The following is a 204,151-nucleotide window of genomic DNA, read 5'->3' as shown; positions in this document are numbered from 1 at the left end:
CACTTCAAGAAATTGCCGGTGCCCTTCAGGGCTGCTCCTGGTCATCTGTCTTTCTCCGCTGAAGTGGGGCACCTTCCTCAGGTGCGAGCTAGGGAGAAGTGTTGAATGGAGAGCGTGCCCCCACCTGTTCCCTCTCCAGTCCTTTCCTTCATTTCTCTAAGATCCTTCCTAAGGATCACAAACGAGGCTGTGTGATCTGCAGCTCCTGAATTTATCTAAAAAGCTGTTTACAGTAAATATTTAGGCTGTTTGGGTTGGTAGTTAGAAGTCCCAAACAGGCAGCCTGAGGGGAATGGGTGGGATTGGGGGAGTTGTTGAGCTGCCCCCTTCGTTCCAGGCATTACGTTAGACACTTTCCAGGTATCACATGGTACTTTCGACAGGTTGTTTTCACTAATCCTGTATTATTGTTGAGAAAACCAGCACTCACAGAGATTCCTCCTTGCAGTTCCCAAGGTATCATATTCTATCTTTTCTCAATGTCTTTGCAGTTCTTTCTCTCTGGAAAAAAAAAAAAATCTTTTTGCTCTTCTTGGCTAACTTATATTGTTCTGTGAAGATTCCATTTCATTATAACCCCTTCTTCCAGAAAGCTTTCCTTTCACCCTTCTCAACTCACTCAGGCTGTGTTGGTGTCATACCAAGTCGGCTTGGATTCCAAATTCTTATATTTTCTACTCTATCCCCAAGGTAAGAGGCTCAAAGGAATTACTCCCCCTTCCTATATCTTAGGGACAATTCTCCTTTTTATTTGTATTTATTTTTAAAGATTTTATTTATTTATTCATGAGAGACACACAGAGAGAGGCAGAGACATAAGCAGGGGGAGAAGGCCCCCTGCAGGGGGCCTAAGGCAGACTCATCCCAGGACACCAGGATCATGACCAAAGGCAGATAGATGCTCAACCACTGAGCCACCCAGGTGCCCTTCCTCTCTTTTTTAAATCAATAATTCTTTTTTAAGAAAAGATTTTTAATTTATTTGAGAGAGAGCGCGAGAGCTTAAGTACACGCAGAGGGAGAGGGCAAGAGAAGTAGACTCCCCGCTGAGCAGTGAGCCCCAATGTGGAGCTCAATCCAAGACCCTGGGATCATGACCTGAGCTGAAGGCAGATGCTTAACAACTGAGCCACCCAGGTGCCCCAATAATTCTTTAAAAAAAAATTTATTAAGTAATCTCTACACCCAACTTGGAGCTCAAACTTATAACCCTGAGATCAGGAGTTGCAAGTGCCACCTACTGAGCCAGTGAGTACCCCACTGTTTCTTTCTTAACTATTTCTCTCCTTCACTCTTTGCTCTGCTGGTCAGTAGGTGACAGATCAGAACAGAGTTGAGAGAGAACTCCTTGGAGCTTTCTCAGTTCCTTTCTCTCCTATCCCCCAACATCTCCTTACTGTATCCACCCAATCATTTTCCCTTTCCTCTCCTATTCCCCCCAACCTGAATGTAAGTTCATTCAAAATAGGGCCAAATTTTGTTCATTTTGCATATCTCACATATGTATGTTTAACAGGGCTTTTGTAATACTGACTGAAAAATCATTTGTAGGGAACTGTCCTATGCATCGTAGGATGTTTAGCAGAATCCCTGACCTCTCCATACTAGATGCCAGTAGTAGTCCTCTCCCCTAAATTGTGACAACCAAAAGTGTCTCCAGATATTGTGAAATGTTTCCTGAGGGGCAAAATCTTCTGTAGTTGAGAACTACTAGTTTAACAGAATTGAATTAGTGTGAATTTCCAAGGAAGTCCATGGCTCAAGGCCTCAACTATTTGATTTTGGAATTATTTTCAGGGTATAATTTGTTAAACTCTAATATTCACACTCTGCTTTAAAATTCACAACCCGGGCAGCCCGGGTGGCTCAGTGGTTTAGCGCCGCCTTCAGCCCAGGGCATGATCCTGGAGACCTAGGATCAAGTCCCACGTCAGGCTCCCTGCATGGAGCCTGCTTCTTTCTCTGCCTCTCTCTCTCTCTCTCTCTCTGTCTGTCTCTTATGAAAAAAAATAAAATAAAATTCACAACCCATGCCTAGCTCATCACTGCTGGAGTGTGGTAAACCTGCACAGCCCATTGGGGTTTCTTTTCTTTTCTTTTCTTTTTTTTTTTTTTTGAGGGGTTTCTTAATAAAAGAATTAATTATTCTGTCTTCCTCTTCCCAATTCCTATCCTAAGCAGAGTTGTAGGTTTGACAGGCCCAGAACTTATTTCTTTTGTGAAACTAGTCAATCAGCAGGATCCCCAAACAGTGGTGGCAGGAAGGAGCGGCCAGTTTTGAGGCTTTGTTCCTTTTCCAGTCTATCCCTTGGGCAAAGGAACAAAGCTTCAAACTGGTTTCAGTTGAGAGTAGGACTGAGGACAGCTTTCAAGTCCCCTCTGGCCTCTAGGCAAAGCCAGTTGCTGAGCCTGGAGCTCCATCTGGCTTCACTTTCAGAGAAGGGGTTTGAAAAACTGGTGTTAGGGAGACTGCAAGAATCAACACAAGAGACCTCAACCCATTATCTTTTCCACACTCCAGTGGAATGGGAAACAGTTAAAATCAGACATCTGTCTGCTCGTTATAGGCCCAGAGTTTCAGAGCTTGTCAAAAGGAAGAAGATATCTGGAAACAATTCCTGGAAGAAGTAACAAGAAATCACAGATTAACTGAGAACTTTACTAGAGGCCATAGACTTGGTACACACTGAACTTTTTCTTTTTTAGATTTTATTTATTTATTCATGAGACACACACACACACACACACACACACACACACACACAGAGAGAGAGAGAGAGAGAGGCAGAGACACAGAGAAGCAGGCTCCATCCAGGAAGCCTGATGTGGGCCTCCATCCCGGGACTCCAGGACCACGCCCTGGGCCAAAGGCAGGTGCCAAACTGCTGAGCCACCCAGGGATCCCCTACCTGAACTTTTTAGCTTATTTGTCAACAAGGATTGATACCCATCAATACTATTGACTATAGAGGCATCCATATGGATAGCTGGGAGCTAATTAGTCAGGGACTAGTCTATAAGTGTTTCCACCTTGCAGAGATGGCTCCAGTGCTGAGTTATTTTTAAATCAACACTACCACTTTTTCCTTGTCCCCAAACTCAGGAATTTGGGGGTTGCTGGAAGAAGGCTGGAGGTATAAATAGGTAGTTACAAGGACGGAACGTATCCTTTTCCCCGTGGAAGCTCTCAACTTTAATCCATGGAGGTTAGATACCAGATTAGATAGATAGCACCTGTTACAGAGAGTGCTTCAAAACAAGACACAGAAAGTCTTACAATACTTAATTTTTGAGGACACTGGGCAGCCAGGATGATGTAGTAGAAAAAGGTTAGAATTATCTTCCTCTCCCATCAATGGCACATTTGGGTGTAATGAGGCAACAGAGTCTGTGGGATCCTAGACTGAGATGAGAAATTGATGTGTATGTAGCACACAATGTGTGCTAGTTGTTTTTTTTTTTAAAGATTTTATTTATTTATTCATGATAGTCACACACACAGAGAGAGAGGCAGAGACATAGGCAGAGGGAGAAGCAGGCTCCATGCAGGGAGCCCGACGTGGGATTCGATCCCGGGTCTCCAGGATCGTGCCCCGGGCCAAAGGCAGGTGCCAAACCACTGCGCCACCCAGGGATCCCGTGTGCTAGGTTTTAAAGCAGCATTTAAAAAATTAAATCAGGTCTTTAAATCCTTACCCTAGCAGATAAGCACTAACCATTTCACAGGCAAGAAAACCAAGGCTCCAAACAAAACAAAACAACAAAACAAAAACAAGGCTCCAATGGTTATATAATACAATCAAATCATGCAACTTATAAATGGAGGAGTTGGTCATATGACCCTGACTCAAAGTCCAGTTCTTTCCACACAGACCACAAGCTAGAGAAACTGCACAGCAGTGGGTAGTCTGGGCTTATCCTGTGAGTTTGAAACTAAGACTCAGGTACCCAAGCTCCTATCTTTCACAGAAGAGGACTCAAGCCCTGCTCTGGGATATGTGTGTGTGTGTGTGTGTGTGTGTGTGTGTGTGTGTGAACTTGCCAGCTGGCTCCCAGGCTTCATTGCTAACTGTTGCATTCTCCTTTTCCTCAACTGGAGTGGCACCAGCTTTTAGCCATTACCAACTGCCCAGACTATTAGCCCTTAGTTTAGATAAACACATGTCAAAGTAGCAGAAGATTCTGAAAGGACAGAAAATATCTTGCATACAGGAAGAACTAGTTTTAGGTTGTCAACTAAGAAAGGTGGCTATCAGAAAGCTACTAAAAATGGCCACTCGGGATCCCTGGGTGGCGCAGCAGTTTGGCGCCTGCCTTTGGCCCAGGGCGCGATCCTGGAGACTCGGGATCGAATCCCACGTCGGGCTCCCGGTGCATGGAGCCTGCTTCTCCCTCTGCCTGTGTCTCTGCCTCTCTCTCTGTGTGACTATCATAAATAAATTAAAAAATAAAATTGGCCACTCTATTGGTAGTTGAGATTGGATTTAATCTTCTAGTTACTGATTTATTGAGGCAAAAGCTGACTTGGGAGATAAATCTCTGCCAGATTAATTTATTTCTTCCTTTTGGTTGGGTTTAGTCAGATTCTGGATGCCAGGGCCCTTTAATCCCAAACCATGGATGCTGGCTTCCTGTGATCTCCAGCTAAGGGCAGCACACAGAGGACTTGGGGGACCTAGAACCAGACATTAGTTTCTCTGCCTTAGGCCTACACTTCTCAACTCCCTAGGGTGATGGTTGTGAGAAAGCAGGTTCTTTACACATGTAACCAGGGGGTGGGTTGGGGGGAAAGATATTAATGGAATGGCCCACTATGGAAAAAGGGACCCAAGGCTAAGGCCATTCAAACATGCCTCTTGGTAGCTGCTTCAACTTTTTACATGCTTGCCCTACAGCAGGCTCTCCAGCCAGTTGCCCAGAAACATCTCTTACCTCTGAATTCGTAGTTCACAGAAGCAAGGAATACTCTCAAGACAAGAATCCATTTTAAGAATATTTTATTTATCTTTTGAGATTACATAGTCATTATTGCTGATCTAATACAATCACTTAGACATAAAGATTTCCAAGAGCCTCTCAGAAACGGCGATCCTTAGAGGTTTTATTTCCTTTCAGTAAGATGACAATGAGAACTAGATGATTATATATATATAATATATATATATATTATATATATAGTTTAGTTTATTGTCTACATATAATTTGCTGGTGTTGCCTATTTTCTTTCCATAATTTTCCTTTATTAAAAAAGCTTAATGCAACAATGCATTTGATTTCTTTTTTTTTAAAACCATGACAAAGTTAATTTTGAGAAAACCACAGGAGCAGCAATTTCAGATCTCTTCAGAGAAAAGCCAAGCAGCAAAAAAGCTTTGCAGGAGTATGTGGCCATGGGGAGCCGTGCTCATATGGGAGGATAGGATGAGGAGGTAGGAGGGCAGACAGAAGGTAGACCTGATACCTTTTTTCTTTTTTAATAAGAAAACAAAACAAAAAACAAACCCTGAATTTCCATTAAGAAGGCAAAAAAAGACCTCGAAAACTAGCACAAATTCATTGTAGAGAAAATGGTAAGTATCCCCACCTGCCAGGGCCGTATACAAGCAGATTAGTCTTCTTTCCCATGCTTCCAGATACCTAGGATGCATCTAAGGTGAGAGCTTGAGGGAAGAAGACACATTTGTCCTGGTTCCAAGGGTAGCGGGAATAAATGACCAGATTCCAACATTAAGGTAGAACCCAAATACTCAGGAGGCCTGGGCCTCCTACTTCTTAATGGTTGCTGACATGGGGTCCTCAGAGAGAAAGGAAAAGGAGGTCACCTGAAACTCAGAGGTAAGTATCTCACCAGGGGCAGCAACACTGACAACCTAATCTAGAGGTCTAGGGTGCTCTTTTTTTATTTGGAATGGGCCTCTTCACTATAGCAAGGCAGGGTATGCTCTGTCAGGATCAGTACATAGTAATAACTGCTCCCCGGAGAGCCAGGCTTTACTGAGAAACAGCAGGTTATGATTTTTGGCTTAGGAACATAATAGGCTAGAGTCCAGGTATCTGCCTAATGGAATCTCCCCTTGATATAAGATGAATTACAAAGATCTGTATCCAATTAATTAATACAAAAGAGATTAAATTAATTAATACAAAACTCAGAACTGGGTAGGCAAAAGGAAGAACTTTGTGGCCTAGTGGAATTTTCAGCATTTACGATCTTCCTCATGAAAGAAAATGCCATGTATGTGGCATTTTTCCAGTATGTGCTAAGATATACAGCCTCTGAGGAACCAGATGCTATGGGCTGAGGCTGTATACTATTTAATGAGGCAAGTAGCCATTTACCCAAAGCCCACCTCCATACCTCCAAAAGGAAGGTCACTTCCCGACTAGCGCTGAAAGTATATGTGAAAACCAGGGGAAGTTGAAGAAGGTGGAGATAGGAGAGGAGAATCGGGGTTGGTAAGGTTATAGTGATCCTGGATGGTCTGGTGGCATTTCCTTGAGTCATCTTGGTCTTGAGACTATGAGGCAGACCAGGTTAGGAAAAAAAAAATGGGAAAAGAAACAAACAAACAGGCAGACAGACAGACAGATCTGAGAATGTTAAAGAAGGTTGTCGGGGGGGAAAGGGACACACTTCATCCAAGATTTCTAGGGCCACTCTGGACTAACTCTTAAAACTGGTCTGGTCCCGATGAAACCCTTAAGACCAACAAGTTAATCTCCAAAAGGTATCCAACTCTTATGTGGGACATAAAATTTCAGGCTGCTCACATTACTAATTTTTTGATGTTGGAGTTACTCAAGAGGCCACCTCTGAAATATAGAATCCTAAGATGGAAGAGGCCAGAATATAAAAATATATCCCAGGAGAGAAGAAAAACCATGGACTAAATCATAGAGACATCAGATCTCAGTTTGATCAATGGCAAAGGCCAAAGAAATGAATGTATGAGAAGGTTCGAACTAGTCAAACTAGCTTTAATCATCTGAATACGGCTTACAGTGTCATCTCTGTATAGCTTGGCTTGTTAAGCTGCAAAGCCCTTCCCAGGAGACAAACACATACATTCTGCTTCTTTAGAGTATCAAACTGTGGGCCTGAATGGCCTATACCACTTCCAAAGCCCACCCTCAAATCCATTGGAAAGTACATCTTTCCCTGCTCAGTTTCAAAAGCAGTTTTAGGCAATAAGAGGAAATTTCAGGAAGCAGAGTTTCATAACAAACTCTCCTTTTCTGAGACAGTGCCAGTCTAGAAGGAACTTCCTGGGAAACTGTTCAGTTAAATGACAAGTAAAACTATGGGCCCCAGTAAGGCTGGCCCCCACTTCCTGAGCAAAGTTTAGTTGGGTTAGAAAGACGGTAACACAAATATCTGACAAACACCAGGGCTGCTGAGGAAATAATGGAGGCACATTCCTCTTGGAACCAGAAAGTGTTAAAACAGAGGTGAATATTCAAGGAAGAAAGGGGTCCTGGGTAAGGAAGGAGACACCTGATAAGCACTGGCGTAGCTAAGTTCTTGATGTAGCTTGCCGAAGTCATAACATTCCTTCCTTCCTAGTCATTTTATAAAGAAGGCAGTGATAGTGATGGTCAAGGCTGGGAACCCAGGCCATGTTAATTCAGTGGCTTCCAAAAGGCCTCACCTGGGGAAAAGCCAAAGCTGAAAAAGGCAACTGCTGAAAATTTATTCCAGAAAACCCCAGGGAACAAGGAGTCTGGAATTCCTGGACTAACTCCTGAACCTGGACAAGAGACAAATGACCATTGCTGAGGATTCCAAGTCAGTGGGGAATGATGCAGAAGATAGAGTGGGAAGGATTACCCCATATCTTTCCTTCCTCAGCCTGTCTTTCATGGCTCTCACAGCCCTCGGGGCAGTAACCACACTCTGGGCCAAGGCAACAGGCACAGGATTCTAGATTTTAATAAATAAATAACCTAACATATAGGGTGAGCACGGCGGGCAGCTGATTGGAGAAGCAGCTTGCTGGGTTCTTTTCTGTATAGGAGTGGAGAAAAGACTTGGAGTTCTATTCCTTAAAATTTCTTCTGGCTTGAATTACAGGAACTTAATACCTAGAGGGAGAAAGAAAGATGAGAGGGTGATGTTATCAGCTTGTGAGGATGCTGGGACATGAAGAGCCCACCTAAGGTATATAGCAGCAGGGATGCAGGGAGTGTATGATAAGGGTAGATACTTGTGGTGTTTTTTCACATCAGTGAAAAAGACCGGTATTTTTTCCATAAAGAGGTAAAGATCGTATCAAGAAGATGAAATGGTGGGACACCTGGTTGGCTCAGCGGTTGGGCATCTGCCTTCAGTTCAGGGTGTGATCCCAGGTCTGGTGATTGAGTCCCCACATCAGGCTCCCCAGAAGGAGCCTGCTTCTCCTTCTACCTATGTCTCTGCTTCTCTCTCTGTGTCTCTCATGAATAAATAAATAAAATCTTTAAAAAAAGGAGGCAAATTCAGAAAGGGAACATTAATACTTGGAGAAGGCCTCAAAGAGTCCTTTGGAGGTGGCAGTGACGGGGAGTGGGTTTATTTTTTCTGAGTTCACATAAATATGAAAGATGCAAGGACAGTGCAGAAAGTTTTTTCTACCCAGGCTTTCCTGTCTTCAGGGGTGGGGTGGGGGCAAGGCACCTGTAGTAATTAGGCTTGAAGGGCCCATTCTTGTTGAGTCCCAGATACTTGGCCTGTTCATCTGTCAACTCTGTCAGGTGGGCATCAAAGGTGGGCAGGTGTAGGCTTGCCACATACTCATCTGGAACAGATCACAAAAACCCTGGTATAAACATTCATGCCTCTTGTCTGGCTGTTCTTTCCAGGCTAGGCCTTAAAAAGTTGGAAGACATCTTCTAATTCCCAAGGCTGAAAGAAAATTGCTCAACTGGCTCACTGGCCCAGAATTCTAAGGAGTTGTTGCTTGAGCTTCAAGCTGAGTGTTGTTCAAAGCCATAACGCTTCTTTCTTACTAGCTGTCTTGTCCTTAAAGCTTTCTTTCTCCCCAGAAAGTTAAGGGAGATATGAAAGAAGCAATAATCTTTAGCATCTAAAAAAAAAAAAAAAAAGATGGGATAGCAGGAGACTAAAAAATGAGAAACTTGACTTTTTCTTCTGTCTTAGACTCTAGACTTTGCGTTACTCTGGAAAACTAACACCTGAGGATATTAGAAAGGAATTAGAAAGGAATCTAATAATAATACCATACTGTTTGCTTTGCTTTTAGGATCCTTAGTTCTTATGGGTTTATTTTACATTCTATTACCTGAATACATATAATTCAGAATTTTATGTCATTTTCTAAGTATTTGTTTGGTCTTCTTAACTTCATTATACATTCGGTCAAAATATAGGCTGTTCTGTTTCTTTTATATCCTTCCAAAGGATATAGTAAAGAGAAAATATGTCAATTTCTAACAGTTGCTATGCATTTAGGGCTAAAGCAAAACAAAACCAGAAGCTGATTTATTCCCTGATCTTTGCCTCCAGAGTTCATAACATACAGTATCAGGTGCTTGAGGCAGTTTCTTTAAAAATTCAAGACAGTTTAATGTTTCTCTTATATGAAACACCCACATAACTAGTCTTAACAGAAGTTATTCAGTCTTTCCTTTGGCCTGGACAATGAGGTCAGAGTTAGAAGATGTAGTATGAAGAAGTCTTCTTGGTCTGAGGAAAGCCTGAAAGGGGCTATGTAGCAGCCTAGAAATGTAATAAGTCAGATGTCACAAAGTAGAAGAAGAGTCTTCTTTCTTAGAAGAAGATTTTTGCCTCCTTTGAGATTCTTGCATATAAGATACTTTAAGACAGAAAATCCTTAAAATTCACAGGCAGGTAAACCAAGTCATAGCAAAATGTAATGATTTCACTAGGGCAACTCATGGGGAAAATGTGATAAGCCAACTAGGAATGGAACCTAGGAATCTAAACTCCTACTTTGCAAGATACAGATATCTTTTTTTTCCCCTATCCATAAGAGATTTAGTGCCCCAAACTTCATCTAGCCTCTAACTCTGAACTACATTGGTAAGGATGGGAATGGAAGAGTACATGCTTACCCATTTTCTTGGGCAACAGGTAGACATCCTGCTTATAACGACCCTCGGGAGCATTGTAAAGCTCTATCAAGGCAAGTGCCTAGAAAAGTAGAGAAATGGATGCTGATGCACCATCAAGTGAGACCTCGATGGTCTAATGACCCTCCCCAGCCCACTGCCTTCCCGCTCTGGTGGCCCTACCTGAGTAGTAGCGGTGATTGAGAGCACAAAGGTAGGCACTGTGGAGCAGCTTAGGTTCAGCAGACGGCCCTAGAGAGCAAGGGTTGAGACACAGATGGGTTAGGACAAAGTCTCTAGCCTTTGAGGAGTGAGGGACGAGCATGGCTGCCATTTTCCAAACACATCCCAAATACCATTGCTGGACAGAAAGTGGGTGTTCAATACATAGGAATGAATTGATTGACATTTAAGTGGAATTAAAAGGTTCTGAAAAATTTGATGAGGTAATAGATAAAAGATCTCTGGGATTATGTAAAAAGGAATAGAGATGGTCACATGATACTGGGCTTATGCCAAGGAAGAGTATATTTCTCCTGAATTTTCTACTTACTGCAACAGAATATCCTCCCTCTGAGGTATTGGCATTCCTTTAAAAGATTGTTGTAAAACAAGGATGTAGTCAAATCCAAGGGCAACCTCTCCAGGTTGTAAGGGGAGATACTTTTGAATTTAGGAAGCTGTGATAATTTCTGTGCTTCTTCCTTAGTTTGGTACTGAATTTAAGGATAGCCTTTTCTACTGGGTGACTCAGAGAATACAAGGACTAGAGAGAGACGACTGGAGAATGTTTCCAAGAAAGCCTGACCACCTTTCTCCCCCCTCAAACTTAGTAGTCAAAAATAACTGGTGCTTGCTTTTATAATCAAAATTACTAGATGGGACCTCCCAGGGCAACTGGAAATAAGTAACCAGACAGCTGGCTAATATCAAAGCAATTAATGAATATTTAACAACCTGCCCATCCCTTCCCTGTACTTGTGAAGAAATAATCCAGTCCCTTTACAGTTGCCCTAGAGTATTTGAGAAGGTGAGATAAGGTGAAAAAAGGTAAAGAGAACAGTAAAGATACTTGAACATAAGTTTAAGGGTCCCTAGGGGAAGATGGTATTACCTTTATATTTTCATATTCAATTTCTTTAATTAAAAATAAGGAAAGAAAACTGAAAACCAAAACTTGAGAAAAGTATTATTATCCTTATTATTTTGGTACTTTCTCTGAAGAAGAGAAACTGTCAAAGTCAGAACAGGGGTGTATCAATATTGCTGTCAGGAATCTAAGGCTAGGGAAGAGAAGATTTCAAGAAAGGAAAAGTGGCCAAACATTGACATAGAAGGCTAAGTGGAATGAAAGTGAAGAGGAAGTCTGAGACAGAAGAAGCCAGGGCAGGGAAATATTAAATACACAACCAATATATAGCTAGGTACCATACTATACATCTGGCTCAATTCAGAGGAACGATCACTCAAAAACATGGAATCTATCAGCAAAGATATGACTTTCTCAGAGCTTGCCCAAGACAGTTTAGTAACTGTCAAGAATATCTGCTTTGTGCTTACTGATTAAGCCATCCCACAAATGACATTATCTCTTTGTAATAAGCATCACTCAAAGTGGCATTGGTTCTATCCGTTAATTCTTCCACAGTAATAGTCATTATCTGACTCAACCTGTAGAGTGACATAGAGAGACAAGATAATTGGTGAAAAGTAAGGAACCAAAATAGTTTCTAATTGCTGAATGAAAAGACCTTTCACAATTAGATGTAAAATCCACTGGTAAAGTAGTTAAGCTTGTGCTAAAGAGGAGTTGAAAATTTAAGAGAACATGCGGAGGAGGGGACCTGGTATTGCAGTCTCTGCCATCGGGGGTGAATTTTGCTTACCAATCTCAGGTCTTACCTCTGCCAGCAGTACTATCCTCTTGCCATCAGGCCATATTACATGGTCAACTTGGGATCTCACTCGCTCCCAGGTCAGTTCTGGTGTCCGCAGACTTGCCTGCAACACAGATAGCAAGCACATGATCAGCCATGACTTGTCCCACTTTGTGGATGGAAAGATGTTGAAGGAGCCATTTCAAATAGCAAGTTGAAAGGAGCAACCAACATGCCAGATGGAGAATACCTGTCCTGGGTTGGTTAGGACTGTTCCATTTCAGGGAATTTAATCTTAGGCCCAGCCAGGGAGGGATCACTCAGGATGTCATTCCACAACATATAGTGTACGCCCACTCTCTGCTGAGCACAGTAAAAGGTGCTATGGGAAATACAAAAGAAACCACAGACATGGTTTCTGCCTTCAAAAAGCTCATAGTTTAGCTGGGAATACAAAACAATGCATATGTGAAGAGGAAAAAGCCTTTACAATACTAATAAAGCAACATGCAAACAAGTGCAAATTAATACAGAGCAAACGGAATACATAAGTGCTGAAGAGAAACAGAAAAAAAGAGTATCAAAGCTAAGAGGAATTTGTTAGAGAAGGCTGATTGTCCTAAATATAGCATGCTGGGGCCCAAAGGTTCTGCCTTCATGTCCTCAGGTCCCAGGTTCCACCTTCTCAATGATGGTGGTTCACCCTAAAGTTACAGAAGCTTTGTGACCTAAGTGCAAATGTGAGGTAGCCTTTAGAGAAATGCTTAATGGTAAAGCTCCCAACAGCTCACCCTCCTTCCATTTCTGTATATTGTATATTCCGAGAACAAGAGAAGAAATGTTAAGTTTATTAACAGCAGCAATCAAGTAATGGTCACAGGGTTTAGATTTAAGATAACAACTTCCTTTTTCCAATAGGCTATGCCTAAAATAGAAAGGGAATCCATATTCTGAAACCATCCATTGGCTTAGTTGGTAAAATTGAGAAGTTCTGCCAAACAGTAGTTTTCAGACAAATAGAGAAACACCTTAGTTATACAATAATCATTTGCTGAATACATATGATCTTCTAGGCAATATAGTAAAGGACACTATTTTTTTAAAAAGATTTTACTTATTTATTTGACACACACAGAGAGAGAGAGAAAGTACAAGTAAGCAGAGAGGAAGGCAGAGGGAGAGGGAGAAGCAGGCTCCCCGCTGAGCAGAGAGCCTGACACAGGGCTCAGTCCCAGGACCACACAATCATGACCCAAGCCGAAGACAGATACTTAACTGACTGAGACACATAGGTGCCCCAAAGGACGCTATTATAGATGAGACTGTGGACCATCCCTGTCCATAAATGGTAACACTGTGAGCTATTTACGGACAGGGATGGTATCATTTTTTCATTACCAATTTAGTGGAAAAGGCAGACATAATTATATTTCAGTATATTCAGGACTGTATTAATGATCTAGACCATTTTTTAGACCATTTATTAGGTAGATGGGAAATATAAAATGTTTTGAGATGTCAAGTTTCATAATTTAGTTCAACCTTACCTAAAGAGCAATTTGGTAGTAGCTAACAAAATTTTACACGTACCTAAACTCTGACCAATCAGTTTCACCTTTAGGGCTTCATCCTATAAGAACACTTGCTCAAGTTCAGAAATATAAGTGCCCCAAAATGTTCAATCCAGTGTTATTTATAACAGCAAAAAATGTAATTTAATAAGGGAATGGCTAAGTAAGTCTAGATAATCTCATACAATGGAATATTATGCAATTCTTTTTTTTTGTTTTTGTTTTTTTAATTTTTTATTTATTTATGATAGACACACAGAGAGAGAGAGAGAGGCAGAGACATAGGCAGAGGGAGAAGCAGGCTCCATGCACCGGGAGCCTGATGTGGGATTCGATCCCGGGTCTCCAGGACCGCGCCCTGGGCCAAAGGCAGGCGCCAAACCGCTGCACCACCCAGGGATCCCTTATGCAATTCTTATATTAAAAAAAAACGTAGATTGGGGACGCCTGGATGGCTCAGCAGTTTAGCTCTGCTTTTGGCTCAGGGCATGATCCTGGAGTTCAGGGATCAAGTCCCACATCCGGCTCCCCGAGGGGAGCCTGCTTCTCCCTTTGCCTATGTCTCTGCCATTCTCTCTGTGTGTCTCTCATGAATAAATAAATAAAATCTTAAAAAAAAAGAAAAGTAGATTGTGTTAACATGAAAACTATTCATTATTGTTAAGTGAAAAAATAAAGTTGCAGAATAATATACTATAATATCAATTTTGTAATGTGTTTTTACACTTCCTACTTTAAATATATTTATGTTGCTTGAATTTTTACACTAAGCAACTATTACCTTAAAATTAGAATTAAATTTTTAAAAATAAACAAATAAACAAACACTGTAAATAAAGTTAAAAAAGAATTTAAGCAAATAGACCACTTTGGGAAGTTAAGGATATAAGGTAAATCCCTTAGCCTTTAGAAATAACAACACAGGGATCCCAAACAAACTATTTGTTTATTGTGACACTTGATTTTGGCTCAGGTCATGATCTCAGGATCATGAGATCAAGCCCTGCAACTGGCTCCTTGCACAGTCTGCTTGAGATTCTTTCTCTTCCTCTCCCTTTGCCCCTCCCCTTGCATGCATATTCTCTCTCTCAAATAAATAAATATTTTAAAAATTTCTCTTAAAAGCATCCCAATGTCTTTTCTGTTGATTTATAATCACTAAGCAATCTATCAGGAAAAAGGTTCCTTACTAGGTTGCCAAACAAGTTGTGTATCTCACTGTAAATTATTATGCTTGCACAAATTGATTTTGGACAGTGCGTATCAATTTTTTTCAGGGAGAACAACTGTGGTTCTAGTCCTGCGAAATGCAGAGTTAATAGCAAATCTCAGGTTCTAATTCTTTTGCTGGCATAAACTTTTAAAGTATGTATACATAATGGTTTAGCCACTTGAATTGTGAAGCTTACAATCACACAGGCCATCTATGTGATGCGTATGAGTAAGTAGGTCTGTTTTCAAGAGAAAAGGAAACAACCAAAGAGAGACATGGCCAAAATGCAGGTAAAAGCACAATCCCTATCACAGGTTCTCTAAGTATTCACAGCATTAATATCTGTCAGAAAAAAATGCAGTTTTCTAAGTGACCAACTATTTTGATGAGCTATTCCTTCCTAGAAATGTAGCAGTCAACATCTCAAGGTTAGGTAAAATTCCTACAACACTCCCCCCCCCAAAAAAACCTAAAAACCTTACATTTTTTATTGCTAAAAATATCTTGAAAAAAATAAAAAAAAAAATCTGGAAAAATTTACTAGATCATTCTCCTTCACTGTTTCACTCAGATAACTTACAGAGACTTTCCTCTTTTTTCACTCCCTGCATCCAAGCCATTTAGCAAATCCCAATTGACCTACCTTCACAATACATCACCTCCACTTCTTACTCATGTCATCTATCACTGGAAATACTGAAAGAGCCTCCTATTGTCCCTATCACTACTCAAGCTCCAGAAGTGTTTTCTTTATACTCTTTCTTACACAGCCAGAGTAATCTGTTAAAACAAATCAGATTTTGTCAGTCACCTTGTCAAAACTTCCCCATTGGAATGGCTTCCTTTAAAAAAAAAAAAAAAAAGAAGAAGTAATCTCTATATATGCCTAACACGGGGCTTGAACTCATGACTCCAAGATCAAGAGTCGCATGCCCCACTGATTGAGCCAGCCAGGCACCCCTGGAATGGCTTCTAACAGCTTCCCTTGTACCTAGAATAAAATCTGAAGTCCTTATTGGGGCCCACAAAGACCTACATAACCCACTATCCTCCTTCAGCTGCCTTATTCTCATTCTCTTGCCCACCCTGTTCCTGCCTCAATAACCTCTTTTCTTTTCCTCCAACTTCAAGCCTATTTCTACCTCAGCGTCTTTTACCCACCATTCTCTCTGAATAGAATGCTCAGATGGTTTATTCCTTCAACTTATTCATGTTTTTGTTCAAATGTAATCTCCTCAAAGAGACCTTCCTTAATCACCTTAACTAAAATATCATCTTCAATGTCCCCACCTTGCTGTTTTTCTTCAATACTAGGCACTAACTGATGAAACTATCTATTTGTTTATTGTCTGTGTCCTGCACTAGAATATAAATACCACAAGAACAGGAATGCTTTTCGCTATTTCTTTAGCCCATAAATACTCAGCACAAAGCAGAGGAATTATTCAATACAGATTAAATAGTGAATGAACATTCTGGTTTAAGTTACTAGAAGAGTTTGCTATTTCCTTAAATTTCATTTTCTATGCCCTGTGACACTATCATCAAAGGTTGAGTAACTTAACTTTCCTGAAGCCCTTCTGAGTGAGCTTCTGCCTTTCTGGACCATTTAGTTTAGTCATATACCTTTTCCTAAGAAGAGCACAAAGAGAATTGAGACACAGCCCTCGGCTATCAGTGCCGGATACTGGGAGCTACCTAGCAATTCCTGCAAAACTAGGTCTAGTACCCACAGCAGTCAGATCCTTTTCCTTTTAAAATAAAAGTCATCCTTTTTTTTTTTTTTTTAAAGTCATCTTTTTATAACAGAAGTCAGATTATTAGGAATCTGACAATTGCATCCTATTTCTCTCAGAATATAATCAGGAATTTATAATACCTTATGAGACCGCATAAAATCTGGCCCATTCCTTCTCTAACCCCATCTTCCACTTTTTCCTGCCCCATGCTCATTCTGCTCCAACCACACTGGCCTCATTGTTGATCCTCAAACAGATTAGGCACACTCCTGCCTCAGGATATCTACTCTGGCTGTTCATGAAATGTTTAATTAATTAATTAATTAATTAATTAATTTAAAAGGTTTTATTTATTCATGAGAGACACAGAGCCGAGAGACACAGAGGCACAGGTAGAGGGAGAGGCAGACTCCATGCAGGGAGCCCAACATGGGACTTGATCTTGGGTCTCTAGAATCAGGCCCTGGGCTGAAGGCAGTGCTAAACCACTGAGCCACCCGGGCTGCCCTCATGAAATGTTCTTTACCTAAAAATCCATCCATGGCTAATTCCTTCAAGTCTGTTCAAACATCACCTTCTCAATGAGATTTATACCTTGATCCCACTACTTAAAATTATAACCTGACACTCTTGATTCCCCTTATCATGGTCTACTTTTTCTTTTTCCCATGTGCTTTTGCCTTCTAGCATACTATAAATTTTATTTATTATGTTTATTGTCTTTTTTCTCCTCAAAAATGTAAACTCTAGGAGGGCAGGAATCTGTGCCTGTTTTGTTCACTGACTCCAAGCATCTAGAACAGCATTGGCATATGCAATCACACAATAAATATTTATGATTGAAGGTAGTCTCCTCGCCTTTATCCTAAGAGATTACTTATGTCTGGATTGCCATTAGAGGAGATTACCATCACAATTTGAAGCTTACCTAGAAATCATGAAGAGGTAATAGTACAATGTACAGGAAAACAAAACAAAACAAAAACTGGACTAGAAGTAAAAAAATCCTGATTTTTGTGGTCCAGTTTCATTTTTGGATCACTGTACACGACTGAACAATGGACTTTAAGTCTTTGTTTTCCAATTGAAAATCGAGAATAAGAATAATGCCTTGTGGGATACTCAAGAGGATGAAATGAGATAAAGTAAAAATATAAAAATTACATGATTACATTTGGAATTGTTTTATTTAAGAGCTGGAGGATTTAGCAGAGAAAATTCCTTCCCTCTTTCCTTACTGAGAAAATTTCTCTTTAGAGCTCAGAGATGACTACTTCCCTTAAGCTTTTCCCATTTGGGGGCTCTCTAAGGAGATTAATTCAGAAAAGGACAATCATGTGCTAGATAGTTTTAAAAATATTAATATCTTTGACTAGTAAAAAGGCAGTATGGCACATAAGTGAAACTTAATAAAAAAAAGGGGGAACCATTCAATATTTAAATTTCAGTATTGAAAAGATAAATTAATTATTATGAGCAAAATAACCTGATAAAACAGAATAATGGAGCCATGCCACTCAGAAACCTCAAGAGTAGAAATAGGCTTTGGTCAGTTGTTTTTCCAGCTATTTTTAATAACAGAAGAATATAGCAGAGTTAAAAAGAGAAACCATTTAAAATAGATATTATCCAAAAGACTCTCAATATATCAACTGATCCTTACCTGGCAATGCTGAAGCTCAATCAGAGCAGCCCTCAGGGCAGATGAAAGCATGCTTTGCTTGAGCCATATACCCAGAGAGAAATACAGTTGTGCCAGAAAAATGCCATAAAAATTTAAAACCAGAGTGAGAGTCACACTGAGAGATACTTTGGTAAGTCTGAAAAGAAATAAATAACACTTCTATTAACTATTACTTGGGCAACGTAGTAGGACCAAGTGTTATGTTGGATTGGATAATTTTAGGGTGAATATAATCAAATTAGAGAACCAAAGTGATAGATAAAATGGCTTACAGTGTAAGTAGATATCAAGCATGGGTGGAAGAAAAGACTCGTTTGAAATGACTGAGATGAAGAAGTTTTATGGTATCCACAAGCACAGGTCATAAGGGCTAGTAAGTGAACAGACTATGGACAGCTCTGCTAGGACAGTCATATTTAGGATGGCTTGATGACTCTTCTCTTTCCTTTTCCAGTTTATATTTCTTGGGAAGGAGAGAAAAAAGCCCCCAACAATGAATTACTTAATCTTACCACGTCAATCTCCGTGTTGGAATGTCCCATGTTACAAACGATGCAGCTATTCTTCATACGGTCCAAGTGCTCTCTGGTTACCACATTCTTGTTACCTTAAAAATAGAAGAGATATCCACATGAAAAGAAATGAAGTTGGACCCCTACCTCACATCATATGTGAAATTTAACTTGACCTAAATATAAGAGCTAAAACTATAAAACTCTTAGTAGAACACAGGAATAAATCTTTGTGGTCTTCTGTTAGGCAATGGTTTTTTAGATATAACACCTAAAGCGCAAGCAACCAAAGAAAAAACAGACTTGTGCTACAAATGATACCACCAAGAAAGTGAGAAGACAACCACGAATGGGACAAAATATTTGCAAATCATATAACTGATAAAGGATTTGAATCCAACATTTATAAAGAAGTCTTAGGGATCCTTGGGTGGCGCAGCGGTTTGGCGCCTGCCTTTGGCCCAGGGCGCGATCCTGGAGACCGGGATCGAATCCCACGTCAGGCTCCCGGTGCATGGAGCCTGCTTCTCCCTCTGCCTGTGTCTCTGCCTCTCTCTCTCTCTCACTGTGTGCCTATCATGAATAAATAAAAATTAAAAAAATAAATAAAAAAAAATAATAAAACCACCAACTTCCTTTCTAAAAGTCATGGGTGGTTTTTTTTTTTTAAAAAAAAAAGAAGTCTTATAACTCAATAATAAAAGGACAAATTACCCAATTTAAAAATGAGCAAAGGATCTGAAAAGTCATTTCTCAAAAGAAGTACAAAAGATGTGTCAAACGTGCACATGAGAAGATATTCAACATTATTAATCATTAGGGAAATGCAAATCAAAACTACAATGAGGGGTGCACTGGCTCAGTTGGTGGAGTGTGTGACTCTCCATCTTGGAGTTATGAGTTTGAGCCCCACATTGGGTGTATAGATTATTTGACAATAAAATCTTAAAAAACAAAATCACAATGAAACACCATTTCACACCCCCTAGGACGGCTATAATAAAAACAACAGACAATAACAAGTGTTGGCAAGGATGTGGAGAAATTGTAACATCCATGCATTCTTGGTGGAATTGTAAAATGGTGCCGTCTATTTGGAAAAACTTGGCAATTCCTAAAAATATTAAAAGAGTTATCATCATATGATCCAGCAATTCTAAGGCATATATAGGCAGGTATATATTCACAAGGGTGGGAAACATGTTTGTAGAAAAACACTGTACACAATGTTTATAGCAACATTATTCAAAATAGCCAAGAAGTGAAAACAACTCAAGTGACCATCAACTAATGAATTGATAAACAAAATGTGGTATATCCTTAAAATGAAATATAATTCAGCAATAAGAAGGAATGAAATATCAACACATACTACCATATAGATGAACTATGAAAATACTATGCTAAGTAAAAAAAGCCAGTCACAAAAGACCACATACTGTGATTTCATTGGTAAGAAATAGGCAAACCTATAAAAACACAGAAATTTGTGGTTGCATAGGGCTGGAGAAAGGTAGAGTGAAAGAATGAGGACTGACTTCTAATGGTATGGGGTTTCTGGAGTGATGAAGTCTCTGAAATTAGACATTGTACGACTTCACTAAAAACCAATGAACTATATACTTTAAAAGGGTAAATTTTATGATATGTGAATTATATCTCAATAAAAAAATTAGGTGATGGTGATGATTGTATGACCCTGTGAATTGGCTAGAAAATATTGAACTGTGCACTTAAAATGAATGAAATGTATAGTTTGTGAATCACATTCCAATAAAGCTATAAAAAAAAAAAGACATGAAGGGAATGATGGGAAGCAAGAATAGCTTCTTATGGTCCTTCTTCTCTGCCCTCATCTCAGCCCGAAGCTACAAATATATTTTTATTCTCAAATATTCTGATTTTCCTCCTCTAAAATATAATTTTACAAATAAAAACTAGTGTTCTAGCAGTTTGTGGTCCCATCATCATAAAGACAAAGTATCTCAGTCCAAGGAAACTAGCCATTTCTGCATATTTCTCTCTAAAACTCCAATCTACTTCTTTGGGAATTAAAACAACTACCTTTCCCACTTTTGCTAACTATGCATTTTGCTCTAGGCCTGCTTTAATTGCAGAGACTAAGAAGAAATAGACATTACTTTTGGAGGCAAAATAAAAAAATCAAATGTACAAATATAAGATCTGGCTTCCCAAATAAAACTTATCTCTAGTCATCTCCTTGGTAGATGGATGGAAATATAGAACAGTTAAAGAGAAACTTTCCTCTAGGGATGACCTAGATGGTATACTTTTGGTCAGAGTTCTAAAGAGGTAGGAAGAATGTGAAAGATTGACTGGTTTTGTAGACATCTGTATGTGGCTTTTTTTTTTTTAATTTTTATTTATTTATGATAGAGAGAGAGAGAGAGAGAGGCAGAGACACAGGCAGAGGGAGAAGCAGGCTCCATGCACCGGGAGCCCGATGTGGGATTCGATCCGGGGTCTCCAGGATCGCGCCCTGGGCCAAAGGCAGGCGCCGAACCGCTGCGCCACCCAGGGATCCCTGTATGTGGCTTTTCAAATTTGGTTTTATTCAGAATGTTTCCAGTAATTTTTCACTTGTTTCATGAAAGTATTCCCAAGTGCCACCCCACTGTACAGGTCAAAATCATACCTGTACAGGTGATAACAATATCCACTTGCCGGATGACCTCATTTAATTTCACCAGTCGAAATCCATCCATACTGTAAAAAGAAAGCATCATGAATTAACCTGAAAATAGGCATTTGGAAGCCTTTTGCCACAGAACCTCAAAAGCTATAACCAAGTTCCTTCGATACCTACACTGTCACTGTCACTTCTTGATATGGCTATATTATTCTTAGCAGTGAAAAATTCAAACCATCTCCTTAGTTCATACAGGACAGAAATAAAGGTTCCTTTGCATCACTGCAACTTAAATCTTCCTAAAAATAGGGAGCCAGAGGTTACCATTAGATTCCCAAACTGAGTTTCTAGAAAGTACAATTTAGCCACTGAATCTTATCCCATTGAAACTACTCTCCCCAAGATCATCAACAATCTCTTGGATACCAAGAACAAAGAACAAAGTCCATGACACTGTTCTCTCCTGGTTTTCCTCTTACTTTTCTGATTGTTCCTTTCAATCTTTCAAGACTGGGTGGGTTTTGGAGGCTACAGACATTGCAGCTCTGCAATAGTTTTTAGAAACTGGTATTTCCATTCTGCTGAGGATGGCAAGAAGCAATTTTAATAATATCTACCATTTAGTGAGCATTTATTATGTGACAGCAGTTCTATACTTTATGGAATTATATATTTATTATATTATATATAATCATATGTAACAATTATATAATTACTGAACTTTTGCAACTCTTTAAGGTAGGCCTCATTAACTACATTTTATGGATGAGACAGGAACTATTTTTTAACCTTCTTTTTTTTTAAAGATGTATTTATTCATGACGGAAAGAGAGAAAGAGAGAGAGGCAGAGACACAGGCAGAGGGAGAAGCAGGCTCCATGCAGGGAGCATGGTGTGGGACTTGATCCCGGGTCTCCAGGATCACACCCTGGGCTGACGGCAGTGCTAAACCGCTGGGCCACTGGGGCTGCCCCTATTTTTAAACCTTTAATTTTGAAATAATTTCAAACTTAGGAATTACAAAAAATAGTACAAACTACCATATACCTTTCACTCAGAGACAGCAGATCTTATTTGGATATGCCTGATGTTTCCTCCTGATGCAAATCAGGTTATACATTTAGGGGAAGAATACCACAGAAGTGTTCTTTTTAGTGCATCACATCAGAAAGGATCTGATGCCAACTTATTTCTTTTTTGATCATTGTTTTCAAAGGGAGAAGGGTTGGGGTGCCTGGCTGGCTCAGATGGTGGAGCATGCAATTCTAGATCTTGGAGTCTGTGAGTTCAAGTCTCATACTGGGCATAGAGCATACTTCAAAAAAAAAGGAGGATTATACATGGAGAAGATAAGGAGTTACTTGTTCTTTGGCTCAAGGCATCTCCTCTTATTATTTCCACAGGAATTCAAAATTTTAGCTTCTCTGATAGTTTCTGTTTCCTCAGAGCAAAGCTACTTGATCTTTTTTTTTTTTTTTTTAATTTTTATTTATTTATGATAGTCACAGAGAGAGAGAGAGAGAGAGAGGCAGAGACTCAGGCAGAGGGAGAAGCAGGCTCCATGCACTGGGAGCCCGATGTGGGATTCGATCCCGGGTCTCCAGGATCGCGCCCTGGGCCAAAGGCAGGCGCCAAACCGCTGCGCCACCCAGGGATCCCTACTTGATCTTTAAAAGAGAGAAGCTTATAGTTAATAGCAGCATCTCTCAGGACCTGGGATCCCCAAGATAAAATGTGGCATTAACCAGGCCATTCTTTGGCGACAATTACAAGATCTCAGTAATGATGGCATAGAGGAAAAAGCAAGTCTCTTTTGCGTGCTTACCAGGCTTGAAGAGCACAGATGGGATCGATCTCCGTTACATACACAATAGAGCCCATGGCTTTTAGAGCAGCACAGCACCCTTTCCCCACCTGAAGAGGAGAGAAAGTACACATAATAAGGAAAGTCAGTGAGAAAACAACATCTCAAAGCTTCTGGTAAACGGTACCCCATTTTCCGCCCCCAAAAGGAATTCCACTGAATAGATTTATGCTTGGGGAAAAACAAGAAAAAACAAATAAATGAATGCAGTTCATAAACAAACTCCTAGCCCCTGTTTAGCACATGCATGTACATAAGAACACCCACATTCACAATTTATAATCAAAACACAAGCTAAGAGAACAACACTAACAGTGCACTGGAACAAGCCAGAAAATCAACTTAAGAAAAAATGGCAAAAATGCAAAGGGAAAAAGAAAGATTGTACTTTAACCAGAGGGCCTCTAAAGTTACCCTTTTCCCCACCTAGAGAGTGGTGAGTGAATGTATTCTCACATTCATTAAATTAAAAAGTCAAATATTAAAATATTTTACCAAAATAACATTTTATACACCTAGGAAGTGACAAAATTAAGCTTTACCTCTCCATAGCCACAGACCACCACCTGCTTTCCACCAAACATCATGTCTGTTGTCCTTTTAAGTCTAGGGGAAGAAAAACCATTAAGTCAGAAAAATCTTCTCGTTTCTCCTTTAAGGTTAGATTGGGTCCCTTTGTTTTTATGTATGTTTGCTCCATTTTGAAAGGAAGCCTGGTTTCTATGTTATCTAATAACTAGAAAGAAAGGTTGAATAAAATATGTATTTTCTCACTTCATGCTATCCAATCATTTCCATCTATATGGGAGGGCTCTTTCTCTTTTTTCCTCTTGTCTTGGGAGTGGTACAGAAGGGAAGAAGCTGTAGACTACAAAGTAACTTTTAAGTAAAAAGCAATATATATACATTTGTTATATAGTTTTTGGAAATAATAGAAGAAAAAAACATTTTTTTTACTTAGGAGGCAAATCTCTAGCTTAATGGAAACATTATTCTACCTTATTGAATGAGACAGGAACATAAAAGAAAACCCTGATAAACGAGTGCTACATTTAGTAGTGTCAGAAGGGCCAACAGCTCCCTCATTAATTCCACACAGAAGGTAATGGGCAGCTAGATGGAGAAGAGCTCTGAAACCCACCAGTACTGACTACATGAGATAGTGAGCTTGCTGGGGCTGATTCTTTCTCAAACATGCTCTGCTTCTTTGTCTCTGATGCTCTATGAAGCTGGAAAAAAATGTCCTTACTGTTTTTAGAGTCTCTTGGAAGAACTTGTAGGAATAGGTTCTGGTTTCAGGAATAGGTTCTGGTTTCTCCTTGGGTTTAGCCAGTGTCCTTTCTCTAGGAATCATTCCTCATTAGGCAGAAGAAAGTTTTCAACTAAAACTAGCCTATTCTGAGATAGACAGTTCCTACAAATATTTGTGACTCTTTCTATTCACTTACCCTTACCTCTGCTGTTGAAAACATTCTATAAATGCCCCAAAGGCAAAGTAGGAATCCAGTCTTTTTAATGGTTTGACAACTCCTCGAAAGGAACTAGTACAATTCTATGAGCCCCAGTGCAACTAAAAAAATGTCAAACATTATTCAGCCAGAAAAAAAGAATGAAATCTTGCCATTTTCAATGACGTGGATGGAGCTGAAGAGCACATGCTTAGTGAAATAAGCCAGTCGGGAAAAGACAAATACCATATGCTTTCACTCATAAGTGGTATTGAAAAAACAAAACAAATGAGTACAGGAAAAAGAGAAAGAGAGAGAGAGAGAGAGAGAAAGAGAGAGAGAGAGAGAGAGAGAGAGAGAGAGAAGCCAAGAAACAGACTTTTTTTTTCTTTAAAGAAACAGACTCTTAACTATAAACAAATTGATAGTTGCCAGAGGGAAGGTAGGTGGGAAGATGGGTGAAACAGGTGATGGGAATTAAGGAGTGTACTTGTGATGAGCATCAAGTGATGGACAGAATTGCTGAATCACTATATTGTACACCTGAAACTAATGTAACAGTGTATCTTAACATAAATAAATATAAATAAACAAATTTTTAAAAATATATCAATTAAGGGCAGAAGCATTTCTTGTTGAGTGAAGAGAGTAAGTCTGGCTGGGCTATCATACTCAAAAGTCATGGTTTAGAATGGTCCTGGAATGGCTATTATGGCAAAGAAAACCAATAGATTATATTTATGAGCCTCCTTTGCTTTACTCTTGGGCTCTTCTGCCTCTCTTTCCAAAGGGATATCAGGTGCAAAGCTATTCATCAAAGCTATTCACGTAAGCTATAACTCTTTTATGTAGCCAGAACGAGGGACAGTCTATAAACACACTGATGGATTGAGAATTCACTTAAATGTCCAATCTATCTGATAATACTATTGGCTCTACAGAAGGATTCTAGAAAGAAGGGCAAGGGAACTAATGTTAAACACCAGGTTCTTACCTTATCTCATTTTAATTCTCACAATAACTCTATGATGTAGGTCTTATTGTCATCATTTTATAGATGAGGGAATAGGTGCAGAGAGGTTAAATAACTATTCCAAGACCTAAATGATACAGCCAACAGTTGAACAAAGCGAGGCTTTCTGGCTCTAACGCCTGTGGTGTTGCAAACTGCCTCGGGTCCAGACTGGTTAATAATGTGGCCCACAGGCCTTTTCTTAGCTTTTCCATTAACCTAAACATGATGGAAACCATTTGGCTTGGCAATATTCTAAACCAACTTAATGGTTTCACATAGGGTATTACTGAGTCTTCTGAACAAGGATGAAGGAATATCGAGACACAAGTGTAGAAACTGAAACTGGGCACTAGAAGAACACAGTATTTGGTATATACCTAAGTAGATTTTGTCAGATTTATAATCCCTACAGATTTGAAAAACTGGCTATGCCTCTGGGATTGACCCTTTGCTCACCTCAACTTTCCAGATGGCCAGAGAATTAAATGCTGGTTGGAATTTTAAAAGTGGTAACATGATCTAGAATAGGAATACCAGGAGCCCTTTCCCAAATCATCAAAAATACTTAGCTGTTTATGACTTTAAGTTACCGATTTGCAGTAACAAAGTAAAAACTTGGCCACCAATAGATAGAGGCTAGTCTGATTTTTTAAGTAAAATAGATGTGCTTGTCATAGGGATAGCAACAGCAGATCTGGGTTACAAAATATTGAGTTATGTTATTTTATTCATTCATTCATTCATTCATTCATTCATTCATTTTTGAGTTATGTTATAGTGGTAGATCCAGAGGTGCTACATGAATCATTTCCAGAAATAACCAAAACCCAAACTCAGAACCTCAATTCAATAACTCAAGTTCATTCCAAAGATAATAAAACATTACCCATCTAGAATTGATTCACGGCAACAATAGAGGTTGTCAAATTTCTGTTTAGTGACTGAGTCATTGACGTTCATGGCAGGAACACATAGCTTCCCAGCCTTGGATAGCTGGTACAACCTGAGGATGAGGGAAATCAAGAACACAAAACAGCGAGATACTGTAATCTACTGTCAGTTTCAGAACAAATTACAGAAATATGTTGAATGGGTAGGCATGAGAGCATGAGACTTGCTAGTTTCATCCCATTAGGTGTATATAGAGAAATAAAAGCTGTCTACAGCTTAGAAATGAAGATCTTGGGGTGGCCCGGGTGGCTCAGTGGTTTAGCGCCACCTTCAGCCCAGGGTCTGGTCCTGGAGACCCGGAATCGAGTCCCACATCAAGCTCCCTGCATGGAGCCTGCTTCTCCTTCTGCCTGTGTCTCTGCCTTTGTCTCTCATTAATAAATAAATAAAGTCTTAAAAAAAAAAAAAAGAAATGAAGATCTTAGTTACAAGATATTTGGGGAAAATCTTCAAATCACCTTTAAATTTTAAGGATTAAAATGTAAAATTTTAAATTGCTTATTAATTTTATTCCCCTTTAAAATTATATAAAGAGTAATTTTATTTATTTATTATTATTTTTAAAGATTTTATTTATTCATGAGAGACACAGAAACAGAGAGAGGCAGAGACACAGGCAGAGGGAGAAGCAGGCTCCATGCAGGAAGCCCGATGTGGGACTCGATCCTTGGTCTCCAAGATCAGGCCCTGGGTATTTTAAGTGCTATTTTGATCCCATGACTAACAATTTTAACTTTCAAATAGTCTCAATTTTATAATCTCAATACATATACATCCTATAAATATGTATGTCTACATACAGGAGTTTCTTTTTTTTTTTAATTTTTATTTATTTATGCTAGTCACAGAGAGAGAGAGAGAGGCGCAGAGACACAGGCAGAGGGAGAAGCAGGCTCCATGCACCAGGAGCCCGACGTGGGATTCGATCCTGGGTCTCCAGGATTGCGCCCTGGGCCAAAGGCAGGCGCCAAACCGCTGCGCCACCCAGGGATCCCTACATACAGGAGTTTCATTTTAAGTTTAATCAATTGAAAATTAGAACCAAGTGTTTTATTCAAAATTCATCTCTTTCTAGAGTCTGAAGGTACAGTATATTAAAAAAGATCACGGGGCAGCCCAGGTGGCTTAGCGGTTTAGTGCTGCCTTCAGCCCAGGGCGTGATCCTGGAGACCCGGGATCGAGTCCCACATCGGGCTCCCTGCATGGAGCCTGCTTCTCCCTCTGCCTGTGTCTCTGCCTCTCTCTCGCTCTCTGTCTCTCATGAATAAATAAATAAAATAAAATAAAAAAAGATCACAATATATTGAAGCAGTGATGGTGGCTTATTCAGAATTTACTTCCCTAAAACTTCTATTTCATACTTTCAGTTCTTGATGAGAGAATAAAAATAATCAGAAATTATTTCAATTTTATCAAGGGAATTATTGCTCACCTGAGAAATAGAACCCTAAATTCTTGTTCTGTAAGTAAAAATATAAGCTCTACGAGGATCCAAGTTTTTGCTGTTTTGACCACTGCTAGAACCCTAGCACAGTTCCTAGAAGTTCCTGGCTCACTGTAGAAGTTAAATTAAGTTAAATTTATCTATGGAATAGATAAGTTAAATTTATCTATGGAATGAATGAATTCATCTAAAAAGGACAAGCAGTCATTTCATTACAATGGCTAGAAAACATGAGGACCACACTTCCGTACCTGTCCCCACTCTCAATTTTTGGTTTGTTATTTGCATTGTTAATTTATAAAAACTAAGTGTGCAGGGATGCCTGGGTGGCTTAGTAGTTGGGTGTCTGCCTTCAACTCAGGTTGTGATCCCGAAGGCCAGGGTGGAGTCCCACATCTGGCTCCTTGCAGGGAGTCTGCTTCTCCCTCTGCCTATGTCTCTCTCTCTCTTTCTGTGTCTCTCGTGAATAAATAAATAAAATCTTTAAAAAAACAAAAATAAGTGTGCAGACTCAAATCTCATCACCTCATGGCAGGTTCAATTTTTAACATAATGTATTCTATAGGAATGTGATTATCAGAATAAATATCTAGGCTGCATAAAACCAGGTGTGCACATGTCAAATCTTACCTATGGACTCCAGTAACACTCTCCTCTACTATGCCTTTGATTTTCTTGAACATATTAGGATACTTCTTATAAATCCAGTGAGTAAGATCCCCTCCATCATCCAATATCTGCAATAATAAGCATCAATAATATTGATTTTACTGAAGTCTCAGGGATTCCAGTGTTGCTCTGGGTCTTTTAACCCAATTTCTAACTGCCAATTTACAGATACTTCAACTTTCCCATATGGTTATGCAAAGTTACTGAAAGCCAATATAATGACCAGTCATTACACTAAGTAAAAGACAATGGAGGGTGAAAAGCCAATTGTAATGCTTATTATAGCCAAATCACCTTCCCACATAACACACTTACTGTATCAAAATACATAGCAATGAAATGAGGATTTTTCTTATGAACTAATGGCTTCAGTGGTTATCTAGACAACCAGTTCTTGAATGCGCTATAGATATTCAGAAAGCCTGGCCTTGATATTAGCATATTTCTAACAGTTACATTCAGGACTTCAAATATATTCAGTCAAGGCTTAGTTTAAATAAAGCCAGATAATTAGTTTCCCTCCCAGAACAATGGGTTATAAAACTGTATTCGTTAATCCTTCTCCCAAAGCATAGGCACTCTCATACCAAAAATATCAGGCAGCACTGAAGGGTTTTGCCTAGCAAAATCTCACACTCTCTATAAACCAAATTAAAAATAACTGGGGAACTGTGCAGCATGTAGGTGTGCAAGCATGCCTCTGAACAGCTCATCACTATTTCAGGTTAGGATTAAAGATAAATACAATGCTGTGCCCACTGGAGCTTTCATCAGCAGAGGAAAGTTTCTGAATTATATATAAGCTAAAGACAGATCAGCTTAGAAAGCTCTTAGGCACTAGGCTGTGGCATTTTAACCTTTCACTTAGCTGTCATTTATGCTTAGCAGGATTTTCCAAATTATTATACCTGGGAAATTCCCATAGAACTGAGTTGTTCCCTACTGGCATGCGCCCATTTTGCAGTCTCATCAAATACCAACTCTACTCCAGGTGCCCAAAATGCTATTCTGGACCCCTGGGTACACAAAATCCCTCACCTCATGTCTACCACCTAATCTCTCTTTTGCTTCTACTCTTGCTCTTGATCTCTTCTCTGGTTCAACTACAGTTTATTTGAGAGCAAGGATCCAAGGCAAGACTCTCATTAAAATACATATGCTCCATTCTCTAAGTTAATGCTCCATTTTCTCCCAGTAGAGACTCTCAGAACAGATGCCCTGAGAAATGAAAAATCTTTCTCAGAGTTTCTCCCTCCCATTCTGTATGTATGGAGTCCTCATAGAGTTCTCTCTTGTAGCCTCTGATTCCTAGCCACACACAAAAAAATCAGAGATGAAAAAGCCTGAGCAATTGGAATTTCTGTTCTTAAGACCCACTATTCTTGTCCACTTTTCTCCTTTAACAGAGGCATCTAATACAGGCAGTATTAGTTGCTATCCCTAATATTTATTTAATGAATGTAAAACCCATAATTCTCACCATGTTATTCTATTACAGAAATTCTTGCTCTCAGGGAATCTTCCTGAAGTTGGAAAGCAAGTAAAAGTACTAGATCTTGACACGATCCCAAGACGAATTAGCTCTATTTTCTGGGATGACAATGTTTTTTTTTCCTCATCTTATTTTCTTCATCGGCTTTTCCAGCAGTTTCTGCTGACCCTATAGTCTGTAACTGCAATCCCATGTCTGCCCCATGTTCTCAACTCTAAAACTAAGGTTTTATTCCTCGTAGAAACTCCCTGGCATATCATCTCTTTAGGTCTATCAGTCATACTTTTTCTGGTCACTGTCAAACTCTGTGGGAACAGGCAACTCATCTCACAGCTGACTCCTCCCTCCCTTTCAGGTTATTAACCCTTCTTCCTCAAACAAGCACATGGTGCAATGTCACCTGAATCACACAATCCAAAAAGAGGCTTCTTCTTTCTTTCTTTTTTTTTTTTTTTTATTTTTTTTTTTTATTTTTTTTTATTTATTTTTATTTTTTTTTATTTTTTATTTTTTTTCTTCTTCTTTCTTTCTATACCAAGTGAGGCCTACACTGCAAATTGTAGCAGCAAGCAATAGTTGGAATAGAGCTTCAAGGATTCTTTTTTCAGTTGACTCCCAAACTTCTCTCCTTCATAAGCAAAATGTTTGTAACATAGGGGTGCTTCACACTTTGTGCGGTGTTTTGCTTCTTTGTGAATCTAATGTGCTATCAGCCTTCAAAAATTTGATCTTTTCAAAAATCAAACAAATAAAATGAAGCAAAATAAAAAACCCCAAACTTGGGATGCCTGAGTGGCTAACAGTTGAGCGCCTGCCTTTGGCTCAGGGCATGATCCTGGATTCCTGGATTCGAGTCCCACATTGGGCTCCTTGCGTGGAGCCTGCTTCTCCCTCTGCCTGTGGCTCTGCCTCTCTCTCACTCTCATGAATAAAGAAATAATATCTTTAAAACAAAACGAAACTTTTTGCCTAGTCATCTTTTACAAAGTGCCTAGTCATCTTTTACAAAGAGAAGAAATTTGAACTCACAATCTTTTTAGGTTTACTGTAAATTTAGCATGTGATTCTAGAGAAAAGCTAAGTACCACAGGAACTGTGTGTGTGTGTGTGTGTGTGTGTGCGCGTGTGCGTGCGTGCATCTTCATTATTGTGGTTGGAGGGGAAGGTTGTTAGGGGATGGACACTCATTAACCATGCTTTGAACCAACCATGCGTGAACTCTGAGCAGTATTTTAATGATGCTGATGAATATAAATGTTTCTTAAGATCAGCACCAACAATTTTAGCACTTTGAGGCTAAGTTCAATGTTCCTGGGGGTACACTAAACATAAGCATCCAGCTCCGTTGGAAGCCCAGATACATCAGATAGAAAAGGAAGCATTTTCCTGCCTTCCTGTTGGGACACTCTCTCCCAGGCCATAGCCCCCTACTCTGTCCCGAACAGATTCCTCCAGAATTGTGCTAGCAGAAATCTAACCCACCATGTTTGGCTGCCAGCCCTCCACATTCACACATCTATCAATGCACCACCAAAAGTCATCTTCTGACTCTCCTTTCCAGGCAAATACAGGAAATCCTGAGAAAAGGGAACAAAGAGCAACCATTAAAACCTGAAAGAAGGGCTGCCCCTAAATTTTGACAAGATACCGGTTTTTCCCCAATTCTGAATTTTCTCATTCTGCTCTACTTCTTGGATTGACTTTCTTCACTGATTAACACTGTCTTCAGACCTCTTGTCCACTCCTTTGTCTTTAGTGGTTGTTTTGCTTTTGATATACCAAAAAGGACAAACAAAAGGCCAAAGAGTATGATGGATGCTACAGATAGAACTGAAGGGAAAAAAGAGGAAATGAGAAATAAGTACTTCTTGATCCAGTCAAACTGTAAGTCTCATCATTTCCCAACTACACTTTGATCTTTGCTGGGTCTATACTTTGGTCATTCCACCTTCATCAGGAGAACCTGATATTAATCAACCCAAATATTAATCTGCCAGGCCAAGTCCTTTTTACTGCTGAAGTAGAAACACCAGACATTAAATCAGGGCAAATTGCTGAAAAATCAGGAGGACTACAAAATTATGCCTGAAGCACTTTCTTTTTTAATCCATATTACCTTAGACAATGAACAGTATTCACTGGTGCTCTAATATTAGCAAGACAAGGCAAAGCATTAACTAATAAGGGAATTTTAGACATGAGAAGGTATTTGCTAACTGTAAAACAAAGTTACCTACATCATATTTAACAAGAGAAGCCCAGAAGGAGAGCAAACTCACAAGAATAGGGATCCATTTCCCCCAAGATGGCTCCTTTAATGTCAATTTCTCTTAAAGATTTATATTGAATCCATGGAACTTTTCAGAGACTTACTTTAGCCAAAGACACAGAAGACAATTAAAAGACCTTACCACTTTCTGCTAGAGCAGCAGCCACTTCATTGAGAGTGGAATAGATGTTGCAAGCTGCCCATCGGCACTGTGCCCCCAGCGCACCCAGAGTTTCCATAAGCACCTATATTAAACAGAAAACAGGAGATCAACAAGGCTGGCCAACAATTGGTCAAGGAGATTAAGTCTATACATTTGACAATGAATAAGTTTATCAGGAATAACTGAGGCCAGTGACTTTCTTTCTTTCTTTTTTTTTTTTTAAAGATTTTATTTATTCATGAGAGACACCGGGAGAGAGAGAGAGAGAGAAAGAAAGAGAGAGAAAGAGAGAGGCAGAGATATAGGCAGAGGGAGAAGCAGGCTCCATGCAGGGAGCCCAACGTGGGACTCAATGCCAGGACTCCAGGATCACGCACTGGGCTGAAGGCAGGGGCTAAACCACTGAGCCACCCAGGGATCCCCAGCCAGTGACTTTCAAATTGTATAGAAATTTTGAACAGAGGGCAATGGTAGGGGTAGGCATGGGGAAAGCTCCAGCTGAGCTCTTTGCTTTTTTACCTATTTCATATATTTGGGCTTCCTTATAAGATTTAATTAAGCCAAGAATTTTATAGCCAGAACATTTTTGAAAAACCACCAATTTATAGTTCTGCTTCTTCTGAAGATGTAGAAGACTGCAAGAGAAGCTCCTATCCTAACAACAAAAGCCAGATAAGCTACAAAACCATAACTTTTCTTGAGCCCATCAAAAAGCTGAGGTTGTAAAGCAACCAAGTGAACTGAACTCCAAAGTGACAAAACTCTTTAAGGAGTGAGGGAACACTGCTTCACCTCTGACAGAGCACAGGAAGATGTGGGTGCCACATAAAGGAATTGGAAAAAATTAGCTAGAATTTCAATGAACTAGTAAAGGCTGAGTGGGGGAAAGTATATCAGTTTGGAATTTCTGTTAGCCCTTGGCAAAAGGAGATTTCACACTCACGTGCAATCTCTTTTCCAGGGGGCTTCCACCCAGTGCTCACAAGAAAGACTGGGGGCAAAGACCTGAACCAGCTGTGCTCAAAGACAGGCATGAAACCTGGACACTTTTGCCACACTCTTCTCTCATAAGAAGCAAAAGCCTTAAGCTATAGGAAGACAAGCAAAAATTACGCCTGCCACCAGGGACCAAGCAAAGATCCATTGCTTCTCGAGAAGAGTGGAAGGAAAAACTCCCTGCTCCTCGTAGAGAAGCAGGAAACCTCCTTGGGCTCAGGACCCTGCACTGATACAAAGTACAGGCACACACATCAGAGATACTGCAGGTTTGGTTGCAGACCACCACAATAAAATGAATATCACAATAAAGCAAGTCAAATGAGAGACACCTGGGAGGCTCAGCCATTGGGACTCTGCCTTTGGCTCAGGGTGTGATCCTGGTCTCAGGACTGAGTCCTGCATCAGGCTTCCTTTGGGGAGCCTGAATCTCCCTCTGCCTGTGTCTCTGCCTCTCTCTATGTGTCTCTCATGAATAAATAAATAAAATAAAATCTTTTAAAAAAAGCAAGTAAAATGAATTTTTTGGTTTCCCAGTACATATAAAAAGTTATGTTTACACTATACTGTAGTCTATTAAGTATACAATAGCATTATATCTAAACAAAAATGTGCATACCTTAATTTAAAAACTACTTTGTTGCTAAAAAATGCTATCACCTGAGCTTTTGCCAAGTAATAATCACTGATCTACAGATCACCATAACAAACAATAATGAAAAAGTCTGAAATATTTGTGAGAATTACCAAAATCGTGACACAGACCCATGAAATGAGCAAATGCTATTAGAACAATGGCGCTGATTGATGTACTTGATCCAGGGTTGCCACAAACCTTCAATTTGTTTAAAAAAAAAAAAGGCAATTATCTGTAAAGTGCACTAAAACAAGGTATGACTGAAAGATTTGCTACCTTTCTAGGAGAAGCAGGGAAAGGGAAATATCTCCTGCACAAGACCTATCCTATCACAGGCAAAGCAAATTTGGCTGCTACAGAGAGAAGAGACAGGAATAAAGAAGAGGCCCTATCCTCACAGAGCTCTGCCTAAGACTGAGGCAGGATCAGGAGATCCAAGAACCTCACTTGCCCTCACCATGAGCCTAGCTCTAGGAAACAAAGAGTAACAGCCTAATGTAGCAGGTAGAGAGTGCATTTGAAGAGAGAGATGACACTCTGAACTCCTGTGGCAAGCATGTGTAGAAGCAACTAAAAGCTGAGCATGAAGCCAAAACGCCGAAGAGAGCCTTCTGGTAATCTCAAATCACAATGTAACAGCTGCCCACTACTGGAGGAATCTGAAGCCTATGGTGCAGAATAACAGAATTGAAATACAGCCCAATTTATGGCAATAATGAAAACTAACAAATCATCCATAATAAAATTTCAAGACACACAAAAAAGTGGAATAAACCACCCTTTCCCCACACCATTGTTCAAGAAATCAAGTATTCAAGAGAACAAGGCTCTAAGATGAACTAGATGCTTGATCAGACAGGAACTTTAAATTAGCTACAATGAACAGGTTTACATTAAGGGGTCTAGTGAAAAGATGGACAACATCCATGAACAGATAGAGAATTTCAGCCGAGAATTGGAAACCATAAGTCAAACAGAAATGTCAGAAAAAAATTTCAAAGGTATTAAAGATTATGAATTCTTTCATCAGACTCACCATCAGATTAGGCATATTTGAAGATAGAATCAGTAAACTTGAAGACAGATCAATAAAAATCACCAAATTGAAATAAAGAAAAAAGAGTGTGGAATAGGAATCAGAACAGAGCATCCAAGATCTATGGAACATTATCAAATGGTTTAACACTCATGTAATTGGAGCCCTAGCAGGCAATTATTTTCCAAAATATGAAATTAAAGAGGACCCAGGAACAATGATATTCCAATAGCAAAGAACACAGTAGTGTCCAGATACATTAAAAGGAACCAGGCTCCTTGAGAAATGGCTAATTCCTGGGCTAGGGTAGAGAATGTACAACATAAGCTTAGATAATCATATACCAGAAGCAAAGAAGTGCTCAAAGAATGAGAAGGATATGTAAAAACAAAGAAGTCACAGAAGCCAGATTGAAGGGGCTCCCCCTGGACAAGTCTGGAACAATTTGAGCATCATAATAAATAATGATAGTAGTGGATTATACTCTATTAAATAAAATAGGAAACAATGATTCATACAAATAAAAATAAGTAAATAAATGAATAAATTGGAGGCTTGATGAAGAATGGGATGTTTGCATAGTTTCATATTACTCACAAAATACTTTTTAATTACAAAGACTTCTACTTTTCTAGTGGAAAAGTCTAGCAGACACTACTTCAAGCAAAGGATCAAAATGAACATCATTTTGGCAAATATAAATCAAATCGGAATCAATGTGTCACCTGATAAGATTCAGTGAAAAAAATGTAGCATCATTTCCTACCAAAACTGCATGGCCTGAATTTAATAATAAGGCATCAGGAAAACCAGAATTAAGCACATTCTACAGAATAATTCATCTATAATTTTTAAAAGTGTCAAGGTCATGAAAGTCATAGAAAGACTAATGAACTGTTCCAGACTAAAGAAGACTAAAAGATGATGATTAATGAGGTATGTAACTATGGACTGGATCCTTTTGTTATAAAAAATATTATTGGGACAACTAGTAAAATACACATGAGGTCGGAGGATTAGATGGTAATATAAGTCAATGTTAATTTCCTAATTTTGAATAGTTGTACTGGTTGAATGAGAGAATGTCACTGTTTGTAGAAAATACACACTAAAGTATTTGTGGGTGAAGGAGCATCAGGTTGGCAACTTACTCTCAAATAGCTAAGAAAAAAGTGATCCGTACTTGCAACTTATCTATAAATCCACATTTATTTCAAATTTTAAAAATGTTTTATTATTTAATTTTTTTCTGTTTTTAAAGATCTTTTTATTTATTTGAGAGAGAGAGAGAGCATGGGGGAGGAAGGGGAGTGAGTGGGAGAGGGAGAAGAGAGCTGCCTGCTGAGCAGACAGCCCAATGTGGGGCTCCATCCCAGGATCCTGGGATCATGACCTGAGCCTAAGGTAGATGCTTAACTGACTGAACCACCCAGGTGCCCCTTAAAAACATATTTTAAAAAATTATTTTAAAAAATTTATTCCATCGATTTGATCCTGACTTACTTTTATTTTCAGTATATAAGATAGAGGTAGAGTTCTTTTAAAGAAGGTAGTATACCACCTACTGCTTTTCTTTTTTTAAAAAAGAATTTATTTATTTGAGAGAGAGCATGGGCAAGGGGAGGAGCAAAGGGACAAGTAGACTCCCTGCTGAGCAGAGAGCCCAACACAGGGCTTGATCATGACCTTAAGCCAAAGACAGAAGCTTAACGGACTGAGCCACCCAGATAGGTGCCCTTCATCTACTGCTTTGATTACAAACTATTTTAACAAGAATAAAGCTTTGATTAAAAAACTTGTTTTAAAATTTCCTGATTGTAGTTAACTCTGAGTACTGGTACTTTTCATGTTGTAAAACTCTTATTTTCTAATATTTCTATGCTAAAAGAATTCTAATTTTGCTCTAATTAAAAAAAAATTGCAAACAACTCCACTAATTTAGGCTGACCTCCTAAAGTAATTTGTCCAAGGTCACATAGTAAATTAATAGCAGAACTACTCATATGTCTTCATTTGTAGTCCATACTATGTTTCGATATTTGATCCCATTTTTTCCCCTTTCATTTTATTTTTCACCTTAAATAATTTCTGAATTCCTATAGCTAGGATTCTTGAATTTGTTAAACAAAAGAGGGATACTGAGACTTACCAAAGTGATTAATCAAGGCCAAGAGTATAAGAACTGTTCAAAGAATTCTAAGTCAAGACTGCTGGCTGTTAGGGCTTAAGCAGGAATGAAGGCAGGCAGGAGTGGAAGGAGGACAGAGCTTAGAAGCTGTTTTTATTTTTTTAAGTTTTTTTTTTATTCATAAGAGACGCAGAGAGAGAGAAGCAGAGACATAGGCAAAGGGAGAAGCAGGCTCCATGCAGGGAGCCCGATGCGGGACTCGATCCCAGGACTCCAGGATCATGCCCTGGGCCAAAGGCAGGTGCTAAACTGCTGAGCCACCCAAGGAACCCCTAGAAGAAGCTGCTTTAACCAACTTTCAATCATGACTATAGACAGAGTAGCAAAGGAATCTGGTTATTAGAAGGAACTATGGAAACATGCCTAAAAAAATATAGATACAAGTCATTTAGAAACACAGATAGGAAACCACTAACTATGATGGTTATGTCTGGAACATGGGATTATAGGAGACTGCCTTTTACACTAACCATTGTGGTAATGATTGAGTATTATAAAATGAATATGAACTACTTTTGTAATTAGAAAAATAAAAATAGAGATTAAAAATAAAACAAAGTCCTTTGTAATTATTTTTTTTAAAGATAAAGAAAAAATGTGTGTGTGTGTGTGTGTGTGTGTGTGTGTGTAACAATGAAATAATATTAAAATTGGTAAACTAATTTTGATTACTCCATTCAAGGGAAAGTAAAAGAGAACATAGAATGGTGGTAATGTTTGGTAAACCAGGGGGTAAAAAAGAAACTAGATATAATTTAGCAACATGAGACAGTACAGAAGCACTTACTATTTTAAGACACCACACTGAAGTCTCATGTCCCTGACTGGGGAAGCCCAAAAAAGATTTCAAGAGAGTTTCTGCCTTGATTCATTAGTCTGTAGCTCCAAAAAGAGACAGCTTTTTAATTTATTATATTAATTTTGGACAGCAAGGTTTTTTTTCCCTTAGAGAACATGTAATCCAGAAGAGTCTTATGGTAAAGATGTTAACAGTAGTTGTCTGGTTTTAAGGACTCTGCTGTACTTAATTAGGAAGTGGCCATATAAATAAGTGTTATGCTTCAGGAGATAATCTTTTGAAAGTTGATCTAACCATACAGATGACCGGAGTCTTATAAATCATACAAAAGATTTCAGACCATTTCTCAATATATCAGTTTCCTGTAATGGTCTCATTATGGTTGGCAATTCAATATCTCTTACATCTTTGATGATGGCTCTGAGTCAGTAGTTCTTAATAGAGGAGCTCTGGAAAACTGTGGGGGCATTTTTGATTGTCACAATAACTGGGAGGGGAATGATTCTGGCATCAGAGGATCAGGATCAGAGGTTCCGATACTTTGAAAGTGCAGGCCAGTCTCTTACAACAAAAACCACACCATATTTTGTAGTTTTCAAATGTTCCAATGAAAGTTCACATGGGTGAGAAACCTATTTATAATGATCTAAGTTTAGAACCTTATTAAACTTACACATAAACAAAAAATATTTTTGTAGTTTTAATACAAAATAATAACTTCCAGAATGCAACAAGTGTATAAATTAAGAGAAAACACACTTTTTGTTGTTCAAAAATTTAAAAAGTTGTTTATAGTTTATTATGATCAGAAAATCAAATAATTTGATTATGCCACTCTGATGTTCTAGAACCAGTAACACATTTCAATCTCCCTTGGTGGTATTCTCATTCAAATAATGCTATGAGGAAGTATAAATATCGGAGTATTCCACTATACTTGTGCCAAGCAGTTACTACAGAAATACACATTTCATTATAAATTACTTTTTTTATTCCTCCTTCATATTTAAGATTTTATATTAATTTCTTAAAAAATTAAATGTATCTAAGTATGTTATATTTGAATTTCATTCTAAGATAATACAGGGACATTGCAAAAATAACTTTTATAAAAAGGAGACACTGAATCTGATAGTGGTGAGAATAACTGGTCTAAATCAATCATGGTAATCCCAGTTCCTTTGCCAGGACTGGTGGGCCATGGGCATGTGATCCAATTCTGCTCAATGACACATAATAGAATATCCTGGAAGACTCCTGGGAAAGGTTTTCTTGCTCTTGGGGGAGAGGAAGAAATGGTCCTTACTCTTCATGTCTATTTGTAATCATCTTGCTATGAGCCTGAGGATGAAGTAAGCAAGTGACAAGGCAGCTCCAAGAAAATCATAGACAGATGAAACTGGAGCCCTGAGATCCCACATCTGAAGTCTACCTTACCTCTGGACTACAAGCCATGTACTATAATAAATTCCTTGTCATATGAGCCAGGTTGAATCAAGTTTTTCTTATGTGCAGCAGAAAGCAGCCAAGGAGAGCTACCTTATAGAAATGACACTGGAAGGGAAGATAAAGGGAAGCAGTGTATCACACAGAAAGCATAAACTTGGGACTCAGATATACTGAAGTTCAAATCTGAATTCTATGATTTACTAGTTGTATAACTTTGGACAAATTACTTAAAGACTCTGGGCCTCAGCTTCCTTGTTTGTAAAATAGAAATACGAATACCTGCTTTACCTGGCCATTAGGAGGATTAATGAAATAATACTTGTTAAGCTCTTAACTTGCTACTTGGCATGTTGCAAGCACTCAAGAGTGGGTGGCTATTATCAACTATTATTATGTAGAGAAAGAAAAAGGACTCACAGCAGTCTGAGCAGTGATGTGTGTGCAACCCACAATTTTCGCACCAGCCAAAGGTTTTTCTCCTTGAGCTCTCTTCCTCAAAGCCATCAGTGCAGGCATTTCTGAAAAAGCACAATATATACACAGTATCATTAGAGAGGAAGGAATGAGAGAGAAAGAATAAACAGAAGAACTTATTCTCTTAAGGTAAGATTTCTCTCCCTATCAGGTTCTTTGTTAGACCGGATTTCTCATGGGGTCAAGACATTGAACCTGATTTTTCTTTTATAAAAGACTCTCAGAGGCAAATGTTCCAGAATTCTGATTCCCTATCCCCTAGTCCTCCTTATTCACTCTTTCCCTTTTTCGTTGTGTAGGAGTTCCTTCTATACCCACTAGAGTTCACTCCCTCCCCATAGTGTTTCCTAAGTTCAGATCTCTTTTGCAATAAGTATTCCTTAAAAGTACACTTAAAGGATGCCTGAGTGGTTTAGTGGTTGAGCGTCTGCCTTTGGCTCAGCATGTGATCCTGGGGTCCTGGAGTCAGTATCGCTTTGGGTTCCTCACAGGGAGTCTGCTTCTCCCTCTGCCTGTGTCTCCTCTGCCTCTCTCTCTTTATGTCTCTCATGAATAAATAAAATATTTTTAAAAGTAAAAAAAAAAAATATAAGCATACTTAAATTCCACAAGCTACTAGACCCCAGGACACAAAAATGGATTAACATGGACAAAAAGATATAGGCAGAAGAAGTGCTTGCTTTTTTTTACCTTGTTCAGCAATTTCAATTTCTCTTCGTCCAAACTCTGCCTGCTTGATGTTCTTGACACAGAAGTCGCTGCTTCCCTTAGAGTTCTTTTGCTGCTTATCCCTGGGAGATGTCTCATCATCAGAGCTATCTGTATAGGAGGCCGCTGAAATGACAGAATAAGAAACCCTCAGGGAAAAAATTGGCTTCCTTGGAAATTCCAAACCATGGAGTGAACTGCGGCTTCTCTAATCATCCAACACCACACAGATGTACACCTAAATAAAAGGCACCAAAAATGACACTGTGGAGCTGGCTCAATCACCTCCTGCGGAAAGTGCTATCCACAGGTCAGAAAGAGGCAGCTGAGAGAGGTTGCCAAAGACATGCCCTCTGGATGGCATTAACTTGGAATCTATGGCTAAGAATCTTCAGAACATGAGAGGTCCTTGAATATGCAAAGAGAGAGAGGTTACATCATGGTGGCATTATGTTAAAGTTCTTAGTTCAAGATCATGGTCATTAACCTATGGGTTTCTGGAATCCATGCTTCCCCTCTTTGTCTGCTGCTTAGATGCCCAACGTAATTTGTGTGTTAGTACAATAACTGAACAGATAAGACCCAGAGAACAAGAAACCCATGGGAAAATAATTAAGAACCACACAAAAAGTGTTTGTCTGACATAACAGAGCTTTCTTTTTAAAACTGGCTCTGATGAGGCTGAACTATGCCTGCAGACCCAATTAGATATTGACAATGAAGTATTCACAGTGTGCTCTCCCTTCTTGCTGGCCTCAGGGGGTCCAGCAGTGGGCATTTTAGGTTCTCAAAGAAAAGAATAAATCCTCCTTTGGCATACTAAAATGTTCTGATGATTAATCCATGTAGCAATATATGCTAGAGGATAGAAGGTCTCAGACTTCTGATTGTGGCTAGCAGGTAGCTGCTGCTACTCATAGGTTTAGCTGAGGTATTTTCGGTCTTCATACAATTCTGTAATTGCTAATTATTTGCTGGAGAATTTAATTTCCTTCCATGATTTATGTTTAAGTTTCTGAGGATAGGGCAGCCCCGGTGGCGCAGCAGTTTAGCGCCGCCTGCAGCCCAGGGCGTGATCCTGGAGACAATGGATCGAGTCCCACGTCAGGCTCTCTGTATGATGCCTGCTTCTCCCTCTACCTGTGTCTCTGCCTCTCTCTCCCTCTGTCTCTATGAATAAATAAATAAATAATCTTTAAAAAAAAAAGTTTTTGAGGATAGTTTCTTTCTGAGTAGTCCTCAAGGTTTGCTGCAGGATTTTTTGTGGGTTTTTTTGAGGAAGAGGGGAGTTTGGAGGATATAAAGCTCTGTTTATAAGGCATTACATGTCTCTCAATGGGATAAGAAGGACTTCTATCACCTTTAAGGGGAGAAAACTGCAAATGCTCAGAACTCCTAAAGCATATGGCACTTTGATCTACTTACATCCAGAGAATTAAGGCATTTCTGGGATTTCTTAGTAAAGGATCTGTATCTGGGAGGGCTGTAAAAGGCAAGTCTGACCTTGCCCAGTTAATCGGGCATGGCACTACAAAATGTTTGGGCAGCAGGGGCCCGAGTGTCTCTCATGGAGCTGGAAAACTGCCTGAGAACAAAGTCCTAACACGAGGCAACAAGAATGAACACGGGCACCAAGGGAGGTGAGGGAATTAGTAAATCCCCAAAAGGACTTTTGTTCTTGAAAGGAACTAATCTGTATAAAAAGTCTGTGGTTCTCCCTCCTAGGGTGAGCAAGAGTTCAAAGTACCTTTGGCACCAGAGACCAGAAATAGCTTCCTGGGCAGTCATTTGTTTCATTAATCAATACTCAGAAATAGCTTATGCATTGGAGGCATAGGGGAACCATGCTTCTACCACCTGAGGGAAGAAAGATAATGGCTATCCCTAATCTTGATCATAGTTTATAGCATAATTGCTTTTGAAGAAAGTGTTTACATTCAGAATATCCTGAAATTTCAAATCCTTTTCTAGAGGCATGATGATTTCTATGTTTCCCAATGGCCATTTAAATATAACTGTTATGTATATGTTCTGGAGTCAGACAGACTTTGACGTCTCAGTCTCTGTTTCTGGGTATATATAAAGTAAAGGTGTTCCAGAACCTGATTAATAGAATTGTTAATTAATTCATGAATCCACTCATTCACACATTCAGTTGTTTATTCAACAAATTTTTATTTTGTGTCTACTAATGTACCAGACAGAGTCTAAGTGCTGGGTATACAAGAACAAATATGGATTGTCTTTAGCTAGGTGGAGTTTTCAGTCTACTAGGTTAAGTCAGACATGAAATAACTAATTACAAAATTAATTGGAGTTTTTCTTTTCCTATGGTTGTAATATGCACTATGAAGCAGACTGTATAATAGGAAGACGTGACTTTCAGAGTCAAGTTGTTGAGAAGATAAGATAGTTTATTTTTTTATTTTATTTATTTTATTTTTTATTTTATTTATGATAGTCACACACACACACACACACACACACACACACACACACAGAGAGAGAGGCAGAGACACAGGCAGAGGGAGAATCAGGCTCCATGCACCAGGAGCCCGACGTGGGACTCGATCCCGGGTCTCCAGGATCGTGCCCTGGGCCAAAGGCAGGCGCTAAACCGCTGCGCCACCCAGGGATCCCGATAAGATAGTTTAAATAATGTACTTAGTGCAATGCTTGGCATAAAGTAATTAACTACTCTATAAATGACACCTCATATTATTGTTGGCTTTTGCGAATATTTTTAATTCAGTATCAGATATAACATTAAAGGCTCTTTCTCAGCTTCAGGACTTTGAATGGGAAAGGAATGACATGCATACAATATTATTTAGCAGTTCCTTTTTTTTCTACCTCTGTCATCTACCAATCTAACCAAGCAGCAGGTGGTTGGTTGGCAGTGATGATAAAGGTTGAGACTGGAGTCCTAACTCTACCCAGAATAGCATTCCTCTCCTATGTCTCTCTAGCTTCTAAGGATGAGTCAGGGTAAAAAAACTCACAAACAATAACAAAAATAACCCCCCAAATTTCCCCTTAGGAGAAGCACTCCAATTTTTGACTTGAGTTGTTTTCTTCTATTCCAAGAAGAAATTATTATACCATCTCCCTATTCTGAAAAAACTCCCCAAATACAGTATTTTATTTTCTTCATAGTAATCAACTGGTTATAGTTAGTTCAATCAATATTTTTATTTGAGTCACAGTGATTTGTTTTCAAAGAGTCCTTTGTGCAGACCTGTTATCACGTGAGAAACAAAACCATCAGTTCTCTAGAGTGTACGAATATGTGAATGCAAAATGGCTGACAGACCCAGATCAACAGAGAATGTTATTTTTGTAAACACAGTGAACAGATTATTCCTGAACTAGCATGACATTTGTTTTTTGAATCTATATTTATTTGTCACTATATTTAAAGTAGCACATTCATGAAAATATTTGAGAAAGGTTTTTTTCTAAGAAAATTTAGAGAAACCTAACACATATGTATACACGTGTTTCCATAGTTTCTAAACTGTTTACAACTGTCACACTCTGAAGCCCAGAGCCATAATTCAATAAAAAATGGACAACTTATAATCAAAGCAATAACCAACTGAAGTATAGCTGAGACCTTAGCTCTAACTTTACCTCTAATTGGTTGTAACCAATTTTCAATTTATCCAACTGTAAAATAGGGAGCATAACAGATCTCTCAATTCTCTTTCCCCTAACTACCACCAGAAAAATCTCATGAATAAATGAGAGTAAAAAAAGACTCAATTTCTAGGTAGAAAAGTAACATAAAGTATAATATAACTTTACTATGGGGCGTTCTCTTGTTTCATGATAATCCAAAATCAAAACAGAACTTGATGAATCACTAATCCATAATCTATCCCATAGAACATGCATACATACGTTCTATGGCTCAAGCCTGATTAAGCCTTACCTCCTAGCAGCTATGATATTGTGGGTTATTGCTAGGAGAAACAGCAGTCAGACACCCGGTTGAGTTAGTCCTATCAGACTATTTTAAGTCAACAATTCCTCTTAGGCCTAATCTATCCATTTGACAATGGAAATAACAGTAGGGACCTGTGTCAATGTGCAGCAGATTTCATTGATGAATAACATTCTAGAAATATGTGAAAAGCTATGTTAGCAACCAAAATACAAACAAACATGGTTATTTGGAAAAATCAGAAAATACTTTGTAAGTTTTATAAGAACCAATTATGAACTAAGGGATGTCAGCCTTTCTCTCTTATCTTTAACCAATTAACTCACTGCAAAAATAGCATTTTTTTTTTTTTTTTTTTTTAATTCATGACAGACAGAGAGAGGGGCAGAGAGCAGAGACACAGGCAGAGGGAGATAAGCAGGCTCCATGCAGGTAGTCCGACGTGGGACTCGATCCTGGGTCTCCAGGATCACATCCTGGGCCAAAGGCGGCGCCAAACTGCTGAGCCACCGGGGCTGCCCAAAAATAGCTTTTTCAGAAATATATCACTGGGAATTATTTGGCTTTGAAGAAGTCTCTTTTGTTCCTGTGTTTTTATGAGGTTTTGTATTCAGGGAAAGAGCTTTCAGAAGTTTGTTTCTTATAAACAATTTCAGGAACAATGCAGGAATTTTAGGAATTAATGCAACCCTTTTCAACCTGGGTTCCACTAGAATTAAGCCCTAATGCCCTGAAGCATCCATAGAATATATCGATTAACTTCTCTCCTATCCATCTGGAAGAGTACTAGTTATGAACCATCTTTGGAGAACTAATAAAAAGAGTGTCTCTAATTCTTTTCTGTGTTCTGTGATTCTGATGAGGAACCCAGGTTGAGAAAGGCTGGTAGAGGCTCCTAAATGAAAGCATAGCAAAACTTAGCACTAGGATCTTTAGGCAGGAAGAGTAGGCCATAGACTACCCAAACCTCCATGTAACTTCAGCAAAACAAACACTGGATAGGGAGGTATCTTTTTTTGAAACGTCATAAACCTTCTTCTAGCTGTTCACATACATAGAAAATCAGAGACCTCAACAAGAACATAAAGTACAGGTCTCTGAACATCTTTCACCAATATTTATTTATAAAGCACCTCTTATGTGTCAAACACTTCTAAATGCTGGGAATAGAACAGTACAAAACAGACACATCTCTACTCTCATGGATCTCATATTCAAATAAGGGGAGAAACAATAATAAAATTAGTAAAATACATAGTATGTTATATGATAATAAGTGCTGTGTAGAAAAATAATGGAGGAAACTTTGATAGGGAATGTTGGGTAGGGTATTTGTACAATTTTAAGAATAGCCTCAATGAGAATGTAATTTTTTTTTTTTTTTGAGAATGTAATCTTTAGTTAAAAACTGAAGGAAGTAGGATACCCAGCTAGGTATCTCAAAGCATCCCAGGCAAAGGAAATAGCAAGTGCAAAGAACTTAAAGCAGGAGAGTGCCTGGCATGTTTTAAAATAACAAAACAATAGTAAGGAGGCTAGTATGACTGGAGTGAAATGTCTAGCTGGAAGAGAGGGTAGGTTTGGGAATGTAGTGATGTGATTAGAAACAAAATAGGGTGATACAGAGTTGTGTAGGTCACTGTAAGAACTTTAGCTTTTGGTCAGAATGAGATTGGGAAGCAGTGGAGGGTTTGGAGGGGAGAATTATGACCTGACTTATTTCAAGAGAATGAATCTGGCTGTAGTGCTGTGAATAAACTTCAGTTTATTGAAGAGGGGCAAGCTTAGAACCCAGGAGCTCAGTTTTTAAGACATGGAGATGCCTACAAAACATCCAAGTGAAAGGACTTAGCAGGCAGTTGGATATATGGATCTAGTGTGTAGGAGAGAGATTTGAGGTGGAGATAAATCTGAGAATCAAATGTCAATACATAACAGTATTTAAAACTATGAGGCTGCATAAACTCATGTGGGGAAGAGTATAAAGAGAGGAGGTCCAAGGATCAGTCTTGGGGATCTCCAATGTTACTTTTCTGTAGTCACTTAAATGATAATGTACGCTAAAAATGGGTTCCAAGTTTATTGACATGCATTTGCATATCTTCCTATATTTAGAGAACTATGAGTCGATTCCATTATTCCTAGCTTTTCATTTGATAGATATGGAGCTTTTTCTGTATCACCTCATGTGACTTCTCATTGCCTCTGTTACGAACATCACAGGCTGCAAGAGTTTTCTAGGATCACACAAACAAATCACACATGGATCAAAGCCTAGAAAGTAGGTCTCTCCTAAATCCTACTCCAGGGCTTGCCAATTGTTCATGTGAAAAAAACAAAACAAAATGAGGTAACACTGTGTATGATATAGCTGCAAAAGGAGCAAACATTGGGGCACCTCAGTAGCTGGGTTGGATAAGTATCTGACTCTTGATTTTGGCTCAGGTCATGATCTTGGGGTCATGGGGATCCGGCTCTGTGCTCAGTGGGGAGTCTACTTGAGATTCTCTCTCTCTGCCTCTTCCCCATTGCCACTCTCTTTCTCTACTTCTCTAAAATAAATAAATCTTTAAAAAAAAAGCAAACCTCATCTTAGATTTCATTTTAAAAGCACTGAGTTTATGGAAATAATACTTCTATAGATTATTTCAGACCATAAATGGAATACTATAGACATGTTTTTATTTTTAAAGATTTTTATTTATTTATTCATGAGAGACACAGAAGGAGAGAGAGGCAGAGACACAGGCAGAGGGAGAAGCAGGCTCCATGCAGGGAGCCCGACGTGGGATTCGATCCTGGAGGATCACGCTCTGGGCTGAAGGCGGCGCTAAACCGCTAAGCCACCAGGGCTGCCCTAGACAGATTTTTAAAAGGACGTTTATCTGGAATATATCCAGACGACAATAACCAGAGCAGTGAGATGCCCCGAAAATGGTGATTTTTTTATTTCTATGCAAATTCATTAAATTCATTAAATTCCAGGGATTACATGAGAGCCTATCAGAGCTAAATAACTAGATAAATCAAGAATTATCCTAACATCTAGAATGCTCCCAAAGAAGCCAGGTGGCCATTTGCAAGGGATGCCATCAAGGTAATTCTAGCATCCAGTAGGAAGCTGAATAACTGGTCTTAAGTTTTTCTATTTTCAGAATGATTTGACTCCATGCTCCTGAACTTTATATCCTTAAATGGATATATATGGTTGATAATTTTTTACTATAAAAATGGCAACTTCATGTAGTTCAACCTAAAAAGTCCAAGTTTTCCAGGGTGACATCAGTTAATACCATTCACCAATGAACTACAGTAGGCAAATATGTGTTCACTTAAAACCAAGGCATAGGTCACACTTTCTAGGTAAATAGATATTTTGTAAGTACCTTCCTTACATATAAGGTCTCAGTAGGAGGGCAGGCATTAGTTTTCTCTATAGGAATACAATTGGAAATGTGGATCTAGTGTGTAGGGAAAAGATTGAGCTGCCATTAAAACTTTTTTTTTTCTTTTTCTTTACGATAGTCACACACACACAGAGAGAGAGAGAGGCAGAGACACAGGCAGAGGGAGAAGCAGGCTCCATGCACTGGGAGCCCAACGTGGGACTCGATCCCGGGTCTCCAGGACCGCGCCCTGGGCCAAAGGCAGGTGCCAAACCGCTACGCCACCCAGGGATCCCGGCATTAAAACTTAATGTAGTTATTGTTTAGTATCAATCTTTTTTTTTTTTAAAGGATTTTATTTATTTATTCATGAGAGATACAGAGAGAGAGAGAGGCAGAGACCCAGGTAGAGAGAGAAGCAGGCTCCATGCAGGGAGCCTGACGCGGGACTCGATCCCAGGTCTCCAGGATCACACCCTGGGCCGCAGGCTGTGCTAAACCGCTGAGCCACCAGGGCTGCCCTTTAGTATCAACCTTTAAATAATATGTACAAACTCACAGTCTAAAATGTTACACATCATTTTATAAATCATATTTTCACAATTATTATGGTTTCTAGAGTTATATTAACTGGTTCATGAATTCTCAACGCTGGCTATTTCAGCAGAATAAGATAGGTACACAACTTTTACACATATCTTTACACAAAAATTCAGAGGGATTTACATCATTTTGTTATGGGGGTGGGGGGAGTAAAAAGAGAAATGTAACAAGTGTAAATAATAATCCACCCAACCTAAGTTATAGCTTCCCAAACAAGCTTTCTTCAATTTTATATAACAAATACTACTTCAATTTTATATAACAAATAAATACTATGTGTGAAAAACAAACAAAATTTCAGGTCACGCTGAAAGTTTCTAAAGAATATTACTATTTATAATGTGAAGAGATAACTAGGGCAAACATTCAGCTTTCTATTATATTCCAACAAAGAACAAAATAAAATAGCTCCATATTAGATCAGATACATAGTAGGCATTGTTGAACAAATGGATAATGCCTTTAAAGGGTCCAATGTGGTAATAAGCTCATCTGTCATTAAGTGATAGCTCCAGAGTCCATATATTTGAACTAATGCCACTGCAAAGGAAGGGAAGAATGACAAGCAATACAATGTCACAGTTTAGGAGAGAAGGCAAAGGGCTCACTGGAGCTAGGACCTACTTGAATGTTTTCATTGTTTCTTGGTGCAATTAAGGTTTCTCCATTAATTTGCAAGTTCTGGATGGAGGGATGGAGAACTCCTCTTTTATTTTCAAAGAATGGAAAAAAATACAAGTCTTTGTACATTCTGCTCAATGAAGTTCATCAATGAATTACATACACCCACCCTCTGAATAAATTAGAAATCAAATTTGTTAATCACTCTCCTCTGCCTTTATTGGAAGAAGAGATCTGTATTAGGCTCCACTCTGAAACCTCAAAGGATCCAAAGATTCCATCCAGAATTTTGGTCTAAATTTCAACTGAGAGTCAAAGTATCTATTCTAAAGCACAGGTTTGATGGCGCTTCAATAGACAGGTGGGTCCATAGCAGCTCAGTACTCACCTGAGCTGTAGCTGTCAGTAGATGACTGAGAAATAGAACGAGACAGAGAGCGACGTCCAATTTTAGTGGGACGTTTGTTGAATTCTTGCTTCTGGTCAGCAAATTGGATCTGCTAAGAAAAAAGAACTCTAGTTATATAAAGGACAACAATCTTCATTTTGAGACAGCAGTTGAAGGCTTGCATTAGAGGATCTTAGTTGATCTGTTTGTACCAACCCATACTTGGAGAGAATGATTTTTCATTCTTTACCTATTGTATTTCTATCAAATTTAAATCTTTGATTAACTCTCTGGCTATATACCTTTTATAATAAAACTGTGGACAAAAAAAAAGGGAGAATGGGATGTTCTGGTTAAAATAAATTTTTAGAAAGCCTAGTCATATTCCTTTCTATAGTTTTGTTGAAAATTAAGACTGGAATCTTTGAAACTACTTATTCTAATATTCATATATCTAGATGAGAAAGCTATAAGGTACAGAAAAGTAAAGTGACTTGTCTTCAGATTTTAAGATTCTCAGGAAATGGGATGGTATAATAAAAAGGGGGGGGGGGGCTTTCCTTCCTGAAATGCATTCAAATCCTGACTATGGGGAGGCCTGGGTGGCTCAGTGGTTGAGTGTCTGCCTTTGGCTCAGGGCCTGATCCCAGGGTCCTGGGATTGAGTCTTGCATTGGGCTCCCAAGGAGGAGCCTGCTTCTCTCTCCACCCGTGTCTCTGCCTCTCTCTCTCTCTGTGTCTTGCATGAATAATAAAATCTTAAAAAAAAAAAAGTCCTTACTGTGCCATTAATTAGCTATATGATGTTGGTCAAGATGTTTTTGTGATCCTCATTTTCTCATAAATACAGCAAAGACAAAAGTATTTTTTACTTCACAAGTTTTAGAGAGGGTTAAATGAAACAACACATGTAAACTGTGAACATAGCAGTAGATTCAATTAAATCTGCCCCCCCCGACTCCTACTCCTACAGTTCACTGTTGTTATAATTCTTGCAGGTAGTCATTCTAGCCTTTTAAAGGCTTTGTAGAAATGTATTAATTAGCTTTTCAATACTAATAAGTAAACCTTAACTTATTTTTATGTATATATATTTTTAAAATTTTATTTATTCATTCATGAGAGACATAGAGAGAGGCAGAGACACAAGCAGAGGGAGAAGCAGGCTCCCTGTGGAGAGCCCGATGTGGGACTCCATCCCAGGACCCTGGGATCACACCCTGAGCCAGAGGCAGATGCTCAACTGCTGAGCTACCCAGGCGTCCCAACTTACTATTTTTATTTTATTTTTTTTTCTTTTTTTTTTTTTAATTTTTATTTATTTATGATAGTCACAGAGAGAGAGAAAGAGAGGCAGAGACATAGGCCGAGGGAGAAGCAGGCTCCATGCACCGAGAGCCCGACGTGGGATTCGATCCCGGGTCTCCAGGATCGCGCCCTGGGCCAAAGGCAGGCGCCAAACCGCTGCGCCACCCAGGGATCCCCCAACTTACTATTTTTAATGTTTGATATCATAAAATACCTAAAAGCCACAAGATAGATCATCTGTTAACTATAACACGACAGATGTAGAAGGAGTAGATAAAGGACTGGACTGACTACATATAGATAGCAATAGAGGTCACATTTTGGACCAATATCTGAGGAGTTTCTTACAATTTTATCTCTTTCTCCTATCATTAGAGGTTCTAGCTGACAATTCCTAACACTTTACAAATCAAAGCTCATATAATTTATTCAACAAATAACATTTTTTTCTTTCTCCCTAATTGAAGATTTGTATAATTGCTTCAATTATTCTGGATCCAAGGTGGCATGGAGGCAGGAAGGATCAAAGATCTGACAACTACCTTTCATGATAAAAAGATGGTTCCTTGGTGGGCAGAACACAGACACAACCTAATCAGAATGAAATCACCAACCAATGGCTGTATTTCCTGCAATTAGAGGCAACTACTGAGTCTTTTGAATATTGAGACAAGGGAGACTAATACCAAACTGGATGAGGTTAGCATCTCTTCTAGGGAATTCATAGCATATTCATAGCTATAATAACAGATTAAGCCTGTATACCTTAATGTACCTTAGAGTTTGCAAATTGTTTTCAGTAATAAGAAAATTCTTTGGACCAAAAGCTCTTTGCAAAGTGAAAAATTGGCAAAATTGACTATTTTGCTAAAGTAGTGATTTATTCCAAAAGGATACAGTGCTCTTTCCACACACTCCCATGGGATATACGAAATTTCCATGTACTCCTAGCACAACATTTACCACACTGAATGTAAGTATCTACCTGTATCCTCTATAAAGGCAGGAACTGTGCATCTTACTCACCCTTATGTCCTCAGGCACAAATGCCTGACACATGGTAGGCAATTACATGCTGAAACAATGAATCTGAAGTAGCTTATTCTAGCTTCACTGTCTGTATTTGGTCAAATATTAAGAAAATATGGTAAGCATAAGCCAAATTTAAAGTTAAAAGAATTTTCAGGGCCAAAAAAGCTAGATAGGGGAAGGTAGGTGAGAAGATGGGGAGGGAGACAGGTCAAGCTGAAAACTCTGGCTTTCATACCACCTTTCTTGTTCAAAGACAATGATGTCTTTTTTTTTTTTTAAGACTCCCATCTAGGGGGATCCCTGGGTGGCGCAGCGGTTTGGCGCCTGCCTTTGGCCCAGGGCGCGATCCTGGAGACCCGGGATCGAATCCCACATCGGGCTCCCAGTGCATGGAGCCTGCTTCTCCCTCTGCCTGAGTCTCTGCCTCTCTCTCTCTCTCTCTCTGTGACTATCATAAATAAATAAAAATTAAAAAAAAAAAAAAAAAAAAAGACTCCCATCTAGGAAAAGGAGTAGTAACTGACTTCCCAAAGGCTAGGATGAGTCACTAACTTCAGCAGTGCCTACTTTGGGAAAAAAAAAGTAACATAAATCCTGCCTCAGATATATAACCCCCCCTCCCATCCACACACCACTAGAGGGGGCCAGCCACTCTGCTTCTTAGATTTGTAGACTAAGGGGTGGGTGGGTGCACACCACTTACCCCAATAACACTAAACCATGTAGCTATCTGGCTATTCCTCTTCTCAATCCAGTTTCCATAGGCTGAGCTCTCTTTTCTATAGTCTCCATTTACAGTAATTTACAGTAATTCCTCCCACCGGGTCTTTTGGCACTAAAGACTAGGCTACGCTAGCTTCCTCCACTCAGAGACAAGGTTTAAATCTTGTTTACTCATTAGACACTGACCTCATAGTTAAGACGAATATTACAAAGAGACTACCACTTATATAGAATTATATACACTTTTCCCAAGAAATAAATGTTTCTATCCTATCTTTTCGATCTTGTCCAAAACCAGAGTCCTTCAAGGTAACCCTCCTTTTCCATTTTAGAGAGAACTGCCTAATTCCAACAGGCAAGATAGGGAAAGAGACTATTGAGAGGGGCAGCTCACCTTATGCCAGAAGCAGGGATGAAAGCAGCAAAGGAGTGAAAAAGCAGCTGGCCTAGTACAGTAATGGCTACCGCAGCAGCAAGCCTGGTAAGTAAGAGCTTAGCCTCACCTGGGCTCTAATCCCAGAGTTCCCATTGACAATGTATTTCTTCTTGTTGCCCAGCATAGTGACATGACCAGCCCCACTGCCACCTCTCCAGTCCAGGGACCCTTGTGGCTAGGCCTTTAAACTTTCCTCATCAGCAATTCTGTTGGCTCTGTTTCCAGCTAGCTTTTTTTTTTTTTCTTTTTGGTGTGGGGGTGCTGCCCTTCCCTGGAATCCCTGAAGCGGCTCCAACAACCCCTCCAGCAGTAGAGCCCAATTTAATAAGGCATTTCTGTTAGTGGCTCATCAACCATTCCTAATTCTGGTAGCTGTTTTGCTTTATTTTTTTTTCCTAAACACCTAATTACACGGATCCTCTGACCTCTAAACCTTAACAAGTCCCTTGACAAGGCCCAACTTGCATGCGCATAACAATAGCTTATTTATATAACCCGTGCACTTTTTTGCCTGCTATAATTAACTTGCTAATTAGGTTCCTTTTTAACCTTACCTCCTCCTTTTCCATGTCAGATGATTTTAGTTAACCTAGTCTCATTAGAAAAAAATTAACTACAGAGTCACTAAAACAATGAGGGAATTTATTAAGAAGGTAAGAAAAAAATGGTGCCAAATGCGAGGCAGCCTCTACACCCTGTGTCCTTGGGTTTGTCAGGTTGAGGACACTGGTTTCAGCTATCACCATGGAATCAACTTTCTCAGACCGTTGCTTTACTCTTAATTGTGCATCTTTTATACAGGTTTTTTTTTTTTTTAGTCTTTTATACAGGTTTTGACGTATGGTTTCTAGTCTCATCTCAAGATTGTTGCTGATTAAATGGTGAGTGACTCTGTTTTTTCCAAAGTTTTTCAAAAACTGTGTGTTTTGTGGGAAGTATGACTACAAAGGAGAATTTCCTATTTCCTAGAGTCCCCAGAATCACAATGACCTTGTTACATATCAGATAAAGAGTCAAATGAAAGGGCAAAGAATCACATTATTTGTTGATTTCTAGAAGGCAGTGAAATCTACATTCAACTGTATGTTATAAGACAGGGATGGAAATGTGATTTGAATTCTTCCTTAAAAAAAGAGATTGCTTGTTGAGCAGAAGAAAGAACATAAAGTGGTAGATTCTTTTTTTTTTAAGGATAATCTTTACTTTGAGAGAAAAGATCTCTGGAAGAATGGAATAAAGGGAGGAGAGCTAATATTTATTAAGTTCCTACTATGTATGCATAGCCCTGCATATATGTTACTTCTATTAATCATTGTAAAAATCTTACAAAGTAGTCCTCATTATTCCCTTTTGACAAGTTAGGAAAGGGCAGTCCTAAGAGAACGAATGATTTGGTGGACATCTCACTGCAAGTCAGTGATGGCACTGAAACAGGAGTCTGTGTTTATGACAGAGCCAAAGTTCTTTCTACTATACCACACCTTATGATATTAATCAGAAGATGAAAAACTCCCCTGGTCCTAATTCTGGGTATACTAGTCCCACCTCATTTCTCTTAATTTATCTTCAAACTTAATTGATTTAAAATTACTCTTTAAGTTTAGTTTTATTTATCAGATTGGGTCTCCAAAATGGTATCAGCCCAGATGATCTTGGGGCTCTGATCACACAATTCTGAAATGGCTAATCATAGAATCTGAAATCTAATAGCTCTTTAACTAGCAACTTTACCCAATGTCACTACCAAATATTATGACAAATTAACTGAACTCAAATATGATTCACTATGACCCATGACAATCCTCATCTCTTATTCATAATTTCACAAAATAAGACAGTCTTTTTCTTTTTTTTTTTTTAAGACAGTCTTTTTCTGGGATCCCTGGGTGGCGCAGCGGTTTAGCACCTGCCTTTGGCCCAGGGCGCGATCCTGGAGACCCAGGATCGAATCCCACATCGGGCTCCCGGTGCATGGAGCCTGCTTTTCCCTCTGCCTATGTCTTTGCCTCTCTCTCGCTGTGACTATCATAAAACAACAACAACAACAACAAAAAAAAAAAAAAAAAAAAAAGTCTTTTTCTGTTTGCATGATGACTCTCTAAACTTCTGCTCTTAGGACACCCTCAGCTGGTTCTGCATTTTCCTTGCTTAGGTGAAAAGGAACTCATTAGTCCAAGGGTTAACTGACTAGACCTGAGCCAGAAGCTGCAAATCTATACTAAATCCAACTAGAAGACACTATTGCTGACAGGAAAAGCCTTACTACTCAAGTTTATCTAACAAAGTAGTTCTCAAACTTTAGGTCCATCAAAATAACCCACAGGGCTTATTAAAAAGCATTGCTAAACCCCATCCCCAGAGCTTCTGATTTAATAAATCTGGGTGGGGCCAAAGATTTTTGCATTTCCAACAAGTTCCCAGGTGATTTAAGGATGCTGGTCTGGGGACTACACTTCAAGAACCACTGCTCTGGGATCCCTGGGTGGCGCAGTGGTTTAGCGCCTGCCTTTGGCCCAGGGTGCGATCCTGGAGACCCGGGATCGAATCCCACGTCAGGCTCCCGGTGCATGGAGCCTGCTTCTCCCTCTGCCTGTGTCTCTGCCTCTCTCTCTCTCTCTCTCTCTGTGACTATCATAAATAAATAAAAATTAAAAAAAAAAAAAAAAAGAACCACTGCTCTAACACTTTCTCCAAGCATGAATAAAGCAGCCCTAATGCTCCTGACTCTCTCCTTAGCCAACCATTTTATCCTATCTGTGACCACACCATAGAGGCATATTCACAGGCAGAAAAGAAAAGATTATTTGGAAGGTCAGAGAACAGAATGAAGTGATCCTTTCTTTATACCCAACACAGGATATAAAGAGAACTGGGTCTAATTCTGATCTTTTCACAATTTAAGGCTGTTAAGAACAGATGGTTAATACATTGAGAAAACTAGGACTCATGGGGAGGACGGAAGATCTATTTACCCTAAAAAGGATCAGGCCAAGAGAAAACAATTTCTTTTCAAGTACATAAAGTCATACTACAAAGGATGATTACCAGCGCTTTCTCTCTCTCCTTCTCTGCATTTCTTAACATTTCAGCACTTAACGCTGGTAATTCTCATTTGTAAAATGGGAATAATAATAGCTCCTTTTCCTATCTCAGATGTGCACTGGACAAATTTAAAAAATGATGTAAGTAAAAGGGTTTTGGAGACTACATAATGATACATACATATAACCTATTAACACTTCTATTCTTTTAGGTCAAAAGTTTTTCACCTAGAGTCCATGGATGTCTAGACCAACCCCTTAACACAGAATGCAAAATTTTGTGTATGTGTTTATTTTCCTGGGTAGAGGGCCCATAGTTTTTCATCAGTTTCTCAAATGGGTCTCTGCCTTTAAGTGTCAATCCAGATCCAGAGTTGTAGTCAAACTACCTCCTACCACCATTTACCAGATACCTTAGAGATTTTTCTTTTACTTCCAAGTAGACATGGTTCAAGCATTCTTAGACACATCTCTCTCTTCTAAGCTAAATGAGCTGCCTGAGCAGATTCTTCACCTATAAAAGAGATTATTTCTAGCCAAAAGAAAATTGGGTAACCAGCTGGCTGGGTACTCAAGAAAGTCAATCAGATTTCCTATGGAAAAGTACCAAGTACTACTATAGACAGCTTGGATTGGAGGAGGAAACATCAAAATATAAAAACTTTTTAAAAAGGTTACTGCTGATCTCTATGAACACAAGAGGAGGTATTTTACCTACCAGTAGAGACCAAAGATTTCTCAAGGGAAATAAAAACATTATAAGGACAGTCTTTAAAAGGGTATGTTCCACAACCTTTTAGCAGTAAAATTCCTGAACAAGGTTAAAAAATCCTTGACATGAAAACAGCTTAGGAGCAGAGGCTCCAGAAGTTTTGCAGTGACTGAAGGAATGTTAACTTGAAGGTCTACCTTATCAATTCTCACTTAAAAAAAAAAAAAAAAGACTTTATTTATTTATCCATGAGAGACAGAGAGCGAGAGAGAGACAGAGACATAGACATAAGCAGGCTCCCCACAAGGAGTCTGATGCAGGACACGATCTCGAACCCCAGGATTAGGACCTGAGCTGAAGGCAGATGCTCAACCGCTGAGCCATCGAGGCATCCCTACCTTATCAATTCTCAAGATGGAGATTCTTCAAACTTTGTTCTGGCTTATTTCCCTGCTGAGAATCAGAGATGTGAGTACTGTCAGCTGCTGTGTGTGGTCTGAGTCCTATTCTTGGAGGGGTGTGCAAGTCCCTTACTGCTGCTGATCATTAACAAAGAGGGACATGTTATAATGTGCCTCCTCTGCTAAACTGTCCTCCTGAAAGAAGGTCTGAAAGTCTTGTAATGTTTCCTTTGGTGGCAAGGATAGTCTCAGTGGAAACTAAGTTACGTTAATGTATAAACTGGAACATGAATCAGACATTTGGTTAAAGCCTTCTTAAATTGAAATTCTGGCCCCCAACATGGGAGGTGGCTTCAGGGTTTTCTCCTGGGGGATTAAAAGGCATTCTAATATTTCATAGGTAAGATCTACAGGCAATATACACTATAGGGTGCTTGATGGCTCACTTTACTGGCTATGTGGCTATCAGTGGCAGCCTAATGAAGCACTTCCAGCCAGGTCAGAAAGTAATGATTTATGTGCTGAAAGAAAGCATCAAGAGGTAAATCTTTGGCAAGGAAAAGATAGACGAAAAAGCTAAGTTATTGAAGACAAGCCCCTTACTACTCTTTCTTGCTGTTGTTATAAAATTTTTGCTGATCAAAGGTGTTTTTCTGGCTTTTGAGAAGGGCCAAGAAATCTCTGAGAATGCCATATTGAAAAAAAAAAGCAGAGCTGTGCTTTATTAAAGAATGTTTTCTAAAAGTTGGGAAGTCCTAGATCACATCCTTAAGCAATAGTCACTAACTCTTGCAGGAGTTTTCTTGTTCCTGTAAATAAAAAGAAGTAAGTAAAGGTTCAGTAGGAGCTCCTCTGGAGAGCACGTGCTGAAGAGATAAGAGGACTATTATGAGAATAAGAGTTACTATAAAACTTTTATTGAAAAAAAAAAAAACTTTTATTGACTCTGAGTTGACACTCTAATGTTCTGTGGAATTCTTCTGTAATATTCCTTTATCAAAATACCAAAGTTTAATATCTTAAAGTGGTCCCTCCCCTAAGACAACCAAAATTCTTGCTCCTCCTTCTTGTTTATTAGTGAGTGGCTGGAGATTCAAAAACAAATTTAAAATCCAACCAGAATTATTATGTGAATCCTTTCCATCAATTTTAAAACACTATGTTATTTGAAATAAGCCTGTTACGGTTTAGCGCCTGCCTTTGGCCCAGGGCGCGATCCTGGAGACCCGGGATCGAATCCCACGTCAGGCTCCCGGAATGGAGCCTGCTTCTCCCTCTGCCTGTGTCTCTGCTTCTCTCTCTCTCTCTGTCTATCATAAATAAATAAATAAATCTTAAAAAAAAAAAAAAAAGAAAAAAGAAATAAGCCTGTTAATGGATAGGATTTATTTCCATTGAACACTTTAAAACTGAGTACAAGGTTCTGAAACAAGAACAACAATAGCAATAACCCCAACAAAAATAATAAACAATAGTTGTGACAGTGAGAGTTGAAATGTGGTTTCTTTAGTTAGGCCTTTGTCGGGCCTACTATATAATCAATCTCGTTACTGATGGTTATGTAAGTCCATAATTCCATAAACACTGAAAAGAGCCTGAAATATGTTGTATACAATAATCTAGCCAGTTTTCCATAGGGAAACATACATATATATATAAAAACATAAGGCTGGTATAGACTCTAAGAAATCAGGCTAAATCTAGAAAAAAAAAACAGACAGTGGTTGCTGTTTTTAAATCAAGTTAAATAAACTTTAAACAAAGTTGAAACTGGATCTGAAATACTAGGTTTTATGCGTTAGTTCTTATCGACAAATAAGTCCTTATATTTAAATTATATTAAAAATATCTAACAGGCAAATATGACATTTTGAAGAACGGTACCAAGAAAGCTATAGTTCCTGCCCTTTAGAAATACAGATATAAAAAATATCTGGGGAAAAGTGGGGCAGGTAAGGGAGAAATCCTTACATCTTTTCAGAGACTTGAGAGACCACTATTTCCCTAAATTCTGTCCCCCCCACCCCCGCCCTCACTATTCTTTTTCTTTACCCCCATGAGAAATAAACTAAGTATCAGCTTGCAAACAGAGTGAGAAGCAATCACAGGATAACACAATCCATGCAATACACCAGCAGTAGAGGAACTCCAGCCCAGCATAGACAACCAGGCAATAAGCTGACTCTGGCCATGGAACTCTCAAACCTTTCCCAGGTTCACTTGCAATTAAGAAACAGGCATGATCCAGGACACAAGAACTAATTAGAAATTAGAGGAATAGCTGTTCTTTCAACCACAGGTCTTGGTAGGGACTTGTCACAGGTGATCCCTGTCACCTGTCAGACATGGTTGCCTCATTACCAAGAAACAGAAGGAAAAGCAAAGCGTCCAAAGAACTCACCATCCACTCAGGCACGTGAAAAGCTGAGGTGCCCTCATTACTGTCCCACTTCTCCATAGTTCAGGCTTGGGTAATATATGTCCTGAAGCAAAAGGGAAAACTGGTTTGGAAATGCCAGGGTTTTTTGAGTGCCCAAAAGCAGAACCAAACCTAGTGATTCACAAGTTCACAATATCTAGCTGAATCTGCATCCCCTTTCAAAGTGACTTTCTATTCAAATTAAGATCATTAGTCAACCGCCTGACAAGTCCCTTACTGGCCGGCTTCAAACCTTCTCCTTTTCACTCAAAATCAGAGCTGATGTAAGGTTCTGCACCCAGGCACTGAACTTCCCACAGGACACTCACTGTTTAATGCTACCCAAACACACAACCCCCGCCTCCCCAGTAGGGACTTTCTGCAGCAACAGTCAGGCTTTCTCTCTTTCCCTGTTGTAAGGAAGGCACTTGTTAATTTTCTCCCGCCCCTCAGGACACGTCACTGGAGGTGCTGATACCAAGATCAATAAGGATCGAGGTCAAGAAGGCACTCCCATTTCTCAAGAGTTGCTTGATTTGGATCAGCTCAGTAAACAGGCGTTTCCTTGAAATCAAAAGTTCCTTATGGTTTTCAAGTTTAAACAACTATGCAGAACTTCCCCATCTGCTCACACCGGGGATCTGGCACCAAACTCAGGCATATCTCAAGCTAAATTCTTATTTACAAGGGAGATTTGATTCGGATGGTGCCAGGGAAGATCTCTTGCAAAATCAGAAATTAGAAGCTCTGGAGAATGTTCTGGGACCACAGCTCCCTCTGCTGGCCCTCTGTGCTATATACACAAAGGCCCCAGAGCCTTGGGCTGGGGAAGCAATGTAGGTGCCAACTATAAACCAGCTGGTTCCCTGAGGCTAGTCAGGAGCTACCAGTGTGTTCAGAGGCAGCCAAGGTATCAATCAAGTCCCTATCCAAAGTGGGGTTTGGGTTTGGGGAAGAAACAGGATGCCAACACAGTAGCCCAAACACTATCACCTTTAAGGGACCTCAGGAGCTCTTCCCTCCTTAGGTTCCTATGGCAGCTGCCTCCTCCATACTTCAGAAGTTTGGAAACAAGACAAAACTAAAAGTAGCCTAACCTCTTTTACCTGCTCTGCTCATTCCTAGAGTATATTATCCAGTAAGAATACCATAGATTTCAGGCACAAAGTAAGCCCAATGAGATATGCCTGCTTTGGTCCCTTTCAAGGACCAGAGACTCTTTCAGTGTTAAGTCCATTTGCAGAGGATAATTTTCTAGAGCTGATGGTTATGATATTAAAATTAGGATTATTGGTTCATTGCCCCTTAGTGCCTTCACTGGTTAAGAGAATGATCCTTTGGATGTGGAATGAAGAGGAAGGTAATGTCGAGGGAAAGAGGTATCGTTAAGATGCCAGAGAAGGCAGAATTCAAATATCTGACCTGGATGTTTAAACTAGAAAGAAACGCAGGTGAAAACAGAAGGGGACTGTTGGACCCTGTGAATGCAGAAGGATCAAAGGATGAGAGATCACAGGGCAGGTAGATATCAGATGCAGTAAGAAGAGAGAATAGCAGGGGTGCCCCAGTGGCTCAGTCAGTTAAGCCTTTGACTCCTGATTTTGGCTCAGGTCATGATCTCAGGGTCATGAGTTCAAGCCCCGAGTTGGATGTGGAGTCTGCTTAAGATTTTCTCTCTCCAAAACAAAAAAAAAAAAAGATTTTTCTCTCTCCCTCTCCTGCTGCCGTGCCCACCCCCCTCTAAAAAAATTTAAAAAAGAAAAACGAAAAAAGAAAAAAACAAACATCAGAGGTAGAAGTAAAGGAAGCTATCATCACAGAGGGGCTATGGAGTGATGCCAAGATATAGGTTGATGAGATGTAGGAGCAACAGGCCCTCTGGGGTCAGAGTGTCGATTCTGATAAATCCTTAGTTGAGCCACCTCCAGTTATTGTCCTCTTGTCTTCCTCTTAATCCAAACTTCTTAACAGAATGAGAAATTAACCTTTGCTGCCTAAATTTCCAATGGTATCTTTCATCTGTACTTTAAATGTAATGTATTCCAAATCAAAGTGATTGCTCCATCCTTCCTCCCCTCCCCAACCCTCCAAACAAGTTTCTTCTCACTTTTCTACCTCTGTTCCCTCAGTTAGCCAAATACAAACCTCAGTCATCTTTTCTTTCTTTCCTTTACCTAGTCCCTAGAACAATCCGTTGCCAGTTATTTTTTTTTTAAGATTTATTTATTTATTCATTCAGAGAGAGCGAGAGAGAGGCAGCGACACAGGCAGAGGGAGAAGCAGGCTCCATGCAGGAAGCCCGATGTGGGACTTGATCCCAGGTCTCCAGGATCACACCCCCGGCTGCAGGCGGCGCTAAACCGCTGCGCCACCGGGGCTGCCCGCCAGTTATTTTTTTTTTTAAGATTTTATTTATTTATACATGAGAGACAGAGAGGGAGAGGGAGAGGAAGAGAGGCGGGGGGCAGGCTCCATGCAGGGAGCCCGATGTGGGATTCGATCCCAGAACTCCAGGATCATGCCCTGGGCTGAAGGCAGGCGCTAAACTGCCACCCAGGGATTCCCCCGTTGCCAGTTATTTTTGAACCCTCTTCCAAGCCTGTTATCTGTCCCTCTCTATCCATTTTCATTACCTTCTAAAAACCCTCTATAAAGCCTTTCCAGGATGGTCTTCCTCTCCATATCCCAGTACATACTCCATCCCTAGGAAAGCTGTTTTGCCCACTATTTCCTGAATGTGAAGACCACATAGCACAGCAGCTAAGACCTTGGTTTGGGAATTAAACAGACCCGGGGAGAATAAGGACTCTGCCCTTTACTTAACCTCCCACTCCTCCAGTTTTCCAATCTGTATAGTGGAATAATAATAATAGCCACCTCACACAACTGAAACAAGGATTTAAAAAGTGTGTATACACTAAGGGCTTACTAAATGATAGCTCTTACTTATGTCATTATTATGCTGTGTCCTTTCCCACTTCATGCCTTTGCTCATGCCATTTTCCCAAATTAAAATGCATCCATTCTGCTTCACTTCTGTTAACTTGACTTATGCAAATTCCTCAAGTTCAACTCAAATGATAGTACTGCCATGGAACCTAACCTAGAAAAAACAACCTCCCTTTCCTCTAGTATTGGTCTTTGGTCACATCACTGTTTTCACCCTTTCTCATGTTAAAGTTAATGCATCTGTGTGTTGTCTCTCATCAGATTACAGGCTTTTTCTTTTTTTTTAGATTACAGGCTTTTTCAAGTGCTTAGTCAGTTTGATTTGCCCACAGTGTCTGGTACACAGTAAGGGCTTAAGAAATTATCATATTTTGTATGCTGTATGTACACCTTACAGTACTTTGGGGGTAACTTGCATAATCAGTGTGTTCAATATATTTATGTCCATTTTATTGAACCTGGAATGTTATTTTACATATGCAGGGATTTAGTTATACTATTGCCTACAGTTATGATTTATTTGTGGTGAGTCCTTAATAGGGTTTTAATCCTTAATTATATTATCTCTGCAGGAATATATAATCCACTTTCCATTGCTTGATCTGCATCAATTGTAATCCATTATGATCTGCATCATAATAAAGCTTTTAGGAACAAATCAAGGCCAAAAGAGTGGAGTCCAACCCTAAAAATATTTCAGTGATCAGCAAATTACTAGATTACTAGTGGTCTTGTAGATGTTTTCTACATAATAGGTTATTTAAGTAATAGAAGATGATTGATTGCACTCATGGTAAATGTCAAAACATGGAAGAAAATGACTTAAAGAAGATGGGTGGGAATATAAGAATAAGCACAAATAAAATATATCACTTTTGCAGGCTAAACTATCATATTAGTTGTGACTTTTTAAAAAAATTTTATTTATTTAAGAGAAAGTGAGAGTGCAGGAATGTAGGGAAATGGTGGGGGGGGAGGGTAGTGAGAAGAGAAAGTCTCAAGCAATTCTGCGCTGAGCACACTAAGCACAGAGTCAATGTGGGGATCATCTCACAACCCTGAGATCAGGACCTGAGCTAAAACCAAGAGTCCAACTGACTGGGTCACCGAGGCGCCCCTGTTTGTTTGGGTTTTTTTACTGTAAGTTTTAACTAAAGTAGATTTCCTTTACAAACTGTAGCTTTACTACACCATTCTGCCATGACTGTGAAACAAAAACACAACAGGAGCTGTTATTACATTTGGGAACTGAAAGTCTAGTAACTGAGTGGGGCTGTATGCAGCAGGAGGCATGGGTGTAAGAACTAATTATATAGCTGTTTTCGATCTAATTTCATTTTACTATACTGTGCCTTAGAAGATACACCAACAGCAGGAGAAGGAGTAAGAGAACTGCACATGGTTATCTATAATAAGCACTCTTCCCATTTAGGTGAGAAGTTTGCAACCTTAGAAGAAAAAAAGTTACTCAAACTACATTTGTATCTATGGCCTTCAAACTTTACAAAAATTGACCAAGTTTGCAAAAGAATCTCATTTGCACTCCAAAAAGAACAACTTGGAGCTGTCTGTGCCAGTTGTGCTTCTGCCAGTGGTGATTTGATAGCAGTATTGTTAATGAAAGTAAGCCAGGTGACTTGCCAGAGTTGAGTATATGTTTGGCCAGAAGAGAAAAAAACAAGTCAATATTTCCAGGGGGTCAAAGTCAAAAAGAACCACACAGTGGTAAAGAAGTAACTGCAATGGCAGAACAGGTTTAAATAAGAGGTGATAAATCTGGAACCTAGAAAGTCACAGGGCACAGGGCAAAGAATACATGAATGTGACCCAATTCTCTATTCCTGGCTTGTTTCTAATGGTTTTATTAGACGTTGGCAAGTCACCTAATTACTTTCTTCCTCAACTTCCTCATTATAAACCAAGGGGGAGGTGGTGTATAGTGGACTGTGGGAAGGAACCAGTTCTGACATTCAGTATTTCTAAGCCGTCTGGTTTCTCTGAGGCTATAAGAAAAAAAAAATAACTAGGTCCTTAGTCACCTAAGTTACAGCTTATTGTAAAGGCTTGGATTCTTAATCTCCTGAGTTCAAAGTTCCATCTGGTCAGTTATGAGGCTGGCTGTGGAAATGCCTTAGGTCTCCTTTGCCCCTGCAAACCTGAAGTGCTAATGCTATCATAGCAAATGGAATTGTTGAATTCTCCCCCTACCCACAACCTAAATGTTAGGCATCCTCTCAATACCTTAAGACTCACATCCCACAGGTATTTTAGACTCCACACAGAGGCACCATCATTACTGCTAAAACTACAGGTTTTGGAGCTAGACAGGCATGGGTTTAAAGGCTAGCTCCACCACCTACTATCTGTGTGTATCTTTACATAAAGATATAACTATATAAGCTATATAACTTTTTGAACCCTTGCTTCCTTAACTGTAAAACAGGATAATAATGCCTTCCTCACACTAATGTTATCAAAATTAAATAATACACAGAAATATACAAAAAGGGCGAGGAAGTTATTTTGTCCAAAACCATAGTAGAGTCATATCAGACTGAATCTTGACTCACACTTACTAACTGTAACTTTAGGCAAATTACTTATCCTTTCAGTGCCTCAGTTTTCTCATCTGTAAGATGAGGATATTGAAAGTATCTACCTTATTGAGAGGATCAAATAAATTTATATATAAATTATTTTATAATAATAAAATAAATTTATATACACATACACACATATATATCACTTAGAACAGTGCCTGGAACTTGTCAGTGCTATTTAAAAATCACTATTATTATGAATATAACATGTTTATTCCTTTTTTTTTTTTAAAGATTTATTTATTTATGATAGAGAGAGAGAGAGGCAGAGACACAGGAAGAGGGAGAAGCAGGCTCCATGCCGGGAGCCTGACGTGGGACTCGATCCCAGGACTCCAGGATCGCGCCCTGGGCCAAAGGCAGGAGCCAAACCGCTGAGCCACCCAGGGATCCCCAACATGTTTATTCCTGAACACACTCAAATCCATCTTCTACATGATGAATTCATTCAATCAAACCATAGATATTTATTGGGTGCCTATTATGTGTCAGCCAGCATAGAAAGACAGTCCCTGCTCTCATGGTGCTTACCATCAGGCAATTAAATAATTACAGTAAAAATATGAAAAATTACCAGGTAAATACAGGGTACTATGCAATATATGGCAAAGGTGCTAATCACACATATTGGGAATGAGGAGTTCCATTTAAGCTAAAAGGTAAAGAATGATTAGGGGGTGTCTGGTGTGTATTTGGCAAGAAGAATATAATATCTCTTGCACTCTGTCCTTTCTTCTTCATACCAGCTGTCTAAAGCCTGACTATCAACACATCCATCTAAATCAGTGCTTCATAAGCTTGAATGTGCCTATGAATTATTTGGAGATCTTGTTAAAATGCTGATTTGGGTCCCAATATTCTACATTTTTTTTAAAGATCTAGTTGAGAGAGAGAAAGAGAGAAAGAGGAAAGGGCAGAGGGAGAGAGAGAATCCTGAAGCAGACTCTCCACTAAGTGAGAAGCAGGACATGGGGCTTGATCCCAGTACCCTGGGATCATGACCCAGACATACTCAACCACTGAGCCACCCAGGCGTCCCCACAGTGGGCCAGTTAACCAACTGAGCCAATCAGGTACCCCCCAAGATTCTACATCTTTCACAGCTCTCACATGATGCCAATAATGCTGGGACTACACTTTGACAAGGGCCTAGATAATTCCATCCCTATACAGCCTACTTCAATTTGTTAAATCAACTTCTTTATGATTATCATCAGCCCAATCATTTAAAAATCTGATCACATCACTTCCTTGTTCATAATGCCTCAAAAGCTCCACACTGTCTTCAAAATAAAATCCAAATTTCTTAGCATGACATACAAGACCCTGCAGGACTCAGCTTGTGCATACCTCCTATGCCTCAGCTCTCTGAATTTCCCCATATCCCAACTATGAACATACACATCCCTTTCAAAATTTAGCTTAGCTGTAATTTCTTTCAGTACACATTTCCAGCTTCTGGTCTAGGTTAAGAACCAATTCTGAGTTACTGAGTAATTTCCCAGACTGATCATTTGTTTCCAACTAGAGCTGCAAGCAATTTGAGGGCAGAGATTATATGTCTTATTCCTTCATTCCAAGTGCCTAGCATATAGTAATCAACTAATGAATACGTGCTTAATGAAAAAAAATGACTTAAAGAATAGTTAGATCAGAGTAAAGCCTCAATTGAATAAAATACAGGATAGGCACGTAAAGGGTAAATAGAAAAGGGACTCAAGTATGACTAAGAACTGACAAAACCATAAATAGAAATGTCACTATAACAAAATTCTGTACCTCCCTGCCACTGACTAATCCAATCACTGTTTCTCAGATAAATAATTAAGCAATACAGAGACTACAGTACACTAAAGCAGGCACCACGCCACCTTTTCCACTCCCTGTTAAGCCGTCTAGATTCTGGGGGTGGAGTGTGGAATGTAAATCTTCAATCTCCCTGACACAGCGAATAGAGCTCCATTCAGGTCAAAGTTCAGTTTGCTGCAGTTAGCACCTCTAGCTCAAACTGTCCTCAAAGAGAGGTCAAGCTAAAACTTGAGAACATCTTAAACTTGAAGACAATCAGAATAAGAGTGGGAAGAAATTTATCACAGACTGGAGGGGCATGGGGTACAGGATAGTGGGAAGGGAGTAGGGTAAAATACTGAAACATAATGCCATTAAATAAACATAGAATGTGGACTTATTATATCTTTCAATTTTTAAGTAAATTTTTATGGAAGTGTAATTAACCTCCAAAAAAATACACCAATAAAAATATTATAGTTCAATAAAATTTCAAAGGTCAACACATCTATGTAACCACTACCCAGATAAAGAAATACTGGGTTACTAGCATAGGAGATCTTTCCTCATATCCCCTCTCAGGCATTACCCTCACTTCTCCCTATAGGTCACGCCTACCCTGATTCCTATCACCACTGATCAGTTGTGCCTACTTTTGAACCTGATATAAATATCATTTTCTGCTCAATACATTTCTAAGAGTTATCCAACTCAGCTGCATTTAGCAGTTCATTTATTTTTATTACCAGAAAGTATCTCATCACATGAATATTAATAATTTATTGACTTCATTCTCCTGTTGAAGACTTTTCAGTTTGAGGGCCATAACAAACTGATGTTGCTATGAGCATTCTTGTATTTGTTGTATGGTGCCCATGTGAAGCTACTTCCGGTTGGTTATTTATCGAGGTGTGTAAATTGCTGGGCTATAGGGTATGCATATGTTCAAGCTATGTAGGTAATGCTAAGCAATTTCCCAAAGTACTTATACTAATTTCTACTCCTACCAGCAGGGTATCAGTGTTCTAGTTGCTTCATATTCCTGCCAGTGCTTACTTTTGTTGGCCTGTTTACAGTTTAGGCATTCTAGGTAATGATACTACATTGTGATTTTACTCTGCATCTCATAGCCACCATTATTATCACCACTGAGCACAATTTTGTTTTTGTGTTTTTTGGGCCTTTATTAGGTTGAGGTATAATTCCTCTATATCCATTTTGTTGAGAGCTTTTATCACGAATGGGTGTTTAATTTTGTCAAATTCTCTTTCTGCATCTATTGAGATGATCATATGGTTTTTAATCCTTCATTTTGTTAATATGGTGTATCACAATGATTGAGTTGTGGATGTTGCACCATCCTTGCACCTCTGGAATATATTCCACTTAATCATGATGTATGATTGTTTTAATGTATTACTGAATTTGACTTGCTAATATTTTGTTGAGGATTTCTGAATCTATGTTCGCCATGAATATTGGTGTATAACTTTTTTTTTGTATGTGTGATAAAATATACATAAGATTTGCCATTTTAACCATTAAAGAAAAAATTTTTTTTTAAGTAGACTCCATGCCCAACATGGGGCTCAAACTCACAGCCCTGAGATCAAGAGATGCATGCTCTACTGACTGAGCCAGGCAGGAGGCCCAACCATTTTAAAGTGTACAATTCAGTGGCATTAAATACATTCACACTGTTGGGCAACCAGAACCACCATCCATCTCCAGAACTTTTTCATTATCCCAAACTGAAACTCTACACTATAAGAATTAAAGAATAACTTCTCATTTTCCCCTTTCCCCAGCCCCTGGTAACCACTATTCTACTTTCTATATCTTTGAATTTGACTACTCTACGTACCTCATACAAGTAGAATCATACAATATTTGTCTTTTGTATTTGGCTTATTTCACTTGGTATAATGTTTTTAAGGTCCATCTGTATTGTAGCATGTCTCAGAATTTCACTCCTTTTTTATGGCCAAATGATAATATTCCATTGTATGTATATACCATATTTTGTTTATCCACCTTCCATCCACTGGTGGACATTTGAGTTGTTTCCAACCTTTTGGCTATTTTTTTAAAGACTTTATTTATTTATTCATGAGAAACACAGAGAGAGGCAGAGGCATAGGCAGAGGGAGAAGCAGGCTCCTCACAGGGAGCCTGATGTGAGACTCAATCCTGACCCAGAATCATGACCTGAGCAAAAGGCAGATGCTCAACCACTTAGCCACCCAGACGCCCCCATTTTGGCTATTTTAAATAGTGCTGCTATGAACATAAGTGTGCAAATACCTGTTCACAGCCCTACTTTCAATTCTTTGGGGTACATACCCAGAAGTGGAATTTCTGGATCATATTGTAATTTCTGTTTATCTTTTTGAGGAACTAAAACCCATATTGTGCTTTCCATAGAAGCTGCACCATTTTACATTCCCATCAGCAAAGCACAAGGATTGTAACTTGAAGAAACTTGGTATACTGGCACACTTTTATCTGCTTATTGGCCATTTGGATATTCTTTTATGTGGAGTCACTTTTCAAATCTTTTGCCTGTTTTTCTATTGGATTGTCAGCCTTTTCCTTATTGATTTATATGAGCTATTTATATATTCTGGTTATGAGTCTTTTCCAAACATTTCTGACTCTGTGGCTTGCTTTTCCTTTCTTACTATTGTCTTTTTTTTAAACTTTTGATTTTGAAATAAGTTTAGACTTAGAACAATTAGCAAAAACAGTATGGAGAGTTCCCATATACACTTTGCCCAAGTTCCACTGATTTAACATCTTGTAAAACCAGGTCAATTACAAAAATTAAGAAATTAACATTGGTACAATACTATTAACTAAACCACAGACTTTATTTGGATTTCTCAAGTTCTTCCATGAATGTCCTTTTTCAGTTGCAAGATCCAGTCCAGGATCCCTCACTGCATTTAGTTGTCATGTCTCCTTAGTCCCCTCCAATCTATGATAAATCCTCAGTTCTTCCTTGTTTTTCATGACCCTGACAACAGTAGTTGACTGAATCCTGGAATAAAACTATGCAGTGACCAGATTAAAAAAAAAAAATTAAAAACTCAATGTATATTACCTACTCATCTCTTTTGATTAATTTTTAGTCCCCCCTTAGTCTTATTGACATATATTGTATTAACATAATGATTTGACATATGTATATATTGCAAAATGACTGTCACAGTAAGTTTAGTTAACATCTATGTGGTAACCACATCCTTATGTGGTTACAAATATTTTTTCTTGTGGTATTATCTATTTATCTCTCTTGGTTATTTTTTTAGTAGAGACACCAACTCTATTAATTAGTAAAATGATTTTATTTGGTAGGTAGTTTTCTTGTTTGTGACTTTTTTTTAATTTTTAAAAATTTATTTAAATTCAGTTAATTGACAGTGTATAGAATTGACAGTTTTATAGGTAGAGTTCAGTGATTCATCAGTCTTATAAAACCCAGTGCTCATTACATCACATGCCCTCCTTAATGTCCACCACCCAGTCACCCTATCCCCCCATCCCTCTAGCAATCTTCAGTTTGTTTCCTATGATTAAGAATCTCTTATGGTTTGTCTCTCTCTCTGATTGCATCTTGTTTTATTTTTTCCTCTTCCCCTATGCTCCTGTTTTGTTTCTTAAATTCCACATATGAATGAAACTATATGATAATTGTCTTTCTCTGATTGACTTATTTTGTTTAACATAATACCTTCTAGGTCCATCCACTTTGTTGCAAATGGCAAGATTTCATTTTTTGATGGCTGAGTAGTATTCCACGTGTATATATACCACATTTATCCATTCATCTGTCGATGGACATCTGGGCTCTTTTCTGAGCAGGAAGCCAGATGTAGAGCTCAATCCCAAGACCCGGAGACCATGAACTGAGCTGAAGGCAGATGCTTAACCGACTGAGCCACCCAGGCTCCCCTTGGTTGTGACTTTTAATAAACTTTTCTAGTGCTTCAAATACCCTAAGTGCTCAGAGACTATCTCTTTTTAATCAACATGAACTAAGTGTCTCTCTTTCCACTAAAAGATCAATAGAGCCTAAACTTCCATTTATAAAATAAATAAGCCATGGGGATGAAAAGTATAGCATAGGTAATATAGTCAATACTGTAATAACTTTGTATTGTGTCAGATCGTTAACTACACTATAGTGGTGAGCATTGCAGAATGTAGAAAATTGTCCAATCATTATGTTGTACACTTAAAACTAATAACATTGTATGTCAACATACTTCAATTAAAAAGGAAAAAAAAAAAGAGATATCAACAGGGCCTGAATAGTTCCTGAATTCCTGGTCTGTTTTCTAATTTTTTGGGAATAAGAATGTATTGCCCTTATAAAAAGAGAAAAAAAAATTTAATGTGTCATAGACAGAATAATGGCCCCTCCAAAGATGTCCACGTTCCAATTTCCAGAGCCTGTAAATATACAGGATAGGTAAGGCTACAGATGGAATTAAGTTTGCTAGTTGGCTGACCCTGAGATGGAGAGATTATCCTGAATTAGCCAAGTGGACCCAATATAATCAAAAGGTTCCTCATAACTAGAAGAGGGAGGTGGCAAAAGAGTAAGACCCAGAGACAGATTTGAAGATGCTATGCTGCTGGCTTTGAGGATGGGGGAAGGGGCCACATGCCAAGGAATGCTGGGTACTTCAGAACCTGGCAAAGGCAAGAAAATGGATTCTCCTCTAGGCCTCCAGAAGGAATATAGCCCTACTGATACCTTTAAAAAAAAACTATTGAAGTATGATTGACATGCAGTACCTTTTTAGTTTAAGGTGTACTTCACAGTGATTCAATATTTTTATATATTACTAAATGATCCCATCATAAGTCTAGTTACCATCTGTCACCATGCAAAGTTATTACAGTATTATTGACTATATTCTCTATTGTGTACATTATATTCCCATGACTTATTTATTTACAACTAAAATTTGTACCTCTTAATTTCTTTCACCTATTTCATCTGCCCAAACCCCTTCCCCCTCTGGTAACCAGCAGTTCATTTCCTGTGCCTGAGTCTGTTTCTGTTTTGTTTGTTCATTTGTTTTGTTTTTCAGATTTCACATATAAGTGAAATCATACAAAATTTGTCTTTCTCTATTTCACTTAGCATAAAACCCTAGGTCACAAATGGCAGGATTTCATTCATTTTTATAGCTAGTAAAATTTCTAACATATTGATTTTAGTCCACTGAGACCCATTTTGGGCTTCTACTCTCTAGAACTGTAAGTTAATACAATGGTATTGTTTGGGTTTTTTAAAAAGATTTTACTTATTTATTTGAGAGAGAGAGAGAGAAGGAGTAAGCCCAAGTAGACAAAGAAGAGGGAGAAGCAGACTCCCCACTGAACAGGGAGCCCAACACAGGGCTTTCTCTGAGGACTCCAAGATTATGACCTGAGCTGAAGGCAGGCGCTTAACCAACCGAGCCACCCAGGTGCCCTGTACAATGGTATTGTTTTAAGCCATAGAAAATTAAACAAGAAGGCTCCAAGATTTTAAAGAGTGGGGGAGGTTTGATCTTAAATATTTCAATTGTTTTCAGATAACTACTCATGCATGTTCAGGTTTGGTTGACAATGTTTTAATAAATTTTTAAAATTCTGCATATTACAGATATTTAATCTGTATTATTTAATAATTTTAAAACTGCTTGAAATAAGATTCCTTTTTTTTTTTTTTTACCAAATCCTAACTTTGTATGATTAGAGCACTGTCAACGAGAGTGGTGGGAGATAAGACAGGAGAGGTAGGCAGAGGCTGATCATGTAGGGTTTGCAGGCCACAGAAAAGTTTTAATTTCATTGTCAGAATAATAGGAAGTGGGATGCTTGGCTGGCTCAGTTGGTGGAGCATTCAGCTCTTGATCTTGGGATTGCAAGTTTGAGCCCTATGTGGGTATAGAGATTGCTTAAAAATAAAGTCTTAAAAAAAAAAAAACGAGAGAGAGAGAGAGAGAGAGAGAGAGAGAGAGAGAGAAAGGGAGCTACTAGGGATCTTTTGTTTTCAAAAGATCACCATGACTATAAGGAGAAGAAACTAAATGAATATGAATGGAAATGAGATTAGTTGGGCAGCCCAGGTGGCTCAGCGGTTTAGTGCCACCTTTAGCCCAGGGCCTGATCCTGGGGACCCAGGATCAAATCCCGCGTCGGGCTCCCTGCATTGAGCCTGCTTCTCCCTCTTGTCTCTGTGTCTCTGCCTCTCTCTCTCTCTCTCTGTCCCTCATGAATAAATAAATAAAATCTTAAAAAAAAAAAGAAAGAAAGAAACGAGCCTAATTAGAAAGTCATTAAAATATGAGAGATGATGGTAGCTTGGATTGCAATGATAGTAGTGAATGGATTTAAGACAGATGTTGGTAGCTGACTCCATAAGACTTGATAACAAACTGAATGTAAAAGATAAGAAAGATATCAAGAATGATCATTAGGTTTCTGGTTCAAGTAACTAATTAAATAGGGATGCTACTGATTAAAGTGGAGAAGGACAGGGGGAAAACAGGTATGAGAAGAATACCAGGGCTTAACTTTGATCCTGTTAAGTTTGAGATGTCTATGAGACAGATAAGTGGAATTGAAGTAGCAATTGAATAGAATCTGGAGCTCAGAGGAAAGTCTGGGCTGGAAGCATAAAATTGGGAGTTACTGATTTCTTATTATTTCTGTAATTTAAATCCCATGTGTACACAAATATATAAAACCATGAGAATGGATAAATTTCCGTAGAGAGGGGAAACAAGCAAATAAAACAGGATCCACATCTGAGCCTTGATCCACCATATAGGGTAGAATAAGAAAAGCTAGCAGCTGAAATTTGAAAAGCAGTAGTCGGAAAAAGGAAAAAAGAGAATGGTGTCACTGAAATTAAGTAAAGAGATTATTTCAAAAAGGAAAGCGTGATCAGCTATTTCAAATACTCTGGGAACTTTGGTATGATGATAGCTGAAAATAGTTTTTAGAATTAGGCAGCATGGAGGTTTCTGGTGACTTGGGGGAGTGATGGGGGTAGGGGAAGGGGTATGAAAGCAGGATTAGGGAAAACTGAAGAATGACCAGGAGGTTAAGTAGGAGAGGCAGTTTAAACAGATAACGCCTTTGAAAAACTGGGCTGTGAAGCAGAGTAAAGAGATGTGGAAATAACTAAAGGATTATAAGTCAAAAAGAAGTGATTGATGTGTGTGTGTGGTAGGGGCATGTGTGCTTTTGTTTAACAAGATGGTTACTAGAGCTTGAGTAAACTCTGAAAGAAATGATCCAACAGAGAGGGAGGATGAAAATGTATTTATGTGTGAGTGTGTGTGTGTGTGTGTGTGTGTTTAGAAGTGTAAAAAAGGAAAGAAAGAGCTAAATAAGGTTGCCAGGTAAAATTCAATATGCCAGTTATATTTGAAGTTTAGATAAACAACAAATAATTTTTAACATAAATGTGTCCCAAATATTGCATAGTACATGCTTATACTAAAATAATTTGTTAACCTTAATTTAAAATTTAACTATGTATTTTGTGTTGCTATTGCCAAGTCTGACAACCTTAGGAGTAAATCAAGAAGAAAAATCTCTGAGAAGAGAGAATGGGATCCAGGGCACAAGTGGAGAAACTGTTCTTAGGATTAGAAATAATTTCTTTCTTTGTTACAGAAAGAAAAAGAAGAAATAGATGCAGGCAGCGTTATAGATAATGGTAATAAGATGAGGGAATTCACATCTAAGTGCCCCCTCCAACAATGAATTATGACAAATAACATCAATCAAGGGATTGAGGAAGAAGAGCTATAGGAGAATTGTGAAGCTTTAAGAGATAACTGGCTTATAGTAATTTAAAAATAGACAACTAACAGCCACAGAAAGTTTCTAAGTAGGGCAGTAATATCTCTGCAGAATAGTATGATAAAAATGTGCTTAGAAAAGATGCATTCAAGAGAGAATGTGGCTGAAAGAAATGAGGACAACCTTGAAGACGGTTAAAGTCTGGATTTCCAGATTACAAGTATATGAAAAAAACCACAACAAATTTGAGAAATTATATAAAGGAAGAACTAGCAGGATCTAGGCAAAGATCTGGACACAGAGTTGAAGGGAGCAAAGTTCCTATTTTACACACACACACACACACACACACACACAGTCATTGCCAACATAGTGCATTCAAGTTCCATGCATCAACAACTTACATCATTACTGCTTTACGTCTGTAAAAATAACCAACCATGATTATTTTCCTACCTGGCACTTTTCTGCCAAAAAGTTCTAATTGCTTTATAAAACTTTTTGCCTTTTTTACCTTTCATGAAAGTCAAATAAGGAATATTCTAATGAGTTCCAAAGCAAATCAATCAAACATAACCATGATTAGAAAGCAGATCTTTTTAGATCCCAGGGCAGGATATTATATATTTAAGAGATTCCTAATAAGAGGCTTCTGAACATTAAAGAAAATCTACTAAGTGGATTGCCCACTGCCATCTTCCATATAACAACCCACTGTCTAGCAGCCAATTTTTTTAAGTTGTATCAATGAATGAGTTAATGTGTATAAGGTACGTATACAGGGTTAGGCTCCTGTGAGCCTATGGTTATAACATTTTCATCAAATGATTAATAGATAACCCTGTTTTATGTGGGTTTTTGTTTCAAGAAGCTTTATTTAATGTATACTCTTGATTCATTAACATTGAGCTCACAGCCAACAGCACTACAACTCATGGCTGAATGAAACTTACCTAACACACATTTTTTCTCTATAAAGCACATCACAGGGATCCCTGGGTGGCGTAGCGGTTTGGCGCCTGCCTTTGGCCCAGGGCGCGATCCTGGAGACCCGGGATCGAATCCCATATCGGGCTCCTGGTGCATGGAGCCTACTTCTCCCTCTGCCTGTGTCTCTGCCTCTCTCTCTCTCTGTGACTATCATAAGTAAATAAATTTAAAAAAAATTATAAAGCACATCACAGCCTTTATGTAGTACAAATACTAGACAGCACTTCAGGACTACATTTGGTGGACATTTTAAACAGTGAAATCCCAAGAAAGAGCACAGAAATGTAAAAAATACAGCATTAAATAGACCATGAAAAGGACACTTAGATGAGAGTATGAGAATTTGAACAAGAAGGCAGAACACTGTCTTATTTGACCTCAACTGGGAGCATACATGTCAGGTGACTCACATTTTTTGCTACTCTACACATGTCCATGGATGACCACTGAAAGGACAGGCGGTATTGATTTTGGGGCTACAAATAAACTTTAGTGGGAGGCAAATTTGCAAATACAGAATCTGAGAATAATGGGGATCACCTGAGCTGTTGCATTCACTTGCTTCAAATGATTCCAAGGCAAATTTGCTCTGATTTTATAACTTATGAGCCAGTTTTTACCTGTAGATGCTGTGAGTACCTCCTGAGGTCCAAAATGACCTTGATTTCACTTCTTCTTTTCTTTTTAAACCTCAATTTTGCTTCTCACTTCAGTTCTCTATGAGTTAAAGATGTCCTAGTCAAAAATCTTCTGCCAAGTCTGAGAGTGACCAAAAAAATAGAATTCAATCTTCTTAAAGCAGTGCTGACATTGTAGTGTTAACAGGATGTTAACCAGTGTTAACATCTGGTTGCAAGAGAAGATCTTACACAGTGAAGACTTACAAGGGGCCAAATTCAGACATGTAAGACTCCTGCTACCGATTAGTTATGCCTTTGCTTGGGCTGTTCTGCTGCTAAAAACCACTCCAGCCTACAGGTCAATAAAACCTAGTAATTCTGCCATGTTCCCCTACTCAGTCCTTTCTTCCTATCTCCATACTTGCTGTCAAATATTCTCTATTTTTCTCAAATGTCCAACTATAACATCTATCACTTACTCTGAGAACATTATTTATCATCTATTTCACAGGGAAAACTAAAACCATTAGATGGAAAAAAATTGTTCAACTTCTTGACACCAAAGCCTACAACCTCACCCACATCTATCTTTTCTTGCCTCCTTCTTGTCTTAATGGAAGAAGATTAATGGAAGAGGATTCTCTCTTCCCATCTGTTATAGACTAAATTATATCCCCCCAAATTCACATGCTGAAGCCCTAATTCCCAATATGGGGAATATGCAATGGAAATAGGGCCTTTACAGAAGTAATTAAAGTTAAATGAAGCCATTAAGGGTGGGGTCTGAATCTCATGGAATTATTGTCCTTATAGTAAGAGGAAAAGACACCAGACAGCACTCTACTCTGCAGCATACATAGGAAAGAGAACGTGAGAACACAGAGAGAAGGCAGCTCTCTATAAGCCAGGAAGAGGACTCACCACAAACCAATCCTGATAGCCTCTTAATCTTAGACTTCTAGGCCCCAGAATCATAAGAAAATACATTTGTGTTGTTTAAGCCACCAAGTCTGTGGTATTTTTTTATGGCAGCCTAGTAGACTGAGAAATAATTTAAGATTAGTCCTTCCAACCAGTACTCTGGATCAAATCCTCTCTCACCCTCTCAGGGACTGTTCTCTATTAGTTATCTCCTTTCACTCATATTTCTTCAATTTTTCACCCTCTAATGACTTCTTCCCATCAGACAAAATATGCTTAGGTTTCTCCCATCCCCAAAATAAATAAATCTCACCTTCTAACTTTCAGCTAGCTACTGCTCTCTTACTTACCTTCAAACTTCAAAACTCCTTGGCTTTCTAAGCTTACTATATCTCTAATTCCTTACTTTCTGTTCACTCCTCTATGTACTATAGTCTGGCTCCTGCCAACCCACTGAAACTATTTGTGTCAAAGTCACCATGTCCTTGTTGCTAAATTTAATGGGGATTTCTCAGCTTACTTTACCTCTTGACACTGCTAATAGCTTTTCCTTGAAAGACTCTCTTCCTTTGGCTTTCATAACATTACACCCATTTTTTTCTTTGATCTCCAAGATATCTTACTCCTTTCCTCTGTAGCTTTTTTTCACTTTGGGTCCCTAAAATGTAGGAATTCTTAAAGATACTAATGTTTCCTCTTCACTCAAAATATTGTCTTACCCATATCCGTGGTTTCATTTACAATTAATGTGCAGATAACTTCCAAAATTTTGTATCTAGCATCTCTCTGACCTTCAGTTCAAAATGGACAATGACCTACCAGATGGCTTTACTCTGTGATGTTTACATAGGCACAACATATCTACACTTACAGACTTTTTCTAGTAAGGGAGATAGAAAAAATAGATGAAATGGTTAATTTTCTGGTAAATACTATAAAGGAAATGGCCAAGAGGCTAAAGTATAAAACTACCTTTGATAAAATAGTCCAGGAAAGTTTTTTTTTTTTAAGATTTTATTTATTTATTCATGAGAGACACATAGAGGCAGAGACATAGGCAGAGGGAGAAGCAGGCTCCACGCAGGAAGCCCGATGTGGGACTCTATCCTAGGACTCCGGGATCATGCCCTGAGCCGAAGGCAAACGCTCAACCGCTGAGCCACCCAGGCATCCCAAGGAAGGTTTTTTTTTTTTTTTTTTTTTTTTTTAAAGATTCAGTTAGGGGCAGCCCTGGTGGCTCAGCGGTTTAGCGCCACCTTTAGCCCAAGGCCTGATCCTGGGGACCCAGGATCGAGTCCCGCGTCAGGCTCCCTGCATGGAGCCTGCTTCTCCCTCTGCCTGTGTCTCTGCCCCTCTCTCTCTCATGAATAAATAAATACAATCTTTAAAAAAAAATAAAGATTCAGTTATTTATTCATGAGAGACAGAGAGAGAGAGAGAGAGAGGCAGAGACACAGGCAGAGGGAGAAGCAGGCTCCTCGCAGGGAGCCCTATGCAGAACTCGATCCCGGATTCTGGGATCACGACATGAGCCAAAGGCAGGTGCCTAACCACCTAGCAACCCAGGCATCCCAAGGAAAGTATTTTTAAGATGATAATACTTGAGCTAGGACCAGAAGGGTGAGAGAAACCTTGTTATCTGAAAGTAAGGAAATAATAATTCCAAAGACTCCAATGTAAGAAAGACCTTGGCATGTTTAAGCAATGTAAGAACAATTTGCAGCTCATTACTTCTTCTATACTCCTACTATATATCCTTAGTTATACTTGCTATAAATCTCTAACTTCATTATCATCCAATAAATTGTTATTTTTAAGTCCCAAAGATTTCCTTGTGCCTATGTGGAAACAATAACAAGAAGATAATATTCAAAAAACTCCTTTAAAAAAAAAAAAAACTCCTTTTAACTTTCCTAAATTTCAATTTTTTATTTAAAGCTGTTACTATAAAAAAATAAAGCTGTTACTATTTTATAATTTAAAATATTATACAATAAATGAAATTTTATTTATATTTTTATATTTAAGAATGAATCGTGCTTTTATTTATTCTTTTTAAAGATTTTATTTATTTGACAGAGAGAGAGAGAGCATAAATAGGTAGAGCTGAAGGCAGAGGGAGAGGGAGAAGCAGGCTCCCTGCTGAGCAGAGAGCCTCATGTTGGGCTAGATCCCAGGAAACTGGGATCATGACACAAGCCAAAGGCAGATGCTTAACCAACTGAGCCACTAGGTGCCCCAAATTGTTTGCTTTTAAAAAGGAGATTAAAAGATTCTTTTTTTTAATCCATCATCTATACTATACCACCTACAGTATAATATAAAATAATAACGTATCTTGTCTTATTCAACAGATTTTTTTTTACTGTGCCTTCTAGAGGATATTGGGAAATTTAATTTTTTTTAAATTAAAAAAATTTTAATTTTAATTCCAGTATAATTAACATACATTGTTATTTTAGTTTCAGGTGTACAATTCTACATATTACACAGTGCTCAAATTGATAAGTATACACAACAGAATATTTTTCAATAGTGTTATGGTGCCAGTTAAATTACAGCATCATTTTGAGACTAATCATTTAATTTAAAGAAAAAGGAATTAAATATTTTCAAAAGACACAAAATGAGTGTTTTAAAATATTATACAACATGAATACTGACTCAATACAAACATGAAATGACCCCAGAACACCACTTAAATGACAATTATCCTGAACTTTTCCTGAAAAACTAAATAGAACAGATAGATAAACCTTTAGGACTAGAAGTAGAGTCTACTTAGGAGTTATAAGTGTTGAAATAGGGCACTGGGGTGGCTCAGTCAGTTACCTGAGTGCCTTTGGCTCAGGTCATGATCCCAGGGTCCTAGGATAGGGCTCCCTGCTCAGCAGGGAGTCAGCTTCTCTCTCTGATCTTCCCCCCTGCTTGTAACCTCTCTCTCTCAAATAATAAATAAAATCTTATTTTTTTATTTTATTTATTTTTTTAAGATTTTATTTATTGCTTCATGAGAGACACACAGAGACAAAGAGAGAGGCAGAGACACCGGCAGAGGGAGAAGCAGGCTCCATGCAGGGAGCCCGATGTGGGACTCAATCACGGGTCTCCAGGATCAGGCCTTGGGCTGAAGGCGGCGCTAAACCACTTAGCCACCCGGGGCTGCCCAATAAAATCTTTTTAAAAAGTGTTGAAATAGGGCAGCCCGAGTGGCTCAGCAGTTTGGTGCTGCCTTTGGCCCGGGGCTTGATGCTGGAAACCCGAAATTGAGTCCCACGTCGGGCACCCTGCATGGAGCCTGCTTCTCCCTCTGCCTGTGTCTCTGTCTCTCTCTCTCTGTCTCTCGTGAATAAATAAATAAAATCTTTTAAAAAAAAAAAGTGTTGAAATAATTAGTAGACAAAAAAAAGTAAAAATAGTAAGAATCTCTTTAATTCTGATTCAGATAGGTAACTGACAAGGAAAGAAAGAAAAAATTCCTTGTAACCCTTCTCTCCTTATGACTTCCAAACCTATGCAGGAACAATGCAGCCACTGCAAACTGAAAGCCCAGAGATCCAGTGGTTGAGACCTGATTCTGAGATTTTGTTTTTCTTTTCTTTTTTCTTCCCTTCCTTTACTATTGAGAAAAACAATAGAAGGCATGGACAATTCAGAAAGAGGTCACTGCTATGGGATTTAGGCAACACAGTAAACTTGGGAGAAAACCGGCTCTTAATTCTGATAATCAACAACTCAACCCAACTCCTTATCTACTTGTTTCACACCTCAATGTGGAATCCAAGGAACTTAGTCACTTTATAGAAAAGTACACTTTGACATACCCCTCCATTGAAGTCCTTCAATTTAAGAAACTGAGTCCTACCTCTCTAAGTGTAACAGAGGGCCATTTCCTTAAAGCAGTCCCTAAAATTATCAAGTATATTCTGGTTGTGGGATAGCAGAAGAGATTAATTCTCAAAAAAAAAAAAAAAAAAAAAAAAGAGTAATTTGAAAGTCACCATTGTGTCACCAAGCATGTGGCAAAAAGATAGTGTGACAGTTACCAGGTACAACTTAGCTTTGGAAGCACCAGATTCTCTTCAGCAAAAGTTTTGTCAATAATAGTTAGGAAATCTCTGAAATGACTAGAATTTATAGATCATCTACTATGGCAACTAACAAATCCCTAGTGCTTCCAATGAAGCTTGCTTCAAACTTACTACTCACTGAGACAGTATAATAAAGAAGTGAACAGGAATGCCTAGGTGGCTCAGCGGTTGAGCATCTGCGTTCAACTCAGGGTGTGATCCCAGGTCCGGGGATCAAGTCCCATATCAGGCTCTCTGCAAGGAGCCCGTTTCTCCCTCTATGTCTCTCTCTGCCTCTCTCCCTGTGTCTCTCATGAATAAATAAATACGATCTTTAAAAAAGAAAGAAAGAACGGACAGCACATATACCCAAGAGGAATGTCTAGGGATGATAGTACTCTGTTAATAAAACCCTGTGTATCAAATTAAAACATGGACAGATAAAGAGTAACAGTCTACCTAGATTAAAAAGTCAGCCCAAGAGCTCACTCTTGTGGAGAGAGGGAGGAAAAGAAGAGCTAAAGCTGGACACAAATAAATACGGAATGTGTGTACAAACTAAAGTGAACAATTATCATTCTAAAGTAACCTGAAGGAAAAGAACACAATCCAGACTGTAAGCGGGTGGAGCTGAGGTATAAAAAGTGTTATAGTTCCAGGAGTTCATTTTTCACCTCGCAGCTAGAATGTCACCTCTTCAAGGACTTCCCTGATTATCCTATTGGGCCCTGCTCCATCACTTTGGACCTATTATTACCTTATTTTATTTTCTTCAGTTACTTACCACTAGCTGAAATTATTTATTTTCTTTGTTTTCACCTTCTAGGACTTAAGCTTCAAGAAGGCAGGGGCCTTCTCTGTATTATTCACCTAGCATAATGTCTGATACAAACAGATACTCAGTATATATTGAAAGTATACAGCTTTGGGGATCCCTGGGTGGCTCAGTGGTTTAGTGCCTGCCTTCCCCCCAGGGCCTGATCCTGGAGCCCCGGGATCGAGTCCCACATCAGGCTCCCCGCATGGAGCCTGCTTCTCCCTCTGCCTGTCTCTGCCTCTCTCACCCTCTGTGTACCTCATGAATAAATAAAATCTTAAAAAAAAAAAAAAAGAAAGAAAGAAAGTATACAGCTTTTACCATGTAAGGTTAGCAAGAGATTACAGTAACAATCAAAGAGCTGCAGGAACACAGCTCAACTCGTGTGGAATAAGGCTTCCCTGAGGAAATTATACTAGATTTGGGTCTTGAAGAAATAATAAAATATACCTAACTCTGTAAGTCTCCAAAACTGTCATGGTGCTTCACATCTCCACGCCTTCAATAACAAACGGGAAGAAAAAAAAAAAAAAATAACAAACGGGAAGGAAAAAGAGACTACATTTACTGAATGCTTTTTATATTCCAAATCCTATGTAGTTTTGGCATGTGTTAACTCACTGAATCCTTACAAAAACTTACGAGGTAGGTGCTTTTATTATCATCACTACTTTACAACTGAGAAAACTGAAGTATAAACGGGCTAAATAACTGAAGTAACACTATTATTATATTTGTTACGGTGATCTACAATCAGTGAACTTTGACGTTACCATTATAATTGTTTTGGGGCACCAAGAACTACACCCGGTATGAGGCGATGAATTGAACTGATACAAATGTGTGTGTCCTGACTGATACTGGCTGGCTGTTCTTCCTCCATCTCTCTCCCTCTCCTCAGGCCTCCCTGTTCCCTGAGACACAACAATATTGAAACTAGGCCAATTAATAGCCCTACAAGGGCCTCTCAGTGTTCAAATGAAAGGGAGAGTCACATGTCTCTAACTTTAAATCAAAAGTTAGAAATGATTAAGCTTAGTGAGGAAGGCAGCTCCAAGGCTGAGACAGGCTGAATGGAAAGCTAGTCCTCTTGTACCAGTTAGCCAAGCTGTTACTACAAAAGAAAAGTTCTAAAAGGAAATTAAAAGTGCTACTCCAGTGAACACACAAATGATAAGAAAGTGAAACAGCCTATTGCTGGCATGGAGAAAGTTTTAGTGGTCTGGATAGATCAAACCAGTCACAACATTCCCTTAAACCAAAGCCTAATCCAAAGCAAGACCCTGATTCTACAATTCTGTGAAGGCTGAGAGGTGAGGAAGCTGCAAAAGAAAAGCTTGAAGCTGGCAGAGGTTGGGTCCTGAGGTTTAGGGAAAGAAGCTGTCTTGATAACATCAAGTGCTGATGTAGAAGCTACAGAAATTTATTCAGAAGATCTAGCTAAAATAATGAAGGTGGCTGTACTACACAACAGATTTTCAATGTAGATGAAACAACCTTATACTGGGAAAAGATGCCATTGAGGACTTTCATAGCTATGGAGAAGTCAATGCCTGGCTTCAAAGGTTCAAAAGACAGGTTGACTCTCTTGTTAGGGAGTAATGCAGCTGGTGACTTTAAGTTGAAGCCAATGCTTATTTACTATTCTGAAAATCCTTAGGCCCTTAATAATGATCTTAAATCTACTCTGCCTGAGCTCTGTAAATGGAACAAAGCCTGGATGGCAGCACATCTGTTTATAATGTGTTGTACTGAACATTTTAAGCCCACTGTTGAGATCTCCTGCTTAGGAAAAACAGATTCATTTCAAAATACTACTACTCATTGACAATGTACCTGGGTACCCAAGACCTCTGATGGAGATGTACAATAAGATTATTTTCATGCCTGCTAACACAATGTCCATTCTGCAGTCCATGGATTAAAGAGTAATTTTGACTTCCAAGTATTATTAAAGATTTTATTTATTTGAGGATGGGGAGCAGCAGAGGGAGAAGGACAAGCAGACAGTGCACTGAGTGCAGGGCCTGAAATGAGGCCCAATCCCACAACCCCAAGATCATGAGCTGAGCCAAAATCAAGAGCTGGACGTTTAATCAACTGAACCATCCAGGAACCCCAAGTATTATTATTTAAGAAATATATTTCATAAGGCTAAAGCTGCCAGAGATACTGTTTTCTCCAATGGATCTGGATAAAGTAAATTTTAAAGCCTTCTAAAAATAATTCACCATTCTAGATACCATGAAGAGCATCCAGATTCGTGGGAAGAGGACAAAATACTAACATGAACAGGAGTCTGGAAGAAGTTGATTCCAACCCTCATGAATGACTTAGAAGGGTTCAAGACTCAGGTGGACGAAGTAACTGTAGATGTGGTAGAAAGAGCAAGAGAACCAAAATTAGAAGCGGAGCTTGAAGATGTGACTGCATTGTTGCAATCTCATGATAAAATGGTTTCTTTCCTTTTTTTAAAATATTTTATTTATTTATTCATGAGAGACACAGAGAGGCACAGACACAGGCAAAGGGAGAAGGAGGCTCCATGCAGGGAGCCCAACGTGGGATTCGATCCTGGGTCTCCAGAATCAGGCCCTCGGCTGAAGGCAGCGCTAAACCACTGGGCCACCCGGGCTGCCCTGTTAAAATGGTTTCTAGAGATGGAGGCTACTCCTAGTGGAGATGCTGTGAAGACTGTTGAATTGACAACAAAGGATTTAGAATATTATATAAGCTAGTTTTTTTTTTTATTTATTTATTTACGATAGTCACACTCAGAGAGAGAGAGAGAGAGAGAGAGAGAGAGGCAGAGACACAGGCAGAGAGAGAAGCAGGCTCCATGCACCGGGAGCCCGACGTGGGATTCGATCCCGGGTCTCCAGGATCGCGCCCTGGGCCAAAGGCAGGCGCCAAACCGCTGCGCCACCCAGGGATCCCTATAAGCTAGTTATTAAAGCAATGGTAGAGTTTATAGGATTGGCTCTAATTCTGAAAGAAGTTCTACTGTGGGTAAAATGCTATCAAATAGCATTGCATACTAGAGAAATCATTTGTGAAAGGGAGTCAATCAATGCAGCAACTTCACTGTGTTATTTTAAGAAACTGCCACAGCCACTCCAATCAACAACCAGCATCCCATCAGTGAGCAGCCATCAACATCAAGGCAAGACCCTTCACCAGCAAAAAGATTATGACTTGCTGAAAGCTCAGAGGATGGTTAGCATTTTTTAAATAAATGAATTATTTTAAAATTAAGGTATGTGACACCTGGGTAGCTCACCAGTTGAACACCTGCCTTTGGCTCAGGGCGTGATCCTGGGTCCAGGGATCGAGTCCCACATCAGGCTCCCTGTGAGGAGCCTGCCTCTCTCGCTCTCTCTCTCATGAATAAATAAATAAATCTTTTAAAAAATAAGCAAAAAATAAAGGTTATGTGTATCTTTTTAGACATAGTGCTACTGTACACTTTATAAATCACAGTAAAATAAGCGTAACTTTTATATGCACTAGGAAACCAAAAAATTAATTTGACTCACTGTATTGTGGTATTTGCTTTATTGTGGTGGTCTGGAACCAAATTCACAGTATCTCTGAAATATATCTTTAGTACCATTTGAAAGACTTTCAAGTACTTAGGTGTAAAAGCAAACAAGGTAGGAATACAACAGGAGATTCAAATATTCCATAGCTTAATGAAATAAATTTCTTTTAATTATTGGGTTTGGGTGTTTTCCTTTATCATTTCTCCCCCTGGTAATATAAAAATCTAGACAGTTATATTTATACATTCATTAGGCTACAATTATATCTTTCCAAGGATTGTAATTATTCATTATCACTGTAAAAAAACAAAAACAAAGACAAAACTTGAGGTGATGAAGGTGAAGAAGGGAAGCAAAACCTTCCCATTAAACATCAGGAAACTACTGAAAATAAAGACCTATGAATCTTAAGAATATTAGCTCAGTGATTTCAAGTTTAGGTGAGTAGTCCTGAGTTATTTAACCTGTCTCCATGTAGTTTCTTATTACAACCTTTTAAAAACATTTAATTTTTTAGAGTAGTTTTAACTTCACAGCAAAATTAAGTAGAGAGTTCATGTATATCCCGTCCCCAACACACACAGCCTCCCCCACTATCAATATCCCGTACCAGAGTGGTACAGTTTTATAAAATGGACATACCTACATTGACACATCATTATCACCCAACGTCCAGTCTGCATTAGGGTTCATTCTTGGGCTTATGTAGTCTATGGATTTGACAAATGTATAACTACATGTATCCACCACTATTATACCAGCATACAGAATAGTTTCACTCCCCTGAAAATCCTCTGTGCACTGCCTATTCACCTCTTCTGTTCCTCCAGCCCTGGCAACAACTGATCTTTCTACTGTCTCCATAGCTTTGCCTTTTACAGAACGTCATATATTTGGAATTATACAGTATGTAGCCTTTTCAGATTGACTCTTTTCACTTAGTAATATGCATTTGAGGTTTTTCCATGTCTTGATAACTCATTTCTTCTTAATGCTGAGTAATATTCCGTTGCCTAGATGTACCATAATTTATTTATCCATTTACTTACTAGTTAGTTCCAAGTTTTGGCAAGTATGAGTAAAGCTGCTATAAACATCCATGTGTGGAAGTTTCAACTAATTTGGGTAAATATCAAGGAGTGCAATTGCTGGATTATGTAGCAAAAGTATGCTTAGGTTTATAATAAACTGTGAAATTGTCTTTTAAAGTGGTTGTACCGGGATCCCTGGGTGGCGCAGCGGTTTGGCGCCTGCCTTTGGCCCAGGGCGCGATCCTGGAGACCTGGGATCGAATCCCACATCGGGCTCCCGGTGCATGGAGCCTGCTTCTCCCTCTGCCTGTGTCTCTGCCTCTCTCTCTCTCTCTGTGTGTGACTATCATAAATAAATAAAAATTAAAAAAAATAAAAATAAAAATAAAGTGGTTGTACCATTTTGAATTCCCACCAGCAGTGAATGAGGGTTTCTGTTGCTCCACATTCTCACCAGCATTTGATGTTGTCAGTGTTCTGGATTTTGTCCATTTTAATAGGCATGTAGTAGTGTCTAGTTGTTTCAGTCTGCATTTCCATGATGACATATAATGTGGAACATCTTTTTTTTTTTTTTTTTAAGATTTTATTTATTTGACAGAGGGAGAGAACACAAGCAGGGGAAGCGGAAGAGGGAGAAGCAGGCTCCCCATTAACAGACAAGCTGATGCAGGACTCAATCCCAGAACCCTGGGATCATGACATGAGCCAAAGGCAGATGCTTAACCAACTGAGCCACCCAGGCACCCATCTTTTATATGCTTATTTGCCATCTGTGTATCTTCTTTGGTGAGGTGTCTGTTAAGGTCTTTGCCTATTTTTCAATCACATTGTTCACTTCCTTATTGTTGAGCTTTAAAGTGCTTTGTAGATTTTGAATAATAGTACTTTATTAGATATGTCTTTTGCAAATATTTTCTCCCAGTCTGTGGCTTGTCTTCCCATTCTCTTGATACAGCTATTTTTAACAGATGAGAAAATTGAGGTTCAAAAATTTACCTGCTTGAGGCATACAGTAGGAAGGTAAAGCCAGGACTTAATCTCTGTTCTTACCACCATTCCATGCTGTACTCCTAGAATTTATTTGGAAAAGTTGACAGAATACTGCAGGGAAAAAAACAAAGCAAAACACCACAAACCACCACAACCACTCTGATCCTGAACAGAGGAAACCACACAGCCTCCCCTTCTCTTATCCCACAAATTCCCTCTAGTAATCTCCTACTGATTGTCTTGTTTCAATTTTCATTTCTGTGCTGATAACTCCTATATCTCTATTTATAGCCTAGGCCTCTTCGATCTGTACATTCAAATGCTATTGGACATCTCTAGTTATATATCCCATGGGTTCCTCAAACACAGCCTATTAAAACTGAACTCCTCCTATTACCCTCAAACTCGCTCCTGAATTCTCTATCTCAATAAATGGACCTCCATTTCAGAAACCTTGAACTTCCCCTAAGACCATGCTCCTTCCTATCCTATCATTTCTTTCCTTTCTAAGATTTATTTGAGAGAGAGAGAACACACATATGCATGAGTGGGGAGAAGGGCAGAGGGAAAGAGGAATAAAGAAGCAGGCTCCCTGCTGAGTGTGGAACTGACATGGGGCCTGATCTCACACCTGATATCATGACTGAGCCAAAATCAAGAGTCAGATGCTTAATCAACTGAGCTACCCAGGCACCCAAATCCTACCCATTTTATTTGCAAAAGTAGCCCCAATTCAAAAAATTCTGTGTACTCTGTGCACTGACTTCATCATTTTCTCACAATTCATCAACCTCTTCCTAGTTTTACTTCCCTCCTTTTCTAGCCTAGATTTCCAGGTCATCTTAAAAATGACTTATAAATAACCTCATTCCCACTCTCCCTTCATCATTTTGCCAGGCAAAACTTCAATCCTGATGGCCCTATCATCTATCTATTCCAGCTAAATTTTGCAAAAGAAAAAACCATGCAACCAAGCTGACTGATTTCACTTTAAATTCATATTCCCAAACCTCAAATGAGCATCAAAAGTGCCTCAGTTACCTTATGCAAAAAAGGTACATATTCCCTCCTGTCCCCTCCCAGGAAAAATATTTCATGTTTGTCCCCTCAAATTTCTATCTTAACTTTCAAGTGACAGCCTTACCTTATAGAGGAAAAAAATAATTTTAAGAGAACAGGAAAATATCTGAAACAAATTCTCCCATTCCAACCATAAGGCCAACCTCATCTGCCCTAGTCTCTCCTTCTGCCTTTTCACTGAAGTAAGAGTCTCACCTTGTGCTCTATAGTACATTCTCTCTCAAGTTCTTAAGGACTCAACTCCACACAATCTGGCTCTTATCTCTCCAAACCTCATCTCTCACCATTTACCCTATTGTTCACAATACTCCACTAAAAACCAATCTTTTCTAATTTAGGGTCTTTGTTTTTTTTTTTTTTTTTTTAAATTTTTATTTTATTTATGATAGTCGCACAGAGAGAGAGAGAAGCAGAGACATAGGCAGAGGGAGAAGCAGGCTCCATGCACCGGGAGCCTGACGTGGGATTCGATCCCGGGTCTCCAGGATCGCGCCCTGGGGCAAAGGCAGGCGCCAAACCGCTGCGCCACCCAGGGATCCCTAGGGTCTTTGTATATGCTATCTATGCCTTCTTTCAGAATTTGAAATTTTTGGTTAACTCAGTTGTCTATTTCTCTATAGTTGACTCTCTACCACTACCACAGTGGCCCTAGGAAACAACTGATCTGCTATCACTGCAGATAAATTTGCCTTTCATAGAATCTTATATAATGAAATCATAAAACATTTATTTTTTTGCACCCAGCTCCTTTCACTTAAGCATATTTTTGAGATTGATCTATATTGTTCCCCATGTAGTTCATTCTTTTTTATTGCTAAGTAGTATTCCTTTTCATGGATGTACCATAATTTAGCCATTACTTGTTAATGAATATTTGGTGTTTTTTCCAGCTTGAGGCCATTATGAATTAAACTGCCATGAACATCAGCATACAAGTCTTTGTGTGAAAACAAGATTTCATTTTCTTGGGTAAAGCCATAGGGTAGGACTGGAAACTGCTATGTCATTTGTATATATTAAATTTATAACAAACTAGAAAACTGTTACCCACTGATAATGTATGAGCATTCCAATTGATCCATATCCACATCAATACTATGTACTGTAAACTCTTTTACATTTTAGCCATGCTAGTGAGTGTGCAGTATCTCATTGTGGTTTTATTTTTGTTGTTGTTGTTAAGATTTTATTTATCTGAGAGAGAACATGCACACACAAGCAAGGGGAAGGGCAGGCAGAGGGAGAGGGAGAAGCAGATTTCCTACTGAGCAAGGAACCTGACATGGGGCTCAATCCCAAAACCCTGGGATTATGACCTGAGCCAAAGGCAGATAGATGCTTAACCAACTAAGTCAGTCAGCTGCCCCTCATTGTGGTTTTAATTTGCATTTCTCTAATGATTCATGATGTTGAGTAACTTATATGTGCTTATTGGCATTCATATAGCCATCTATTGAGATATGTCTGTTCAAATAATTTGCCCATTTTATTTCTTAAAAAAAAAAATTATCCATTTATTCATGAGACACACACAAAGAGAGGCAGAGACATAGGCAGAGAGAGAAGCAGACTCCGTGTGGGGAGCCTGATGTGGGACTCCATCCCAGGATCAGCCAAAGGCACTCAACTACTGAGCCACCCAGGTGTCTTTCATTTGTCCATTTTAAAAATCAGAGTGCGGGATCCCTGGGTGGCACAGCGGTTTGGCGCCTGCCTTTGGCCCGGGGGGCGATCCTGGAGACCCGGGATCGAATCCCACGTCGGGCTCCCTGCATGGAGCCTGCTTCTCCCTCTGCCTGTGTCTCTGCCTCTCTGTCTCTCTCTGTATGGCTATCATGAATAAATAAATAAAATCTTTAAAAAAAAAAATCAGGGATCCCTGGGTGGCGCAGCGGTTTGGCGCCTGCCTTTGGCCCAGGGCGCGATCCTGGAGACCCGGGATCGAATCCCACATTGGGCTCCTGGTGCCTGGAGCCTGCTTCTCCCTCTGCCTGTGTCTCTGCCTCTCTCTCTTTCTCTCTGTGTGACTATCATAAATAAATAAAAATTAAAAAAAAAATCAGAGTGCGTATCTTATGAAGTTGTAAAGGTGCTCCATATATTCTAGATACCAGTCCTTTGTCTGATACATGTATTGTGAACACTCTTCTCCCATTCTGTGGATTGCCTTTTTATTTATTAACTATGACTTTTTAAAAAAAGATTTTATTCATTTATTCATTTATTCATGAGAGACACAGAGAGGCAGAGTGAGAAAGAGAAGCAGGCTCCCTGCAGGGAGCCCTTTGTAGGACCCATCCCAGGACCCAGGATCATGTCCTGGGCCGAAGGCAGACGCTCAACCATTGAGCCACCCAAGCATTCCTTTAACTATATCTTTTGAAAATAACTTCATTTTGGAGAACTCTATCAAGATTTTTTTCTTTGGCAATTTTTGTTTTGTTGTATACCGAGAAACTTTTGCTTACTCCAAGGTCATGAAGATTTTCTCCTTTGTTTTCTCCGATTGTCCATGATTCATTTTGAGCTGTTACATATGAAATAAGATAAAGGTAAAAATTTCACTTTTCCCCCAAATTAATACCTAATTGTCCCAGCACCATTTATTTAAAAAAAGAATATCCTTTCCCCACTGAATCACTTTGGCTCTTTTGTCAATTCATTGTATACATGTAGGTCTATTTCTGGACTATATTTTGTTCCAGTGACCTACATATGCCTACCCTTCTCCTTTTAGGGTATCTCCTGTGGAGTGAGCAGAAGGTGATAACTGGGGTCCAAAAAATTTCAAATATTTTTCTCCCTTCTCTAACCCTCTTTCTCCTTTTCTTCTTTAAAGCATTTAGCACAAAATAGACCTCAAAATCAAAATTTTGAGCACAGAAATTGCTAGCACAGAAGGTACTATAATTGTCTATATATGCCAACCACAGAGTGCTCTCAGGATGAGTATTTTATTCATATTACAATAGAGGACAAGTAAGAAAAATATGAAAGTTTTATTTCTAAATTCACCATAAACAGTCCATTAAAAACAGTATTTGGGACACATAGGTGGCTCAGTCAGTTGAGTGCCTGCCTGCCTTCAACTGAGGTCATGATACCACGGTTCTGGGATTGAGCCCTGGGTCTGGCTCCCTGCTCAGCAGGGAGTCTGCTTCTCTCTCTTCCTCTGCTGCTCCCCCTGCTTGTGCTCTGTCAAATAAATAGTATTTAAAAGAAGCAAAAACAAAAACTAATATCTTAGTGCCCTCTAGTGGGGAGAAATTGTGGCGATATGCCAAACAAGAAAAAGATGGCTAACCCTATTCAGATGAATTCTGAATACCAACAAATGTGATTAATATTTTCTCTTATTCTCCCCACTTTTTAAAACAAAAAAAATGTTTAAAACGGAAAATATTTTGCTATTTTGCTAATACTTTATGTTATTTTAATCCAATGTGAAAGCAGTGAAATATAAATCTGGTGTTTGAGGGGGTACCTGGGTGGCACAGTCAGTTAAACATATGACTCTTGGTTCTGGCTCAGGTGGTGATCTCAGGATCATGAGGTTGAGCCCTACCTGCTCCACACTCAGCAGGGAGTCTGCTTAAGATTCTCTCTCTCCCCTCACTCTCTGCCCCTCCCCCCTAAAATAAATAAATAAATCTTAAAAAAAAAAGAGAGAGCAAAAGAAAACAAGTGCTTGGAATTCATCTTCCCATAATATATTTCCATATTCAAAGGAAATGGGAACCACAGGCCAAAGGAAAAGGGAAAGGATTTTACATGATGAATTGAGCAAGGATGTAAATGAAATGGTTGTAAAGATAGATATATTTTTTAAAGATTTTATTTATTCATGAGAGAAACAGAGAGAGAGACAGAGACATAGGCAGAGGGAGAAGCAGACTCCATGCAAGGAGCCTGATGTGGGACTCGAACCCAGACTCCAGGATCATGCCCTGATCCAAAGGCAGATGCTTAACCACTGAGCCACCCAGGTGTCCCAAGATAGGTAGTTTAAACACATTGTCAAAATATATATGTTAATATTTAATATAATGCAATACATAATAATGTATAACATATTTAGACACGTAGAACAAATTTTTCTGGAATGGAGAACAAGAGGCTGTCAACAACGATTGTGGGTAGGTGAGTAGGGAAGAAGGGAAGACTTAATACATCTACATATTTTAAATATCTATAATAAGCACTCTTAAAATGTAGGTCAATAATTTTGAAACGGTGAAATGGAATTTTATATGCTTACACATGAACTCCCAAATAGGTGGCAAATGAATAATACTTTGTTCAGAACAGTCTGTTCCAGCAGTTGATTATAATTAACTCTTATTATGTCCCACAGGGTACCTAGCTACATTAACCTCTAGCATTCTTAAACACTGCAGGAGGAGAGAAACAATGAATTAAGAGTACTTTTCAATATCAATTTTGCTCAACATCACTGGGTGATAGGCTATATGTTGGCAAATTGAACTCCAATAAAAAAAAAATTTGCTCAACAATTTAATCTTTTAGATATTTCCGTATCTCCACAAAGCTTCTGGAATCTGAAGGAGGAAATTCAAAATGTCTACTCTCTGCATAACCCATTCTTTTTTTTTTAATTTTTTAATTTATTTATGATAGTCACAGAGAGAGAGAGAGAGGCAGAGACACAGGCAGAGGGAGAAGCAGGCTCCATGCACCAGGAGCCCGACGTGGGATTTGATCCCGGGTCTCCAGGATTGTGCCCTGGGCCAAAGGTAGGCGCCAAACCGCTGCACCACCAGGGATCCCTGCATAACCCATTCTTGAATAGGTTCTTGTTCTGTTCTTAGCTATAAAGTCATTTTTCCAAATGCCATATCATAATTTTCCAGTAAATCTTGAACACTTTCCTGCAGAGTCTCAAAGTCTTTTGCTAATTCTACATATACCTCCACCTCCAAGTTATCTTAGCCTCACTTAGCCAATGAGCTTTCTTTCTACTTTTGATCCCGGGACCCTGAGATCCCATCCTGAGCTGAAATCAAGTCAGCTGCATAACCAATTGAGCCAACCAGGTGCCCTCCTTGATCTTTTAATAAAAATATCTTGGTATATTCACCTACCTTTTCCTTCTTTTTTCCTATTTTAAAGGAAGAGGTCTCTCACCTCATCTTTTCTTTCAAAATACCTCCTAATCTTCATTTTGTATTTTTAATCTATTAATTTAAAAAAAAAAATTTAGGGCAGCCCGGGTGGCTCAGCGGTTTAGTGCTGTCTTGGCCCCAGGACCTGATCCTGGAGACCCGGGATCGAGTCAGGCTCCCTGCATGGAGCCTGCTTCTCCTTCGGCCTGTGTCTCTGCCTCTCTGTCTGTCTGTCTCTCTCTCTGTCTCTCATGAATAAATAAGTAAAATCTTTAAAAAATAAAAAAATAATTAAAAAAAATTTAAATCTCACTGTTGTCCCTCTCATCATAGGTTCAAAACTGGAGTCATTATCTCTCTTCCTCTCCTTCTAAAATGTCTTTTGTTTCTTCTTGATCTTACCTTTCATTTAATACAACAGGGAGGATTCTAAAGACTCCCAGGTTTCTGCCACACTGCTACCAGCTGATAGTGAATGACAGTACTGCCAAGGGCCAGGAACACCTCTAAGGCCCTCACTGTACTTTGCAAGTTCCTCAGTCTATCTGAAGCTTTACCTTTATATTCTTGGAGATAATCCGTCCCTCTGAATTTCTGCTTTAATTACTGCCTATACCACTCTCTGGCTTATAGCCCAGGCTCCTTTACATTGACATTCTTTTCTTTAAGCCCTTGCTTAATCTTCCCAACTGTTAGTAAATTCTTAAAATTATGGACAGATTTTGGGCAGCCCCGTGGCCCAGCGGTTTAGCGCCACCTTCAGCCTGTGGTGTGATCTTGGAGACCCTGAATCGAGTCCCCTGTCAGGCTCCCTGCATGGAGCCTGCTTCTCCCTCTGCCTGTGTCTCTGCCTCTCTCTCTCTCTCTGTCATGAGTAAATAAATAAAATTTTAAAAAAATTATGGACAGATTTTTTTATTTTTTTATTTCCACTATCTTATCCAAAATACATTTTACATGATAATCGTGTATGTTATTCCCACCCTAGATATTCATAGACTTCTATAAAGAGCCCTTTGAGGACAACAGTCACTTTTACTATCAATGACTTAACTTGTACTCAATCTTTCATTTCTATCCTGCTGCTCCCCCGCCTACCCCCAGTACTGCTATCACTGCCACCTTCCTTCCCTCCTATGTATCTTCTTTTCCTTCTCTCTCTCTGGTAAATAGTACTAAAGAATTATATGCTATGCTTTTAGTTACTTCTACTTATAAGGGTAACTTGTAAATATGACTTGTATTTCCAACAGTATAAAGTATTAAATACACTGATTATCCTCCCACTGCAAACTAAACATGTAGTATAAACACCTGCTTAAAATTTACTAACTGTAATAGTTATTTCACAGTAGTGGACAAGTTCTCTATACTATCTGAAGTCAATATTTTTCTTCTTGTCTTAGAATTTCAGAGATTTTTTTTTTTTAATTCCAAACCTCTCATTTCATAGGTGTAGAAACTTAGGCCCAGAGAAGTGAAATCACAGAACAAATCACAGACCAAATTAGTAACAGAAAATAGATCAGCTGAGTGAAGTAAGTCAGTCAGAGAGCTGAGTGAAGTCAGTCAGTCGGAGAAGGACAAACATTATATGTTCTCATTCATGTGGGAATATAAATAATAGTGAAAGGGAATATAAGGGAAGGGAGAAGAAATGTGTGGGAAATATCAGAAAGGGAGACAGAACGTAAAGACTCCTAACTCTGGGAAACGAACTAGGGGTGGTAGAAGGGGAGGAGGGCAGGGGGTGGGAGTGAATGGGTGACGGGCACTGGGGGTTATTCTGTATGTTGGTAAATTGAACACCAATAAAAAATAAATTAAAAAAAAAGAAAATAGATCAAAACCCTTGCTTCTAGATCCTCAATGTAGTGCTTTTTTCCCCAAAACCAAAACTTATCTTTTCCTCCCCTCCCTTTTAAAAGATTTTTTAAAAATATTTTATTTATTCATGAGAGACAGAGAGAGACAGAGAGACAGAGAAGGAGAGAGAGAGAGAGGCAGAGACACAGGTAGAGGGAGAAGTAGGCTCCATGCAGGGAGCCCGACGTGGGACTGGATCCCGGGTCTCCAGGATCACCCCTGGGCTGAAGGCAGCACTAAAACATTGAGCCACTGGGGCTGCCCAAGATTTTATTTTTAATTAATCTCTATAACCAATATTTGGCTTGAACTTACAACCCTGAGATCAAGAGTTGTGTGCTGTACTGAGTCAACCAGGTGCCCCTTCTCCTTCCTTTCTTTATTCCATTCTTTTTCCTTGTGGCAGAAGTGCAGCCAAAATAATGTCAATTATCCTTTTATTCTTCCCCCAAAGAGCCTACACTTATTTATAGCTTTAGGATTTATTTTATTTTATTTTTTGTTTTTGTTTTTGTTTTTTTTTTAGCTTTAGGATTTAAAGAGCATTTGCCAGTCTTGCTTGTCTCTACTCCTGCTGAGCCTCTAGCGATGTATGGTGCCACCCACCTGAGGCAATTGATAAGCTGTGTATGGATTATTACCAATAGAATGCAAATTTACCTTGGTAACATGCAAACAATGACAGTAGAAGAGCATTATGTGAGTAATAAGACTTAAAAAGCTTCCAGCAAGGAAGACAGCAGGAATCTCAGCCTCACCTGGAGCAAAAACTACAATCCTTTGGTAACTATAAAATGCAAAGGTCTTCTACAAGTCTAATGACTTCCTAACAAAGGTCTAACCAGTAGTTAGGGAGGCCTCTAACTAAGAAAAGAAAAGAAAGAAACCAAGAAAAGACAACAAATAAATCAAAGGGCACCAGGGAAACTAATAACGATGCTAATAAAGAAAGAAAAACAAAATAGAGGGAGGTTGCAGGGCACCTGGGTGGCTCAGTGGTTGAGCATATGCCTTTGGCTCAGGTCATGATCCCAGCCAGAGTCCTGGGATTGAGTCCTGCATTAGGTTCCCTGAGGGAAGCCTGCTTCTCCCTCTGTCTATGTCTCTGCCTCTCTTCTCTGTGTCTCTCATGAATAAATAAATATTTTTAAATATATATATAGTGGGAGGTTGCATGAGAGTAGCATAACTATGAAATTCTGTAGTCATCTTTCCCATAGCCCAGAGTAGAACTACAGCTGTGGTCATAGTTTTTCATTTATATTCAACTAGTTTCTGCCTATTAACTTCTGTAGCCTGGCCTCAAAGTGAGATTGCTAATAAGAGACTTAAAGTCGCTAAAATTCCAGCTTAAAACAATTTGAAAACACTCAAATGTCCATTAACAGGGTTTTGATTAGAACAATGAAATATTATACATCTGTAAAAAGAGAAGCTTTTTTATGTGACCCTTCTATGTAAGAAAGGATAAAATACATGCATATTTGCATAAAGAAGCAATAAGAAATGAAGAACAGGCCATGAAAAAAAAATGTTTTGGGCTATTTATGTGTAAATTCACTATCAACTTTACTACCCAGGAACAATTTAAGGTTGTTACATTGGTACTTATTTAACTTTTGCTCTTTCTAGCTTAATGAACTGGACAATCTGGATGAAAATGTTAATTTAGCACTGATGGCACAAAAGAGTCTGAGCATCAAATATATGATGGTGATTGATTTCCAGTCTCCCTCGTATCAGAAATGACTTTTTCTCCATGCTTGGACAAGGTAAGTGCCACCCTTACTTTTTCTCTTTCCACAATGATGTATCACCCTATGCTTACCTCCACTAACCTTTAATCAATATTTACAATTTAAATAAATACCTCACTCTCTGATTCCAAGTACTTAACCAGTTTCTGTGCTATGTATTTTAGGCTTTAGCTGTTATTCTCCCTCCAGTTTTGTTTTTTTTTTTATTTAAATTCCAGTTAGTTAACTAGTTTCAGGTATAGAATTTAGTAATTCATCACTTATATACAACACCCAGTGCTCATCACAACAAGGGCCCTCCTTAATACCCATCCCGTTACCACTGTAAATGCTTATAAATTACTCATCAGCTAGCTATATGTAGTCTTTGTGTAGTGCCTCACATGCATTTAATTAGATACCCTGGCACCACTTATTTATGCCAGTCACCAGAGTGTAATCCTTTATAAGCAAAAATCACAAATTCTATACCATGCCCTACAACCTTTCATTTTCCTAGGTTTTCCAGTCCTGAACGACAGTTCAGAATCTATTAATTTCACTCACAAATATCAACAGTTCCCAACATGCAAATAAATATACAAGAAGTATTAGCTATATCTCTTAGCTGCTGGAAAAAAATGACTAAAAACCAATACAAATCATTCTAGGTAACATATTCAAATCTCATACTTAAAGAGAGTGAGATTCAAGACGAGGAATGTAAACACAATACTATTTCCCTCAGTTTCTATCTTTTCTTCTAGTCTTTCTCAATTACCTCGCCACTCCTTCCCTTCCTCTAGGGAAGGAGGCTGCAGGCAGCAGCTGGTTTACTCACAGCTAGCTTTATTTGGTTTACATGGCAACAGAAGTGCACAAAAAGGCACAAAAGAGAGCTGTTTGTTTACGATTGGTTCAAATTCTTTTCAACCGGGTTAAAAAAAAAATCCCTTAAGCTAAAAAAAAAAAAAAGATTTGGGAAAAAGGAAAGGTGAAAGAGGATTTTAGAGTGAAAAGCTAAAAGAGATGGGCCTGGGGAGCTGCTAACTGTAAATTTCTAGGTACTGTGCTTCTGGTTTCTGAGTCCTGTTACTAGTGGCCATGGCCCCAGATCCAGGGAACAAGCTGAAAAATGTTATTATTTAAAGATCTTTTACACATCTTTGGATCTCAGAATAACACTGTTGTTTCAACCTTCCAGTTTTTATAAACTAGTGCCAAAAAGAAATTATAGGTAACATCACCAGTGGATACACCCAAACTCAGAAATAATATCTCTTTTTAGCAATAGAGGGAAAGGGGAATGATTATTTTTTTAATCCACCCCACCCTTTATTATGAAATGAGTACCTTTTAAAAAACTTTAATTATAAAAGTCATTCCTGTTCACTATGAACAAACAAGAGGAGACAAAAATCAACCATAATACCAACCCTCAACTATTATCATTATTGACGCTTTCGTACATATCCTCCTGGTAAAAAAAATGAGAGGTTATAACTTTTTTTTTATGTAACATATTACATATTTGACTCTATAAAATCAAAAGGCTAGGGGTGACTGGGTGGCTCTTATTAGAAAATAAGAGTTTTACAACATGAAAAGTACCAGTACTCAGAGTTAACTACTATCAGGAAATTTTAAAACAAATTTTTTAACCAAAGCTTATTCTTGTTAAAATAGTTTGTAATCAAAGCAGTAGATAAAGGGCACCTATCTGGGTGGCTCAGTTGGTTAAGCGTCTGCCTTTGGCTCAGGTCATGATCCTAGGGTCTGGGATCAAGCCCACATTGGGCTCCCTGCTCAGCAGAGAGTCTGCCTCTCACTCTCCTCCAGCTCATGCTCTCTCTTGCTCTCTCTCTGTCAAATAAATAAAATCTTAAAAATAAATAAATAAACAAGCAAATATATAAATTCAAAATACAATAGCTGAGAGCATGGATTTTGAAGTTGGACAGATATAACTGTCCCAGTGATTTAGGCAAGTTATCTAATGTCTCTTAATGCCTGAGTTTCCTTATGTATAAGTGAAATAGTTCCAAATTCACAGGCTTATTCTAAGGATTAAATAATGAAGATAGAACAAATCTAGTATACTGTACTCAATAACATAACATATACTGCATAAATTTTGTACTTTTTTATAACATTTTATTAAGTGGCTACTATTCCTCTGGAAAAATGTATCCTAGTTTATTAAAAATCCCTATTGTCAAAATAAGTTGCTTCTAAATTTAAAATATTATACATAGCAATGCAACAAACACCACATCTAAATCTGTACATGTTTGTGATTGTTTTTCCTTAAACAAAATTTCTAGAGTAGAATTCTAAGTCAAAAGGAATAACATGATCTCTCCCTCTATTGCCAAATTGCCCTCCAGAAAAGTTGTACCAATTTATACTCCCATATGTATATACAAAAATGTTCATTTCCTCACCTGTTCATTCACACCAAAATTTTAAAAGTATTTTAAAAATATCATGCATATCTTTTTTATAGTCAGTGTTTCAAAATGGTAAAAATACAGGATTCTAACAGAAAATTCCATAATTTTAGTACTCTTAGAAGTGAAAGTTTCCCTTGGTTCAATTTTTTCCCTTTTTGGAGGTTAATTATATAATTTGAAAGAGCACTGGAGAGAAAGAGCAAGCACAAATGAGGGGCAGAAGGAGAGAGAGAAGCAGACTCCCCGGCTGAGCAGGAAGCCCAATGTGGGACTCAATCCCAGGACCCTGAGATCATAACCTGAGCTGAAAGCAGACACTAATCAACCGAGCCACCCAGACACCCCTGGAGGTTAATATTTATATAGTCAAATGTATCACTCTTATGAATTCTGGGTTTTATGTCATATTTAGAAAATAATCACTGATGGCTTCTTTCAGTACTTTTATAGTCTCACAAACATGGATGTCTTTCCATTCGTTTGTGTTTTCTCCACTTTCTTTCAATAAAGTCTTGAACACTGTTGGTGGGAATGTAACTTGCTCCAGCAGCTATGGAAAACAAGATGGAGGGTCCTCAAAAAATTAAAAATAGAAATGCCATATGATCTGGCAATCCTACTTTTAGGTATATATCCAAAGGAAATGAAAAAAGGATATTAAAGAGATATAAGCACTCCCATGTCTATTGCATCATTATTCACAATAACCAAGATATGGAAACAACCTAAGCACCCATCAGTGGATGAATGGGTAATGAAGATAATGAAGATGTCTCTCTCTCTCTCTCTCTCACACACACACACACACACACACACACAGTGGAATATTATTCACTCATGAGAAAGAAAAAATCCTGCCATTTGCAACAACATGGATGGACTTTGAGACATTTACAGAGTAAATGGTGATTACCAGAGGCTGGGTGTAGGATGATGGGGCAATAGGAGAAAGACTGTTTAAAGGTACAGGCTTGCAACCAGTAGATAACTAAGACCTGGCTATGTGATGTGAAGTATGGTAATTATAGATAACATTACTGTATTATAAACATCATACTTGCTAAAAGACTAGATCCTAATTATTTCCACCACAAAAAAGAAATAATTTTGTGACAGGACAGACGTCCTAGCTATGCTATAATGACAATCATACCACAATACATAAATATTAAATCAACATGTTATATACCTTAAACTTACTAATGCCATATGTCAAATATATTTCAATAGAAAACCAATCACATGTAATAAAGATGTTTATAATGAAAAAGTTTATAGTCTATTTAATTAAAACAAGTATATAAATAAAAAGGTATCATGGAGTTATTTTTTTTTAAAGACTTTATTTATCTATTCATGAGAGACACACAGAGAGAGAAGCAGAGACACAGGCAGAGGGAGAAGCAGGCTCCATGCAGGGAGCCAGACATGGGACTCAATCCTGGGTCTCCAGGATCACGCCCTGGGCCGAAGGCAGCACTAAACTGCTGAGCCACCCGGGCTGCCCGGTATCATGGAGTTATATACAGAAATAATAATACAAATGGGAGGGAAGAAGTAGAAGTATGCTATTATAAGACTGACATATCATATGTACTATATACATAAACTACCATATGATATAAACAGTCTCTGATAAATTAAAGATGTACAATATAAACCCTAAAACAACCACTAAAAAAAGACAAGAGCTATAGCTAATAAGCCAATTGGGAGATAAAACTAAATGATTAAAATATACTTAACTAATACAAAAGAAACAAGAAAGGAGGAACAAAGGACAAATGAGAAAAAGAGAAAACAAATTGCAACATGGCAGATTTACAACTATCCATATGAATAATCACATCAAATGTTGATGGTCTAACACCCCAATTAAAAGGCAGATATTGGGGATGCCTGGGTGGCTCAGGTTGGTTAAGCATCTGCCTTGGTCAGGTCATGATCCTGGAGTCCCAGGACCAAGCCCCACGAGGGGTCCTCGTTCAGAGGGGAGCCTGCTTCTCCCTCTGCTCTTCATCCTACTCATGTTCTCTCTCACACACGCATGCTCTCTCTCAAATAAATAAATAAAATCTTAAAAAAAAAAAAAGAAAAAGGCAGAGATTGTCAGATTGCATAAAAGCAAGACCCACCTATGTGCTACAAGAAATATAGAAATACAAAAGAAGGGCAGCCTGAGTGGCTTAGCGGTTTAGTGCCGCCTTCAGCTCAGGTCGTGATCCTGGAGTCCCAAGATCGAGTCCCACATCAGGCTCCCTGCATTGGAGCCTGCTTCTCCCTTTGCCTGTGTCTCTGCCTCTTTCTCTGTCTCTCATGAATAAATAAATAAAATATTAAAAAAAAAGAAATACAAAAGAAAAGGGAGAGAAAAATACCCTTTGCTAATAATAATCAAAAGAAAGCTGAAATGGCTAACTTTCATACACATCCTCAGGTGATTTCAAATATGATGTGATGATGAGATTACTCAATATTCACCAGCTTCCATCTTAATTATGATAGTTCATTTCTGAAGATGAAAGGCCTAAGTCATTAAAAATAATATGCCCCATGTAAGAAGGTTTTCTGCATACTATAAATTCCTTTTGTGAACCTGTGTATTTTAACCTCTTTTCACAATATACAGAAAACAAAACACCCCTTCCTCAGTAAATTTAACCAAATGATTGTTTCAGAATACTCTCTATTTCACTGCTTTTTTTAAAAAAAAGTGTGCTTATTTTTAAAATTTAAATTATTTCTGTTTTTAAAAAGTTGAGGGATGGCTCAGTTGGTTAAGCATCCAACTTGTGATTTTGGCTCAGGTCATGATCTCAGAGTCCTGAGATCCAGCCCTATGTCAGGTTCCATGCTCAGTGGGGAGTCTGCTTGAGAATCTCTCTCTCTCCTTTTCCCTCTGCCCCCCCTCCCTTTTTTCTCTCTTTCTCTCAATCTCTAAAATAAATAAATAAATCTGAAAAAAAAGTTGAAATGGCTATATTAATACCAAGTAAAGTTTATTTCAGAGCAAAGAATATTACCAGAAATAAAGGGTATCGTTTCTCAATCATAAAGGGGTCAATTCATCAAGAGAATATAATCTTGAGTGGTTCTATATCTGATAACTAAGCTTTAAAATACATGAAACAAACACTGATAGAACAGCCAAGAGAAACAGATAAATCCACAATTCTAGCCAAGATTTCAAAACCCCTCTTATTAACTGATAGCTCAAATAGATCAGAAAGGATTACAAAAGACTTGAGTAACACTACCAACCACTTTGACCTAAATAATATTTATTGAACACTCAATCCAACAAAAGCAAAAAAATATATTCTTTTCAAGTGAACACAGAACATTTAACAAGATAAAGCATATTTTGGGCCATAAAACAAGTTTAAGCAAATCTTAAAAAATTCAAGTCCTACAAAGTACATTTTCTGACACACTGAAATTAAACTAGAAAATAATAACAGAAAGATGTCTGGAAAATCCCCTGAACATTTGGAAGTTAGAACACATTTTAAACAGACTGAAAACACAACATATCAAAATTTTCAAGATGCAACTAAATGAGCACTTAGAAATTTGTAACAGTAAACACTTGTATCACAAAAAAAGAAAGGTCTCAAGTCAAAACCTCAGCTTCTTGGGGTGCCTAGGTGGCACAATTGGTTAAGTGACTGACTTGGTTATGGCTCAGGTCGTGATCTCAGGGTCTGCACTCATCATGGAGTCTGCTTGAGATTCTCTCTCCCTCTCCCTTTGCCCCTCCTGATCAGGCTCCCTCTCTCTAAAACAAACTAAAAAACAAAACAACAAAAAAACACCTCAGCTTCTTCCTTAAGAAACTAGAAAAGGAAGAGCTCATAAAACCCATAGCAAATAGAAGAAAGGAATACTCTAAAGATCAGAGCAGAAATCAATAAAATGGAAACTAGAAAAGTGGTTTCAGTGAAACCAAAAGCTGATACTTTGAAATATGAATGAAAGAGACAAGCCTTTAGTCAGACTGATAAGGAATAAAAAAGATAGATCCAAATTAACAATATCAAGAATGAGAAAGATGACATCATTTCAATTCTACAGATATTAAAAGGAAAACAAGAAAATATTAACAATTTTTTCTAATAAATTCAACAAATTCCTTGAAAGACACAAAGCTCACTCAGAAAGAACAAGTAAGTGTGAATTACAAAAAATGAATTTGTGGTTAAAAACCTTCCCACACAAAAGACACCATGCCCAGATGGCTTAACTGGTAAACACCACCAAATACTTAAGAAATAATAAAAATTCTACACAAACGCTACAAAGGTACAGTAAGAGAAGAAAACTACAAATGTTTCTAACACAGATCCAAAAATTCTTAGCACATTTTTAGAAAATCAATTCTAACAATGTATAAAAAGAATAATGGATCACAACTAAGGGGGGGGGTTATCCTATAATGGAAGTTTGGTGTAGTATATGAAAATCAATGCACTTTACCATATTAATAAACTAAAAAAGAAAAATCATATGATCATCTCAATGGCTGCAGAAAAAGCATTTACATATAAGTCTTTATGCATACGTTTTCATTTTTCTTAAGTGGATTTCTGGGAGGGTAATTCTGCCCCATATAGGATTACCCTACCAGGCAGCGTTTGCTTGGGGATTCCACCTCTTCCTGGTTGAGATTTTTCTCAATTGTACTGTGGTCTCAAACTCTTCCTACCCCATCCCTCCTTCCCTGTCTTCCTTCACAGGTGTTACATTTGCATCATATTCTGAAAGCTTTCCCTGCCTACTCTTGTCTCCTTTCCATTTATAGTTCACAGGTGCTTTCCTCCAAGAAAGCTTGTACTCTAAACTTATCTTGACATTTGCCACTTGGAGGATCCATATTGGCATAGGGAGCATAAGATAATTTAGTCAATTATGGAAAAAATCAGCTACTTTTTTAAATGGGACTTGACTCCACATTCTTCATACCCAGCGGTATGTTTAAGCTATATAATGGTTGGCTTCTCTAGACAAGCAGTTGGAAGCCATGGAGCCAAACATAAGGGAAGAGATACAAATTGTGTTTTCTTTTATCTCAGTATACTGTGGGCTCTTTTAGCTATTTCACATGAATACTCAATTACTTTGCCTCAGGAGAGGGCTCTTCCGTTAGAGCAGTCTCTAAGGTAATCACCTTAATTTTTCCTTGTCCTGTCTTGAACTGAGAGATCTGGCCAGCAAGGCAGGCAGGAGCACCATTCTCTGGCATTTAAAATATCCTGAAGGACAAACATGTTATCAGCCCAAATCTTCTTCATCCCTATCACCAAGGAAAATCTCAATCCAAGAATAGGTGATATGCCATTTTGTGATAGGCAACATTCATTTAAGTAAGATTTCACTTGTATTTCTTTTGAAGTTTACATTTGGCTTACTTTTACCATCATTCTGTTCTAAAGGGATAGTCTTAAGAATTTGCCAGTTTTTAAATTATTCAAACAAACTGAGAATGTATATAAAGCCTATAATAACCAATGGTTTTACATTAGAACCTCAAGAATCATGTTGCTTTATTGCTATAGTGCTCCTTATACTGTGGATGGCTAATAAATACTAAACCAATCCTCCATAACCTGCCTTCTAGGGCAAAAACTTCCTTTATTCCTAAGACCAAAATATTCCTCAGAAATTTTTCAAAGGAGACCTTCTTAAATCTTTTTTTTAAAGATTTTATTTGTTCATGAGAGACACACAGAGAGAGGCAGAGACACAGGCAGAGGGAGAAGCAGGCTCCCTGAGGTGAGCCTGATGTGGGCCTCAAACCCAGGACCCCAGGATCACGCCCTGAGCCGAAGGCAGACACTCAACCACTGATCCACCCGGGAGTCCCTTAAATCTTACATTTTTGCCGTACAGCTTTCTACTACAAAAGTGCTGAGGCATAAAGGTACACCATTACCCAAAGACTACCTCAGGACATTCTTCTTAAAAAGGTATAAATTTTCCTGCCCTTAGTTTCGCCTTCTTACAAAGTTCTCTAGTCCAGGCTAAATAATTCCTTTCTTGCTCAAATGTTAACACCCTTCAGATATTTGGGAGTGTCTCTCTCTCCTGGATTTTATAGTTGCCAGAATTCAGTTAACCCTCTATGCTTAAAATCTTTAACTGATCTTCAAAAATTTGTCTATTTATTCTTTTCAGCACTCAGAGCTCACCACCTTCTGTTCCTATCATGCTGACACTGTGCTAAATGTAATACTCCCAGTGGGCTCTTGCCAACTCCCTATGCCGTGGCACAATTCTTCTTTGTTCACTGCCTAGAATAGCACTGGCTCTCCTTTGACTGCCAGATCGTATTTCAAGCCCAAACCAAGTTTGTTATCTGCCATTACTGTCAAGTCTCTCTTGCCCTTGAGTTGCAGTATTGCTTTTTTTTTTCCCCCGTCAGATCTCTTCTATCTCTGCAGCCTCAGACACAAGAGTGGAATTGTGCCCTAATGCTAATCTCCCAGATGAATGTTACTCATATTTTGGCCAGATATTAATAGTAGAAATTGCATATTGATAATTTTCATAACTGAGTTTTTTTCCTTCTGTTGAATTCCTAAGATCTTTTGTTGTTAAAATTTCACTTAAACTCAAATCCTCCTAGTAACTTTTAGTTAAAACAAAATAGGTTGTATACTTTCCATAGTTCCTTTAGTTCAATAAACTTTGACTAGGCACCTACTATATGAAAGTGTTGTGATAAACATGAATGTATTGCTTTTGCCTTCAAGCAGCTGACAATCTTGTTTGAAAGAAAAAACATGTAAATATATGTATTTATAATATAGTATAATAATGTAATAATGAAAAATCACACAGTCTACAAAGGTCAGTAAAGCTGATAACTCTAAGAATGAATAAGAATCTATCAGATCCGGAAGGAGAAGGAAGACATTCCAGTCAGAGAGAAATTCCAGAACAAGGAATAGTGTGGAATACTTGGGAAACAAGAGGCATGATGTTGCTGGAGCATAAAGAGCAGACAGGGGAGAAATGGCAGGAAATGAAAATAGATAATTAGAAAAAAACCGAAGTACTACACCCCAAAGTATCTTGAATCCCAAGTTAAGGATATTGGACTTAATCATAAAAGCAATGAGCAAAAGTCAAAGAAATATAAAAAAGAAAGATATGGGCCCTGGGTGGCTCAGTTGAGCATCTGACTCTTGATTTTAGCTCAGGTCATGATCTTGAGATTGTGAGATCAAGCCCCAGGTGGGCCTCTGTGCTCAGCTCAGAGTCTGCTTGTCCCTTTCCCTCTACTCCTCCTGCTACTCTCTCTCAAATAACTAAATAATTCCCTAAAAAAAAAAAAAAAAGGATACATGATCAATGTGTTAGAAAAATCACTCAATATGAGTAGAGAAGAGAAAATGGAAGGGGGACAGCAGAGGCAAGAAAATCAGTTAGGTGGGGTTCCTGGCTGGCCCAGTGGGTAGAGCACACGACTCCTAATCTTGAGGTTGTAAGTTTGAGCCCCATGTTGAGGATTGAAATTACTTAAAATCTAAGACAGAAGAGGGAAAGAAGGAAGGGAGGGAGGAAGGAGAGAGAAGGGGGAAGGGGTGAGGGGAGGGGAAGAAAGGAAAAGAACATCAGTCAGATGTCAGCTGCAATAGTCCAGGGGAGATGTAAGGGGTTTAAGTTTGAAACTTTTCAGAAGGAAAAAAATTAAGATGACTATTTTCAGCCTGTCACTTACTGAGCATTGACTATGTAGAAAATGCTGTATTTTGTGTTTTCCATATTTTACCTCATTTAATGATTAGCCTTTCAGGTAGATACTAGTACCTTTTTTTTTTTTTTTTTTTAGATTTTATTTATTTATTCATGACAGACAGAGAGACACATGACAGACACAGAGAGACATAGGCATAGGGAGAAGTAGTCTCCCTAGGGGGATCCAGGGGAAGTAGTCTCCCTGGATCCCAGGACCCGGGGATCATGACTTCCAAAGGCAGCCGCTCAACCACTGAGACACCCAGGCATCCCTAGATACTAGTATCTTAATTTAACATAACAAGAACCTAAGTTTCAGAGAAAACAAAGCTTGAAATGCAACAAATAACTACCAAAAAGAATCAAATTTAGTAAAATGTTCTCAATACTGTCACTGTGGCTTCTAGAACATTACTGCAGAGTATACTCTTAGTCACAGACAGCCTCATTGTCTCTTTTTCAATTCATTTATTTAGCAAATACAAACCAGTACCTAGAATATGCTAGGACTATACATAATAACTAGTCAATGAGGGATGCCTGGCTGGCTCAGTCACAAGAGCATGTAACTTGATCTTGGGGTCGTGAGTTCAAGCCCCATGCTGGGTGTAAAGATTACTTAAAAACAGCAACAACAACAACAACAACAACAACAAACAAACAAAAAACTTTAAAAACTATAGTCAGGGGATCCCTGGGTGGCTCAACGGTTTGATGCCTGCCTTTGGCCCAGGGCGCAATCCTGGAGTCCCGGGATCGAGTCCCACGTCGGGCTCCTGGCATGGAGCCTGCTTCTCTCTCCTCCTGTGTCTCTGCCTGCCTCTCTCTCTCTCTCTCTCAATCTGTCTATCATAAGTAAATAAATAAATAAACCTTTTTTTTTTTAAACTATAGTCAATAAGTTTACAATCAAATGGAAAAAAACCGGGATCCCTGGGTGGCGCAGCGGTTTGGCGCCTGCCTTTGGCCCAGGGCGCAATCCTGGAGACCCGGGATCGAATCCCACGTCGGGCTCCCGGTGCTTGGAGCCTGCTTCTCCCTCTGCCTATGTCTCTGCCTCTCTCTCTCTCTCTGTGACTATCATAAAAAATTAAAAAATTAAAAATTAAAAAAAAAATGGAAAAGAAGCACAACATAATCCCACAATAAAATCTATAATTAGAATAAAGAATCATAAAAGAGAAAGTACAGGGTATTATGAGACTGTAGACAGTATAAGAGGAAAACTTAATTTAGTATTCAGGGAAGGGAATAAAATGGAAGATCTCCTGAGAAACTGGCATTTGAAACATGTAAGAAGGATGAGTAAAAAAGAAAGACCTAAAGGTAAAACTGGTCTTATCTACCTCACTTTGTGCTTCACCTGTTAGTTATTTCCAGGCATCTCATTGGCTGAAAACTCTCCCAACTAGCTTGTGTCTCAGTCTTCAAAGTTCTTGAGCAAATATCTAATCAGATGCTTGACCTGAATTCCTTTTATACTTTCTCCAATGGCCATACCCTAGTAACCTTGTCAGTACCTGTAATTGCCTATACTTTTGGAATCTACAATTTAAATATTTTATTTCATCAAATCTAAGATGTCATCAATTGGAAGACTCACCATTATTTCACATATCAGTAAGAAAAAAAATATATTACCAAGTAAACCGACATCTCAACTTCAGAGATGTCAAAATGGAAAAAACTCAACAACTCCTAAAATCAATGAACTATGATATCTTAACTCTGATGACAACTGCTAATCTCTTTATCACTCACTGTATTTTTTTCCATTATATTTACCTCATCTTACCTTCTGTTATCTTTGACTTCAACTGTACTTCTGGAAACTTGACTTCTTTATACTATCCTAATCTGTTAACTCTTGCCTGTTAGCAAAAAACGAGGTTAGAGTTTAGAGACATGAGTTTAGAGAGGCAATTCTGTAACTTCATAGCACTCAGTCCCATAGAAAGAGAGAAGGTAGACTATAGGAGTAATGCAGGAATTTGGGAACTGGTAGAGGATAAGAGCTAAGAGGCTTTGGGGTATTTACAGGTGACTAACTGAAATGACTGTTTTTAATAATTAGTATTTGTAACTCAATGTTTTAAAATACTTATCTCCCAAAATGTAACAGACTGAGAACCATCACATGATAATAGAACATCACTGAAACTGTCTGTAATGATCCACCCCAGCCTACCCATATCATGCAACCCATATGCCACATGCCTCTCATTACAGTACATTATTCTTATTATAATAATGGTTTATTTTTTTGAAGTAACTTTAGAATAATTCTATTAATCTGAATGTTGCTGGCTTTCAAACTCACATAAAGAATCTTCTCCTGTATATATAATCATGTGCTAAAACATCCTTTATAAAAGTCATTCCAATGTTTTGAATTTAAATTATCTAAACTGTAGGGATGCCTGGGTGGCTCAGTGGTTGAGCTTTTGGTTCAGGTCGTGATCCAGCGGTCCTGGGATTGAGCCTTGCATTAGGCTCCCAACAGGGGAGCCTTCTTCTCCCTCTGCCTATGTCTCTGCCTTTCTCTTTCTGTGTCTGTCATGAATAAATAAATAAAAATCTTTAAAAGAAAATTATCTAAACTGTAGAAATACAACAAAATCAGAACAGAGTAGATTCATATGAGTGGATAAAAGAATCATGTTCTATATAAACAAAGTTGTGTACTTCAACCACCATGTGGTTGGTGACAATGGTGAACAGATCCAACGCTCTCCTGACAAGTCATAAAAGCATGAAATTACCCTCTAAAAAGTTGGGAAATTCTCTTCTAGACTATCACTTCCATGGGATATGAGAACTTATCAGTGGATTTTTAAAAATTGTTTCTGAACATAAAGCATAGGTTAGCAAACTATGGCCCACAGACCAAATTTGGCACATTGCCTATTTTGGTAGAGTTCAGGAACTAAGAATCGTTTCTACATTTTAAAATGTTTTTCAAAGGTGCCTGGATGGCACAATTGGTTGAATGTACAACTCTTGGTTTCAGTTCAGGTCTTGATCTCAAGGTCGTGAATCAAGCCCTAGGTGGGCATGAATCCATGCCCAGCATGGATCTACTTAAAAAAAAATTTTTTAAGTACCATTACAATGGTACATAGAAATTATATAAGATGCAAATTTTAGTTTCCATAAATAGAATTTTATTTAGTGGGGAAAAAAACCCCAAATACTCATTTGTTTCTGTATTGTCTATGGCTACTTTTTTGCTACAACAGCAGAACTAAGTAGTTACAAGAAGACTGTGTGGTGGGCAAAGCCTTTAAACACTCTTTGACACTTTACAAAATAAGTTTGCCAACTCCTGACACCCAAAAAGTCTTATTTTATTGTGTGATTCAGTAATGACATTGACAATTATTTCCAAATGGACACAAGTGTATGAACAGCAACTTAGAAAATGAGCTTACTCAATTAGAATTAACAAAGCTTAAAGTTTTATAAGTAAATCAGTCTTAATTAAATTGGCAGAGTGGCAGATACCAAACACACTATTGCAAATGTGACACTTACAAGAGTTCCATCTCTTTAATTCGGTTCTTGTAAGTCTTTACCCTGCTTCTCTCAATTGTCCCCCAAGCAACCTTTAATAAGAATTCTACAAAATTCATCTAGGAGTTTTAGGAAAAGCTAACTAAAGGTATTTAGTTACAGCAACCCTACTTAAGTACGTTCCATAGCCATCACATATCCAAGTTTCGGGGGGAAAAAACAAAAAGCAAGTGTTCTCATGAATTGGCTGGTGAATCGTGGCCAGTAGGTGGAGACAGTTTCTAACCAAAACTATAACAGCAAAATTTGATTGTGTTGCACTGGAAATTTAAACTATCTTCATGTCTTTACCTTGAACTATTTAGTTAACTTAGGACAAAGTGATCTTTTTCTCCTCTATTTCAACAGTAATAACCAGGCTACCTCATATTTCCTAAATAAGGTTTCACTAAGAGATCAGAAATAGGAAGGCTAGTTGTTAAGATACTCCATTCTCTATAGAATATGAACCTACTTCATTGGCTAGAGTAAAGCAAGGTCTCTCTTCTCTTGCCAATAGAACAGGAATATTTTTCCAATAATTTAATCTCAATGAGATTAGCATCCTTCCTCTCAAATCAAATCTCAGGCCTTCTCTACTACTCTCTAGCTACCTGATTATATAAATAGAATAACTTTTCAGCAGGTAATGTTTTGCTGACTGCTCCAAATCACCTTATCAAATACTGTTAACCTTCACTCACAAAAAATATCCTTTTCAAAGATTTTTTTCTCATCTTATAAACAAGAAAAAGTTTCTTTTGTGTACTGAAAACTGTAGAAACAGAATGGTGGGTCTAATTTCTAGGCCACTAGTCCAGAGATACAAGGCAGTTTCTAGCAGTATGCAGGACAAAGAAGTCTATTTCCATTAGGCTTCAGGCAAAGGCATTCTAAACTTCCTATCTCAACTCCTGATGCTTCTGCCACCCAAGCACTCAGTGTCCAGCACTCACTAGCTTTCCAAAGCTTCCCACAGAAGTGTCTCTTTGGGGTTGCTGTGTCCTACACTTTTTCAGTACCTCTAATTTCAGTAGTATACACAACTCTGCCAGGTTTTAAGATGAATCCTACTTAAAAAAAAAAAAAAAGATTTTATTTATTCATTTTAGAGAGAGAGTGAGAGTAAGTGTGAGCAGGAAGGGGCAGAGGGAGAGGGAGAGGGAAAAAGAATCTGAAGCAGACTCTGCACTGAGCACAGAGACTGATGTGGCGCTTTTCCACAACCATGAGATCATGACCTGAGCTGAAACCAAGAGTCAGATACTCAAGTGACTAAGCCACCCCAGGGCCCCAGATGAAACTTATTTTCAAAGTAAAGCATACTAAGTGCAAAGGACTCACAAGCAACTCCTTCCACCAACACTTCCCAGACTATATTTTCAGTAAAAAAAATTTCTAGATGGAATAAATGTCTCTTTGATATAGACACCTCTCTACTATCCTTTCCTGTCATGTCCCAACCACCTTCCTTATAGTCACACATTGTGCTAGGCACACAATACACACAGTCTTGACAAGATGGCTACCTATTTCAACAAGGCTAGCATATCTTACATTAAGTTTTAGAAAGGAAAGCATAAATAAAGCCTCTAAAAACTAACCTACTAGGAAAGAGAAAGACTCTAACTTAGCAAGTTTAATTTAATATGAAAATACACACTTATCTTTACAAGGCTATTTTCGGAAACCAATTCTCTTAAGTATTTAAACCACCTAGTATCAGAAGGTCCTGAAATTTTTATTTTACTTTTCAGATCATGTAAAATGTAGATATAAACATCTCCATCTTGGGGCACCCGGGTGGCTCAGTCGGTTAAGCTAAGCATTTGCCTTCAGCTCAGGTCATCTTAGGGTCCTGGGATAGAGCCCCATAGCAGGCTCCCTGCTCAGTGGGGAGTCTGCTCCTCCCTCTCCCGCTGCCCCTCCCCTGGCTTGTGCTCTCTCCTCTCTTGCTCACTCTATCAAATAAATAAAATCTTAAAAAAAAAAAAAAAGGTATCTCAACCTTTCCATTTTAATAAAACCCAGTTATTCACTCTCTATCAATTGTGTGTCACCCTAGAAAACCAAAATATTTAAATCCAATGAAAGCCAACATGGCACCAAAAGTAATTTTATCTTTTTTCCCTAGATGTTTCTTTTCTTTAAAAAAAAAAAAAAAAAAAAAGATTTTATTTATTTATTCATGAGAGACACACAAAGAGAGAGAGGCAGAGACACAGGCAGAGGGAGAGGGAGAAGCAGGCTCCCCATGCAGGAAGCCTGAAGTGGGACTCGATTCCAGGTCTCCATGATCAGGCTGAAGGCGGCGCTAAACCGCGGAGCCACCTGGGCTGCCCTCCCTAGATGTTTCTGATCTCCTGAGAAAGTACTTACTTGGAAGGAAAGTCTGTGGCTGATGGTATATTAATGGGTACAGTGGTTCTTCATTGGCTCCCTTTATGTAGCCTCTCCTCTACTCTTCCTATTATTTCCTGGACTTTTACTTTCATCAAGTATCTGTTTTGAATAACACTGAACAATTCCCCAAAAACAGGACTCTTGGAACCACATTTCCAAGTCTCCAACCAGATTAAGTAACACATACTAGAAAAGGTAAGATTGAAGCAGCAGAACCAAGAGGCTGTCTTAAGATACTAAGTTTCCAGGATCTTAAATCAGCTATATATTTGTCCAAAATCAATTTAGTAAATAAAGACAACAGTATGAATGTAGGAAGCCTTTTTTAGAAAAACTGACTGATCTATTTTTGTCCTGACGTTGGCCTAATTACTTTAACCAGTGGCTCTAACTCTGCATATATACATACAAACCCCAGGAAGGCCAGCAACTGTTGGGAAAAAGGAGTGAGCAAGATATTCCTAGTTGGTGGCAATTTGGGTTCTACCAGGACATGTGGTAACCCTCCAGGGATGCCTATAGTTACAGAAATTCATGTCTCTGGCCATTCATTGCCTTTATCTTAAAGACATAATTGGCATAATTCTATAGTTGTTTTTGTTAAAATATCCATATATTTATCATGTGTTTATTGTGTGTTGAGTGTTCTGTTTTAATTTTCTTTCTCTATATAATGGAAAAAGTCCACAAGTCTGCCCACTAAGAAAGTCTGGAGAAATACCAAATAATGCCTAGATGAGGACTCAATTCTACAGTCCATACAACTTGTTCCCTAGTGCCTCTTTTTCTGCTTTCAGAATCAGTTTCTTTTCAAGATGCTATAGAATTGCTGAGGACTATTCTCTGAGCTTAAACTAGTTATAGTTTTCTGTTCTCAACCTAGAGATAGAGACTGGCTCATATGTAACATTTTTAAAGCTGCTGCTCTGCAATGTACATCCCTCATAAAACCTTAATCACAATAAATTTAGTTAAATCCTTTAAAACCGGATTGCTCTAGCTTCACAAAACAAGTCTGGCTGCTCAGCTTCAATTCCCTGGAGAGAAGAGAGAAGCTCTACTCTATTATGAAACCAGCTTGCCTAATCAAATTCCCTTTCAGAGAAAGAGGTCAAGGAGAATAACTGCTGTGCATTTTTCAATTCTTCCTTCCAAGAAATGACTGTGACTGACAGATACTATTTCTTTGAGTTCCAGTGGCCAAGATTGACTAATTGTTCCTTAGTTAAAAGAATTATACCAAAAAAAAAAAAAAATGATACCAATCTGCCAAGCTACAGGACTCTCTATAATCATAATACAAAATTCTTTACATTTGTCAAATTTCATGATTTTTGAAGTTTATACCCACACATACACACCTCTCTCCTCCCCCCTCTCTTAACACCTCATTGAGAGGTAGAATAAATATTATCCTTATTTTACACACAAGGAAACTGCAACAAAGGCAATATATCACTTGCCCAAGATACACATGTTATGTGGTAGATCTACAACTCTAATTTATGTTATCTTACTGTCTTATGATTTCCTACACATCATGTATCTTTGCAATCTCCTTAGTATGTCTACTGATCTCATTGTCTGCCCCAATTTACTGAAATATTTACTAACAGAAAACAGTATGTTCAGATGACATGGTGGTGTAGTAGACATAGATTTGTATGATGTAGCAGAAACAGATATTTGGAGACTGCGATGGGTTCAAATCATTTTTCTACTTAAGGAGTATGACTTAGGGTAAATTGATAACTAGCCTCCATACCTTTACCTGTAAAATGGGTATACCATCTACCTCATAGAATTCTAAGAATTAAATGAGTTAACACATTTTAATCACCTGATACATAAAAGATACTCAATGTTAATCCCCTCCCCGCCCCCAACCCAGCTCCAAAATAGTCCTAAACAGATTACCAGCCTCTTGAGAGTCCAACTCATTTGATTTCAGTGACTCCTAAAAACTAAGGGATGAGGATTAGGAAAATTGGAGCATTAACACTTTCCTGGCACTTCCCTCAGATATGTGGGGTTTTTTTGGCTGTCTGTCTAATGAGCAGATTTTAGAAATGCAGACTAACCAATTAAGAAAAAAAAATAGGAAAAGGCAAATGTCTCCAAATAACATTTATCATGGGCACATGAAGTAATTAGTTGTTCTATCAACTAAACATATATTGGAATGCCAGTTAGAATATACCAGTCACAATAAAGAAGAGCTGAATTAATGTTACTTGCCCTACAGAATAATTGATTAGATCTATACAAAGAAATATGAACATTAATCTAAACAATCCTTCTCCACTACTCCTGAATAAGCCAAATGGGATAAAGCACTTTTCATAACCAATAAATGAATGATCATGTTGACTACGAAACAAGTTTCTAAAAGCAAATTTACAGTCTCTAAAATGAACTCCTTAGTTTAGAACAAATCATATCGGGGGTGCCAGTCTGTTGAGTGTGTGACTCTTGATCATGGGGTTGTGAGTTCGAGCCCCACATTGGGTGCAGAGACTACTTAAAATTTTTAAAAAAGTTTTTAAAATAATAAATCAGGGATCCCTGGGTGGCGCAGCGGTTTGGCGCCTGCCTTTGGCCCAGGGCACGATCCTGGAGACCCGGGATCGAATCCCACGTCAGGCTCCCGGTGCATGGAGCCTGCTTCTCCCTCTGCCTGTGTCTCTGCCTCATTCTCTCTCTCTCTCTGTGACTATCACAAATAAATAAAAAAATTTAAAAAAAAAAGAATAAATCATATCTGAGTCTTATTCTCAATACCACACATAAATTCATACTAAGCTACCTCTTTCCTGGGATTATACTAAATTTCCTTTATTTCTTCTTTAAAGATTTTATTTGTTTGAGAGAAAAAGAGCACATGTGTGCAAGCATGAGTTGGGGGGCGAGGTAGAGGGGAAGGGACAAGCAGACTCCCAAAGAGTGGGGAGTCCCATGTGTTCTCAAATCCAGAACCCTGAGATCATGACCTGAGCTGAAGGCAGACCCTTAACCCACTGAGCCACCCAGGCACCTCAATACTACATTTCAATAGTTAAAGGACAATTGCTACAAATATTTGAATAACTGCAACATGCTAACCCTTGACCCGTAAGAATTTAATTTGTTGTTGCTGCTTTTATTGTTTAAATTTTTTTGTGTTAGATTCCCTCAGATGGGATCCCTGGGTGGCACAGCGGTTTGGCGCCTGCCTTTGGCCCAGGGCGCGATCCCGGAGACCTGGGATCGAATCCCACATCGGGCTCCCAGTGCATGGAGCCTGCTTCTCCCTCTGCCTGTGTCTCTGCCCCTCTCTCTCTCTCTCTCTCTCTGTGACTATCATAAATAAAAATAAAATAAAATAAAATAATAATAAAAAAAAAGATTCCCTCAGATAAGTCTTATTCTGTGGTTATAATCAATTCACAGCTTCTACTAGAACATTTTCTTTTTTTATTTTTTTTATTTATTTATGATAGTCACAGAGAGAGAGAGAGAGAGGCAGAGACACAGGCAGAGGGAGAAGCAGGCTCCATGCACCAGGAGCCCGACGTGGGATTCGATCCTGGGTCTCCAGGATCGCGCCCTGGGCCAAAGGCAGGCGCTAAACCACTGCGCCACCCAGGGATCCCCTACTAGAACATTTTCAAAGCCATATCCAGATAGTGAGATTAGCTGAAGAAACATACATTTATTTATATGCAACTTTTATGTATTGTAAGAATATGTTTTCTCTCTTAGTCTTGGGAAATCAGCACAATATTACTTACAATAAATGTACTATTGTCATTTCTTGGTTTCCTTGATTTCCTCTTTTAAAAATTCCCTTACCGGGCAGCCCCGGTGGCGCAGCGGTTTAGCGCTGCCTGCAGCCCGGGGTGTGATCCTGGAGATCCAGGATCAAGTCCCACGTCAGGCTCCCTGCATGGAGCCTGCTTCTTCCGCTGCCTGTGTCCCTGCCTCTCTCTCGCTCTCTCTGAATAAATAAATAAATACATCTTTTTTCTTTTTAATTTTTATTTATTTATGATAGAGAGAGAGAGAGAGGCAGAGACACAGGCAGAGGGAGAAGCAGGCTCCATGCACCGGGAGCCTGACGTGGGATTCGATCCTGGGTCTCCAGGATCGCGCCCTGGGCCAAAGGCAGGCGCTAAACCGCTGCGCCACCCAGGGATCCCAAATAAATACATCTTAAAAAAAAAAATAAATAAATAATAAAAATAAAAATTCCCTTACCTCAACCATTAAAACCGAGCTTCCCAAAAATAAAGTTTCAAAGATAGAAGAAAAAAAAAAAAGCTACTAGCTGTCTTTGCTATATCAATTTGAAAAGTGGCTAAGCAATATGCTTTAAGAGTAATGTTTCTCAATCTGGAAGCCAAGTTGTAACACGGTGTCCTAAATACACTTATTTCTAAAAATACTTAAGAACTTTTTAATAGGGTCAGCCCCGGTGGCACAGCAGTTTGGCGCCGCCTGCAGCCTGGGGTGTGATCCTGGGGATCTGGGATTGAGTCCCACATCAGGCTCCCTGTGTGGAGCCTGCTTCTCCCTCTGCCTGTGTCTCTGTCTCTCTCTCTCTCTCTCTGTGTCTATGACTAAATAAATAAAATCTTTAAAAAAAAAAGTCATAAAAAAAAGAACTTTTTAATAAAGAAATTAAATTAGATGCAAAGTTTTCCCTACTCATGTCACTTTCATTCTCATATTACATTCAATCTTATTGAGTGGGAGAGAAAGAGTGACATACAGCAGTCAGCAGGAAATTTTGCACAACCAGTAAACTCTATTATACATGGTACAGCCTCAGCTGTTACAATTACAGATTATTATAGTGCTTTTGAGTTATTTTTTATCATGCATAAATTCATGATAATGAAGGAAGCAAGGAGAGTGAAGAAACTAGAACAAGTGCCTCTTCGGGGCTCACGTATGAGAATGCTATGAATGCTTAGTACCCACACAAAACAAGTTATAATCATCTTATCACAGGGAAAGTGATGGCAAACAAGTTATATTACAAGTACTGTTCCTACTAAAAATGTTTAAGATTTGCAAATTCTGTGAATTCTAATTTTTTCATGGAGGATAAGAACTTATTCTTTAACAATTCATATTTATCTGCTTAATATTACCTATAAAATGATGGGGCAGGGAAAAATAGGATTCATTTTTCTGGAAATAAAGCTTCATTTAAAAAAAAAAAAAACTGGCTTTGGCAGCACGGCTGGCTCAGCGGTTTAGCACTGCCTGGGATCTAGTCCCACATCAGGCTCCCTGCATGGAGCCTGCTTCTCCCTCTGCTGTGTCTCTGCCTCTGTGTGTGTGTGTGTGTCTCACGAAAAAAAAAAAAAAAACTGGCTTAGCCATAATTATTTATTGTTATGACAGATTTTGTGACACTACATGAGTAATTTTACTATATGACCATAAAATGCTTTTATGAACACCATCTCATCCTACAAAAGAGTCTGTGATAAAGTCACTTAAGGCAATTTAACAGCAAAGGCTGTGGAGAAAGAATACATAATTTGAATCCTGGCTTTAACATTCACTAGTTGTGTGACCAACTGGGCAAGTTACTTAATGTCTGTGCCTCAATTACTTCACCTATTAAACGGGAGGATAATAATAATCTTACCTACTTAATAAGATTGTGGTAAGAATAAATGATATAAATAGCATATTGTGAGTACTTCAAGTTAGTTCTGCTTTACTTTCTTGTAATTTGCGGGGAGTTGTAAAATAAATGGATAAATTCATGGGAAACATGTTTGTGATGATGTGAATGTTCTTTGCCATTTATATTAAGGGAAACAAGAATGAGATGGAGAGATGATGCTTTTAAATGTTACTTAGAGAAGTAAAAACAAAGATTCTTATTTATTCCTTTGAACAAAAATACAATGAAAAAATTCACCGTCAGGACGCTTGGGTGGCTCAGCAGTTTAGTGCCTGCCTTTGGCCCAGGGCATAATGCCCTGGGTCGTGCCCTGGGCCAAGATCCTGAAGTCCCGGGATTGAGTTCCACTTGGGCTCCCAGCATGGAGCCTACTCCTCCCCCTGCCTATGTCTCTGCCTCTCTCTCTCTGTGTGTGTCTCTCATGAATAAATAAAATCTTAAAAAAAAAAAAAAATTCACTGGAAACAACAGATTAAATAACTCCATATCTGCTAACAAGTAGCAATTAAGTAACATCCCCCCCCCCTTTTTTTTTTCAAGATTTTATTTACGGGAGACCCTTGGGTGGCTCAGCGGTTGAGCGCATGCATCTGCCTTAGGCTCAGGGCATGATCCTGAGGTACTGGGATCAAGTCCCACATCAGGCTCCCCACAGGGAGCCTGCTTCTCCCCCAGCCTATGTCTTTGCCTCTCTCTTTCTGTGTCTCTAAAGAATAAATAAATAAAATCTTTTAAAAAAAGAGATTTATTTATTTATTTGACAAGAGTGAGAGAGCTGCAGAGGTAGAAAGAGAAGCAGGCTCCTCACTGAGCAGGGAGCCCCATGCAGGGCTCAATCGCAGGACACTGAGATCATGACCTGAGCCCAAGGCAGATGCTTAACCGACTGAGCAACCCAGAAGCTCCTAACATTCACTTTTTAAAACCATCTTTTTCTTTCACATTCACCCAAAATATTTTTCAGTTATATTACCCTTTTTTCAGATCAGAGACATTATACTTGAACACTGTTCCTCTGTCATGCTGCTAAAATGAACTCATATTTTTTAATCCTGCACAGAACATTCAATCATTCATTTGACAAATATTTATTGCAAGCCATGCACTAGGCATCAGGGACACAAAGATGACTAAGACATGTCCTCATCTCCAGTCTTGGTTTTTTAAGAAGAAACAAATATGTAAAATCACAAGAGAATAATGTGGAATAACAGCAGCAATGGATTGAAATATATTTTAAAAATATTAAGGATGCCTGGCTGGCTCAGTCAGTAGAGCATGTGGACTCTTAATCTCAGGGTTTTAAATTTGAACCCCATGTGTGGAATAGTTTACTTAAAATTAAAAAATATACATATACAGATTATATATATACACACACACACACTCATACATATAAAAAATCAAGGAGTTCATAATGATACCAAAAACAAAAAAGACCATTCTGTCACCATTGGATAATGCTAGTTGAACTAATTGATTATTTTGAAAAATGATAAATAAAAAGAATCAGCATTCATCCTGACTTTCCCAAATGAACTACAGGGTAATCAAATAGTACAAAGGATAAGTTTCTTTTTATAGAAGTATTACATGTAATAAGTAAATAATAATAGGTTGGAATATCATCATTTTGTAGCTCTTAATGATTTAATGGATCTAAGTAAAAATCATCAATAGCTACTGACATCACAAAAAGAGAGACATTATGCATGTCCTGATGAAAGTACTTACCACTCTGAAGAAGTCTGAACAACCTTCTAAATCTAAATATCAATTTACAGGAAATGCAGAGGACAAAGCAACATGTTAAAAGACATCACAGAGATACAATCAGCAAAATTCAGACTCAAGGAAACTTGACAAATGACCCAGTTTCTACAACAAAAAATTAGAGAGAAAAAGTGACAAATTAGAGAGTAAAGAAAAAGTGACAAATCAACCAACTGCACTGCACAAAATTTATCTGCATCCCAAATACACTGAGGAAAAAAACCATATATATATATGAATGACACAATCAAGGAAATGCAAACGATGGGTTTTTGACACTATTAAAGAATTACTGGCAATTTTTTTAGTGTGATCATGGAACAAACAGAAATGTATATAAAAAACTATAAAATGTAAAACCGTAAAATGTCTAGAATTTGTATCCAGTAATCTAGGGGAGAGGGTGGAGTAGGTTGAGGTATACATGAAACATTTGGCAATGAATTAACAATTGTTAAAGGTGGGTGATGGGGTATATGTTTGACATTTTCTATTACAGAAGACATTAAAAAGAAACAGGAAAGTTCAAAATGATGAGAAAGAGAGACTATAATGTACTTAGCCTATACATCACAAGTACTTATAATTATTCAAAAGCTTAAGGATTGGATTACATAACTTCTCAGGTACTTTTCAAATCTGAAAGCCTAAAATTCTATGACTAGATTATCTTTAAAGGTCATTTTTAATCTCTAAAATTCTTTGGTTCAATTTTCCTCTCCCACTGGTTAACAATAGCCTGCAAAAACACTAAACAACTACTTTTTAAAAGCACATGAACTGGGATTGACTCCTAGTTCAGTGCTTGGAGGTTTTGACTATAACACCCACTTCAATTCTGGAGTCTGAATGTTATACTGTTTAATTACTAGGTTAAACAGTCAGTGCTGATTAAACACATGGAAAACTTGGTTTTACCCAATGGAGAAACTTTTTTTTTTTTTTTTTTTTAAGATTTTATTTATTTGAGAGAGAGGGGAGAGAGAGAGAGCATGACCTGAGGGGAGGAGGGAGGTAGAGGGAGAAGGAAAGGAGACTCCTCACTGAGCAAGGAGCCCAATGCAGGGCTCAATCCAGGACACTGAGATCATGACCTGAGCTGAAGGCAGATGCTTAACCAATTGAGCCACCCAAGTGCCCATCAATGGAGAAAACTCTTGTGTTTCTTTTTCCCTACACATAAATAGTTTGGGAACAGTGTTTCAAAAGCTCCTGAACATACTGACACTTTCTGGGGGTGCTTGAGATCACCAGTATTTTTGTGATAATACTAAGAAGGTATTTGCCTTTTTTATTCTCATTATCTCATAAGTATACAGAGGAGTTTTCCACAGGATACATGATGTATGGCAGTGCACCAGACTGACTGCAAAAGCAGATATGAAATTCAAGCTGTTTTTAATAAAGCCAGACAGTAAAGAGATTTGCAAAAGAAAAGAAAAAAAATCAATGCTGTTCATCCCACTAAATGTTTTGAAAAAAAATTTTTTCATATAATTATTTATGTTGACATGTAATGGGCTTATTATTTTCAAATAAAATATATATTTTTAAATTGCTCGCTTTCAAAGAAATAGTAACATATGATGTTTGTTGTTGTAAATAAATTTAAGTTCTCAGTTTTAATTCCTAATATAGTAAATATTGATAACTATAACTCACATACACAAAACTTTTTGGGATCTTCAGAGAGGTAAGCATGTAAAGGGGTCCTAAGACCAAAAAGTTTGAGAACTATTGCTCTAGAAGACACACAACTCCATCTAATTATGTCTTGTCACTACATCACCTCACATTACTACTATGTTTTATGTTATGAAGACTCAATTCCTTAATTTTCACCCTACAAAGGGTATTTGCTCTAAAACTAGTTGCTCTGATATGCCTAAAATTTATTGGGGGGCTGTCCTGGTTTAAAGAGAGATTACTGCTCACAATTGTAAAAAAAATTTAAAGAATTTTAATTATATGTATTCTACAAGGTTAAGAACATTTCTCTTTGGAGGGAAGCCGGCACTAAGTCTAAGGACCTAAGTTCTTTTTTGAGTGTGACCTTTTTTTCCTTTCATTAAGACTTGTCAAGGCTAGAAGTTAGAGTCCTCAATTCCAGTTCCCTGACACCACAGGAAGACTGGGAAAATAATCCTTCCTGGTCAGGGTAGGAAAGCTTGTCATCTTAGACTACACAGAGCTCATCACTTTCTCACCTTACAGATTCTCCATTAGGAATCTCTATGCAGTGATCTCTGACCAATTCTTCCAAAAACTTGGAAGCTTAAGTCAGCTCAACAAATTTGGGTACGCTTTAAAGAATGACTCATGGAGGCCACCACAGATAGGAGAAAAAGAAAAGAATATAGCGGATGCTAGCAGTAAATAAATACATACAATACATACATCAGGGAACAACAGATGGGAGAGAAAGAGAAGACTAGCTTTAAACAGTTGATGCTAGCTATAAATACATATTTACAAACATACATACAAATGCAAACACCAGGCATCTGGGTTCTCTCTCTCTCTCTCTCTCTCTCTCTCTCTCTCATGCTTTCTCAAATAAACAAAATCTTTTTAAAAAAGTAAATGCAGGGCAGCCCAAGTGGCTCAGCGGTTTAGTGCCGCCTTCAGCCAGGGGCGTGATCCTGGGGACCCGGGATTGAGTCCCATGTCAGGCTCCCTGCATGGAGCCTGCTTCTCCCTCTGTCTGTGTCTCTGCCTCAATCTCTCTCTCTGTGTCTCTCATGAATAAATAAAATCTTAAAAAAAAAAAAAAAGTAAATGCAAACAAACACCTAGAATTGACTACCCCATCCTCATGAACTCCTGAGCAGCCCTGGATCCTTCTGTATCATGTCTTCTAATCTTTTATTATAATATATATATAATAAAAATATCTTTATTGAGAGAGTACAAGCAGGGTGAGGGGCAGAGGAAGAAGCAGGCTCCCCACTGAGCATGGAGCCCAGTGCAGGACTCAATCCCAGGACTCTAGGATCATGACCTGAGCTGAAGGCAGATGCTCAACTGAGCCACCCAGGTGCCCCCTGTCTTTTAATCTTTCATACTCCAAGGCATTTTAACTAGAATGCACTTTTATAAAAATATTATAAAAGAAATCTAAAATTTGTCCACCTTCCTGAGTTATAAATTGATACAATAAAGGCTGTACTATTCCAGTTGGCCAAAACTAAAGCTCAAGAAATTAATGATTTGAAGTTTATTTCTTGATACACTTTCCTTTGAAAAAAATTCTTTTTTTTTTTTTTAAGATTTTATTTATTTATTCATGAGAGACACAGCAAGAAAGAGAGGGAGAGACACAGGCAGAGGGAGAAGCAGGCTCCATGCTGGGAGCCTGACGTGGGACTCGATCCTGGGTCTCCAGGATCACACCCTAGGCTGATGGCGGCACTAAACCGCCGAGCCACCCAGGCTGCCCTGAAAAAAATTCTTTTAAAAAAAATTCATTCCTCCCCAAAATAAAAATAAATTAAAAAATTCATTCCCACTTTTTAATTAATCAACAATTACACACTGAACGTAGAAAAGAGAAAGCAAGAGTAAAAGTAACAAGCCACAATCCTACAAGAGAATTCCTCATCTTTATCCCCAGAAATATGAAAAAATCACATTGACTTAAGACGCCCCCTCCCCAACAGCTACTCCAACCTTTTTCTGTCCTTCCTATTCCTCACTCTTATCGGACAACCCTACTTCTTCGAGAAGACTAACAAACTCTCTTAACTGCAGAATCACTCTATTAAAAATCAAGCCCAATCCCTTAACTTTCTTTCCTTTATTTCTCCTCGTAGCAGAATTCACATTTTTATCACTTCCCTTAAACTAAGCTAGAACACAGTGTTCCAACTTCAGAAAATCTTGGAAATCGATTATTTATAATAAAATAGTATCCAAATTAAATAATTCATTAACTAGGCTAGAGGACAGTGCTTCCTTTTCTTTGTTAAATGACTCCATTGTAGAAAGGTGCAAAGATATTAAAATGATTTTAATATCTGGATCTTCATTTTGTTTTTTAAAGCCTCAGATGTAATGTGTTTCTTCATTCTATTCCTAGGAGGGTTCTTCCCTGAGGTCATAAGATCAAATCAGACCAGATTAGTAGATTGGTTTTAAAGTAAAAAATGACCACCTGATGCTATTTGGAAGCTAATATGAAACAAGATAGCAATACTGAGTTCAAGCCTCAGGGCCTGTAATACAAGAAGTATTGCCTATTCATACAATAATAGAACATAATAAGTCTCTTTGTTTTAAAAAAGAGACTTATCACTGGCCAGATCATTTGCTTATTTGGAAGAGCATGAAACTCTTGATCTCTGGGTCATGTGTAGAGATTACAAAAAAAAAAAAAAACAAACTTAAAAATAAAAAATAAATTTAAAAAAATGATAATCACTGAACTCTACTAGAAAGCAAAATGAACTACTGAAAAAAATACCTAAAATGTAAACCTTTAGTCTCTCAAATGTTTGAGGAAAATAAGGTGAAGTCTGGGAAATTCTAATCACTACTTTAACTTTGACAAATATACTTGTTTGGTTTATGTATTTATCACAATACGTTTTAAGTACATAATAAGTATAGAAAATAGGGGACTTCCATTTGCAACCAATAAGGAGTAACAGGTACAACAGTCACCTACCTGCCTGAATCAAACAGAAACAAACAAAATATATGAAACAATAGTTTCGAAGACTGAACTGCCTGAACTAAAGAACAGTGATCCCTGAGAAACAAGTGAAATGAGTTTTATGAATGGCTCAGCTTATTACCCTGAGACCAGGGCACAGCTCAGGGAGGAGGAACCCAGGTAGAGCCCTGCAGACTATCTTAGTTGAGGAGATGGAGCTGAGAGTTGGAGGAGACCAAGGCAGACAGAGTTTGCAGGACAAAGTGCTGGCAGATAGAGTTTGCAGGACAAAGTGCTGGAGAAGAGAAGGCTGCAGAGAGAGCATTCTGGAAATATGTGGTGGGTGCCCCTCAAGTATTCAGCAGAGTACTGATCAATGATTGCATATAAGTGACCATTCAAAGGATTAGAGAGAACACTGTCACTCAAATAGAACAGGAATAGTGCCTATTCTTGAATTACATTCAGGAATACCAATCAGAATGGAAGAGCCCCCAATTTACAGAGCCCTGGGTAGAGTAATTAGAAGGGTCCTGTGATGGGCGCCTGGGTGGCCCAGTAGGTTAAGTGTCTGCCTTTGGCTCGGGTCATGATCCAAGAGTCCTGGGATGGGGCCCCCCACATCGGGATCTCTGCTTAGCAGACAGCATGCTTCTCCCTCTATCTCTGCCTGCCACTCCCCCTGCTTGCGTTCTCTGTCAAACAAGTAAATAAAAACTTTAGAAAGAAGGGTCTTGGAGAAATAATTACCTTAGATGGAAAACGGGCCCAATCTAACAAATCCTAAATGGGAGACTAAGAAGGGTCAAAGTGTAATGATAACTCAGCTGTGATAGAGAACAAAGAAGAAGAAAAAGATCCAGTACCCACAAGGTAAAATTCACAATACTTAGAACCAAACAACTTTAATGGACACACAAAGAAACAGGTAAATAAGACCTATAAAGAGAAGAATCAGCTGAAACTTCTACAAAATTGACACATATGTCAGAATTAGCAGACATGGGCATTAAAAGTTATTATACCTGTATTCCATTTTCAAAAAAAATTAAATAGAAACAAGGGAGATATAATATTCCATTTTCAAAAAAAATTAAATAGAAACAAGAGAGATATTAAAAGAATCTAAATCAAACTTCTAGAGATTAAATGTACAATGTCTTAGATGAAAAATACACTGGATAGGATTAACAGCAAACTAGACAAAACCAAGTAAGAGATGAGTGAACTTGGAAGATACAACAAAAGAAACTATCCAAAGTGAACCAGAAGCAAAAAGAGGGAAAAAGACCATCCGTGAGTTGTGGGAACACTTTAGGCTGCCTAATATATTTGTAGTTTGAGTTTCTCAAAGGAGAGGGAACAGAGACAGAAAATATTTTTAAAAACAAATTTTTCCAAATTTGATTAAAAAAATAATAAAGCCTAAAAAAATAAAAAAATAAAATAAAATAAAATAAAAAATAAATAAATAATAAACCCTTAAGTTCAAGATCTTCAATGAACCCCAAGAAGAACACAAGAAAAACTATACCAAAGCATAATAGTCAAATTGTTCAAACCACTGACAAACAGTATTAAAAGCAGCCAGAAAAAAAAGATACATTACATAGACAGGAATAAAGACAAGGATGACAGCAGATTTCTCATCAGAAACAATGCAGTCAACATGATGCAACAGCTTTAAGGGAATGCAAAAGCAAAAATGGTCAACGTATAATTCTATATTCAGGAAAAAAATATCTTTCAAAAACAACGTTCAAATAAAGATATTTTCAGATACACTAAATAATTAATTACTAGCACACCTGCACTAGAAGAAATATTTGAAATAAACCTTAAAAAAAAATGAAATAAACCTTTTGAGGAGGATAATACCAGATGAAAATCTGAATCTGCACAAAGGAATGAAGAGCATTAGAAAGAATAACTACATGGATATTTGTATGAGATTTTTTCTTATTATGTAAATCTTTCTTTTTTTTTTGTAAATCTCTTTCTAATATAGTTTACTATTGATATAAAAATATAATAACAAAATGGTATGGGGTTCATAGTAAAAGGAGAAAATGTATGACAAAATAGGACAAAATCTGAGAGGAAAGAGAAGGGAATATTTCTTCTATTATCTAAGAACTATTGTAAACTTTTTTTTTTAGTTTATTACAAATTTTTTATACTATAGGTAAAGTGGCATAACATCATTTAAAGGCAAACTATGACAAGCTGAAATGTGTATTACAAATCCTAAAGCAACCATTAAAACAAAACAAATAAGCCAACAAAGAAATATGAGTAAACGATAAAAAAATAACCCAAAAGAAGACAAAGGAAAAATAAAACTAGATGGAATAAACAGAAAAATAGCAAGACAGTAGATTTAAACCTAACCATACCAATAATCACTTTAAGCATAAATGGTCAATCAAGAGATAGAGATTGTCATTTGCATTAATAAAGCAAAACTCAACTATATGCTGTATAGCACCATACACTTACTAGAATGGTTAAAAATAAAGATTGCTCATACCAGATATTGACAAGGATGTGGAAGAACTCAAAATCTCCTAGGCTTCTGGTAGGATGTAAAATAGCAAAACCATTTTAGAAAACAGTTTGGAAAAAAAAAAAGAAAAAAGAAAAGAAAACAGTTTGGCAGTTTCTTAGAAGTTAAACATACTTATATGATCTAAATATTACACTCCTAGATATCTTAACAAAGAAATGAAGCATATATCTACAAAACTTGTATATTAATGTTCACAGTGGCTAAGAGCCCCAAACCTGAAATAATCCAAATATATGTCAGCTGATAAAAAAACAGTGTGGTCTAGCCAAAAAACAAAGCGTGTAATACTACTAAGAAGTAAAAGTAATGAGCCTTTGACCACCCAACAGCAAGGATGAAATCTCAAAATAATGATGCTCGGTGAAAGAAATATAAACCCCCACCACAAAAAGACTATGTACTACATAATTCCATTTATATAAAAATATTTTAAAATGCTAATTCATCTATTGTAACATAAAGCATTCAGTAGTTGCCTAGGGATGAGGTTAGGTGGAAAGGAGCAGAAGATTTTAGAGGTGATAGTTACATTTTTTTTATCTTAACTGTGAAGACAGTTTCACAGTTGTATACTTATGCCAAAACTTTTTAATTGGTACACCTTAAATACATTTTTATTTATTGATTCAATATATGTAATGATTATAGGCTTATTCAAGTTTTTATTTCTTCTTGAGTCAGTTTTAATAAGTTAGCTTTATTTCTGATTTCTATTATTTCTTCTTTGACCTATGAGTTTACTTAGAAATACACTTCTAAATTTCCAAATATATAGTTATTTTGATCTTTTCATTTAATTTCGATCTTTAAATTGAGAATGAGAATACAGTCTGCTTAAATATACATTCATTGATTTTGTTGAGACTTGTTTTATGAATTCAGTATTTGTACAATTTTTAAAAAACTGCTTAAAAAGAAAGTATATTCTCATCTCTTATGTACAGGACTGTAGAGGCCCACCAAATCAAGCTTGTTGGTCATTTGTTCAAATCTCAAATTTTTTGTCTGTTTGACCTGCAATCACTGGGAAGAACAAGTTAAAATTTCCTGCTTTGTAGACCTACCAATTTTCCTATAGTTGTATATGTATTCTTTCCTCCTATAGTCTGTATATTTTGAGGACACAGTACTGGATGCATATGATTTGGAATCATATTATTATATGCTTCCATATAATATAATATAATCAATTATTATAGCTTCCTGGTTAATTATCCTTTTATAATTTTTTGTGATTTTAAAAATTCTTAATAGTGGGGCAGCCCCAGTGGCCCAGTGGTTTAGCACCACCTTCAGCCCAGGGTATGATCCTGGAGACCCAGGATTAAGTCCCACATCGGGCTCCCTACATGGAGCCTGCTTCTCCCTCTGCCTGTGTCTCTGCCTCTCTCTCTCTCTGTGTCTCTCATAAATAAATAAATAAAATCTTTAAAAAAATTCTAATAATGAATTTTGCCTTCAAGTCAATTTTGCCTACTAATGCCCTGCCCTACCACCTTTATTTTAGAATATGATTTTCCATACCTTACTTTCAATCTGATTCTCCTATAAACTGCATAGAGCTGGATTTTTAAATATTCAATCTGATGATGTTAGTTATCTATTACCACATAAAAAACTACCCCAAAACTTAGTGGTAAACAATAATCATTTTATTATTCTCATGATACTGTGGGCCACAAATTCTATCAGGGCGTAGGAGAGATAGCAGGTCTCTGATCCACAATGTCTGGGACCTCAGATGGGATGACTTGAATAGATGAAGATGGCTAGGATGTCAACAGGAGCTATTTGTCTGAGACCCCAGTTCTTCTCCAGGTGCTGTTTGCTAGGGCTGGACTGTCCAACATGCTTCCTTCACTCACTCACATGGCTGACAGTTAGTTGAGGCTATTTGTTGGTAGCTCACTGGGGCTATCAACCAGTGCCTACATGTGTCCTCTCCATCTGGCTTGGGCTTCTTACAGCATGGTAGCTGGGTTCTGAGTGTGAATACTCCAAAAGGCTTAGGCAGAAGCTGCAAGGCTTCTTATAACCTTGCCTCAGAAGTCTTAGAAAGTGGCATTCAATTGGTCAAGCAAGTCACTAAAGCCAGTCTAGATTCAAGGGGAGGAGAGCAATACACTCCACCTCTGAATGGCAAATAAGAAATTAACAATGGCCACTTTGGAGAAGAGCTACCACATACCACCCTCTGACCCCAAGTTCCTCCCACATGCAAAACACACTCACCCTCTTCTAAGCCTTCAAAAGTCTCATCTCATAATGGCATCAGCTTGATGTCCAGAATCTTGATTATCTAATTCAGGTCCAGGTGAGATTGAGGCTCCTCAGAAGTAGTTCCTCAGGTACAGCTACTGGAGAATAGTTCCTCTTGATCTGAATAAAGAAACAAATTATCTGCTCCCACACACCCAACACACAAATGTATAACACTGAGACTGACTCAGGATAGCCACAATTACGTTCTCATTCAAAATATGAGGAAGAAGGGAAAGGAACAAGAAACACATAGCAGTTACCGGTCCATAGCAATTATGAAATTTAATCAGACATATGTCACTGGTTCCTTGATTTCAGCCCAATCCTACTCTTTGAGAGTGATTCTCCAAAACTCTCGGCTCCACCTCTGAGTCATCCTTCCTCTCACATAAGAGATGGTTAATGTTTGCAATAGAGTAGCCTTCTCAGCCTGCTTCCTGCTTGTAGAGGATTAGAAGTCCAAAGGTTTCAGTTTTGACTGTCTCTGTTCCTTTTTAATCCAAGCTGAAGCTGCTTGTTAGAACAATTTGTTTAAAAACTTTGTAGAGGGCAGCCCGGGTGGCTCAAGCGGTTTAGCGCTGCCTTTGGCCCAGGGCCTGATCCTGGAGACCTGGGATCGAGTCCCACGATGGGCTCCTTGCATGGCGCCTGCTTCTCCCTCTGCCTGTCTCTGCTTCTCTCTCTCCTCTCTGTGTATTCTCAGAAATAAATAAATAAAATATTAAAAAAAAAAACCTTTGTAGATTTCCTATGACTCTTATAGGGTTCACTCCAGGAGACATAGCCATACCAACCTTCTTTATCTTAAGTTTTGTGTTCTGAGACTACCATAAGAAAACACCCTTAGGAACCTGAAAAGCCCTATTTATTTAACAGAGAAGGTGTAAGAGGTATTCCTTTAAGATCTTTGGGCTTTTTTTTTGTCTAGCTAAAATATTCTATGAGGCACTGCCTTATATCTTTCTGAAATCTTAAAAGGACTTATATTTCAGATCTTAACTCTGAGGCCATGTTTTATTGGCAGAATCTTTAATTTTACCTTTGCTCTGAAGCCATTTCTTTGTCACTGGCCATCTAGAGCAACTGGAGATGAGAAAAAGTTTTACTTTATAACATAAAAGATCCTGAGTTTAAAACATTTCCCTTGCAAGTTCTGCTTAAAAACTGAACATAGTTCATTTTTTACCTATTCATCTATATATCATCACAGGGAGTTAGAAGAAGCTAAGTAACACTTTGCCAACATTCTGCCTAGAAATCTCTTTGGATAAATCCAATTCATTGGATATACTTTCTATCTTCCATGTTACCACACTTGACAGTGCTAACAAACCTTGTATCATTATATAACAAAGATTCTGTTATCCAGCCTCCAATAATACTTTTCTTACTATTTCAAAACTTGACTAACAGTCTCCTCAAGGTCCCTTCAGCTTCTACTCACAACTAAGTTCCAAAGCCAATCTAAATTTTAGGTTATAGATGCACCTCACTTCCAGGTACCAAATTCTTTTTCAACTATCCATTGCTACAAACAAAATACTCCAGAGCTTAATGTCATAAAACTACAATCATCCTATTATGCATATAATTCTGAGGGTCAAGAATTCAGATAGGGTATAGGGGATAGTTTGTGTCTGCTCCATGACATCTAGGCCTTCAGGTAGGATGCTCTAATGGCTGAAAATGGCTAGATTGGGTCCATATGCCTGGTGCCTGGGTTTTTCTCCATATGATGACTGCAGGCCTGGAATGTCCAAGATGACTTCTTCACTTATTCACATGGCTGGCAGTTGATGCTGGCTGTTGACTGGGAGCTCAGCTGCACTTCTCCATCTGGCTTGGGCTTCTCACAGCATGGCAGCTGGGTTCCCAGACTGCATTCCATGGGAGAGCATTCCAAAAAAAACAAGATAGATGGAAGCTGCAAAAACTCCTCATGACCTAGCCTTGAAAGTCCCCAAATGTCATTTCTGGTAACTTCTATTAGTCAAACAAGTCACATGCCAGCCCAGATTCAAGAGGAGTAAAAGAATAAACTTGACTTCTAGGAGGGAGGATAGCATACATGTAAAGGAAATGAACTAATATCAGCCATCTTGGAAACATGCTACATGTTTAAAAGGCAATCTCTCTCTATTTTATTTTATTATAAAATAAACCTTTTATTTATTTATTTATTTATTTATTTATTTATTTATTTATTTATTAAAGATTTTATTTATTTATTCATGATAGTCACAGAGAGAGAGAGAGAGGCAGAGACATAGGCAGAGGGAGAAGCAGGCTCCATGCAGGGAGCTCGACGTGGGATTTGATCCCGGGTCTCCAGGATCGCACCCTGGGCCAAAGGCAGGTGCTAAACCGCTGCGCCACCCAGGGATCCTGACAATCTGCCTTTTAAATGGAAAGTATAATTCACTTTAGTATGATTATCAACACATTTGAATTAATTTCTACCATCTTTTACTATGCTTTCTACTTATCCTTTATTTTATATGATATTACATTTTCCTATCCTGCTATTAGATTGAACAAGTACACAAATCATAAACTCAATGAATTATCACAAAGTGAAACAACCATGTAACTACCACCAGGCCAATAAATCCAGCACCCTATAAACCTCTTTCATCCTCCCTCCCAATCACTGTCCTTTCCCTCACTATAATGATTTTTAACTGTGTACGTTAGGGTTTTTAGCTTTATATAAATGAAATCACACAATACATATTCTTTTGTGTCTGGCCTCCTTCATTCAGCATTATCTTTTTTTGATCATGATCTTGTGCATAGCAACAATTTATTCATTTCCATTGCTTCATACTCCATTGTGAATATGCCATAATTTATCCATTCTATCATTAATGCTGTTCACTGAGTTTTAAGTTTCGATGACTGTATTTTTTAAAGTTCTATTAAAAAAGAAAATCTTCAGGGCACTTTTGGTTGTGGGAATCCTGTATGGCCTATATTAAAGATATTCCTATAGAGGAGTTTTGCATTTGCTTCAGCTTGATACCATGCAACTGTTACGGACTAAGGACTACTTTATGTTAATTTCTCAGCTTTGGGTTTCCTAAACTGCAGAAAAAGAGGGACATTCTATTATTTTTTAAAAAGATTTTTTAATTTATGTATTCATGAGAGACAGAGGCGGGGGGCAGAGACACAGGCAGAGGAAGAAGCAGGCTCCATGCAGGGAGCCCAATGTGGGACTCAATCCGGGTCTCCAGGATCACGCCCTGGGCTGAAGGTGGCGCTAAACCGCTGAGCCATCCAGGCTGCCCAAAGAGGGCCATTCTAAACCAAAACTATAAGAGAATAAGCACATAAAACAAATTCTCAGAAGAAACTTTTTCACTTAGAACTCATATACTGTGCATAAACTCATGCAAGTGTGTGACATCACATCACTACACAGATGTTTTTCTAGATCATCTTTTCAATAGTTAGACAACCTTTTGAGGAGCCCAGCTTTATGGAGGGAAGGCATGAAAGTCTCCTGTTCTGTATGGCTATTAAAACAGAAGCCTCTTCATTACCAGGGCCAGCCATAGTTTTAACTTATGTACTTACCAGTTTTGCTTGTTTATTTATTTATTTAGTTAGTTAGTTAGTTAATTTGACAGATCCTGCCGCAGGTTTATTTGTACAAATAGCACAGGAGGACACCAGGCCCATGCAGACAGAAGCCCAAGGGTCATACCAGTCCTTCCATCCTCACATGGCAGGCAGAAGCCTCTACACTGGAGCCTTTGTGGGGGCCTGGGCACCTTTGGGAGCCTGTGCTGCAGGAGTAGGAGCAGGAGCCAGAGCCGGGGTTGCAGCTGCAGCCTGGGCCTTGGTTTGAGCCTTGGCCTTGGCCTTGGCCTTTGGCCTGCAGAGCCTGAGACCTTTGGCAATGCGGACATGAGCATGTTTCCCGAGCTTGGGGTAAGTGATGTAGGCAAGTTGATTGAGCTTGCGGCTGCCCCCTGTTAGGATCTTGGGCTTAACCTCCTAGGGCTTGACAAGGGCCTTGATAGCCTCAGCACGTGCAGTCATGGCCTTGGCATTGTTGGCCTGCATCTTCTTCAGGCCCTTCTTGTTGTGCTTCTTGACAAAGCACATGTTCCTCAGGAACTTGGGGTCTACCCCCTCAAGAGATTTGTATCTTTGTGACTGGGGTTTCTTGATGCCATTTCTGTGCTATTTTCGTGACTGGTTGTGCATGGTGTGGTTCTTGGACTTCACCATGTCTGCACCAAAGCCCATGGCTCCCCAAGCATCTCAGACCGGAAGAGCACCACTTTAGTTTTTAATTTCCCCTTCATTTTTTGCTCTTGAGGATTTTCCTTACATTTTTTTTTTAACAAACTCAGTTTGAAATTTAGAATAATGTTTGTTATATTTCATCTGGCATTTGCAAGAATCTCAAGTGCGCTTCTTACCTTTTGTCAATGTAAAGGAAAAAAAAATCCAAAAAAAGCCACAGGCAGCAAAACAAAAAGAGGAGGAAAGAAAGAAAGAAAAATCTTCTGCCTTTTATCACACATAGGCAAGAGCACTCCTAGATCCAAGGTTATTCCCTCTAAGAAGATTCTAACTAAGGAATGTGTATATACTCTACCATTCTTTCTGAATCTCTTTGTGCTCTGGGGAGGAAGAAAACAATGGAAAAGAACACCAATCAAGCAGTTATATCAAGGCAATTCTAAACACAACTGATGTTACATTAGGAAGACAGAATCCTTCAATCAGGGCGACCCAGATTATACAATGAGGAAAGATCTAAAGGAACTGAGAAATGAAGTATTAAGATAAACCTAACAGTTTGGGGTGCCTGGCTTGCCCAGTTGGTAGAGCATGCAACCCCTTATCTCTGGTTTGTGAGTTGGAGGCCCATGTTTGGGTGTAGAGATTACTTAAATATAAAAAAGATTTTTTAAAAAAGATAAACCTAACAATTTCCTAATGGGCTTCATTTTCTTTTCAGTAATTTTCTGTCCTCTCTCCTACCAAGTACTATGTAACTACATAAATCTGTAGGAGTAAAACACTTTCCATCAGGAGTGCAAGTATAAACACTATTCGGCTAAAAAGTAGTTAGGGGAGAAAATGGAAATCAGAAACAGTAAATGAAATTCAGACACTGGGACAATATCAACAAAGCATTTTTTTTTCAAAGATTTTATTTATTTATTCATGAGAGACAGAGAGAGAGAGGCAGAGACACAGGCAGAGGGAGAAGTAGGCTCCCCACAGGATACGGGATACGGAACTCGGGGATCACGCCCCAAGCCAAAGGCAGACGCTCAAACTCTGAGCCACCCAGGCATCCCAATAAAGCATATATTTTAATGTCCATTTAAAAAAAACATGAAGGGATCCCTGGGTGGAGCAGCAGTTTGGCACCTGCCTTTGGCCCAGGGCGCGATCCTGGAGACCCGGGATCGAATCCCACGTCGGGCTCCCGGTGCATGGAGCCTGCTTCTCCCTCTGCCTATGTCTCTGCCTCTCTCTCTCTCTCTCTCTGTGTGACTATCATAAATAAATAAAAAATTTTTTAAAAACATGAAATATTAAAATTATTTATTTGATATATATTATGTACAAAGTATTATATTAAATAGACACAAATATGAAGAATCAAGCAAATTTATCAGGCAAGAGAGAGCTATAAATACTATAAACTTTCAAGTGACCTTTAAAAATATAAAACACAAAAATAATAAATTTAGGAAGGGAAACACTTTAAAAGTCAAGAGGTATGTAAGAATTTTAAGATCCCCCCCCCCCCCAAAAAAAAACAAAAAAAAGATCCCATTTATAGGAAATGTCCAGAACAGGCATATCTATAGAGACAGAAAAGAGATTAGTGGTTGCCTAGAGGTGGTAAGGGTGGAATGAAGTGGGAGGAGTAGGGGAATGATTGCTACAGGTTTCTTTCTTTTTTTTTTTTTATAGATTTTATTTATTTATTCATGAGAGACACAGAGAGAAAGAAAGGCAAAGACTAGGCAGAGGGAGAAGCAGGCCATGCAGGGAGCCTGATGTGGGACCCGATCCCGGGACTCCAGGATCATGCCCTAAGCTAAAGGCAGACGCTCAACCGCTGAGCCACCCAGGTGTCCCACTACAGGTTTCTTTTGGAAATGCTGAAAATGTCCTAATATAAGATTAGATTATGATAATGTTCACACAACTCTATAAACAAAAGAAACACTGAATTGTATAGCTTAAATGAGTGAACTGTACAGTATGAAATTACATCCCAATAAAGCTATTTTAAAAATCAAAGTCTACTTATTTTCAAAAAGCTGGAACGTGGGATCCCTGGGTGGCGCAGCGGTTTGGCGCCTGCCTTTGACCCAGGGCGCAATCCTGGAGACCCGGGATCAAATCCCACATCGGGCTCCCGGTGCATGGAGCCTGCTTCTCCCTCTGCCTGTCTCTGCCTCTCTCTCTCTGTGTGTATCATAAAAAAAAAAAAAAAAAAAAGCTGGAACGTTATATCAAAAGAGAAATTCAGCCAACCAAGCAATCTTCAAGATCTTGTTTGTTTCAGCAAAGGAAAGATCCTGCCCAAAAAAGTTGATGCTGTCTCCAAAAAAGCATAAACCCTGCTAAAACTCACTAATGCCTCCATAAAAGATAGCTTTTTAATACTTATATCTTTCTACCTCGTTATATCACAATACTCTGTCAAACTGAACTTCTTTAGGGTTCACAATAAAAATAAGCTTAGGGTTTATTAAAAAATGAATGATAAAAACAAGATTCTAAAGATAGCACAAGGATTTTTTTTTTTAATTTTTATTTATTTATGATAGTCACACAGAGAGAGAGAGGCAGAGACATAGGCAGAGGGAGAACCAGGCTCCATGCAGGGAGCCCGACGTGGGACTCGATCCCAGGTCTCCAGGATTGCGCCCTGGGCCAAAGGCAGGCGCCAAACCGCTGCGCCACCCAGGGATCCCAGCACAAGGATTTAAGTTATCACACAAACACTAAAATTCAGCCTTGGAAATTGCTAGTATAAATTAGAACTAAGAGTAAAAGGGGAAGTAGATCAAAATACCAAGTTTGTCTTAAAACTCTTCAAAAGAAATTATTTCAAAAAAAAAAAAAACAAAAGAAATTATTTCTTACTTTCATCTCTCTCTAGATATCTCTCCTCAATTTTTTTCTTAGAACAGATAATTTGACATTTTCAATGCTTTTATACTTTCATGTTACAGAGACTCTGAAATAAACATAGTACTACCATTCATTCAACCATAAAGGCTAGAAACTCATCCTCTCTCTTATTACACAGAGCATCCACACTCCAACACACAAATGTCACCAAATTCCATCAATTCTACCATCTTAATATCTCTCTTATTAGATTTCCTCTATTTCCTGTCATAGGAAAGGCCTTTATCCTTACTTAGATAACTACAACAGCCTGTTTCTCTGACTTCAATACTACCCTCACCCCCACCTCTAATATATTATCCACACTAATATCCAAATCTAATAAGGCTAATGTAAACTCAATAAACTGGAAAGAATGCGTGTACACACACACACATCCTCTCTTAAATTGGTATTTTCTGCTCATCTTATTTTACAATCCATTTTTAAATTTTCACTTAAAACAGAATGGTCATTTAAAAAAAACCCTAATGGGAAACCTGGGTGGCTCAGTTGTTGAGCCTCTGCCTTTGGCTCAGGGTGTGACCCCAGGGTCCTGGGATGGAGTCCACATCACGATCCCCACAGGGAGCCTGCTTTTCCCTCTGCCTATGTCTCTGCCTCTCTCTCTCTCTCTCTCTCTCTCTCATAAATACATAAAATCTTTTTTAAAAATAAAAATAAATAAAAACTATTTATATGTAAAATTATAACTATACAGACACCTCTGTGGCACAGTTGGTTACAGTTGGTTAACTGTCTGACTCTTGGTTTCAGGTCAAGTCATGATCTCGGGGTCGTGAGATCAAGCTCCGTGTTGGGTGCCATGTTTGGCATGGAGTCTGCTTAAGATTCTCTCTCCCCTCTCCCTCTGGTCCTCCACTGCATACTCTAAAATAAATAAATCTTTAAAATATTAAAGCTATGTTATCTTTGTTAATATAAAATCATCTTTGGGGATCCCTGGGTGGCGCAGCGGTTTAGCGCCTGCCTTTGGCCCAGGGCGCGATCCTGGAGACCCGGGATCGAATCCCACGTCAGGCTCCCGGTGCATGGAGCCTGCTTCTCCTTCTGCCTGTGTCTCTGCCTCTCTCTCTCTCTCTCTCTGTGACTATCATAAATAAATGAAAAAAAATAAAAAATAAAAAATAAAAAATAAAATAAAATAAAATAAAATAAAATCATCTTTGTTTCATCTTTTATGGTATTTATTACGTTCTTATTTGAATAAGTTACTATATAATTTATTAATTCTATTTCTATCTAAAACCTTCTGAGTATATTCTGTTTTTTTTTAAGATTTTTTATTTATTTATTCATGAGAGATACAGAGAGAGAGAGGCAAAGACATAGGCAGAGGGAGAAGCAGGCTCCATGCAGGAAGCCCAATGCAGGACTTGATCCTGGGATTCCGGGTACACGCCCTGAGCCAAAGGCAGACGCTCAACCATTGAGCCACCCAGGCATCCCTATTTATTCTATTTTATTCAAGCTTTGGATGCCTCCTCCACCACTATTCCTATCCTCAGTATCTAGCTCAGTATCATTATTAAATAAGATATTCAATGATATGAGTGATTTATCCAGATAAGGTTACCTTGATAAAAATATGTCCATTATGCTCTACCTAAACCTCTCTGAGATGACACTTTAGTTCAGGGCTCTTCCCAAGTGTGATTCTTCAGCATATCCTTTGATTCTATGAATGACTCTTATTATCCTTATAATAAGGATATTATATTATTAAGGTCCTCCCCCTACCCACCCTTTCTTTTTTAAGTTAACTTGTGACCAAAGAATACCTAACTAATAAAGGCTAGAACACTTTGTAATTGCTCAACAGACATTTGTTGTGCAAAATTGTGAAAGGAATGTACTGAGAAGGAAGAAATGGATATAGACAAGAAATAGGAATATACTGAAATAGGAAAATACTGACTATACCGACAGTAGATCACTATACCAAAACAATTATCTTCATTTTGGACAAACTTTCGCCTATTACTCTCATCGCAACAACTGTTCTGGCCAAAGGCTTTGAAGTCATCTTTAACTCTTCTCTTTCTTTCAAACACTAGTCAAAGCTATTAGCATATCTGGTTTGCTCTACTTTTGAAATACATGCAGAATCTAACCATTTCTCCCATCTTCACTGCTATTATCAGATCCAAACTATCATTGTCTCTCATCTGGTCATTGCAGTAACCTCCTAACTGGTCTTCGTACTACCACTCCTGATCCCCTTCAGTCTGTTCTCAACCTTGCAGCCATAATGATATTGTTAAAACTTAGGTCAGGAACACATGGGTAGTGTGTATCTACCCACACTACCACAGACGTCAGTGATTGAGCATCTGCCTTCAGCTCAGGGCATGATTCTGGGGTCCTGGGATTGAGTCCCACATCAGTCTTCCCACAGGGAGCCTGCTTCTCCATGTCTCTGCCTCTCTGTGTGTATCTCATGAGTAAATAAATAAAGTCTTTGAAAAGCAACAACAACAAAACAAAAACCAAACAAACTTAGGTCAGATCATGCCACCTTGCTTGAAACTTCCCAATCGTTTTAACTATCTCATTTAGAACAAAAGCCAAAGCCTAAAATCCTTAATATAACTAGTTAAGACAGTGTATGAAATATCTCCGTTATCTTCTGGCCTCATCTATACAATCTCTCCATCTTTGACTCTACTCCAGCTACACCGGGCTCCTTGCTATTCCTTAAAATCACTGGTATACCTGCCCCTCAGAACCTCTGCACTTGCTGTATTCTCTGCCAGAATACTATTTCCTTGCTCTCTTATAAAAAGCAATTCTGTTAAGGTCATGTCATTCAATATGTCATTTCTTCCTCTCCTAGCTACTGCCATTTATTAAATTCATCTCTCTCAGATTCTAGCCATCCTAAATTCCACCATTAACCTGGGCTTGGCAGAGGAAAGGTAAGTGGAAATTGTTGGGTGGGGCTTCTGGGAAGGTCCCCTCCTTTTTTTTTTTTTTTCCCCTTCCTCCTTCTTGACAGTGACAATACAGAAACAATGCCTTGAGCTCCAGCAGTTATCTTGAACCATGAAAGGATGGAAGCAACATACTAAGAATGATGGAGCAAAATGACAGGAGCCTGGGTCCCTAATCTTTGCAGAGTTACCATACCAACCTTGTAATGCTTATTATCCCTATATTTCTTTGTAAATACAATATGTACATTTTGAGGGTTACAGGTAGGCAGAATTAATAAATCACACATATAACTTACTCAGAATGTAATAAATACCATAAATACTATAAAAGATGTGAAACAATGATGACTTTACATGAACAAAGATAGCATATTTTATGAGAAAATAAACCCATGTGCATATAAACCATGGTTATTGATGGTTATTGTCAAATGCAGCTAAATCTAATTTCAAGTTTTTCCAGGGTTCCATTAATAAGAAAGCCTACTGCTATTAAGTAGACAACTAGAAGTTCTGCAACACTGGGTGATTTTAACAATGTATGTGGGTGGCCCATGAAGATCTGACCTTCAAGTTCTTCATTTTATCTCTAATGATATTCTCCTTCATTCTATCTCAGCTAACCATTACCAAGGTCATACCTCAGCTGTTATCATCACCAGAAATTATTCCATCTCCAAAAGAGCTTATTTGGGTAATTTGCTCTCTGGCCTCTCCTTTTTGCTTGCTTGTTCAATTACTCCTACTATCTCACATTGACTTTAGCTCACTGATCCTTTCACTATCAATTTGTTGGCCATCTTTTTTATTCCTTTTCCTCCTTATCCATGATTTCTTACCTTACATCCCATGAATCACTACTGTAATAACTCTTTACATCCTCTGAGCCCCATAACAGTATATCCAATTTGTCTACTAGTTATCCTCATTCAGACATCTTAAACTCAACATGTCTAAAATTAATGTACCTTCTCCCACCACTATTTTTTACCTCCTATGTTGGTTAATGGCACCATCATCCACCCAGATGTCCTAACTGGCCATAACTCACTTCCCTCTTTTACTCTTCCCTATAATAACCAGAGCCTCATTCTACCTATGAGGCAACTCTAAAAAAAAAAAAAAGAAAAGAAAAAAATCCATCTTCATCTTTCCAGTCCCATCATTAGGGCTCTAGTTTGTGCTTCCAAATCTGAAACAGATTACTAACCAATCTTTCTGCATATAGTACTAACTGCTTCTACTCTAATGCATTTTCCCCATTCTCCATACTGCATCCAAGGTAATCTAAAATACAAATCAAATCATGGCACTCTCCTATTAGCTCATAAATACCAAGGAATATTTCAGGCACCTGAGCAGCCCCCCAAGGAGTGCAGAGACTAAAGCTGCCAGGACATTTCACTCCCTCAGGTTAAGTCATGGGGAACATGGCTATCAGCAGCTCCAAAGTAATCACAGAAAGTAAAAAAATTTCAATTTGATGCATGTAAATAGATACCATTATTATTCAATATATTCATTTCCCCTCCCTGGTAGAGGATTCTCCCACCTAGTTGTTGTCAGGCTTGGCCAAATGACTTGCTGTAGCCAAAGAAATACAAGGAAATTACACATTTTACTTTCTGAACAGAAGCTTTCAGAGTAATTCTCATTTCCCTCTACCACAAGGTTAATGTCTCAGACAAGAGCTGCAACTCTTGCCTGGGTCCTGGAAATGGGCAAATGGGCCATATGGTAAATTTGCAGCATTAGCAAAAATTAATCCTTGTTATTATAGCCATTAAAATTGGAGGATTGTTTGTTACCACAACATAACCTAGCCTAAACTGACTTATATATCATAAAAAAGGATCTCAACTACCCTGGTCTTGATCACATCTCTTGCTAAAACCCTTAAGTGACACTCATGCATTACTATCATAATATAAAGGCTCCTTCTGACACAGTCCTGCCCATCTCTCCAGTCTCATTTCCTGGGACTCCCCTTTATATTCCATATTGTAATACTGGATTATTTTAAGATTTCTCAATCATATTGGTCCTTCTGTCCATTTATTTACAGATGCCCATCCCAAACCACCCAAAATGTCTATACTTTCACTTCAACAGGGCTTCCGCTGTGGAGGTTCATATAAATCTGCCCCCTTAAACACAACTGGTTGCTCCACCACAGGATTTTAAACATTGTCTATTAGCCATTATCTTGCCATATATATAGCATGGAGAGTGCCATGATTGGATTTATATATATTATATATATATTATATATAACTTCAACTATATTGTGGCTTCCTTAAGAGAAAAGACCATGTCCTTCTCATCTTTGGAATCCAAGAATCTAATGCAGTGCTTGGCACGTAATAGAGGATCGATATAAGCTTATACAGTACTAATACAGTCTTTTTCCAGCAAAGTTGGATACAAAGATGAGATAGGCCCTTCTATCATGTTAATAGATAATACAGAAAATCTAACCTATCCCACTCTTATTTTGCTTCTATTTTTCTTTGTCAAGAATAATCTTCCAGATTGGAAAGAGCAGAACACATATGACTAAGAGAAAACTGAAGCCTGAGACAAAAGAAAAGATAATAAAAGAGCATTAAGTAACTTTTTAGTACATTCTATAATCAAATAAATTACAGCCTAAAATATTGAGATCTCCATGGTATCTCATGGAAAACAGAAGTTAGAAGACTAGAAACGAGAAAATTTTATTTCAATTTTCTCAAAGGAAAAAAAGAGAGATATGGGGTAGCCCAGGTGGCTCAGCAGTTTAGCACCGCCTTCAGCCCAGGGCCTGATCCTGGAGACCCGGGATCGAGTGCCACGTCAGGCTCCCTGTGAGGAGCCTGCTTCTCCCTCTGCCTGTGTCTCTGCCTCTCTCTCTCTGTGTGTCTCTCATGAATAAATAAATAAAATCTTAGAAGAAAGAAAGAGAGAAAGAAAGAAAAGAAAGAAAGAAAGAAAGAGAGAAAGAAAGAGAGAGAGAGAGAGAGAGAAAGAAAGAAAGAAAGAAAGAAAGAAAGAAAGAAAGAAAGAAAGAAAGAAAGATTAAATTCTAGGGAATAAAAAATAAAATAATAAAATAAAATAAATTATAGGAACTATAGAGTAAGAGTTTAACAAGGATTCCCTGCAAAATTCTATGTCAGCCTATGGCAAAGTAAGGAAAGGGTGTAGAGAGCATCAAAAGCTAGAATGGATTCAATAAGAAAAAAAATCATGCTGACCTAATTTTACTTTTGGTAAAATTTGAGATCAGACAAGTAACAGAGTAGGCCAAATACATCTTACCGAAATCAAAATAAGATTTCTTATATTAGTCAGGTAAAGATTTAGAATTGGTGGGCAGCCCGGTGGTGCAGCGGTTTGGCGCTGCCTGCAGCCCAGGGTGTGATCCTGGAGACCCGGAATCGAGTCCCACATCGGGCTCCATGCATGGAGCCTGCTTCTCCCTCTGCCTGTGTCTCTGCCTCTCTCTCTGTGTGTGTCTCTCATGAATAAATAAATAAAATCTTAAAAAAAAAAAAAAGAAGAAGATTTAAAATTGGTTAAACCACCATCCTTGGATTATTAATCTCATTAATAATCTATTAATCAATAGCTTAATCTCAATCCAGATGGAAGGCTCTAATGTTATCATAGAACTCTGTATTTGGCCTTACTTTGGTAGATGTTTATCAACACCCAAAATTTAAAAGGCAGCTTGCACATTTTCCTGGTGGTTTTTTTTTTTTTTTTTTTTTTTTAAGATTTTATTTATTTAGGGATGCCGGGGTGGCTTAGGGGTTTGGTGCCTGCCTTCGGCCCAGGGCGTGATCCTGGAGTCCCGGGATCGAGTCCCACATCGGGCTCCCTGCATGGAGCCTGCTTCTCCCTCTGCCTGTGTCTCTGCCTCTCTCTCTCTCTCTGTGTGTCTGTCATGAATAAATAAATAAAATATTTTTTAAAAAAAAAAGATTTTTATTTATTCATGACAGACACACAGAGAGAGAGGCAGAGACACAGGCAGAGGGAGAAGCAGGCTCCTCACAGGGAGCCTGACATGGCACTCGATCCCGGGTCTCCAGGATCAGGCCCTGGGCTGAAGGCAGCGCTAAACCTCTGAGCCACCGGGCTGCCCTTTCTAGTGTTTAAACCTGGGAAGATTAGATAAGGCCATGAAAGATATAATTAAAAAATAAAAAATATCTGAACAGGCAGAAACAATTGACTGAAAATTAAAAATGAAATTTATCAAGGATGAATATAAATGCAGTTATCTAAAAAGAATATTCTACTGGTAAGAAATCAATTTTAACAGTTGATGATTAGTTAAGAATTTAGTTGTGTTAAATAACAAAAATTCAACTGAATAAATTTAAAGATCAAATTGGGCTTTATTTAATGATTTATGAATTGAGTATCATCCCATCTAGCAAACAGAAAGAAGCTCCAAAGAGCTACAGAAAAGGAAAGGTTTGGGGGGACCTGAGTGGCTCAGTCAGTCAGTAAAGAATTAGGCTCTTAGTTTTGGCTTGGGTCGTGGGATTGAGCCCAGAGTCCGGTTCCACACTCAGCATGCAGTCTGCTCATCCCTCTCTCTCTGTTCCCCCCACACCCTGCTCGTGCTTACACACATTTTTTCTTTCTCAAATAGATAAATAAAATATTTTAAAAAGAAAAGAAAAAGGGTTTTAAAGGCAGAGAGGGAATGAGAAAAGGAAGTCATTAATAAAAAAAATTTATTATTTCTGACAAGGTCACTTTCCTTTGGGAGAAGATCAGGGTCTATTAGGCAGGATAACTACACTGGTGCTGACTAGGAAATTCCAGACTGACCATTAAGACTACATTCCTGAGGAAGGTCAAAACTGCAATTAGGTTAAGTATTAAATCTCAGTTTGGTGACATGGGCTTAGTACAAGTGACTCCATTTTTTAGCTGTTGTTTCTTTTTAACAATTGAGTGTAAGTTTAAGATAAGCCCTCATTATGAGGTATCAGCTTAAGAAGCCTAAACAAACTCAGTTAACAAAATAACACTACAGTGACCTGAAAAAAGAAGAAAACTGCTACAGGCCACGCAACAACCTAAAGCCATAATTTGGTATATGACCTCTTACAGGCTACACTGATCACATATAATAAATCCAGAAAAGGATAGCCAGGAAGGTGGTAACAGTACTGGCAAACTAAATCATATGAAGAGCAACTAAGACAATCAGGAACAATTTCCACAAAGATCTGAGGCTGGAAAAGGAACATTAGAACTGCTTCCAAGTATTGAAATGACTGTTAGATCAAAGGGCAGGAATTATGCTTTTACATATTTTTTTAGAGATTTTATTTATTTATTAGAGACACAGAATGAGAGAGAGAGAGAGGGAGGGAGAGGCAGAGATAGGCAGAGGGGGCTGCCCTGCTTTTACATATTTTAAACATTCTCCATGCACACAGTTCCAAGTTTTTCATATAATAAATGCTCAAATATTTGAAGTTCAAGATCAACTTACTTGTTGATGGCTAAGCCAACAAAGATGGTAGTTATGAGTATCTGAGGTGATCTGAATGACAATTCAACAAAAGGGTACAGTTGGAGGAAGAAGGCTGAAAAATCAAAGTAACAGTATTTAAAAGCCTTAACTGAAGTGAGCTACAGAGGATACGTAAGGCATATTACCCTAAAATTTAGAATTTGATGACATTCTCAATCACACCACTTGTTATATTTCAGTCCCTTTTCCAAATGAAAGGGATATTTCAGTCCCTTTTCCAAATATTTCCCACAATGGAAAGTCATTGTTTTTTTTTTTTTTTGGGGGGGGGGGTCATTGTTTTCACTCTTTACAAAGTGAAACCTGAGGCTGACAGACAGAAGCTATTTGCTTTGCACCAACAGTATAACAATGATTAACCTTGAATAAGAACCCCAAGCTTTTCACTCACAAACTTCTTGTTAAAACCACTGGACTCATTAGGGAGGCAGTAAACAAGTACAGTACTTAATTTAGCAACTCAACCCCAGTTTGGTAATAATTTTGGTTTCACTTTTGTTACTTTGTCATCCAATCTTGAAATCCACAAAGAGTAAGCCTGCATTAAAACTTCAAAACATGTAAGAAATTTTATTTCTTAAAGCCTAAAGGCAAAAACAAAACAAAACAAAAAATAAGATGTGAAACAAAAGATCTGTCTCTCTCAAAGAGGGAGACTGCTTAAGTTGTAGCCTTGGCACTATCAGATCTATCATAAGCCAAAACTTGGCCAACAGGGTTTATACACCACATCGTTTCTCCGGAAACCTAAGTGGCTTCCCCTTTGTGCATCAGAGATTTGGTGCAGAGCTGTAGCAAGTTAATGCCAGAAGGCAATGAGAAAAAGGTAATGTTGGTAAAGGAAAAAGAGGTTTTCATGTATATGAAGAAGTACATTGTTTTACAATTCATTTTTTTATACATGTACTAAAACATGTTATTAGCTTCTCAGAAAACTGAAAAAAGTCCACAGTGGCACAGGACTTGATGGTGTATTAGGAACAGCTACACCAGGATTTCAAAATAGCAAAATGCTAGTCAGTTCTAGTTGAAAAGCTATAAAGGAATGTCCTAACAAGTGCCCACGCTCACAACTTCCTTCCCAAGGAGGCTCATTTACATTATAATGGTTGCCAAGGTTACTTTAATTCCATCACCCCTCCTTTCTCCAGTTGCTAATCTGGAGCACCGGACTGGGTGGTACACATTAACAACCAAAACCTCAATTAAGACTAACTCAAAATTCAGGCTACTCAAAAGTTCATGACCTTCAAAAGGAAGAGTAGTTTTAGCAACAAAAATTGCAGAAAGGTAGGGGCCATTTGTTTCTTGTTTCCTATAATATATACCTACTGCTACCTCTGTGAACTCTCTAGGAGTCACTACTTTTACCTGCTCCACAAACAGAGATTCTTAGGAAAAGGATGATAAATAACAATTTTTTAAAAATTTTTATTTATTTATTCATGAGAGACACAGAGAGAGAGGCAGAGACACAGGCAGAGGGAGAAGCAGGCTCCATGCAGGGAGCCCGACGTGGGACTCGATCCCGGGGTCTCCAGGATCACGCCCTGGGCCGAAGGCAGGCGCTAAACTGCTGTGCCATCCCGGCTGCCCAAATAACATAAATTTTATATAGGGTAACGGATCAAAATAGTGAGTGCTTTATTACAAGTATTTATTTCCTTCCTTTAATCAAAAAAGGCCATTATCAAAGAGATACTGAATAGTTTCTCATATACTCATCACCAAGTATCAGTATCGTCTTCTAAGAATGACAACATACAGTGCTGGCTATACAAGAAGTATCTAAATGAGATAAAAACAATTAGGCTAGTATATTCTGTATGAAAGCAACAACCAAACAGAACATACAGTAACAGGAAAAGTAAAGAAGAAATGAAGGCCAAAAAGAGGAAGATTTCAGAAACCTAAACCTCAAGCATTAAGCACAGTTAGATTAACAATAAAATATGTTCAAATGGTAATTTGTCATCAGAAGCAATACTCCCAAACGTAGTTAACAATGGGAGACATAGGGTAGTGGTCTGTAGACATCCTCCTAGTCAACCAACAGATGCTTCAAAAGGTCACTTCACTGGAGAGGAGTTTTACATTTACATATTTTTATTCTATTTATTCTCTTTTATCCCACTCCCATTAGTACTCAGTTTAGGCAATCACTGTAATATATTTAATGCGTTTATACGTTTTCTTACAAACATGTTTTACATGTTTCTTACAATGTGTTTTACTTACATATATTTTTAAATTTATATAAATAAATGCTATTGTGTTATATATATCCAGTTTGTTTCTTTCTGGTTTTCTTTCCGGTTTTTCAGTACCATGTTTTTAAGATACATCATGTTGCCATGTGCACATCTAGTCCACTGCCATGTGCACATCTAGTCCACTGCTTCAAACTGATAGTTCTTAGTGGTATAAATCTACCATAATTTACCCATCACTAGGGAAAGAGTAGGACAAATTCGTTTTCCATAAACAAATAAAACCATAATAAACAACCAGGTGCACTGTATTATGTGTGTATTTCTTTCAGATATATATTTAGAGAAAGAGCTTTTGGATTATGAGGTATTCATAATATATAATCTGATTGAGTACTTCCTTCCAAAATAGTTTGACTAATCTATACTTCCACGAACAGGGAACTAGCATAACTAGCAGCTACTATGGACAAGGCACTGGACTAGACACTCTAGATCTTTTTACTCCTGTATCGCCTCATCCTCCTCAGCTAGCCTTTGCCCCTTTGCTTTTCTTTCTTTTTTTTTTCTCCCTTTTGCTTTTTCAGATCAACTGTCACCACATCAGAAATATGAAGGCAAGAACTTCCTCCCTCATCCTTTCCCTGACCATCAAATTCCCTATTCTACTCCAATGCCATTGAGCTGCCAATGTCTCTAACCGTGAATCTTGTGAAAACAGAATCAAATTACAAATGTTATTTTTTTTAAAGATTTTATTTATTCATGAAAGATACAGAAAGAGGCAGAAACATAGGCAGAGGGAGAAGCAGACTCCCTGCAGGGAACCTGATGCAGGACTCGATCCCATGACCCCAGGACCACAACCTGAGCCAAAGACACGCTCAACCACTGAGCCAGGTGCCCTGCAAATGTTATTTTTAAAAGGTATGATTCTCAAAAAAGTCATTGAGGTTTATCTGTTACAGAGAACACTAAGAAATTCCTTTCATACACATTTCAGAGCCATTCCTATTTTTTTTGCTTTTGAGAGTTCTTGAAGGAATAGTTCCATCTCTTTGGAACCCTTCATACATAAAATAAAAGGAGCTGGACTACAATCAGTGTTTTCAATCTGTACACTGGAACCCAAAGGTTCCAACTGTGAGGCGGTTCAAGAGGATTATCTCAGGACAAAAGGGGGCTACCTATGCCTCTTCTTCTTCTTTTTTTTTTTTTTTTTTTTTTTTAAGATTTATGTATTTTAGAGAGAGAACACAAACCGGAGGGGGAGAGGAAGAGAGATAATCCCAAGCAGACTCCTTGCTGAGCATGGAGACCAATGTGGGCCTCAATCTCATGACCCTGAGATGACAACCTGAGCTGAAACCACGAGTCAAATGCTTAACTGACTGAGCCACCCAGGGGACCCTACTTATGCCTCTTCTATTAGAACAGCACAATAAAATTTTTCAAATCTATAAATTTTAAGAATCCATTCTATTTAAGAAAAGTTTATTCACTATTAATTGAAAGTGTTAACTGGTCTAATTTCTATTGCATCTGGCAATATTTATTTAAAAAAATATACCTATCTTTTGAACAAGAAATTCCACTGGTAAGAATTTATTCTACAGATATTCATCAACACATATACACAAAGATATTCATTTTGGTATTGTCTGTAAGGGCAAAATATTGAAAACAACCATAAATAGCAAACTGGTTACAGAAATTATGGTACATCAATACAATGGAATATAGACTTTAAGAACAAAGCAGCTTCAAAATATATTAAGCAAGCAAAAAACAAGATGTAGACCATTGTTATGTAGTATACTACCTTTTCTGTTATTTTTAAGGGATATATACACTGTACATAGCTGAAGGGTAACAAGAAGCCAGCTTTCATTTGGCAAGGTGGACATGTCTACATAGGATGATGGTATTAAATTTAGTATTAGCACTGCCTCCTCCTATAGAATGAACATCCTTCTAACTAGATCTCACCCTTCATTTTTTTAAATGTATCAACTTCCCTTGAGTTCATCAAGCCAGGTCTATCAAATGAACTGTCTTGGGGCACCTAGGTGGCTCAGGTCATGATCTCAGGATCCTGGGACTGAGCTGTGCATCCAGTTCTCTGCTCAGCAGGGAGCCTGTTTCTCCCTCTCCCTCTGCCTGCTGCTCCTCCCCCTGCTTGTGCTCTCTCTCACTCTGTCAAAGAAATAAATAAAATCTTAAAAAAAAAAAAAAAAGTTAATTACTTTTTTAAAATGTGACTACAAGAAAGGTCCATTCCGTGCACCCCCCACCCATGCCCCGGCTCCCCGCCACTGGCTCAGTCAGTAGAGCATGTGACTCTTGATCTCAGGGTCATGAGTTTGAGCCCCAAGTTGCGTGTGGAGCTTACTTAAAAATTAATTAATTAATTGAAATGTGACTAGAAAATTTAATTCTACACTTTCTGATTAATTCTGAAACCCTGCTATATTTTTAGTTAATTCACTTGCTCATACTCCACAAAAAAAAAACTACTTCAAATTTTCACCATTTTATTCAACCTTCTGAACCTTTATTCTCTTCCCCCTTAGCTGATGACCTAGCTCAGAGAAAATAGAAGAGTAGCTGTAATATTGCCTTCAAGTCTCTTTACAAAATTAGATCTTTGAAATAAAGCCTGTAGATAACACTGTTTTTGGCTTAGTGAACACTGATAGTTTTATAGTAATATGGTACAACAAAGAGACCTAGATAGAAAATTTTAAAAGACATGGGCTCAAGTTTCAACAAAATTGCTATTTCCTTGAAAAATATTAACAATGTACCAATCATGTACAATAAAATGAAATATAAAGTATCTGGTTTTTTAAATCATAGGTAAAAATAACAGTCAAGCCTGAAATCATAGTATCTGGTTTTTTAAATCATAGGTAAAAATAACAGTCAAGCCTGAAACTAACATTAGTTAGTATATTTAGTTAAGAGAGTTATATTAATATAGAATTAGTTAGTATAATGTTAGTATATTTCAAATTCTATTTCAGTTATCAAATAAAATGGTAGATTTAACTGGATTAAGGTATAAAGAACTATACAAAGGTAAAATTATGTTATAGGATAGCAATGTAGTTTTGCCAATATTTTTTCTTCTTCCTATTAATGGTGCTTTGTGCCCAAGCTTATCTTGACAGCCCCCAATGCTTTACAATGCTTCTAAACATAGCTACCATTATAATTAGGACCTTCCTAACAATCTCCAAAACTATATCTTGACTCCTTCCTTCAATTTCCACTTGGACATCAGTTCTATCTGTAAAACATCTTCATTTAGATGTTATACTAACATTTCTAACACAAGGTAAAAAAAAAAAAATTAAACTTGAGTTCTTATTCTATAACACTTTAACCAAGTGTTTATATTATGATTCAGGCAAATAAGCATTTGGTTGAAGTATTTATAGAACAAGAACAAGTTCAGTTTTTACCCTGTGTTTGATTTGACTAAATCATATTACCTTAGCAAAAAAGATACAACTATAAACTAGGTTTTCTAATGCTTTTATGTTTCATTAAACATAAAAATATAAATAAGTATATTTTAAAATACCTACATTCTTATCTCTGTTTAAAAGTATATTTCTGGGGCGCCTGGGTGGCTCAGTCAGTTAAGCGTCCAACTCCTGGTTTTGACTCAGGTCATGATCTCAGGGTCAGGCTCTGTGCTCAGTGCATAGTCTGATTGAGAGTCTCTCCCGTCCCTCAGCCTCCATCTCTCCCCTGACTTGCCAGCACATGCACTATCTCTCCCTAAAATAAATAAAATTTTTTTAAAAAATTTTAAATATAGGTATATGCATATATATTTCTGTAGTACAATCTTATAATTTGGAAATTATTTATATTTACAGATATTTTTTTTAAAGATTTTATTTATTTATTCATGATAGACACACAGAGAGAGAGAGAGGCAGAGACACAGGCAGAGGGAGGAGCAGGCTCCATGCGGGGAGCCCGACGTGGGACTCGATCCTGGGACTCCAGGATCACGCCCTGGGTGGAAGACAGGCGCTTAAACCACTGCCATCCACGCTGCCCTATATTTACAGATATTGAGACTAAGATGCTGTCTTGGCAAAATGCAGCATTTGGACTTTACATTTACAGCTGTCTGCTCTGGAGCTATGGACTAACACTAAGTAGAGTGCTTACTAGTATTTAACAAACATTAATTGAATTTCATTTTACTTAGCCTTTCCGTTAGTAAACTATAACTGCTTACCACAGAGCTATTATAAGCACTAATTTATGTTTATAAGTACTCTGAAGAGAGCATTCTTTGATACTGTGCTACATCTTGGCAAGGTCCCAACCTTTCTAGGGTGCCCTTCCTTTTTTTCCCCAAGATTGGGACAGAGGCTTCAAGAGTCTGTGAACCCAAAATACCCATCATCCTTGCTCCCTTTAAGCCAACAGCCCTCTTGCTAAATATCTGTCTTCAAGTACAGATCCATATCCACCATGATCTCTGCTACATATTTAAGGAACAACTCTGAAGAAAAAAAAAAGAGAGAGAGTAAATAAAATTATAAAATCTACAAAGTAGGTTTTCAACCAAAGGAGTCCTAACTGGTTTAACCTGATGCTCTTGAATAAAACTAATACTGCTTTAGAATTGCCAAATATCATCACGTCAGTATATACTACACAATGTTCTTGTTGCTATTGTCTGGTCAGAGTCTAAAAACCCTTGGGCTCTTTCCAAAGGCTTAATTACCAGTGACATCTGACAGAGAATCTAACCAAGAATATTGTATACAAAAGCTGAAAATACTAAAGTTTTCATGTGTGTGACTGCATCAGGAGTCACATTCATCTAAGGAACAGAGGTACTTTAGCTGGTAAGGGAAGAGATGCATGTTACAAATCAATGGTTTATGATGGGGCTCAGTTCTATTACCACAAACATTTACCATCTATTATGTGCTAGCATTAAATTGTAAAAATCTACCAAAAGCAAGCCAAATACCATTAAGCCAAATACCTTAATGAACAAAAAGTGGGTCCACTAAACCAATGGAAGAAATTTAAAGACATTACCCCAAGGGAAGGAGTTTAAAAAAAAAAAAAAAAAAACAATGATTTCTGTAATACCCAAAAGATCCTTTTTAAAGACCATAAAATTAGGGATGACTGGGTGGCTCAGCAGTTGAGCATCTGCCTTTGGCCCAGATGCTAGAAATTAAAAAAAAAAAAAAAGTGTGATATTGGTAAAGAAATCAACAGAGAGAAATGAAACATAATACACAACCCCAAAACAGAATGGATGATACAAAGGATGTGACAGAAAAGTGGCATTACATATGAGGATAGGGAAAAGCTTCTAAAACAAGAATCAAAAAGGACATAGAGGAAAAACATATTTTAATTTCTGTATAAAAGTGATAATAAGTAAAAAAGACAAGCCATAGACCAAGAGGATATTTGCAACACAAATATATTGATAAAGCATTAGAACAATTATAAAGAACTCTTACAAATCAATAAGGAAACCAATGAGATCCCAATAGAAAAATGGGAAAGGATATGCATATATACATTTTATAAATAAGGAAATCCAGATGAACCACAAACATATTAAGACATGCTCAGTCTCACTAATATCCAAGGAAATGCAAATTAAAAGAGATACCATTTCACAACCACTAAACTAACAAAAATTAAATATCTGACAATACCACATATTAAGGATTCAAAAAACAAAGGGTTAATAAAATTTATAGAGGGCGCCTGGATGGCTCAGTCAGTTAAGTGTCTATCTTCAGTTCAGATCATGATCCCAGGATCCTGGGATGGAGTCCTGCATCGGGCTCCCTTCTCAGTCTGCTTCTCCCCCTCTCACCGCCCCTCTCTCCCCCACTTGTGCTCTCTCTGAAATAAATAAAATCTTAAAAAAAAAAAAAAAACACTCTAAAAAGCAATTTGAGAGTATCTGATAAAGTTGGTATACCTTAAGCAATTTTGCTTATGGGGTATACCCTAGAGAATCTATCATATACATGATAAGGAAACATGATTTATTTATTTTATTTATTTTATTTTATTTTATTTTTATTCATGGGAGACACAGACTGAGAGAGAAAGAGGCAGAAACACAGGCAGAGGGAGAAGCAGACTCCTTGCAGGGAGCCCCATGCAGGACTCAATCCCAGATCCCAGGATCACGACCTGAGCCGAAGGCAGGTGCCCAACAGCTGAGCTACCCAGGCATCCTAGGAAACATCATTTAAAGATGTTCACTCCAGCTCAAAAAAAAAAAAATAAGAGGAAACATTAATAGGGTATGAGTAAACTGTGGTAGAGTCACACAATGAAGCACTACACAACAGTTAACATGACTCAACTAGAAAATCTACATGTAGTAGACTGGTTAAAACACAAAGCTGAGTGAAAAAAGTAGGTTGCAGAATAGTATCTGCTCTATTGTACCATTTATGTTAAGTTTATAAACACACAAAACAATGATATACGTTGCTTATCAATTTACAATTGATATTGATAATATATAACAAAGGTGCTAAAAGATGAAGGGGAATAATAAACTGAAAAGTGTGGACAGCAGTTACCTCTGTGATGGAGGGAGAGAAAAGAAGAAAGGAAATAAACAGACAAAGGGTACAAAGGGCTCTTCAATTTTATCTACAATGTTTTATATCTTTAAAAGTAGCTACAGAAATGTTTGCAAAATGCCAACATTTGTTAAATTGGGCAGCATGTACAATTTTCTCAGAACTCTTCCATATGTTTGAAAAAAATTTTAACAGGCTTTTGGTCAAATGGAAACATATACATGTACCAGACAGCAAGAGAAAAATATTTATCTCTTTGGAACCTATATTTGTAAAAATCTTCTAGCAATGTCTCTCTGTGCCTAATTCCCTTAGTGTGATAGAAACTTTCAAGTATTTAGGCACAAACATGCTATATGAGTCAGTCTCCTTTTCCTTAACACGATACTTCTCAAAAAATGCTGCCCAAGGGACTAAAAAAAATCTGGTTTTGTTGATACCAGTGATCTCTTTATCAACCAACAATCAATGTGCTATCCTTAAGCCAAAATCAGCAGAATTTAAAAATCTTTTAATTCACAAGTAAATTACTCCCCTGAATCATCCTTAAGTTTCATCACAGGTCTTGCACAAACCTATACTATGAGTGACCCAAGAGGTAAAAAGACCAAAATTACACCTCTTTCTAGTTTAGCATAATATTCCCTCTCTGCCCTACATTCTTCAGTCCTACACATCCACAAAGGACTCAGTATGAGTCCTCCACAAAGGAGCAGTATTTCTGGATTTTCCATTCCTGGGCAGATTTATGTGACTCAGAGAGCATCGAGGAGTGTGTTCATTAGTACCAAGGGGAACTGAACATGGAACTTCTGCTTAACTGGCAATCTAGAATGCAAGCTCCTGAGAGAAAATAAGAGGAGAATGACTTTTCCAACCAAGCATGATGAGTACATCAAACTGAAAATGATGCGCAGGAACAAGCAGCTCCAGAAACAGGAATTCAAATAAAACTGGATTTGTAACATTCACTGTTCTGCAGACCCAATGGTAATCCGTCTGTTTTTGCTTCATTTTCTGGCTCAGTTAAAAGTACCATAAAGAGTATACTTGTCCCTTCTCCTCAAATATATGGAAAAAACTACTCAAGTCTTAGGAAAATTCTGAGTTTTTAACATTACTTTTTGGCTGTCAGTGTGTATGTATGTAATTCTGTTGGGGGATGGGATCCAGGGTGTATGTAGCCCTATGTGGGCTATCCCTGTGAGTACCTGTAGGGAATTCTCTATGGAGACATATGAGGTCTCTCTTTGGGTGCGAGTATGAGTCCATAGGTATAAAGGGTCCAAGGTGAGAGTTTTAAGGGGTTCTGTTTTATGTGAGGGATCTTTGTATGTCTGTCTTTGTGTATCTGTGCCTGTCTGTGGTTCTATGTCTCTACCAAGTATTTTATTACAGGTCTTTTAATAATAAGCTTTATTATACATTTCCACTCTTCCAAAAACTTCCTAAAATGATTTTCTTGCCTCTCTACTCTGAGGTTTCATAAAAGAAGCATGAATAAGACAACTGCTAGGCCAGTATTACTCAACAATGAATAAAAAAATAAGGTTCTGGTGGGTATACACAAGTACACAACCAGAGTTGCCCAAGATTGTACATTCCTAACGAGCTCCCAGGAGATGCCAATGCTTCTGGTCACAGACCAGCTTGAGTAGCAAGGATCTAAAGGATTCCAAACTTAATAAACTGCCCCTAACTATACTTCCCATGTAGATTTTCCACAGTACCCTCTGACTGACATGTATATCAGATCTGCTTGAGTGTTCTATATCTGCCTATAAGCTGGAAGTTACCATTTTGTTTTATATACAAGTTTGCTTTGTATGAGCCAGTCCTAAGAGGTGAATGACTAAATGTACTAAAAATGTGAATTTCAGAACTTGTAAAGCTGGAACATGGAAATTTCATAAAGGTCCTGCTACACTGTGAAATCCCTTGGGTAGGCAACCAACTACTTTTCCTAAGGTGATACACCTCAATTTCAGTATTGACCTCTCCAAACTGCAACAATTACTGCTTCCAGTATTGCTCATATCAAACCAGACTGTATTTATTTATGGTCAGATCTGCATTCCCCACCCTCTCCTGGAGAACAAGAATATTTCACCAATTTAATAGTCCTACCACCTAGCAGTGTTTAGCACACAGTACATAAAAGGTTTTTGCACTAAAGAAGTCCACAATACATTAGAGGAGATTATTAAAGAAGTATCCAGAAATAGTAAATTGTTTCCTTATTTCTAGAATACAGTCCAGCAAAGGCCCTAAAAAGGAAATAGCATTAGACCAATCATCTTTTCTCCCTTACAGAAACAATAGACATGAACGTAATAAAAATTCCTATTCCATTTCTGTCTCCCAAAGCAGAGTCACCCAACTTTCTGCCTTTCTCTGTCTCTCACGAATTAAATAAATAAAATCTTTTTTTTAATAAATAAAATCTTTAAAAAAATTTTCTACAATAGCAAGTACTTCTATGAATAACTCATTTTTTAAAAATTTTTATTTATTTATTCATGAGAGACACAGAGAAAAAGAGAGAGAGAGAGAGAGAGAGAGAGGCAGAGACACAGGCAGAGGGAGAAGCAGGCTCCATGCAGGGAGACCGATGTGGGACTCGATCCAGGAACTCTAGGATCATGCCCTGGGGCAAAGTCAGATGCTTAACCACTGAACCATCCAGGCATCCTGAGGATGGCAATTTTAAGTGTCATTCTTGAATTAAATAGTCTTCAATCAAAAATTATATCTAGCTAAAAGAAATAAGAAACAGTGAAGAAGGACAGATTAAAGAAATAGAAAACAACCTGAAAAAGTAAAAATTAAATTTTATTTAGGGACAAATAGAGCTATCTTTTTTTTTTTTTTAAGATTTTATTTATTCATGAGAGACAGAGAGAGACAGAGAGAGAGAGGCAGAAACACAGGCAGAGGGAGAAGCAGGCTCCATGCAGGGAGCCTGACATGGGACTCGATCCCGGGTCTCCAGGATTCCACCCTGGGCTGAAGGCGGCACCAAACCACTGAGCCACCCGGGCTTCCCGATATAGAGCTACCTTATATCATAAATAGTCCGTACCTCACATTATGAACAAAAATGAATTCCAGTCCATTCCAAATGGACTGAGGAAGCAAAATATAACAAACACAGCCAAAAACAGCTGAAGAAATATAAAGGGGTGCCTGGGTGAGTCAGTCAGTTAAGCAGCTGCCTTCAGCTTGGGTTGTGATCTCAGGATCCTGGGATTGAGCCCCGCCATCAGGCTCCCTGCTCGTTGGAGAGTCTGCTTCTCCCTTTCCCTTTGCCTCTCCCTCTGGCTTGTGCTCTCTCTTTCAAATAAATAAAAATCCTTAAAACATATATATATGTGTGTGTGTGTATATATATATATATATATTTATTTATTATTATTATTATTATATATAATAATTTGTTTATAAACCTGGGGGAGAAAAGGCCATTCTAAGACACAAAATGTTCAGGTCATGAAGGAAAACACTGCCCAATCTGACTACCTAAAAACTTTTAAAATCATAAAGTCACAAGTCAATAAAAAATAAAATAGAAAAATATTTGCAACATATACACAAAAAATTAACATCCAGAATAGTAAAGAATTCCTACAAGCTAACACAAAAAAACATAAGTCAGTAGGAGGGCAGAGATCTTCATCTATTTTGTTCACTGCTGTATCCCTAGCACTTGGCACACAGTCGTCACTCAATAAATATTGTTAAGTAGGAAAAACACTAATAAAAACAGCAATAAATGATTTTCCTCATAAAGGATGTAAAAACATCTTGTGGTTGGTAAAGGTGTGGTGAAAAGGGTAGTTTTGTTTATAGTTAGTTAATGTGTAAAATGGTACTACATTTTTGATGGCAACATGTATTATGTATTAAGTTTAAAAAGTGAATATCTTTCAACTCCAGAATTCTGCTTTTAGGTTATCTATCCTAGAGAAACACTTATACATGCATGAACACACACACACACACACACACACACACACACACACACACAAATATGCATACAGGTAGTTACTACAGCATTGTCTATAAAGTGCTGTAGAAAAAAATTAAATATGCATCAACAGAAGAATAATAAATAATAGTATGGACTTTGAAAATCAATTCAGTGTCAAAAAGACTTAAGATCTACACATATTGATATGGAAGGAGCGCCAAGTGAGAAAAAAAATCTGCAAATATATAGTATGGTTTTATTAATGTAGAAGTTATTATAAAACTACTAATTTCTCCATGTGCAAGTATGAATATAAAGTCAGGAAAAAAAATAAAAAAGAAAGATAAATTGAGGGATGCCTGGGTGGCTCAGCGGTTGAGCCTTCAGCTCAAAAGCCTTGATCCCAAGTTGGGGGATCAGGTCTCACATCAGGCTCCCTGTGAGGAATCTGCTTCTCCCTCTGTCTATGTCTCTGCCTCTCTCTCTGTGTCTCTCATGAATAAATAAATAAAATCTTAAAAAAAAAAAAAATGATGGATGGCATAAGTCACCTGTGGGGTTGGGGGGAAAGAAGTCACCTGTAGAGAGGGCAATGACACTGGCTGAGGACCAAGGAAGGACTTCTGCTTTATTAAACTGAATTATTTTATAAGAAAATATTCAGGTATTTCTTAGGCAATTAAAAACAATTTTGGGGGGGCAGCCCGGGTGGCTCAGTGGTTTAGCGCCACCTTCAGCCCAAGGCCTGATCATGGAGTCCCAGGATCGAGTCCCACATCAGGGTCCCTGCATGGAGCCTGCTTCTCCCTCTATCCCAGGATCCTTCTCCCTCTGAATAAATAAATAAATAAAATCTTTAAAATTTTTATTTTTTTTAGGAGTGCCTGGGTGGTGCAGTCAGTTAAGCCTCCAACTCTTGATTTCGGTTTAGGCCCTGCTCTCAGGGTCATGGGATCAAGCCCAGCATTGGATTCTGGGCTCAGCAGGGAGTCTGCTGGAGATTCTCTCTCTCTCCTCCTCTGCCCTTCCTGCCACTTGTGCTCTCTCTAAATAAATAAATAAAATCTTTTTTTTTTTCAAGGAAAGAAATAATGTAAACACCATTTAACTGATACAAAGAAAACAAGAATATATTTTGAGGATTAGACAGAAAGACAAAAATATCCATTTTGGACATGTTAATTTTGAAGTCCAACTGCAAGTAAGTAGTTGGGTACACGTATAGGATTGGCATTTGGAAGAGTGGTCTTAGCTAAAGAAAAATCTGGGGAGTTGCTGGGATGTAGATGACACTTAAAGGCACAGGAATGGTGTGGATGATTTAGGGAGAGCACATAATGGAAACAGCAGACAGCTCAGGATCAAGGAGAAAGAGCCAACAAAAGAGACTGAGAAGGATAAGCCAGAAAAATAAGAGGAAAACTAGTGAAGAGCAGTGTCATGGAAGCAAGAGAGGGAAGTGTCTGGGTAAGAAGCTGGTGTCAAATGCTACCAAGGGGGTCTTGATGAGGGCTGAAAAAACAGACCACCGTGCTTCCCAAACTGATGGGACATTAGCAACGTTAGCAAGAGGATTTTGTTCTGGTCAGAGCATTAAGGTGGGAGTGGGTTAGAGTTTGTAGGAAGAAGAAATGTAAATAGTGTGTGTTGAAAACTCCTTTAAAGTTTAGCTGTTAAAGGGAGTGGAAAGAAGGACAGAAGCAGAGAGGAGAGATATGGGGGTTAGAGGATAGGGTTTTCAAAATGGGAGCGATTACAAGTTGGGATATTATAGGAAAGGCTTTAGTAGAAAGAGGAAACAATCAAAGGAAGAAGTTCTTTTAAGAAGACAGGAGAATGTGATTAGAGCACCTATAGAGAGACAGGTCTCTGGTAGAATGAAGGATGTTTCCTCTATCTTAACAGGAGAGAAGGAGAAAAAGATGAGCCCCCGATGCAGGTATGTTTGTTGATTTGGTAAGTATAGAGATGAAGGAATTCCCTTTTGGTGGCTTCTGTTTTTATACTAAAATATAAGGCATATCACTAGTTCAAAAAGAACATATGAGAGATTAGAAATAGTATGAAACAATCATTTGCAGTGAGTAGGAAAGTGAACTTAGTAGAGAAATGTATAATATTGTTAGGCGATGCTAATTATGCACATAAGGTTGACAATTATGAATTCAGTGACATCATTCTGCCTGGTTTTCTGATTTTCTCTAGTAAATCTCAGTTCCATGGTTCAGCTCTCAGAGTGGAAAACTTGCTTCAGGGCCACAGAGCTAAAAAACAGCACCAAAATCATACACAGAATGGGGTTGGCAAAGATGTGTTTGCTAATGTTAAGGAGATGCTGTGGCTTGGGTTACACCATTATAGTTCTGAATACCAGGTGATACACTAACAGCTCCCCAACTGTTGCTCCTGTAACTTGATCTTGCTGCTTGAGGCTGATGCTACATGGGGATTTACTGAGAATGAAGGGGGAAGTTGTAGAGGACATGGTAAAAAAAAAAAATGAGGGAACTGGATCAGCTGAGAGGATGAGGAGACTGGTAAAGTAACCAGCATTAGAAGATAATGGATAACTGGACGTCAGATAGTAAATGAGGTAAACAGAGATATGAGGCATGGTGGCTTAGGCCTTCTCTCTGAGGAGGGTAGATTCTGAAATCCAAAAGGTTGCAGAGTGGTCTTCACAGTAGCCTAGGTGCAGGAGCTTAAGCCGATTTTACGGGGACTGGCAGTGTGGCAAAGCCTCCCACTGTTGCTATGGACAGTGTTTCATCTCACTAACCCCAAAGGCATCACAGACTGGCAAAGCCTTGAGCAAGTTAATTATTCTCTTTGTGCCTATATTTTCTCATCTGTAAAATAAAAAGAATAATATTCATCTGATAAAGTCATTATGAGGATGAAATGAGATGAGATAACTGTCTGGCAGAGAGTTAGTGTTCAGTAAATGGCAGCCGTAAGTGAGGAGTTGTAACTGAAGCCAAGAGAAGAGTTTCGAAGAAAAGGTAGTCAACAGTACCAAAGCTGGTAGAGTGATCAAAAAGGTTCACATTGAGCACTGCAAGAGATAAAGAAGATGAAGTCAGTTTTAGCCTCAATATCCAGTATTCCTTTTTGCAGTATCCAGGCTTTAAAGGAAAACCCTGATTTATAGTCAGAGAAATTCCATCAGCTCTGTTTATAATAATAAAACAGGCTCTGAGCTTAGAAAAACCAGGTGCCCCAAATAAATACATTTCTACTGATAGAACCTTAAAGAAAAGAATAGGAAATCACTAGCTGCTTTTGGCTTTAGGTTCAGAGGAGGCAAAGGTGCAACTGTCTTCGGTCGTCCCGAATCCGGGTTCATCTGACACCAGCTGCCTCCACCATGCCGCCTAAGTTCGACCCCAACGAGATCAAAGTCATGTACCTGAGGTGCACCGGTGGTGAGGTCGGTGCCACGGTGCCACGTCTGCCCTGGCCCCGAAGATCGGCTCACTGGGTCTGTCTCCAAAAAAGGTTGGTGATGACATCGCCAAGGCAACCGGTGATTGGAAGGGTCTAAGGATTACAGTGAAACTGACCATTCAGAACAGACGAGCCCAGATTGAAGTGGTACCTTCTGCCTCTGCCCTGATTATCAAAGCCCTCAAAGAACCACCAAGAGACAGAAAGAAGCAGAAAAAACATTAAGCAAAAAAAAAAAAAAAAAAAAAAATTAAGCACAGTGGAAATATCACTTTTGATGAGATTGTCAATATTGCCCGACAGATGCGACACCGATCTTTAGCCAGAGAACTTTCTGGAACCATTAAAGAGATCCTGGGGACTGCCCAGTCTGTGGGCTGCAATGTTGATGGCCGTCACCCTCATGACATCATGGATGACATCAATGGTGGTGCAGTGGAATGCCCAGCGAGTTAACTACAAAGGAAAATATTTCAATAAAGGATCATTTGACAACCAGTGGGAAAAAAAAAGGAAATCACTAGCTATTATTAATGCTGTCCAAGTGTCCAGTGTCCAAGAAAAATGGCTAACTGAATTGTTGTAGAACACAGTTGGGGAAGAGGAGACTGAAAATCATACAAATCATGTGTCTTTTTTTTTTTTTTTTTAATTTTTTTTTTAAATTTATTTATGATAGTCACAGAGAGAGAGGCAGAGACACAGGCAGAGGGAGAAGCAGGCTCCATGCACCGGGAGCCCTACGTGGGATTCGATCCTGGGTCTCCAGGATCGCGCCCAGGGCCAAAGGCAGGCGCCAAACCGCTGCGCCACCCAGGGACCCCCAAATCATGTGTCTTAATCAATAGTTTTAAACTCAGAACTGCAACAGAAGAAATTTCAATCTACCACTTTCTCCTCTGCTCTGCTCTGCTCTCACTCCAGGGCCAGAGGTCAGACTAAAAAAAGTTCCTACAAATTCCACAGAAACCTGATCAAGCTTACTTACCCTTTCTTTGGTAAATGGAATTTCAGCTCCTCTAATTGTGCATACCACCTGAACATGCTGGCTGGGTGATGGATCAGGGCAACTGTCAGGATTGTTCTCCCATCTACCTCAGTTATACTTCTCTCTCAATTATTTAAACAAAAGCTACCATGAGAGAAACTACATATTCTTTATAAACTCAACTCGACAAGGAGTCTGAATAAAGTTGTCAATAAATCTTTCCGCGCCACCCCTCCTTCACTGTAGGATAAACACTTTCTATAATAAACTCATTCTCCCTTCACAGATTATCCATTTCTTCCATTACTGGACAAGACATCAAATACACAACTGCAAATTCAGCTCTGAGCAACCTCCCAAAACACCTCCTAATGTTCACTCTTTCCCAGGCCCAAGTAGAATAGAATTCACAAATTATACTAATACAAAATAAGGGCTACTTTCTCAGAAAACTCATACATGTTCAATATATGGTAAAACTATTAAACAAACTCAATAAATAAAAAGAAGTTGCCGGTTAGTGAAATAACAAAAATATCTACAAAATATGTCCAAATTAAATAAGATTTAAAAGGTTCAATCTGAGGGGCATCTGGGTGGTTCAGTGGTTGAGCATCTGCCTTTGGCTCAGGTCATAATCCTGGGGTCCTGGGATCGAGTTCCGTGTTGGGCTCCCCATGGAAGCCTGCTTCTCCCTCTCTGCCTGTGTCTCTGCCTCTCTCTGTGTGTCTCTCATGAATAAATAAGTAAATCCTTTAAAAAAAAAAAGTTCAATCTGAGCTTTGGAACAGAGAAATGAAACTTCAACTAAAAAGAGAGGCTCGGCTTTGGAGTCAAACAGATTATAGAGTTCTGTTAGCTTCATCACATTACTGAATGTATAACCTTGAGGCAAATTCCTTAATCTCTTCAACTCTGTCTCCTCGATAAAACAAAGATAATACTACCTTATCTCTGAGAGCTTGTACAAGGATTAAATAAAACAGTATATTTAAGGCTCTAATACAGTGCCTGGTATGTAGCTGGAACACATAATAGTATGCTTCTCCTTATAATTTTCAAAAAGCTTAATTAGAGACTCATTCATTAAGAATGTGGGACTTAAAAAACTGGTAGCTGGACAGAAAGGAAGAGCATATTCTTACGTACTGAAGATTTATTTACAACTTTAAAAATAAGGATATATGGTCACCTGGGTGACTAAGCAGTTGAGCCTTCTGCTCAGGGAGTAATCCCGGGGTCCTGGGATCAAGTTCCCACATCGGGCTCCTTACAGGGAGCCTGCTTCTCTCTCTGCCTATGTCTGTCTCTTTCTCTGTTTCTATCATGAATAAATAAAATCTTTTTGAAAAATAATAATGAAAAAACAAAAATAAGGATATATTTGAGGGAAAAAAGGATAAATTTATCAATAAATTATTAACATGAAAATGCATCATTGATCACAGAACACTTTTTTATATATAAGATACTCTTCTTCCTTATAATTTTACAATTTTTTGAGGTTCTACATTTGTACTTTTTTTTCCTGTCCTATTCCTAGAACCGACTTTGGCTTTGGAGCAACCTAAACCTTAGGCCAGACAGGAATGCCTTAGAGTTCACTAAGTATTCTTTGTTTTTAGGGTTTTTTAAAGATTTTATTTATTTATTTATTTATTTATTTGAGACATACAGAGAGAGGCAGAGACACAGACAGAGGGAGAAGCAGGCTCCTCACAGGGAGCCCCATGTCAAGCTCAATCTCTGGACCTGGGATCTCGTCCCTAGCCAAAGGCAGACGCTCAACCGCTGAGCCACCCAGGTGTCTCGTTCACTAGGTATTCTGAAAGACTTCTGGGAGAAGACCAGAATCCAACATCTAAAAATTTAAAAAGAATCAGTGTGGTATAATAAAAAGGACATGGGCTTTGGAAACAGGCAAAGGTTTAAAACAGATTTGAGTCCTACCCCTACAACTTGCTAGATGTACAACCTTGAGCAAGGCACTTTATCTCTCGAGGACCTCCTTGCTTTATCTGTAAAATGGAGATACTGTCACCTATATTTCCCTGTGTTGTCAGGATTAGAAAAATGCCTATAATAATTCCTGGAATATAAAAGGCCAATGAATGGTAAATCATATTTGGATCAATCTGCCAACTGCCTTACTGAACATTTTGTAAGGCTGTACTTTCCTAACTAGCAAAAGGAGTCATACTGTTCCCACATTCCCATGCGTATAACCAAAAGGTTCCATTTTAGTAATCTATAATTAACCAAATCAAGAGCTTAAAGAATTCAGGACAAAAAAGAACTAACATGGCTCAACTCATTCTCTGCTGACAGAAACAAATCCAGTGTAAAGTGGATACATTTGCCAAAAAGAAAAAAAAAAAAAAAAAAGACTGTTTGATCATGGTCATTACCAATCGTGATGTAGACACACACAAGCTACAGCTCTTGGGCTTGCAGCCTTACCATCGAAAAGTTTTCATTTTCCTGAAATAAATACTCTCCTGCTTTGTTTTCCCTGCTGGGCTATGATACTCTTATTGCCCCATTTTTAAGAACACAAGGAAGAAATCCTCTCAACTATTAGTACTCCATTCACTTGGAATTTATCTTCCTATTCCACAAATCACTTCTTACAGAGATTTTTGGTTCATTGGGTTCACCTGACATGAGCTTATGAAGAAAGACATTAATACAAATATATGATAGCCACAATGACAGGACCTGATCCCCACAGCACCACAAGTTACATGATGGAGGCAGGAGCCAAAGATAAGATGTGACTAAGTAACCTACGTACCTTATATTCATTCTTATTAACTACTGCACTTGGGAATTCTGGCTCTTATAGAAAGTTTATTTCCCTTGTGTGGCTAAGCAGAGTAATAAAACCAAGAAAACTGATGACAAATACATGAATAGAGTAAGGGAAACCATCAACAAAAAATGTGACTTAAGATAAGTAAGCTTGCAGGTGAGAGTTACAGAATAAAAGCAAGCAGTCACCAATTACATAGCCAAAGGTAGCTATTTCAAGTCCTGATACCCCCCCCCACCCCCGTCCCTCCCTACAGTAAAAGCAGAAGGGCATCGAGGTCGTAATGATTATTTACATAAACAATCTAAGAATCAAGAAAGACTCAACAAATCAAAATGTCACACTATCACACTTGGTGAGTGACTTTCAACTTGCAGAAAGAACAGCAGTCCCCTGCACTTATTTTAATTCAGTCAATTCAATATTGAGAAAGTTAAAAAATCTGTCCCCAAAAAGGAGCTCAGCAATGTCTTTTAGTTGTGTCATACAGCTGTATCCTCGCCTGGAGGTTCATTTGCTTAACTTCCAGCAAAAGTTGTTTTTTGGTTGCAATTAACATTGTAAGACAAGCTCAGCCCTGTCTTCCATAGCCTTGAGGCTGCTGAGTAAATCTAGAATCATGGAACCTACATTTTGATGCTGGAAAAACAGGAAGAAGGTGGTTCAACAAGGAAAATGGTCAAAAAGCATGTCTAGATTTAGGAAAAACAGACTGATATGCTGGCCTGTGATTTTTCAACTTCTCTATAAAGAATCTATTGAGTTGGGCATGCCTTTCAGGGGAGATTATGAGGACATGCACTTAAAACGTGATGGGAGGAGGAATAAAATAAAATCCTTAATAATAATAGCTATCATCCCCTAAGTCCCTAGTATATGTGCCAAGTTCAATGCTAAAGCCCTTTACAAATATTTCTAATCCTCAATCATATTAGTATTCTCATTTTATACAAGAGGAAATGAAAACTCAGGGAATTTAGAAATTACCCAAAAGCTAGTTAGTAAGCATACTAGTATTGAAACCCAGTCTGCCTGATTATAAACCAATACCCTAAAAGTAATTTGTTAAACGCCATTACCCTCAAGAGATCTCATCAAATTACAGATTTACACAAAAAGATCCCTAAGCACACAAAAAAGATTTGGCCAAAGTTATAAAGCAACTCAACCATTCAGAAATGTTTCAGATTTCAGGACACATATCTAGGTACTATCAACCCGAGGACCTGGGCTGCCTCCTGTACTATAATTCCCTCCCAGAGGAGTTTCATACTGCATACAAAATGGACAGTATTCTAATGCAATTTATAATTAAACAAATTCCTTCAGTCTTGTGTCTGACATCATCTATCACCTACATCTAGGGAATTAGAATGAAAGGGTTATCTGCTTTCCACCTTAATCATGAGACTATTACAACAAAAGTTGGGCTGGATCCGGGGTTCCAACTCAGCAGAGTCTTACACAGGGAAACCATTGCAGGCTTCACATCACTTTACTGCTGTTCAGACAAAGCAATGAAAAATCATTCACAACATAAAAAACAAAAACCACAAATCACTGTGTTCATACTACGCCTTGGAAATTAGAGCCATAAATCCCTTTTTATATGACCCATATCTCTTTTTCAATAGTTGCCCCCCCCCTTTTTTTCCCCAGTGTGAGAGGAGAGAAACACCGCGGACGGCCACTGTAAGGGGAACACTGGAGTATCATACATCCAGGCTCCCTTCTCCGTGTTGAGACTACCTGCTCTTCAAAACTACGTCTGAAAGAAGCTGTCGGCTGAGACAGACAGCCTCGCAATGACTGCCTTTCCCCAGAGCAGAAGCACTTCTTCCTAACTAACACTTCCAGATCATAAAGGAACCAGTGAAACAATCATTCTCTTCACACACAGTCTAATAATCCTGGTGGCCAACTACTAGGCAGAAGAAAAGAGCGAAGAGACTCTCTCCATTACCCTTCCACATTCAGAGGAGATGCAAGGATACTGCAGTATCTGGAATGAAGGGCACGGCATCAGTACTGCTCTATGGAAGCGGCTGGCCACAGAAAGGCAGAAAGTCATCATCATCTGTACAGAAACCAGAGGACTGAGTATTTCAACGCGAGGTTAACTACTGCTTACTCGTCCTCCAAAAGGAAAGACGTTTCCACCCTCATTGCTGGGTGAACTCTCATAAGCGATAAGGATTTTCTAGACCATCGCGGGGTCTCTCCCTTAACAGTCTGGAATGTAACACGGGGAAGTGTGCTGGATGTGGGGGCGAACGGTAGTATGAGGCGCCTCTCCTCCCCAGCCTATTCCAAGTAGTAGCGAGAGCGCTACCTCCATGTTATTCATAGCGAAGTACGGCCGTGCCACCTGGAGTCTTCGCTCCCCAGCGCGGCGGGCAGGTGGGGGCATCTCTGAGAGAGTGGATTTGAAGGGGAAAGGGCTCTCCAGGCGAGTGCGACCGGGAGAGAGGGCGTGGAGGCTGGTGCTGCCCTGCCGCGAGGATCTGCGGGTCCCCCCCTCCTCCCTCTCTCCGCCAGAGGCACGCCGGCCCCAATACCTTCTTGACTGTGCGCGGCGCCTCGGTGACGGTGCCGTCGGGGCTAACCAGGGCCTCGCCGCCGTCGCGGTGCCGCTGGTGCTGGTGATGAGGGTCGCTCCGCTTCATGGCCGACGCCTGAGGCACTTTCCCGGCGGCAGGGCTGAGAGCGGCGGCGGGCCCCGAGCCCGGGCCAGGGGCCGGGGGCCGCTCCGCGGCGGGAGCTGGAGCCTCAGGGTCCCCGCCGCCTGCCGGGGGGGCCATGGCGCTCACAGCCGCCGTGCTCAGTCCCAGTTGCGGCTCCGCCTCGGAGGGGCTCAGGTCCTTCAGCTCCACCTCAGGCACCTTCGCGGCAGCCGCTGCTGACACGACCTGCACCGACATCACCGCCTCCGCTGCAACCGCCGGCTCAGACTCGGGCTCCGGCTCCAGCTCGGCCCCGCCTCCCGCCTCCCTTCCCCTTCCCTCCCCCATTCCCCCACTCCTCCCCTCCATCGCCTCCGCTCCCACCCCCTTCCTCCTCCCGCCCGCCCGCCGGCCGGCCAGCCAGCCCCGGCCTCTCCCGCCCCACCCCGCCCGGCCCCGCCCCGGCCTGGCCCGGCTCTACTCGCGCGCAAGGCGCCACGGAACCTGTAGTGCGCTTGCTCCGGGCAGCACGCGGCCAGAAGACTGTGGGACCTCAGCCCCCAACCTGCACAGCGAGCCGCCGGGGGCGGGGCCCGCGATGCCCCCTGGGAGTGGTAGTCCCCGCCACCCTGCCTCGGCTAGTGGGATTCTGTAAGAGATGGAGCTCTATCTAGCACCTGCGACTAACGGAAAGGAAAGGAGGGAGAGTCGGTGACCCGACGTAGCGGATGAAGAAGAACGTCTCCCGAGGAGTTGCAGCTTCTGGGAAGGGAAAGCCAGGAACCCTCGGGTGGGAACGGTGGGGGAGGAACGACTCTACCCTGACAGCGTGAATTTCCTCCGTCGGTGTGCGTCTGTAATCACGTGACCAGGCATTTAAAGGAAAAGCGGAGGCGTCACGTGAGAAGGCTGCCGGCCTAAGGCTTGAAGTAGTTTGCTATTTACATTTTTACGAAGTCGGGACCCCAACACTTTTACGAACCTTAGTGGCTATGTTTGTAGAAGGAATAAAAATAGGACTTTACCTGCTGTGGCAATTCCTGGAACGTTTAGAGTTTGGAATTTTAAAATCAGTCTAAAAAAGAAGTTAGGTATCACTAGTTGAAATTTCAAAACTAAGGAATAACACGTAGCCTTAAGCAAGGCCAAGTCTTCTGACCTATTAATTGCACTCGGGAAATAATATGAAATTCGGATAAATACATAAGCAGAGAGGCATATTAACAAAAAACATGAACAATGACTTCCTAAGTGATTTTTCCACAAGTTAAAAAATGAGACTTTTTAAACTTTCTTTGTAGTTTTATTTTTCTCAAGGGTTTAGATTGTTTATTGATGCCAAAGTAGGTTTTCCAGATAAAACTTCTGTGTTTTGTTTTATTTTAAGATTTTATTTATTTATTCATGGGAGACAGAGAAAGGCAGAGACACAGGCAGAAGGAGAAGCAGGCTCCATGCAGGGAGCCCGACGTGGGACTCCATCCTGTGGTTCCGGGATCACGCCCTGGGCTGAAGGCGGCGCTAAACCGCTGAGCCACCCAGGCGTCCCTGTGTTTTGTTTTAAAAGAGGCAAGCACAAAGACGTATAGCGTTTTATTTTTAGTAACAGAAAGGTTTTGAAACTACCCAAATGTCCAGCAATAGGGAAATGGTTATAGCCTTTAAAATTAAGTTTGCCAAGAATTTTTTTTAATGACGAAGAGAAATAAATGCATATAAGATATATGCTAAAAAGCAGAATACAAAATTTCACGTTCCGTAAGATTTTACTGTGCGTTTAATATTTGAAAAAAAAAACACACTAAAATGCAATTGACTGGGCAGCCCTGGTGGCTCAGCGGTTTGGCGCCGCCTGCAGCCTGGGATGTGATCCTGGAGACCCTGGATCGAGTCCCGCATCGGGCTTCCTGCATGGAGCCTGCTTCTCCCTCTCCCTGTGTCTCTGCCTCTCTCCCTCTGTGTCTATGAATAAATAAATAAAAATCTTTAAAAAATAAAATAAAATGCAATTGACAGATTATGGTCTAGGTTAGATTGTTTCTTCTCTGTTCTCAGGGAAACTGAGGCAAAGGTGATCTTACAGTTTATGGTTGTTCAGAGTAAGCAAGAGCTCTGATAATCCCAGAAGACCTCTGGACATCTAATCTTTAGAGTAAATTTTCCCTGGCAAAGAGAGGGAGAAATTATCTGCCTTGATCTCCTATTTCCCTGTGCTACAGCTGTCTTGGGAAATCTGTTCATTTGTGGAGTTGTTTTACCCTGGATGGAGTCTTTTGTATCCTGGTCTTCAATTTATGCCTAATACTATGTATGAGGCATGTGAGCGTTGCTATTTCCACAAAGCCCACAAGTCTACCAGAACCAAGAGCTTCTTAAGATTTCTTTTCACACTCTAGCTTTGAGAATTTCCTTCCTGTTATAAAGAACCAGCACAGAGCTTCATCCTCCAGCTGTCGGAGCAGAGATTAGCAGAGCTATAACTGATTTCTTTCTTCCCCCTAATACACAAGGGACCTGTGGTACAGCCACCTGGCATGTGTCGGAGTTCATAGACAGCAGCTGCCTACCTGGACTGCCACTAGTATTGATTACGATAGGGAAGAATTAATTCCTCAGTGGGATGTGGTTACAAAACCAAAGGAGTTGGAATGCTGAAAAGAAACTGATATTCATCCTTTATTTATTCAGGCACCCTCCACTGGTTAGGACCAAACATCAGGGCACACTCCTCAACCATTCTCAGCTCCATCCTACGCACCTCCTACTTCTGCCATCTTTGTTACTGAGGGACACCAAGCACAGAAGAGGGAAATACTATGCTGGAAACAGGATGATTAAGCACAAGTATATGAAATAGTTTTTGTTTATGTTTCAAGGTTCAAAAGATACAAGAGTATTTTGGAAAAGTAAAGCATCTTCAGTTCCTCTCCCTGCATGCGACCCGTTAAGTTTCATCTCCATCATTCTGGAAATATTCTATGTATTAATGTGTATATTCTCCTTCTTACAAATAGTAGCCATGAGCCTTGGTTCTTTCACTCAACGATGGAAATAGCAAACTCAGAGAAGTACATATAATCGGAAGGGTCCTCTCTCTAATCCTCACATTGCAAAAATAATGAGATTAATAATTTAAGTTAAAATTATTTGCCCAGAGTCAAGTCACTTCAGATTTAGCAGCAGATTCAGGACCAGAAGTCAGAGTTCTTTCCACTGCAAGATTACCTGTCCAATAAAAAGTATGGGATTGGGCAGTCACTGAGTACATGTGGTTCACAACTTCCCACTGGGTATGAAAGGCCTTGTGTTTCTATATGCCACTCTTCTTCCTCTGGGTTAGGATCTTATTAGAACTTCACCCAAATGTCCAAACAATGCTCCATCTATGTATCCTTTTGCGTTTGCAAGCTGCATGTTCAGATAACCATCTACAGATACCAGGTAGCCTTTGTACTCCATTCCTCACTGAAGTTTCACCGTACTGACTTTCCTGTTAATCCATTCAGGAAAGACTTGGGATTGAGGGATAAACTCAGAGCAACTACCAGAAAATGCTAAAGGCCACTCGCTGCCAACTGAGCAGTCGTCCAATCCTCGTGACTGAAGTAGCTACAGCCAGCAGTTTATGAAATATTTAGATTACAGTTCCTCCCTAGTTGGCGTATTCAGCTGCCACACCCTGGCAAGCGGGAATGTATGTTCCATGTGGAAAATTGGAAGAACTTTTGAGGTATCTGACCAATCCGAGAGAAAACTTGAAGATATCAACGTTGAGAGTTCTCCCAATGAAATGGGCCAGCCAGATCACTCCATGTTCACAGAGTTTCCAGAGAACCATTTAGTGTCACACTCTTAAATATGAGCAAATAGTCATCAAATATGAAGAAAACCTTTAATAAAAAAGACAGAGACCAACAGGAGAGAAAATAAATAAATAACTTAGAGGAAGGAAAGGCTGTGCATCAAGAAGAAATCAAGACCAAAAAAAATCATTAATATCCTCAGAGATTTAAGATATTGTATTTGTGAAAGAACATGCTATTTTAAAAGGTGAACATTCAGAAAACAAACAAGACTTTTAAAATGAAAGCATGTAGCAGAAATTTTTAAAACTCAATAAATAAGGGACTCCTGGGTGGCTCAGCAGTTGGGTGCCTGCCTTCGGCCCAGGTCGTGATCCCAGGATCTGGGATCAAGTCCCACATCGGGCTCCCTGCAAGGAGCCTGCTTTTCCCTCTGCCTATGTCTCTGCCCCTCTCTCTCTGTGTCTCTCATGAATAAATAAATTAATGTTTAAAAAAACTCAATAAATAAGAGAAAGAAATTAAAAACGGGAAAGATGCATTTTCTCTTTGCTCAGATTTTTTTTTTTTTAATTTATGATAGCCACACAGAGAGAGAGAGAGAGAGAGAGAGGCAGAGACATAGGCAGAGGGAGAAGCAGGCTCCATGCACCGGGAGCCTGACGTGGGATTCAATCCCGGGTCTCCAGGATCACGCCCTGGGCCAAAGGCAGGCGCCAAACCACTGAGCCACCCAGGGATCCCCTTTCTTTGCTCAGATTGTTGACGAATGGTGGCTTGTTTTGTGTTTTTTAAATCTGTGTCTCATGCATGTTTTAACATGATAGATAGAATGCATTGTGTAGCTACAGTTTTCTGGAAAGGTTGGTCTTTTAGGAATTAATTTTCAGATATTCAATAGGTTTTTTTTCTTTTTGAAAGAAAAGATTTTATTTATTTATTTATTTATTTATTTATTTATTTATTTATCTATTTAAAGCAGAGCAAGAGTAAGAGAATGGCTGAGGGAGAGGGAGAAGCAGGCTCCCTATGGAGGAAGGAGCCCCATTAAAGGCTGAATCCCAAGGCTTTGAGATCATAACTTGAGCTGAAGGCAGATGCTTAACCAACTAAGCCACCCAGGTGCCCCCACCCCATGTTTGTTTTTTTTTTTAATTAAAAAGGGGCGGGGGAGAAGGGGAGAAGGGGCTCCTGGTTGGCTCAGTCAGAAGATCATGAGACTCTATCTCAGGGCCATGAGTTTGAGCTTCACCTTGAGTGTAGAGATTACTAAAAAACAAACAAACAAACAAAATGAATTACAGGGCCAGTGGAAGAAGTCTAACTTCTGAATAATAGGAGTGCTAAAATGAGGTAAAGAAAATGGGGTGTGTCGGGGAGAGGGATGCAAATCAAAGAAAAGTTTTTTAATTTCCCAAAATTGAAAGATGAGAATTTCCACAATGAAAGGCATCATTAGGTACCCAGTCCAACAGATGAAAACAGACTTACATTAATATACATCATTGTAAAATTTCAAAATCTGGGGACAAAGAGATAATCCTTGAAATGTCTGGAGTGGGTCAAGGAATAAAAATTTTACAAAAGCTGAAGAATTAGAAAGATACTGAACCTGTTAAAATTAGTTCTGGAAGCCAGAAGATAATTCCTTCAAATACCACAGACCCTCTATTTGCCTTCCCTAGGGAATGAACTGAAAATCAGCCAGGTGTGAGAAGAGCAGTCATCTGATTGCTCAGAGTTAGATAGGGGATCAAGGACCAGTCCCCCTGTTTTCATTTCTACCTTCCAAAGTTCCTGCTGCCTCCAATTCAGAGCCTTCTGGGGGGCTGCAATATGAGTTGGCTAAGACTTTGCCTTTTCAAATCTGCTAAACTACCACTCATCCTTTGCTTAACAGCTTTTGAAACTGTTTCTGTTGGTTCCTTCTCCTCCACCTCTTTTTTTCCGATTATAGGCAAAGATTGATAACATCTAAATTGAGATGCCTGGGTAGCTCAGTGGTTGAGCATCTACCTTTGGCTCAGGTTGTGATCCCAGGGTCCTGTGATCAAGGCTCACAAGGTCCCACATCAGGCTCCTCGTGAGGCACCTGCTTCTCCTCTGCCTGTATCTCTGCCTCTCTCTGTGTGTCTCTCATGAATAAATAAATAAAAATTAAAAAAGTAAAACAACTAACTCCTGATCTTCTGTATTGGAAAGTCAAATGATAATGCTTCAAATGAACATTCAAGAAGTAGTATTATCATGTTTTTTAGACATATGGGAGGAAATATAAGAATAGTCTAAAATAAATTGGTTGACTCCCAAGAGCAGGAAATGATGGAGTATCTGGTAGGAATCAGTCCCAAGACAGCTATGTTAATCAACAAGACCCGTAGAATAATTTGACTTCTCACACTGTATCATGTACACTGTATCATGTGTAGATGAAAAGAAAAGGTTTTTTCTTTTGTTTTTTTTTTAAGATTTTATTTATTTATTTGACGGAGAGACGGAGCACAGGCAGGGGGAACAGCAGAGGGAGAGGGAGAAGCAGGCTCTCTGCTGAGCAGGGAGCCCGATATGAGGCCTAATGTCGGGCCTGATGTGGGGTTTGATGTGGGGCTCCATCCCAGCATCTGGGATAGGCCAAAGACAGACATTTCACTGACTGAGCCACCCAGGCATCCCAAAAAGAAAAAGTTTAAAAGCAGGCAAAAGCAATACATAAACAGTGTATAGAAACCCAGCACTATATGCATATATGAAAGCATAATAATGGACTGGAAGGCAACCCACAAAACTCAAAGAGTTGTTTTTCTGTCAAAGAAAGGGAAATTAGGAGGAGAAATGGACCAGGGATGTTGGTCAAAGGGGACTTCAGCTAAATCTGTTACATTTTCTTTCTTTAAAAATATAAGCTGGAGGGAATCCGTGGGTGGCTTAGTGGTTTAGCGCCTGCCTTTGGCCCAGGGCATGATCCTGGATTCCCGGATAGAGTCCCACATCAGGCTCCCTGTATGGAGCCTGCTTCTTCCTCTGCCTGTGTCTCTGCCTCTTTCTCTCCTCTGTCTTTCATGAATAAATAAATAAAATCTTTAATAAAAACACACACATATATATATATATATAAAAAAGCTGGAAGTAAATATGGTAAAATGATTTAAAAAAAAGAGTTAATTCTGTGTAGTGGGAATATGGGTGTTTATTAGGTTGTTCCTTGTGTGTTTCTGCATCTTTCCAATTTCTTAGGTTAAAAAAACAAAAAACGAGGGGATCCCTGGGTGGCTCAGTGGTTTAGTGCCTGCCTTCAGCCTAGGGCGTGACCCTGGGATCCTGGGATGGAGTCCCCAGTTGGGCTCCCTGCACGGGGCCTGCTCCCTCTGCTTGTGTCTCTGCCTCTCTCTCTCTCTCTCTCTCTCTCTCTCTGTGTCTCTCATGAATAAATAAATAAAATCTTTTAAAAAAGAAAGAGAAAAAGAAAGAAAGAAAGAGAAGAAAGAAAGAAAGAAAGAAAGAAAGAAAGAAAGAAAGAAAGAAAGAAAGAAAGAAAGAAAGAAAGAAAGAAAAGAAAACTCCATCAGGCAGAGGAAAGGTTGGGGCAGTAGCTTGACTACTTAAAAGAAGCTTGGACCAACAGAGGCAGGCCTCCCAACCTAGGAAGAGGGACAACTAAGTTAAGAGTGGCAGATTGAGGGAGGAACTGCCCCAGCATTGAATGCCTGGAGCCCTCTGTTCTCAGGGTAACCGCTCAGCCATAGGGAGTCCCCAGGCTCCTTTAGGACCCAGGAGTATCTCTTCCAGGGATCTAGTTCAGAAGCTTTGGTAGAAAAGTGACCACAGTGACTCAATCCTGAGAGCTGGTGCTCCTATAAAAACACTGCAAGATTTCTTGGTTGTAGGAACGTCATGGTCCTAGACCTCTCCCTGCCACCTAACAGAAGCATCCCCTAAACGTGGGCTCACAGTGCCCTCTCGTGGTTACAGACTCTCTGTCAGCCTCCACCACCAGAGGCAGAAAGGTAACATTTCTGAGCTTTTAAAGCCCACAGTCAACTCCCTCTACATCCCATTTCTCATTCTTTACCTGAATATTCCCATTAAATAAAGCAGGGATGGAGGGAATGTCCACACAGATGAAAAGAAAGAAAATCGTTGACATTTTCCCTTATTTCCGGAAAGATCATTAGACAACACTGATACATTTTACTGTTTTGAATACTCTTGTTGAGCTCTCGGTCATCTCCGCTCTGGGAGCAGCTCTCCTGCTACAGCCCCTCATCCCCTGAAAATGTAGGCCTGTGCAAAGTTCGTCTCCACCCCCTTCTTGGTCCGGAGCACCTCTCAGCTGCTGAGCCCATCACTGTCTGCAGTGGTGCTAAAACCACCAGAGACACTGACAGATCAGAGCCTCAGCAGCTTGACAGCCCCACATCCCCTGACCTCACTTATTCCTAGCCGCAGCTTCCAAACCAGCGCCATTTCAAGGGACATTGACACGGCAGCCAAGTTCATTGGGGCTGGGGCTGCCACTGTAGGGGTGGCTGGCTCTGGGGCTGGAATTGGGACTGTGTTTGGGAGCCTCATCATTGGTTATGCCAGGAATCCCTCTCTGAAGCAACAGCTCTTCTCCTACGCCATTCTGGGCTTTGCCCTCTCGGAGGCCATGGGGCTTTTTTGCCTGATGGTGGCCTTTCTCATCCTCTTCGCCATGTGAAGGAGTCGTCTCCACCTCCCATAGGTCTTTCTCCCATGTCTTGTCTGCCCTGTATGCCCTGTATGTTCCTTTTCCTATACCTCCCCAGGCAGCCTGGGGAAAGTGGTTGGCTCAGGGTTTGACAGAGGAAAGACAAATAAATACTGTATTAATAAGAAAAAAAAAAAAGAATACTCTTGTTGATAAAGGTTAAGAAGTAGCTACATTCCTACTGAGCGAAGCACTAAGGGCAAGAATGAATGAGGGAAGCAAGCACTAAGGGGTATAGGGAGGCCAGAGAGAACACAGCATGGGAAATCTGGATGAGAAGAAAAATCCAGAGTCAGAGCTGAGACTTGGTAGTTAGGATGACCCTGGGTCCAGACTCTGTCACTTATGAGCTGTGAGGTTGTGCATAAGTCATTTTGCTTTGCTGAACGTATTTCTTCAAAAAACCTCTGATGCCTCTGCATTAAGCAAGAAGCAGTCAAATATGGTGGCCAAGAGCATGCTCTGGAGCCAGATGCCCTGACGGAATCCCAGCATTACCACTTACTGTGTGGCCTTGGCTGAACGATCAAACCTCTCTGTGCTTCACAGATCTGTGGTGAGATTCAGTGAATCAATGCATGTGAAGTGCTTAGAGAAGAGCCTAACGAGCATTCGATGAGTTAGCTATAATCATTTGTGTCTAAAGTACCATATGACCAGATCAGTATGTAAGCACCCTCTCCCCTTCCCCTGGAATCTGACTCTAGGCAAAATGCTTATGCCTCTGTCACATAAACAAGCCTGGCCAGTACTCCACAATACCTTCCCAGTCTGGGGGCATCACCCTCTTTCCTCCACAGAGCCTTTCCACGTGATCCTGAGTCCTTGGAACCCACTTCCTAATCTCCTACTGATACTGGAGGAAGTGGAGCTAACAGGCTTCCCTCCGAGGAGTCTGAATTCCTTCCATCACCCAGGGGAGGAAGCTGTGGATCAGAAAGCATTGGTCCTACCGACATCCCTTTTAAGAGGAAGAGCACCGGAGGTGGGGCTCAAGGATTGCCACAGGAGCCATGCTCATCTATCCTAGCAGGGTGTAGTGACACTTCCGATGGTCACTCCAGGGGCAAGCTGCATGTTCTTGCTCAGTCAGCTTATAGTCAGTGCACAGAGAGGCAGCTGTGGCCACAGAAGAATTTTTGTCCATATGGAGCCTACTGGCTGGGAAGGACAGCCAGTGCACTAAGCTGACGTCAGCCTAAGATCTGTCAGTCCTGACCTCAATAGCACCAAGCCGTTGGCCTTTCAGAATAGCCTGAGGAGGAAGTGGGAGACGAATGAGATAAGGACCAAGCAAACAGGTCAAGGCCAGGGCCTATGGATATTACTTTATTTTATTAAGTAATCTCTATGCCCAACATGGGACTTAAACTCTTGACCCCCCAATGAAGGGTCGCATGCTCTACTGCCTGAGCCAGGCAGGTGCCCCTCCCAAGGGCCTGTGGAAAAGAAGCACACCGAGAGTTTATACAAAAACCTTTTATTTACTGTTTGTATTTCTTCTCCCCAATCTGGAACCCAGCTAGCTCCTAAGGCTTCCTGCTGCCTGGTTCTTGAAATTGGGGCCTGGGGGAGATAGTTAGGGGTTATGAGAGGTGGGGATCTCCTCACCCACCAGTTGCAGAAGTTGAAGGAAGCTTTCCTGCCTGGCTGAAGCTCCAGCAGCCTCCCAGGGCAGCCCCTCAAGTCAGAGGATCCATTCCCCCACAGGAAGGATGAGAGGAAGAGAGAACACGTGTCTCTCAGGGGCCCAAACGCTCCCTATCACTTGCTGCTTCTACACCAGGCCAGGCTCCATAGCTGAACCAATCTCTCACCTGGAGATGGAGCCCAGCACCAAGGGGAGGGGTAGGGGTGGGATGGAACATGCCTCTGTTTTGGGTTCTACTCAACAAACAGGAAACAGGAAGAGGTTGGCCTGGAGTGGGAAAGGGGAAGGAGGGCACAGGAGCACACAGGAGGGGTTACTGGCCTGGGGTCGGGCCAACTGGACACCTGTGGAGAGAGGTTAGAGCCCCTATGGGAACTGGCACTTCCAGCTCCACAACCACTGGGAAGAGAGAGAAGGGAGCCCTGTACCCATCTAGACAAAGGGCTAATGACACAATAAACACATTTGGTCTGAAAGTGCCAGGAAAGGGCAGCCAGTGCTATCTGCCAGGCCTGGGCCTGGCTGCCTCATTGGCTACCACAGCTCACTCTGGGTACTGTCACCCTTGCCTCCACCATCACTGCCTCCGCTCAAGCTCTGCATAGCCCGTGACTCTGCTGCAGGTGGATACTGCCAGCCAGACTCCAGCTGGCGGGGCAGAAACAAGGACCCCGAGCTCCAGGGCCCTTCCCTGGATGAAGCCTACCCGTGGAGATGTCAGGCCCTTTCCCACAGTCCCGCTGCCATGAGCCAGACAGAGAGAGCTCTCCTGGGAGGGCACTGCACACTCAGGTTCTCCGGAAGACAGGGGAAGCACTCTCAGGGAGGATGAAGAACCTCAGAATGGTATTTGCTCCTCTTTCCTATCCCAGGTCCCGTTGTCCAGGCTCAGAAGTCTGAATCTGCATCCATGAGCTCTGCCTCCATCAGGTTGGTGCGGGAGTGAATGGGCCCCAGCCCCTGCCGGCAGCCCTGAGTCCAGGCCGTGGGAACTGGGGCGCTGGGCAGAAATGGATCCTGCAGGGGACTGGGCTCTGGGCAGAAAGGGTTGGAGACCAGGGTCCAAGCTCTCTGTCGGCAGGATTCCCCAGCTCCCCAGGCACCTGCGGCAACCAAGCACTTCTGCCGCGGCAGCTGAGGCAGTCGAGGAACAGCGCTGGCTGCAGGGGCAGGGGCAGGGTGGTGAAGTTCAGGGGGTGGTGCCAGTGGGCACACCTCCTTCTTCCTCTTCCTCCGCTTCTTCTTCCGGCCCAGACGCTTCTCCAGTTCTGGGGAGATCTCTGCCTCAACCAGCCACAGGTTGGCTTTTTCCTCTGGGGGCACTGATGGCAGGAGAGAGAACTTGAGTTTGGGATGCTGGCTCTGTCCACGCCACCTGTTCTCTCCTCGCACCCCTACTTTTGAGCTCTGGGACACAACTGTAGGTCTCTAGTGCTTCAGCCCCACACTCTAGACCCCCCAGGGCCTTTCCTTCCTCCTCCTGTCCCAAGAACCCCCAGCCTCCATGCCCCCCACCTTTCTACAGAAGCCTGACCCCCTTGTACCTGGAGTTGCCACAGGGGTGACAGACACATCCTGAGGCAGTATGGCTCCTCTCCGAGCCACCATCTTGGTGACATGTTGCGCCCAGGCAGAAGACACATCAGCAGAGGGCTCGTTGAGGTCAAAGGCCAAACCCGCTGTGGGGATGAAAGGAAAGGCTAAGGAATCATGACTGCCCAATTCTTGGATGACGGCTCCTCCCTCACTTAGCACATCTACCTTCCCCAGCAGCTCCCTCACCGTCCCCTGAGCCCAGAAGGCCCACCCAGGGTAATCATAGTGAGCTACCCAGTCCTGGTCTGAAGAGTAGGGCCTTGCTAGAGGTCTGAAAGCCAGTTCCTGGAACTGGAGAGGACAGAAGGAGGGAGAGGGAGATGAGTCCTTTTGAGACCAAAGTATCAGCAAGCAGACCCAGGGACAGAAACAATGCAGAGGAGCCAGGGATGGAAGGGGTCTGGAGAGAGTTGAGTGTGTGAGGAGAGGCCGGGGGCGAGGGTGGGGGTTATTCCTCCCAGCCTTCCAGACAGTCCACGTGTCCACACCAGCCTAGTGAGATGGGGCCCAGGTACTGTGGGTGCTGAGTGGCTCCCGTGGAGGAAAGGGGCCTGAAGCTCACCCACAGGCCCATCGTGGGAGACAGTGTGCATGCTAAAGGACAGTTCCTGGCCTGGGTTCTGCAGCAGCTCACGCCGCTTGGAGAAGGCCTTGGCGATCATTTTGCTCTTCTTGATGCGTTTGGGCTCATCATCACTCTGCCCAGTCAACCTGAGAGCAGAAGAGGTGGGGGAGGGGAGTGAAGGAGCAGCCACTTCCATCCAATCTTGTGAAAGACCAGTGACGACGCCATTCCCTCCACGACTTTGAGGAGTAGAGACCTCTGCAAAGAAGTGGGCCTAGAATTTGGGGCTCCTGTATGCTCAGTACTCAAATCACTCAAATCAGTCTACTCTTCTAAGAGACGCTGGCAGCAGCTGGCTCAGCACTTGATTGGTCCTCCCAAGGGCAGGAGGTGTCACCAGGGGGCAGTGGTGAGCCACAGAGGAGGCAGCTTTAGGCATCTCAGCGCAGACTCTTAGAAAACTAGCCTACCCAAGAGTGCTGGGAGACCGTGGAGCCCACAACACCTATTGGTTGGGACATCAAGCTTGAGAAATGAAGGGCATAAGGTCAGATCCAGCTGGCTGCTGATCCCACCTGCACCAGGTGCGCCTCCAGATGAGCAGCGTGGCCTTAGTCCAGACCCAGGTGCTCATGGCAATGCCGGTTCCAAACATGGCAAACAGGTTGATCTTCTCCACCAGGAGGCTAGGGCGATTCTTGATTTCACAGTCAGGGATGGGCTTCTTGGTGGGCAGCCCGATGGTCACATTGGCCTGGCACCTATGGCGGGGGGCGGGTAGCAGACAGGTGAGGCTTTCTGGGTCTCTTGGGTGGGGACCCAAATAATCAACCCAAAGACTTTAGAAAGCGCTAAGCCCCCACAGCAATGATTCACAACCCCGGGTGCTCAGTAGAGTCATTTGGGACATTAGAGTTACTTTTAATAACTACTAATGTCTAGGTCACACCCCAGACAATGAAATCAAATCTCTGTGGGAGGACCAGGCATTAGTGTGGTTTAAAGCTTCCTAGACTGGAAGCTGAAGCCATTAAGGAAGAGCCTGAGGCAGTCAGGACATGGACTGGTGTCCATTTTAATGAGCACTGTAACTGCTATTCCTGCCATCAGCAAGTGTGGCTCTTCTTTCAGCGGGTGAGCTGCCTTACTCTCAGATTCATCCTCGTGGTGACACAAAAAAGCACAGACAAAGCTAGCAAGTATTAACAGGTTGTTAATCTATCATAGAGAGGTAACTGCTTCTGTGCAGGGCTCTATAATAAGCTCTGTAAAGAGTACGTTGAGAATTAGAGTGACTTCTATGGCCAACACAGAGTCGTCAGAGAAGCCCAAACACGAGAGAGCTTAACAGTTACAAACACACCAGCCCGACAGTGGCTCATGCAGAGAGGAGGGCAGAGTGGAGCTAGGGTAGGAGAGCTGCTTGCCGTGTTTGCAAATTACAGAGCAAAGGACATCTCAGGCACCCAGAGCACGATGGGCAGTTTCACCTGCCATCGGAGGAGGACACCTGGCAGAGCCTTGCTGAACGGTAAAAGGGCTATCTCTGCAGTCCTGGCTCCAGCTCCTATGGCTGCTGCCCCCAAGCCCCAGGCCCTGTACTCACAGCACATAGTCCCGGAAGCTACGCTCCCACTCAGCCTGGTTGAAGAAGTCGTAGAAATGGCAGCTGAAGGTGATGAGCACAAAGCCAAAGGCCAGGAAGCCAAAAATGCCTGTGGAGGGCCAGGGTGGGACAGAGCATTACCAATCCCAGGTGTGGAAGCAGCAGTAGGGACAAGGTATTTGCCCCAGTTAGGCCTGAAACATAGCTGAGTCTGGAGTAAATCCATGCTAGGCTCAGTTTGCTGTATTCTCCAAAATAAGGCCCGAAGGGCACTTGAGACAACTGTGGCACAGTGGGCATGGGAAAGTAGTCTTGGCATGAATTTGAATTTTTCTCCAAGAAGGTGCCCTTTTGAGCTGGTACCACCATCACCACACACACACACACACACACACACACACACACACAAAGCCTTGTCCTGACCCCATGGCTGCTAACTTGTGCCACTGACACTACTCTTCTAAGACCCTATCCTGCAGGTCCCATGGCCCCAGGAGGGTACAGTGGTGGGCTGGCCAGTACCTCAGGCCAAAGGGCTTGCGACCCACTCACCCAGGCGCAGCATGGTCTCATTGATCTTGCTGGCAGCCTTCTCACTCAGCAACCCAGGATGGTTGCTCTTGATGGAAAACAGAGTCATGACTCCTGAACAGAAGAGAGACCTCAGACATTAGTAGGGTGAGGCCACCCTCCCGGGAGGGATGGGTATGACAGGGAGTCCCCAGTCTGATTACTCCTATGCTTTAAAGCTTGAGGAACTGGAGACACTTGAGAAATGGAGCATAGCTGGTGGCAGATGTGCTGTGTACTGGAAAGACTGGGGCAGAGCCCAGACAGACAGACAGATAAGGAGAGAGAGAAGGCGCCTTGGTCCTGGCCCCAGCTACCCCTAAATGAGGCAGCCAGGTCAAAGCTGTGCTGATGGAAAAGGCATAAAGAGATGCAAGAACAGTGCTATCCAATAGATATACAATGTCTGCCACATACAGACTCTCCAATTTTCTAGTAGCCACATTAAAAAAAGTAAAAAGATGCAAGTGAAGCTGGGAACCCTGGGTGGCGCAGCGGTTTAGCGCCTGCCTTTGGCCCAGGACGCGATCCTGGAGACCCGGGATCAAATCCCACATCGGGCTCCCGGTGCATGGAGCCTGCTTCTCCCTCTGCCTATGTCTCTCTGCCTCTCTCTCTCTCTCTCTCTGTGTGTGACTATCATAAATAAAATAATAAAAAAAAAAAAAAAAAAAAGATGCAAGTGAAGCTAATTTCCATACATTTCATACACAATGTCATTGTTTATTTCATTATCATTTCAACATGTACTCCATATAACAAACTATTAATGAGGTAGTTTACTTTCTTTGGGCTCTGTATTGCAATACAATTTTATACTGATGACACATCTTAGTCTGGAGTCGTTTCAACATATGTGGCTAGAGGCTACCGTACAGGACAGCAAAGATACAAAACATAAATCAGAGGCCCGGAGACTCTGCCAAAAAGAGGTGGGCTGAACAGAAGGCTGACGGCACAGGGGGAGGAAACTGAAGTTTACAAAGAGAATGCAACAAAAATGAGCTAAGAAGACACGGAGGCTTACTGTGGAGGTGGTGGCTCCAGACGGGAAATCAGGGAACAACGAATCTGTGCATGTTGTGGAAACTTGTGGGTGGAAAGCAGATGAGGAGCCAAGTTCCAAGAGATGGGGGGCATATATAAATTCAGGGTGCACACACACACAACTGAAGGCCCGAGCTGGCTGCTGTGGACAGGCCAGTTTATTCACCGTATGAGTGCAGCTGGCCAAGGGCTGAGCCGGGGCTCGGGCTCTGCTCAACAGGCTGTGAGCTGTGGCTCAAGGCTCTGGAGAAAGGGCCTGCATTTCTCTGGCCGGCACAGAGGTGCTGCCCCACACCAGGTGCCATGACACTGTTTCTGCTGAAAGGAGGCACCTTCCACTTACCAGCAAGACCCTGTGGGAGCTGACTTAGGTCCTGCTGCAAAGGCAGCAGAAGCTGGCAGCTTCTAGCTCCCACTTACACAGAGCAGGCGCATGGCGCATTTTGTGGCCCAACTGGTGCTGGCCTGGTGCTCACTCACCTCGGATGAGGAAGTAACCTCCCACAATGAGCACCAGGCCAATGGGGGCCAGCACGAAGCCAGCACGGTATCGGTAGTTCTTGTAGCCAACAAAACAGATGCCGCTCACGGAGTCCCCATCCACCTGCGGTGGGAAGAAGGTGGGAGGGAGGGACAGAGTTGGTCACTGGCCCCCTTACCCAAGCCCGCTCCAGTCCCCAGGCCCCCACCAGTCACCATACCTGGGCCACAGCAAGAATTGCCACAGTAAGGACAAAGGGGAGTGACCACGTTAGCAGGTGGAAGTAGGAGGTCTTGCCAGAGAGAGGCTGGTAGGTGGTGCCCAGGGCTTTGAAGGAGGTGTGCCAGGCATAGGTGAGGACCACAAACCAGACGACACCAGCCATCAGGGCGTAGTACACGATGACAAAGATGATGACGCAGGACAGGGTCTCATTGGAGCTGTGCAGACATGTGAAGGGTCACCTGGGGAGGTCATTCTGTACTCCCTTTATCAGCTCTCTCCACCTTGTCCCCAGACCCTTGGCTTCTAAGGTCTGGAGGTTCCGTAGGAGTCAGGGCTTAGGTACAAGACTCAGGTCAGATTTGAAGAGTGTGTGAAGGATGCCCCTTGGAGTAAATGCAAACATTCACGGCCCTAATGCTGCAAACTTTGGGCACGACAGGCAGAGCTGAATCCTACGCTCAAATGTCGGTTTCAATCCCCACCTGTCCCTTTTGTGGGAAACACACATTTCAACTTTCTACCCCTCCCCTCATTTCGGGGTCCCCAAGACACCTACGTGGGCTCCCCAAGTCTCATGGTGCCATCTGCACGGCAGACAATCTCCCGGCGAGCGCCGTCCATAAACTGGGCCAACCAGCCAATGCTCCCCACAAAAAAACACGCGTTGACGTAGAAGAGAATGACAGCAGGGTAGCGATTTGAATTCCGCCAGTCGGCCACAAATGTGGCCTAGAAAAGAGAAGTGGGGTCCATTCTATGAGGTTTGGGTGATTCTGCTGCCATAGATACCCTAGTCTGAACCCTAAACCCCTCTTATCCAGACCCTGTCCCAGGGACCCCACCAGGTCTTCCCCTCCTCACCTCCCTCTGCCCCAATAGCTGGGCCAAGTGACAATCTACTTCCTTCTCACTTTCTAGGCTGCACGTTCTAGGCCCCCTTTCCCCTGACCCTTCCGCCCGCAGGCCTGCCGTCGGCTGACCAGGGTGAAGAGTGTGCAGAGGCCTGTGACTGCCCCGAAGGCCGCGATGTAGCTGTGCATGTCCTGGTGCTCGGCTTCCGTGAACAGCGGGTTCTGGCACTGGATCCCACATCCCTCCACGTCCTCATACCAACTCTTGGGGTTGTCGGTCCGGACCAAGGGAGCCTCGCACTGGCCCGAACTGTTAAACTTGATGTTCTGCACCTCATTCTGGCACAAGGGAAGGGAAGAGGGCAGTGCAAAAGGGAGCAGGAGGCCCAGGGGCACCCTTGGTTTAATACGAGGCAGAGGGGTAGCATGGCAGAGTGCCAAGAGCCCAGGCTGGAGACAACCTTCCAGCGTTTGAATCCCAGCCCTACCACTCAATGACAAATTATATCAATAGCCTGGGGTGAATTATTCGACCTCTCTGTTATCTCACTTTCCCCAACACTAGGATAGCAGCTCCTACTTCACTGTGTGGTTTAAAGGTTACATGAATAAATAGATGTAAACTGTTCCTATAGCATTTGGCAGGTAGTAAATAGTAATAACTAGCATGATTACTAATATTATTGCTGTTATTATTATTATTACTACTTGTGAGCTCTCCTTTACCACCAGAATGAGATCACACCTGTCTTGGTATCTCTAGTTGTTTTATGTGTGTGTGCCTTGATTCTCTAAATACACCATAAACTGCTTGGCCAATGAGTTCCTGTCGTCCATGACTCCCGAAACTCCCCAACACCTGGTAGAGTAGATGCTCAAAAAATATTTGTTGAACAGCTGCCTTTTATAAATAAACAGATAATCCCCAATAGACTGGCCCAGTCAGTGAGTGTCAGTTTGGTTTTGTGGCTCATTGACCCCATGGCTGCAGATTTAGGTCTCCTAGGAGAGAAGCCTGTGGGGCTGCCCTGCTCCTGCCTCCTGTTGGACCCTGCCCTATGCCCAGGGCTTGCCCCTCAAAGCACTCACCGGGCAGCCCTCGGGGAAGTGGTCAGGGGTGCAGCGCAGGAAGTCAGGCCAGCCGCGCTCCCTCTCCACGATGGCGCAGGGGCCTCGGGTAGCCTGGCAGAGGGTGCGGCTAGGCAGCTCCACCCGGTCATTCTCGCACTTGGGCATGTACACAGCACAGAGCAGGGGCTGGATCACTGCCCAGCAGCGGGGGGCATTCCGGAGGCCTGGGGGGAGGCAACAGTGTGGGCACATTGCAGTGAAACCCCTCCTCATGCTGACTCAGTCACAGTCATTCCCAGGCCTAAGGCAAGTCTCTGCCACAATGCCAGGGCTGTCAGGCGCAGGGTTTCTCAACAGGGCATTTGGGCAGGATGAGTCTTCTCTAGGACTGTCCGCTAGAGTGTAGGGCTTTTAGCATCCCTAGACTCTTTCCACTAAGTGCCAAGAGAACCCCTAAATGCTCCCCTTTGCCCTACTCCAGAGTTGGTGACTGGAAGAGGGTCTGAAGGGGAGCTTCTGGGATGCTGGTAATGCTCTAATTCTTGATCTGGCTGCAGTTACATGTATGTGTTCACCTTGTGAAAAGCAAGCCTGTGATCCATACACTTTTCTGTATGTATTTGTGATTCCAGTTTTTAAAAAAAAACAGCCCCCATTTCCAAATGCCCTGCTGAGAACCCCAGGTCGACTTGCCTTTTACCTCGTCGGGGCATTCTTAAAACCTTTCAGAGGTCTCTTCTAGGGTAAAGGGAGGTTGTGGGACACCACCCCGCCCCCATCACAAAGCCCATGCACCAGAACCAGATGTTGCCCTTTGCCCAGACCCAGGATCCTTGACCCTCTTACCAAGCTGAAGTGAAACAGAGTACAGGGAGGAGCTTTAGAAGAAGTAGTCAGGGGAGCCAGGTACTCCAAAGCCAGAGGAGGAAACAGGAAATCAGATGGAGAGAAACAGAGGAGGTTCTGTCCAGTGCAGAAGGAGGAAACATGTTGTCAGCAAGACAGAAAGAGATGGAGATCTCCCAGCACCCCTGCCCCAACCCAGGGCCTCTACCCTGCTGCCCCAGTGGCTGGGCCCCCATTGTCACTCCCGAGTCATCCCTGCTTCGGAACACTTGTTCACCCAAGAAGTTGTCTTAGGAGAAGCTTCTGAGGGATGGCCTGGGTGGCTCAGTGGTTGAGCGTCTGCCTTTGGCTCAGGGCATGATCCCGGGGTCCTGGGATCGAGTCCCACATTAGGCTCCCTGTGGGGAGCCTGCATCTCCCTCTGCCTGTGTCTCTGCCTCTGTGTGTGTGTGGTGTGTATGTCTCTCATGAATAAATAAATAAAATCTTAAAAAAAAAAAAAAAAAAGGAGAAGGTTCTGAGGATGTGAGACCAAACTGGGTGACTGCCACATTACCAAGCTACAGTGGTAGGGGCAGATACTTGTTCTTTTTTTGGGAAAGAGGCAATACAGTAGAATGATATGGGTCATGGGCATTACAATTAACCTCCCCGGGTTCAAACCTAGGCTCTACCATTTCCTGGCTGTTTGATCTCGGGCAGATTACCTTATGGCTAGCCTCAGTTTCTTCATCTGTGAAATTCGGATAATAGATTTACCCCGTGGAAATGTTGTGAAGAGTTAGATAATGCATTGAATGTGGTTAGCATGGTATCTGTCAGACAACAGGCACTCGGGAAATATTAGGTGTTATTACTCATCTGAAATCTCTGACCACTCACAGCTCCCGTACCACAAAGCCTATTCCAGGGCACAGAGCAAGTTCCTGTCAAGAAGCAATGTTCTCGGGCAACTGTCCCCAGACCTGACCAAATCAAAATCATCTGGGGACCTCTATCATTCTAGATGGAGAAAACCCCTCTTAAGAGTTCTGACCAAGTGGGTCCAGGTGGAGAACACAGCAGTGGTTGCCAGGGGGCAGGTAGGAGGATAATTTGCACACAAGGGAACAGCATGAGAGAATATTTGGGTCTGAAGGGATTGTCACTATCTTGAGTGTAGCGGCTGGTTACATAACTATGTGTTTGTCTAAATTCATAGAATTGGGGCAGCCTCAGTGGCGCAGCGGTTTAGCGCCATCTGCAGCCCAGGCGTGATCCTGGAGACCCAGGATCGAGTCCCACGTCAGGCTCTCTGCATAGAGCCTGCTTCTCCCTCTGCCTGTGTCTCTGACTCTCTCTCTCTCTGTCTCTATGAATAAATAAATAAATAATATTTTAAAAAATAAATTCATAGAATTGTACAACAAAGAATAAAGTGAATGTTACTGGATGTTTACTGAACAATATATTTAAAATGGAGGAAGCTTACTAGAGTAAAATTTATTCCAGAGGAGCAGCAAGCAGTTGATTAATAAAAATATTAGTTTTCTGGATTTTGTGATATTTGCAATAATCAACTTCTAAAGATGTGGAATTTTGTTTTTTCTTTTCTCAATTTATTTTTTATATTATTTATTTATTTATTTGACAGAGAGAGAGAGCAGAAGCAGGCAGAGGGAGAAGGAGAAGCAGACTCCCTGCAGCACTCTATCCCAGGACCCCAGGATCATGATCTGAGCCAAAGGCAGAGACTTAACCAACTAAGCCACCCAGGTGCTTTTTTCTCATTTTAAATATTGTTTTGTACCTTAAAAATAAACTCCCCAAGGAAAAGACAGATTATTAAAGAAATCTTAAAAGACAACTGAGGAACTATCTAGGGAAAAAAATGGATTCTTACTCCATTTCTTACATAAAAATAAATTCCAGAGGAATCAAAATAACTACATGAGTTTTAAAAATTAAGGTACCAGAAGAAAAGATGGGAAATGGTTTTTAAAATCTTGAAGTAGAGATGGCTTTTTGAAGTATGACACAAAACTCAGAAGCTACAAAATAAAAGATTTTAAAAGACTTCAGGAAAATAGATAAGTAGAGTAAAATACAAGATCATAAGAAAAGCAATACACTTAAGAAAAAATATATATATATTTTAAAGATTTTATTTACTCATGAGAGACTCATAAGAGAGAGAGAAAGAGAGGCAGAGACACAGGCAGACACAGGGTCATGCCCTAGGCTGAAACCAGCGCTAAACCGCTGAGCCACCCCAGCTGCCCGAGAAAATATATTTCTGATACATATCACAGGTAAGGAGCTAATTTCCTTATGTACATGAATCTCTTCCACATCAATAAGAAATTCATAATCCAATAGAAAAATGGGCAAAAGACAAAGTTCAAATACAAATGACCTTTAAACACATAAAGAGACATTCAATCTCATTCTTTTTTTTAAAGATTTTATTTATTCATTTTAGAGAGAGAGAGTGCAAGTTGGAGGAGGGGCAGAGGGGGAGAGAGAGAGAGTGTGTGTGTATGTGTGTGTGGGCGGGCATCCCACAACCCTGATATCACGACCTGAGTTGAAACCAAGAGTCAGACCATGAGTCCAAAGCTCAACCAACTCAGCCACCCCAGGTACCCGTTAACATCACTCTTAATAAACTAAATGTGAAATAAAACTATAATGAGATAAATTTTTTAACTTTCAAAGTGATAAAGATCAAAATAATTGAAAACGCTGTGTTGACAAGAATGTGGGTGAAACTGGCACTTATATATAATTTTAGTAAGAACAGACATTAGTAAACACTTGTGGAAACTGGCATTATCAAAATTTTATACTAGCGATCCCACTTCACATGTTTACAAAGATAATACATAAAATTATTCATTGCAGAACTGTAACAGCAAAAGAGGAGAAACTGCAGAATGCATAGCCATCAATAGGAGACCAGCCACATAAGTAAGATACCATATATCAATATAATACAACACTACGCAAGGTTGAACCACTTGCATTGAAATTGAACTACCTCCAGTGCATCTTGTTAAATGGATAGTTGAGTGAGAACAGCCCGAAGAGCAGACTACTACTTGTTGTAGGAGGAAAAAGACTAAGGACGCATCTACATTTATACATATGTTGGCTATCTCTAAAAGGACACACAAAAACCAGTACTAGTGGTTGCCTCTAGGAAGGGGAAATGGGTGGCTGGAAGCAGAAGTGGAGGGGTTTAACTTTTGTTACTTTTGAATTTTGTACAGCTCGTACATACTACCTATTTTTTAGAAGTAATTAAGCTTAAAAATATAAATATGTCAACCATAGAGTTGGGGGAAGCTCTCTAGAGAAGAGAAGGGGACAGAACTGTAGACAGGAAGAAAGGGGGACAGCCTGGATGGCTCAGCGGTTTAGCGCCTGCCTTTGGCCCAGGGCCTGATCCTGGAGACCCAGGATTGAGTCGAGTCCCACATCGGGCTCCCTGTATGGAGCCCGCTTCTTCCTCTGCCTGTGTCTCTGCCTCTGTCTCTCACAAACAAATAAATAAAATTTTAAAAAATAAAAATAAAATAAAATTTTTAAAAAAGGAAGAAAGGGACATCAATTTTATCCATTGTTTTATTTCTTTCATTTTATTAAAAACATGAAACAGAAAAAATAAAGACACAGATGTTCTATTAATCTTGGCATTTTTTTATATTCATAGACTTCTTAAATATTTGCCACAATTTAAGCTTTAAAAATGACTTTTTGTGTGGTTCTGATGATCAGATGGTTGAAAACCATTGTTCTGAGATTGGCTTAACATTAGGAAATTCAATCAATGCAATTTACCACGCTAACAGATTAAAGAAGAAAAAAGATCATATGATCATATCAGTAGATGCAGAAGTAGTCGATAGAGTCCAACATGATAAAGAATAGGCAAATTAGGAATAAAAGAACACTTTTTTTAAAAGATTTTATTTATTCATGAGAGACACAAAGAGAGAGGCAGAGATATAGACAGAGGGAGAAGCAGGCTCCCTACAGTGAGCCCGGTGTGGGACTGGATCCCAGGACCCCGGGATCACACCCTGGGCTGAAGGCAGATGTTCAATGACTGAGCCACCCAGGTGCCCCAAAAGAACACTTTCTTAATCTGATAAAAGAAACCTATGCCAAACATCATAGTAATGGTGAAAGATGGGAACATTTTATTTATTTAGTTAGTTTTGTAAAGATTTTATTTATTTATTTATTCATGAGAGACAGAGAGAGAGGCAGAGGGAGAAGCAGGCTCTATGCAGGGAGCCCGATGCGGGACTTGATCCCGACCCCAGGATCACGCCCTGGGCTGAAGGCAGACACTCAATGGCTGAGCCACCCAGGCATCACAGATGGGAAAACTTTAGAATACAGATATGAAGTCAGAGATAAGGAATGCTGCTACTTTTATCACTTGTATTAAACAATGAGCTGGACATCTTAAGTAGTGCATTAAGCCAATAAAGATTAAAAGGCACGCAGCTTGAAAAGAGAGACACAAAACTCATTATTCACAAATGAGATGGCTATGTGTATAGGATAAATTTAGCTAGTTTACTGGGTTCAAAATCAATTGTATTTCTATATGCCAGCAACAAACAAAATGAAATATTAAAGGAACTATTTAGAATAGTATTTTAAAAACCAAGTACCTAGGGGAATCCCTGGGTGGCTCAGCGGTTGAGGGCCTGCCTCGTACATACTACCTATTTTTTAGAAGTAATTAAGCTTAAAAATATAAATATGTCAACCATAGAGTTGGGGGAAGCTCTCTAGAGAAGAGAAGGGGACAGAACTGTAGACAGGAAGAAAGGGGGACAGCCTGGATGGCTCAGCGGTTGAGGGCCTGCCTTCGGCCCAGGGCATGATCCTGGAGACCCAGGATCAAGTCCCACATCGGGCTCCCTGCATGGAGCCTGCTTCTCCTTCTGCCTGTGTCTCTGCCTCTCTCTGTGTCTCTCATGAATAAAAAAATAAAAATCTTAGAAAAAAAAAAAAGGGAAACTTCTGGCCTAATGATGAAGAGTCGCAATTTATTTTTATTTTTTTTTTAAGAGTCACAATTTAAAAAAAAAATGAAAAGATCTAAATAGAAATATATAATGAAATGATTGGAAGACTAAGTATTGTAAAGATGTCTTTTGTCCAAATTAGTCTGTATACTCAATGTAACCCCCATCAAAATTACCAATAATTATTTTTTAAATTAATTTATTTATTTATTCATGAGAGACAGAGAAAGGCAGAGACATATGCAGAAGGAGAAGCAGGCTTCCCACAGGGAGCCTGGTGTGGGACTCAATCCCAGAATCTCGGGATCATGCCCTGAGCCAAAGGCAGATGCTCAACCACTGAGCCACCCCGGTGCTCCCAAATATTTTTATATTAAAACACAAAGGGTCAAGAATAGTCCAGACTCTATTAAATACTGCTGTACCATAAATACTATAAGCATTATAAGAATGGTAGAGGGGATGCCTGGGTGGCTCAGCGGTTGAGCACCTGCCTTCAGCCCAGGGCCTGACCCTGGAGACCCAGGATCGAGTCCCGTGTCGGGCTTCCTGCTTGGAGCTTCTCCCTCTGCCTGTGTTTCTGCCTCTCTCTCTCCCTCATGAATAAATAAATAAAATCTTTGGAAAAAAAAAAAAAGAATGGTAGAGGTTCTTGGCTTGGAACTCAAAAAGGATTCTTAGAATTTAGGAGCCCGTGAACTTGAATGAGAAAAAAATTACATCAAATAGAAATTTATTTTATTTTATTTTATTTTTTTTTGGATCAAATAGAAATTTAGCCCTTCCTTCAATTATGGGTGTAAGCCACATACTATGTTATCAGTATTGTGTTTTTGTCATGAATGGAAATTAGATATTTTTATTATAGATATCTCAAAATATTGTTACTGTTCATCTCCACCTTGATATTATGGTGGTTATTAAACACATAGTACATCTTACTCAGTTTATTAGTAAAGAAGCACATATATGTTAGATCACAAAATTGTTTTAATATGTTTGATAATTATATTTCAATAGAAATCATTTCCTTTGTAATCCTATATGCTCCTTTTTAATCCTATGTGTTTTACCTTATAAATTTAAAAATATGATACTGAGAAAGGGCACAGAGGTTTTATCAGACTGCCAAAGAGGTTCATAGCTCAAAGAAGGTGAAGAACCATGCCATAAAGATATGATAATTAAGATGGCACATATTGGCAAAGGATAGACAAAATAGAACTATGGAACAGAATAAAGATCCCAGAAACAAATAGATATTTGAACATTTGATTTATGGCAGAAGACTGGAGAAGGGATATTCTTTTTAACAAATAATGTTGAGGGCGCCTGGGAGGCTCAGTGGTTGAGCATCTGCCTTTGGCTCAGGGCATGATCCTGGGGTCCTGGGACAGAGTCCCCAGGCTTCCTGCAGGGAGCCTGCTTCTCCCTCTGCCTATGTCTCTGCCTCTCTCTCTATGTCTCTGCCCGCCCCCCTCTGTCGCTCAAGAATAAATAAATAAAACCTAAAAAAAACAAAAACAAAAAACAAATTATGTTGAAACTAAATGAAATATAAATGAAACTAGTAAATTGTATGTCTAAATTGAAAGGAAAATCTAAAAAAGTTTTGAGAAGATAACATGAGAATAAGTTCATGACTTTATGTTATGAAAGGACATTTTTAAAAGATTTATTTATTTATTTGCAAGACAGAGTGTGAGCAAGAGTGGGGGTGGGGAGAGGAAGAGGGAGAGAGAGAGAAGGAAAGCATACTCTCTGCTGAGCAGGGAGCCCCCTGCAAGGAGATCTCAGGATCCTGAGATCATGACCTGAGCCAAAACCAAGACTAGGATGCTTAACTGACTGAGGCACCCAGGTACTCCATGAAAGGACGTTTTTTTTTTTAAAAGGTTTTATTTATTCATGAGAGACATAGAGAGAGAGAGAGAGAGTCAGAGACACAGGCAGAGGGAGAAGCAGGCTCCATGCAGGGAGCCCGACGTGGGACTCAATCCCAGGTCTCCAGGATCACGCCCTGGGCTGAAGGCAGTGCTAAACCCCTGAGCCACCCGGGCTACCCAATGAAAGGACTTTTTAAAAGAAGACAATAAGTACTAATCAGAAAAAGCTTTATCAATGACTATCTTTTTTTTTTTTAATCAATGACTATCTTAAAGCTCAGAACTTCTGTTAACAGATGACACAAAGAAAATTAAAAGGCAAGGCACAGAAAATATTTTCAACTCATACAACCAATGAAGAACTCCTGTCCAGCATAAAGAAAGAACTCTTAGAAATCTTAGGAGAATGACAGCCCTATAGAAAAATGGGCCAAAGATGCGAACAGACACTTCATAAAAGAAATCCAAATAGCCAATAAACATTTGAAATGGTGCTTAACCCCATTAGTTATCAGGGAAATGCAAATTAAAACCACAAATAAAAAGGGAAAAGGCTGACACCACCAATAATCAAGAATCATGTGGAGTGATGGTGACTCTTCTACAAGATAAGTGGGGAATCTAAGGTGGTATAACCACTTTGGAAAACTGTTTCATATTACCCAGTAAAGCTGAAGGCAGAGACGGCTGAGTGTCTCAGTGGTTGAGTGTCTGCCTTTGGCTCAGGTTGTGATCCTGGGGTCCTGGGATTGAGTCCCACATCAGGCTCCCTGTGGGGAGCCTACTTCTCCCTCTGCCTAGGTCTCTGCTTCTCTCTGTGTATCTCTCATGAATAAATAAATAAAATCTTAAAAAAAAAAAAAAAGCTGGGGTTTCCTGGGTGGCTCAGGGGTTTAGCGCCTGCCTTTGGCCCAGGGCGTGATCCTGGAGTCCTAGGATCAAGTCCCACATCTGGCTTCCTGCATGGAGCCTGCTTCTCCCTCTGCCTGTGTCTCTGCCTCACTCTCTCTCTCTGTGTCTCTCATGAATAAATAAAATCTTAAAAAAAAAAAAAAAAAGAAGCTGAACATATGCATAACATACTGTTTGGTGATCCCATTCCTCTAAGTAGGTACCTAGGGAAATTTGACCCAGGTGCACCAGGATATACATAGAAGAATACTCACAGCAATGGTATTCACAGTGGCCAAAAACTGAGGACAGCTTAAATGTTTAACAACAACAAGACAGATTAGTAAATTGTGATATATTCTACAATGGAATACTGTGTGACAATAAAAAAAAAAAAAGAGCTGCAATAACATGGATGAATCTTACAAAAGAAATAACAAAAGAAGCCAGACACAAAAGACATAAAAGAATACACATATCGTGATTTGTATAAAGCTCAAAAACATTCAAAACCTAAATATCCTGATTAGGGATTCCAAAACTAGATGATAAAGCTATAGAAGAAAAAGGAAATGATAATCAAAAATATTAGGGTAGTGGGTACTTCTAGAAGAGAAGGGAGGGAAATATGATTGAAAAAGACAAAGGAGGGATCCCATGATCTAGTTCTTGACTCAGGTGTCACTTTATAATTATTTGGTTTTGTTTTTGTTTTAAGATTTTATTTATTTATTCATGAAAGACAGAGAGAGAGAGAGAGGCAGAGACACAGGCAGAGGGAGAAGCAGGCTCCACGCAGGGAGCCCGACGTGGGACTCGATCCTAGATCTCCAGGCTCATGCCCTGGGCTGCAGGCGGCACCAAACTGCTGCACCACGGGGGCTGCCCAATTATTTGTTATTTAATACCTCTTTGTTTTATGCAATTTCTGTATGCATGCGGCATAGCACAATTAAAATTAAAAATCTTGTGGTACCTGCCTGGCTGAGTCGAGGATCGTGCAACTCTTGATCTTGGGGTTGTGGGTTCAAGCCCCATGTTGGGTGTAGAGATTACTTAAAAATAAAATCTTTTTTTTTTTTTTTAAGATTTTATTTATTTATTCATGAGAGACACAGAGAGGCAGGGACACAGGCAGAGAGAGAAGCAGGCTCCCTGCGGGGAGCCCGATGCAGGACTTGATCCCAGGTCCTCAAGATCACAATCTGAGCCAAAGGCAGATGCTCAACCACTGAGCCACCCAGGTGCCCCAAAAATAAAATCTTTAAAAATAAATTAATTAAAAAGTCAAAAATCTAAAGCAAAAATGGAAACTTGGGCCCGTAGATGCTTTCCTCTATTTTCATACTTTCCATATATATATATATGGAAAGTATGAATATATATATATATCTTAACTGATTCTCATCATCATCAGCCAGGTTTGGGAACAGCTCTAGGGGAATTCTTTCTGATCTGCCCCTGCAAACAACCCACCACCATCACCAGCATCCTTCCTCTCATTGCTCAACCAGATGTCGGAGAGGAAAAGAGAAATTCCTCCCAGCTTCTCCAGCTCTTTTCTACTGGCAGCCTCCGGCTGGGTGACAAGGCCACACATCACTATGCACACACAGAGCACAGCAATGGTCTAAGAGGCTACGTGCTGGTTGTCAGGGACTTATTTCCCTCACCAGCCGCAGGTCTCTGCTTTCTCGGCCCATTTACCAAACCAGATTTGGCCCAAGGTGGACTGTGGCCTGGATATTATGTTTGTCTGGTCAGCTTGGAATGCCTAAGAAGACACATGTCAAGCTGTCCTGGGGGAAAGATGCTGAGTGCCTGAACAGGCCCAAGTCCAGAGGGTTAAAAGATACAGGAGGACCTGAGTTCTATACAGATCTAGAAACCAGTCCAACCTGAGCTAGCAACTTCCTCACTCAGTGGCATACTTCCAAAGGCTCAGCAGTCAAGGATGAGGAAACACAGAGTGACCACTCTCTTCAGCAACTCCTATTCCAAATCTGCTGGTAATCTCCACATAGATGTCCATTGAGCATCTCTAATTCACACGCCTAACTGAATCCATGCTTTCTTGCTCCTTTTTTAAAAGATTTTATTTACTTATTTATTTATTTTTATTTAAAAAAAAAAGATTTTATTTATTTATTCATGACAGACACAGAGAGAGAGAGGGAGAGGCAGAGACACAGGCAGAGGGAGAAGCAGGCTCCATGCAGGGGGTCCAACATAGGACTCGATCCCAGGTCTCCAGGATCACACCTTGGGTTGAAGGCGGTGCTAAACTGCTGGGCCACTGGGGCTGCCCAGATTTTATTTATTTATGAATGAGACACACAGAGAGAGAGGCAGAGACACAGGCAGAGGGAGAAGCAGCCTCCATGCAGGGAGCCTGATGTGGGACTCGATCCTGGGACTCCGGGATCACACCCTAAGCTGAAGGCCGACGCTTAACTGCTGAGCCACCCAGGTGTCCCCATGCTTTCTTCCTAAACCTTTTCCTCCTCCAGCATTCCCAGCTTAGTGAAAGGGAATGATACCACCTTCTCTGCAAGCCTGAATCCTAGGTCCTCCTGCTCACTCATGCCTTGCATCCAACTCATTGGCAAGTCTTACTGGTTCTAACTTGGATTTCTGGCACCTGTCCACTTCCTCCAGCCTATCACCTGATCATCTCTCACCTGGACCTCCACCTCCATCATATCTCACCTAGACTACTTCAATCATTCCCTAAGCAAGCAACCAGGCTCCAGGCCATTCCTCCTCCCATGGCTTCTTCACACAATACTCAAAGAGATCTTTCTAAAATGCAAATATGATTACATCTCTCCCTTGCTCAAATGCTTTCAGTGGCTCCTTATTATCTTCTGGATAACATCCAAACTTCTTAATACGAGGTAGGAATTCCTTTACTCTCTAACACTCTAGGTCTTATCTCTTATAATTCTATCCCTCACATGCTTTGATCCAGCTCAGCTAAAATTCTTGCACTCTTCTTTAAAAGTACCAAGTCCTCTCACCTCCTCACCTTTGACGCTGTCTCCTCTTCCTATTCCTTCCCATTCAACCTTTCCTTGGCTCAGCTAATTCCTGCTTATTTCTCAGGTCATAGGTGAAAGGTCAGTTCCTCTGGGGAGGGTCTCCCTTGCTCCCCAAAGTCTTTTGTGTTCCTTCAGCACCCTACCCTGTCACAATACCTCTTACGGGAACTGCTAAAGCTGTCTGTGGTCTTCCCTTGATGGCAGGGATCATGTCTGTATTCCTTGTCTTTATATGTCCCAGAACCTGATCCAGGATGACATGTAGCAAGCACCCAATGCCTAATTTAACGACTGAGCAGATGGCTGGGTACTCAGAACTCCGAGGCTTTAAAAAAACAAACAAACAAACAAACAAAGAACAAGTGTCTACCTTCAAAAGTTTACAGATGAAGACCACTTAGATCATCTTCATCCTTCACCCACGAAAACACCTCCAAGAGCCAGGTGAAACTGACCATTTAGACATGGTCAAATCAAGACCACTCACTCAGGACTGGACAAATCACTTGCCAGAGGCTGCCAGCCAAAGGCCTGTCTGTGATTCTTACTCTTGACTCTGATTCATTGTACCCACCACTGACCCAGCTTGCACCACCACCTGCTTCTGGTCCCACTGCCCAGGATACCCAGCAGAAAGAACAACCAGAAAACACATGTGACTGAGCTAAGGGATGATGGCAGCAGAAAAAAATTCAAAGTGAACTAAAGACCTGGGCTCCAGGGTGGCATGCCTGCAGGACCCTGTCCCCCAGAAGCACAGCTAGTAAGGATCGAAAGCGCCCAGCTAGCAGATGGTTCTAACTCCTAAACTTTCCTGCCAAAACCACTTTTGCCTACTCAGCAGCTGCTCTCAGGAGTATGGACTGGAAAGAGATCCATACCCTTCCTCCTTGATTTGATGGCAAGTACAAAAGGACTGCAGCATCACACATGCATTTAACTTAGAAGAATTCAGCCATGGGCCCCTGCAAAATAAATAAGGAGAGAGGGACATCTGGGTGGCTCAGCGGTTGAGCATCTCTGCCTTCGGCCCAGGGCATGATCCTGGGGTCTCGGGATCAAGTCCTACATCAGGCTCCTTGCATGGAGCCTGCTTCTCTCTCTGCCTATGTCTTTGCCTCTCTCTTTCTCTGGGTCTCTCATGAATACATGAATACAATCTTTTAAAAAAATAAGGAGAGAGAGATGTGTGGCGGGGGGCAGGGGTATGAATTGCTCTCAGTGTGAGCAACTCAGAACTGGGTGAGCGTCTAGTGCTGAGAAATTTGATTTTCCATACAACTGGCTCCTAAACGCAAGCCTTCTTTTTGCTCTTTTGCTCAGAGACCTGTTTATACCTTTTTTTGCATTCCTTTTTTTTTTTTTAATTTTTATTTATTTATGATAGTCACAGAGAGAGAGAGAGGCAGAGACACAGGCAGAGGGAGAAGCAGGCTCCCTGCACCGGGAGCCTGATGTGGGATTCGATCCCGGGTCTCCAGGATCGCGCCCTGGGCCAAAGGCAGGCGCCAAACCGCTGCGCCACCCAGGGATCCCTGCATTCCTTTTTTATTCTTTCAGTCTTTTGTTCGTTTGCATTTATGGAACTTTATTTTTCTAGATTTTATTTATTCATGAGAGACACAGAGACATAGGCAAAGGGAGAAGCAGAGCCCCCCAAGTGCCCCAGCATTTATGTAACTTTAAAGACTAAAATGATATCTTCTAGGTATGTCCCTTCTTATATACTATACATTACTATATGTTACACATTTATATAAACACACTATCATAAAAAGAGTATCTATGCAAAATGACACAGACTTCACGTTACGGTAATTTATGGATTTTTCAAAGCCACTGTTGATGACACACGATTTCTGCCTACCTGCTGACTTTACAACCTGATACCCACTAAGGATATAGCTCTACCACAGGTACCATCTTCCAAGTCCCTCCTCTGGCATCTGCCAGAGAGTGATACCAGGCCAGGAATGATATGGCTTTGTCCAACATCCAGCAATGACTCTAAGAACTCTAGTGGACAAGTTGACAATGACAGGCCTGCAGCCTACATACACTTCCTCCTTCAGGATCATCACTAGCCCCCAGGGCAGAACCAAGATGGATGTAGGGCACCCAAGGCTTGTCAAAAGAAGTTGCCAAGCTGGCTCCTGACTTTTGATTTTCTTTTGCAAGGACAGTTTTGGAATCACGCAGACTAGAAGCAAGCGATGACAAGACCAGTCAGTTCTCTTCCCCGAGTCCCTTCAGGCCCCCAATCCAGAAGAGTGACAAGTAGCGAGAGAATCCACTCCCCACTGCTAAGGAAGGATTTGTTTGGGTTCAGTCTGCAGTTTTTCAGGCCTGGCCATAATCCTATCCTGAGGTGAGGGCTCTGGGATTTCAAACCACTGAGAAAGTACCCACAGACTCTCAACATCATAGACTTAAGTGTCCTTCTGCAGCTCTGACCAGCCTGAGGACCCAAACTTCCAAAGAATATACAAATAATCCTTAGAATAGTCTCATTCCGTCACAACCTCAGACAAGGATTAGAGTCCCCATTTTTCAGATGAGGAAACAGTGAAATCTCCTGCGAGAAAGCAAGACGAGATCACTGGACTTCCTGTCTCCCAAAACAAGATTTCTGGAAATTTCTGGCTAACTTTTAATTACTCAACAGCAGGGGGTTTCGTATCCGTCACAAATTTCACTCAATTCTTACCCACCCCCCTCCCTCAATGCCTAAATCTTCTCCGGGATCTTTACTTTTTTCCTCTCCAACTCGACTTGCCGGTTGGCTTCTTTTCCAAGATCTAAACACCTCCTTGAATCCCCAAGGACCCCGCTTCCAGAGCAGTACTTAGGTGGAGCAGCCCCATTTCTTAAAAAACGTCCTTCCCCGAGGCTCTGAACCCCCTCCTCATGGGCCCCTCATTCCTCCCATTCTCGGCGCACCCACCCCGCTCAGGCCTTTTGTGACCGGCTCCCTCCACTGCCTCGCCCCCTCCCCCCCCCCGAGGGTCCCATCCCGCGTACGGCAGGCACCCAGAGCTGCAGACTGCGTTCCTCCAACTCTCCCGGGTGCAGCTCCCGCCCTCGCCACAGCTCAGGCCCGAGCCTGTTCTTTGCAGGAGTCCCGCATCCCACCCCCGTAGCCCCGGCCCCGGCCCCGGCCCCGGCCCCGGCCCCGGCCCCGGCCCCGGCTCCGGCTCCCGCGCGCTTACCCGACCAGAGCACCAGCTTGCCGTGCGCTTCTTCCTGGGAGTCCGAGTCCCCGGCCAGCAGCGTGGAGGTGGCCCCGTAGGGCAGCGCCGAGCCCAGGCACACGTTGTAGCGCAGCGGCTCGCAGGGGGCTGCGCGGCCGCAGTGGCTCAGCAGCGGCGGAGGGCCCGTCGCGGCCGCGCTCCTTCTCGCGCTCCCGCCCGCGCTCCGCGGCCCAGGCCCAGTCGCGTTCCCGCTCAAGGCCGCCCCCCGGCCCGGGCCCCCCAGCAGCAGCAGCAGCAGCCCCAGGAGCAGGATCTCCGGCCCCCGTGCGAGGCGGGCAGCGGCCATGGCCAAACCCGCCAACTCAGCAGAAGCCCCGGCGTCCCCGCCCGCTCCCCGGAGCCCCCCGGCCGCACGCGCAACGCTTGGGGCCGCGGAGGTGGCTCAGGCGACCTGCGCGCCCCGCGGGTCCGGGCCCGGGCCCCCTCGGACGCTCCGCGCGCCGCGGGCCCTCGGCGCCCAACTTCGCAAACTTTGGACCCGGGGGCCCATGTTGGGCGGCGGAGGCCCCGGCCGGGATGCACCCCTCTCTACTCTTCCTCCTGGCAATCCAAGTTGTCTTCAGCCCCGGGAGCCCCCTGGGCCCCCCATCTCCAGCCCCATTCCCCCTCCCACCATTAAAACTACCTCTCGGCCGCGCGATGGAGGCCAGGCGCGCGCCGGCGGTGGGGGACTAGCTCCCCGGCTTCCCCTCTGCGCCAGCCCGCGGCCCAGCAGCCACCTTGGCCCGAGCGCGCCTCAGCCCCCCGACTCTCCCACCGACTCCCCGGCTCCTTTGTTGCTCTAGCTGCTCGGCTCTCTGGAATGCACGGGCCTCGCCGAGCCAAGCCCGGCCCCACCTCCGCCACGGCTTGGGGAGGGACTGGCCGAGGGAGGGAGGGAAGGGGAGGGGAGGGGAGGGGACGCGAGAGAGGAGGAGCGCGAGCCTTGCTGTCCCCGGCGCGCGGAGGGGCCCGGGCCAGGGCGCTCTGGTGACCCCGTTCGCCACCCTGGGGCAAGAGATGGGAGGAAATCGTGGCCGGGAGCTGCAACCAGACTCAGCGGGCACCTAGATCAGCCTGAGGATCTTTCGACTTGGTGGAAAAGACCAAGCGAATAGACACTTCTGGTTTACAATGAGAGAGACTAGGGTGCCTGAAGTCAGCGGAATCCTCTTCTACCTCCTTGCCTGGCCCCCAACTCGCCAGTTTTTTCTGGTTCTGGTTTTAGATCTTTCAACTTGTCCCGGGGGGCGGGGGGCCATGGAGGAGAACCAGGGTTTGGGGGATTCCCTTGTTTCAATCCTTCCAGCTCGGGATCTGTGTGAGAGATGAACTCAAAGTCACTCAGGGCAGCTGCCTGGCTGCTGTTACCTGTGAGAACAAGTGTCTGGAAACCAAACGTGCCAACATCAGCCTTTATCGCTACAGATGTGTGAAGTGCAAAACTGTAGTTTCCAACGACTGACCTTGGCTTCTCTTTGGTTATGTTCAAAAGAAGCCATTGCATTTTTTATGACCCTTGCTGTCCATATACTGGCTGATGAAGTTTCTGTTGCTCTCCTTCCCTACTCTACTTATTTGGCCTTTCCTCCCTCCTTTACTTGTGGGGCTTTGAGCCACTTGATTTCACCCCGCAGCAGTTTACACTTATACCCAGGGGGCCCTCCAGGAGAGTGGACTTAGATTGAGCAGCTTTTCCATGTTGCAACACACTAG

General features: G+C 40.0%; 2 protein-coding genes, 1 long non-coding RNA gene and 4 pseudogenes across 13 annotated transcripts; 3 read left to right on the top strand and 4 right to left on the bottom strand.

Annotated features, from left to right (window-relative positions):
• Positions 1-4,980: 4,980 nt before the first annotated feature.
• Positions 4,981-169,649, bottom strand: AHCYL2 (adenosylhomocysteinase like 2). 10 transcript variants are annotated; one of them, XM_077857307.1, is made up of 18 exons: positions 60,261-60,333; positions 59,914-59,995; positions 49,861-49,969; positions 40,899-41,042; positions 40,152-40,252; positions 32,609-32,711; positions 31,680-31,774; positions 28,667-28,773; positions 26,528-26,644; positions 23,721-23,784; positions 23,140-23,228; positions 21,321-21,391; positions 18,665-18,759; positions 11,971-12,069; positions 10,252-10,320; positions 10,072-10,150; positions 8,654-8,774; positions 4,981-8,082 (listed from the first exon to the last, which is right to left on the bottom strand). In XM_077857307.1, the coding sequence occupies exons 2-18, from the start codon at positions 59,968-59,970 to the stop codon at positions 8,076-8,078; spliced, it is 1,527 nt and encodes a 508-aa protein (XP_077713433.1). In that variant the 5' UTR covers positions 59,971-59,995; positions 60,261-60,333; the 3' UTR covers positions 4,981-8,075. The 10 variants fall into 10 exon arrangements, with proteins under 10 accessions (XP_077713433.1, XP_077713430.1, XP_077713431.1 ...); XM_077857304.1 differs by having other exon boundaries at positions 49,861-49,972; positions 60,261-60,331; XM_077857305.1 differs by lacking the exon at positions 60,261-60,333 and adding an exon at positions 60,170-60,239 and having other exon boundaries at positions 49,861-49,972.
• On the bottom strand, positions 133,210-136,040 carry LOC144288377 (large ribosomal subunit protein eL29 pseudogene; annotated as a pseudogene).
• On the top strand, positions 147,744-150,295 carry LOC144289066 (uncharacterized). Its single transcript, XR_013357126.1, has 2 exons — positions 147,744-147,911; positions 150,064-150,295. It is a non-coding gene; the product is annotated as an uncharacterized LOC144289066 (long non-coding RNA).
• Positions 162,685-163,354, top strand: LOC144289065 (large ribosomal subunit protein uL11 pseudogene; annotated as a pseudogene).
• A 2,905-nt stretch (positions 169,650-172,554) lies between the features above and the next one.
• Positions 172,555-173,157, bottom strand: LOC144289187 (small nuclear ribonucleoprotein F pseudogene; annotated as a pseudogene).
• Positions 173,158-177,395: 4,238 nt separating this feature from the next.
• On the top strand, positions 177,396-177,992 carry LOC144288376 (ATP synthase F(0) complex subunit C2, mitochondrial pseudogene; annotated as a pseudogene).
• Positions 177,993-179,315: 1,323 nt separating this feature from the next.
• On the bottom strand, positions 179,316-202,763 carry SMO (smoothened, frizzled class receptor). Of its 2 annotated transcripts, XM_077857299.1 has the most exons (13): positions 202,415-202,543; positions 188,361-188,477; positions 187,533-187,738; positions 186,573-186,782; positions 186,149-186,321; positions 185,588-185,807; positions 185,367-185,490; positions 183,822-183,914; positions 183,270-183,378; positions 182,239-182,424; positions 181,661-181,809; positions 181,047-181,181; positions 179,316-180,824 (listed from the first exon to the last, which is right to left on the bottom strand). In XM_077857299.1, the coding sequence occupies exons 3-13, from the start codon at positions 187,677-187,679 to the stop codon at positions 180,391-180,393; spliced, it is 1,980 nt and encodes a 659-aa protein (XP_077713425.1). In that variant the 5' UTR covers positions 187,680-187,738; positions 188,361-188,477; positions 202,415-202,543; the 3' UTR covers positions 179,316-180,390. The 2 variants fall into 2 exon arrangements, with proteins under 2 accessions (XP_077713425.1, XP_077713424.1); XM_077857298.1 differs by lacking the exon at positions 188,361-188,477 and having other exon boundaries at positions 202,415-202,763.
• Between the last annotated feature and the right edge of the window lie 1,388 nt (positions 202,764-204,151).

This window comes from Canis aureus, chromosome 18 (assembly GCF_053574225.1).
Source record: "Canis aureus isolate CA01 chromosome 18, VMU_Caureus_v.1.0, whole genome shotgun sequence".
Lineage (NCBI taxonomy): Eukaryota > Metazoa > Chordata > Mammalia > Carnivora > Canidae > Canis > Canis aureus.
This window is presented reverse-complemented; position numbering and strand designations above follow the sequence as displayed.

Coding starts and splice junctions, on each gene's coding strand:
- AHCYL2 (XM_077857300.1), bottom strand. CDS start 169,577: ATGTCGGTGCAGGTCGTGTCAGCAGCGGCTGCCGCGAAGGTGCCTGAG. Junction 26,645..28,666: donor AGTGTTACTGGAGTCCATAG/GTAAGATTTGAC, acceptor CCTCATCCTCAG/GTTGTACCAGCTATCCAAGG. Junction 12,070..18,664: donor CCAACACGGAGATTGACGTG/GTAAGATTAAGT, acceptor TCTGTGTTGCAG/GCAAGTCTGCGGACACCAGA.
- SMO (XM_077857298.1), bottom strand. CDS start 202,742: ATGGCCGCTGCCCGCCTCGCACGGGGGCCGGAGATCCTGCTCCTGGGG. Junction 187,739..202,414: donor CAAGCTGGTGCTCTGGTCGG/GTAAGCGCGCGG, acceptor GCCTCCCCCCAG/GCCTCCGGAATGCCCCCCGC. Junction 181,182..181,660: donor CTCCCACGATGGGCCTGTGG/GTGAGCTTCAGG, acceptor TCATCCCCACAG/CGGGTTTGGCCTTTGACCTC.